Raw genomic sequence first — 288,358 nt, 5'->3', positions numbered from 1 at the left:
TTTGGCATTTTTGTTGTTCTTTGAACTCCTTATGGCTTGTCTGTCTTTGTTACAACGCGATGCCCAGATCTAGGCGTGCTGCTTCAAACAGCAGCCTGACGAGTGCTGGGAAGAGCAGAATAATTACCTTGCTGGGTTGCAGCAGCCTGATGTTATTGACTTCTGTTCAATCGATCATTCCCCCAGACCACTCTCTGTTACATAGCTGTTTGGCAAGATATCTCCATATAGCCTCTGTCCTTTTGTTTATTCCTTCCTATGTGTTAATCTTTTGCATTTGTCCTGCTGAATCTTTTTGTATTGATTGCAGGCCACTTCTTTAATTTATCAAGCTTGTGTTGTATTTTATTTCTGTCCTGCAAATTATTTTCTACCCTCCCATCCTGGTAAAATGTTCAGATTTGATTAGCATACCCCTGGTCCGGTTTCCAAGTTGTTAATAAAACTATTGAATCATATTGACCTCACAGGGCACACAGTGGGACCCCAGTTAACATTTCTGCCCACTGGACTCTGAACTGTTGAGGTACGTGCACATGTATTTTTTATCAGCACATCTTTGTTCTTGTAGTTCATCTTATTTACACTATGTAAAGATCGGTATGATGTTTTCATAATAAAAATGATGGTCTTTGTAGCTCCAGCCACCCACCTGAGGATCTTCCTAGTGACAGATATAGTATCTGACATGATGGTCTCTGAGCCCTTGTCTGTTGATGAGCTGCCAATACTAATGGGCAGGATTTGTGTAAAGTCTGAAGTTAAAATATCATATTGCATTGCCAGAAAACCCTCCAAGGCCTTGATCATATAACGAGACTTCCCCATTCCCCAGAGCTTTCCCACCCAGCACCCTGGGCAAGCTGAGGGCTTGGAGTTGTAAAATCACAGTTGTGTTCAGCAGCTCTCTGGTCCTGCTTTGGGAAGGCGCATCAGCAAGCAACTTGCTCGGAGCGCTGTGGACTCTGATTAATCATGAGCATAAAGGTGGGCAGTTTGTAGAGGCAGGGGCTGTGCAAAGCTGGTGTCAGGCGATGAGGATGGTCCCTAGAGCGAGGGGAGAACCCAAAGGGTCAAGTCCCTGGTGCTGGGTGGGTGGCAGCATCTCACACCTCCTCTGGCTGTTCCAGCCCCTGGGTAGTCTCGCCTTGCAGCCGGATGCTCTGCCCCTCAAAAGAGCTGATCTTCAGCAGGTTTTCCTTGCTCTGTTGGGGACAGAAGTTGCCTTTAAGAAAAAGGAGAGGTGACAGAGGAAAAAAAATCTCACTAATTCAGTTACATGCTTCTGGCTGCCAGAACCAGCTTGTGTTTCACACGCCTGCTTTAGGTGATTGCTGCTTGCCAGCGCTGGGTACTGCTTCATTTGCCATAGCGAGAGAAGTCTCCAAGGCAGTGCTTTCTGGGGAGCATCCCCTTGGGTTTGGTCCTGGCTGACACCACAGATCCCTGGCTAGTGAACACCAACTTGTCCCTTGACTGCTGATGGAAAATATGTTCCCAGCACATGAAAAAAATCAAGCCTTAAAAAAAAAAAAATGAATCCTGCTGATCTTGAGGCCATTTTAGAAAAGTTGGGGTTAAATTCTCTGGCAAACTTTGCCTTAAATGGGGCTTGTCTGACTTTCAACATCAAAATTTTTGTTTTTCAGTGGGTGCTTCCCCTGCATGCTTCATTAAATGCCCTTTCATTTTATTTAGCTTTAATAGTAAAGGGAAGCTGATCTGTGATTATCCTGATTTCCCCTTGCTCTCCTGAGAAACAGGATGTTTGCCCCCTTGCCCTCCCTCATCCTCCCCGAGGTCCTGGGGACAGGCCATGGGGTCACCTCTCCCAGCGCTGGTACCCCCAGTCCCGAGAGTGAGCGTGGCTGCGCCCCACTGCTCCGCTCCTCTGCGGGGTATCTGCGTGCTGGGGCTCCTGCCTCCGCCTGTGACAGCTCCTTTTTCTGCTAACTGTTATTGAATTACACAGCCTCTTAATTGTCTCCTTTTCCTTGAAGACTAAATCAAAGCAACTCTTTAGTTTATTAGTCTCCTTGCTGTCTGTCAGAATTGACTTTTTTGACTGAGCGTGTCTCAGGTGATGTTCCTCCTCCCCTCTCTCCCAGCGACTCTGAAAGAATTCATCCTCCAGTGCTATTTTTATGCCTCAAAGTTGCATTTTGGGGACCCCAGCAAGAACCGCTCCCAGCTGCATGAGTGGATCTGCCGAAGTGAGGGGAAAGGGTGGCCTGTCCTGTTCTGCATCCTTGTGGAGAACTGAGCTTCTAGAAGTGCTTGGTCTGAAGCTGAAAATCTGGCTGAGAGTGATATGCCCAAAGTCTCTGGTCTATTGGGCAGGAATATCTCTTCCTACCACCTCCACTTCCAGACAGAGCTCCTCCTGGCTAACACCATCACCCACATCTCCCCGCGTCCCTCTTACTCCCGCTGCTCGCTTGTCCGAACTGCTCTGCGTCTCCCTGGGTGTTGCACATAACCTCCCGTCCACCTCCCTCTGTGTCACCGGCGCGTGGTCCCACACTGACGGGTGCTGGTGGCCGCCTGGGTGGAGCAGCCGCCTTCCTTCTCTGTGCAAGGAGCGATGGCCGTGCCTGGCTCAGTGCTTGGGTTCAGCTTTCCTTACAGATAAGCGGTTGGTGGGACTCCCAGCCCAGAAGCAGCAACTCGGTGGAGATGGCCATGTACCCTCATAGGCTGCCTGTGCCAAGCCCAGCTCCTCTGTGCAGTCAAACTTCAGGAAACCAACAGCTTCTGCCAGCAAAACAGTGAAGGGCCTTAAGGCCAAGGGGATTGAGATTCATTTACCGAGGGCTAAATACTACTCAAGAGCCAAATGCTGTTGTTTTTATATCATTTAAGAGCTGTCTCTCCAAACAGTCTGATCTTTGTGGCTCCCTACAGAATACAGCAGTGACCTCACAGGCTGCAGAGATGCCCTGGATCCAGCTATGTCAGACCTCAGCTGCCAGGATCAGTCCCGAGCAACAGGGAGACCAGAGGCATGAAGGTAAGAAACACAGCTCCTCCCTGACACCCTGCCTTGCTTCTCAAGTAGCTCTGGCACTTCTGGTGACTGATCTCTGGAAGCCCCTAGAGGAGGGTTCCCTGCCTTGCCAGCATCAGCCCTGCCACCTCCTTTCTCCCCATCTCAGGCAGTTTGTACCATCTGTCCACTTGTCAGCTCTGGAGCTCCAGGACCCTCTTGAGAAAATGTGCTCTACAGCATAATTCTCTGTGCTGTAGCAAGAGCCCAGCCCCGGTGACAGTTGCACAGGTGTGAACTTATCTCCTCGCTCCCACCACAATAGATCATCCCATCCCTCTGTGAGGCAGAACCCAAGTCTGTAGGCTTCCCCTTTGCCTACCTGATTTGGCCAGCCCTATATAAAATGAGTCATTGCTACTTGGGTGTTCCCACAGAAATCGGTGGGACTAGTCTTGTGTGAGAGTACAGCTGCACTTGAGGAAGAGTGGCAGAATCTGGCCCATGGAGGCTGACATATGGTAAGGCAGTATATGTTTCCTAGCATGTGGATCCAAAAATTATTTCTACAAGGTGCAGAGTTGCATTGATTGTATTACTGGATTATCAAATGATTAAAGCCATTAACAATCCACTCTTGAGCAATCAACGTAACAATGTTTAGTTGCCTTGCAGTAACAATTAAAAGATGAAGCAATTTGCAATAATTAGGTAGTATCTGGAAAAAGTAGTCCTCATTAAGAGAAGTTAAAAAGACTTTTTCTTATGGTTGAGATGAACCTAGCAGGCCAATTTCACTTCTCCTTGCCCTCATTCCTTCCCCCTCCTGCATTCTATAGAAAACAATCTGTTCTTTTTTAGCCTTTTATTCTGGAAAAGATCAAAGGGGATCTAATGACTGGATGGCTCCCTCCACACTCAGGAGGCGGTGGGAATCGTGGGACCACAATGCTGGGGTTGGGAGCTCCTTTTCTTGGGGAGGCCATCCTGAGCTGGTGCCGAGTTGTCGGGCTGTTTTGCTGCCCAGTGGGATTTCAGACAACAAAGTCTCAGTAGTTTGTCTACAGGGGAGGTTCTTGGCAGTGAGCACTTGCTCAGGCACATGATTGACTCTTCCCCTCCCTCCACCCCTCACAGAGGACCATGCATTGCTCCCAGGCTTGTGTTGTCTTGGCAGCCCATCAGGTGTCAATGAGCAAAACATGAGGCAGACCAGGCTTGGGCACCTGCGGGTGGCCCCGGCTGCTGGAGAAGATGATGTTGTGTTCTCATGGCGCTGAAGCAGCTGCTTGCAGGGGTGTTGGAGCTGCTGGGACCTGCAGCCCCATCCATGGGGTGCTGCTGCACACCCAGCTCCTGCACCGGGGGATGGCATGGTTACAACAAATACTTGTAGATGGGCTTGTGTGAGACATGTCTTTTACATGAGAAAGAAATGTATCCTCAGGCTCAGGAATAGGAAAGTGAATAAGAGGCCAAAGATTATTTTCTTTGTACTTATTTAGCTGAACTCAAGCATTTTGTGGTCATGAGTCAGGATTTTGGAATACTTGATGCTGGTCATACCCCTGTTCTCCTCCTGCAGTGGTCACTGTGCTGGTGACCACTGGTATTTGCTTTAAAGGAAAGCCCATCTGTGTATGTACACTATTAATAGGCTTTCCTGTGTACCGGTGACTCAGTATACACTCCATTTCCTCATGCAGAAAAAAAGTAGACATGTTCCTCTTCTGAGTCCAGCCTCCAAATATTCCTTTGTGTTTAGTGCCATCACCTGCAGGGAGGCGGAGGAAGAGGGATGTGGGACATGCCTTGAGCACAGGGTCTGTAACAAACCTGGGTGTAAGTCTCGATTTTTGTGTACAAAAGTCAAATCTAATCCAGTGCTGGTGTGTGGAAGTGAGTAACCATTGTGGAAGTGTTCTGAGGACCTTCCAGTCACAGGTTTGTCAGATCCATAGCTCATGCAGGGATGATTATGTTACTTAAAAATAATCTCCTTGGTGACAGTCCAATCATCCTGTCTGGATGATTCTGCTCCAGAATGTCAAGCAGATTTTCCACCTGAAGGTACGAGTGAAGACGTTCAGGTCAATAAGTAATTACAGAAATTGGGATCTGGCTAGTGCCCTGGGATTCCCTCTTCTGTGCTGGCAGAACGAGCAGTGGTGGGGATATCTTCTGACCGGCAACAGGCAAGGCTTTGATTTTTCTGCACCACCCAAATGGCAGCCAGTCTGTGGTCTCCAAACCATACTGGGACATGTGTGTCCCTGGATAAATGCTGTCTATCTCCACGTGGACTTTATAACTATAGTGATGCTGTGCAGGAGCTCACAGGCAAAGTGGAAACAGCGCAAGTTCAGCAAACCAGCTTGGGCAGAATGCACACAAATAGGGTTGCCACACTTGTCAACTCCTTAAAATAGAAAAATGCGCCAGGTGAAGTGGCCTCCACCACATTTTGAGTCTATGTAGCATACAGAAATGAATGGAGAACTTGGGCTATGTGATTCCCAACACCACGTACAGCCTTTAGAGAGAGTATGGTGAGGGGGAAGGGCCTGGATTGCCACTGGTGATGCAGCACCAGTATGTCCTCCTCTGCTGTGTCCATATGGAGTACCATCTGGTGCCAGGATGCAGACTGTGCCTTCGCACTTCCCTGGAACACGCAGCTGCTGGGATGCGCATTGCCATTCGAGGCACAAAAATTAGAAATTATATCAGATACTGTAAAGTTGTCATGAACGATATGAACTGGTAGGAGCCAATGTTCTTTAGCAAACTACTGTTGTCACGAATAGAAAATGAGAATGGATTGAGCTACATTAGGTCTGTGAGAGTAAATCATCTGCAGTTTCCAGAATATTTAGAAATACGAGGATACCCTGAAGATATCCTTTGCTGATGGGAAAACTGGAGTGAAAAAGGCATTTAAGTAGTGGGTAGACAGGAAAGATGCAGTCACTGTGATTATTTATATAGTCCTCAGAACCAGAGTGGCATTTCATCACAAATACCTCAGACAATAGGACTTGGGTTCTTTAAACCCAGGCAGCACTCTTGTGCATGCTGCCCCTAGCTTTTTTTGACCTTCTCTATCATGGCTGGAACAGGGCTGACACCAAAGGGAGATTGTTCCACATTCACCATTGGGCGTGATAGATGTAGATCAGACAGGTTTGCTCTCATGTTCAATGAAAGATGAACGTGGATTACAATGCAGGTGTAGCAGCGAGGACCCGATTCCATACATCATTGTCACTCGTCGACATTGTTGGGCGCTGCTTGGATACATCATTCATTTCGTGCCCAAAGCTTATTCAAACCAGGCACCCCCAACAGCAATCAAAGCTGGGGGGTCCCTGGCATACGTGCGGCTGGAAGGAGCTGTTGGGTCAGCTGTGGTCAATGTGGCTACACCAAATCTCAGGGAAAGAGCTGGAGGCAGGCTGGGCAGCCTGGCCAGAGCTGCAGCCCTGGGTCTGAACAGCTGCTGTTGGGGTCTGCGGTGCTCTTGGGCCAGCCGGGAGCTTGCACAGGAGGGTGGCAGAGCCATGCAGGCAGCACGACTTCTTTGGTGGGACCCCTGACTTGAGCAAGGGAATGTAATGTAAAAGCAGAGGGATTGAAGGATGTTGTGGTGCTTCTCTTGACTGTTATTTGGTATTATTTAAAGAATATTTCTGGTTGCATATTTAGATGAAAAACTTACTTTCCAGTGCTGTCCTCCTTAACTCGTTCCCATGTTTTCTTCAAAAATACCAATGTTCTCCCTCGCCCCCAGGGAAGTCTCTGCTATTTAGTCCTGCCTCTTTGGGAACCCTAAGGGATCCCAGCCTTTCCTAGTGCTCCTTGTCAGAGGTGTCCATGGGGCTGTGTGTGCCCAGGCGTGCAACGAGGTTGCTGGCACTGGGTCTGCTGGGTGTTGGCGCAACTCAGCTCGTAGCAGCAACCATCTTATGGTGATGGTTGGTGGGTTGAAACCCAAATGTGAGGCTGCTTCTTAGCATGTGGCAGCAGATTAAGTCCCTCAGTGCTGGACCCAGGACCTGCGGGCAGCAATGGGAGGACTTGCACTGATGGTGCTTTGGCTGGGGCTTGGCAGAGGTAACTTGTGAGTCTGGGACAAATATTGCAAATGCTGGTGATGGAATAGCATTAGTCTTGGTCTGTATTTATGTCACAGACTTGGTATTCAGACTGTTTCCCAGAGTAATGGACTCTGCCGAAATAATTTATTCCTGATTCCAGCAGTGTGCGTGCATCTTTCTGCCTTTTATTCACAAATAAAAGTTATGTGGAATGCTGTCTTACAAGAACAGAAATATATTTAGTGATTCAGGCGGTGTTATAAAGCATGAAAATGAAGCTCATGTTGTCAGTCAGTAGTATGCTGAGATGTATTTACACCTTTGGTCATAATTTCCTTGCTTTAAAATACCTGGTTCTGGGTTTGAAGTTGTACAGGAAAAGCAATACTTAAAGAAGAAATGTAACAGAGAGGGTTTAAAGAAAAACTCTGTGTGTGGGTATATATATGTATATATAATGTACACTTTGTAATATCTATTTATCTGTCTATAATAGGTTTTAAACCAAATATACTGTCAGTGCACGACAGAGCTGTGTACTTTGCTGAATTTGTTAGGAATTTTCAAAGTCTGAGCATGTCATACAACTCCTGCATTGACAACACTTAGTAATGCTGAGGTTTTTATTCTAATGGGGCCAGACACCCTGTTGTACTGGGCCACGTACGGCTGCCTCCAGCAGCTTACGGTGCTGCTGCAAATTAATAGAAATAGGTTATTCCCATTTTGGAAATGGGGATAAATGATATAGTTGATACCATCCAGGAAAACTGCAGCAGAGGTTAAAATTGAGCCTCTGTCACAAAGTACCCTCCAAGCGCTGCGGATGTGAGCCCATCCCACCTCTTGTCTGTATCAAAGGTTTCCAAGTGTTTTTAAGTCCGGAGCTCAGTTTGGCATGGTTCTATGGTACTTTTATGCCAATCTTGAAAGCAGTAATTATATAATTGCTTGCAAAATCACCTATAGGGAAAGATTATATAGTTCCTTACTCTGATTGCTATTACAGTTAGATCTCCTGGAATGCCTTTCAGACTGCTGCCCAAGCCCCTGGCCGTACCCAGGTAGACCTGAGGTGCTCCATGCAGGTCCTTCCCTGCCATCATGAAGACCATCATACTTCTGGCTTCATCCCTGCGTGGGTTCCCTTGTACAGCAAGCAGGAGAAGAAATCTAAGCCCAGGGGTTCACAGCAACGGGTGCTGACCCACAGCAACAGGAGCTGTTGGGAGCCAGTCAGGGTAGTGTCGTCCATCATCCCCCCCCCCCCCCCCATCCTATTTGGCCACAGCTGTTGGGGACAAAGTGTTTTGGGTGCATGAAGCAGACTGAGCGCTTCAACGCTCTGATTTATGCTAGCACCATTTCTCCATTTCCTCTGGAGAAGCAAAACGCATGCCTGCCCTCGCAGCAAAGGAAAAGCCCTGGTCCCCGTGCGTGACCCGTCCTCCAGCCCAGGTGAGCTTCCCTGGCTGGTGGCTTGCCATAAATTCTCATTAGGGCTGGTGTTGCCACAGTGATGGGTGGCCGGGGGTTGGCAAAAGATAAGTCAGCTCCTGACTACTCAGTCATATTCACACTTGGACTAATTTCTGGTTGCAACGGCGGCTGCTCAGCAGCACATACAGAGCACAGTACGTGGGGAATTAATTAGCTGCGTACTTCTCCAAGGGAGTTATTCTGCTGATGCCCTGGGCACCGCAGTGATAGTGTGCCTTCTCGAAACATCAGGGTCAGCCCTGCCTTTCTGCTGCTGTAGGAGCTCTAGAGCTTCTGGGGCAGAGTTTTGCCTCCGTTTCTGCATTTTCGCCTGCTGAGTAGGCAAAGGCACCTCCCGGGCCATCCCTCCACAGGCAGGGGGTGGCAGCCCCGGCTCCTGCAAGTGTGCTGCTCATCCTGCTGCGCTGGCGAGGAAGCTTGACCTGCCTGAGAGCTCTCTGCATCCGCAGTAGGAGATTTTTTTTTCCCCCCACTTGATCTTGTATTTTCACCTTGGGCTGCCATGCAAATAAACTGGGAGATGGGCTGCGTGGTGGAGTTGGACCAGAAGCTGGCCAGAGGCCCTTTGCATATGCAGTTGTTTGATGTCTGCTCCCCCATCCTGATCTATATATAGCTGAGATCTTTCTGCAAATTTGAAATTTGTTTTATGAAAACTTACTGAAACTTTCTTTAAATGCTCCCTTGTCCCTGCAGTTCTTGTGGAAAGGTCAAGTTGTTCTCATCAATGTATCGATTATGCATTTCTCCTTCTATTGATCCTGGTTAAAGACTGTCATGATAGGTGCCCTGGATACTAATCCCTAAATGCATGTTTTGAGGCTACAGGAAAAGAGGAAGGATCTCCTAAAATTATTTTAAGGTTTGCTGGCTTTCTACACGTCAGCCAGTGATTTACTCCCATAGAACAGCCCTGAAAGCTTGGGGAAATGATAATGCCTCTGATTTCTGAATTTTTGATGTTAGGTATTTAAGGGCACAACAAAGCTTCAGTGACTATGTGCAGCTTGAAAGGAGGAAGCATTTCTTCCCATTCCAGCTTTGTAAAAGAGTGTCTCTTTTGTACCAAAATACAGAAGGAAAAATATAATCCCAGTTGAGACCCATCCACATGTAATTTCGCAGAAGCCTTTACGGTTCAGCTTCAGCAGCCCCTTACAGCCAGGAGGAGCTGTATTTCTTGTTACCAATGCAAGGCTGCCACTTATCACTAAATCTTCATTTCTTTTACTATGGGGCAAAGGACTCGCCGTGGCAGATGTGTTTGGCTGAATTATGTCCTGTGGTGTTGTCACGGCTCTGCTGACAGTCAAGTTTCACTTTCTTACTTGGTGTTCAGTCCAATTCTGTCAGCTTCATTGCGAATTCCTTTCAAACTGCAGGATGTAACGCAGTAATTAGCACCGTTCCCTGCATAAGTGCTGGAAAAGAGGCACCAGGGGATTGAACTAATATCCCCTCTGTAGGGGCTCCTTGTGAAGCAGTGGACAGGAGCGGAGGAGAAGGAGCAAGCCTCAACCAAAACCTGCAGCTGAACATGCTCTGAAGGCTTGGCATGGCAGGAGGAAGGAAACCCCCGGGGTTGGGAGGCCAGGCCAAGCGGGGTAATCCTGTCGGGGGGTGTGATGGAGTTGTTCACCCTCACTGTGTGAGGCGGATAATTTAGCAAGAGCCTGTGGCTGATTATGTTTGAGCACAAGGATAGTTCCCAGCAGTGCACCTGGCAGATTTCTGCCATGCCCTATAAAGCAGGGCTGGACCCACACTGTGCCAGCTCGGCACGCAGAGCTCCCAGGACGAGGAGGAGGAGTGGAGTGGCCAAGGCAAAGCTGCTCCTGCAACGTGCGGTGGTTCAGGTGATGTGGACAGCAAGCACGATACGGGTCGTCTGACCGCACCGCACCAAGATGAAGGGGATCTAGATGCCAACCACCCACAGACCCAACCAAGCTACCCTAAGACTGTTTGGCTCTAGTTAATCAGTTGCCAAGAAGATGGTAATTGGAGCCGTCTTTGATGTTGCCAGTAGAAGAATTGAATGTGCAAAGACCTCGTGCCACCCAAGACATCTGCGACCTTGAAGGTTGCAAGCAGAATTAACACAACAAGCTCTGGAGGACGCTGTCGATAGCAGCCTGTATCGGAGAGGTGCCAGCTCCAGCACTGGCCTGGCACAGCCCCTCGCTGCCACTGTGTGGGTTTGCTCAGCCGTGTTTCAAGACAGAGCAGTTCTGCAAAGACAACATTGATCTGCAATTTAAATCCGATGTAGTAACTTAAGCATTTTAAAATGCCTCTGAATCAATGAAAATGATTGAAGGCAAAATCCAGATGGCCACATAGCTGTATCATATAATACTGGCCAAAGGTTGTCTTTTTCTGAGCAGGGGTATCTTTTAACACAGACTTAGTCTTCAAAGAATTTTAAATGCTGCAAAACACTTATCCTAGCAAAAGTCTTTAATACGAGCCTTTTTTCTGCCCCCCTTAGTAATCGTCAGTGCTGTCACTGGGATTGTGATCTAATCCTTTATGGATGTTTTTCTGCTTCATGCTTCCTAACGTTCCGGGAGTGAGTCATGTGCATTGGTGAGCCCAGTCCCCAGGAGCAGATCTGATTGAAAAATGCATGGAGATTGACTGAGAATACTCTTATGGTCTCCCAGTATCTTTGCTGCAGAAGACCATCACAGCAGCTCTGGCTGGATAAGCCAGAAGATACTAGATGTGATTGGGAATTTAGGATTTGTTTTCAGAGCATAATCATACTAATTCTTTGCTCTCCATTTGTGGATGTCCTGCCTGGTGCAAACATCACTGGAGCAGGCTGGCCAAAGCCTGCGGGATGATTAGGTGAAAGTCATTGCCTTGGATCAGACACAGGGCCTTGGAGAGACAAGGAGTGAGGGGCCGGGGCGTCTTATGGTACCTCGGAGGTCCTTGCACTGCTGACACTGTGAATGTATGGGATTTGCTCAGGGTATTGGACTTGGTGGAGGGGCTATCATGGACGTGCTGTCTTCTGAAGGCTTGACTAAGCCCACATGTGGCTGGGGAATATTCTCTGACACGTTTCTATTTAACTTAAAAAAGAACTTCCCCCCTCTTTGGGCTTCAGTGACTGACAACACTGTCTGCCAGCAGAAGGCATTTTGGGTGCAGTTGTGCTTTAGTTTAACTATGCAGCATGGGAAAAAGTGCTTTCTTCAGTTTCTTTTGAACCTGCTGCTAATCATTTCCAGACAGTGATGTCTCCTAGTTCTTGTACTGTGGGAAATAATTGTCCCCTTTATTTATCCTACATGACATTCCTGATTTCATAGCTGCTTTGTGTATCTCTTTCCCAGGGGTAGGGAATCCCAGCCCAGGTAATGGCTTCTTGGATGGGAGCCCTTTCACAGCTATGGTCACATCTGTACTCTTTCTGTACTGTTTCCAGTTGAACACGTCCAGAAGCTGCAGACTGAAACAGCACGTTTCCCATTTCAAATACAAACACGCTGGGCAGCACTGAGCAGTGCAGATCCCCGCAGATAACCTCCTCCACTGCGAATACTGACCATTTATTCCCTTTTTTAGTTTTGTTTCTAGTGAACAGTTGTTATTTCAAGAGAAGTTCTTTTACTTTTGCACCAGGGCTCCTCAGTTTCTTCAAAGCCCTTTGATGAGAAGCATTGCCAGCAGCGCTTTGAGCACTCCCATACGTTACATCAGCTGGATCCCCTTATTCCCACACCTGTGACCCTGAGGAGTGTCTGTCCTGGGAGATGACCTGTGGAGAGCAGCCTGCTATTGAAACCAACTAGACAGGGTGCTTACAAATGGGTGGCATCAATGCCTGTGTCTTAATCTCTGCCTCACACCCCAAAATTTCCAGCTTTACGTGGGCCGTACAAGGACAAGGATTCAAGCGTGAGGCACTCAGCTATTCCGGTGGTGAAGACTATGCATGCACATATGTATACATAAAGATTATTTCCACCTTTAGATTGGAATAAAAATTCCACACGAGCCATTTGGGACTACCCAATCTATAGATATTATTGAGCTAGAATCCTGTCTTCTGAAAATTCCCTGTTGTAAGGTTTTGATTGCATCTCAGAAACTGCTAGAGGAATTGTATTTTAATGTGGTTTATTTTCCTCTCATGGCTCTCAGTAGGCACACACCCACATGAGGCTATACTAAATGATAGTGTCATTACATTTGAACCCATAGTAAAAGGGTGTTTTTCAGCAATTGAATTCATATGTTTAATTTTTGTTGTTTGTTTTTGTATACAAATTAAGGTCTCTGCCGGTACAAATACAGCTTTCTAGTAAGCCTGGAGGTGTAAAGCAAATGTTGAAATGAAAATGAGGTCTGTGCAAAGCTTTTTTTTAATGAGCTCTGGTAAGGCATGGGCTTGAGTTGCTACAACCTGAAAGCTCAGTCCAGTCTCGTAGCAAAACCCTAATTACAGCGGGGTTCCCAGGCCTTGGCAGCGTGGGATGCTCACGAGCAGTGTGTGGGATGCTCACGAGTGGTATATGCCACGGGCAAGAGGAGGAGCCAGCTCTCAGTGACAGCAGATTCACTCTCGAATGCCAACTGCCCTTTCACGTGCCATGCAGTCAGATGGGACGGTGAAGTTGGGGGTTTAGCAAAAGTAAAAGTGAATTTGTGGTAGTTGTTGTGTCCTTTTGCAGGTACTGGGGATGTCTGGGTTAGGATATGCTCTCTGGGACGCACCTAAGGGCTGACCATTGTCCTGGTGTCATGAAGCAAGTCACCAGGATGCATCTTTGTCCCTCGGCACACAAAAGCAATGTTTAAGTGTCTTTCCTCTGGTGATGGGATTTTGCCCTCCCTGCTCCATCACAGCAGGGCGGTATGATACAGACCCTGATCGCTCTGCTGGCATTAAATTGTGATGTGGAAAAGAAGCAAGTCCTGCTTTACTTCCCACATCTGGGTATGGTAATGAGATATCCATGTCTTGAATGATAATGTTTTAATACAGACACATAAAACTTCCTGCCTTAAGACGCAGAATGTTCTGTAGCTATTAGGGATTACAGTTGAATGTCGCTGTTGGGGGAGTTTGAATCCTAAGGCTGCTCATGGGATTTTAATACTCTTGTCCAGCACAGCTGGTGCCAGTGGAAGCGTGCTGGATGAGACAGGCAATGGGTCTTGTCTTATCCCCCATTCCTCCTTTCATATATTTTGATGACCGTCTGAGTGAGATGTGCCTGTGTTTCAAGAGATGAGCAGAGAGTGAGCATCATGCACTATCAGTGGAAAGACTGAAGAGGGAGGTAGGAGAGCCCAGGGAAGTGGGAAAGCAGCAGGGAGGCAAAGCAGGACCGGAGACCAGGAAATGGCATAAACAAGTGGGGCTCTTGGTGAGCCATGAGGGATGGGAGCAAGGGGTAAAAAGGCAGATGGACAAAAACTCCAGAGGGAGACAAAAAACTGGGGACAGGTGAAAATAAAGAAGGGAAGAAGGTTAAAATGGAGGATGGGCACTGGACAAGAAACAGGCAGGGGCTGAACAGGAGGAGAAGCCAGCAGAAGACATCTGGGAGAGATGCCATACCTGCACTGCCTGGGAAACTGCACCCGAAAGGGGTAGAGGCAATTTTGCTATTACTACTATATAGCATCAGCCACAGATTCTAGGTGTGGAGCAGGACCATGATGTGCATGTTGCTGTACAAAAAGATTGTCTCCAAACCTTTTAACTTAAGAGAGAAACACAAATGCAGACAATGTGATGGAAAAGAAGAGGATAAAGAGACCATGGACCAGACGTGCTAGTCACCTTTTTAGATGCTGTTTACAACACATCAGTGGTCTAATCAATGCCTATCTTTTTGTAGCACACACTGGCATCTCTGCTGGCATGTTTGGGGAGAATAACAAAGTGAATGTTTGCAAAGACTCCGTATAATCATGAGGTGTAAGGAGACAAAGTAAGAAAGTGTTTCCTGGGGAATAGGACAGCCATAGGCTGACAACATTGGGCTAAAAAAAGTGTCAACTTGGATTGGCAATGATGATTAGTCGTGCGGAGAACACGCGCAGAGATGTATGGGCTATGTTTGGTGCAACAGGGATTGGGGCTATGGGAAGGCTGTACAGAGTGGTGATGTGGTCAGGGAAGATGCTGATTTTTGGGAGCAGTGCTCACCGTGAGCTTTAATTCCTCAAGATCAGGGAAGAAATTATGTTAATGAAGGTCTGAGATAATGAGGGCACAGACAACAGCTCTGGTTGTGTAGCAGAATACAAAATGCAAGGAGACATAATGCAGAACTTTTAAAAATTCAGACATGCTCTGGATAAGAGGTTGTAAAGGCTCCAAGTGGAAGCTGGTGTCTGAGTAAGGTGCCTCAATGACCAGCAGCACAGTGACAGCATGAGGAGAAAGGAATGATCGTATGAAGGAAAGGGATGCCCTTCCCATAGGGGCAAGGCTGCTACAGAGTTGCACATGCCTTTCCACTGCATCCCTGCATACAAGCACATGAGCTCTCAATCTTCGGAGCTCGTGACTTATGCACAGTTGAAGTTCTCCTTGTGAAGGTTTTTGGGTGCCCCACAGCAGGTGGGAACCAGGTTTTGAGTGTGTGAAGAGATACATCCTTCCCAGTGTTGGCATTGACTCTAGTTCGAGTCGGTCTCACCAGTGTGCACAATGGAGTTTCCACCTGCTCCTGGGGAGGGTTTGTAACACACGGTTGGTTGATCTGGGGCCTGGTGGGAAAGGACACCCGACGTGGCTCTGGTGCGCAGCGGCAGTGTTGAAGATGCCCTAGCTCCGGCTGCTGGCCTGGCAGGCCTCGCTGCGCTCCCAGGGAAGCGGGAATTGGGAAAAATGAGAGTATCAACTCTGTTCGGGCATGGTCCTTGGGACCTCGTGGGACTGAAGCGTCTGAACAAAGCCATTGCTTTGAGGGGAGAGGCTGCATCCACTGAGCGTGGGGAAAAATGAGGACAGCATACAATGGAAAGAATAAGTTATCTGCCTGTGTGTGAGAAACATTCTTTTAGCACAGGAAAGGTTCACCCCGGGGCAAGAGAAGAAATAACTCTAATCACCACCCACCTGCTCCTCTCAGGCATCTTTACTAATGCCTTGCTTCGGCATGGTGCTTCACCAGCTGCGACAGACCGAGATGAAGAACTGCAGTGCACAGCTCCTCCATTTACCCTCCTTTCATCCTCCCAGAAACCTCACAAACAACCAAGCAGAGGAATGTTGCAGGGGTTACTGTTTATCTGTGGATGCAGAGTGCAGGTGTGCAGTGCAGACTCACAACTGCTGAGACAACCTGTGCTCATCCCCAGCTGGGCAAACATCTGCTTAGATACCTGAAGATGATGATTCTGTTGGTCATTTATGTTTAACTCATCCTACGTATCCCAGGATAGAGCCATGGTTGTAGGGGAAGGGGAGAGAATCCTAAATCCTTAACTATGAGCATCAGAACCACAGCACTGGGTTTTTATTCAGCATCTACATCCTCACTTTGGCAGTGATAAGTCCATACTTATTGCTAGGGCAAAAGCCCACTTGCCAGCGGCTGTGTTTGCACCATAGGCTCGCAATGCCTTTAAAGAGCGCTGTTCAGCAGTGCGCTTTTTGGGGCTCGGAAATGGTTAACTTCTCACGTATTTCTCTGCATACTTCCCATACTGCTCTACTTTATGCAGTGTCATTCATCACAGCACGAGAGGTGCTTAGCTCCGGCGTTTGGCGATCACCCACGCCAGCCTGGGGATCACCGTAATGCCGCGGTCCAGCTCTGTCAGTGCCTCGCCATCCTTCTCACACCCACCCTCTGGGCTGCTCTGGGAAAAGGCATCTCAGCCTGCCTCAGGAGCACCATTAAGGGAGAAAACAAGCTGGCAGGTATCAGTTTTGAGCCATTCTTATCTGATTTATTGTGAAAGTCACCTCTTTTGATTTAGGCGGCGCTGATAGTGAATGAGAAAACATGTGTTTCTAAAACAATGGCAATGAAAACATTTCTTGTCAGGGACTGTAGTTTATTGTCTTACTGCTTGAAAGGTAAAATATCCAGCAGGGAAGACACTGTGTCATCATAAAGCAAATGTGGATTATACAATACGACACTAAATTCCCGGGTAATGCTCAGAGCCACTTCTCAGCACAAGTTATATGGAGTTGTTTGTGCCTCAGCGATGGTACCGAACCCCCTTCATCACCCAGAGTTTTTCCAGACTGGGGTTCTTAGACCTGAAAATTTGGAGACTCTGGCTGTGGCTCTTATTCTTTGTTTCATATTAGCTCTTGCCCTGGGGCTTTTCTCCAGGGAAGGATGCCCACAGTTTTGTTCAACAGCTCCTTCCTTTCCTGCGGTAGGTGCCTCTCACAAACATCCTCTCCACTGTAACATGTCTCAGGGTACCCGAGCAGAAAAGCCTTTTTAGAATCAGCACTTGTGTTCATATTTACTGCTGAGATGGAGCGTAACTTTGGCCTCGCTTCTCGGGAGGAGCTACCGGTCCCGGCCAGGCGCTCAGCAGCGCATCCCACATCTCGCCGCCATCTCGTTTCGCTGCCTGGCCTCCTCTCCCTGATTCTGTTTGACAATGTTTTCTTTCTCCATTTGGCAAGTCAGCTCACCTCTAAGCCTTATCATATTTAAATGTTTAACTGCTCTCAGACCTTAATTAAGAGTAGTAGTAGCAGCAATAGCTGTAGCTGTAGGAATAGCAGTGATTTCTCCTATCTTAAATTTTAATGGCTTTTGTACAAGGCTTTGCAGAAAGGGTGATTAATGGCACCCAGAGAGGCTGAGGTAAACGTTTCTCCATGCTGATTTTTGCCCTTTCTATTCATGACCCCCTTTCTTGACTTACGAAAAACTAAAAAGTCCATTTAGAAATAATTCTGTGATTATATTTTTTTTCTGGGGTTCAGTAGGTGCTTAATACAGCACTTAATATATGTGTTGAATAGGAGCTGATCTCTTAAAGAGCCAGCTCTTGGTGGTCTCCATGCCAACTCAGCTTTGCTTTGAGCAGTAATTACTAATATTGTTGGTAGTCTCCAAGGATTCGGTGGTTTTGGAGACTAAGCTCCCCTAGGCTAACCTGTATTTTTTTCATCTTTTGTACTAGGCTGAAAGGAGTAGATGGACTTTTCATTTGATAGAAACATCAGTGCCTGAAGTTTTATTGTTTTAGGTTTGTGGAATGGGTCATTGAGTCATAAGATGTGAAACATCTGTTTGCATTTGCAGTGAGACAGCTAACAGAGTCTTAAGACCAAAAAAGAAAAGACCCAAAAAAACCCCCCAACCATCAAAAGATGTGAAAACCCTCAGGTCAAGTGGCGGCATCATGATTATTCTCTGGTATAGAAAATATTTATTGTGGCTTGTAACCGTGTCCACCAGGCGGTTAATTAGGAAAGCATAGATATTGTTACAGTGGAAGTAAGTGAATGGAATTCATAGAAAATCCTCCAAGATAAGCAGCAGACATAAAGGTGATTAAGCTGTCAATAAAGAAGAAACACAGAGAGTGGGGAAAAGCAGGTGCATTTCAGTACATGACCACAAACTAAACCTATGCCACAAAGTAGAGCAACCATTTACATTGATAATATTTGTACTCCTTCAACGCCTCTGAGTTTTAGCCATGAACTGGGATCCCACACTGCACTGATCCCAAGCAAGAAATGCCTCTGCATTAACAAGCTTATGATTTAAACATTAGTCAAGAGACAGTAGATGGGCAGGAGCAGACAGACAAGCGTGTACGTGGTACTGGTGAAGACTGTTTAGCACAGCGCAGGCTGGCCCAGCACGACCACAACCTACCTGCTGTCATTTTCTTATCTTGTAAGCAACGTGGCAAAGGCATTGGCATTTTGACAGCGTGTGTACCATGCAGAGATCTTCCCAAACGTTAATTAAGCATTGTAGAGTCACAGCAGTATTATTACAATCCTCGTTTTACAATCAGGAGATCTGAGACAGCTTTGCAATCCTGGGCTGGGTAGCCCAAGGCTACTCAGCTGCGCAGTGGCAGAGTCAGGGGATGAACCTCGCCATCGTCACTGGCACTGCCCTGCTCGCATCTCCCAGCTGACTATACAGAGAGATGATTATAAGAGGTATTTACTTGTATTTCAAAGAACGTGAACAAAGGCAGTAGCAAAAGCAAAACTTTAGCTGAGTGTGTGAAGAAAAATTATAATACATTTTTGATTTTTTACAATTACAGTATTGTCATCCTGTGTTGGAAAGAGCTCAGATTTCAGCTCCCAGGTTTTCTTGAGCTATATAGGACCATCTCTGCTGCTTCTTAGCTTGACACAGTCTAAGTCTCTGGCTTGCAGAGCCTAGCTGTACACATGCCTTCTTTCTAGATTATCAGAGTACCGGGTCCAGGTTCTAACAAGTTGTTTCAATTTATTGGGGCATTCATGCAGTGATGGACCTCTGCAGAACCAGTGCCCATCCTCATGGTATTTCCCTCCCTAATAACAGGTATATGGTGGTAAATCTAAAATACTTCAAACAGATGTTTTTAGGCTGTATCTAGGAAAGAGAGTAACCTTTGATGATTTTTATTTTGTCTTTCTGGAAACCTAATGTGTTTCCTATGGCTTATGACCACAATTCATTTTCGAAGTGATTTTCCCTTGGCCAATTTCCATTTATCATTTAAATAATCTAGCAACAAAGAGGATGAGGTATTCTGCAAGAAGGTATATGACTCCGTAATCATTCTACCTTTATATCCCCTTTGGGGGGAATTATTAGAGATGAAATGACCTTCCTGGCTATCAAGCATTACCATTGTAACATGGATGGATAATATGACACCCCTGACACAGAGCCAAAGGCAGGTCAAGCTGAGTGTGCTGTACCCGAACCTGAAAATGACAGAGACTTGATTAAAATGAATGTGAGAAAGAAGACCAAGAGTGATGGGAGCCCTCTGTGAGCTTATGGGAGAGTGGAGAATCTAGCTGTGATGTATCACCTTTACTGTACTTCTCATTTGGACCATGATGAGGGAAATTTACCGTCTTTACTGTCCTCTCTAGGGACCTTGTTCTGTTCTCTTCATGGTCTTTAGTAGGAAGTATCCATGGCCTAGTGGATAAAGTCCTGCCACTGACATCCTGTACAACAGCATTGCATGCCTGTGAAACTCACTTTCCCCATTTCTCTGATGATGAATCTTGTACATAATAATAGTAATAATACATTATAATAGCTGCTGAGAACTTTGGTTGGTGAACGTTAAGCATGCTTCATTATACAAAACTATGCGGAAAAGTCAATGTTATACATTAGCGTGACTATTTATTTTTCCTCCAGGGAGTCCTAGAGCAGTCAACAGGATACTTCAGCACTTATTTGCTCAACTTTTGGGCTGAGAAACTTACATAAGATTTTTGCTTTTTGTATTCCCAAGAGCTCTCCACATTTCTTGGGTAGGTAGCCATCTGTGGCATGTAACACTGAAGAACAATGTCTAACGGAACTGAAATTACAGAGGAAAGTCAGGAAAAGACCATGTAGACCCTCAGACTTGAATTTGGCCAAAGCAAATCCATCCTCCTAGTATTATCAAGATTTTTGCCCTTAAGCAACATGTGATGAGACATCAGAAGTGATATGGGAGCCTTAATGGCCCCCAAGACGATATATTGCCCCATTGTAAACTTCCTTACAGACTAATTTAGAGTGTTGATAAATATGGATAGCACCAAGGAGTCCTACCTGATCTCCAGTGACGAGAACTTTGGCTTGAGTCATGGCTGGCATGACTGTACAGTTATTAATATTCTTTAAAAAGTGTTCTATTCAACATGGGGGTTTGCAGAGGGAATAGCGTAAGGAGCTGTTTTCTTTAGATGTCATCTTCCTTTAAATAAGAAACACTGAACCCAGGCTTTCAGGAAGAAAAAAAAAAGACAGAAGGGATGACCAAGAATTAACTTCCTGAGATGCAGGAAAGCAAGGTCAGAGGCACAGCTCTTGACAAGAGCCATGCTAGCCCATGACTCTGAGGGGAGATGAGTGGTTCCACTCATCATGTCGTGTTCATGCCATCGGGATGCACTTGCTGCTAAGTGTCCTGCTGACAGAGCAGAGAGGTTCTGAAGTCCTCTAACTTCATTTTCTAGTTCATCCTCGGGAACAGTTGTGCAAAGAACATGATTTATCATGACTGTTATGGTGATCTACCTTGATTTAGTGGTGAAATTACAATGATGGATCATACTTAATTATGATCATTAAAAGACATCAAAAATGTAATCGGCTGTTCATCATATACCTTATAAAGGGAAAAAAATACTTCAGGTTTTTAAAGACCAGGACTCTGGGTGTTGATAAAATTAGAATATGTTTTATTCATGCTGTGACACAGCGTTCTTTCTTCACTGATCTCCTCATCCAGGCGTTTCACTTCAGAGGCATTGGGGAAGGATTTGAATGAGACTTTAATGAAGTATAAACAACCATGGGTCTTGTTTTTTCCACGGGCCCTGTGGGGCACAGGTCATGCCCCATGTTAAGGAAATCTGTGGGGCTCCATCCGCAGGGAGAGCTCATGCAACAACACAAGCTGCAGATCAGCACCCTGGCAAAAGCTGTTTGGATTCTGGAAACGCAAATTTGCCCCCATTTGACCTTGATTAAAGTCTAGCACAGTTTAATGAGGCAACATAAAATACCAGTCAAATGCTCAATAGGGAAAACCTTGTCAGACATAAGGAACAATTGGGATCAAGTCAGTCAGGGCTTCCTTGGGCTTTTAATGACCTGTTAGATTCAGCTTTATTGTAGGTTTTTATATAAAAAAAAAAGTGATAATGACTGAAGGGAGCATCATTAGTATTGGAGTGAAATGGCTAATGGCTCCCAATTGCTCACAGGTGCCAGAGAAGAAAAGTTTCTCCCTAGGCAGTGAGCTCTGTGATCACCACGAGCATTATTATTTGCACTGCAGGAGTGCCTATCAAGGTTAATGGAGACGCGGCCCCCTTTTTGCCAGGGAGCCGTCGGGATGTGCGTGGAGGAGAGGAAATGGGAAGAGCGAGCTCAGCGCTGGCATCCCCGCCTTGGTGTGCAATCCATTGAGTGGAGCTTGGCAAGATCCGGGGTGGAACCATATGGTCGAAGGCAGGGACTGGAATGTTTGATAAATATTACTATTATAACACGTTAACATAATTCAGTGCCCTAACAGGAAAGGTAAGGTGTGATTTGATCATGGGCTGGATCGGTCTAAGGAGCAAACCTTTTTGTTGGACTCTTCTGCTCAGCAAAGTGCAGGAGGCCATGCAGGGAGCCGAACACAGACATATCTATCTATGGTGGTAATTAATGTTGGTACCATTTACCACATTTCCTTTGGATCCTCAGAGTCTAGCTATGAGCAATTCAGAGCAGGATACGTTTTCTAAGAAGTTTGCTTTGATTCAAAAGAGAATTCAGGAAAGTCCAGTGGCCTCTATTATACAGCACTCCAACTCAGATTATTGCTTATCCTATTTGGCTTTAAAACCTGTAACACATTATTATGCCCCAGTTAACAGATGGCAAACTGAGGACCAAAGAAGATGTGCCCAAGGTCATACAAGGCTGGGAGACTCATAGGGTAGGGAAAACATCTGGTAGTCGCATGTTGTAGTGAAGCAATGCCACAGAGAGTCTCTGACAGTGGTCAGCCGGAGAAGCAGAGAAGGTCCTTGTCAGGTCTTCACTCTTACGGAGGTGCTTGCTCCTGCAGGAGACGCTGGGTAGCACATGCTGGCATTTACAGTGCTGCGTTCGTTGAGCAACAAATACAAATCAAACACAGTGGGACATCACCGGCTCACTTTTCATCCTTCTTCAGGGTAAGGCTGTGGCTCCCTTCATTGCGTGGGGCATGAAGGCAACTGCTCTTCTCACCTAGTTGAGACATGTCTAATTCGCGGTTTGGGGGCTCAGGTAGGGTGTTCCTGGGGCAGCTGGCGTGAAGGAAGGACCATCGCAGTGTGGTGGGTCTGACTCAGATTTCTTCTTTCTGGAGTTGAGAGCATTTGGTCCCTGATCTGGTCAGAGCCGTGTCATGCCCTGTGCAATAATCCGGGTCCCAGCCAGTTGCTACAAAGCAAGATTTCGACCTTCTTGTTTAGAATAGTTTCTCTTCTTGACAAAAGGAGAAATACAAGTGTGTTCTCTTCCCTCCTGTGGGCCCGGTATGCACGTAACACACTTTTCATCTTAAGAGCAAAGTGTTTTTGTGGAGACAATTGAAAGAAATTAAGAATGGCACATCATGATCATTTATATCATGTGTATCTCAGAAAGTTCATCAATTCATATTACATTAGGGAATATGTAAACTAAATGTGCACTCATCTGGCATAGTCCTCAGAGCAATTATTCTTCAGTTGATTTAGTACACTTGATAAAAATAAAGGTTAAGGAGGATGTTAATTTGGGATATTTTTTTTTACTGGTTTTTATAAAGTGTTAGAATGCAGATTAATGCCAGACTTTATAATACTGCATCCAATTCGCTATCATATAAAAATAACTTGCATAAATCAGAGGAGCAAGCCTGATCCTCGTGCTCCAATACTCGCAGGGAATTTTGACATTGACTTCTATAGGAGCAGGCCCAATGTCAAAACCTAGATATAACATGAATCCGTGCCAGACACGTTAGAGCTCTGCTAGGAACATCCTCATTGGAGCATAATAATTTGTGAAAGAGAGAGACACACTGTGAGCACTCCTGGGGTTGGGGGCCCTGGGCAAAATGTTGGTGGCAGAACTAATTCTAGTCTGAGGAAATGAGAAAGCCAGTGTCGTGAAATGTTGTTGCTTCCAAATCTCAGCCCATCAGACTACTGAAGACCTACATTTTTCTGTCCAATTTTGGAGGTGGGGGAGTGTTGGCAGGACATCCTCAGGAGACAGTGAAAAGAGATAAAACCAGTGCAGCTTTTTTTCCCCCGAGTTCAAGAGAGGGGAGTGAAAAACCTGCCAGTGCTGCCCTAAAATTGCTAATGAAAGAGAGTGAGAGAGGCATTTGCTTCAATATGCTCAGCCAAAATGGGATTTTCAAAGGAGTCTGGATAAAGACATCAGACACAAAGAAATCAGTACCTAATAAAAGAACTTACCTGAGTCAATCCTGCTGATTGGCTTCAATAGCAGACATGTGGGTGTTGAAGCAGAATTCACTGCAGAAGTTTAAAAAAAAAGAAGAGAGAATGAAGAGGAAAAAGAAAAATGACATGCAAGTAGTAGGGAATGTTAATAACACGACTAGGAAAGGGTCCTTCCTCTGCAGGGTTAAGGGACTGCTTCACAGCAGCTGGGAGGAGTGCTAGCTGTCTTTTTCCCTTGGGAATAAATCAGGCTTATATCCCAATGTGGATCTGGAGGCAGATGGAGTAAAGGAAATCTTTCCAGAAGAAAAACGGGATTATAAAAGTGAATAAGGAATTACATGGGAGTTATATACAGGAGATTTCATTGCGGAGAAACGGGGTTACATATATAAACCCGTAGCTTAGTTCAGAAGACTCTTATCGATGGCTTTCTGACTGAGGAATCGCGTGTCTTCTTCCTTCCTTTCTTTATCGCCTGTCCCTGTCACCAGTGCCGTGAGGACAACCCTTCTGTCCCTAGAGCGGCCTCAACCCATCGCAGCCATGGTAAAGGGCTTTCTCTCCGGCTTTGCCCCCACGCCCCATGTGCTGCCCCCTCCTCCCTGGTGCATTTGGGGTTTGCGGAGAGCCCATCCTGCCTGGCAAATCTGAGCAGCCACCACACAGCACCGGGAGCCACCAGGAACCTGCACGCAGGGAGCAAGAGTCGCTCACGGTCCTTTCCCCGTCCTCAGCATTGCCACCCCCGGGAAATCTGCTCCCGAGGGTGTTCTTAGCAACTGCATCTGCAGAGGGATGGGAATTTAGCTCTTCATTCCATCCTTTCTGCGTTGCCCTTCTGTTCTGTGCCCAGGTGGGTCCTGGGTCTTGCAGACGTGCATGCATAAGCAGGGAAAATTTTATTTTGCTCCTTTCACATAGAGTTTATTTGGATTTGTATATGTAGGAGACTGCTGGATTCATGAGACATGCCAAGTTTCAGACTTCCCTGGTCCAAATCCTATTGAACCATGTGCATCCAATTCTCCTCCCTCCCCCGCATCTATAAGAGTGGGGGAAGCGCTGGAACGCCCCGTGCGTGCATCGCTGCGGAAAACAGCCTTGCCTTGGCTCAGGAAATGGGCACTATAATTAGGCACAGATCTTCTGTCCTAAACACAATGATCTGAGGATTTATTTCTATCATTTGCACATCCTTGGGTGTTTTTTGGTAGTGCTCTCCAAGTGTAAGCCTAAGGATTTCCAATGCGGATGGTTGGTAGCTCTAGTCTGCAAAGGGGCTTTTCTTCATATTATCAGAAAGCACAGGCAGACCCATGGTGCCTTACTTCCATTAAGTTCATTTTTTTGGACCGACGAGTAAAACTACACATTTGTACATTTTTGTAATAAGAGGAGCATGCTGAGCTGGAGTTCCTGAGATGCCAAATGTGATTTCACAGCCACTACCCGGATAGGATTGCCCTTTACCATCATCCAAGAAGTTCTTATACACCAAAATAGTTCTGTCATACATAAGTAACTTGGAGTGAGTTATTTAATAAACTTTGCCTTGCTGTAATCCACGAACAATTTATGATGTTCTTGAATTTCCTCATAATTCAGTTATTTCTTGCGAGATAAGTTGGATGAATACGTTGTGGCCTGTCAACTGCATGCAAGTGATTAATTAATTGCACATTTCTTGATGCTGGATTTTAAGTGTATTGGTCAGTTTAATTGGATCAGTAGGCCACATGGCATACTTCTGTTCTCAGGTTGGATGGATGCTTCTCCTTGAAAGAATCCTCCAAGAATAAAAATTCCTGATCAAGCATTTAAAGCAGGCATCCTGGCTGAAACACCAGGATGCAGGCAACCACAAACTCAATCAATTACGTAAGTGCTATTGGCATCCCCAACAGTGAAGTGCTGCATTGTGCTAGTCTTTTTCCAAAAGAGAATTTTTTTTAGCTCGAGAAAATATTCATAGAAGTATTACCTAATATTCACTTTGCCAAGCTCACTTCTGCCAGTAAGTTCAGTTGTTAAAACACATGTAAAGTACAAGCCTAACTGAAGCAAATTTCTATGAAAATTATGTACAGAACATGCTTTCATCCACTCTTCCTACATCTTGCAGTACTGATATTAAAGGGATCAGCAACATCTCTCTTTGCACCATGTTTATTTCGGTTTTATATAACCTGAATGCCATGTGCATTCTGGCTCTGTCATTAATTTTAAGCTAGGTCAAATTCATACATATTAGATAATAAGCATTTTTAGTCCCCAAATGTGTGCGTTAATTAATTTTATTTCATTCATTGTAATTGTCCTTATAGCTCTGTGCTCATTAAAAGAAGAGGTTGAGAATCCTCCTTTGTGCTAGGCTTAATTTGTGTAGAAATCACAGAAGCTGCCTTACAACTTCTCTGTCAATGCAGATGAGTTCTGGCTTGCCAGCAACCCCCCCCCACCCTCCTCCCCACCACTATTACTGACTCAGGAGTCATTTCCAATTCCTCGGTGTAAGCACACATCACTCTAAAGAGACAGAAATTACATCCAAAGGAGTAGAAATAGCCAGGAAGACCTAGTTTCATATATTTTCCTTTTGAAAGGTGTGAGCATATTGTACTGCATGGAAATACCTACATTGAAGCAGGTTCTGGAGGTCCACCTGCTCATCTTCCTGTCATCCAATTAGTTTGTCCAGGATCTAAACACTGACAAAAGTGCCTGTCCTCACCGGTGGGTACTGCTGCTGCTGAGTGTCTCTTCCAGCATGTGTGCCCCGCGCAGTAGGTTTCTAATGCGTGGCTGACAGCACATATAGGTGGTATGCTATAGTTTATAAGCAGGTCATGAGTGATCAGGTAGACCTTGCTGTAGTTGTTATGGATTCTGCAACTATTTATGCATTTTTTTGTTATCTAGTGTTTATTAGCAGGGCTTGTGTGGCCCAGACTTGTCTTTTTCCTTCTGCAGTGTCAATCACTCAAGCCTTGAGACCGCTGCATCTGCATCACTGCTACAGTTGCTGTTTGTTAAAACACCTATTTGTCATTTATTAGCAATTTGTAAATGAATCCTGAAGAGGCCATTCGTTCTCTCAATACATCTTTCAGCACTGTTAGTACTGGGCATCTTTGCATCCTCTTGTGTTCGTGACTCATTTTTGCTATGAGAGAAGGGATCTTTAGGGTTTTGGATGTGGAGCCAGTATTTGAGATGTTTGAGATGTGGATCACTCTCAGTTCTCACAGATCACAGCAGAAGATGAAGATGCTCAGCACCTGTTCGGTTTGTGAATGTCCCCTGGTGGAAGGCTAACCACAGCTTCTGCCTCCCGTGCCCCCAGTTCTCACTTGCAGTTGACATCTTTCCTGAGTTGACTAGGCATGTAATACTGAATAACACATTTTAGCTTTGAGTTAGCTACTTTGAGGTGTGTCTAAAAAATGTATGAAGCACTGGCCCGGGTCTTGGCTTCTTTGGTGAACTTCTGAAGATGCGATCAGTGAGGAAGAGTTGGAGGAGGATGCAGTCCCAAAAGGAACGTCCGCCTCCCAGAAGGTGATCATAAGGGAGTATAACAACTCAACCTCTCATGTAAATACGCTGTTTCTCCTCATCTGAAGAGGGCAATGGGCTCTGTGGTATGCCCTGGTGATCGTCAGACCTGGTGCAATTCCCTGACCAAAGGGGAAAAGGCAGTCTGAAACCGGAGGGGCTTGCAGAGACTTTTCTTCCAGCTAATGGACTTTCTCAGAAAGTGCCTCTGATGGCACTGCGCAGGGGAGGCCGCCTTTCTCTAGCCCTCTTGAGGTTTTGGTTTTTTTTTTTTTTTTGCACCATTTTTGCAATGCTGATCTTCTGAGTTAATGTCTTGAATTCCTCTGCCTGGTAATGCAGTGTGGTCCTTTGAGACCCCTGGGCCTATTTAATTTCATGCATGTGTAAGATACCTTTTCCCTTTTGGCACCATGATACCAGCTGCAGTCACTTTAAACACTGCCAGTCAATCCTAGTTATCAGAATCTGTACAGGGGACAGGAGGAGGGAGAAGATAATGGATTTGCCTTGAGAGCTCATCTAGAAATCCAGCCCTACGCAGCAGACTGCCTATGTAATGTATTACTTTTTAATAATGTAAATATATTAACATTAGAGCAGTCTTCTCAATCTTCAGTACCTAAACATTACATCACTATCAGGAGCAACCGTAATTAGATATCATAAATATGAAAAATATCGGGACATTAACATAAAGAGCACCAATAAGTTGCTTTGCCTGTCATGTAATTGAAAAGCATTAAGGGTGCACTCTGCTGTGTGCTCGCACGGTGAGCGGGGATCAAGCCTAATGCGAAGGGACAGCTCTGGTATGCAGAGCCTCACCCGAAATAACTTCACAGGGACACTGTCAAGCTTTTTTAGGTCTGAAAGTTAACATTTCTGTAAAGTTGATTAGTGCTCGCAAATGTTCTGTGCTATTTTCTAATCAGCGACATGCGCTCTCTAGGTTATTTAATGGTATTAGCGGCAGCAAAAGTGGAACCATTTGTTTCAGGCCAAGCAACCATAATCCTGCTCACTCTGGATGCTGGTATTTAAATATGCGTGGGATGCTGTTTTCATCCTACATTCCTGTTCTGTAAGATTTTTGCTTTGCAAAGTTTTCCAGTCTCTTGGTCTTCTGCTTAGCACCCTCCAGGTAAGCCTAGAATTGAAGAAATGTCAACCATTTTAAATAAGGTACAACGCCAATATGACATATGAAGATTTTAAACTTCTAGAGCAAAAAGGAATTATTTAGCATGGCTCTACTGGGAGTACAGACTCACACTGAGAAATATGGGATGCTTTGAATGACTTTCTGGCAATGAAATCCGTGGAATAGCCCAAGAGGGAAATGTCAGGTCCTTGTTGCTGGCGTAGATTAGATCCGCACTAGAAGATATCTAATCTTGGCTGGAAGACAGGTCAGTGGTGCTTTCCCATCCGGTCGTACAAAGGGCCTCTTAGGCTGGTCACAGGCTCTGAGTGCGCACCTGAGTTCACATTATTGGGGTGCAGAGGGAAGGCTTAGCTCAGTGCTCACGCAGCAAGGACAGGACTCTGAACCGAGAGCGGACATCCTTGTGACACTGGGAGGAAACAGAGTGGTGCAGCACGACTGCGTGCAGCCAGGAAACACATCTGACCTTAGATAAGGTTGTCCCTTCTTTTCCCTGTGTGCTGTGCTGTTTCTTTGAGTGAGGTTTCTGATGCATCCACTGCTTCCCTACCTCCCACGACACACAAACACACAGTGGGGACGTGCTGGGTGTGTGGGTTAAGCCCGGCTTTGCATGGAGCACCCGCCGTGCCGGGCTGAGCAGAGTGGCCCGGGCTTTCCTGATGAGGAACACCCGTGAGCTCAAGCCTTGTCCCGAGCTGCTCATTGCAAGCAAGCCTCAGCCAACAGGGTGTCTGGTGGGCCCACACTTGCTTGGGCTTGTAGAGTTGGTGGTGGTCTGGCACGTGGTGCTCCCTTGGGTGCAGATGGCTGAGCTGGCTGCTTGGAAGCAGTCCGTCCCTGGCATTTTTACATGTTTTGTCTTCAAACCTGCTGCCTCCTGGAATTAGTCTCATTCTAGATTTTGACGCCAAATCCTCGTTCACCTTCTTCTGTTTCTCTTTCTGTATCCCCCTTGTTCTCTAATTAGTAGAATTTCTGTCTCGGCTTTGCTTCTCCCTTTGTCCTTTTCCCAGCTCTGCTCTTAGATCTCACTTGTCTTTACTTTCTGTCTGCCCTCTCATGGCTGGATATTTATTTGCTTATTTTAATTTCTCTGGTGGGAAAGCCTCTCCTGCACCACATCTCGCAGACATCAGAGGATCTTCTCGGCCCCTTTCTGTCCTCCCCATCCCCGTGCTGGCATTTCTGCCTTGCTTTCTCCTCTTCTGCAAGTTGTGCTGCTGCTCTGCTCTCACTGCCATGGTAACTTCAAAAAGATACGGCCATTTGATGTACCAGCCGAAGGAGAAGTCCGCAGGAGTGTGTGCGTGCATGTGTATGTGTCAGGAGAGAGAACGGGACATCCTTTCCCTTTCTCTTTTCATTTTTATGTTCAAAGCATTTCATTACAGCTGCTGGAAAGAGGCACTCAGCTCACAGGTACAGCGTGAGGCCATGGGACAGGACACCCTGTCCTGCTGCCTGTCTTGGGGCAGGGGATGCTCAGCTGCTCCCCAAGCCCGGCTCCTGGCTCTGCAGCAATGGGGGGGAAAAAAAAAAAAAAAAGAAAAAAGAGGTAGCAACATCTTAAAAGTCTAAAGCATAGGAAGAAATAGCTCTGCTCCTGAGGGAAAACATATGGGGCATTAGGAACACTTTCCCCAGCTTGCACATTTATACTTGAAAGTTAACAGTGAAAGCAAACAAACACAACAGCTTCAAACCAAACAAGCCGTAGGGGATCACGGGCTGCAGCAGCTGCTGGGGTGAAACCAGCAGTACATCGTGGCGAGGACCTGCCAGAGAGGCTCGGCGGCACGTGGGCCAGCCCGCATCAGCCTGGGACGAGGTGTTGTGGGGCTTTCGCTCAGCGTTTGGGCTGGACGTGGAAGCAGTGAGGCCAGCCCTGCCCAGGCAGGAGTTCCTCAGGGGTATGGCCCCATGCGAACCTGCTAATCCCACCCATCACGCCGGCCAGGAGCGCGCAGCACCCTGCAGCCAAACCCTGGGGCTGCGGAAGTGGCGGCGGCGGCTATCGCTGCCGCTGTCGTCCCCTTTTCCACGGGGATGGTAGCACCGCTAGCACATCTCTCCCTGCCCTGCAGCCAGCAGCGCTGCCCCGTGCGCTCACCTGCTGTTTGCCCAGAGCCGGCCGTGGACGAGGAGCCGGAGCCGCAGCCAGGCTCTATGTGCGTCTGGCAGCAAAGGGCCCCTCCAGCCCTGGGGTATACAATTACTGTTTTGGACTCGTCGTATATTTTCTCCACAATCTCGTTTTGAAAGGGATAAGGATCTTTTCCCCTCCCCTGCGTGCGGGGAAGCAGCTCGGGCAGTAATTTTCAGAGCGGGGCTGTGGGAACTGCTCCTGCCTGGGAGCACGAGGGTGCCGGCAGCGAGGAGGGGACACCTCTGCTTCTGCCTCCCCTAGTTTGTTACCAAAAAGGTAAGAAAAAATAATAACCGCAGAAGTGTCTCTGTGATGAGGAGATGTTTGTCTGTCTCACCGAGCTGCTGGGCAGGAATCGGTCCCATGTGCTCCAGAGAGAGCGACACGGCCACAAGCTGCCTTCCCCGAGGGGGTGTGGGACCACAGGGAGCCCATGTGCCACCGAAAGCGGGGCTGGGACATGCCCAGGGTGGGGGCAATGCAGGGATGTCCTCCTCCCAGCCCAGGCAGGAGTGGCCTCATCACTGCTGGGGATTGCACAGCTGTCTTTGCACGAGGGAGGTTTGAAAGCAGCTTTTCTGCTGCATGGAGCTGGGGAAGAACAAACCTGGTGCTCCACAGGGACCAAGCAGAGGATTGTCTGCAAAGATTTCCTCACATAAATACCCTCCTGTGGCTTTTAATATGGCTGGGGAGGAGGGAGGAACAATCTGGGCTGGCAAATCTAAAACCTGGTTTTCTCATCTGTGAGAACTGAGCAGGGAAAGAATGAGGGAGGAAAGAGCAAACAGCGGTGGCCCTGCCGTGCACCTTGAAGGAGCAGAAACAGGTCCCTGGAACGATGCTCTGCCCCGCTCCCCTGTCCCTGTCCCCCTCGCACGTCTATAGCTTGGTAGTGCACCTTTAATGATTGCATGAGGAACGAGGAGGCTACTAACGAAGCAAGATGCAGCTGAAGCCTGCTCCCTAATGCAGTGCTACCTCACCCTTGTCTGTTATCTTTGTTGTAACAGCATCGTGACAAAGCTATATTAATGCAGAATACTTTTCATTTGCATGGCATTATTAAGTTTGACCAGACGGACATGTTCCTCCTCCTTGGCTTGTTGGTGATTATTGCTTTACTGTGTCCTCACCAGGAAGATGCAGCTTGAGACATGCTGGAAAACAACGCAGTCCATCTTCTTCATCACCGAGAGAAACGGAGGTGCACCTAGGCAGGTAGGGGCAGGCCGGCCCTAATACTGGCCATGCCATGATGTTTTATGCAGTGTTTGAGTTGAGGTGACGTGGCGCAGGCAGGAACGGGGCCGTGGAAACTCCTTGGACTTGGCTCTGCGACCTTGAGCGGAGCTGCAGAGCAGCCATGTCCTCAGCTCCCTGGAGAGCTGAGAGCTGGTGGGGCAGTCACAGCAGGGATTTTCGATGAAAAGAGAAGTGAAAGAAAAAAAAGCAAATGCCATTCGGGTTAATTTTGGTTTGGTTTTCACCTGAAAGCATTTAAAAATTGGAGGAAACTTCTAAATGAAATGATGTTCTGAGCTGAAAAGACCTGAAAGTCTGCTGTTGAAGGCTTTGACTTTTGTTTTTGTTTTTTATAAGCAAATAGCAGAAATGCACAGATATGTTTTGATGCTTAAGCTCCGTTTATTTTTGTTGGAAAGGGTGTTTGGCTGTTTGGTTTTGTTTTCACCGGCTTTATATTGGAGAGAAAACATCCTGGATGCAAATGTGCGATCCAGGAGGGAATCTGTGAGTCTGCCACCAAACACATCTTTTCAGTACAAAATGTCTCCAGCACCAGAATCCTGGGTTAATTTGCCATTCTTCCAGAGCTCCATACAAACTGTTTAGCTGATTAGAGATGTGCAAACACACCCACCACAGCATACACCAGTGCTCATAAACTGATAAATAACAACAAACCAGAGGCTGGTTTTTTCTCCCCAGAGCCATTTAGTCTTTTTCACCCTTACTCAGCTCCAGTGCCGGCTGTAAAAATCAGCCTGTCTTCCCCAGAACCACCTTTGACTTTTATGACCTCTTGCACTCACTTTCTTTTCTTGTTGCCTTCACCTTCCCCCTCTCGTCTGAAGCCCCGAGCGATGCTCCCTGTGCACGAGCAGCCTTGGGGCTTCTCGCCAGCTGCGGAGCAGCGAGGAGCTGGACCAGATTGGGCACAAGGCTGAGGTGCTATCAGCCCACCTCGGAGGAGGAGACTGGAAAAGATGGATTTGGTGTGCCCGTCGATGTGATTTGGTGGCGGAGCGGGGGAGCTGGTGCATGTGCTCCATCACGAGCAGCCGCGGGAGGATCTGCTCCCTCTGGCAAAGGACAGGCTGGATGCATTTCATTATGCTTCCCTCGTGGGCATGCATATGTATGAACGGCGCACGCTGGTGCATGTGTGTATGCGTGTGCACGGCAGGAGGTGCAGAGACACTTATGCGTTAAGCTGTCTGGAGGACCGACTCACGCCCGTGGTCCCGGGGAAGCAGGAGGACCGGTCGGCCTCTCCAGACGGGACGGTTGTAAGGAGACGCGGGTCCCCGAGCGCTGCGAGGACAGGGCTGCACCCAGCCGTGCTGCAGCACCTGCTGCAAACCCGAGTGCAAGAGGACCGAGGTGCCGACCCTCTCTGCTCCCCGTTTTTTCGGCCACCCCCTTTACCTGTGGCAGTGAGATCCTGGCGGGGTTGTTCCCGCAGGGGAAATCTCGCCAGCCGCTCAAATGAGCTTCTTGTTGCTGGAGCAACGCAGAGCAGTCTGAGCAGCCCTGAGTACCTGGTTCCTAAAATACTGCTCTGTCGTTAAAGCCCTATCGTGTTTATGAGGCAGGGAGACGCAGCCATAGCTCTTCCCCGCCTGCCCCCGGTCCTGCCCATCACTCACGCACCCGCCGTATCTGAAACACGCAGAACCCAAATTCTCCTCCTCGGGAAAACAAAGCCCCACGTCTCTTCTTGTACAGCTGGGGTGAAAAAAAATAAGAAAAAGAAAAAAAAAGAAAAAGAAAAAAAGAAAAAAAAGAAGAAAAAAAAAAGAAGGATGTTTTAAATTGAGCTCATCTTTTTCAAAACTTCGTTTCTCTTTGTCCTTGAAGAAAGTCTCTGTCTGCTCCCTGCGAATGAAATTCCTAGCAGGGACACCTTGTCAGCTTTTTTTCTTGGGCTCGAATACAATGTTTCAAATGAAACGCCTTTTTTAGTCTCATCTACTTCATCTACAAGAAGATGGGTGAAAAAATCTATTTTCTTTCTTCTTTTTAAAAGATTTTTTTTTTTCCTCCAAGTGGCCTTATGGCTCCTTTTAAGAAATTATATAACAAATTGAGGAAATCTGGAATGGAGCTGGTGGTTTGATTTCTTTAAGACTCTCCCTTCTGCCACTAAGACAAAGAAAGGCAGAGTAACGTTCAGTAGGAAAAAAAAAAATAAAAAAAATCAAAGTTACCATTTGGCTTTTGAACAAGGTGCAAATTAGCGAGTATTTGTTAAAATTTGAGACAGCAATTGTCTAAGAAAAATATTTTCAAAGAGGAGAAGGGTTTTTTTCTTCTTAAATAAAAAAGCCCCCGAACCTTCCTTGCTTTTAACTTCAAAAGGGAGCCAGATTGCAGAGGAGGAGAGAAAAAGCTTAAATCTCCTCTGAAGGGAAGCAAGTAACTTACTCAAAGTGATCTTATTTGTGAGGGAATAATTTTCTGTTCACTTTTTTTTTTTTTTTTTAAGCTCGTGATCAAGTGACTCATAAATTTTTAACCGAGCTGGTGAAACCTCTGCTCTACCTATGGCGATGTCGAAAGGCCGTTTATTTGAGGATGACTGGATTGTGCTGAGACCTGCCCGTTTCAGAAAACTTCATCAGCAGGCACCAAGCAGGAGTTTTCTCTCTGCTTCGGATAGCAGTTTTCAGCAGTACAAGAGTGCATGAAAATGCTTCCAGCTCCCTACGATGGCATTTTGCACTTGCCTCTGCGTTGATGCAAGTAGCAGCAACACAAACACGCTTCAGGTTAGGCGTGGATCCAAGTCTTGGTGGAAGATAAGTGGTGCCTGTCCTGCCTGGGGTCTCTCCCAGCTACTGCATTTGCAAATAAATAGTAATGCTAAAGAGGGATTTTCAGATGTGACCCATAGGTATTTCATGTTTATGCAAGTGATAATCTCTGGAAAAAAGATGCCTGCTGAGGGATGTTCGTGCGATTTATCTATGAAAGCTAGTGTCAGCCTTGTCCAGAGTAGTATTAACCCTTCTATGAGCTTATATATGCAGCATCTGCTGAGTCTTTGGCTGGGCTTGTAGATTTGACATTGAACTCCTCATTTCAATCTAAACTTTAATAACGTAAGAGTTGCCACAGCGCAACAGAGCGCCAATTCATCCTGTAGCCGGGTCTGCCAGTGGCCCGTGCCAGATGCTTCAGAGGAGATTGCAGAACATCATCATACAGCTAATTGGTGGGAACACGTCCTCCCGCTGCCAGCTGGTGTTCATCAGCTATGTGTCCTGCAGCACCGGGGTCTGATGAAAATAGCCGTGTGTAGTGCTTCTTGCCTGCCTTCAATCAGAGCAGCACAAACACCAGCGAATGAAACCCCTCATACGTTGGGTATTGTGTTGTTGCTATCTGTTGATTGCCTGATATCAGGGGACTGCGAGCCGGCATCCTTGATGAAGGTTCAGCGGTTACAATCACCGGATAGCATCAACACAGGACCCAGCGCACGAAGGGGTTTGTTCACTGAGGTTTGCGCTCTCCTAGTTCCCCTTATGCTCCAGGAAAAAAGTCAGGCGGCTCCTGCAAGGGGCTGGGACCACGATGTGTGGCAGGGCGGCCAGGGAGATGCTCCTGCACATGTAAGTAGATTAAACAAATAGTAAAATTAAAAACAATAAAAGATCACAAACCTGGGCAAAATGTGTTGTGGGCTGGAGCCTGTGTGGGGACAGAATCACAAACTGTGTAGCCTGGAGCTGGGCTCTGGCTCGACCTGCCTGTCTCTAGAAGATGAACATTTCCCTCTCTTTTGTAGAGCAGCAGCAGCTATTCTTGTAAGCTGTCGAGTCCTTTTTTTGAAAGTTAGTAAGCTTTTTTTTTTTGCCTCAATAACCTACAGCAGAGAGTCCTACAGGCTAATTATATGTTTCATTTTAAATCCTTTAATTTTTTTGTAGTTCAAATAGATAACTATGTTTTTCTCCCACATCTTTGATTCAGACGGATGATTTGCTTCATTAATTGATATGTGGAGGAGGGGGTCTAGAAATGAGCTATATTTATGCTTCAAAAATAATCTTTTCCCAACCGTGGTTTTTTCTTATGTGAATCCTTGTATTTATTTCAAAATTACCCTGAAGTGAATGTCATCAACCTTTGTCCAGGAGTCTTTTGCTGGATTAACTAGTATATAATGAAATCTACTTCTCGTCCTCTTTGATTTCCAACTTTCAGGTTGGCCCGGTGTCAGGCTGCACCCAGAAATCTGCTTGCTGACCCAGAAATCTGCTTTCTGAGCTGTCAGTGCTGGGAGGAGGGCAGGGTGCTGGAGCTGCTTGCAAAAGTGACGGCTTGGCAGAGCTAGGATTTCCATCACTGAGGTGAAAACGCACCCGGGACATGCTTCTTTCCTGGAGGAGCTGTAGGACATGGGTGAGTCCAGGACGGAGCCATCCCAGAGCCCAGTCTGGTCCTGGTCCAGCCACTCCGTTGGGTGGCACAAGCGTCCCTGCACCAAACAGCGATGGAGTCACCTCCCAGAGGGGAAGATTTTGTGCAGCCTTGTCACTTGGTGATGATGATTTCAGCCCTTCCTGGCCAGATGGAGAAACTTGTGAAGGTCCCAGCCCTACAAACCAGGCACCAAAGCAAATCACACTATTACACTGTGGTGCCACCAGCCAGGGTCATCTCCACAGGGAGTTTTCCAGCACTGCTTGCTTGCTGCTTTCTCCTTGGTTTTTTTTTTGCTTTTGCTTTCAACACACTTTGGTGAAAAACGAGTGTGAATAATTTTTCATGAGAAGCTTCCGTTGCAAAAAGCGCTTTTTTTAGGAATGCAGCATCTTTTAAAGTGAAATGCCAGAAATCTCACAAGCTGAAGCTGAAATGTGCTGGTTGCAACATTAGGTGCTAACAGTTGGCAAAGCTTGAGTCCCAGTGGCTAAAATACCAGAGAAAATGGCAGACAGTTCCTTGGCTTTTAAATTTGGGCTGTCTCGCTTGTGCGACAGGAGGAGAGAGGGTAGGACTCGGCTCAGGCTGGTTGGCTGATTGACACATTTCACGGACAGCTTTTTATGGCACTCATCATGGTGATGGTCTGATTGCCTCCTCGGCGCTAATGAAGATCTCCTGTAATGGGCCTGCGAGGTAGGAAAATATTATTATTTCTAATTTCCAGATGAGCCTGATCCACGTGGATCCATTTGCCTGACATCGCTGGCCTGCATGACGGCAGCGATGACGCAGTCCCATGCAGGTGGTGGGGCCTGTGCTCCTGGCCCCGTGGCGCAGCCGCGGCTGCACGGGGATGGGGCTGGCCCCACGGTGGGTCTCAGAGATACTCCCAAAGCCACTGAGAAACCCCTCAAGACCAGCAATGTTGCTGGCTGACAAATATAGAAAAAATGCCATGCCCACAGTTGGCTTTGTCTTGAAATCTTCAAATCAAACCAATTGGTGGGGTCTGGGGAGAACTGTCAGCATTTTTGTTTAGATCTTTGTCCCTGAGATTTTTTTAATACAAATGCCTACAGAAAAGGGTGCATAACATGTTAGTAACAGTCTCAAGAAAACTGGGAGAGAAAAAAAGAATAGAAATGAATGGAATATTTTGTGAGAGTAGAAATGTTTGATGCTGGCACTAGCATGGGGTAAGGTAGGGTGAAACGTTTTGGAAACCATCTTTTGGAATAAAATCTTTCATCTGACAGCTCAGGTCAGCCTTCAGATCACCATAACGGCTGTGACCACTGGCCAGCCAGCCTGACCATCTGCCAAAATGTCAGACCCAGCCACCTCCTTTTCTGCAGTGTGTCGGGGACGTACCCAAGCACCGGGACCTCCAGCTACAGCCTCGCACCAGACACCGTTTGCTTGCTCCCACTTTCTCTGTTGCCTGTAAGTAGCTACAAGCTGACAACAGACACAAGCGGTTTATGGGCAGATTTGTAGAAAGATGTGTTTTGTAGGTCAGTGCCACCATGAGGATGGCTGGGGTGCCAGCTTCCGAGATGAAAGAAGCCTCTGCTCTGATTCCCTTTGACCTGTGCTAAGCAGCAAACTCAGCTTGCCCTCTGGGTGGAGAGGTGGCACAGATGGATTTTGATAACTTTCTTCTGTTTAGAGGTCATTTTCCACTTTAAATATTCATGTTCTAAGGGACATTAAATAAATAATGCTGAACTTGTTAAGCTGAGAGGCTTGCAACTTTTGCATTTTGTGTCTTGTTTGTAATCAAGAAGTGATGCGAGGCTGCTAAATACAACCTGCTCTGTAATTAAGGAAGGTTTTGTTGTTCAGAACCCATTATCTGCTAGCTGGGTTTGCAAAGCTGGACTGAAATGGTTTGCATACAGGTCTTCAAAACAGGTGTCTCTGATGGCTACAAGCTGGTTTCCTCTTTGGGGAGAAAAAAAGAAAAAAAAGAGTGCTGCAAATCAACATTTTTGTTTTGATCAGCTCCAGCCCGGATTACTCTGTGTGTGTGTGTTGGGGGCATTCCCTTCGGCTGCCTCCGATGTGGGGGCAGGCAGCACGGCCCCGCTGCGGTCCTGCCACTCCTCGATGCTCCTGACAGGGGTGCCCGGCGCTCCACGTGGGCTTCTATTATGCGGATTCCAATGCATTGCCTGTAGGATCTGCATTAAATGACAATTTGGAAGAACTCCCCATGGCATAAGATTGAAAATAAATGGCTATCGCCTCTTATTTTATTTTTTTCCTCTATTTGGTTGGTACCAGAATATCCCACTGTGTCTTGGGACTTGCAGTTCAATTCAGACAGGCGTATTTGCAAAAGATGGTTAATGAATATGAGGTTTCAAGGTAGGAGCCTTTCAGTGACATGAGATTTATGTAGAGACAGTTATTATAGGTTTTTTCCCCCCCCCATCTGCTTCAGAAGGAATATGAATCACTAGCTGAAGGCCTCCTGTATTTGTAAATCAGCTGAAACATAACGGTGATGTTGGGAAGTTCTACTGAGTTAACTGAGCTACTTCTCAATCTCAGAGCTTTACATAACCCCTTCTTAACGCACTGTTATTTCCTTTATAGATAGACTCATAAATTACTCCTGGTACACAAAATGCGTGGGAGGCTGCCTGTTTGCACAGCATGGGACCAAGACCTGCACATTCAAATATCGGCAGACAGCTGGAACGCAATCTGTGAAAAGGCACTCAGAGCCTCCAGGTCTATTAAATACAAACTTAGAACATCTACCAAGAATTTTATATCTTGCATTACACGGGTAACGCCAAAAAGAATAGGTGCAATACCCCTGGGACTTTGTCAATAAATGTCGCAGCAGAGTATCCAAAAAATCTTTCTTCTGCGGGTAGGTGGATCGGTGTGCACACAGGGGCTGTGGGGACATATGTGTGGTTATGCATGAACACATTTGTGTATAACTATATAGTTGAGAGAGGAAGATCAGCCTGCGATAGCTATATTTAATTTAGTATCCCATTCTGTGCTGAACTCTAACCACGTTGAGAGAATCGGGAAATGTGTGGCTTTGGGTTCTGCAGTTGTTTTGCCGCAGTCCTATAAAATTACAATGTAAACAGAACCCAAACTGTCCTGTTCTGAAGTTATTTGCTTCCTAACGTTGGGAAAGCTTCCATTAGGGACAAAATTACATCTTTGCTTCCAGCAGCACGTCCAATTTACACCCACAGTTTTTAGCAGACGAGCGAGGGGGTAAGAGGCAGCCCTGAGACTGATGGGCACGAGGGGAGGCAGGGTCAAGTTTAGAGACTGAACAGCCCCTGGTTCAGCTCCCAGGTTATCACTCCTGTGCGTACGGTGCTTGTCGCCTTTTTTTCTTACTGGCTGAATGCTTCAAAAATCAGCATCTCATTTTGAAATGTAATCCAATGGCCAACTCTTACCCCAAACCCTCCAGTGGCGTGTAGTAGCACTTACACTGCTTTTACCTTGTGTAGCTGCGCAGACTGTACTAATATATTTCAGTTTCCTGTTACCCACAGCCAGTAATCAAAATTTGGAAAAATACTTTACTTTGTCTTTAATCTAAAGGCCACCTCTTGATTAAGCTGTTTTTGAATACGAGCCAGACATGTTTCCAGCTGCAACTAAGGCCTAGGTATTCAGGGTAGTCACATGTCAGATTTGATTAGTAGCATAATCCGTTGGGCATGGAAGTGATTCACTAACATTTCAAAGCATGTCTCGGCGCTAACGGGCTGTAGTTGTCTGCCATGGAGGAGCTGGTTGGATATACCTGGTTTTGGAAAGACAGAATATGATTATGAAAGAAATAATGCATTCAGGTTTTACCATAGAACGATAAAATCGTAAAATAGTTTGGGTTGCAAGGGATCCCTAAAAGTCATCTAGTCCAAGCCCTCTGCCATGGGCAGGGACATCTTCAACTAGAACAGGTTGCTCAGAGCCCCATCTAACCTGACCTTGAATGTTTCCAGGGATGGGCCATCTACCACCTCTCTGGGCAACCTGTGCCAGTGCCTCACCACCCTCAGTGTAAAAAATTTCTTCCTACTATCTAGTCTCAGTCTACACTCTTTTATGTTTGTTCTTTCTTTTATTTGTTAGTTATGTTTCTTTTAATTCTTTTAGTTACGTTGTAGTGTTGTCCAGAAGCTGAAGAGGCGGTGACGTGACTGCAGTGATGTGCTCTGGGCTGCACTTACCTGGGTGCTCAGGGAAGGCAAGCGCAGGTAGGATGAGCGACGGCGGCTCCTTCTGAGCACCTTCGCTGTGGAAACGCGGTCCCCAGCTTTTCGGGAGAAGGGACAAGCGATTGAGATACATCAGACTCCCTTCCATGTCCGAGCCAGCACTTAGGTTACACAGAGAGCACCCAACCCGCAGCGTCCTCCCGAGCGCCCGAGGGGCAGCACCACGACCTGCGGTGCCGGGGGGAGGTCAGACCCCAGCCCGCGCCGCTGCTGACATCAGAGCGTGGGAGCATTGCGCTCGCCAGCAGGCACAGGCGTGAAAGCTGTGTTACTGACACCGTCCTCAGGGATTTGGAATATAAACAGCTGAGCAGCAAATCAAATTCTCTGTACTTCTTCCAAGGAGTCGGTCATTTCTGGGATATTTTTGTTTTTTTCAGGAATAAGGTGTGGTCAGAAGAGAGGAGGAGAGATGTAAAAACAAATAACGTGCTCTGCGTGGCTGTTTCAAAGCAAAAAGCCTCTTGTGGGTTAGGTGAGTGCTGGGAGGAAAGCCTGTTCTTTTGCTGGGCTTGCTGCCTGTTCAGGTATGACATTATTTAAGGTGCAGCAAATTTTGTTACCTTGCTGCATCCTTCAGTCTCGTGGGGATAAAAGCTCTTGCCTACACGGCCTACTAGATGCATGGAAAATTCTTTGGGATTTTTGAGTAAGAAATGGATAAAAGTCCAAATAACTATTGCTCATTTCACTGCTAAGGAATTTTAATAAAGTTTGGTTTAAGAGACAGGGATTAGGTACTGTACTGTGTAAAAACGTCAATTAGCAGAAGAAGTACAACGAGCAGTCATACAGTTTGAGTTTGTTAGCAACTCCTGCTAGAAATATTTGGTGAAGTTTTTCAGGGGCATAAGTTGTCATGAGACCCACAATTGTCTTCTTGATTCTACTGGTAGCTTTCTATTTTTATAGCCAGGGGGGAAAAAAAAAAAGAAAAAAGATTAATGTATCTGTTTTATAACAATCTATCCAGGGTGGGAAAAAACCCCCACCTTCTTACACTTTGCCTTTCAGTTCTGCAATAATAAATTAACTATCACCGTTTAAGATGCAATTGTTGTTCTTTTACATCTCTGGACTAATGCATCGTGACACCTCGATTACATGAAACGTTGATGGCTGCTCCTGCCCCTTCTCTTCTAGGTGAAAGCCTGTGACTGCATCAAGGGAACGCTCACCGGCTGCCTGGGCTGGATGTGGCCCATCTGAACCCCAGCAACCGTGTTTGGGGTCCCCGGCTGTCCCCTGCACGGGGTCCCCATCCCCACGCTGGTGTCAGGGCTCCCCGGCGATGTCTCTGAAGGGGCAATATTTCTATTTGTGCTCCTGTGTACCTGCTGCCCTTAACAATTTTAAAAAATAATAGGAAGAGGGAAATTGCAAAGCTACCAGACCAAACCGCGGTGGTGTGCAGTCAGAAGTCGGTGCACCCATGTGCTACTGCCACGGATGCTGCATAAGAGAATGGAAGAATACCATCAACAGCTGTTGTGGGACTAATGAAAAGAGCCTTTCAAAACAAGTGTGGAAGCACACTGGGAAAAATCCCTCTCTGTATTTATATTAATATCCCTAATAAAATTGCTTCCCACCAATGTTTTGTGACTGACACTGCCTTGCTTAGTATCTGCAATAATCAAGTCCTGGAAAGGCAATTTAGCAAGTGGTGGGTTTTTCTTTCCTAGAGAAAACAGTTGCTTGCTCTTTTATTCCACCGGCCTGGCTCTGCGTCCCAGCCGCTGCCGTCCTCTGGCGTGCTCTGCCTTGGCCGGCACGTGCTCTCCCAAGCCGGCTGCTCACCGCAGCCGGGGCCGGACCGTCGGTGAAGCCATCCTGAGCCGCACAGCTACCCCAGTCCAGGTGCCTGAGCAGAACTGCCGAGTTTGGACACTTCAAGACTAGGGCAAAATTCCTCAGCCCATCTCCACGAGAACATGATTATTGTCATTAGATCCATACTGTGATACACAATGTCTCTGCAATACTCCCCGATGAGCCCATGTGCCGAACCTAACGACTCCGACTGTAGCTAAATACTGTACTCGGCTGTTAAGACACCACCGTGTGCTTGGCTGCTGCCGCTGATGAGTGGCCTATGAAGCAGTCTGATGACTTTCTATAGGTCTGAGATCATGGGAACACCATGAGAATCACAAAAAAAAAGATGTCTTCTTTCCCTCCCTCCCACTCCCTGCAAGGCTCATTTTGCAGACTGCAGCTGCCGAAAATGGAAAGCCAGCTAGAGCAGCATCGCTACGATGGTGTCACGGAGCTGGGATGCTGCAACAGAAATCAGCAGGGCGAGGACGAACACGCTGGGCTCCCAAAACACCCTGTTTCGATGGACTTTACTCTCCTGAGTGTGAGACAAGAGACCAAGGAGCCAGTGGCACCGCTGCTACGCGGGTTCGGTGGCAATGCCGTCACCAGCCGGGAACGCGCGTGGCCACGTGCTGCCGGTGCAGGTGAGGGCTGTCACGTTGCGTCCCAGCCGCGTCCGTCCCCAGGCTCGGCTCAGGACCGGGTGAGTCCATTGGGTTGGTGTGCGAATCCCCTCCTGCCCCATCCAACCACCGCCCCCTCCTTTGTTGTTTGGCCCCTTAGGAATCTTAACGGAGCCCATAATATTTAATGGGTTCGCTAGCGATAATGTCATTTTAAGTGACATAGCTGTGATAAATCGCTCCCACACGTCTCTGAATTCTGTTTCTAAATTTTTATGTATTTTTGATAGGCCAATTTATCCCTGCTGCAGCTCCAGCCCGTGCAGTCAATGGCATTCCACTGGGGGTGAATTTTGTCTGCTATTTACAGTGTGTGCTTTTAAGCAGTGATTGGTGTGACAGTGTGATCTGTACAGCTGTCTCCCTGTATTTATTCTTTTGCCTATAAGGTTGATTTATACTAGCTCAAAAAAAAAAAAAAAATGCTCATAGCTTTTCATGTGAATGATTTTAAATAACTGATTAACGATTATTATTAGCATGACTAAAATGGAGCGGGGTTTGTGAAGTTTATGGGCTCGGCTGAGCGATTGCACGTAAAGCTGTTGTGTGCCCCTCTCCAACTCTAAACCTTTTCTGAGGTTTTTCTTTATAATTGGACAGTGCCCCCTGGGCTCAATCCGACTTGACGTGCCTGACATGAGGTTAGCGGTGGAGCTGCCTGCATGGGGGAAGTCTGGTGTTTGCGTGCGCGGGGATGGCATCGCGCGGGTACCTGCTGGGAGCGCGGGGGGCTCTGCGCCTGCCCTCTCCTTGTGGGGAGATGAAAAGTCGTTTTCCCCCCCCCATGACAGTGGCGACTTGCAGGCAGGGAATGTTCAAGTGCTCTGCTTGAACTTGAATGGTACCCGTTGGCTTTATTCGCATGAATTCTATGAGCTTAAAATGGTGGCTCTCCAAGGTGGCATCCTTTCAGGCTCGTGTGATGGGAAGAGCCCCTGAAGCTCTGTTTATGAAGCCAGCTCCCTGGGTCTGTCTCCACGGCTGCAGCGAGTTGTCTCCTGCTCCTCTGGGTGCTGATCTGTGCCTCACTTGTGGCTTTTTCGGTGCCACCCCAGGAGTCTCCTGGAGACTTTTGGAGGGATGCAGTGCTGGGTTGATCCCCTCTGCTCGGCTTTGCGTTTCTGCTCTCCTCCTGGACTGACAGTAACAGGTTCCTGGTGGCCAGAAGCACCTGCAGGCAGCGAAGCTCTGCTCCCATGGGTCTGTGGGTCCTGGGGATGGGCAGGGATGGGCTCCTCGCTGCTGTACCCTGTTGTGGAGAGCAGCACAACCAGCGTCCCCTGCCCACCTTGTGCTAACCCGCCTGGGGGTGTCAATCAATATCATTCAAACAGCAAACACCTCTCTGACAGAGCAGCTCCTGTACGGTTAACATTTTGCAGGACTGAGCCTCCCGAGATGTTTATTCAGCAGCGTTATCCTGCTTGAGCTACCACCTGTGGTACCGAATAGCAGGAAGGATGGCGACGTCAGGAATACATTCACGCCCTGAAAGAAGAAGGAATTTGCAAGCCAGGAAATGTCGTGTGTGTTTTCCTGGAGGTTTAACTCCTGAATGTACTTGTTTTGATGCGTTTGCAAAAGGTAACCAGAAGCAGCCTGCAGCGCAATGCCAGAGGGGTTCAATTTTCCCCAACGCAGCCATCCAGTGAGGAGCACCTTTGCTATTTAATTGTCAGATTTGTCCCTGTAAAAGTCCTAGCAAGGCAATAAAAGGTTGGAGTTTTTTTGTTTGGGTTTTTTTTTTTTTTTAATAAGATGATGGCACTGCTTCAAGAGTAGTACAGGGTAAGACAAAGTCTGGGAGTAGAAAGTAGTATTATTAATCACTGCTCAAGTAAACCTGCCTGAGAATCACTCTTATTATTTGGTCTGCTTTCCTCTGGTTTATGTTCCCTGAGCACAGTTTGATTAAAAACTGTTGCATCTCATTTTGCTCACAAGGGTTGATGCGCTGTCACTTGTCTGCAGCCAAAATAATATGACACATCATGGAAGTGGTTGAATATTTGCTACTGGTTTTGATCTTCTTCAAAATATCGTTTTCACTTTATATAGCTAGAGAATAGCTGGCCTCCTGCTGTTCCCATTCACATCTTATCCTTGAACAATGAGGAGAAAAATCTACCTGCAGTAAATGTTCAGTTTATGTTGGGGAATTTTTCCAATAGAGAAAGGGAAATAAAGCAGCTTTATGAAGTAATGGTGCCATTCTCAGATAAACATGGATATTTTTGCTGTTAGCTTTATGAATAAAGGGGAGTAAGGAGGTCAACTGTAGCTGAACTCATGCCAGAACTGCTTGCCTATTCAAAGGTTTTGAGCTTTTAGGCTTTTTGAGATTGTTTTTTTTTAAAAGAATTCTAACTCACACAGATTTTCCTTCCTATATCTAAAAAGGGCAGATTTATTACAGGTGTAACAGCGTCTCTCTGGTATTTCGGTGAATGTGGGTTCCTCGGCGGCTGATGGATGCAATCTCCCTGTGATTAGCAGCCCGGGAGCGGGCAGTGCCGCGCAGGGTGAGGCGAATGGCAGGGGCAGGACGGAGCCGGGCGAGGGGGAGCTCATTGCTATGGAATTGTTCGCATTTGTCACCACCTCCAGTGGCCCCCAGGGAAACTTGCTGTTGAGCCGTTTGGCTGTTTCCAGCCCTGGGACCCTTTTCTGCTCCCCCGCCTGCCCTGGCAGTGTCGATGTGCCAGCCCCGCAGCGGCTCCGTGGAAATGGGGATGCAGAACAGGTTGCTCGCCAGTACCGCGGTTGTATGAAATGCACCCGTTTGCTAGCATGACTCCGCAACTGAACATCAGCTCAACTACTTTTTATTATTAATTTCAAGCTCCAGCTGCTGCCTCGAAGCATTTTGTTTTGTCATTCTGAAAGTTGCTGCTCAAAACAAACAAAAGGGAAAGAAAAATGAAAGCAAAGCCCCTAAAACTCATTAGTAACATAAAGTCTAGCAAGGATGGCTAACGGTGTCTAATAATCCATCAAGGTGGCTCATCTGTCAGCTATAAAAATGTCATCCCTAGAAGTTTACCAAAGCTTTTTAAGGTCTAAGCAGAGCTTACTGCTCATGGCAGCAGCGCTGTGACAGCAGTCTGCAGGAGGCATCGCACGGCCAAGGAAAACAGAGCGCGGTGCCCACACCGTGCAGGAGCAGCACCGGGAGCACAAGCCAAACGTGTGTCAGCCCAAAGGATGGGGTCTCCTTCGGTCCTGGCTGCAGAGGAGACAAGGCAGTCAGTGCCCAGGTACGTTACTTTGGCCAGAGGAAATCAAACAGCCGGTCGGTGTGGGGGACTGTCAGCTGGCCTAGGAGGTGGGACCTGCCGCGGGTGCGTGCTTGCGTCTGGTGTCACACAGCATGGCTTGTTGTTATTCACTTATTCTGGCAAAGCTTTGCCTGATCGTCTCTACAGCATCAGAGTCATACTGGAGAGGATGAGGTATCTGTTGGGGATGTGGGGAGAGCAGGGACCAGCCTGCTGACTTGCACTGGTCTCACCAAAACGCACTGGAGAAAAGGTCTAACCCTGCATGTCCTCTGCCAGCACAGCCACTTTCCTCCCCAGCCAGGCTCTGCCTGGCCAAAGCAGGGCAGCAAGTTGTGGGGCAGCTCCACGGGAAACAGGGGTGAGCTGGGGGTGCACACACAGAGGGCACGTGGGTCCCGCTGAGCCCAGGAGCTGCTGAGGTTGGTCTATCTGGATTAAACTCATACTAACGGCTTCACGAGCAGTTCATGACTATTTATCACCAGCAGGTACTCTCTCTGTACCTCCTGCAATGTCTCGGTCACCTTCTCCACTCTTCCTTCCTGTGACTTTCCCTTTGCCCTCAACTAATCCATCATCTGGTCCGGCCCCTGGAAACAGCCCGTGGTGCGTCTGCTGCTTTAAACTGCTGACCTTCAGGCTTTGCTCCCGCGACAGCTCCCAGTCTGCGCTGATCCCTTTTCCCTTTGGAGGCTGCTGACATGTTCTGGTTTTGAAACAGCTACATATAAAACTGGCAGGAGAGCTCAAATCCAGATCAAGCTTAACATCTGCCCCCCATGCACCCAGTCTCTCCCCTCCCGCAAGGTTTAAGCCATTCTTTTCACTCTGCTCCGTTGTGGGGCTAACGAATTTACTGCTTCTGTTCCCTCTGATGAGGGGATGGCGATAGTCGCACAATTGCTGCAAAAGGCTTGGAAATATATGTAAGTAAGTGGTTTGGGTTTCTCTGTGAAATCTGAATTCAAATCCCCACTCTCAGTTAAAAAAAAAAAAAATAAAAGGGAGAAACACCAACACTGAAGAGTAACAACTTTAAAAAAAAATCATTCATAGGGAGTCAGAGGTTTCGCTGCCTTTTTCTCCAGACAGGAATGTTGTAGCATTGCCTACAGAGCCTTTCTTCTCTGCATTAGGCGAGCGAGGAGATTTCATTTCATACATCATTTACAATGGAGTGCGTCGAGCAGAGTCGGTGCACATTAACATAGGGATGTGGGGAAAGAGTTGGGTTCTTTGAAAGTTTCAAAGCATTTCCACTGAGGAGGGGAGCCTGGGCTGCTGATTCCCTTTCACTCCATCATAGAAACTGCTTGAACCAAAAGCCCATGAAATGGGAAGAGGAGAACAAAGGCACCGAAAGGCCTGTAATGTGCCAGCATTAGTGGGAGCTGAAGTAGTGCGGGGATGGTGTAGCAGCCAGCCCCGAATGTCTCGAGAAACTGTTCTAGCTCTTCTCTTGCTCTCCTAACTGCCGCCTGCCTCCCTTTATATTCGCACTGGAGTGAGTAGAGGGTCCTCTCTGTACTTGGAAAGAATGGTCATGGGTTGGGAGAACATGAGGAAGACATCCTCCTCCTTCGTCCCCAGCCCGTCTGGCCAGCAGCTGCCCATAATCGTTTTTTTCATTGCCGCATGTTTTACTTTAAGCCAGGTCTTCAGATCACTACAGAATCACAACCCCATCTATTGATTAAAAAGACTTTTAGATAATGATTTGGATTAAGAATCCATGTTCTTCTTTTTTTAATATATTTGGATTGTTTTTGATTTCCTCCTGGAATTTTCAGCCTTAAGATGTATTTCAGAAAAGTGGAAATTGTAACTCACTATGAACTCTAAAACTAAATTTAGGGAATCACAGGACTCCAGGGGCTGGAGCTTTCTGGAACACACCAGGCAGCACAAAACTTGCTACAACAGCTATGGGACTGGCAGTGAAATGGCCACATCTTCTCCCTTCCCTTGTTCCCACGCATTTTCCTGCTTTGCCAGAAGCTGACAGGCCACCTTGCAAGAGGGAAGAGGAAGGTTCCCAATGCCTTGTGACAGCTGTGCCAAGATCTTATCACCCTCCTGTGTCTGGAGAGAGCCATTGGCTGGGGTGCACAGGAGCTTGGGCCTTTGCACGAGAAAAATCCTCTCCAGCCTATCCCTGGCCTCTTCCACGGAAGACCACCTAAGGGGGTCTTGAATTTTGGACAGAAGTGTCTGGCAGAGAGCCTTAGGAATAATGCCAGTATCAAGGGCATCTTCCAGGACTGTTGCACTGGGAACACAATGATTATCTTATCTGCCTGATGCTGCTCTTCCACGTACACAGTTGTAGGTCAAGGGATTGGGAAGAGATTTAAATAGGAGTTCCCACAGCTCCTGAAATTAAGACAAAGTCTTACTTGGCTGATAATAACATAAAGCCTTTCTTGGCTGCTACAAAATTCACCACATCCCATTCTGGTGGGTCACCTTAGTGCTATCATCTGATCTGAGGGAGTGCAGAAACAGCAGCAAAAATGCCCACCACGTCTGGGAATGTCTGCCTGGATTCAAACACTTTGGGTTTGTTCAGTAATTGATGTTGAAGAGAGATGTTTCCCTGGATTTACAAAGTTTATTTTCAATTAAACTGTTGACTGGTACTTGCTCAGCGTCTGTTCCAGAACTGGTGATGGATTTAAGTCACTCAGGAGAGATTCAGCTTGCTCCAGGTGACTTCTACAAGGTTACAGGAGCACAAAAAGCATGTTGAGTTTCTATCAGCTGCAAGTTTTGCCCTGTTAGTGTTAGGAAACGGAAACTTTTCCCATCCCTCCCCCCATCACTGTGCTCAAAACTCCACAATCTATTTTTCTCTCGCTCTTCACCTCTTCTCCTTTATATTGGCTGCTTTGCACCAAAAGCCCCATAGTTACATGCACTTTGACACTTGCATTTCAAAATGCCTGATTGTGGAGTTCTGCCAATACCAGCAATTGATCTGGTGCCACAGACTGGCTTAATTATTCAAGGTCAGTCTCTCTCTGTCTCTTCTTGTCCAGGGAGCAGCAGCTATGGGGAATAAAACTTGAACAGTCTTTAAATTTTAATCATAAACTTTAGTAAGTCACAGATTTGTTTTGCTGTATGTGGGGTTTTTTTCTATTGTACTTCCTGCAACTTTTCCAGCATCGCCACTCAGAGCATGTCTTTATTGCTTAGTACAACAGTGTGCTTTTGTAAAGCACGGTATTTTACACTGCTATTTAAAATGCATAAGTTGTGTGATCTAAGCAGTTTCCAGTTCACTTTTGAGCTCCTGTAAAACGTATCCCTTAAGGCATTTCAGCTGAGCAACTAAGAAGGTGAGGGTATTAGAGGTTGTGAAATGGCTTGTCTGCTAATTCCTTCTATGTGCATCTCTTCAGATAAATCTCCTGTGACCTCCTACTACAAGCAGAACATTAGTTAAGTATCTCCTTGGTAATGGAGTGTCCTGGACCTGATCTTTTATTACATTAAGGACCCTTCATGCTCTCTGGGAACATGTTGGCCTTCAGGAAAGATAGGAAAGGTGTCCCTGAAAGCACACGAGGTGCAAATAACTTCACTGAACAGTGCTGGGCTGATGCAGACTCTGGTCCAGCCCTGCTGCCGCTCACGGGCACCGAGTCAGGCTGGAGGCTTATAGGGCTGCACCGCCTCAGGCATGCTCTCTGCTCATTCACACAAGGGTTAACAAGGAACAAGATTCAGTAGCCTTGGGGATGCTCTGATCTACATCTGCCCCAAGCTGCGGGAAAGCAAAGAAGCCTTTGGACCCCTCAGTCCATTCCTGAAGCTACTCTGAGAGCTGGCAGAGTCTAAGGGCTTTTACTATCATTTTAATAACAACAACAACAACAATACTAATAATAACATCCTGAAAAAGAAGACCCAAATGTTTTTCCAAATGAATAATAATAACAAATCCCAATGGGTTGGGGGGCAATACAGCAAGGCTGCAGGAGGTACAGGTGCTGTCGCCGGGCTCATGGGAAGGAGCATTGCGGGAAAGCCGGGAAACTGGGGCTGTCACACAAGGGACAGGACACACTGGCAGTGGGAAAAGAAACCTCCTGCAGTCCCTGCCACAGCTCCTGTGCTTGGGAAAGAACCCGGGGACTGCGATGGCAGGGGCAACGCCACACCTGCCTGCACAGAGCTCTGCAGAGGCGCGGGGCGGGGGGGCAGGGAGCGAAGGCGCCCGGTGCAGAGAGGCAGCAGTGAGGTGCTGGCCTGGGCTTGGTGTGCTGGGTCTCCCCAGCCTGCCCATCACTCGCCACCGGTGCTGGCAGGGCCCAAGGGGTGGCACTTCTTACACATTTATTTGGGGGGAAATAAAGCCCGGCAATCTTTGCTAATTTTCAAACTCCTGGCATGATTACAGTATCTCTGTTTTACAGCACCCAGCTATTAATGAAAAGCACTATGCAAGTCAATTAATGATAATGTCTCTTTCTTTGAGATAAAATAGTTCGTTCTTACAAACTGGACGGGATGCACAGACAGGCGAGCTGCGTGTTGCCCTTGATGGTGCAGGATGAATAGAAGCGCAGATTTGCTTTCTTCCCGTGCAGTTGCTGGCTTTGTTGCCGATTTAAAGCAGCACTGTTTGAAGCTTTGCCTCTATAGCTGTTTTATGCTGTCCTCCTTTGTAATGAAAACTTCTCCTTTTTCATCATTTTTAATTTCAAAGCCTTCAAGGGTTAGCTTCCTCAAGGCTACATCTCAGTCTATGAAGAACCGAGTGTCTAGCTATTCTCTTCCTTGCCAACCCAATGGCCAAGGCTAGTTGGCTTTCACCTTCTATAACAATAGTTTATAGCGCTTGGCTGGTGTTTACCCAGCGCCTTGTCTTACTTTAAAATGTATTTCTAGATGTGAAGCCATTTGTTCCTCAGCTGAAGCACTCGCTGCTAGTTTGGGGGAGGTTTGTTTACTGCAGTAACCAGCTTGCTCCGTATGTATTCCCATCACTCTCCCTTGCTATAACCTACAAATCTCTCCAACTTATCCAGCTCAATGCTGGAGATGGTTTTTGAAGTCTTCTTTAAAGTATAGTGAGTGCCCTTAAAAATTTTCCCTGCTTTGAAAGATTCTACCTGTTCTAATGCAATTCCCTATTTTAAAGATAGGGAATAAATATCTTGGGGATGGTTGGCTCACATACAGCTCCTATCTCTTAAAACATTAATGGTCCATGCTGTTTGATTCTTTTTTGAAAGTACTCTGTTCCTGCTTTGTTTATTTAAATTCTTTTCTCTGCACTGGGACTTGCCAAATGGAGTTGTGTCCCCCCCCTCCCACCCCCCCCGCCGCCACCCTTTCATTCACAGAAATCAGTGAGATGTAAATACGGCTCATTTAATTTTAGCATTGCCAACTTTTGTTTCAAAAATCAGACATAAGGTCCCTTGAATTTTGAAATGGGTTTCAAAAAGCCGTGTTGAAGAAATAAATTCTGAATAATTTCTGGTTTTGCTTTCTGTATTTTGTGCCTTTGAAGGTTCACACTTCCAAGCCTTCATGTAAAATCATAAGAGATTGAAACTTGTTTTACTGTTAATAACTGCTGCATCCCCTGCAATCACACAGTTCCAAGAGGGAGCCACTGTAGGAAATGAGCCAAGTCAAATACTGCAGCTTAATAAACTCCTAAGACTTGACAACAACAAATTTTGCTCCTGAAAGTTGCCCATCAGTTTGCCTATAGCAGCTACGATCTCTGGAAACACAACATGGGAATAGAGAGCACGGTGACTGCGCTCAGGGCTATGCAATAAGATAAATCATCCCATATTTGCATGCCTCTGTTATATGACCAAGTCTTTGCTAACTCAATCTGAAATCTAAAGACTGGCTTGGACACAACCCGAGATAACTCTGAACGTCCCCATCATCGAGGGACGCGTTGCCTCCCAGGCAGCGTGTTTGGGAGCCCTCCTCCAGCCACTGCTCTCTGCTTCGGGGGTTACAGAAATCAGGTTTGACGATGGTAATGAATTTGTGGCTTAAAGGGTGTATTGACCCTCAAGGGGTTTACCAGAGCTCAGCACTACTTTGTGTTAGAGCTGGTCTTTCAGCCCCCAGGGCCGAGCTTGGGCTGTTCGAGCCCCCCCCCCAGCGACACCCCTCTGGTTTGCCCACGACTGCACTGAGCTGCAAATCACGGGGTTGTTAGTTGGAGCTGTCTCTCCTATATTAGTGTCATTTTAGCTTGTCCTGTCCTGTGGCAGGTATCCACGGCTCTTTGGCTGGGTATGACTGATGTCTCCTCTAATTCACATCAAATGTCAAGAAGAGCTGGGGAAGGGGGAGCTGCCCTGGGCCAGCATGGGGGGGCAGGGGCCGGGGACCCCGCTGCCGCCCCGGGATGAGGAGAGCAGGGCTGGGACCGAACCGATACCCCCACACCTCTGAAGTGAGCAGAGGAGCAAAACTTCTGCTGGTCACATATTGCCGCTGTAGTTTTGCTGTGGGTTTTGTTTTTTGCAGCCTCTTGTGCAGAAGGTGAGCGGGGGCTGAACAAGAGATGAAGATGATTCAGTCTGTCAGAACTACGGACTGTTTTTTTCTCTGGTATCGCCGCTGTTGGGATACATTGACGACACCACACAGATGGTCAGGAGATGAAGCTCGGGATGTCTGAGGCTGGTCATCTCTGCCCCACGTCTGGGTGACGTTTACAAGAGCTTGCCCAGTGAAATCTTCCTGCGGTCCATTACTGACACCATCAAGCGAGGAAGACCAAAAGCCTATGTGCAGAGACTTGGCAGTTAGCAGCAGAAGCATGTACAGGAGAGGGCTTAATTAATCAGGCACATTATCTGGGCAGTCCGGGCTGGCAGGCGGGTCACCTAACCCCCCCCCCAGCTTCAGTCAGTGCACGTAAATCCCCTTTTCTTTTCTGCCTTTTAAGTCTTTTATCTTTCCTGGCTGTGAGATGTGAGATAGCAGCATAGGCTTGCTGCTTTTCTCCTTTTATCCTCACACACAAGATATATATAAAAATATATATAATTTATAGATAACATATACATAAAATAATATTCCGTCTAAATACACGCAGACACACACGAAGCATGTTGCAGAGCCTGTGCGAAATTCTGTAATGGAGCTTGCTAATTATAGCAACTCTAATGGCAGCTTCCCCCCACCCTTCCCAACAGCAACAGAGATCAAAACCTTTTTTGTTTAAAATATTTACTGTACAGCTTGCAAAGCTTTAATCAACGTAACATGACGTTTCCTTGCAGCAGCCGAGTAATAAATATGCAATTAATAGGGAACTGAAATACACCCATTAGCTGTTTGCAGAGTCTCCACTTCCCCACCGTAAAAACGGTTTCAGAGCATTTAATGCTCTGCCTACAGTCAGCTGCGCCGCCGAAGCACGGGGAGCGAGGCGATCCCCCTGCCTTTTGGCGGGGAGAGGGACGAAGCGGTTCAGAGAAGCTTTGCAAAGTTTGCAGCGGAAATCAGCCTTGCTCCTGCTTCGGCGGGGCGACAGCTCCACCCACGATTTCTCTCTCTCCCGCCTGGGAATTGGGCTTTTGAGATTGTTGATTTTGCTTCAGCAAGTGTGACTCTGCACAGCTTAACAGGTCCATGCATGCTGATCTCCAGCAGCTTCGTTTTCGCCCAGTGCAGGGCTAGCAGCAGGGAGCTGGGCTGCCGTGGAGCTGGGGTCACAGCGGGGCTGCTCCTGAGCCGGGGCACCCCTGGGCAGCCCAGCGCTGCCTGGCTGGGCTGTAGCCGTGCTGGGGTTGTACTGCAATGGCCCACAGGCCAAGTTAGCACGTCCTTTCTGTAGTTTTTCAGCTGTTTTTTAAAAAAGTTACTTTCCCACCACGGTTGTAGCACCGTCCTGGCTCTGCCTTGGGTAGCAGGAGAGAGCACGGAGGTGGCTTGAAGACCCTTGATAACTAAGTGGTAAAATATATTTGACATAACCATCCACTTCAGAGCGTTCCCCAAACCCTTGTCCCACAAACCGTGTGATAAACTGAAGCCACAACATAGGAAAACAGCCTGAGTCAATGCAACAGCCCCAGCAGCTTGCCCAGCAGCCCATGAGCTCCTCATGGTCGGGGCTGACCATGTCCACTGCGGCCACCCCGCTCAGCACTGCTCAGGATTGGGCTGGATGACGCCCAGGTGGGTGTCGGGGCACTGGAGCTCGTGGAGCCGCCCCGTACGCGGGCAGAGTACCAGCCAGATGCCGCTTCCCAGAAAAGCCTCCCCGTCGCACGAGGAGGAGGCGGCACAGAGCCGTGTGCCTCCCAGCTAAGCATTAGCGAAGCTTTTTAATCTCTCACTGTGGGATTTCTTTTTGCTTCAGCATCGCACCATAAAGTATTTCAGACAAGGTGACATTTTCCATCTGCATAAAGTGCTTGCAAACAGTGTGAATTTAACTTTTATTGGCCTGATTTAGGGGTATGGGACTGTGCATAAGTCTTGGTCTCTCAACCTATAGTCCTGCACTTTAAGTGATGAATTAGTCAGTAAAATAAACAGGGTATTATCTAGCTGTACACACGTCTGCATCTTCCAAAGAAAATTAAACCTTGTTTGAATGTACAAAAGCTAATGATATGAAATCAACTCAGCTATAAATTACCCAAAACTCAAAACTAATCTGGAACTTTCTGAGAGCCTGAAAACACTCTGTGTCTAGAGCAGAAAGCCTAGCACACGGGATGGTGGTATGTGACCACGCTGAACCGCTGCACAGCACTGGCTGTGCCACTTTGTCTGTCCGTCTGTCTGTCTAGGTGCTCACCGCTCCCCGTGAGCTTTGAGCAGTGGATGGGGCAAAATACTGACGTTGCCGCAGTTCCCGTTCCCTTCCCCACGTACCGAGGGAAAGAGCGATCCATCAGTTACCATCTGCAGGGATCGACAAATGTTGACGTCTTAATGGCAACCACCATACCTGCAGCTGGGGTGTGATGGAATACTGATAGAGCCATTAGTACCGAGGCTGGTGATGCGATTTTATATTTCATTTAACCCAGAACACAACATGCTGCAATGTATATATTTGTAACTGCTCCCTTGATGGTCTCTCTGGAGTATTATAAAGATTTATCATGTAGTGTTTGGTCAATACTAAATACCGTGAAATGTCAGTAGAGCAGTTCTTGGGATTGCCTGAGCAGTAAATAACAGAATCTTACAATATCCAAAAAGAAATGAGCAGGTGAACAAGTAACCTTAAAGAAACAACCCAAAACAAACCCAGTCCCTAACCTTTAGAAAAGCACAACAAAGCAGCAAGGATTTTATTATTAAGTCCCTTTGACTTTTAATGAGATGTACGAATACTTGTAATTTAAGAGCTTTGAAAAGGGTAGCCGTTTAGATCTGGAAATGCTGTGTCATGGATTTTCAGGCACCACATCGAGTTTCCTCTCTTTTACCGCCGTGAAACCCTTGCTGCGCCTGCTCCATGACCCTGCGGCAGCAGCCATCCTAGGGTTAGAGAGACAGCGCGAACATCTTCTGCATCCTCTCGGAGAAAGAGCAGCTGCTTTGTGGGAGGGTGGGATGGACACCCCTTCCCAGTGCTGACACATTCCTTCCTAATCACTCCCAGCTAATGGTGGGAGAAAACCCTCCAGTTGTTTTGTTTTTTTTTTTTTTGAACAGGTCAGAAGTTGGCTACTGCTTAAACATATGTTCCTCTTTCCCTGTCTCTGACTCGCAGAATAGCTGCTAACTAACCAAAAGACAACATGGAGAGCCGAGGCTATTAGTGAATAATAATGCCATTTGCAGGCAGCAAAGGCTGAAAGGCTTCCAGAGCAGTTAGCAGTCTGCAGGCATCTCCCAGAAATGCATGAGCAGAGCTCCTGTGCATCAGCCAAAGAGCAATTATTCTTGGAAAGCATGTCTGCCTCACGCTTTAAAATCTTTTCTAGTGTCTTGAGTTAAAAAGTGCTGAAAGAAAGCACAGAAACCGGAGTAAAGGACTTTACATGCTGTGAACGAACATGACTGCAGGTGTGCACACCTCATAGCACCCTCTGGCTCCGAGCTCGGTGCCCCACGGCAGTGAGCGCCGGCTGGGGTGGAACCAGAGCCCAGCCTTGAGCAGGAGGCCAGGGGTAAATCCCCTCTCCGGCCTTCCCCAGAGCAGACATACAGGCAGCGCGCAAAGCTCCTCAGAAATTGCATTTTTAGGATGAGCTTCAGTCAAGCAGTCTTGTTTGGTTTTTTTTCTTTTCTTTTAGCTTTCCTGGTTGTTTGGTTTTTTTGGGTTTTTTTTTTCCCCCAAACATCTCATTTGTAGCAGAAGATTATACTCCTAACGGGGTCATTTTGAGTGCAGTATTGTACACAGTTCTGCTCTTTAAAGAACTAGCACGGATCCTAACAGCTCTCCAGGCAGGAAATCTGGTGGGAACTCTGCTTTCCTGCTCACTGATCTAAGGCTGGATCCTGGGATCCCACTGAGCCCATCAGCGCAGTGTCTTGGTAGCAAATAATGACACAGGCAGCCACCAAAGGACTGTTTTATGGTCCAAACTTGTTAACTTCAGAGAATAGTTATTTTGCAACATTATTATATTTTCTGGCAAATCACTGTGTTGCTTGCTAGTTTATGCCACATCTTTGTTTAACCACTCTGGTGCTATTTTTTTCCCTTTAAATTGCATATATCAGTTCCTACATGGGACTTATTGTCAACAGTTTTTTTGTATGTGCTTTTTCTGTATGCTGTTGCATTTTTTTTTTGGTTCACTTCTTTTAATTGTACATTTCATTTTAAGTACATTGTTTTATGACATCACTTGTTAATTGTTCAATTATGACTCTGTTCCTCCGCTGCTCTGCAGTGTGCAGTAGCCTTGAAGTGCTGTAGGAGTGTGCCACAAACAGGGGGAAAAAAAAAAATAGCCTGAAGACCCAAAGATACATCACAGACAGTTCTGCACTATTTAATTACATGTTGTTTGGCAAATAATTAGTAAGAAATTAGCTTCTTTCTCAGTACTGTAGGAGCTTTTGCAATGTGCCAGCAGCCCCTGCCAGGTGAAGCCTGCTGCTCCCGGCCGGGCCGGGGGCCGAGCTCACGGCACTGCCATTAGCCCGGGAGCGGGTGAAGCTGCGATTTGCACGGGTCAGGGCTGGCGGGACCCGAGGGGTTACGGGCTGACGTGCCGCTCTTACGACTAAGGGCATCTCACGGCACCACAGACATCAGCGTGGGGACTGTGCTAGGCAGTCAGTGGTGCCTGAAAGGGGCAGGTTAAGAGGAGGTGCATTTAGCTGTCACCTCTGAACTCCCTCAGCTCACCTGCTGCTCCAAGCCCACGCTCCTACTCTTTAATTTACTCCCGTACCTACTTACTGATGCAAGTTACTGATGCGTCCCACCTCACCTTCACTTTAGGATGCCAACTGCCTTTGCGTCTTCAAAAAAGGTGAGAGCGCCAGTGGGCTGCCTCTCCTGTCATCAGCCCTGCCTGAATTTCAGTAGAAGTAATTAAAACCAGACCAAAACTCCAAGTGATGCAGCTGCACAATTAGGTATAGGTGTCATGCCGAGTGCTGTATCTGTGCACTTGGTAGCAGTCAGGTACACACATTTCGATAGATGGATGAAAGGAGTGTTGCGGTCTATAGATGCAGATCTATTGAGTGGCTCGCTCTCAGCTTGGGAAGATAAAGGTTTGTGTCCTCTCTGACAGAGCAGGGACTGAGATCGGTCTTGTGCTGCCTGAGCAGTTGGTCCATGTGCAGGTTGGTGTTACAGCAGTAGGGTTTTGAGTAACTCCCACTTGGATCTGGGAGACTAAAAAGACTGATTAAGAAGTGCCCAACTCTTCTCACATGCCCAGCCCACAGTTGTGTCTGACACTCATCCTCCAGGTAGCTGTGGACATTTCCTGTCATCTTTTTTATCATATGAAACCCTAAGACAGCCTGGAAGCTGGTTTATGACACTGAACTCTTCATTACGTAGCTCAGACAAAGCACACCAGGTACTCCATGGCATGTCCAGGTACAAAACAGTTTCATTTGCAAATCCATACTCTATATTAATTTGGAAGGGATGTGTGAGTTGATGGCTCATGTTTCTGTTTGTTAGGTATGCAACAGTTTGTGACCCATTTATAATAAAAACCTGAAAGAGAACTGAAGATGCTGAGATTCCCCATATATCACTGCAGCATCTCACTTGTTTTACAGTAATTTGATGCTGCCTGAACACAGTAGTCGACCTTTTTTTACTCCTGCTTGCAGGGTAGAACAGCAGGGATGATAAACCTTATGCTTTAGTTCAGAAATAGCACACATCAGTGAGAGCGACCAGGGTTGCACCACGGGAGAGAGTGGGTTGTGGCAGCTCAGAGCAATACTGATTACTGAGGTTTATTATATATACAAGAAAACCATATTGCCTGCCAGAGAAATTGCACATTGGCCTAAAAGCCTGTTTAGGGTTTGTTTGCTTTTTAAACCTGGGCTTATATCTAGTTTTATGTCCTTTCTCTCCTGGAAAATGTGTTCATTTTAGAGCCCTGAATGACTCAGAGTCCGGAGAACCTGAAATGGAGACTTTTGCGAGCACCACGATGGTCCTACTCCACCTGGAGCTGGCAGTGGCTGAGTCTGCATCAGCTGAACACACATTCAGGCTGCTCTTCTTTCCTAAAGGCAAAGCTGGCACCTCATAATACCCTGAGTTAAAAGAAACCTGTGAAATAGCTACTCGAGGTAGAAAGAGAAGCATGATGTGCGCATGGAGGGGAAATCTCACTCTGGCCACTTGAAAATTGTATTTGTGCCCTAAATTGGGGAACAAAAAATCGAGAGTAGGAGTAACCTTGTATCCTCCACAGCCTGGCTGCGCTTGGTCTGTGGAGGACCAGCTTTGTTCTTGGGGCAACATAGTCATGGGGAAAGGTAAACCTCAGCACAAAGAGCATGGAAAAAATTATAAAGCAAAACTAGCACAGGATGAAAGCAGCACTCGGGGTCATCTGGGTGCTGGAGAGCATCTGCTTTTGTGTATACAGAAGGAAACATAGCATGAGTAATGGCTCTGAAGCAGCTACGCTGGATGTTTATTGCATAGAGATGACTGGGGCATTTCCACTTTTCAGCAGGCAGTGCACAATGTGCGTGACTCTCACGGTGACCACGGACCTCAAGAACAGTGGGCAAGCGCCTTCCTTCTAGTAAACCGTATAATCTCTTTCCAAAACCGTGAAGCCCAACCTCAGAGATCACAGGGATTTTGCCTGATTAAAGACCAGAATAAATTTTGGGGCCAGGTTGTCTGGCTGTTGTAGCAGCAAATGTGGGAAGAAGGGCCTCGGGCTATTTTCCCTGACATCGAAAACTTACATGACACATCATTTGATGTGTTGATTCTATTTTTTAAACATTGCCTAGCACAGAAATCAGAGCTGGCTGCAGCTCAGCCAGCCGTCAGCTCTGCCCCGCACAGTCCAACATTTCTGCCTTCCAGGGCAGGAGCTGTGCCCGGCCCCCGTGTCTCTGCTGGCAACGAGTGTGCTCCCACATGGGCATAAGCATCTTTTCTCAGGTGTCTTCCCCACCTCCAGCACAAGCTAATCATAATCCCTGTGTTCCTCCATGAACTATTTGCATGATCACAGCCAGCCTTTGGCACAATTTCATGCTAACACTGTAACAGTAATGGCACTTTCATAATGACTGTGCTGCCACCAGCTAAAACTCTACTGGAAATAGTCTCACCTGGCTCAGAGTCTGCAACTTGTCAACATGGGGGTCAGCTGGGTGAACGGTCCTGCAAGATCTGTTGTCCCAGATGAACCCAAACTCTGTGGCATGTTCCAGAAGAAGCGTGGCTTGGGAATTGCATCGCATCCCTTTTCCTAGTCACAGAAGAGGGCAAATTCCACTGGAGCATCACTGGCTCTGGGACTCATCTTCATGGGCGACAACTTGGGAAGAAAGCTTTCATCCTGAGGAACTTGCCGAGCTCTTCTTACATTTCATATGTATGAAAGGAGTCATTTTGAAGAAAGAGTTGCTTGCGAGACTTGAAGTGGCATTTGGCTGGTGGGATCTCTCTTACTGGTGCTAGTGTGCGAGGATGACAAAAATGAGCCTGTCAGGTCCTGGGAAAAAGCATGCAGCTCAGAAGTAGGAAAAAAAAGATAAAACTGTAGTTTCTGCTTTGTTGCTGATTTTTTTATAGTTTTAAAAGCAAAATTGATCCTAAATCTTCAAGGTTGAATCTTTGGTTTTGTCAGATTTGCTTTTCAATACTAGCATTTCAGAGCTTGTGGACAGATCTTTAAAGATTACATGAAAGGATAGTGTTGAAGAGCAGAGACAGCTGAGACTCTTCCAGTTGGAAGAATTCTCCAGCCCGCGCTTCCTGACAGAGGCAATGGGAGATGGCAGATGGTAGGTGGCATCTTGTTTATCAAAACAAAAACTGTGGGATCTCTTGAGGTGCTGGAAAGACTATACAGCTCAAGTGAGAAGTTGTCTGTGTGCACTTACCAGCTATTTCCTCTGCACTAAAAAACTGCTGCTGTTTAGTGCAATTTGCAGAAAAAAAATGAATTTAGCCAAGGAGAATTAATAGGAAGGACATTGGTCCTGTGCTGGGTTGGAAGACAAGGTCACCAGGGCTGCCATACCTCTTATCACAGCCAGGGAGCCCCGAGTTTTGACCCCAGAAACCATCACTGAGGGTTGGAAGGGCATCCACGCCAGCAGGTAACATGAACCTCACTGAGAACCTCAGTTCCAGTCATTTCAGACCACACTTTTCAATGTGCTTTCCTTGTGTTCAGGTCTGCGGCATCCAGAAAATGATTGCTCCAATAGTCTCTCTTTAACATCTAAAATATTCACAGACTATTTGACGAGAGAGGCTGCAGGCCTGCGTTTTTTTGGGGTTTTTTCCACACATGAATATTGCCGAGTTCTATAAGAAATGCAGGCTTTCCAGCATTTCTAAATGCCTAACGCTATATCCCAGTTTTGGCCTAGAAAGGGCAATTAATCCAATTTATTCCCTGTATGCTCCAAACTCCCAAATAACCAGGGCAGCCACAGCAGAAAGATGAGGTGCTCAAGATGCAGCACAACTGTACCATCCTCATGGGAGCTACCCAAAAACCAGAGGTAAATGCCTCCCACAGAGACTAGCGAGAATTAGCAGGGGCTTCCTTTACAGACGTGCAGGTTGTGACTGCTTCCCCCGGTGGAACATGCTGAGGTGGTTAGGTAGGTAGCAGATTACTCCGTGTACCAAAGCAAATGTGTACCCAAACAGATGTGGTCATTCTGCCACTGGGGCAAAGCCAGAGCAGCTTTATGGAGGAGAATAGAGATAAATTGGAATAAAAAAAGGTACGGGAGCAGAATTGGAACCCTAATGTTGCTTTTTCTTTCAAACTGATCTGTACACATGTCACACAGTTGGATGTATGAATAGTAAATTATTCTATTCATTTCTTACTCTTGATGAACAGTAAATTAGTCTAATAACATTTACTGTTCAATTCATTGATTGTCAGAGGGAGATTAGAGGCAAATAGCTTTTAAGTCTTTCCAGCTGCAAACATTAGAGTTGTCTAAAGTTATGATTTTTGACTGTAATTAGCCGCAGCTCTCCAGCATCCCCCCCAGCTCCGTCTCCACTGCACAGGCGCACTCCCCCGACCCCTGCCCAGGCGTGCCTCCGCCAGCCGGTGCTGCTTCGGTGGCAGAAGAGATCTCAAAGCACTTCAGCAAGGTGAGCTCTTGCAGCTCCCTTGACAAAGTGGGAACAAAAATAACTAGTTTTTTTTAAAAAAACAACATTTACCCAAATAGCTTAACAGTGCTGCACAGCAAGAACTCTGGAGAGTGGAGCATAAACCTGAGAGCTGTGAGGCTGGGGGGGTGCAGGGGGGGTGCGTGTGTGTGAAGTCAGGCTCTGTCAGGGCATGAAAAGCCTTTCTGTTCTGTCTCTGGAGGGTCTGAAGTGCTCTTACACAGGAGGACTTCACTGAAGTTGCTGTACCGACACCGGTGGAATACAAGTGTGTGAGCGAGGAGAACAAGGCCCATAAAACAGCAGACGAGTCAAGTGAATTTAAGACGGATGCCTGCCTTGTACCTGGTGTGCCTCCTGTTTGTCATCCTCCTGCCTGTGGCTTCGGCTCTGTGCTGGGATTCGGTTCTATCAGTAGGAAGGCCCTGCTGGCTATTTAACAGACATAAAATTACTTGTAGCCAAAAGAAACCATAAACAGTAGAATCATTTCAAATGCTACCAGAGCTTGGGGTTGTTTATTACCTTTATCTACACCCTCATCCCCCTTTTCTTTTGCAAGACTAAAGAAGTAGCCTTCTCTTGATATGCTAGTCAGGTTTCATCTCTGTTAGAGCCGTGTTGTGCTCACTGCGAGCTGCAGGTGGGTTGGAACGCAGGTGCTTTGGGGAAATCAAGCCTCCTGCCAGCACGGGAGCCCTGCTGAAACCTCACACCAGCTCCGTGAGGCCAGCAGCAGCCACCTCCAGCGCACCACTGCGATGAAAGCAGCGCCTACCAGGGCCGGCACGCTTCTGGCAGCATTTTTCGGGTGACGCCGCTTGCTCTCTGGAGGGAAGGGAGCAGACATGAGACACCCCAGGGCTTTTGCCACGGAGCATCCGGAGCCAAGGGCAGGATCAGCCTGGGTACCCAGCATCGCTGCTGCGATCTGGAGCTGTGCGATGAACTGCTGGGGGAAAACGCAGGCGAGGCTCTTGGCAGAGCGTCTCCTGGCTCCTGGCACGGGCCGGCTGCAGCCTGGTGCCGGCCGACGAGGCCCAGCAGCGACGCAGGGATGGACGGGCGGGCTGAGGGGCACGGGCAGCCGCTGGGACAGATGGGGCTGGTTCAGCTGTTGGAGATGCAGCTTCTGCTTTCTAAGCGGGTGGGCTGTATGCAGCAATAGAATGCCACTCACCATATTTCAGGGAAATTCTTTTCCATCAGAAAATGGAAATCTGTTAAACTCTCTGTGTGCAAATAGTTCATTTTTGGTGGAATATTCCACTGGGAAACCTGAAAAACTATTTCATTGACTTGGAACATGTCTGGTTTGTCTATATTTAGTTTTGCGCTCACCTGGGTTGTTGGTATTTTCTGCGAGCAGTTCTCCATTTCCAGGGGCATGTTGGCCTTACCGAGGCTGACTCATCTCCTGGATTTGGAGCACAAGGGGAGGGAAGGGGGGTACGGGGTGCTGAAGCTGTGGGGAAGAAAAGGACCACAATTCCTGCAAAGGCCAATGATATCTCAGCTGCAGACAAAGATTAATGTCAAAGCAAGATCTTATTAAATAAAAGATGACTAATTTATATTTCTCTGAATATTTGCTCATTTCTTTTTTTTTTTTTTTGCTTTGCTTTCTCTCCTTCCCATATAACAACCCATAGTGATGTCAAAATATCAAAATCTGGGGGGAGGAACTGGAGTTATGATTGTTTGGAGGGGGTTGATTTTAAAAGCCTTACTGTTCATGCCTTATGCTAAGATTTTTCAAATAGAAATATACACACACACCTTAACAACAAAAGGCTATAATGACTGCATTGTCACCAGATAAAACTATACTAAAAATAAATACATGCTGCAGTTTAACATGATTCAGTAGGCAGGGTCCTTATTATTCTTCCACCATTCAAAGGAAGATTCAATTTCAGCATAATACACTCCATATCTCTGAAGCATCCCTCATCCGACTGGTGCTTCTTTCAAAGTTTCTATCCGCTCATGAATGCGGAGGGTTAAGAAGAACCACAGGCGCGAGTGTTGTGGTCACTGATGCATATTTTTAAGTGGTAGGACACAGTGAAGAATCTTGGTTTAAGTGTAATAAAAGTGAGGTCCCGATTTGTTAATGAGGAGCATTGTCTGCTGCAGACACTAATTTCACTACAGGGTGCAGTCTTCAAACTTTTCATTCTAATTAGAATGCATTTCCATATTCTTTATCAATTTCTTCTCTTACTGAAATCTTCTCAAATGACCTTTTTTTCTTCACTTATGACTCATCCAAAGATTTTTATTTTTCCCAAAACAATCATTCAGATGCAACCGCATTTTTCCAGTAAACACGTTCAAAAATAAATGACCTTGCCAGCTCATGCCTACACAGTGGGAGAAGGGCATTAGCAGTGCAGAGGCAGCTACTAATAATACACAGGAAAATTAAGTATGGGAGAAGACCGTCGTCTTCTAATTCCTTGAGCATTTAATTTCCAAATGCCCTGCAGTGGAATGTGTCTTGAGCAGCAGCTTAATGGCTACCAATGGAGTTCCAGCAGTGGGGAAACAAGTCCCGACAGAACAAGGGGCATTTTGTGCACAGAGGAAAATAGGTTATCTGCTAAGGAGACATTTTTTTTCCTTTCCTTCCATCCTCCGCAGCTATGTCCAGCTCCAATTTTCATAATAAAGTAAATTATTAACGCAAGTTGATGGATTGGTTGGTGTTGGTAATAGGCTTTCAACATGATTAGTGATATATACTCATTACCCAAATTAAAAAGCCATATTAAAAATAAGGAGAGGAAATGTAGCAGCATTATCAAAGTAATAATTTCTACTTAGTGCGTATCTTTCCTGAACTTTGGCAAATGTTGAATTATGCAAGACAAACACTAATCTGAAAGCATTCTAATTAATGATGGTATTTCTTTGCTATCAAATTAAAACCAACACATTCATGGCGCATCTGACTTAAATGTTATTGCAAGTTCTTCACCGTTTGAGGAAGATTGTTGACGTGTTTTAAAATATCATACCTATACCAAAGTTACCAGACTTGAGCAATAGTCTTCCTTTGCAGAATAATTATTAATGGGAAGGACTTATATAATTCAAAGTTTACCCAAATATTTGTTTTGTTATTCAGTACTTCAACCACCTCAGAAAAAAAAAAAAAAAAAAAAAAAGCAAAGCAGAGATGAGTATCTTGACATCATTAATCACAGTGCTTTGTTATCCAGGGTTTGCTATAGTTTTCACCAACTAACAGAATCAAAAACAGTTGCTTTCACTTTAAACATGCTTTATAGATGAAAACACATTTACAAAACTTCTTTCAGAATAAAACAATAATCAGGCAGCTAATTAAGCACATTGTAAGTACTGAGCTTTTGAGTTAAAGACCTGTCCAGGCTGTAACATCATTTTTACTTTGTTATTATATGCAGAAAGCTAATAAAAATATAATTTTGAAAAAAATCACATTAGTGATTTGCCAGAGTGAATGTAGATGTCAAAAATGCTAATCTAGAGAAGCTGTCAGGAGTTTAAATAGATTTTTCACTGACTTGCCGTTCTTAATTATAGCTCAGCACCCTGTACAGGTTAAAAATGCCGGGTTCCTTCGAAACAAACTATGAGCTCCTTACCATCTCATCAAATTCTCCTTCTCTTCCTTTCAAGTGGATCAATCAGATGCCAACACATAACATTTTTCATTTACATCTTTTCTTAAGCTTCCTTATCCACCGCAATTATATTTTTACCCAAACCTATCCTGAAGGGGATAGAAGAGATTTCATGGAAGAAGCATAATTGCCAATTGAGCTTGCTTTTTCATGGGCTTCTTTTATGAGAAAAGATAGCGTTTTGTGTTGTAGAAATTCAGCACTTAAATTAGGGGGTATGCTGGCTACTTAGTTAAATAATCTAGAATAATCAGGTCAGGAGGGAATAGCACATAGCTTTCACTTAATGTTTTGTATTAATTTTTCAGATAATGTAATTCTACATACTATCCAAGTATTCAAGAGCACATCAAAAAAGAGCTGCAAACCGGAGGATTGACAACTTGCTAATCCAATCCTCTGACTGTCACAGGGTGCCATGTAAAAAGGATCCTTTGTTCTTTAAGAGCTGATTGAGTTCCATTAGTATCCATATTCAGAGCCCTGGGCACAATATTAATGCTAATACCATTGTTACGGAGATGGAAAGCTGTTAAGAATGAACAATAATCAGCTCACAATATCATTGGACATATTCATGCAGTTTGTAGTGTGGTGAGATCCGATAGCTCTGAACCTTTCTAAAGAGAAAACGAAAATCCAATTAACATCTTCTGTGTAAACCTCCTCGGCTACTTTCACTGGAGATGACCTTGGGCAGCTGTGTTGCAATTTTGCCAAAACCTCAATTATGTCTTTAATTCAGCAGCGTCGTTGGGTTTTGCCCAAACAGAAGGCCTGGCTCCGCAGCCCACCCCTCATGCTGGGTAATGGTTCCTGACACAGGTTGCGTCAGCAGCCATTGGCACGCTCTGCGCCAAGCTGTAAAACAGACGGGCAGCAACCAGGCTTTGGGCTTTACAGGTCCACGGGGATGTTCAAGCCAACTGGCAAGAAAACTCCTTTTCTCTCCATCTCCCACCTCCAGTTGAAATCCCAGCTCTCAGATGTGCCCTTCCATCATGACTAGGGCAGTACTCCCCTTTCTGGGGCAGATGGCTGGTGTGACCTGGTGGGTGGCTAATTGTTTCCTGCTGCTGAAGCACATTGTGCGGGGGGGAGAAGCTCCACGTACTCCCGTGCAAGGCTTCGTGCCAGCCCAAGGGGGATGGCAGACCCAGGCCTTGCAGTCCAGTTCCCTGGACTCAGAGTCGTCCAGCCTACGTTCAAAGGAAAATCTGCTTCTTTAGAACAAAAGTTTCTTGCAATCAGTTTGAATTGGACATAGAAAACCTCTGATTATAAGCGAAATTTAGCCTGATGGAAAAATAAAAGGAGTATTTTTCTTTGGGGCAGGATATGAATTTACCTGCATTAATTGCCCCAGGTAGGGTGAGGAAGTAACTGTCATGAAAAAACTCCCAAAGAAAGAATTTATTTTTGAAATATTTTACTGTACTGTCCACCTGATGTTTTTCATTAAGCCAGAAAGTAAATGTAAGTTTTCACACCCTGCCCTCCACACCTCTTTCTTTTGACAAGCAGCCTGCAGTCAGACCAGCAGATATTGCATGATGGTAAGCACTCATCCTGGTGGCCACATGGCCCAAGATTTTCACTAGGCAGCATCACCTGTAGCGAGGTCTGGTCCTAATCACCACGAGTAGGACTCTTAAAAAGAGTGAGGATCTTGATGGGAAGAAGCGCATTCATTTCCAGCCAGCATGGGCAGCTTCTGGACATAAAGCTTTTCCCCTCTTGTGACTGTACAATTCACGGGAAAAGAGGTAAGAGACTCGTTACTGACTGTGCTGCTGCCACTGAGATGTTCAACATGAATTGTAAGTTGTGTTCAACCTGAAACTTTGTTAGAGCTGCTGTCAACACCACAAGTGAAGGATCCCAAAATATAAAGCATTTTGAACTCTTTCTTTTCATTTCCTTTTCATTATACCGGGACGATACTGCCTTATCTCAAACACACACTTGCATATTTGCACTCTATAATGGAGAAACAGCACTACATACAGGTCCCTAAAAGTAAACACCAAACTCTGCAAATCTTGCGTATAATTAGGAAGATTCTTCTGGATTTATTATTTTTTCCCCAAAGCTGTTACTGCTTGATTTGGCTGTCATCTGTGTCACTTCTATGGAAAGATTTTCTCTGTGCTAGAAAGAGAAAATCAGAACAGCAAGCTAATAACTTGTTACAACACTGAGATTTAAGGAAGAAAATAATGAAGCAGAGCTGCTGACAACACTACAGTGGTTGTACCTCCTCCTTAAATGAAACAGGTCGGGATCACCCTTTGCTTTAGAAGGTCTCTCTTGGGAAGGACCAGCACAGCCCTTGCACCTGATGGACACAAACATCCGTTGAGTACTTGTATCTTTTGCTGGCCAGGCCCATACATTTGAGCTGAATAGTGGCTGCGACTTTAGATTGAAAAGAAAACAGCTTCCCCTTAAATATCCCCAGCCCAAGACCAACAAAATAAATTCAGTCTCAACTTTATCTTTTTTATTTAATTTCCTAGTGTATTAATTTTGGCCATTCAATCTCATTGATCTATTGAGTCCATCTCAGCTGTGACCTTGATTTGATTGCTTAATTGGCTTAGCAAAGCCTGGATGCATTAGCTCTGTAACATGCTTGCTTGATTTCTGTACGTGCTTGCTTATTCTTTCTTATAAAATCTATACAAAGTAAACAGAACTTATTTTACATAAAATGGCAGTCAAGCTTAGAAATTCCAGGGCAAAGATAATCTCAGGCAGATGCATGTCACTTCTCTCCTCCTAGCACAAGCAGGATAGTTTAATCTCACCTTGTTCAGATCTGGAGTTCTTTGAACGCTGACATGTGCCCTTCAGTAAAACTTTCTAGTTTAAAGCTCACTGTCCAGTAACAGCTTGGCTGAGGCATGAGCTCTCATTTTCTTCGGATGACTGCTGTGGGGGTTGTTTCTGCTGGTAGAAGCAGAGTAAGGAACAGCCGATGGCAATATCTTCTGCAGATACAGTAAAACTTTCTCATATGTTTCACTCAGGATCCTATATCATCATTATACCTGTCTGAACCGAATCTCTGCTGCTGCTGTGATTTTAAGCGTGCCGATGCAATGCACTGGCATTTCTGTGTTTGCTTCATTTGCATTTAAACAATCAAGGTTTTTAATTAAAATGCATAAATGAATAATCCACTAAATGCCCTATCTCCCATGTTATTTATTTTTTATATTAAACCTTCAATTTGATGGATAAGCACTGTCATTGGTCATTTCTGCTAAAATGATCCCATCAGCAGTGAAATATTTGACAAATCTGATGTTAAATTTTTCATCCCTAGCTTTCAGCATTTGCGGTCATTAAGATAAATAGTATTTCTCACACTTTTGATCTATTCTTTGAAGCTCTCTGGGACCAACAATCTGTTGAAGAGGGAGAGGTACAAGTCAAAAGGATGGTTTGAGATCCAAACCGTGTTCTCCTTATGGCTTGTTTTATATTGCCCGGCACATCCACAGCAGTAAGAGTGTCCTTCACTTCTTCAGCGTCTTCCATCTGTGACAGCTATCACTCTGTTCTGTACAGTGACAGGATTTGGGGGTTTGGTACCGACCAGCGATGGAACAGAAAGTAACGTGGACTTTCTCCCAAGTGAAACATGTTTTCCTTACGCCTTTTTTTTTTCTCTCCCCCCACTCCGTGACAGTGGTATCTGCAGTCATCACAAAAGTTTCTACTATGTCCAGAAGCACTTTCCATCTGGGCACTGAAATTTAACTCCAAGGAAAGTAATTTGTCCCAAGAACTGCATCCTAATATAGAGAATAAAGTAGAAAACACACTCTGCTGCTAGCTTCTCTCAGAGGATTACTGCAAAACTAAACTAATAACAATGCAGCATTCCTTCAAAAACTGAAATCTTGCTCACATGCTAAGAAGCTGTAAGAGTAACAGCATCATCTGGTGGCTTCTGCCACAAAGAATGGATTAATTGATTTTTTTTGTTCTACTTTCATTTAAATTCCTCATCTCTCAGGTGAGGCCAGGTCCTCAAGGAATGTGTGAGAGGAAAAACAGACAGAAAATGATAAAAATGAGAGAAAGTAGTAATGAAATCCTCAGCTATACTGAAACATTAAACTGCATCTGAATATCTCAGATCTTTTTAAAAGGATTTTTTAAAGAACATTGAAAAACACCATCCTTATTGAAGTCAAGCTTCATTTAAGGCAATGCCAGATGTGGTTGGGATTTCTGAAGCATACATTAAGAACAGGAATGACGCTGCTAAAGGCCCTGAACCTTAGATAAGGACTGATTTAAACCTTAACAGAATCTTAAGACAATTCCTTTCCACCATTTCTTTTGTAAGTGCCAAATCAAATCCTTCCTGCATCTTTCTTTTGGAATTCTTATTATTGATCCTCTTAACTTTTGGAGAGGTGGTATGTACAAATGAGATGAACATATATTAGTTTGCAAAAAGAGTTTCAGCTGTGAATGAGTGCTATTATGATTATGACTGTAAAACAAGCTAATCCACCAAAGCTTACATGTAGGGTTAGTGTAGTAGCAGAGGCTGGATCAGCCTGCCTTAGGTATTAAACCTCCCTGACCTAAATGGGCTGAAGTATTCCCAGAAGCGTCCAAGGTCCCCAGTAAGAAGTTTACAGCAATCCAGATGAAGCAGAAGAGCCACACTAGCCTATAGAACCCAAAGTCTTCAGGATTAGTTGTTGCAAAAGCTTATTAACAAGGCAATAAAATGAAAATTATTCCTCCTGGCTTTATTGGTGCGCAATGTCTGTTTTACATTCATACAGTTTCTGTCCTATCCTTGGCAGTTGTCTTCTTTGTTGTATTCTTACAAAGAGAGAAATATCAAAACATTAATTTAAGCTGTCACAATGCAAAGGGCTGACAGTCATATAAAGAATTATCATTATGGCAGAGAATGGAGACAAGTTAGCGAAGGAAAATTAAAGTGACTAGCTAAACAGAACCAAACTTCCTGAAAAATCTAGGATATTGCCATGACAATTCGAATCGCTCCAACTTTTTCTTTTTGTGTTTTTCAGCACTTTCCTACACAGTCTATTATCAATCTGATGGGGAAAAGAAAGAAAAAGAAATCACTTCATATATGTGCTAGGTTTAGTGAAATATGTATTTCAAAAGAGAAGATTCATCCTGTACAAGTTTGTGCAATAAGATAATTTGCAACTAACATCAATCTTTGTAATTTTCCATAATTGTAGAAGTCAGACTGACCAAGATTACAGCCTGTCTAATCCTTCTCACTAATGCATACAATATAGAAATGTTTCTTTGTCCTCTTAGGGCTTTTTTGGAAAACAAAAATTATTCCTTTCTAGCAAACAATAAGATTTCTGCAGGTGGTGCGTCAGGGTCTCAAAATGCTTTGTATATTCCTAAGAATCATTTTTAATTATTTTACAAATAAGATAAGGAAGAGAGTGGTTAAAAGAAGAAAATAACCACTTCACTCTTGTGTTACACTTTTCAACCATAGCTTTTTGAACATTTTACTATGGCTTTGAAGAAAGTGAGAGCACAAGAGCCTCAAAGTGCACGTCCATGTCCAGCAAGCTAGACCGCTGCAGCCTCAGTAGCTTGCTTTCTCCAGTGAAGTAAACCAACAGATTCTTTGTCATAAGACATGTTTTCAACAGGGAGCATAACGCTTAGTCTTGTGCTCTGTCCTCTCATCACATGCTGTCTGGGTACGAGGAGGATGCTAAGAATTTAATGCAAAGAGTTGGTGAAACTCCGCTTCCCATCTTCTACACAAACGTCCACTGCCTTCTAGCTATAGTATCTGCAGTGCAAATTAAGTCAGTTAGCATTGCAGTGGCTAACTGATCAGACTACTAATGAAGCATCAGTTCACAATATTGCTTTATATAGTCAAAATTTATAATTAATTCTCATACACATAAGCAATCATTGAGTTAGTTCAGCCAGCACATCAAAACCAGATGAAAACACCAAAGGCTGAGCAAATCAGTCTTCCCAAGGTAGATGAATGAGAGGCTTACATGACTAATGCCAACAGGACAGAGGCACAAAACTCCCTGTGGATGTAAGGACATAAGATCCTTTCCACTTGTTCATCATCCTTATGTGCCTTTAAGCACTGTAATCCTGGAATTAGAAAAGCAGATTGTTTAGAAACACCACAGTAGGTAGCCTAGAGGTTGTGTGTATATTCAGTAGCAGTAGGCACTCAATTGAATAAAGCAAGACCAACCTGCCAGCATTGCCAGCCAGAGCTGTCTGTCCGCACAGGGTCGGACCCTCTGCACAGTGAAGCCACACCTAAAACATCTGCACATATCATAAGATAAAAAAAGAACAGGGAAGGACTGCAAATCACTATTATTCTCCAACTAAATCAGACTTGGGAAAGCAGACAGGAAAACAGTTAGAAATGTAATAAATGTGAATTGCTGCAGTCACACCAAACGTAGCTTCAATCCCCTAATTGTATCAATTATTTTTTATGATTGTGATCTCAAAGATGTTAAGTTTTGCTAAGAAGATGTATTTGCAAATCACTTTGATTACTATCTGTGAATAGCATGAATATGTTTAAGAGCTTCTGCATATTCGCTTTGGCCCTCTGACCCCTCTTTGCAGTGTCCTGAATCATCTGGAAGAACATTAGGCGCTTGAGACACTCCTACTTGAAGCATTCAGACAGTCCTGGGATTACTGGGGCTACTCAAATGGAGAGTCTTTGTATAAACTGTCCTTTTACTGATCTCAGGGTTCTTACAACTGACTTTGCTTTTCACATTTCTCTCTCTTTCTCTTTCATTTTTTAATCGGGTATGTTGTACTGCGAGGAAGAATTTGACCATTTACTATTATATTCTAAGAAATAAGCCTACTAGAACAAGCATTCAAGGTAATTTCATTTTTGCAATAGGAGGTATAATTGAAGAATCATATTTTCAATGTAAGACACTATCTAAAACTAGTCCCTGGTATGAACCCTGGTCAACTATATACAATCCTCTTTAATGTGGCCTTTGATAGTATTCATTTAGCACTCTAGTGCAAAGCCTCAAAAAGGGCATTGAATGAAATTAGTTTCCAAAAGAACTGGAATAGTAACAGAAGTCTCTTCCTCTGAATTAATGACAATCTTAAAATCTCAACTGCTTTGAAACAGCACATTAATCCACAATGAAAATGTTTGCATAGCATTTAAAAAATACAAACAGGATTAACAAAGAACTTTCCAAGGACAAGATATATTTGATTTGATTTTAACACTGAAAGGAAGGTTCAGTGCCTTAACTTTTTTTTTTTTTTTTTTTTTTTTAAAGAGGTTTAGAGAGAGAAGCTATAACTAGATGAGGGAAAAAACCAACCTTCCCCTCATCTCCCCCAAACACCAATTTGAATATTGCAAAGTTTATTTAGTAACCTTATATGACCATTGGAAATACAAATCTAACTGCTTGTTGGTGTGGCACGATTGGTTATAGGTCTGTAACGGCATTACTCATGATCACTCTTTCCAGCCACTGCTGTAAGGCAGCCTGTGTCTGCAAGAGCCTCCTGTACCCCAGAGCTCTCCAGTGTTCATACCAAGATCAGTAACAGCAACTTAGCTGGCCTAAGGAGTAGGATCTGTGCGCAAGTACTTTGGGATCTTTTTAGTTACGCAGCTCTACAGCCTGTAAAGGGAAGCACTTAGCTCACCACCTGAACGATGTTGTGCCAAGGCAAGGGGAGCTACTTTCAGGGCAGGAAGCCATCCCTTCTATCTCAGATCCCTGTTTTATGATGGGATGAATCGACTCCTCTCTCCGTTGACTGCAGGAGAAGATTAAGCAACAAGCTTGGACTAGACCATCAAGCTTCAGAAGGCTAAAATTAGATTAGGGGAATCCTACCAAAGACATTTTTGGGTCTGGTCTTCAGCTAATCTACGTACACCTAGACCATTCCCCTTGATGGAGTGCATGCTGGTTTCCCCCAGCAAAGGTTCTGGCCTTTATAATACACAGAGCATTCTGTATCCAGAAAGCAATGAGAGAAAATGTGTAGGACTGAAAAAAAAAAAAAAGGCTGCCAAAAGACAAGTAACAACTGCTTTGACTGCACTTCCATGAGGATGCTGATCCCACCTGGAGAGCATGTTTCTCCCTGAGGCTTTTCACCAGCTTCTCATTTCTCCTTCATGTTGCCTTTTGGGCTGAGCAGAGCTGTAGCACCAGATCTGAACTTACTATCACTGTTCAAAGACAGATTGCAGTGCTGCAAAGAGTGAGTGAAGGACAAAGGCAGACTGGAGTAAAGGTGAGCCTCAGGAAGATGAAACAGAGCATCGTCTACAAATTGTCATGTCTGAAAGATACGGGCTTAAGAAAGCTCATCCTCATACAGAAGAAACAATTTCTTACCCCGCACCAGTCTCTGGCTTCATTTCTGCAGCGCATCAGCACTGGCCTGGTGACCACAGTGCTGAATGTGAGATGAAGTCTTCCCGCTCCCTCTGTCCTGTTCCTCACTTTAAAACTTGCACATCTGCACACACATCTCAGCACCTGCACCGGGGGACCCTGTTTCTTAAAGTGAATTTAGAATGAGATGAACGGGGATTGGTTTGGGAGCAAAGAGCAAACCTCTGCTAAGCCTTAAAACCTATTCTTAGTAGACTTTTTGATTGCTCCAGGGGTGTTTATGCTCCTACGTATGTACTTCTGCAGTAAAAAAAAAGTGCAGCAAAAATGATTAAACACATGAGGAAAGAGGCTTCCATCTAAAAGGTGATTAAAAAGACTAGCATTGTTTAGTTTGCAAAACACAGGAGTAAAAGATGATATAACAGAAGCAGGGAGAAGGGGCTATTTATTCTGTTTTCTCTCTAGAACAAATATGCATGGAAAGGTGAAGGAAAAATTCTGAAAACATTTGTGCAGAGTATAATCAACCCTGCAACTCATTGCTGCAGGATATTAGGGAAATTTTTCAGAAATATTTCTAAATGTGTTAGACGCTACAAATAATAAGCCTGAGCTACCTAGGTGAAGGAAAAGGAAAAACAATCAATCTCCCCAAACTGTAGGGACGGTTAGTCCCTGTCCTCGTGCTTAGATTGGTTAGAGATGGAATTTTTATCTCCAGAGGGACGGCATTATTTATTTATCAAATGCATGATATGGGAGTGCTCGCTTCCTTCAAGCAGGAGGTTCTGTAGAAGGCAATTAAAAGGGTCAGTAAATGCAGCTGTATGAAGTCATTGCCAATAGATTTCTCCCAGAATACATAAACTTAGTAATGGTCAAGTGGCTCAGGTTTAGTTATTTTGTTCTCAGCTGGTTATTTTTCCCAATGAACTTCAACTACAGCTGGGTAACAGTCAAGGCTGCGAATGAAAATGGAATTAAATACATTCATGTCCTTGGAAGGTTCTTTGCTAATCCTGCTTGTTTCTATGCACTTGTAAATGCTAAGTAAACATTTTCACTGGGGATATAGCCTATTTTGAGTATAAAAGAGAAACTGTTGTACCTCCAATATTACTCCAAGTTAGCAGTGAGTAGCATCTGAATTTTAATGGTCCCTTCTGCATCAGCCAGTGCTGAAAGTAGCCTCGGAGAGAGCGGCTCAGGGTGCTGATGCGACATGGCAGTCCTGTGCTGTGCTGCTGGAGGCTGCGCTCCCCGCAGCCTGCGCGTCTTCAGTTTGTGCTGGCAGATCTGGAATGCGCTGGAAAGCAGGGAAGGTGCTGCTGCGAACAGAATTAGTACCTGCTTAAAATGTACACGTATACGGAGAACAAACTGTCTTTCTAAAAGAATTTTAAATACTACTTTTGGCTTATGAATAGTTTTCTTGCAACTGTCAGGCCATCTGCTTGGAGAGGGGTCTGTACAGTCATGAAAAGGATCTTAAAATATACTCTCCTCATAAACAGCTTTTGTTTGGAAAATCCACATGCATCACATAATGCAGTAAATGGCAGCACAGGCTGAACTGAAACATTTTTAAATGCCGAGGATGCAACCTTGGATACAGCTCCCCCCGCCCCCCACCTCCCCTCTATTAATAAGCACGCTTTAAATGCACACTTAGACACGTTCTCTCACAGACTCAGATTGGCAGCACCCACCTGCTGGGAAACATGCTAAGATAACTTCCTTGGGTACATCCAAAATACCAAACTGGGTTGTGGGCAGGAAAGAAACAGGCTTCTGCAAAGCAGCTCGCTCAGAGATTACATCATTCTCCCAGCCAATTTTCTGCCTACACTGCACCATTTTGTATGGTGCGTGGCTGAAAAAAAATAAAAAAATAGCATACGTCCGTGTGTATACAATCAAAAAGGCCAAATTAAGGGTGTGCAAGCACATCTAATTCTAGCATTTGCTAACTTTTGGGAGCTTAGCTTTTCAGAACTGCTTGGTACGTGAATATATACAATACATACATATGCACATAAGCATTTGTTTTGTTTGCATGCTTAGAATATAAAATTGTGGGTATGAGAACAGTGTTGTGCTTTCCTTGTGTTTTTTTTCTGTTTATTTTCATCATTCTTTGGTCATTTTTTGTTTACCTGCTTTTTGTTATTCTAATATAAGTTCAAATATACAAAATGCTAATTTTCTTTTACATAAAAATGTAATAAAACTTTCTGGCTTTCTTTATAAACAAATTTCAGCAGGAATGTTGATGGGATGCCGTATAACAAGTAAAGAAGAAATACTGTTTAATTATCTTCCATATAAAATCCAATAAAACGTTCTGGCTTTTCTTATTTTTCTGTACTGGGGATTAACATCAGCGTCTTTGTGATGAGAAATCTGCATTCATGGCTCCTCTATTTAGATTTAAATAGGAATTATAGTTCTTGGCAGAAAGGGATCTGTCAAATATCACAGCATTTGTGGCAGGTGGTCACTGCATTGCTCAGTACAGACACTGCCTGCTTAACCATAGCCTGAAGTAAACATCAAAAGTCAATTATTCCCTTTGTAAATATTTTATTTATATTTTGGAGGCTAACAAACATCTTTTCAGTGCTTGGCTGAAGCCTTCCTCCATGGATCAAAATCCTACTGAACCTGCATTTGGGTGGTTAAAAATGTGTTTAGCAATTCAGGGATACCAGTGTAGCTACCAGCGTGTATCAGGCTTCATAACACAATCCTCTGCTTGGAAACCTTTAATGACTTGGCTGGGTTGAAGTGGACAGAGCTAAAACTTGTCATGGTTGTTATCATTGCAGCTGCCAATTAGTCCGACAATCATGTATTATTTTGCCAAAATCCCCTTCCTCAGTTAAACTGTATTTTGAATATAAATACTGCAAAAGGAAAGAAAAAAAAAAGTGCCTATTTCCTTGGATTTCGCGTTTTGGGGGTGGGAAAGCAGGAGGTCTGGTTTGATAGCAAGATGGATGTGTGCACAGAGGCCCTACAGAGGTAACTTGAATGCACATTGAGTAGCAAATGTGGAACACGAGCTGAGCTCTGAGGGTCAAATGCCTTGAAGGAGTGTCTTGTTGCAGGGTAAACCTACCGAAATAAAGCGACAGTATCTGGCAACAGTTACGCATACACGGCAGAATCTGTCCCAAAACCACTATTGTGGGGAAAATGTCTAAAGATGCTGCAATGCATTTTAGATCCTTATTTCAACCCCATCTGAATCCTTTGTGCCATTAACTAATAAGATCATCTCATTTAAACAATGTTATAAAAATAATCAAGTACTTCTGCCTACATAAATATATGTTGAATATATTTACCTTAAAGAACCAGGATTTTCTGGGGTATTTACTCCTGACATTCAGGAAACAGGAGGAGTACAAAATGTTAAGGAGAAGCAGAATTCTCTGAGATGGGGCTGTGGGTAATTTTCCCTGCAAGTCTGTTTGGTGGTAAGTTAATTGACTCCCACATTACCGAAACTGCAATGCACTAAAGCGCTGGGTGCTCGTTTTCCTCCGCTATTTGACTGGCAAAGGCCATCTGTTCTACCCCATCCATCCACATGCACAGCGTCTATTGTTGTCAACAGGATTCAAGCACACGTGGATCAAGGCAAGCATGTGCCTCTAACTGTTTTGATCCCTAGAACATGGATTTTTCATTTTCTTTGTTTCTTTGTGCTCACCCAGTAATAATACTTGTCATCTGAGAATTCATATTGATCTTGTCATTGCCTTAAAATTGGATGACAATTACTATCTTTGTCAAAATTCGATCTGATGAAATGGCTCCAATTAGGAAGGAAAAAGAAGGAATCCATCACAGCAGGGAACACTGCATTTGCTTTTAAAGTAGGGAAGCTTCTCTTAAAGAGGTACTGTTGGAACAAGCAAATGGGAACAAGCATAACAGAGATTAGGATGCGAGTCTCAAAATCTGCAGAAATTAGGTATATACATGAAATGAATAGCCATTTAATTTTTGCAGTCCATATCTGTCTGCAGAACTGAGTTGGAGCTCCTCTGACAATAAATGCCAGTAACTGTTGTTTTCATTTTCTGATCCGGTCAGACACACAGTGGCAGTTGATGCCAGCCTTCGTGCACTTTCAAATCTAGTTCTGATCATCAGTATAATTATAATACATTATTGGGAGTAGACTTGCTGAAGTTTATGAAATGGTAACAGCATAAATTGCATCATGTTTCCAGATACTGATCTCACCTTGAAACTAAACGTAAAGAGGCAGTGAAAGAATGAAAACCAAAAGAGCAAATGCACTTCCATTGCTACTAATATCAGCACTAAAGCAAACAACTCATCCGTGCTAATTACAAATAAAATTGTGCTAATTACAGATTTTTTAGTTTCTAAATCAGCCCTAAAAATGAGTGTGTAGGGGTGGGGGTACCTTTTTTTAAAAAAAAAAAAAGTTTGTTTCATGTTGAGTGAATGTTTTGTTCAATAAAAAACTGTCAGTGTTTTGCTTCCAGGCAGGAAATGATGGGCCAGATTGACTGCTGGTCTGTCATTCTGGCGAGGCCTTACCTGGGAGATGCTGGTTGGTGCTCAGCTCTCTCTGAAGGACTGGAAACCTCCACCCACCCAGCAGAATGATCTCGGCTCAAGGCCATTCTGGTGTGGGTTTCTCTGAATCGGGCCAGGAAATGCTGCTTGCTCACAAATAAAAGTGTGGCAGGAACTGGGCTCTTGGAGCTGTACAATTATGTGAGCGCCTGAACATGAGACTGCACAGTTTACCTTGCTGGAAAATCACATTTTCTTAACTCCATGGAGGAGCTCTACAAGAGACTGAGGGAACCCAACCAAGCACACCACACTTTACCAGGTGGTTACTTTCTGAGCTAAAAATGTAGCACTAGTATGATGCAGCGATGAGTCACCACACCTCATACAGCAGCAGGCTCTTTGGTAAAAGGTGGGTGAGCTGGTGCTAACAGGTCTTCTTCTAGCAAGCTGGGTGGACATAATTTCCCTTACCCAAAATCTTTCTCCCCCCTGTTTTCATTAACTAAGCCTACTTACTGACTCTGACCTACATTTGCAATAGTTCCAGAACGCAACAGAACTGTGTTTCTGGGGAATTGGCTATTTGCTAAAAATTTTAATCCAACACATTTGAAAATGTTATATGCTAACTGAGCAAACACAGCAATCAGAAAAGTATACAAAACCCATGCAATTGTCCTGGACTTGTTTGCAACACACTGCTATTAATGAGCATCTGGGATGAGTATGGTATCTTGTACTATGGATCTCATGATCTGTACAATAATGGCTGATTTTAATTGACTTTTGCTTCATATAGCAAATCCCAATTGGAGAAGTTCCAGGATGCCGCTAGTGAAGAACTGTGGGCGGGTGCATGTTTTGAAGTGATGGTAAACATTGTGACATATACTGTGTGTACCACATATTCTCATATGCACATTTTGACTTTTGTTGCCTTGGCTTTCACACAGCATTACTAACATAGACATTCCTATTTGCCAGTTTGAGTGGAAATCTGTTAACATGTGAATACTGCTCGCCAGCATGTACCACCATCACTGGACTTTCAGTACTTCTCTTTGAAACAGCCAGCCCTGCGTGCTCAGAGGGGCCCCACAGGACCACGGCATCTGCGCGAGCAAGACTGGTGGAACTGGGCAAATGAGGCGTGATGAGAGCTGCTATGAGAAACTATAACTTTGAGAACTTGTAACTTACAGCTCAATATGATCTACCAATTTCCAATGAAAGTAACATTGCCAAGAAGGCCTCGCTTTTTTACTGCCATAAATTCTTTTCTCCTTTCAAGAGATGCTGCTAACTAATGCCAAGTTTAGTCAAGCCATTATAGCACTTAAAGTACTATGGGTATTAAAATACCTTTAAAGGTCTAAGACTAACAACCAGATTACCTATATGATGCAATTTAATTATGAAGCCAACCTTCTTGCTTTAACTAAAATTTGTTCTGAATCCACAGTGGCTCTTAGGGAACCTGGACTAGCCAAGATTTGCACAGGTTTTTTAATGTGACACATTAAAAAATCCCCTGCTACATATCCCATCCTGCCTGGCTGCAATATCGTGTGGCCAATATTAGACAAACAATTTGCTTTTAGGCTCTTTCTAGAAAAAAAAAACACATTTGCATCACATACAGCAAAGCTACAAGGTATTTATAGGCATCGAAGCTATGTGCATCCTGTCCCTAGCAATAAGGTGCCCTGAGCACACAGGGAGGGTGCTCTGCTGCTTCCCACAGTTCCCAGAGACGTAGCCAGAGAGCTTCTGATACCATTGCAGCAGATCCTCTGCTTTACTACAGAAATTTAAAAAAAAAAAAAAAGGAAAGAAAAAAAAAAAGGATACATCTTTCCTCACTGCAGCATAACCACTTCTCACAGAGACCACCTGGTTGCAGAGGACTGTTAGGCAAGATTCATGCAAGAGAGATTTATATGTGAGCGCAGAGCAAGGAAGCCAGTGCCAGTGCAAAGTAGCTGCTCAAATCTACTACGCTGAACACAATGAAATAAATGCTGGTGACTGGGTGTTTCTGTGAGGTAATGCTTCCATCACATCCAATTCTAACATTATCCAGCCAACTGCCTTGCCAGGAGCCTTCTTTGTATTGCAGGAAGCCATCTGTGGTGGTATCTAAAATGAGAACAGAACAGGATTCACTATGAAACGCTTGTCAGAAGTATTCCCCTCAAGTGCGCACTCTGCAGTTCCCACGTTGCCAGAAGCAGCATCTCTCCGAAGGTGAGGAAGGCATTATCACCACAAGTCCCAGAACTACCCCAAAGGGATGTTGTGCCTTTCACCTTCTGCCTTTCATGAGGGGTCCATACAATCTCCATGGGTTGAATCATACTTTGTCCTTGGTCGGGGATATTAATTGCTATGGAGATGGTGGGTGGGATGATGGATCATTTTGAACACATTATCTAAAGCCTCGGTTTCAGTCTTTTTAACATATCTCCTGGCAGAAAGTGCTGATTGTTTTCATTGATCTCTGCTGCTTCTGGTTTAATTTTTCTTTCTCTATCTCCACGTCTCTATCTTTGGTCCCTTTCTTTGCCAAACTATTCATTTGTTGCTGGATAATCAGGGGTTTGTGTTTCAGATAGCTTCCTATTTTGTCCATCTTTCCGTTCTACTGTCCACATACTTCTCTGCAAATTTAGCCTTACTGTGCGGTGGCAAGTGGCTATCTGCTAATGCCAATATTACTCCTTGAGAATTCTTTTTCCTTGCATCATCAAGGGTTTAAGTGGAAAGCCTTCAGCACAGTGCAAATTTCACTCCTGAGAATATCCATCTTTTGAGGTAGCTGATTTTAATTAAAGAATACTCTCTCTCCCTCTCTCTCTCTCTGGATTATACTTTAATTTCAGTCTCTATCACAACAGTAGATACTTCTAAGATAAAATGTATTTTTGTCTCTTTTCATCCATGATTATCTGTAGTTCTTAAACACTTGGGGTCAGCAGCTGGTCCCCAGTTGATGTAGTTCAGGAATAATTCTATTCAAAGCAATTAATTCAGAATAAAATTGGTGTTAAGTTCAAAACAAGGCAAAATATTCATAATATTTTGCCCTTATTATATATGTGAGAATGAAACTCTCAGAAATAGCAGTAATAACAATTGCGGTAATAAACAACAATCTCTGAAATGTATAGCGCCTTTCGCTTGAGCATTTTAGACATAAATGCATTAAGCTGCTGTCATATGAAGAAATGTCATTATCCTAATTTTACACAAGGGAAAAAAAAGGTGGCAGGAAGTTAAGAAAGCAGCTGAAAGTCATATAACAAGAACTGAACCTGCATCTCATGATCTCCTGTTTCTAATCCCCTCAGCACAGGGCGAATCTGTTCCCAAGGGATATAAAATTGAGGTCTTGAGAGTTAATAGTTATGAAAGAATCAACACTATTCAAACACAAGTACAGTTTTAGTTTCTGCCTCCATCATATTGCCAAATTATGACTGAAATAATATTGGGATCATATCTTAAATTGTTTATGCATGATTAATTTGCACAGTTAAACCATTTCCAGATTTCTCACAGAAGAGCTGAAGTATAGTGCTGGGCAGAGAAAGTCTAGCTACAGATTTAAAGCTTTACTGCTGCAAAGGAAGTTGGAGCTAAACCCTGCCACTTTTGAAGCCAAAGGAAAAACTTCTCATTCTGATAGAACAAGGATCCTGGCCAGGGTCCCTCCGGCCATGAGGACCCCTCGCAACCTATTGGTACTTCTTCATATAAAACAGTAATATAGAGATGCGTATATACACATGTGCATATATGTGTGACAGAGGTATAGATGCATATATACCCACACAGAACTTACGGGATGAGTTCAAGCTGGCAAGATGGAGTTGTTCTATTTTCTGTGTACTAAGTAACATAAAGCAAGTCATTAATCAATCATAGAATCATAGAATGGTTTGGGTTGGAAGAGACCTTAAAGCCCATCTAGTTCCAACCCCCTGCCATGGACACCCTCCACTAGATCAGGTTGCCCAAAGCCCTATCCAACCTGGCCTTGAACACTTCCAGGGATGGGGCATCCACATCATCTCTGGGCAACCTGTTCCAGTGCCTCACCATCCTCACAGTAAAGAATTTCTTCCTAATACCTAACCTAAATCTCCCCTCCTTCAGCGTAAAGCCATTCCCCCTTGTCCTGTCACTCCATGCCCTTGTAAACAGTCCCTCTCCAGCTTTCCTGTAGGCCCCTTTAGGTACTGGAAGGCTGCTATAAGGTCTCCCTGGAGCCTCTTCTTCTCCAGGCTGAACAACCCCAACTCTATCAGCCTGTCTTCATAGGACATGTGCTCCAGCCCTCTGATCATCTTCATGGCCTCCTCTGGACTCGCTCCAACAGGTCTATGTCCTTCGTATGTTGGGGACCCCAGAGCTGGATGCAGTACTCCAAGTGGGGTCTCACCAGAGTGGAGTAGAGGCAGGGAATCACCTCCCTCAACCTGCTGATCATGCTGCTTTTGATGTAGCCCAGGACACGGTTGGCTTTTGGGGCTGAAAGTGCACATTGCTGGGTCACACTGAGCTTCTTGTCCACCAACATCCCCAAGCCCTCCTCCTCAGGGCTGCTCTCAATCCATTCTCTGCCCAGCCTGTAGTAGCGCTTGGGAATGCCTTGATCCACGTGTAGGACCTTGCACTTGGCCTTCTTGAACTTCATGAGGTTTGCACGGGCCCACCTCTCAAGTCTGTCAATATCCCTCTGGATGGCATCCCTTCTCTTCAGTGTGTCAGCCCTACCACACAGCTTGGTGTCATTGGCAAACTTGCTGAGGGTGCACTCGATCCCACCGTCCATATTGCCGACAAAGATGTTAAACAACGCTGGTCCCAATACCAATCCCTGAGGAACGCGACTCATCACTGGTCTCCACTTGAACATCGAGCCATTGGCTGCAACTCTTTGAGTGTGACCATCCAGCCAATTCCTTATCCACTGAGTGGTCCATTAGTGAAATCCGTGTCTCTCCAATCTCCAATTTAGAGACAAGGATGTCGTGCAGGACAGCGTCAAATGCTTTGCACAAGTCTGGGTTGATGACATCAGTTGCTCTTCCCTTATCCACCAGTGCTGTAATTCCATCATAGAAGGCCAACAAATTTGTCAGGCACAATTTGCCCTTAGTGAAGCCATGCTGGCTGTCACCAATCACCTCATTTTCCATATGCCTGAGCATAGTTTCCAGGAGGATCTGCTCCATGATCTTGCCAGGCACAGAGGTGAGACTGACTGTCCTGTAGTTCCCTGGGTCTTCCTTTTTTCCCTTTTTAACAATGAGGGTTATGTTTCCCCTTTTCCAGTCAGCGGGAACTTCACTGCACTGCCACGACTTCTCAAATATGATGGATGTTGGCTTAGCAACTTCATCTGCCAGTTCCCTCAGGACCCACAGATACATCTCATCAGGTCCCATGGACTTGTGCACCTTCAGGTTCCTTGGACGGTCTCAGAGCTGATCTTCTCCTACAATGGGCAGTTCTTCATTCTCCCAGTCCCTGCCTTTGCCTTCTGCCACTTGGGTGGTGTGGCTAGGGCACTTGCTGGTGAAGATTGAGGCAAAAAAAGTCATTGAGTACCTCAGCCTTCTCCATGTCCTGGATAACCAGGTCTCCTGTTTCCTTCTGGAGAGGGGCCACATTTTCTTAGTTGTCCTTTTATCACTGATGTACCTATAGAAGCTTTTCTTGTTGCCCTTGACATCCTTGGCCAGATGTAATTCTATCAGGGCTTTAGCTTTCCTACCCTGATCCCTGGCTGCTCAGCCAATTTCTCTGTATTCCCCCCAGGCCACCCGTCCCTGCTTCCAGCCTCTGTAGGCTTCCTTCTTGTGTTTGAGTTTGTCCAGGAGCTCCTTGTTCATCCATGCAGGCCTCCTGGTGTTTTTGCCTGACTTCCTCTTTGTTGGGATGCATCGCTCCTGAGCTTGGAGGAAGTGATCCTTGAATATTAATGAGCTTTCCTGGGCCCCTCTTCCCCCCAGGACTTTGTCCCATGGTGCTCTACCAAGCAGACCCCTGAAGAGACCAAAGTCTGCTCTCCTGAAGTCCAGGGTAGTGAGCTTGCTGTGCGCCCTCCTCCTTGTTGCTGAGAACAACGTCCAGTATGGCACCTCTCCTTTTTGTCATTTTTAAGTCATTGCACCAGTCATTTTAGATTGTTTTTTCCCATTCTTTTGTCTGCTTTTTGTTTGTTTGTTTTAATGCCCACTCCAGCCTATACACATCTCTGCTTGGTCATGCACTTCTGATCTAAACAGAATTACAGAAAAAAATATGTATGTAGGATAAGTGTGGGAATAAAATGTGCCTTGGCAAAGTGCTTTAAACTGCCTTTCTGCCGGTAATCTATTAATTTGTGCTTTGTTTTCTCCAAGCTCAGAATAATTCCCTTCTGCCTTGACTCATTATCTAGCGCATAAAGGAAGAGGTCCCTTTTCTGAGCATGGATGAAATAGGAAACTTTTTGTATTAATGAAGAATGGGGCTTGGAATTCTGGGGTTTCTACCACTGGGACCTAAAATAACTTGAGGTCCTGCTATTTTAATTAACTTCATTATGACGAGTCTGCCTCTTCTGTTCGTGTATGTTTTTCCAGCTTTTGTGTTCCTGGCCTGCCTGTAACACATATGTATTCCCCTTCTTTCCTCTCGCTGAAGCTGAAGATGCAATCACATCTTTGAACCATCTGTTTTTTAATTTATTATTTTCCCCCATTGCATTGATGGGCTTTCTCGTTTTTCTGTCAGGCTAACAGTTTGGCTCCTGTTTATCTAAGATATGTTAACAGGCTGTTCCTCTTCTGGGCACTCAGTCAGTCTATTGTATTTTCTGAAATTAAACACTAGGGATTTTAAAATATCATTTTCTTCATCAGCTGAGGGAATATCCTCTACCTTTACAGCCTCTCTTCCTCCTTTTGTTGTTCCAGTGCATATTTTATGACTCTTGCTAAACTTAGACTAATGTCTTATTTTCCTGTCCTTTCCAGATCATTCCCAGTCAAAGCCTGTCTGGGAGTGTTCCCGTACCTGGTGAGGAACCTTCTCACGTGAGCCCAGAGACCGGCCAGGATTCCCCAAAGGAGGCAGAGGAATCCCTGCAGAGCTCCTCGTGTGTCCCCACGAGGCAGGACATGAGGTGGCAGGCACCCATGACGAGCACAGTGAGGTGCTTGGCCTATCCCTGTTGCTCATTTCTGTTCCTCACCTTTGAGCTTGGGAAAAACCTTCCAGGTGTTGGTTTGCTCACCCGCGAAATGAGGAGATACATGCAGCGAAGCCCCTTGCACTGCCACAGCCGAGTGAAGCTGTGCTATGGAGGACAGACTTGTAATCCTGAGCCTTAGCAGGGAGCTGTACATCCCCAAGATGGTTAGGAAGTTCCAGGTAATCACAGTATGGAGCATAATGTGGATTTATATTTGTTACCTTACTTTTCTATAGTACCTCCCAAGAGTCTTCCGAGACATTCCATTCTTTAATAAGCAGAAAGCGCTCTGAGATTTTTCTAATGAAAATGATATAGGAGCACACAGTGTTATTATTAAAACCTCTCCCTTTTTCTCTAGGAACTGCTAAAATACATTTACAGTTTATATCCTTTTTGGTGAGCATTAAACTTTCTAATTTAAAATAATAAAGCCTGGTTTGCTTCCTTTCTTTCCCTTCTATTTCAAAAATATAAAAAACTGTCAGTTTTTAAACTATTCTTATTTTGCTGAGTGATTTTTGGATTTCAATAAAAGTAACACTGTGGTTACAACACTTTGTGAGATAAGCAAAGAGATTTTTTTTTACAGCACAATTATGGAAATTTCAAAGAACCTTATAAATATCCTGCTATTTGCATATATGAGATAAGCATATTTTAGTAATGGTTATGACAGGCTAGCAAGGAAAATGTGTGGGACAGCTATATAGCAAATACATGCAAACATAGACACAGAGAGGGTGTGTGTGTGCACTTTTCCAGAGAAGCCCGTACTTGGAGGACACAGGATCCCCGGGAATGCATGGGGCTCCCCAAGGAGAGGGACCACCCCATCCTAAGACTCAGTTTCCCCACTTGCAGATGCAAGATTAGCATTGGTTTTGTAATGTTACAAGACATTTGGGTAGGTCCAGATGGCGTGCACTAGATAAGAATTAGTATGCCAGGCTTTTAGTTTTGTTTCCACTTACCGGAGTACAAAGACTCTGTTTTGCGAGGACCTCGGGGTGCAGCTGTGCCATATCTCTGCTGGCCAGGCTCAGGGCTGGGTGCCGCAGGGACGCCTGCGGCGTGGCTTGCGCTGCCCGTCCCACGTGCTCTGCCTGCCTGCAGCCTTCACGCCTTGTAGTGGCAAGGGTTTAGAGCCTCTTCAAAGCACGTCGCTGCTGCCAGGAGCCTGTCCAGCTGCACAGCTGATGGGCACTCTGGGCTGCATGAAAGACTGACGCAGCACTAAGAGTCCCTGAAAAACCCACCGGGCGGCTAACGCTGGCTTGGTGGGCAGCACAGGCCCAAGTCTCCGCTCAAAATGCAACGGGAATGTAGCCGTAGCTGCCTAAAGTTTTCAAGGGGCTTTCTGAACTGAACCAGTTTGTCGCGCTTTTATTCTTTTGTTTGCCTTTGTATTTTTTAAGTTGGAAATTGCTCTTCTGGTTATGCTTGAGAGCTGCTAGGAAGCTCAGAGAATTAGTGTGGCAATTTCCTCAGTCCTTTGTTGAAAAGGAAGAGTCCACACAAAAAAAATGCACTGGCATTTCAGCTGTATAAATAGCATAAATTGCTGTCAAACAAAAAGACAATTTAACTAAAAGAAACCCCAAACAAACAACCCCCTCCACACACACTTTTCTGTCCCCATTAGAACTGCAGGTTTCCATTCTGTGGATCTCCCAGCCATCTGCTTGGCCCTTGAAAGAGTCCTTGAGAAACCGAAAAATGAAAACCACTTACTTTCTGAAAACTAATCTTGGCTTCCCGGTGCCTTGCTTTCAGGGGAGTTCCACTCGAGGCTTGATTTCTGTAAGTGCAGATACTCAGTATGTCCTGAACAATTAGATGCCTTTGAGGATGTTGAAAGCTAGACATAAAAACCCAAATCAATCAGGAGTCTTGTTTGACAACTGACACTATTTCTAATGCAAAAAACCCCAACCAAAACCCAACTAAAAAACAAACCTCCAACAAAAGGAAACCAACCACCACCAAATAATATATATATTAAAAAAAAACCCCAAAGGCCCAAAACTTAAGAAAAAAAATCTACCAAATAAACCCTTTTCTTTTTAGGTTTTAAACCAGACATTTTTCCTACAAGGTTTTTCATTAGCCCATCTAGAAAAAAATTACAGAGGCACATACCCATCTTTTTCTTCCCCTGCTGAGGGAGACGCCCTTTACCAGAAGCCAAAGTCTCCCTGCTGTTGCAGCAGAGCCAGGGGCCCTCAGGGGGTGCTTGGGGGTTGCTAATGGATTTCCTCTGGACCCTGGTGCCTGCAAAAGCTCCCTTCTGACCACAAAATTGGGAGGAGATGGGGTGACAGCAGCACCCAGCGCCTGCGGGCTGTCGGGAGCCTATCCACACAGCCTCTGGGCAGATGATGAGTGCCGGCATGAGGAGTCTGCAGGCAGCGAGCAGGACTGCGAGCTGCCCAAACTGCAGGCAATTATCCTGTAATCTTTTCCCAAGCTCTCATAGAAACCTGTACTTTCTATAATGGAGACAGGAAGGATTACAAGCAATCGCTGCCTCCCAAGCAGTTGATATTCACAAGAAAAATAGAAGAGCAAGGGAAGGGGCAGTTTTGCCTCGTCAGCTAATGATCCTTGACTCTCTTACTTTGTGGTTTTGGTAGCAACCACAGAGAGGTCACACATGAAACTGTGGAAGTGTGAGGTGTCTTTATTAAATATATCAATGGAGTTTATTAAATGGAACACGCGGTACTGGGTAGTGTAAGCCACCGTTGGACGGGCTCGGGGTCATGCAGGCCTCCTGCCTTGATGTCACCGGCTGTTGGATTAATACTATGAGCTCACAGCATGGGCCTGATTAGAAGGCCGGGTCCCGGTTGGTTTTACCTCTGCCCTCTGCTAAGTCTTTGTTTGCAACGTGAGCAACAAGCTTTTCAGCTCATCACCAAGGCGCCACGTTCAGAGCCGAGGCGGATCACTTAGGTCTTTTACCACCTCTGGCAGACACGGGGTTTAAAATTCCCATCCGGCAGGAGGAGGGCGCAGAGGTGGAATCATTATCTCCTATTGTCCGATTGATTGTTTGGGCTCTGGAAAAGTCTTCCTTTTTGAAGATTTTTGCTTTTCTTTTTTTTTTTTAATCTTTCCCCCCCTTTTCTTCTCATTTCCAACTGGCACCAGGAGGGCAGAACAGAAAAGGCTGCTGAAAGACTTTTTTAAGCTTGCTTTCTCTCAAGGGATTCTAGTTCATGGCAGAAGAAACTAGTGTGTCTGACAGGAAAAAGCAGTGAGTTAGAGACCCTCCACAGTAACGAGGGAGATTCCCTGTTTGGAGCCACTGGATTGCTTGCACAGGCTGGGGAGGGCCAAAGATGGAGAAAGCAAAGGGAAGCTCAGGTTGCATGGAGGGGTGAGGGAGAATTTCATGTAACTCCGAGGAAGGCAGATGGGAGGAAGGGATTTAGTGTGATGGCAATCACTGCATGATTAGAGGTGACAAGAACAATAGTGCATGGGTATGTCTACATCACTTGTTAGCTGCATGGTGGCCTTCCAGGAAAGAAGGATGTCTCTGGTTAAATAATAAATAAATAGTTTTAAAATAAAGTGGATTGGACTCTGTGAAATGGAGGGAGAGCAAAGGAAACAAAACATGGGGACTTTCAAACTTTTGGGTGAGCCTGTGTTGTTCTAACAGCTACAGCAAAGCTTGACTAGCTCCAGAAAAGTGTGACTAATACAGCTTTAAGCCATCCCTGCACACATCCAGTTCGGGATGATCAGGGAACTTGGACATTTCAGAGATACAGGCTAGAGAGCTCAGTCTGCAGGCCGTGCTGCTGCCCAGTATCTAGTGTATCGAGGCGTGTACAATAGTTTTATCTCACTGACCACCTGTACTGACTGCAGAAAGTGCTTTGCTCAGACAGAGAGGGTGCAAACCAGCAAGGAGGTGGATGCAACTTTCTCGGGCAGCATCCCTGACAGCTCTGCTCCTTCCAGTCCTGTTCTCCCTACTGCAAAGCGCAGGCAATACCACGCTGCATGCAGACCCTGCCCTGACAGAGCAGGCAGAACAGAAAGAGCCTGACACTGTTTAACAGTATTCCCAACTTCGGTAACACTGATACCCCAATACAACAGCTGGAAGAGCTATTCTTACATACCACAGCAAATCCATGTTTCTATGCTGATCCAGGTCTGGTGACTGGGTAACACTCACTCCTTTATGTGATCCTGAAAAATGAAGACAACTTTTCATATAGGTTAGTCTTTTCCTCTGAATCTTTGGCTGTGATTGATGAAACTGCCTCACGTTGTCAGAATTTACTTGAACTAATAAACAATGGAAATGACTTCATCTGTACTAGTGCCAGATCCATCCCGCTTGCAGGCCAAGTTGTGCTTCTTTCCAGGAACCCCATGATATACTACCTGATCCTCTACTTGCCATTCTTTATGTTGGTTATTTACCATTTTCTACCTTTTATCTATTCTATGAACATTTTGTCCTAATTGCTCAGCTATTTGTTGATTATCCTGCTTCAGTTGTTTGTCAAATTCTTCTATCCATTAATCTGTGAGACCTTTCAGCTGCTATTCATCTGATATGGAAGTTTTTAACCACTGATGCTGGCGGAGTCACATCTCTCTTCATGTCGTGGTCTTAAAAGGAATATAATCATGACTGACTGTAGTCATTTGTGAAGCCATTTAAATAGGAACATCACATCCTAATTTTTGCCATTCACCTCTATTAACTTCCTTAAAGCTTCCTTTGGAAGCCAAATTCTTCATATTCTGCGGTTTGTGGGTGTTCTGCTATGTGTAGTTGCTGCTTTGTACCTAGCTGGGCAAAGAACTTGTTCAGTAAAATGACATCCTTCACCTTTGTTTGCCCATACTGCTGGGAAGCACACCTGACGATTCAGCTGGGATGTCTGCCACTTGTACTGAGTGAGGCGAGACCTGCCCCACTGCCTCCTGCTCTTCTTTACAGGGACTGGAGCAAATCTTGTGCAAGCCTTATCCCATGAGAACTTGAACCACCTGTAGAGCAGATTTCTGCGAATGGGTTTTGACAGAGGCAATCAAACCTGCACAGGCCACCGCATGTCAGGAGGTTGCACTATCTGACACTCATGTTCAGCCCCCTCCATCATTAAGGTATGGAGGTGCTTGTGTCACGTGTCCTTTTCCAGGTCTGACCCCCCAGGTCATTACCGTGAGGGTCCATTTTGCCAGCCTAGAGCCGGGTACGTACCATCTCGTGCTTTATTGAACACAATGTATTTCAAGGAAGCATGACTGGTGTGTTGTGCCATTGTCCTTCCTCCAATGATATAATCCCATTTTTCTGATTTCCAGACTAAATATACTCATCCTTTTGACAAGCAGTTGTGGTGTCAGGAAGATTTGAGATGCACAGACAACGGTATCTTTCTTTGTGCCAAATTGGCACTTCCTTCCTGGCTAACAGAGGCAAACCACACACGAAGAGGTTTCCTGGGTCCAGATAGTCCACCACTGCAGCTTGGGCTAAGGCTGGCTTCAGCTCGACCAAGCTGCCTGCTTTTCTGCACCCTGTTCCCACTGCCTAGTTTTCTCTAAAAGCTTAGCTGGAGGACGACTCACTTCAGTGAACATCAGAATAAAATCCTGCATATGATTAAATGTGCCTCACAGTGCCCTAAGCTAGGCAGAGTGGTGGGGTTGGGTAGCTTTTGAATTAATTCCACACTGTTTATCAGGAGTCTAGCCTTCAATACCTTGTACTGCTCCTAAATATTTTACCTCTTGTTGCACTAAATGAACCTTTTGTCTGTTGACTTTCAATCCTTCCTCTTGGATTGCAGCCAAAACTTCCTGTCTGCTGACATGCTTGTTCTTCAGAATTCCCCCAATTCAGGTGTGATCTACGTATGATGTTACATGCTTCCTGGACCTGCAGGCTAATTTCTCCCACATTTGAGTGATGTGTATGTGATAGATCGCAGGAGCTTATGAAATCCTTGAGGAACTTGTGTGAGACTTTTTTTTTTTCTCCTGAAATGTAAAAACAAACTTTTACCAACATTCCTCTGCTAAAGGGCTAAAGAAAAATGCATTTGCTAGATCTATGACTAAAACCCACTTAGTGCCTCGTACTATTGCAGCCGTAATTTCTGGCATTTTAACAAGAAGAGGTGATGTTTGTGGAGTTACAGCATTTAATGCTCTGAAATCCACAGTCAGATGCATCCTTCTATCTCCCTTTAATACCAACCACACAGGGGAATTACGCACACTGGGTCATTGCACTGGCACTCCTTGATCCACCAGGCTATTAATAGTGGACAACAATCCTTTCTAGGCTTCGCTTGGGTACTTACATCATTTCTGCAGTCTTGGATCAAGCCCTGTTATTAAAGCAAAGGCATTAATCTTTCCATACTCCAACTTATCTCAAGCTTATATTTGCAGAAAGGTAACTCACCCTCATCCTGAGGTGTTCTGACTATTTCAGGAGCCTTTACAGGAGTACATCATTTTGTAGGTAAGATAATTATGAGTCCTTCTATTTCTGTATTATCCTTCCACAGTTAGTCAGATCTAAAGTAACCTATTTTGTTTAAGGAATAGGTTGCTGAAAAGCCCATTTTTGATCCTGAACATGATGCTGAATACAAGCAAACTCAACTGCACACTCCAGTAAGCAGTTTGCACTGGGAGTGGGTGTTAGAAGCAGATCCGATACGCTCCCTGCACCACAGGAGACCACTGTACACTTCTGCCTGTATGAGGTACCTTACAGGCACTCACACTCTTGCAAAATAGTCATTGCAATAGTCACTGAGGCACCAGAATCTAATAAAAGTTTGGGCTCCCAGTATCTTGTTTTTCATTGCTATTCTACAGTTCTGCCAATTTATGCATTAAGACACTAATGGTTTTTATATTCCACCTAGCCATATATTCTCCCAGGCTCTTTAGTTCCTTCCAAACCCTGTTTCACATCTACTTCAAATGCCATTTCCAGACTTACCCAGTCCAGACAAATTACCTTCCCTTCCTGCGGGCAGAGTGCCACATACTGTAGGACTGTAAAGGTCTCTCCTCCAGACCTTTGGGCTTGTTTGTCCTCAAGACCCTGATTAGTGAAAGTGATTGTTACTGGTACCAATCACTTTGACTAGATTTGTTTGTAGTTCCTTTTCTTTCCAGAGAATCCTCCCGGCATGTCCTTCCACACCTGCCCCTCATTTATGTTAGCAGAGTTCCCAGGTCCCACAGTCATGCCTAACATCTAGCACTGCGATTCTGAATCCCAGTTCATTCTCAATAGGACCTCAGTGTCCCCCAGCAATAACGCAGTAGCTATCCCAAGAGTTGTTTTCTAGCAATACATGACTCCAGTCCCTCATTTGATTTTTTCTTTTTTCTTCCAGCTTCCATGCCAAACCAGTTCAAAATCTTGACACTCATCACAACAATCATAGTCTCTTCTCTTTCCCCACTGCAGGCTTGTGGATCTCAGTGTCATGCAGAGTCCAGTCAATGGGCATGCAACCAGCTTTAGCTCCAGGATTTTTATCAGAATTGGTCTGTGCTGTGCGCCTAAAGCCACAATCCATTCCACACAAATATCTCTATTTAAAGTCCCTGTTCCATACTGAAAGCTCAGCCTTGAGTGGTAACCAACTCCATTTAACAGTGAGTCTTTCAGTGGTCTCTCTCTCATGCTGGTCCCTGTCTACCTGAATTAACTGCATTCTTTACCATGATGGGATCCTCCTTGCCTGGATGCTTGTCGCTCATTATGCAAAGGAGCATAAGTTTCCAGGGTATGGCCTGGGTGAAATGGGATAATTCTAAATGTCTCCATCCTGGTCATCAGGGTCGCTACTCCTTCTCCAGTTTGTACTGCAGTCAATATATCCAGTTTAGCTGACAACTTCTGTTTATTTTTCTCACTTACTTGCTTACTGGAGTCTCAGAATTCAAGTGTTCTTGTTTGCCCTATGTGGCAATGATTTGATTTCTATTCCTGCTCCGCTCAGACTCTCACAGCTTCGCTCTCATGGACTTGACTGCTGGGTTACCACCAATCTGCCACAAGTAAAATGCAGTCTGATGATGCATTCAGACACCCCTTCCCTGCTAGTGCAGAGCAGAATAAAAATGGCTTGGCTAATACCTCTTCTACTAAATAAAATTGGAGAAACTGAGAATTACTAGTGCTGCCCTTGTACCAGACAATTTTGGGGCATTTACATGTGCATTAAATGCCAAAGCCAAGGGAAGACCAAGCCTGACAGTGATGAGTTCAGATCCCTGGATAGTAGGTGGCATCTTCTAGCTACTGGTGAGGACTGCGGTGCCTGTGCACTATTACATCCTTAGGTTTTTCCTTATATACTCTGCTTTCAAAGGAAAACACCCCTCATTTACCAGTTCAAACCACTCTTTTCTAGGGTTAGCTTTGCAAATACGGCAGTTGGTATGTGACTATATTATGTACAACTAAATGATCATTCTGTGAAACAGACCCTGGTTTCCAACAGTTTTCAAGCCTACTCGCTTCAAATCTACCAAATTACTTCAGGCTGGCAAGAGATCCACTGCGTGGTGCAGACAATGTCATTCTCTGTATCATGACCCTTCTTATGAATGACCTCCTCAGCTGGCCTTTCTAACCCTTCCTTGCTCATTCAAGCTGCACAGCTCCTTCAAAAGCGTGCTGCTGAACATGTGAAGCACACAGAAAACAGGTCTTCTCCTCCTGCCCTTCCATGGCATAGCCCAAGGACCACATTGCCCCTTCTTGTCTGTCAGACAGGGTCTGGTGGCTGAAGGACCATGTGGAAGAGCTGCCTGCAAGGGCTTGCCTGCCCCATGGTGGTCGCCTTGCAGTTTGGGGCTCCCTGATGGCACTGGTTCCTCTGTGAGTCTGCATGTGAACGTTGTGATCTGCCATGCTACCCTGTGGCAGCAATGCTGCTTGTACAGCGAAGAACCCTGGGATTTGTGGTGCTCTGAAAGCTGAAAAACTCCATCGTTGCCTTTTATATATAATTGAAAACACAATAATTGACTGCAGTGTCAACTCAAGAAGGCAGGCAGCACCCTTGGAAACACACACACACACACGTTTGCGCGCACACGTGCACACACAGCCTCCTACTGCCAGCCAGGCAGTGCTGCGTGACTTGTCTTAATAGAAGGCTTAAAATAAATCAGAATTATTTCCAGATTAGAGGAAAAAAAAAAAATCCTGTGAAGATGTTTCAGTCTAAGCACAAAGAACACAAAGAGAGCAGTTTCTTTGCCAGTCAGCACAGCATTTTCTTTCCTCTGGTCCTTTGCTCTCTGCTCTCCTGCTCCCACGACGTGGCTTAACCTTTTTGTTCTGTCTGATGTAGGTGAACACATGACATTGTAAAGCTGCTGCATCCACACTGGTGTATCTGTGAGCAAGTTACGTGTCTCCTAGACTTTCGCTTCTCATTTTCTTGACAGAGATCTCAGCCAAGCTTCCCAAACCAATGTGGTTCCTTTCTGAACTCAGTTTAAGCAGCTTAAAATATCCATCTACAGCCACAGTATCCAAGATCATAAACTCCTTTCCTCCTGGTATCACCTGTCCAGCCCCTAACCCTACAGAGTCTTTGACCCATGGCCATGTCATCTGGCAGAGTTCACAGCAGGGGATCAGGAATAACACGGGAGTGCTGTTCATACCTTCACCAGCTCAAGGGTCCCAAACATCTGATGGAGCTGGTGCTCGCACCTCTGTTTGATGCCCACTGCTGGCATTTCAGAGCAATATGAAAGGGTTTCTCCTTTCCAATGGTGGGGGGAGCCTCTGCAGGCAACTCACTAATTTCAATGTCAAAGCACGTGGGGATCTTGCATAATTTCCTTGATGCTTTCACTGGGAGACAAAGCCTGGAAGACGTGCTGCATGGTAGTATCTAGCACAGCGTATGAGTAACACGGCATTGAAGGAGATGGGAAGGATGAGGGAAGAGGGACAAAGGCTGAAAGAGAAGCAAAAAGCCCTCCAAAACCCCACCAACACTCCCCACTTCACATATTTAAATGAGGAGAATTTTTCATTTTTGACTGCACAAGTGTGCCATTTTTTTACATTGGGTGCTTTCAGAGCAAATTATAGAAACAGGCCAGTTTACTTCACTCTCATTTTTATACAGTTTCACTTTCAGCTTCTTCTGCACAAACAACATGCTACAATTTGGGGGTTGCAAAGGCTGAAGGGAAATATTGATTTTCTCACAATAACACTAAAACAGTTCGACCCAACATTTTCTGAAGACTTTTACAAAACATACATTTTGAGGGACAAGTTTGACTTGACAGACTTCTTTTAAAGAGAGCTGCCTTTCTTGTAGCCACAGTAGAGCTGATATTTACTATTTTTTTATCACAGAAAGAGAATTGTTGATGCTAGAAATTTCTTTTACTCAGGTAAATAGCTCTAAAGTTTCAGATTATTTGGCTATGTGAAAAGCTGCACTGTAACGCAAGAAAAATTCTAATTATTCAGCTAATTAAAAAAAGTCTTAATTATAATATAGAATAATTAATTTCTTTTGATACTTACAACTCAGACACTCCCTTGTATACCTCAGGGGTCCAGAAGTCTTAGCGAATGTAACAATGGGAATTGCTTCTTAGAAAAGCCAGCTTTCTCTAAGGCTTTTCTCAGCTTGGCAGTAGTTCTGTATACGAGAATAGGGACTGATGGCCAATAGTATAGCTGGAGATTCCTGAGCCATCAGCTCTCAAATGCAGAAGGTCATATGCCACCTCTACTATCAAAAGCATTCCAAAAAAAGACACCAAAGTATCACGAACTGCGATACTACTAGTGCGCTACTGCACTATGTGAACTGCAGCTCATCTCATCTTGGCATCACAGCCCCAATCACAGCCCCCTGCGGGGTACCACTGGACTAGGAACTCCAGAGCCAGTCTTTCTTTAAACCCCTCTGTTCCCCGGTCTCATCACAGACTTCCAGTCTATTCCTGCCTTGTGAAACTGCTCCATGTCATCCAGCCAACTGACACTCCAGGAGCAGTGCTGCTCCTCTACCACACGTTACCAGCTTTAATGTACCTTCTGCCAGCGCTGCACTCGCAGGGGCACTGGGGATCACAGCTAACCCCTGCAGAGATGAGTAGCTGAGATGGACACACCAGGTCAGGAGATGCCAAGATGGGAAGGAGGCTCATGCTTCCACTCAGAGCCATTGCAGTGACCTTTTTCCTCATTTTATGCCATTTGCCTCAACTACAGAGCCCTAATCAGTTTAATTCAAGGAACGTGATCTGAGCTTCTGTCCTCCCCGTCTCATTTAGCCCAGTGAGATGGGTGGTGACTGCTGTTGCCAGCTGCTCTGACATGCTGGGGCTTAGCTGCTTCTCTTAGGCAGGAAAACTGTTCAGCTATGAAGGGCATGCAATTAATTTGCACCCTCATGTCCAAAAGCATATGGAGTGTCAGTTTTGGGGAAAAAGCTAACAGACACCCTAAAGACAGCTGGGAAATATTAAGTACACTCAGATATTACAAACTTTGAGAGTAAGGGGTAGGAGAAGGCAGTGCGGGGCCTCTGGGTCTGCCAAGAAAGGAGTTATTTCTTGGGACATTTGCATCTTTCCAAAGTTAGCTAATAGAAAGGACTTGATTTGCTGAAGGCCTCCGAACAATTGCTCTGTGAGATCGATATCAGCTAACATATTAACTCCAGCATTCCATACGCTTTCACTCCCTTCGGTGTAAATCAGCCACTGCAAAGTGCAGCATGCCCAGGGAGGGCCTGATGACATGAAGCCAGCAGACACTGAAGGTTCATGCTATGCTCTTTTCTTCCAAAAGGCATTTTAAAAGGATAGATTTCTGAAAGCTTTTGAGGCGCTCAGGTTCAGCATCTTAGCCTTAGACTTTGCAATGCTTTCAGAGCACCTTTATCTTTCTATGTTTCTTACAGCACATCACATAATAGGATCCTTCCCCAACCCTTCATCCTCTTGGAGGCTTCTGGAGGTCAAGGCAGGACAACAATACAACACACAGCCATCCACTCGGTGGGACTGGTAGTTAATATTACTCATAAAGAACAGTACATTTGCCCCATTTCTGCTCCTGGTGGAACACTAATTCCCAGTGAAAGCAATTGTGGCATCTTATTTCTTGCTCCAGGCTCTAAATCTCTTCTCCACCCATTCACGTGTCATAGATAAGAGCTGCATTTACATCCCGTCAGTCACACCCTGCTGCACAAGAAGGTGAAGCCACTTTATGTAAGTTAGTTAGTAATGCAAGACCCTTTCCCAGAACAGTAAACTTCTTTCTGACATCTTTGACGGCAAAATAGGAAGAGGAAAATTCAATTACATTTCAAATCCTAATAAAATTCACTTATCTCTCCCCTTTTCCTATTTTTAAAATACACCTGCATTTGCTACATTTAGTGGATCTTCTCCCTCTTAAAATTCAGTAAACCTTGTGTGCATCCTCACTCATCTCCTTCTCTGTGAAGAATTAGAAAGAATTAATAAGCTGGGATATTTGAATAAAATCCTTTTCATTTCATGGCCTGATTTTACTTCCGTAAACTCTGCATTTATAGCAACCTCATAAATTACCAACATATATGGAAAATAAATACTCCTTGTCTCTCCTACTAAGCCTGCAGACTTAGCAAACAGATCTCTCAGAATCACAAGAAAAAGGAAACGATATTTTCTTTTCGACTCATTCAACTGGAAATACAATTTTGAGAAAAGCAAAGCAGTGTTTCCCTTTCACTGTTTCCATTTCGTTTGGGCTGATAAATGCCTCTGGGACATAGCATTTCTGGTTTTACCTCTTTTCAGCCGTCTGTCTTTCTCTCTTTCCTTCTCTTTTTCTCTTTCTCCCTCTCTCTCTCTTCCCCCTTTTTCAATTGGCCTAAAATTAAGCGGTGCCTGCCAGCCGCAGAGTGTTGGCTGTCATAGGGATTGTTGGTATCTGACCTTCTGTCTGTAGCAGAAGAGGACTGGTTTCCTTTAGACAGGCGTTGAGCAAGCTGAGAAGTGGTTTGACTATCTTCTGTGATGACATTAACCAAAGGATGTTCCAGAGATGTCAAAGTCCTGTGGTTAGGTAGGCAGCCAGATGTGAATGATAGGACTTTATTACAAACAGTCCCATCCAATAAAGGCATGTTAAGACTTTGAAAGAAAAGAAAGCCACTGTGAATTCATGTCCTTCTTTGTGCTTCTGCTGGCAGCAAGGCACTGAATTAGTGTGAAAATTGAGCAAAAATTAATCTTTGCCTCATAATCCATTATTTAAAATGGAACACTCACTCACTATAATTTTCAAGTCACTGCTACAGCAAAGTCATTCTGAAATCTGTAAGTTTGCCATAGGGGAAAAATAGCAACATAAGACTATGTCTTGAGATTTGCCAGAGTGCCAGACTCTTAATCTGCTTACTGCATTTACCATTTGCAATTTTGCGTTGTAGTTAGAGCCTCCCCAAGGTCACCCCAAACATCTCAAAGCTCTTAACCATCTGTCTCTGATTCCTAAAAATTAACATGGAGATGGAGAGAGACAGACTGACTGACTCATTAGGGTCACTCTCATTTACCAGAAAAGAAGCACCTTTGCCAGCCGCACCAGGAGCAGAGCCCTGGGAAGTCACAGCAGCAAACCAAAAGCTTTCCGTCCTCACAGCTACACCCATGGGCACACCACACCCCTGTCACCCGTGTCCAGCTGCACACTCCCTGCTGACACCCGTAAGGAAATGACAGGCAAGCTGGGATCACGCACGCCAGCTTCACCAGCACGCGCTCCTGCTAGCCCCAAGTCCTGTTGCAGGTAGAGCTGTGGGACTCAGGACCTCTTCACGCCTGCCGAAGCTTGAGCGGTCATTGTGTTGGAGAGTCTCAGGCACAGAGTTTGCTTAGTCAGGGTTTACCTTCAGCACAGCTGCCACTTTAACATCAATTTCTTAGTCTATACCATGCTTATAATGAGCAGAGTTGTATAAGAGACAAACTACACAGATGGGTTTCATTTGTCATAGGACTGCCCACTGTCCTCCAGCTTTCCATATGATTTTGGACAGCAGGAATGGCTGAGAGGATAAATCAGAGAAACAGTCTTATGGCTACAGGAACCAATCCCAGATCTTTAGGAAGGCTTGAACCAGGTCACTGAATCTCTCTGTGTTTACTTTCCCATCCTGAAACATGGCAGTAAAACACATTTATTGCTTACATATGTAGACGGTGATGTTGTTCGGACTCCTGCGAGCTGTCTTGCAACCTGGGATGCCAGTCTCTGCCGGGGTCCATAAGATTTAATGTAATATACCAATGCTACTAACAGCGAAATACATATGTTACTGAGCACATACACACAAATCTAGCTCCTGCTATCACACAAGAAAGGACTAGCAGGGAAATTTGTATTTTGTTTCTGCTTTTAGGAAAAAGAAAAGGAAACAAACAAACAATAATGGTAGACTATAAAACAGCAATAAAAAGAATGGAGATTAAACTGCAGCATGCAGGCACTTTAAAAGAAATAAATAGCAAAAAAAAGTCTAAATTTGTTTCCATTGGGTCTGAAAAACAAATCGGGGACAAAAAAAAAGCAAAGCCACAGGCTGCCTCAAAAAAGATATTATGGAAGGAAAAGAGTGATGAATACTTTGAGAATGTGTTAACTTTTAAACAGCTTGAATATTCAAATTGGAATAAAAATATTCCTTCAATTAAAAATTATTAAAATTAGCTCAAAGTATTTTTTGGTGTGCTCACTGCAAGAATTTAATAGGATCTAGTACTCAGCAAAGCTTTGAAGCAAAAATAACGTCTCAGGAGCTCATTACGCATTAAATCCTATCAAAAAGCAGGATCCCACTATGAAATTAACACAATTTGCAAATCATTATTGCAGGCTACTCCTTCCCCTACTCCTTTGGTCACTTTTAACTTGAATCTGTGATGCTGTCAAAACCACCACCACCAAAAAAACACTCGCAGAAAAATGGGCAATGCGTCTTGAAACATCCTGAGCTGTGAACAGCACGGTACAATAGTTACACAGAACAATATACACAGGAGAAGCTGTCAGGGAAGTCGAGAAGTAGAAAGTGAAGGGAACCAAGGGATGTGGATCAAAATCTTGTTTGGGAACTTTTCATACAGCAGGAAATTTTGACCCTTGTGCCTTACCAGGCTTCTGTAAATGTAGTGGTGTAGTTTTCAGTTTTCAGCCTGATTCTTAACATGGCTGAATTAATTGGTTATTTTATAGGACATGTTCACTCACAAGTATTCATGAAATATGAATCACTGGACAAAGTCTCCTTTAAATCAAATGCTGGTTCTTGTTTCCTCTTGTCTGAATCGGAGGAAGAGAAAAAAAGGACAATCAATACAGTCTGAAACAGCTATAGCTCATTAAAATTCTAGGCTGTCAATACAGTATACGTCTATCACTTCGGAGGCTACTGAAGTGTTGGTGTTAATGGCACTTTACTACTGGATTTGTTAAAGTACTTGTGGTCTCTGCTAATATTTAGCAGGTGTTGGCTGCCTTCAGTGTTTCTGGGGGCCAAAAGGAGGTGACAATTAAGGGAGGGGGTCATCAGTCTCCTTAACTGTCCTCAGCTAATGTGAAAACCAATGCAGTTGAGTTAGGGGATTCGTCTCCGCAGAGCCCAGCTGTTATTTTTAATGCAGTATGTGGAATATTAAACTGTTTATCTTGTTATTGAAGCCGTAAGAAGGCTCTTTCATGTCATCATTTCTATTTTATTTTGTTTAGAGTCCTTCATTAACTTTTCATATGAAAGATCTGTAATTTACATCTTCAAAGAACTTTCAAAATGTAAGTTTTAGGGACGACAAGTGCTGTATGTGTGCAGTTCTATTCTGATGGCAAAGTCAAATCGCAAAAATACCATCAAGAATGTTTCTTTCTTTTCTTTTTTATTTATGAATAAAACAGAGGGGATTTCTCTGGGGAAAAAAGAATTATTCTGACTTGATACTAATCAGCACAAACAGAAGGCTAAACCAGCGCTGCCTCTGAAAGGCTAAAGAAGGCTTTATGATCTATGGTCCAGGGCAAAAAGCCCTACATTAATTAGAGGTAGTTTAAGACCAGGAACGTTCTGCATATAAGTATTGGCGTTGCTTTTCAATCCTAATTCTGAGCAATCAAAAACCAAAACCAACCCCCTCAAACCTGCAGGAGGTTTAATTCTTCCCTGTTAGGTCAGGGAACATAGCCTGATTTTTGGACACCTGGGAGCAGAGAAAAACTCTGGCCAGAGCTGTTAAGCTTCATTTCTCTGTTATAGTGTTCAGTCCTGATAAGAAGTGCAGCTTGGAAGACCATTTCATCAGCAACCACAGCAGGGTTCAGAAGCTGTACACCAAATCCTTGCCCCACAGAAGTCAGCACCAACATCCTGACCATCTGAAAAGGTGTATATTACTACATCTACGGGCGATAACCCCTCTCAGGTCAAGTCCCTTATTATAAATCAGTCGATCAATCCCCAAGATTGCTAAAGCATTCAGTTCCACATTGTGATGGTAAAGCAATTAAAAGCTCAGTCCTAAACAAATTAGATTTTGTATGTTTGGTTTTACAAACGCCCAGAAAGGGGTCAGATCTCTTATCACTGTTGTCAAGGAGGAGGGAGAGAATCCATCAAGTCACACAGAACTAATTTACACCACTTAGTGAAAAAAAAATTTCAGCTATAAATGGTTATCTAAGTAGAAAGGTCTCTTTCAGTACAGAAATGCACCATAGAAGCCTGACAGATCATGAGTTGGTACTAGCTGAGGAATCAAAAGAATTAGGGGCACACTGGAGAAAAAGGATCTCTAGCAATGACTGGAAAAACTCTGGAATCTGGAGCTGTCTGGCCATGTTTGTGTATGTAATCTGTTATCTCAAGGTGGTATTTCGTCATCGTGCCCTAGAGTTATACCCCCACGACTGCAGCTCTGGGGATCTCTTTACTGCACTTCTCTGCACGGTGGGGGCAGATGTGTCCATCTGTGCTCACCCAGCATCTCCCTTGGGTGGCCGTGCTCTCCTGGCATTCAGTTCCCCTGTTCGAACCTGTCCTGCTGTCTCTCTTGCCTATCGGGTGCTGAGACAAAAGCAGTATTGCACTGAGATGGGGTGGTACTGGTGGGGAAGGCAGGGCCGGGTAACTCTCACAAGAATTGGAGACTGTATCCAACTCTGGGTGATGCTAATGTGTGTCTGGGTTAAATTTCTGCTTAAATTCTCCCAGCAAGTCCACCTGGGCTTAAGAATGTGAACTGCTCAGAGCAGGGACTATCATTCACTGTGCCTTTACTCGTCAAGGCACATGCCTAATGCCTTATCTTTAATGAAAGTCTCCGCATGTTCCTGTACTATAAATAATAATTTAAATATTGTATGTCTGAGCTCCAGTGGCTGAGGTTGAAGTGATCATTTTGGAAAGATGGAACAGCTCTCATCTAAAAATACGTATCTGAAAAACTATTCTGGAAGAAGCGAGACTTTATAAATTGATAAATGGGTTGAAGCTGGGATGGAGACTGTGATGAGAGGAAAAATTCAGCTCTCAGAAGAAAACTAAAGAAAAGCAAGAATCGTTCCAAAACTTTTATTGTTTAAAATTAAAGATTTGAGGCGTAGTAATAAAACAACTGGGAAACTGGCATTCTGAAAAATGCTGACCTAGATGAGGAGTTTTTGAATCCAAAAAAACATCATTAAGGAGGCTTTCCACTTAACAAAAATAAGCAGGAAAAATGGAAATGTTTTTTATGGAAATGCAACTTTGTAGGAGATTAGAGAAGCGTGACAGAAACCCAAAATGAGGATTCAGAGGAAGCATATCTCAGCCAACTAAGTAGCTTTGATCCTAATTGATAGGAAGCACGGATACAATTGCTCTCTTTCCAGTTCCCTCCCTATGAGCAATATGGTCAGACACTAACCTGCATGTAGGAGTCCGTCCCTCCTCTGCCTCACATGGGATTTATGCTGCCACACGCAGACTGCTGCCACTGGTGGCAGGCCACTGCAAGAACAGTTTCATGAATGAGACTTTGGGGTTGTACAAAACGATATACTTTTTGCAAATAAACAGTGTTTGTTTCCTTAAAATTACTTTTTTTCATGGACAAAGATGAAATATTTCACATGTTCTTCTGAGACTGAATAGCACTGAGTAAAAATAGCCCCCCCAACACATTTCCTTTAATAATCCAGTAAAATTCTAGCCTATTTTTTTCACATTCCATGTAAAGAGCAGAAAACATTTCTCATTTCCGTTTGAATTTTATCACTTCACTAATACAAAAGACATGTACTTCTAAGCATGACCTACCAAAGGTCTTCGCATTTTATAGCACACAGACTAAATTAATTGCTTTATTAATGATTATGATAAAACCAGAGTTTTACTTCCTACTTATGAAAACCTATTTCTCTGAGAGCCTTTAAAATGTAAATACATGAAGGCTCTGAGGTGAATGCACCCAGCAATACTGGCACTCCGGACGGTGAAAACAGAGAAAGGGAGGATGCAGAGACATTCAAAGGAAAAGATGACAAGAACACACCCTGGGCCACAGCAGAACATGGAGCAGAATGCACTTCTGTGGTCATAATGAACGTGCAACTTTTGTTTTCAGGAGCAAAACAACCTCCCCACAGGCTTACTTGAAAGCAATTACATAGATGGAGGAGATATTCATAGCGTGGTGAGTTCTTCGACAGAGATTCATTTGAAGCACACAGAAATCGGTGAGAAGCTATAGCGCTGCAGTAGGTTTTGCTTTAGCTCTAAAAACTTACAGCACTCACCAAAATGTTGATGAAACTTGGAACGTCATTGAGGCGGTGAGCAAAAACTGCAGAAGACCATTTTATTGATTCAGAAATCCCACACTAGCAAATGGAGAGAAAGAGTGAGCAGATGATGGAGAGCTCAAACAGCTTAAGCTGAACTAGGGACATAGAAAATTAATTGCTGCATCGGCAGTAAGGTATAGAGGGCTGGACACTCGTGGGAAGGGTTAAAAGTCTGCGTTTACCCTGGACTGCAGTTCAAGGCGAGAGACTTTTATGCTGACAGAATGCGGGCTGGAGAGGGAAAAGAACCTGATTGATAGGAAAAAATCAAGCTAGTGAAAGTGAATAATAGGGGAGCAGACAGTAATTGTTGAAGGAGATTTGATAAACTGTTTCAGAGTAAGACAAGGAGCAGAGTGTCAAATATTGTGCTGCCACAAAAGCCAAAAGTCAGAAAGAAAGACTAAAAGCAATGCTCTCTTTTCACTCTCAGATAACACCTAACAGGGGCCACATGAGGGAGAAGAATCAATAGGGTGATTTAAGGTGTGTTAAAGTTTACTTTTAAAAAAAATCCAACTTATTTTGCTCAATTTGATTGGTGAATCAGCAAGATCTATCATAGAATATTTGAGGGCAGGGTGGAGGATTATGAAATGAAGCACAGGGAAGAGCAGCATTCCCCTAGGAGTCCTTTTTAAGAAACAAAAGATTGGGAAGGTTTTATGAAGAAGTTTTTAGCATGCTCTAAAACCATGCCCAAATAGTCACCCCTTGAGGAGACCACAAAATGGTGAAGAAAGGGGAGATAAGAAACTAGAGCTAAATGGGCCCAGACTGGACAAGATACCTTTGTTAGCTGGATGCCACCGCAGGAGGAAGCGAGAAGGAGGGGGCTGGTTTGCTGGATGCCATGATGTTCAGGGACCATCCCTGGTTGATGGATGCCATGACAAACACGGCAGCAGGGCTGGAAGGGCAGACAGGCGTACCAGCACTGCCTTCTTGCCATGGAGCTGGTAACTGAAGAGATAAGGAGGACGTGGGCAGTCTAGGTTCTGAAGGATGAAGTCAACGACAGCGCTAGTTTTTTAATAAGCAGTTAAAAAGTTGTTTGATCTATGGCTTTTTCCCCTTCTGCATGTTCTTTTGGGAAAGAACATGAAGCAAAGAGTTTTCTCTGCAGTCTCCAAGGTCTGGGCCCACAGTGCACACATACATGTATTCCCATTGCCAGAGCTTACGTGTTCATGCTCCAAGAGAGCAGACTGGGGTCGAGCTGAAAGTTTGCTGCTATGTGTGACTGCGGGTCCAGTTTGCACTTGCATTTTACCAGTTGCTGGGTCTCAGTCTAGAACTGCAGCCGGCCCGCAGGTCCAGACATCATCCTGGCGGGCTGGCACTGAATGGGGATCACTGAGGCTCCCTTTGAAGGACCACTGTTGGCCTTCCCAACCACGCCGAACTCCCTGTGTCCACAGATTAGACAAGATATTAGAGCTGGAATGAGCTCAAATGTAAAACACTGCAGTTGGCCTCTTCCCAGAGAAAACTGAATCTCTTTAAGGCTGGCTTTAACGCTGAGCAGGGCTGTCCTGCTTTCTCCACCACGCCAAATGTCTACTGCTGGGAAGGCCCAGACATCCACAGCCCGGGATAATCCCATGCCTTGACAAAGGCAGAGCAACACTAGCAAGGAAGACGGGATTAAGCAAGAGTTGTTTTCTGTTTTAGAGTACAGATCAACTTTAAAAGGAGAAAATAACTGCAGAAAGAATTTCAGGAATGTAATGAAGCAGCACACTGGGAGTGCACACGCAGGAGCCTCGCACCTCCCAGCATGTGTGAAACACAAGCAAGCGCAAAAAGCAATCACAGATTAAAGTTTGTCTCTTCTCAGTTTGACTGGCCTAAGGGAGACAATAGCAGGATTAAAAGAGTAATAATAACAATCAGCCTATGGGAGTAATTTTTAATAAAAATACTCCGCTCAGGAGGAAGTTCTGGCCTGTACCTGCCTGTATGGAGGCTCCCAGGAGGGCAGCTGCTGCTGCACTGTCATCAAAAGGAGCTGTGGTAGGGACACAGGAGAGCACGGCATCAGGGCTGTAAGAGCCTAGGACATGCGGGTGGGGGGAAGGTATGGTCTCAGCCACGAATGCTTGCTGTGGGAGTAAAGGCACAGACTACTGATTTCAATGAGGTAACACTTCAAGTGCACGGGGGGACTGATGAAAGCACTGACAGCATACAGACGCTAATGAAGGCATGAACTGTGTGGTAGGGCTTTTTTAAAGGACTGCTTAATGAACTCTGCTTTTAGATACATCAAGTAAAATATGTAAAATACTCACTACAGGGGTGAATCTCTGAGAGATCAGGAATAGATGCCACTGGGAAAACACAGCTGCACCTGAGACTGCAAAACTGCACAAAGGGGCCATCAGACACCCCGCGGTTGCCTTGCTGGGCTGTGCCAGGCTCACACGACAGAAGAGGAACACCGAGCCGACGCCAGCAGTATATATGCCACAGTGGGGGAATAATATCACTTCTGTGTCTCATTTTGCCAATCTAATAATGGATCTAATCATATTTACCCACCTTACAATAGCGCAGTGAAACTTAATGGGGTGCTTTGAATTCTTGGACAATACATCCTATAGAATTACAAAATTATAACTGACTCCTTCTCAAAGATCCTACAGTGTTTTATCTTACTGTAACTGCCATGGTAACTCACTGCCCAGAAAACCTTTGATAAAAATCCCAGTTGTCTGTTGCACATCTGCTTCTAAATCAATGGTAACCCTGAGTGCCCATTGTTGTGATCAGACACACCATTTATGCGATGCTTTCTGATGAATGCCCCAACAGAGCTCTTACCAGATCCCTGTCTAGGGGCATTTCAGAACAGCAAATAGATTTACATCCCTAAACCACAACTGATGAAATTAGTGTGACTCCAGGGTGGATGGGCAAAGGAAACTTAAGTGATGCAAATTAACAAGTGCAAAAATGCCCCAAAACTAAGTATTGTATTTAGGGATTGTTAGTTCTTTTCCCTATGCAGGAAAAATTTGCCAAGGAGTTGTTGCAACAGCACAATATCACAAGTATGCACTCCTCTTTCCAGCTGTTAAATACATAACGGCAAACACAGTCCTGCCGTTTAAACTTTTTGATACTCATTTTTTCAGACATTCGACCACCATGGACCTAACCTCCTTAAAGGAAAATAATGAGAAAATGGCAGCAGCAGAAAAATCTGACCCTTTGTGTACAACTCCTGCAACTGCATTCTGCAAATGCTATCAATCAGTTTATTCTTTATTCCTCACACAAAGATGGCAAAAGTACAAATGAAACTTAGCTCAACTTTGCTCTAGGACAAGAAGCATAACCTCCTAGTCTGTAAATTGTTTTTTTTAGAGGGATACTCTATAGCGTCAGCCTCTTCAAAAGGGGCTGAAAATAGAGAAGATTGCACCGCTTGCCTAAAATTAACTAGAAAAAGGGAAGAAGCTTAATTAGCACAAAGCTGACCCCAGCTCTGGATAAAGAGTGACCACCAGACAGACAAACTTGTTGCCTTGAGAATGGAGTAGCCTCCCTAAGATGAGACATGAGCAGAGTGGCAGGGGTTAGGGAAGGCAGCCACCCCAGCAATCATAAACTGCTCAAACCCCTACTTTCGAGCACCCCGTGTGACGGGAGGGGCAGCGGTGGTGATGGAGGGGGACACTTTGCTCGGGGTTACATCAACAAGTGAGGAAGAGGGCTCTTCACAGGGCACAGAATAGGCTCTTCACAGAAACTGTGTTTTCTTCCCACATCAAAGCTGCTACTACTCTCCACTGAAACACACTTTGAGATAAACTAGCAAAAAGCTCTATTTAAGATAAAGCCAGGAAAGTTTGTTTCAAGTACTCACAGATCTTGAGAAATCTAAAAAACCCACCTTCCCCAATCTCCAGCGCAGCCAGGCGGGTTAATGTGAAGAGACCTTTGCAAGACGGCACGTACGGCACTGCCGCTCAGCGCACCGGCTGCAGGAGGGCTTTGTCGTGGTCCCCAGGGTCACCCAGCCTCCATCCCAGGCAACAGGACCGCTTGTGGAAATCCTGCTTAGCATGAGCAAAGGGTTGCGGCATCTGGGCCTTGGCCTTCAGCAGAGAGGCTGGCATACAGGATTAAAAATCCTGGCTGGCTGAGCTGACAACACCTGCTACTGCGTCCTGATAAGCTGGGCTACACAAGGACAATTATAAATGTCTCCAAGACATGTTAGAATACATGTTTTAATTTAATCAGAGAGAACAAAAAAGCACATTAATCACTGCTCTCTTAACAGCGAAGATGTCCAGATATTTGCCAAGATATCAGCATTTCTCCCAAACGCGTCAGGTACAAAAGGACAACAACAACAAAAAATTACAGCCTTACAGGGGTAGGTACAAGGCCAAATTCCACCTCGTGTTATGCTGAGCAGTTGCCAGCACAGACAGCTGGGGGAAGGAAGAAGCCTGGCAAGGCTGCTGGAGAGGCGAGAGATGAAGGTCTCGGACAAAGACCTTTAGCTTTGTCCATAGCAAAACGACCAAGTGCTTTGACACTCCTTTACACTAATATGCCTAACCTCAGAGGACCTTTGCAGTAAGTGTTGTCTCTCTGATTCTTCTGTATGGTAAAATGAAAATTAACAAGAAAACATTCACGGAAATGACAATTGAATGCTGATGTACCAATCACAGGGCTGATCAAGGAGCTTTCTGATGCATGATGGAATGATCAAGGAGCTCTCTGATGTCGGAGCTGAGATACGTCCTTTCCTTACCATTCACAGAAGAGAAAAAAGCTCTCATCGTAATCACTTAAAATTTTTGCATTCTGTGCTCTGCTTTAATCACCAGTTGCCCCACCATAGCACCCACCATTTGTTTTTAATGAGACCACCCTCAGGCTTGTTCTTGATTCTGCTGATGAGCTTTTACAGGGGGAACGCAGCCTGTAGCTGCCTGTTTGCCTTGAGCAGATGCATTTAGGTTGGAAGCTGAACTGTGTACTCACTGTATCAGCAGGTGCTGGTGCCCAGGGGCAGCTAGGGTGCCATGTATTAATACCTGGCGTCTTGTCAAGTCTTCAATAAAAAAAGGAAGCAACAATTAAGAGACCTGGACACCACAGAGGTAACACAGCTGAAGAGCCACTTTCCCAAAGGGAATGATGAGACCCCCGTGGTTCTAATATTCCATGCAGAAAGAAGCAACCTCAGCTACTATTTTTAAATCCTGAAAAACATCTCTGAAAATTGCATTGGTAGGCCCTACAAGAAAAGATCTTTTAGAAAGTCTGGTCTATTATCTCCAAGTGCTAATGGCTCTTCTGCCAACTATAGTGTCATGCTTCTAGAAGGACCTGGATGGCTTGACCACATAATGTAAAACCAGGCACCTGCAAAAATGTGCCGAGTTTAACAGTGTAGGAGAGCATCTAGACAGGGTTTTGCTCCATAACTCCCTGTAGGAAGTTAAACTCCTTAAATTGAGCTTCTTATGACATGAGGTCTTCTTTCTTCTTACTGTTGTTATTTTTTGTCTTTTAAATTAACGCATGCAGCTGAGTCTGGAGGAGCAGAGTAGCGAGTAAAGAGGCGCTAAGTAATAATCATCTTTCCTAACTGTCAAAGGATTGTTTTTGTTAATGCAAAATGCAGACAATTTATTGACAGAGATACACTGCAGAGGGATGATTTTGCTTTACTTTCAGAGGCAAAAATGTACACAGAGAAGTTGGATGGACTGGTTTGATCTCAAATGGACAGCAAGTCATAATGATACGTTCAACTGAGAGGCTCAGCCGGATCGACAGCTGAGAACATTTGGCAGTAAGAGATAAGTGATAATGATCTCCATCATGCATTTCTACAGCACGTTTTATTCCAAACCACTCCTAATATAACAAGAGGTTCTTTCCTTTTCCCTTCTTACTCTGGGCTACACTTCATATGGGGAGAGGGGGACCAGGGAAGAGGAGGACTTACCTGTCTAAAACAGCTATATAGGAAGAAATGCTGAGTGGCAAATGAAAGTGCAAGAGGCTGCGCTTTGATGGGCACACTTGATGCCATTCCTGAACTAAGGCCTGGGAGAAGTCCAACTGAAGTCAGTGAGACTGTTCATGTGAGAAATGATGAGAAGGATTAGGTATAGCTGGAACACACTGATAGCATTTTCCTGAGCCTTGGAGTTGGGCATCCTTTGCTTGGGTGATTTAACAGAATTACTAGAAATGTAAATTCTACCAGGCACAAGATCACCTTGCGTCTCCTTCAGGTTGACTTCAGAAAGTTAAGGTGTTTTTTATTCTTCTGACCATCCTCATGTAGCCCTGAGAAACAAAGAACAATCTCCACAAGGGTTTATTTGGAGGCACTGCTTTACATCCATCCAGCACATGTGATGCAGTTGTGCTGTGGCACATGTTAGCACTATCCGAGTTCATCTGACAGGAACTAGAAAACATCTTTTCCATTTGAAGCCACAAGCGAATTTAAAGAGGGAAAGGAGAAAGTACAGAAAAAAAAGTGCAGAAAGTACAAAATCAATTTATCTGTGGGATTTTGGCAATTCAAAATAACCTCAGCTTATTTAACACATTATTATTCATTAATTTTCTTTTTTTACTCTATAGGTTGGCAAATGAATGAGCTAAATGAATGACTATTGCTTAGTCATATTTGATTAAATAAGCTACTATTGTTTACATTCCACTTCCTACAAAAGTCTGAGGAAAAACAGTAAATACAAACAGGTGAGGAGCACACTGGAAACGATCACACAAAAAGCCTGATGTATGTTTCTGCACATTTCTTTTCCTGAACCATACCTCGCAGCAGGTTACCTAAATGGGAAGTTACTGGTACAACCTCCTTCAAAAGTGCAGCCAGATATCTAATGACAGTATGTGCTCAGAAGTTTGCTTTCCATGTTGTTTGAAAGACTGCATCTTAGTGGTAGTAGCACAGAGAAAAACGTCACCTACTGAATCACACAGAGATTATTCTTCAGCAGCCCAGCTATTTCTTAGAGGCCATTCACCCGAGTAACCCGGACTAACCCTCCTTACCTTATGTAAGCTGGCAAGATCATAGTGGAAGGTGGCTCCAGGATGTAGAAAAGCTGTGGGAGAAAACATGTCTTTATCAGGAGGGACATGAAATGGCCACACAGCTCTTTGGTCTCTTTGGCCTTTGTTTCTGCAAAAAGGGAAACTGGTAGCTCATGACAAGTATCGCTGCCTTAAGATGAATATCAAATTACTGGAGAGTACAGAACAGTACTTGATCATTTATTGAAGAGCCTTGTAAAACGAATAGAAACTAGCATCCAGAGGCTTTTGCAAGTCGTATCAGCATGTCTGGAGGCTGTGCAGTGGTGTGCCAGCTACTGGCTCACTTCAGTGGTGTGCTGGCACACCTTGACACAGCCTCCAGAGAAGGCAGCTGGGTTCCAGGTTTGTAACTAGACTTCCTAATTAAATATGGAGGTATGAATTAAAATATAATTACTGAATATTAGAAAGAGTAGGGGAATGATCTTAGAAGTATCAGGTAAAAGTCTTTATTTTTGAGGTAGATTTTATTGTTCCCTCAAACCAACCTGTTAATGGAAGGGAAGAAAATAAAGCAGCTCTTCTGCAAAAGCCAGGGAAAAACAATGGATAGGGCCATGAGTCTGTACTCTGTCTAGCTACAACTTAACTTTCTTAGGTATGTTAGTGCTTCCAAGACTACAAGTAACCCATGAGGCTACGTAACCAGTCACTGCTATCACCTAGCTCTCCTTCCTTTGAAAGAGTTGCAAGCCTCTGCACCCACTGTCATTCAAAACGCAGGTATGCTCTGGGAGCCCGTCCTGACTCCAGCTCGTATTTAAGCACAACTCTCGGGAAGTTTCTCAACACAACTACCTGTAAAGCAAAGCTCCGTGTTTCCTACAGGCTCTCCACCAGCAGCACAGGGGTGTTGACAGCAATCGAACAAGCAGCAGCTGTGCTTGCAGCAGCCACAGCGAGGAACACAGCGAGTCCAAGGATGTCAGAGAGCATCAGAGATGTCAGCAGGCTCCTGCCAGCACCTTTCCCTTCAGACCCTTGCTTAATATGTTCTACGTTTTAAGCATATGTCTATGCATGGCAAAGAAGAAAAGAGGGGGGAAGATGTGCTTTGTTTTCTGTTTATACCACACGTAAAGCTGTGGAGCCACACATCTTACAGACTTTACTGTGTCAACCAAAACATTTCTGGTATATTCACATCAGTGCTTTCAAACAGATTGTACTGGTAGTTTCCAAAACATGGGTCACCTGCTTGGGAACTCTCCTGGGTGGAGGAACACAGTACCTGCTCCAATTCATTTAGCCTGCAACAGAATATTTAAGAATGGAGGCCGCAGCTTTCTCTGGGCTTTTCTCTCGGATTATTCTGAGGTTAATACCTAGGCACTGTTAATGAGCAGGCTGAGCACTGTAGCTGCAGGAGAGAAGGGAAGGAAAAGGTCAGATGCTCACTCTCATAGCAAAAGCATTTGTCACGTGTGGAGCTGAATCTCGAGATAGATAGATGCTGCCTTCAAAATTCCTTAATCTCTTTGAGGAGTTCATTACTAAAAGGGCCTGTTTCCTGCTTCACTGGGAGCTCAGCAATACAGGGGATTTTGTTCTCCTAGCTTTCTGGTTCAGCCTCTCCTTACTGGAAGGTAAACCCCATCTGCACACCTTTCAGAGATGTTAGAAATCACCTGTTTTATTCCTTAACTAGCAGCTCATCCTCACCCTCCTCTCACATCATCTAATCCAGTCAGCTTGAAAACTGCTTGCTACCCTGCCATACATCATCTCCCAAACCTGGCTGAACTCTCTTCTGGGGGGTTAAGCACTCTGCCAGAAACCTCCAAGAGCAACAGGCATGAGCTCTCCACTCCCAGAAGCAGAAGGCCTTTGGCCCTGACAGCATCCCTGATAGAAAGGTGAGTTTCTCCATGAGAAGCTGTACCTATCCCTATTCCCTTTACCAGGTATTAAGTCCTGGAGAGTCCTCAATTTCTACCCCAAATCATGGGCCCTGGAGCGCAGAAGATCAGGGAATAGAGAGCCACCACATTGGTTAGGGGGCTGGAGTACACAGTGCACAAGGAGAGAGTGAGAAAACTGAATGTGGCCAGTCTTAGACAGAGAAGGGTGAAAGGATCTCATTGCTGTCTTCAACTGCCTAATGGCAGGCTGCAGAGAAGTCAGAGCTGGACTGTTGGAGATGAACAGATGATAGGATGAGAGACAGTGGACAAGAGCTGCAATAAGGGAAATTCTGAGGAGATGATAGGAAAAAACATGTCACTAGTTCAACACTGGATCAGGTACCCAGTGAGGCTGTGAAATCTCCATCCTAAGAGATGTTCAGTTCTTGACTAGGCAGGGCCTTGAGCAACCTGATTTAGCTGGTCTACCTCTAGCAGGGGATTTGACTGGGTGATTTAAAGGTCCCTTCCAACATACACCACTCCAAGAGTCCACTGCTTTGTCAGAAGAGTCAATACGCTCAGGTTGTGGTGGCAAGCCCTGGCATACAGACTGACTGCTCCATCCCAGTCTTAGCTAGTTCACCAACACATTAACTAGATCCATTACCTTGATGTAAAGCCTCCCGTAGAAACTGCCCTGTCAGCAGTGAGGGGCTGCGGAGTCTTTCAGAATTCTTTCTGTAGGGGTGCCATGATTATGATCATAAGTTTGCAATAATGATAATGGAGCTAACCATAATACCATTTCCAACTGAGGTAAGCTATGGATTTGTATAAAATACGTATCAAATTATTTCTAGATTTTTTAAGTTCAGAGCCGACAGGAGTTTTTTATTATAATGATTTTGTATTGACATAACAACGACTTGCAGCTAAGCGGTTAGGACTATATATTTCCCTCATGGCCTCCAAAAGCACTGTAAATTGAAATGTACATTAAAAACAGTCAATCTTTGTTTGCTGGCAACACTGAAGGAGAATTGACTGTATTTTTATTAAAAAGCTCATATCCTACAATGACTGGACTACAATGAGAAGGAGTCTTAACAAAGTGCTCATTTAAGATTTTTAAAAAATTCTCTATTTGACTAGATCCATAAAAGCATCATTTTGCTCAACAAAAGTGTAAAGATGCTCATTAATATCTTCACAGAACAGGTGACTTGATACAAAGCACTGGACTATAGAGAACAAAGACCCAAATACTCTGTCCTGCACTGACCTGACCCGTAAATGTGTTGCCGGCAGCTGCTCCATCAAGCAAACAGGACAACGTGTTTCCTGCTCCGTCCTGGTGCCTGGAGAAATCTCTGGTTTAGCTCCTTGGTTCAAAGACTTCAGTGGAAAGCCATGTTCATGGAGAATTTACATGTTCACTCCTAACATGGTGGTAAAAAGAATGGGAAAAAGTTGGGATTGGTAATGAAAAAATCCCCCTGGACCTTAAAAACTTCACTCAGGTAAAGCAAAAACATAGTATCTAATAACTATAAAGGATGAATGACAGGACTTGGCCAGGCCCTAAGGCTGCCTCTTCTGCAAACAAAGTCCTCTGTGCAGAAGCGATAGGTGCTAATTAATAAATAGTGCTGTTTTTTCTTTACCAATTACTTATTGATATGCCCGATACTCCTCTTTGATAAGCCAGTCTAAGTTGGTAATAGCTTTTATCACAGCTGTGAGCAAGCAGAATCAAGTATACAGTGCCTTTCCTTTTAAGTTGTTGTTCTGCTGCTGTTACAGAACTCTCTGCAGAGTTTGTTTGGAATTGCAATGAATTAAACACCTTATTTTTTATTATTGTTGTTTGTATTGTAGTAATGCCTAGAAATCTCACTGTGGACAAGGGCTTTGCTGTTATGTGAATACAACTCTGAACACAGAAAAGGCTGTGTCCCAAAGAGCTTACCCCTGAGCTTTGTGATTGATTGCTTATACGTATTCCTTCCAAATGTTATCTCTGAGCGACTCTTTTCTGTAATTTATGTCATATTCCATCTCCTGCCTTGTTTTCTGTCTGTATTTTGGGATGCCGTTTGCACAAAGCAGCTGAAAACATAAAGTTGTATTGCACAGGCTAGCAGACAAACTCCACAAAGCACTGAGATCTGCACTCTCTGGAGAATGAAACTAAATTCAAAGTACAAGAGTAGAAGATTTTCTAACCATGCCAAATAAGTTCATGAGGTAAAGACCACGGGATAAAAAAGGAGACAACAAGATCCTTAACCAGTACATTGGAGCTGATTTGAAAAACAATACACTGTCACATAATGTGATCATTTCACTTTGTTTTCTTCAGGAAAAAAAAAACCAAACAAACCAACAAACCAGAACCGAAACCCAACGTAATAAACAGATTGCTGGCCTTGGAGCAGTGAGCCTCCAGAGCACTGATTAAAGGCATCCACCCTCCAACACACACAACTCCTCCAAGAACTAAAGATATAAGGAATGCCCTCACAACCTATTAGCAAGCTTTGTATTCTGAACAAGAGAACCCCGGGGCCCAGCTCTGAAAGGTCATGGAATTTCTTAGGCTCAAACTAGACATAATCAAGGTTTTCCCATAAGAAAATGCAGGAAAATAATGATTTCTAAGAGGAAAATCTAAAGAAATAACATAATTCTCCCATTCTTTAGAGTCTCTGAGCATAGATGCGAATGGTATGTGGCTCTGAAGGGGAAAAAAATCCAAAATTTAGTTCTGGAGAAAGACAGAGGAGCTTGTTTCTGCAACGGGGTGCCAATGAACGAGCCAACACTCACGAAGTTGTGCTTCAGTGATGTAAAAGGCTTTGAATAAATTCTGAATCGTGTTCACTACTTTCAATGGCCATGGGGGTACTCTGTCAGTCTAGCCTGCTTTATCCTATCTTCTGTTATCCTAAACAAATTTTTTGTTAATCTCAAAGAAACAACCTTTTCTTTGTCAAAAACAGAAAAGGTTTTTTTTTCTTTTTCTTTGACTGCATATATAACTCTCACACCAAACTGTCCTCTCACACATACGCTTTCTCATGAACAGAGAACACCTCTTCAGTCACCTCCTAATTTGTCACTGGCGATATTTTCTACAGCTTTTGTTAATGAAAAAGAATTAAGATGGGCTCACTGGGCCAAACAGAACTAGTCAGAAAGTTTGATGGTTTGTGGAAGAAAATATGTCAAATGACAAACCCAAGTTTACCACACACATCTTTTGACCTTCTCTCCTCTTTTTTAATATTCAAATACATCCCACAAGGACTATCAGTTGCAAAAGAAAAATGTTTGCTAATGACACAGCTTAAAAGCAAAAAACAAAAATTACAGCTGCCTGCCTCAAAAATGCCCTCCTACATTTCATTTATGGGTTTTCAAAGTGAAGGATTTTAGAAATGTAAAGAATAACTGACAGTTTTATATCCATAATGCATTCCTCCCTAGGCACATTTACAGTCTATATAGTGTGTGGTATTTAAAAAAATTCCTGAGAAATAAAACCAGTGACTTAAATACAAAATCACTTTTTGAGGCTAATGTAGTTTTATCAGTGGCAAGGATCCTATACTGTCCCTTCAACTGTGACCTGTGCTTCACTTTAATTAATTTGTTTGTTGGCCAGCCCTGCTTATCATGAATGTGGTATTTGCAGTGAAGTTCTTCTTCAGACTCTTTCCACCGCACCGTTCGTCTTCATAGCACAGATTCTCTTTTCCGTTGACTATTCCACTGACATCTTTACTTGACTTCATGTTCTTCTATCCACCCCCCAGGCTATGGCTGCCTGCTTATTTATGCTGTCGGCTTAATTTCTTGATTGATATTCTCACATTCCCCCTGCTACTTACTTATTTACGTCGTCTGCTTGTTTCCAAGTCCTGCTTCTTTAAGATCACAATGCTGTTTTATTTATAGAAGAGAATCACTGTTTTCCACAGCATGTTCTTTATACTTCTGCCATGACCTTCTACGGTACCAGCTAATCATCCCAAATATTGCCATGCTCAAAGTGCCGTGTTTTTCAATCCTCTGCGCCTCTCTGGTGGAATTGTTTTCCTGGGGATACCTCGCCAGCTGAAGCAGTGCATTTTTTTTATTATATTCATTATTCAGCACCTAAACAGCACTACATTCTCTAGGTAAATACAAGATAAGGTACTTATGCTACATTACTCATGACCTATGGATCTAATTTGCCCTTCTCCAGAGTAAATCACCAACAACTCCTACAGTCAAAGGGTTTACCCCTGGGTAAAACAAATTGGCAAAGAAAGAAGTACCACATGAGCATATGTGGCAGCCTAATGGTAAAAGATACAAAATTCTGCATGGGGAGAGAGAGAAGTGGCTACTCTTATCTCTAACACAAATATTTTGGAAGGCCTGCAAACACATGGAGGTAAAATGCTGGCTCAGAAAAGGCAAGAGAACTACTGGTTTCAGAAGTGTCAGAGTTTCACTGGGCTGTTTGGCAGCTGAAGGATGAACTAGGGTGGAAGTATCTGGACAGGAATCTCAAAGGATTCTTTGGGATGAGAGAAAGGGTGAGAGAAGGTGAGACTTGCACTGGCCAGCCACTCAGAGAGAGCTTCACCTTGACCGACTAGCCAGAAATCATCCTACCCAAAGTGCATCACGCCTTTTAGCTATTGCCAGAACATTTTTGTTACTCTAGCCAAAGGTTTGTCATGAGGAGGGTTGTACCAAGTTCTCTTTGTACATAACAAAATGTACTGTGGGCTTCTCCTAATTAATACGGCTGATTTCTGTTAAAGTGATGATCTTGCATCTCCCAACCAACGCAGAGGGGACAGTTACTTCTCAAGAGCAACGTGCTGCTGCCAGTGCTTGCCATGCCTAACAGTGATGACGAGGAGGAGGGCAGTTGAGGAGAAGAAACTGAGAATGTGACTGTTTAGGTGAATTCCCAAGCGTACCATGCGTCCCACATAGATTCTTCTTTAGCACTGTCAAATCCAGCACACTCAGGGTCATGTCTGAGTGGTATGTGACCCTGGTTGTACTCAAGTTCACTGTCTGGTACCCCAAGCTCTAGTCAACATGCTGGAGACATACTCCCAGGTCTGATGCGATATTTACAAAGCGCTAGTGGAGTGCTTTGAGATGGACACGCTGAGCTGAGGTAGGGAAGCCTGCCTTTCCTTCGCAGGTGCAAAATGCGGAATGCTCTAACAACCCAATGTTCAGTAAGTTCACAAAACAGACTAATTTGTGGCCTTATGTAACTGCCTTGCTTAATTTGTTGGCTGTTAAGAAGTTAGACGGTTTTTTTTTTTGCTCTCGGGTGCAGAGCAGAGTCCAAGTCCATCCTGCTTTTGTACTGCACAGAAAGAGAAAGGAACCAGCAGAGGCTATTCATTTAACAAGTGGTAAAGTGGTGATGCCACGGGGGGGAAAAATAGATGTAGCTGTGCCTGCAGCATTACTTAATCTTTCTCCCTCCATTGCCTTCCATGAAGATTGAGCCCCAGCCAGCAAAGGAACAGCTGCTGGTGGTTATACAAACTACGATGCCTGAGTCCAGCCTGAGGCTGGGAGATGTGTGTTTAGTTTTCTGCACAGCGCCTTTCATAGTTAAAGGTTCACAAAACTATCGCCATTGACTCTGCCCCAGGACTCTGCCTGAGTGCTGGCATGGAGTTGGGGAATGCAAAAGAGGCATTTGTTCTGAAGCCAGACTGCTGGGTCACCAGCAGCAGGGTGATAGCACTGCCCTCACTGCACTGAACACCCTTAGTGGCTGGCAGGGAATCTCAGTCGAAGCTGTCTTCAAAAATCTGTTCCCCCTCTCCATGCCACCGCACTGTAAGCTCTGTATCCACGTCACGCTGCGTGGCCCGGAATCCTGCTAGTCCTTCGGTAGAGGAACGCAGGACTGGAAAGGACTTAATGGGTTACAACCTGCTATTAAAGACAAGTATTTAATCACAAAGACATAATAATAACAAAAAGGCATAAACACTCATTTTTTATTCTCAGTTATATAAAGGTACATCCAAATATAAATCACAATGAAAACTTCAAAGAGAACTAAATTGCCTGATCCAGTGAAATAAAACAGATCCAAAGCAGCCTACTATCTAGCTGCAGAAATACAGCCCACAAGACATTAATTAATATAGAAGCAGAAGGAAAGATTGATGCCAGATTTAAATAGGTGTATCTCAAATCACAATCTGGTCCAAAGCATCTTGAGTTATATCCTTGAATGACACGATTAGTAGCGGGTGGTAGGGGGCGTCCTGCCCAGTTGGAAGATTCTCCCCTGTCATTTTGGCTACCATCAAACTTCAGAGCACTGAGATTTCAGTGGTCTCGTTTTACTCATTTACCCATGAGCTCATCTGCTCAGACAGAACAGAAAGCTTCTTTCTTCCATTCTTAGATGTAAAATAAAAATGATAAAAATTGACAGCAAAATCCAACTATCAAGAGTCTGCCAGAATATACAAAAAGGAGAGAAACAGAGATTAATGGATCCCAGCACCATTTATCCACTTTATATCCTGTCTGGAGGTGGACTGTAGAGACACTGTGGCTCCACCCTGGCTATTTTACCGTTGCATTTGCAAGAACACGAGGTGACGGAAAAGGCCTGGCCATCCCTCCATCCTATCCCACCCTTGTGCATCTTACACGAGGGCTCCTACTGTTACCTTTCTGCTACAAGTAACCGGCTTCTCCCTCTCTGCTGCAGTGCTTAACTGCTTCCAGGCGGCTGTGCTGAGATGGAGAGAACTCCTTCCATTTCTTACTGCACCGGCTTGCTGTAGATGTACCACAGCGTGATAAGCAGTCAGGACTCCAGTTAGCACCAGTTGGAATTTCACAAGTATGTGAAAAGAGAACAGATCTCCACTGCTTTACTGACTCGATCTTCTCACTGCTCTACCTTTGGATCCAAGGTGAATGAATGCTAGAGGCTCAGCGGTTTCCAAGTACCACTGACTACTGACTCCTTAGCAGTAGGTCAAGAACGTTCTTTACTTAAGAAAGGGCTTTTTTAGTTCCTCAGAGTGTTAATGCTTTGTTCACACCTCATCTTTAATCCTTGCAGCAGTATTTTCTTTCACTGAGAGGGCTCCCAGAGGACCCTCCCTCAGTATGACTAACATGCTTCACTGTACCTCAGCACATTATCCTGTGCTTGCATATTTGCAAAGCAGCCAGGATGTAACAACCGACAGACCCTGTGCACAGTGCCTGGCCCAAGTCTAAGGATGACATGTCCTATTCATCCAACAAGACATCTATTAAACTTACTATTGTCTACCCTAAGGGGAGAGTAAGTTGCACGGTAGTTAGACCTTCAAGAAATCCTCGAGGCCAGCTGAGATGCTGGCTCTGTGCACACAGCCTCCGAGCACCTGGGAAATTCCAAATGAATCACAGACGTAAGTCCTGACTTAACTGAAGTGATGATGAACATGTGGGCGTAAGAGCAATACATTCATGAGACTTAAACGATTTATAAAAGAAAATCTGAAAATCTGGCTTGAAAAGAAAACAACCAGTTAGATTAGTCAGATGCTTATTAAAACCTTGTGCATTACCTCTTGACCATGGTATTTTTAAGGTCTCATCCTACAAAGCACTGGCACCTTCTCAGAAGTAATGAATGTTCCTACCTGACAGTGAAGCTGAACAAAGGCGGTGCTTGGTGACTCTCACAATGAGACTCAGAGAGATGATGGAGGGATAAGAAAAGCAAAGCCTCAGGCTTGGATGATCAGAAAATCCTGAAGGAGTTCAGATACTTTTCTGAACCTGTTCTGCCTAGAAATCACAAAGGATCCGCTTACTCTCATGTGATTCACAATACTGTTCTGGTTTCAGCTGGAAACTACACTGTATTTCCACAGATTTTTCTGCTTCCAGCCTAAAACCAAAAATTGCAAGAACACAATAAACACTCCGTTAAGTCTGACCAAACTTCTAGCCTCAGAAAAAATATCTATCCTTGCTTTATTAGACCCAATTTGGATCACCCATCTGTTGTCTGAGGGAGTTTGAAAGCTCATGGGTGGAATAAAAAAAAATCTTTCCATCTTCTTAACTATTCCACTGGCATTTGCTTACTAGTTTCCTGCCAACAAAGAAGTGTCTGAAGGGGACAGCACCTGAAGCTTTTTGGAACTGTTTTAGTTCAAGCTCTACGTAACAAGCAAGTGACAAGTGTATTGTGTATTGTCACGGGCATCTTTCCTCATAAAGAAAAAAAGGGATGTATAGATCTGGAGTTATTTTCCCCACTCCTCTTTATTACTTTTCCTTTGTTCTCTTGCTTATCTATTCCTTTTTAATGCAGAAGATAATACAATTCCTATTCTCCTGGCTTGTGATGTTCAATGCATTTTGACATGTGATGCTGGTTGATGAAATTGGAGGAGAAAAGCTGCATGATGATTTAAAGTGTTATTTTCATGATTGTGCCACTCTTGAGTATGGCACAAAGGCAAACATGACACATGAGCCTCCCAAAGAAAATAATCAGGATGACAGAACGTTAAATTAAAAATTAGACTGTCCTGGTTAAACCAGGATGTCTGGACATCTAACCTTATAGGATTATATCTAACATCCTTTTACCAGCGACAGTTAATGCCTGAAGGGATTTTATTCTCATGTAATCCCTGCATTGCTTTCAAATCTGCTTGTTTGGGGAGATATAATTAACACTTATTATTCCTCCTTTCTCTGCCAACCAACTGTCAGAGAGCAGGAACAGAGAAAACAAGATTTCTTTACCAGCAAAAAACCTTGTTATTTTATAAGTAAAACCTTATATATCTACTTAATTTCAAATCAAAGGATCAGTACAGCCCTTTTCACTGGAAAAATGCAGTGGACATGACAGCTGTTGATATCAAACTTCCTTTAAGAAAAAAAAAAATGTTGACAGATCATTGGAGAAATAGGAGTTTCTGAAATGATCTTTCTCCTCCTTTCTCTTTGTTCTGCATCTTAGAATGTATCAGCTGGCTTTTGCATATGATGCGGTAAAATGACTAGACAATTACTTACATTCATACCACTCTACCTGTTTTGTGTATTTAGCGCAAAAGAGTAGAAGAGCATTATACATAGTATAGGCATGTCACTGGATAAAAGTCGAAACCCCACATGAAATTTAGGAGGAACACTGTATTGTACATAAAGTACGTATGAGTGAAACTGTGCTGTTTAGATCCCTGAAGGAGTTTCAGAGATTTGACAACCTTAAACCCAGGGATTCACGACTTTTTCATTGCTGATACATTCTCTCATGTCAGTTCAGGTTGATCTTAATAGCTCAAATCCAGGATATGAAGGATGGCATCTCTACCAGCTTCAGCGAGAACAGAGAAACCTGCAAGGAAAGCTTTAGATACCATGTGGCCAGAAGAAATTAAAGCTTTGCTTTTATGCTTTACTGGCATTTAAATAAACTGATAAAGGCAAAACTCAGGTACTGGAGGGTAAAGGGTAGCTGCAAAATTTCTAGTGTCTATCAGCGGTATTAGTGCAAACAGACTTTATACCTCCTCTTTTCAGATATTTGTCTTCTCTTCAGTACTGAAGCAAACAAATTTCTGCCTCTCTCCCACTCCCCTTCCAACCACCCATCCTTGCTCAGCACAAGACAGGCTCGCCTTTCACCCGCTATCCAGAACCAGACTAAGCACAGCTGAAGCTCTTCTCCCGCCCCGGGACAGCAATGTTCAAACGGACCTCCCCATGCCAGCCCCCAGCCGTTCACCTCACGTGCTGCTTTTGGCTTCCCTGGCAAAGTGCCACAGGAGACGTGGCTTTATATTGCTGTGACACATTTCGCCCCACTTCTCGAGGCTGACACATTCTACGTTTCTACATAAAACTGTCTTGTCGTGGTTAGCTGAATCACCTCATGCCTCACGGAGTGCTCACAGCTTTGCCATTAGCGTGATATTAATATTGCCCCCGTCCCTGGTGGACAGGCAACGCGTGAGTAATCCTGCCCACACTCCTCACCTCTTCCTGAGTCACCGGGACCTTTGAGTTACAGGTCTGAGCCGCACTCACAACCGTCTGCAAAAAGCCTAACACAACATTTCTGGAAGCAACTAAGAGCGGTCCCCGTGTGCTGAGCCACTTCTGCACGGGCACAGCCGCGCCACTGTGTCCAGCAGGATCCCGGCCACGGGCAGCAGTCTGTGCTGCCTGCTCTGCCTGTCGGCAGCTCTGACCCCACCATTTTGGCACAGCGGGTGCCCTGGGGAGGTCTTGCTTCCCTTGGAGGGAAATCTGCAGCCAGCTTGTAATTATTTTTTAGCAGATTTCAAAGAACAAGCCAGTCAATTCTTCTAGGAAGAAATCCACAGTAGTAAATGATCCTATTAAGTTTGGTGTGCAACTAAGTCCCAAAGCTGAAAAAAAAGAATGATTTAATAGATAAAAGAGGGTAGTTTGAAGACACACTCATAGCCACTAAAGGTCAGCGATTGCAACAGTTACCATATGGCACTATGCGAAGGTGGGAGGCAGGAGGGAAGATGCAGGCTCCCAGTTATCACTGTGTGGTATCTGGCAGATGATGGGCTTTCAGTGGTGATACCTTATACATCACCGAACAGATTCTGCAGTTATGCCATAGCAACCTTCATTCAATCAATGAGGTCATAGCAGTGTCAACGCCAAGAAACTACAGCTTCTCGTTTTCTTCAGATAAGAATTTCTGAACAACAAAAGAATAAAAATACCCAAGCCAATCTTCCCTGCAAAAGTGTGGGTGTGATTATCACATGGTGTGTATCACTCAGCTCAGCCCCATGATAATTGATGGGCCTGTACTCATTTAATACCAGCTTGGATCTGATACATAAACATCTAGCATTCCCTTTAGCAGTCAAAATTAAACAGGGTTTTGTTTTTTTTGAAAACTAGGATTGAATTCACTGAATACTTCATTTTTTTGAAGAACACCATTGCTTATAGAAGTAAAGAAATTCCTAAAGAAGTAAACTTCCTGACAGCTCTTCCTTCAAAGAAAGAAAACAAGTAGCTTTTTTATTTACCTGGGAGAACCCCTAACTAGCAATTCTCAGTCACCCACAGGTGGCTGATTGAAATATCGATTAAGGTCTATTTCCTGCATCATGCTCGTGTGGCAGCTTTGCTGCAACTCATTTTTACAGGCTAAAAGAATGCATTATTAGGGAAAAATGCAGTAACTGGATCAGGATTTCAAGTCATTTCAAGGCTAAACTAAATTCATCCTGCCTTTTCTAACTCTCTAGCAGACATCAGCAATACAAACCTTTTTTTCCCAGGTCTTAATCTTGTGGTAGAGAGTTTATTTTTACAAAGGATGAGAAGACACCTCACTTTCAATGTGCTAAATAGCTGCCCCAGAGACTAATACTACAGTACAGTCTAAGCTATTTATACTGGTTTTGTAGAACTTGGCTACAATCATGGATATGACACATTTCACTTTTATTCATTCCTTCCTCTTCTTTGTTCTTCCCTCTTAGATCCTGAAACTCAATCCTGTGTATAAATACATCCCCAGTCAGAACAGATCATAAATCAAAAAATTCTTTTCGACCACTCAGTTTTAGTCTGAATCGGGAGCTCAGAAGTAAAAACAACTTTTTGATATTAATTTTGGTCATCTTTAAGGAAAATTCCAACTTCTGTTTCTGGGCACAACCCAAAATCTGAGTGGTGAGAGACAGAAGCAACTTTGGCAAAAATGCTGTACAGATTCCTGATGCAGACGGTCTCTCCCTTAAAGCAGCTCGAAGTAGCAATAGCTTTCAAAAAAGTCCAGGCAAGCCTTCAAGTCTGTACAGTAATCCAGTACGTTCATATTCACTTTTCATGAGCCATGAAGCAGGTATTAGACTGTAAAAACTAACAACTGAAAAACCAGTTCCCTTCATCACAGTAAAAGCTCTTTGCTAAGGGACCTTCCTGAAAAATAATCAGGAAGTTTTTAATCAGTTTGTGACTATAAAATAAGTAAAGTTTGAATAGATAATTCATTTTCAATTTTTCACAATTTTTCACTTGTGTGCAGTAATGATTTTAAGTCATCACTGAGACAGGGCCAAATTCTACTAACCAAAGTCAATGGGGTTAAATAAGTGATTTACGTCAGGCAGAATTTGCCTTGTAATCTGGATTTGAACCAGGTGATCTGTTCAGGAAAAGCTACATCACCTATTGCTTGAACCCACGCTAACCTATCCGTATTATGATATTGATTTCTCCACTCTCGCTTCTTCCTTTCAGACATTAAGTTATTGAGTAGTCACCTTTTTATCATATCACCCCTATTTTTGCTATGATATTTTATCTACTTTTAAACAGTAGATACAGGCCATATTAAGCCACTGCTGAAATCCTTCTTATATAAGGACATGTAATCCCTTTTATTAAGAACTTACTTTGTTAGCAGCCCATTCATTTCAGATAGTTTGATACAGCAGTTCCTGATTGGATTTAGTAGTTAGCAAAAAGCTATGTTATCCTTTCAGAAATGCAAATATACTATTTCATTCCTATATGTTGATCCAGATTTTAACCTAACATATGATTAGGTTAACATGAGCATCTTTTAGCAGCAATGTGTTTTTCGAAAATGCATGCTTCGTTGTTGAATTAAAACAGACCTGGGGAATCTGCAACTTCTGCTGAAGTAAGCAAGGAGATGTCACATGGCAGCTGCAGAGATGAGAGACGGTGAAGATGACGATAACTGAAAGTACCAGAGGAACTCGGATAAGAAGTTAAATGCAAGGGCTGGAATTTGGCCAGCAGATCTAGGTTAATGGTCTTACCCTTGAAAAACTTCATAGCAAGTGTTCAGCACCTAGGTTTTACAACTCATCTTGGATAGCTAGGTGATCAACTGCACTGTAAAGATGGCTTTGTTTCAGGGTCAAGGTCTGAAGGAGCAGAAAAGGGCAAGAGCAATGTATAGCACTGCCGGCTTTGCTCCGTAAACCTGGACCGTTCCTCCGAGGTCTCCCACTCAAGTGTAGTTCAGAATCAAAATATGTAGCCCAAAATATAGCTTCAGATCTTCAAAACGCTCAAGTAGGGATTTTTAAATACAAAGCAAAATACCAGACCATGCTAGATTTCAGTTTGTCACTGCTATAGGGTTCAAATAATTACCTAAATACAACACTCATTACATATTCAATTAAAACTTTGTCAGCCACAAAAGCTTAAAAACACAAACCTGTCCCAGTCTACATTCAACAAAATGAAAACCAGTTAACTAAATACCATAAGACTCAGTGGGAACACTGACATATGTATGCAAGTTATTTTAATTAGACTATACAAGAGAGACACACACAATCTGCTCCCTTATGAAAACCCAGATGCAGGCTTAGTAGATGCTACACCTAGAGTGAGGAACACTACCAAATGCTAAGACTTCTCAGGAAAACATTCCAATCAGCAACCTCTGGAAAAATCAACATTTCTTTCTAAATTTCTAGGCTAGTCCAGCCTCTCCAGCATTCACCCTGAAATAACTCTTGCAGGCAACCAGTCAATTACTACAGCCAGCTCTCCTACCTGCTTTTATTTAAACTATCAGCAAACAGTCAGATATTTTGACATCAGCAGGTGGAAGAGCCTCATTACTTTGCAGACCTAAACCCACAGCTTAATTAGTAACATAAACATCTATAAAGGAACAAAAGGTGAGGGACAGCTTGTTTAGCTGAGCTCCCATTAAATGATTGCCTAAATTTATGTGTACTGATCTACCTGCTATAATAGCTTGGCCTCTTTCTCCCATATCCTTCTCTGGTACGGTGCCAGGTTCACAGTGTGGGGATCGTACTGAGTTAAATGAGTAGTGTGGGGTGCCTTATCTGCAAAAACACACTTTCCCACTGCTCATGGTATTATGAGATTCATACCAGTCATTGCAAATTTTGCTGACGTGAGTTTTGTGAAAAAGTAATTAGAGGTAAGTAGTATTGCCAACCAGTAGTTTGAGAAACTTCAAATGAGAACGCAGATTAGCCGCTCACTCGAGTAAGGAAGATTTTCAGTACTGGTGGAGCTTCTGCCTTCTGGCAAAGAATAACCAGAGGAAGCACACTGCCCCAGAGCCAGGGTGGCTGGTACAGAGAGAACGCCTTGCAGCACATCACAAAACTGCACAGCACGAGACAAGCATTTTGTAACTTTACCAACTAAAAGTCACATTTCTTTCTAAAATGGGTGGAAGTCAATAAATTCCTATGGATAGCAGTAGTTAATTGATTTCACTGCCACCTGTGAGCCAAAGTAAGCCATGAGTACAATATTACTTACTGGCTTCTTCACACTGTTGTGAATATTTCACACAAGAGAACTCTAGACAAATTATTCTAGTCCTGTGTCTTTTTATTGCTGCTAATAGCTTGTTTCAACAAAGAGTTAGACATTCCAAAATTAATGGGAAGAATATTGACATTGGCTTAATAAATCCTTCCAACCAGAAAGACTTGAACAAAGGGAAATAAGTTACAGTTTTCCTTGTGGACCTGTTCCATAATGGAGGAGCTCGGGGCAGATTTTAAAGACCAAGAATTCCAAAACATGTGTCAGTTTGAAATTCCTCTGATCATTTCTTCTCTCAGTGTGCCCCTCTACCATCTAAATGCCTTTTAAAGCCTGCCCCTTGAACATATCTTTCCTTGGCAATTTATCTCTGTGCATATCCTTTTTGATATGCGGGAAGCTTAGATATACTACATACTGATGGCTAAAAGTGATGGGCTGCAGAAATAAAGCTTTCACTAAGATGAAATCAGAAAATCTGGAAAACTACAGTGACAAGGTTGCCTGAGCAGCTTGTTCCAAGATTAGTGGTGTGCGAAGTTAAGGTTTTAAGACAGCCAGCCTTAAGTTTTTCAGATATTCAGAACAGAAATTGTGTGGCCTTGAATTCAGCCCATCACAGACAGCTTAGCACCGCTTGACTGCCAGAGCCAGACTGATTTTTATAATGATTGTTAATATCAGTTGCATAATAAGCTCGTATGTGAACATCACACACCATCTCAATTAATACTTATGTGACAATGTAGTAGTGAAACAGGAGAGGTGTCCAAGGGCAGAGGTGTCCAAGGGAGGACTCAGCCACTTTGTGATCTGTGTCACACGGTGCAGTATCACTGCGTCTTGCTCAGCTGCGTAAAGAAAAGGAAAACCACACTTTCTTAAGAGAGATCCAGTTTTTCTCAGACAGGAGCGTCTGGAGGACAGCAGAATAGCAACAGGGTCTGTCATGCTGGTGAAAGATGGATAAATGCTTTTTAAGCTCTTTGTGGGCACCTGACAATGAACCTCAGAGGTACGGTGTAAAAAAACCTAACCTTGCAGTTTCCACAATCTTGTAGATAGAGCTGTAGTTGATAAGACCTATGAGATGATCTTGAAAAACATACCTTTACAAGTAAATTTCTTTCTGTCCAGGGAATTAACATAAGGAGGTAATTTTCTAACCACTTCTTCCTCTGCCAGCCGTTTTGCTTTCTGAAGGACGAGCCCATGTTCAAGCAGACTGGGATTTACAAAAATCTTAACAAGCACAAAGGATTTTTTCTAAACCCTTCTCTGCTCTGTTGCATGTTGAGTTTTGCCTGCCTCATTCTCCTTTTATTCTCTCTCCTACATGATACCTCTTATCTCTCCCTTGCTCAGTGTCTGTGACTGGTCCCTCTCAAAACTCTGCGTATCTGCTTGGCCCATTGCCTCAGCTGCAGGGACAAAGCTCTGCTCACTGGTATCTCTCAATCATGAAGCATCAAGCTTAGGGCACTTTTGGGAAAGATGCGAGGCTATCTCATCTGCCGCCTTGTGTACCTGGAATGCCACGGTCAGAAGGGATAATGGGGACATTTGGGACAGGAACAGGAGCCCTCCCACACAGCAGGAAATTGTGCTTATGAATGTTGTCTCACATGGAAGGAGTAAGTAAATTTTTACTCCATAACTGGCTGGACCTGGCATTGCTCCAGCAAATAAATAGTGAGGATGGGTAGGAAGACTGGCTTTCAGCCTGATCTGAAAATTGTTTCTGAGCTACAGGAACGACAGTGCTTTGAGGCTGGCTGCTAGAGGAAAATGTGGCTCTTGCATGTGAGAAGGGAGTCTAAGGAGAAAGCCATGGTGCTTGGGCCGTGCACAAAAGATCTGAAGCTTTGCTTCACTAATTTTCACCTCGGTGAAATTTCCTCTCCCCAGGTTATAGAAAACACTGGTCTATTCCGAACGGCTGTTTGTTCAAGAACAGTTTTCTTTGAAGTTCTGGGAAACGGTCCCTGTGAAAACTGCTGAGAATTCCAGTACAACTGCTTTAGAAATGGGCTTTTCATAAGCAAATATCAAATTACCTTGCTATCTTCATATGAGGCATTGTTCAGTAAATAAAGAGTACTGATAATTGACACAAAAGCCAGACATCTAAATTCCAGAAGGTGAAAAAAATTCCTCCGCGTTGGCCCTTTGATTCCACCTACAGAGAACTTCTATTTAAAAACTAGCAACAAAATTACCTTTTCTTTCCTTTGTACATTTTTCTGCTTTGTGTTAGGGAGTTGTACCAACTTTGTGGAGTCATTGCAGTTACTTGTAAATGATGTATGAAAAGAAAAAAATCCTGTTCTTTCCATGCACCAAGAGAATACTGGCAGCTCTCAGCAAACCCAAGTATGCTGCTTGTTTATATTAAATTCAAACTCATCAAGTAAAGATCCTGAACTGAAAGATAATTCTCACCCTTCCAATTTCCTGTATTGCTACTTCGAAGGAGACACATTTCAGGAGAGTCTTTTTTTTTGCCCCTTTATCTCCCCCCAGTTCACCTTCAAGTTTTAAAGATTTTGTTTTTAAAGGGCAGGTTTCAAAGTTTAGAGGGTAAAGCTTGGGGAGGGAGATTTCTAAAGGCTTGGGTGTGGTTCTCTCTGACCCCACAGGCAAGAATTCCCCCAAAGACTGATCTTACAACCAAACAAGCCATCGATGCCTTTGCAAAAACCAGAAGACGACCCCATGACAGAGACTCTGAGCCAAACTCAGCTGTTTTCCCTCTTAAATTCACCCTTTCTTGGTCCAGTGGGAAATCCAAGCTATTCAAGGTACTTGATTTTCACAGTAATTAAAGCTTTCATTGTCTAACCACAGAGGTCTCTGTATGAATATGATCCCCTGTTCTCTAGGAACACCCCCAAGCTGCAGCACCTACATTTGGCTGTGTTAGACTGCTGCAATAGCAATTTTTTTTAAAAGGGAGATATGCCGAATGCAGCATACTGTTTGTCTTGCTCTCAGCTACAGGTGAAACTGCAGCCTCTGTTGTCGCAGCCCTGTTGCTTTCAAAGCCACAGAATTACAGCTGTGCTTTTCTCCCTGCCATGCTGTTTGATTAGGGGAGAAGTCACCACAGCTCTGCTCTCCTGCATTTAAGCATCTTTAACACATTGCCAGCCAGCTGACAAAATGACTCTTAAGCATAAAATACTCCACCTTCTCAAAGCTGCATGTAAAGAGGAATGAGGTTTTTCTGTGTTTTTTTTTTTAACTTCCTTTTAATGCTTGAATAAGCAGTCTGTTCTTTCAGAGACATGAACTGTCCTCCTTCGGTTAGCTTCCTTCTCTAACATGCTGTTCCACTATGCAGGCATGTAAATAAATTACCTTATTTTTCCCACGTGAATAACACACAGACATTTATTTCTAACTAATGCTTTAGGGGGTAAAAGATGGGAAGAGCTGGGTCAGAAAAAAGTATTCTCCTGCTGTTTGGACTGAGAAGCAAGGAAGAGACAGATGGCAGCTTTCCCTTCTTTCTGAAGCAATAGTGTCTTAAAGCTCTTGGATGCAGTATTCTTAAATCTATAAAGAGGTTTGAAAGTGCCTGTGAGTGAGAGGCTGGCAAGGGTGTGCTTGTTTATGGGAAGTACTCCTGCTCTGGATGGGGTAAGAAAAGACAAGGCGAGAAATGGCTGGGATGTTCGGACTGTGAGTTTGCAATGCTCTGCACTGACCAGGTACATTTAGATTTTAGTTCAGCAGCTGAGTATTAGAGAAAAAAGAAAGAAATATCTCTAACCAAACAATTCATCTTAAAAAAATCACCCCTGCGAATGCTTCTCCGTTATTGCTTTTGATCCCACATCACCTTCCCCCTTGCCCCCCTAGGGGTTTTAGAAAGAAAGCTAAAGGAGCTTCAGCAGACGCTGATCCTGCACCGCCTTCCTGGCTGCTTTCCTCCTGCAAGCCGTTCTCCAAAGGGAGGTATGGGCAGACTTGGAAGTCAGACACAAAGAAGTCCAGGTAGAAAATCCATCCAAGGCCAGCATAAAATACTGCACACACTCATCTCCTCGATTCCTCCACAGCAGACCAGCTCCAGACAGCAGTGTTCATCTTCTGTTGCAGTCTGCCACAATCTGGACAGGACAAAACAATTTCACAGAAATCCTGTTTTTAAGATTCTATTTCAAGGTGAGTCACGTTCTGTCTTCTGTGCTGTGTGGAGCTATGATGTCTGTCCACAGAAATACCCAGTCAGGCTCATGACCTACGGTGTCAGAGACTGTATGAAAACAGTTTTAGTGAGAAAAGGGAGTATGGAATGATTAAAGGTGTTTGGCAGGAAACTCTTTGCACCTTTTTTAACACTTCCTGCATCATTCAGTTCGTCTGTAGTTCGTGAGTTTGGATCTCATCAAAGCCTTCAGTGACAGAACCGTTGCCTGTTCTTGCTTGCTTGCTCCAAGTAGCTACTGTGGTCTAGGCACAAGTGCAAGGAAAATTACCACCTTAATTAGCTCCAATGCTGCTGCTCCGTGGTGTTTCCTTTGCCTCCTGTGGCCTGTGAGGTTGTTCTGAGTCACCCAGAGGCTACACAGGTCCCCTGCACTGCCCTGAAATGCAGGCAGAGTGAAGGCAGCTTGCAGGCAGCTCTCCCACTCTTACCTCCTCCCATCCTATACATGGGGAGGGAAACTTAGAAATCAGGCCTTACGTGTTGTACCTTCTTAAGGAAAGAAGAATATTTCAGAGTCACGTTCATGAATACGCTGACCAACACACATCAAGTTTTTATAATGAGAAAGGCAAATTACAACTTTAATTCAATTATACTGGCTACGGGATGGATAATGGACTTTGAGCTACATTGCTGTCTCTCCAACATCTCTCAGGAACATTACATTAATTCAAATAATGGAAATAAGAGGTTCAAGGTTTGCTCTAGAGCAAATCTTCTGGCCTACTAACTGAGTAACAATTGCAGTAGTTTGTTTTTTTGACTGAGGCAGCCAGATCTCAAAAGCCTTCCCTTGCAGCTGTCTTTATACCAGTAAGTAAAAACGAAGTACTTCACAATACACTTGATTGCATCCATACAGAATTGTTTAGTGCACTTTAAAGACCCGAGTCTGCAGGGCTCCTAGTGTGGGAAGACACTAAGAAAACAAGGTTTTCTATGTGAAGATGAAGAAGTGACTTTCTGTTTGCAAGAGTTATGCTGCTTTGCTGGGCAAACAGCTTGTTGTTTGAGTTCGTATGCTTGTGTTTACTTAAGCTTGACATGGTTGATCTCTGTGCCAATCACACACGAATATGTACATCAAACTGTGTTTGCATAAAGCAACCTCGTAGTTAATTAAGAAATATAGAAAGATTTAATTTGGATCTACGCTGCCAAATTAACTAAAATGTAGAGTTATGTTTTTCTATTCTACACCAGTTCTTGAATAAGGAATCCCATATTCCAAACTTCACCTATTCACATGTACAATCACTATGGACTTGTGATTCCAGTAGAGGCATGATGCCAGACTGCCTAGGTGACATTTATATTTTCGCCAAGTCATTAACCTTACATCAAATTCATTTTCCATCTACTGTACCTCCTGAAGGCTTAGGATATTTGTTTGGTCAATCAGTTCTTGTAAATCACAGACTCATCTGAGACCTGATTGTAGTTTGCCACTGGAAGATATCACAGTCCTAAACGAGCTCAAAACCAGCACTGCCTCGTATAAGCTAAAGAACAGGAGTTTCAGGAGAGAGACGCTCCAGCTTTACATTGCCTATACCTTTAAGAAAGCGTATACAACAGAACTACATATGGCGCTGATTGTAAGACAGTTTGCTATAGGTAACTGATACAAGGTATAAACTTATTTCAGATGTTTTTAAAGTATCATATATAAAACACTAAAGGAAGTACAGCTATCTGGCATTCTTGTGAAGGCTGGAACATTGGACGTTATGTATAAAATATTTAAGAAATGTAGTTTTGATGTGTTATTTTCCATGTCTTTTTGCCTGCAAGTGGAGAGGTGGATGAGATTCCCAGAGAGTCTCTTTTATAGATTCTGCTGGCAGCTCTACAGATCCACTTCCTTTCAAGCCCTGTTGGTTCTCTTTCTAAGGAAAACACAAAACAAAACAAAACTGGTACATCTTCTCCAAACTTTACAAAGAAAAATAAAAGAAACTTTGTCTACAGAGAAGTTTGTTTTTAACCATTTCCTTTTTACTTGGTTTCATTAACTCTGGGTGCCCTGGAGCACTAGGCACACATAGAAAACAAAAACCAGGGACTTTGGCCCTCATACAAAACCTGTCCCTAACCACCAACGTTGAGCATGGCAGTCTCACAGAGTTGGGTTCCTAGTAGGTTTCGATGTCTTTGAGACAATACATGGTAGATAAAACAATATATGAAGCCTTTTAAAAATCTATACTCCATTCCTTTCATTGCATCCCCAAATGTCTAGTGGCTGGGAAAAGTGAAACTTCATGGTCAAACCCAAAATATCTAACTGTTCTGTGTGACTTTTCTCTGATGTACTCCTCACTCTACCACTGTGTGTGTCGATTCACTTTGCTTTTGTTAGGAGTTATCAGGGTACTGAGTTTTAGCTAATCGCTACTAGGCACCTGACTGGTCTGCAAATGAGACCAAGGAGCAGTACGTACTGTCTGGAGAAGGAGCAGAGGGCCGGGGGAAAGACTTCTGCCTTCTACTTTGAGCTCTACCACTGATTTTCCACATACCATTTGGCAAGCTGTGTAACTTCCCTTTTCCTCAGGCTATACTTAACTAGCAAACCAGTTGTGAAAGTCAATGTTTAGAAAGCATTTTGAGATCCATGGATTAAAAGTTTCCAAAGTTTTCAAAGTTTCACCTCCTGTAACTGCCAAGCATTGTTATCGGCTATAATCTCCCTGTCAAATGTTAGGGGAAGAGGTAGAGAGGGATGAGAAACAATCAATAACAATATAAATCTTCCACCTCCACGCTTTTCTAAATTTATGACCCCTTTCATGGGTTAAGGGTGGTCTGATGTTCATCGGTGTGTGTTATACATTAAAGGTGCTGCTGGAGATTGGCGCAATACAGGTAGAGGTTGGGAAATCCAGGTATCAGCCTACAGAATGGGCTGTGTATGGGCTGTGTATTGAGTCTGGCTGGGATGGAGTTAATTTTCGCCCGAGCAGTGCTGTGCTGTGTATTGGTACCTAGCAAGGTGTTGATAACACACCGCGTTTTGGCTGCTGCTGAGCAGTGCTGGCACAGCACCAAGGCTGTCTGTCCAACATCCCCCCCTCTCATCAGTGAGCTGGGGGTGGGCAAGACCTCGGGAGGGGACCCAGCCAGGACAGCTGACCCAAACTGGCCAAAGGGATATTCCATACCATATGGAGTCTGCTCAGCAATAAAAGCTGAGAGAAAGGAGGAGGAAGGGGGGGCATTCATTGTTTACAAACGTTTGTCTTCCACAGAAACCGCTACGCTTACTGAAGCCCTGCTTCCCGGGAAGCGGCTGGACATCGCCGGCTGATAGGAAGTAGAGAGTAAACCTTTTATTTTTCCTTTGCTTCTGCATGTGGCCTTTTGCTTTTGCTTTATTAAACTGCCTTTATTTTGACCCACGAGTTTTTTCCCATATTATTTTTCTCCCTTCCCTGTGCAGCTGAGGATGGGAGTGATAGAGCAGCTTGGTGGACACCTGGCCTCCAGCCAAGGTCAACCCACCACAGCCAAAAATTGTAATGCCAATACTACCCAGAAGGAAGGAGGAAATATTCCCTCCTCTCAGTTTTAATTGCCATTCTGCTATCTCACCAGCTACCCACTGCAACATTAGTCTCAATTAGCACCCCTGATGGTAGATGCCCTGTTGCATGAGTGATTTATGTCTCACACGCCAATAACTTTGTAAGGGCCTGAGTTAAGCAGTGATTCTGAAATCTTTCTACACTTAATTCATACGAAGGTGGAACCACAAGATATTTTGGCTTTACGTAGCTGCTCCTGCCCACCCAGTTCTGAATGAAAACACAGAAAAGTTGGTAAAGTTGCCTTTCGTCAGTGATTTGGACTCGCTGCAAACTGGCAGTACGGCACTGGGTCTTTGCCAGAATCAGTTTTTAAAACGCTTTACACTGAATCACTGATGCTTGCTGTATCAATCCCTGTAAATAATGGTTTATAGTATTACTCAGGTTTTACGTGTTAGGACAACTGCTGTATAATATTGTTGTCACTGCTGACGCTTTTGCAGGAAGTGGAGTCAAGAATCTGGTGTGCAGCTCAGCTGAAATAGCAAGTCAGCCACGTAAGAAACAATTGGTTTTGCATTTTGAGAGTCACCTGAACAAAAATAATAGTAAAAAACCCTCTAGGTAGGTTTTTCAGTTTAGCTGTTTATCGGTTACCTTTTTAACTCCTGTTTGCAAACATCTGCTCACACTGGTTTATTTTACAAGATCCCAAATGGTTACAAAAGCAAGGTATCAGAAGGCAGCATGTTTCACAGGTAGATTTCACCTGTGTAGAAGCTCATACATTACAAAAACTAGCGTAGCCTGCCTCAGAGCCCGGCAAACAAGCAAGAAGCCCCTGTGTTCCAGGATCCAATCCGTCACAGGCGGAAACCAGCCTGCCTCCATCCATCAGCGCAGCCACGCCGATTTTCAGCAGCTGGCAATCTGGGCCCATATGTCTTAGCTGACCAGTCACATAGCACAAATAATGAACAGTCACAGCAAAAGATTAATGAACTCCAGACCACAAATCACCCATGCAAATGATCCTGGGATTACTAGTGTTTGTGAACAGTGAACACAACTGCAGCTTCTCGCACCGCTTACAATTGAGCCACAAAGCCCATGTGAAACAACGCGTATGTGAAAACCTCCGCGGGACAGAGCCATTAGCGCAGGATTTCGAACCATAGAGACAAGAGCAATGAATACAGATTTGATCAGGAAATCAAATGTAATCTTTGGCTAAAAAAATTAGTGAATAATAAGTTTGCCAAGAAATGCTATTTTAGGACGATTGTAACCACCCATAAATTCCGATTGAATTTGATAAAACTCTTTTGGCTCTAAACAATGAAGAAATGTTTCCAGTACATGCAAAATATTTAATTCTATTATTTTCCAAGTACAATGTTATGGCTTTTTATTTTTCAGTAAGATTTCTACTTATGATTTGAATACCTTGTTTTAAAATGGTAATAGAAAGTGTTTATCATCTTGAAAATGAAATATTTAATTTTGGACCAAATTGTTCAAGTTTGGATCAAATTTGGATCTTCACTCTTAATAATGAGAACATACACACTAGATATATGTATATGTACACAAAGATGTATGCATGCTTTCCTTTCAACTGGTTAGGCGAATGAAGTGGAAAAACCCTCCTGACAGCTCTACACAAATATTTCTATCAAAATGGCAAAGCCTTTCCTCCACACCCAGAACATGCAAAAATGCCTTTTTCTTTTCCGAGCCTTTGCGGATCCCCAACCTTGCACTACGACCCCATCCTCCTGGCTCTGCAGGATGAGCTGAACAGATCTGATGGGTGTGCACATCCCCAGAGGCACCCAGGCAGGTTAGAAAGCACACGCTTCTCCAAGCCTGAGTGGCCCCACAAGTCTCTTGGCATTTGGGATGCATCAGCTACAATGCCTGGCATCCTCCACGGTAAACTAAGAAAGCAGTCCTAGGAAAGGTCTCTGTCTGACCAGAGCAGGGTGCCAGGGGAGGACTGAGGCTATTATTACACCAGGCTGAAGCAGGGAGGATCAGACGGTATCTGAGAGGTTGCAAGTGTATGGAGCAAAAATTCAAGATGAGTTTTGTAGTTGCTAAATTTAGCTTGCTCCCCGGAGGCACCAGCCTTCAGGGGTTTCTGCTGTGGGAAATAAAGTGGAAGGTGTGTGTGGAGGGGAACTTGCTTCTGCTCTCCTGAAAGCCTCCCTGCATGTGCTGTGGGGAAAGACAAGAGGACAGAGCAGGACTGACATTGGAACAATTCTTTCCAAAGTCTGGAGTTTAATTTGCCCTAAAATGAAGCAATTTGTCATTGGGTGCAAAGCACTGCTCCTGACCTTTAACATCTACAATGTATGTATCAAATAACATATCTTCTGTCATATTCCCCTTTCCCCTTTTCACTTTAGAAATATCACAGAATACGTTTGGAAATAATCACGTAAAAAACAAGCAGTCACTGAAGGTTTTCCACTAAACAGGATACAAACCTCTTGGTTAACAGCAATGTCACAAAGAAGCTGTAAAACCCCCAAAGTCATTTCCTCCTTCTAATTCACAATGACATTAACAAGATCTGAACCCTGACCTGCAGGTGACTAAATTATGTTGCTAAGCAACTACACTTTCAAAAAAGAGAGAGGAAAGGAGCGAGCGGTACGGGCACGCCGGGCTGCCGGTATGGGGGTAAATACACATCGTGTGCGACTCCCCACGCTGGAGCTCCAGCGCGGGAGCTGGCTCCCCCCTCCGCTGCGGGAGGGGAGCGGGGTTCCTCACAGGGGTACACGCCGGTTTGGGTTTTTCTTTTCTTGAGTGTCCACGCAGATAGGTATACAAGAACATTGCTACAGCTAAAAATGACAAAATGAAATATAGCAGCCATTTTTCTTTGGAGAAGAGGTGCTTATAAATTCACTTCGTCCAAAGTATCTCTCGCTTCGGCAATACATCAAACTATGCAGCCCCATCAGTCTGAATCAATTAGAAATTACTCACCAAGTAAATTACATTGAATAGGTTTGATTTGTTACTTCAGTTTGTTACTGTTCTCTTCAATCTTAAAAGACTGAAAGCAAAAAGGTAATAATGTGACAGTGATAGTGAAATGTAACTTTTATTGAGATTGATGAGAACCTATTTGCCACAATATTTACTTTTAATAATTTAATTTTTCAAACACTGCAAAGAGAGCCATAAATATTTGATTATGAAGTTCTTCCAATTTATGGAACATTGGTTTGCACTGGTTGCCTATCTTTTCAACAGTTTTATATTTCATTTCTAAAAATAATGCTACCAACCATATGTTTATAACTACCTTTTACTTTGCCTTCTAACCGTGTTCTTTTAACTTTCATCTGTTGCAGGTTAGTAACCTTTCTACAAAAGGCACTTCAAGCACTGAAAGAAAACACAAAAGGATGACTGCCTTAAGAAAATATTATGGTTTTTACAGCTTTGGTTTATTTTTGAATTCTATAAAAGCGCCAGCTCTTTCTGACATGAAGGTCACTGACAAAACTTACAGTGATTTTGGTGGGAGCAAGGCTCGCTTCCCTCACTAGCACCGCTTACGGTTACTGTGACTGCTGCACGACTGGAATGCTGGGGTTTTGTAATTGGTAAATCAAAAAGCATTTCTCAGACTAAAACTTAAAATAATACGAATACTAACAGAATTTATGTTAATCATATACAAAGTTGCTAGCTAGACATAGTTCTTCTTGTATGGAACAGGTTTGCAACTGCTGTTTAGACCAGAAAACTTTGCCATTTTTGAGCACACAGCAGCAGATTAAATTGCACGAGTTGACTTTTCTGATATGACAGTTCCTTCACATGTGCGTAGAAAACAGGCGCAAGGGCTAACCTTGTCACTCCTCACCTGGCCTTCTTAAACGTAAGGAAGGGCATGAGCTGGAACAGCTTTTACCTCCTGTTATACCCAGGTTGTTAACAAAGCAAGGAAAACCACAACAGGCGTTGCTGCTAAGTGTTCAGCTTGCTGGATTTCACGTACCGAGAAAGATGCTTTTGCTCCTCACTGATGACTGGATGCTATCAGCTTCTACTTGGCTGCTTCAACTGGATAATAAACTTGATCATTTTACAGATGCCAACTACAGATTTTCTGGTAAAATGCATTAGTGTCCAAAGAGCCTTTCTAACAGGTTGGCTGCCTTCTAGGTGAATTATTCCACCTTGTACCTGGCAGGAAATTCTGGCGCTGGAGATACCATACCAGGCTGGAGATACCGCACCAACCTCCTCCCTCTCCCTCCTCCCAAACCCCCGCCATTCCTGATCTGACATTCTTATGGGAGGATTAAACTAAACAATGTAGTTAAGTGTAGTAGTATATAACAGTAACACCAAAAATTAAGACAAATGCAATCTAAAAGCACTTCTAACATCAGGTACAGTGTCCTACGTAAATGTCAAATTCTAAGGTGTGTCAACTGTAGAGAAAATGTCTCAGAAACTGAAAGACAAGGCAAAAGGAAGAGTCAGGTTAAGTTCTTTTAAAGGCTAGTAAGTAGATGACAAATGTAGTTCAAATAGTGCAGGTGAAGAATGAGTCATTATTAATGACCAAGGGCTTCAGTTATTGGTGCTGAATGGAAAAAAATCATTACGTTTGAAGCTTTACACTGGCATAGAGTGGAAATTATATGCAATCCCTGCTAAGTGCCCGATTTTACTGCTAGAAAATCCCTCTGACTGAAATGTACTTCAAAGTAAACTACTTTAGAATTTCTTTGCACTGTTGGATGCCCAACCAAAGGTCATTTTCTCTCTCTCATTGTGCATCATTTTAGCAATTTTTAAAGTTTTTTTTCCTCCCCTTCTTCTGCACTTTACCTCTATTTTTCTACACTTCAGAGGGCCTAAACTGAAAATTGGATAACTGTGTTTGGAAATGAAATGCAAAATCAGGAACCTACAGTGATTTAAAATGAAGATGTTTATTCATTACGGACCTTTCCCCGCAAGGCACTGATCACCCTCTTGTGCCATTGGACTCAAGAGGTGCGCAGGAGTTACAGAGCCGCAGCCCTGGGTGGGAGCCCGCGGAATCCAGCTCTTCCCCTCCTCCCACTCACAGCCCAATTACTCACAAGATTTACTTTTCCCTACAGCAAAGTCCCACCATGCTCAGTAAAAATCCTTCATCAAGGAAGCTTTTTTCTCAACATTTTGGGATTCTCTGGCTCTAACAGCTTTCCCACTCGCTCAGTGTATTTTTTCCTCTCCTGATAATCAGAGCACTGATACAGCACCCTGGTTAGAGGCTGAAAGGAGAGGATCTCCCTTTGGTTTTAAACACATCTGCTACTAGTAATAGTGAGGAGCACTTGAAAGGTGGCAGTGTTCGGAGCAAAGCAGAGGGCTGTGCAGAGGGAGTATCGGGCACATCAACCTCTTTTGTTACTTCAAGAGAAACCCCATCCCAAACCTTCCAGGAGCAGCAAAGCTCCTCAGGACATAAATCGGGGTACACTTAGCGTAGGTACAGACAGCTTACATCTCACTGCGTCGGCTCTGCTGCTGCTCCGGTTAGGACATTGTACAGCAGCCTGAATGTTACTCCAGTTGAAGGTATCTGGGCACTTTTCCCTCCCCCACCTATGATATGTGTGAGGAGGTGATGGAAACACATAATTAAAAACCTGTAAGAGAACACAGTGCCTGAAGATCCCCTCAGAGCAGGACAACACTGCTCCTGGGTCTACGAACAGACTATATAAGAGCAAAGCAGCATTAGCTGCTCTGATTTGATGATTGCTTCAAGACTATCACTTGGACTGCTATCAAAAGAGCTAATTCAGCTGAAAGTTAATGTTGCCAATCCTTCTTCCCTCCCCTAGAAAAATAGGTTTGCATTAGCCCACTGCTTCTTGATCCAGCTTACCAGGTAGCTTACACAAGCACCAGCAACTCCGGTCCCTGAGCACGTGAATGCTCCCTTTGGCAGCCTTCCACACTACAGGCAATCATAAACCTGCAGTGAAAAATCCCATTCCTTTATTTATTTTCTTTCTCTGATGCACAAAACAGCAAGTAGCTTTTGACCAGCATGTGATCTGAAGGAGAGAAGAAACACCAGGAACAAAAGAACAGTTCATAGTCATTCAAAAAGGAGAGATGCACGTTCGAACAACATGGACTGCTGCAATACATGGCATTATGTTTTTTCTTACTAGTTTCAGTAACGGCAATATGACTTTTGTCTTGCAAAATGGCATCGTATGTTGCAAATACAGTGTGTCCTGAGGCCTTTCAATTTTTTTGGTAGAATACGAAGTTGTGCTTACATGGATCTCTGTACTACACTGACAGGAGGGAAAGAAAGGGGAAAGAAACAGGACAGAAGGAAAAACTCTTCAGGGCAAGCTAGTAATAAAAGAAATGTGAAGTTTTTAAACTGGCTAGGGCACTGGCATAGCACTCAGGAAACCTACGTTCAGTTTCCAATTTCTGGTGCAGTCTGATCCTGACTCTTCATCTCTCACTGCTTCCACTTTTTTTAAACCAAAAAATGACACTACTAACCACCTTTCCTTATATTTGTGTTGTGAAGACTAATTCATTATTAATAACTGAGAGAGGTTCAGAAACACAATGATGCGTGCCATATGAGCCTGCAGGAACTCTTCTATCCCCCCTGCACCATGCTTCATACAAAGAGAGATAAAGGGGCTGATTTCTAGCAGGAGAGCTGTGACTGCTGCAGATAAAGGTTCCCTACAGACTAAAGAAGGCACTATTTGAAGGTATTTAGTGCTACAGCTTTCCTTACACAGCCATCTTTATTCTACATAAAGCAAATTTACAGAATCTATGCTTCAACGTGCTATGCAGTGGCAGGGAAAGGGATTTGTTTTTCTCTTTTGCCCACCGGTTTTCCCCCTAAGGCTGAGCTGGCTCTATCCCCGGCCCCAAGCCATTCCTGGGGGCAGCTCTCTTCTTACCTGTACCCTCAAAAAGCCACGCAAACCCCCCACCTTTCAGAGCATAGGCTTACATTTCTTCCTGCCTCTGAAGCCACTGTAGTTTACCTAAGAACACTCGGAGTGGATCAGGACTTGAGACCTGGATTTGTCCTTAAGAAAATCACGTATCAAAGAACAAACCCAAAATCTTTCTGAGAGAATGTACAATTCTCTTTTGAGCGCCGGTGCAAAGGAGGGCAGAGGATGGAAAAAAAAAAAAAAAAATCACACACCATGTTTCTAACTGAATTAGTGGGAGTCACTGATACACAGTGATAATGGTAGATAACCACCTATGCAGCAATGACGTCCTCAGCCAGCACGTACTTACACGAATCCCTCTGTGGGGAATCAGGCTGCAATCGTTTTGGGAGCAGCACTGAGTGGCCATCAGGAGGGGCCTGGAAGTGGGGAAGGTGCTTGTCACAGAGAAATCCAGGCTGGAAGGGGATCCTGTCAGCCCAGATAGTGGCTCAGAGGTAGGGTGAAGGGAGCATTTGGAACTTTAATTGGAGTTAATTTTGATTTTTTGCAATTTCTTCCCATTTCTGAATAATGTAGTTGACAAAGCCCTTTTTTTTCCTTTTTCTTTTCTTTTCTTTTCTCTCTTCAATTAAAAACCCAAACAATAGTTTTAGTGGTGTGAAGCTAAGTTGGAACATGTAGCCCCAGCTGTGGTAGGGAATTTAAGTATCTGATGGTAGGAATAGTGGCTGGAAGTTTTGCCATTTGCAAATTCATAAAAGTAAAAAACCAAAACCTCAAGAGTTACCTGAAGACCTTACCGAAGTTGCACTGTGGGTGACAAGGACAGGCAAGGAGCTAAGCAGTGTCCAGGCAAGTACAAGACATCTTGTGGCACTCTATGAAACAAGTTGAGTGTTTGCAAGGGCAGTCAACCGACTCTTCAAGGTGTTCAAGGCCAGGTCGGATGGGGCTTTGAGCAACCTGGTCTAATGAGGGATGTCCCTGCCCGTGGCAGGGGGTTGGACTAGATGACCTTTAAAGGCCCCTTCCAACCAAACTATTCTACGATTCTATGATTCTCCTGACCTTAGACTAGGCTGCACAGGAACAAGGATGACCCCGGAGATCAAAGGCAAGCAAATACATTCCACTACTTTGTAAACACAAACACTCCTCCTCACAGGATTTATATCAGTTGACATTAGGATTAACTTATTTCTTAATTAGGATTACCCATACTTTGCTAATACAAAATGAAATCTTCTGCCTGATAATAGACAGCCCTATATGCTATCTCATAAAGGTCTTAATGTAAATCTCCATTCAAACAGTAAAAGCTCGGTGGTGAAATACGAGCCAATCTCCAGGCACCTGGAGGACTTTCTGCCCTTCAGGTAAGGTGAGTGTTTTGGAAAGGAAATGCTATCAACTGCATGGTAGGTTCAGGGGCAGGAACAAGCTCTGCTGCAACCTGTACCTTCAGAATTCCTGGGATAAACTCATTTATCATCATCAGACCTCTGATGCCTAGAGCTAATTTGTCTAGTACTGTGGTGTAAAATGGTAGGTTGGGCAGAATCCAACCTAGTATACTCATAGCATTATTTCTGTAAATAATACCTCTAAACTCGCAGGAGTGCTTGGAAAATGCCCTCTGGTTTATGTACTGGATTAAATCCTCTAAAAAATCCACGCCACATTTTACAAAGCTTCTTGGTAGTAAAGAAGTTTGTGATTTTTAATTAGTACTATGCAGACTTGAGGCCAGGCATGCAATGTTCAATAAACCAGTTAGTTTTTACATCAGTAATGAGTCTTAGAATATTAATGTAGGGCCTTCAGAAGTCAGAAACAGAAGAGTGAATGTGCAATGATCCTAACACTACCCCTAGGTGCATGTGAGTAGTGCAGATATTAACAGCCTCAACAGTGTAAAGTTTAAAGAAAAAAAAAATCCATAGAGGTGGAAATGTATATTTCTCACGGGTTAATATAATCAGCTGCAGGTAGATTTCAGAGGATTATTTCCAATCTTTTGAGAAGAGATTTCTTTTGTGGGCATGATAAAAATTGTTAATATGTTGCTGCTGTTTTATTCAAGGTGAAAATTTTACTTTAATCACTTTCAAATAAATGCGAAACTCAACCATTACTCCCTTCTAATAATACTGAAGAAAATAGTTCACACTAAATCTAACATAATGAACACAGCATGTTCATAGAGAACTGAGTGTTCTGAGCTTAAGTCCCCTTTAATCCATAATTCCTTTGGAACTACATATTACATCCACATGAATACCAAAGAGGTTTATGATTAATGTTATTTTAATGAATAATAAAAGAATTGATGATGATTTACACAGAGTTATTTTCAGGGGTTTTTTTTGCATAAAGATTTGTTTGTTAGAGACTCTAATATATTTAAAACAGAGCGCTACAATCTGATTGGGATGGTAATAGTTTTGCAAAACCTTCTAAGCAATGTGAATGCGTAGCTGAATTGAGCTGAGAACAGCTGCAATTCAGGTACCCCCTGAATTCTTCCCTTACCCAACCTGCGCTGAGGAAGTGCCATAAGAGATGCACATTCTCAGAAGTGCCTTTGCAAGGATGAGTAGCTGAGCCTGATTCTCACCTTGCACTGGTTCGACTCCAGGATTCCTACCCAGTTACTCCTCAGGTATGGCGATACAAGTGAGATGAGACCTGGCCACACTATGCATCGCTCAGTGCAGAGGAACTCTGGGTCCCAGCTCCTGCCCTTCAGCAGGATCCTCAGCTGTTGTAAATGCCACCAAGGTCACCGGCAATTAGTTACACCAGCACAGCAAATGACAGCAAGTCACAAATGGTGTGATTTCCAAAAATAACAGGCAGTTAGAGAGTTTTCATGTGAAGACTGAAGCTGGAGTTTCCCAGTCCCTCAGTATAGTTACATTACAAACTTCAGGAGGGTTTTTACTGCATCGGCCAACTCGGATGTGCAGACATTGAAAGCTGTCCTGCAAATGCTCTGCACGCGGAGTGGGATTACAGCGGCTGGTGATCTCGAGGGCTGCGGTTCTCACCCTGCTCTCTAGTAGAGAGCTGCAATACCGGCTGCCTCTCACCACTTGCTTTCTTGCCTTCTAATCTGAGGCGCTGGCTCTGGTTGAATCTATTTGGCTCATCTTTCCAAGGAAGTCAAGAAAGTGAAAGAAGGGCTGTGAAGCAGTGATAGCACAGCATAAGCCTGCATATACTGTATCCAAATAACCTATTAATGAAAACTCTTTGGCAGCTGTTTAAATGCTGTGACTAGAGAAACGTCTGCAGTCAGAACTCTGTGGGATCCCTTCCTGAAAATGCCATCACCATGTTGTTATAATTAGAATAACATCCCCTCCAATGCCAGCTATCTTTATTAGGTACCAAACACTGAACCTCTTCCCAAATCACTGGGGTGCAAATTACTTTTCAAGAACGTTTTAGAACTGATTTAACCATAAGCTTTCACACTGGAATGAACTTTCCCAGGGACAACAGTTGTGTTCCTTCCCCCAGGCTCTGTGCTAGAGACTTCTGCATAGTTATTGACATCTGGCTGGATTCTGGAGCTGGTTTTCTCGATTTAAGTGTTGGTAGACTCTAGATCATATTCCATAGTGATCCTTTTCTGATGTTTTGTCACTTTGACCAAGCAAACAAACAGCCACCACAATACCTCCCAGGGTAACTCCAAATCAAGGTTTAGTCTTTTTGACTAGAGATCTGCTGCACAAAACAGAATCAAAGAGTTTCAAAGCAGAATTCCCTCTGCCTTCCCTTCTGGGTTGTTCTCATCACAAGCTTCCCTTGCTGCAACAAGCTACGTACAGGTGACAGAAAGCTACTGGGAAGGGCCGTGTGTATCTACGCACTGGCATGCTGTGCCTTTTGAGAAGCTGCGGGGTATCTGAGGGACCAGGTCTTCAGAGGATGCAGGTCTCCCAGAGGTCCTGCACCTCATCAGCTGGTTCCCTGCAGAAAGCTCAATGCCTTCAGGTATGTAAAGCCGCACTCTGTATCAGTGGTTAGGTAAGCGATTCCCCCACTTGGTATCATGTCTGAGTCCCGGCTTCTCTCTGCTCTTCTCATCAGTTGCCACCAAAATCTCTCATCATCTCTTTGTGCCCTCTCTGTACTCTTGGAGCATCCCTCAGGTCTGCCTGTGTTCACAGAGCTCGTCTGACCAAAGCGCAGCAGATGGTACCACAGACAGAAACAAGTCTCCCTCCCTGCTGCCTACCTACACGCTTTTAGAGGACACAGCAAGCTGCAAACAAACAAGTAAAACACACGCCAGGACTCTCAAAGGAAATGTACACTTTGAAGGCTTCTAATCAAATTTCACAGGCTGAACACTCAGTATTTGTGGGAGATGCTGATCATGCCCTACCTCCTTTCCAAGTAATTGCATTCTAGTGGTCAAACTTTCTCCATCCCCCTTCCCATGCATACTGCAAGCCCTTTGACAAGTAAATGTCTACTGAAATAATTGCATAGGATTTTAGTAATATGATTTTTATATTCTACAATCCAATCTACATTTGGTCAACAAGCTAAGAAGCAGAATAAGATCTGGTCTGCAGGAAACAGGAACTGCTTTTCCTGATGCCAAAGAGAGCTCCTCAATTTACTTGTTTTTTTTTTCTGAGAGCACAGACCATCAACATGGAGAACATTTAATATCTGAAAATACATCACCTTGTAATTTTTATACCACCACTTAAGTTATTTGGCCCCCTCCCAGTTTTTTTCAAATTACCTCAGTTTTCTAGAACAACTTGGGTACTTCACAAACAAAATGCCATTCCCGTACCTCACAAGATACACAGTGTATATCTGCTAATAAGGTCAAAGTCATCTTTCAGAAACTTAGGCAAGTGCACCCCAGGATGACTTTTCCTGTTAAAAAAATACTGGACCACATTTTGTTGCAACTAAATGTTTAAAACTCTTGTTCTAAATGTTTGGAACCATAAAAAATACATAAATGCTAAGGGAGACAAGCAAGCAGACAGCCTGCCTGTGTGTTGGATGACCTCATTATTCCACTGTGACCAGCTGGAAACCTGCTGGTCTGCAGCCAGCCTCTCTCATGTCTGTAAGACCAACATATAGCTGATGCACGCTTCTGCTGGATGGACTGTGAGACGTGGAAAGAAAGTTTCACAATGATTTGCTTCTTCCTAAAGGGTTTGTGTCCTTCCCTTTAGAGCAAAGAGCAAGAAACTTTGCTCACTATCTCCTGCTAACAAACAGTTGACAACCTCTCTGGCTTCCCACACATCTGGCAACTCTCCAGTCTGGTCTTTCCAAACATTATCTGGGCTGCTACAGTTATTGCCAGCTCCAGAAAAATAATTTCTAACAGAGGAACATCAGAGGTTTCTATTTTATCATTAACATTTTCTGCACTGGTGTTTCACCTTCAGTGTTTTGCTATCATCTTTGCCACAATCACGTTTTAGCATCTGCTGTGTCAGCATCATGTTTCAGCATCAGCATTTAACCATCAGCTGTTCCACCATATGGCATTAGAAGCATCAGCAATATAGCACTTAACACACATACGAACAAACAAAAAGCACTTGTAATTCTCCTCCATCCCCCATTACCCTTTATTCCTGCTACAGCCACCTTTCCCTGGGACAACACCGTCCCTCAATTATCTTTCTTTTTTCCAGGAAGACATACATTTTGGAGGGAAGAAAAAACAAAACAAAACAAAACAATTCAGTTCCTCTAGGCAAATTTGAAAGAGTCTTTCCTTTGATCTGAATTTCCTCTGAGGTTCACTGAAGCATTTTTAAGGTCCTATGCTATGAGAGCAAGCTAAGGGTCACTGACTGTCATGCTTTTAATCACGGCTGCCATTTGGCATGGGAGCTTCCCAGCAGCAGTGACAGGAAGGCTCCTGGAGAGCTGGACTGAATTTCCAACTACCGCAATGTTTTACTACCTTGGAGGACAAATTTAGGACACTCTTTAGACTAAAGTTCTTCAGAAGGACCCAATTTATTTTGCCAACGTTTAGTGTGTGGGACAGGTTGGTTGAAGTAAGGACCATTAGCATAACTGTTCGTGTGACTGGGCAACACGTTAGACCGACATTAAAATGTGGATATGTACAGAAGTCTGGGAAGAGTCAGGCTGTCTTTGTGTCTGAAGATGATAGAGGAATCTTGGTATTCCATTAGTCACATCATATACCATCAATTTTTTCAGATGGTATTAAACCCCCCAAATGGTAGCAAACATGGTCCTTTTTTGGGGGCTGCAATCTGCAAAACCAAAGTATGATTTAACTCATGACCAAATGAATTTGGTATCTGCTTAGCTTACAAGCAATTATGTCTCAAGTTTGTTCCGAGTAAAGAGTGCCATTTTTCCACCTCATTGTAAAATTTGACAAATGCAAATTTTGTAGGCTTCACTTTGAGTGTGAAATTTTCCAACACGGTGCCTGTTTATCTATAGAAAGCTGTAGCTAGTAAGATATCTTTAAGAAAAATGCAGCAGAAAGGGAATTAAATGAGACATAGGACTTTTCACCATTGTGGTCAGAGTCTAATCACTCCTTCCCATGCTTTGAAGAACAGACAATATGAATCAGTAGTTTTCCATTTTATAATATACCAAGGGAAAATGTTGATCTTTGGAAACCACTTAGGAGCAAAGAAGCTGAACTGAGATTACCAGAGTACGAGAGAGCTGACAAAACCCACAAATGAAAGGACAGCATTAGCTGGCCTCTGATGGTGTAAATCATGGTTAGCAGTGCCATGGGCACCAGCGCCAACAACTGAAAGGAGGAAGATTAATATAAAAACTGTCAGAATTTACTCTTTGTATTGTCAGGTCTTCAACAATCAATCAATATTAATTATTTTGATTCAAAGTTTTAATATGCAACTGTAAAAGATAGTTAGCATTAGTTTAGTTGACAGTATGCTAATCCCATTTTCACAAGAAGGGCGCATCTGATCAAAGGCCTGCCATAACTGGAAGCCTAGTTCAGATGTGAAGATGTCCAGAACAGCAACAAGAAGTCTCATCTGTAAAGTTATAGTTCAATGGAAATTGAGAGGTACCTGTCTTACACAGTTATAACGGATCATTACATTCCCTCTAAGTGGACTGGCTGAAGCGAGGGATGGCCACAGCTACTCTCCAAAATAAAACCCAACCAGATTCTGCAGTGACTGCCAGACTCTTTAAACCATACCTCATGATGAAGAAATTTTCTCATGTAACTATACTCCTGGAAGACCTAATTTATTGTTATTGTGTGGATTATAGACATTTGCCACCTAAGTGCTTTCAGAACCAGTTTATTTCATAGCTTTCTGAAATGTATGCTGCTATGTGACATCCCAGTTCCTGGCGGGAGGGGCGGGGAGGGAATCCTAGCAGCATGTTATCAACGGTTATTTTACTTCTGTGAATAGATCCCTAACGAGCCTGAGATTCTCCACACAGCAACACTCTTTCCTGTAACATACCATATTTTTCTTCCAGAAAATGAATCCACTATGCTTTCCAGCCAACATAAGCTTTTGTAACCAGCAGAGCCTGCATCTGCACTACTAATCACTCCAACCTTGTAAATCGTAAACAGGTCTCTCACAAAGCCAGAAGTAACACTTCCAGCTGTAATGCTATTAACCTAATCCCTGGTAGTTATTACAGAAACTCGTGACACACAGCTTAGCAGATACCAGAAAATACAGTTTTTCCTCAGTAAAGTTGGAGCTGATCTTTGTAAGTTATAAGCATTAAAACCAGCTGAATTAAAATGTTGAAAGTTGAGGCTTCTACAGCTTTGGTACCAAGATGTAAAGATAGGTTGTATCAACTTTCCTGGTGCATAAAGGTAATGATACAGGGGAGCATGTTGCCAGCATGGTGCATTCAGGTTGTAACGTTTTGCATTTAAACCTATACTGCAACAATTTTCTTACATGCAACTCAAATTCACCATATTGTCTTCTCTGTATGTGTCTTACTGTCTCTTCCACCCTGAGAAACACAGGGCAAAATCATGGCCAAACTAAGTCAGAAGATAACAACACTTTAAATCTTCTTAAGTGTATTGGTAGATTCTCATTTATTTTGAGAAATTTTTAGATTGCTGTTACAATGCAAAGGCACCAGAAAGTGGGTGGAAACAGGACTTAACTTATCCTACCGCAACTAAATAATTCTATGATTGCCGTGAATTTATATTGTTCTAAAAACAAGTCCCTTGAAACTATTAAGTCTCACACATTTCTAGGGAGTGCAAAGATATCAGCCATTTAGTTCTAAAATTACTGTAGAGAGCTTCAAGAGAGAGGTGTTTCCTCTGGCCTTCCACAGAAACTTTGTTTTTGTTGGTTTCTAATGCTTTTCTTCCACTAAATTAAATTACTTTAGACTGAAAGTTCTCTGTTTGCCTTTTTTCTAGGGAACTGTAACTCCCACAGATATAATTCTTGGCAGTCTAACTGCAGAAGAAGACTGGAAGCCTCACAGATGTGATATGAAAACCAAGGATTATCTCAGAGATAAATAATGAGACACTCTGTGCCTACGTCACTCAGTAATGCAGACTCCACTCTTACCGGGGCCGGCTAGTTGGAAAAGATTTTTGAAGCTCCACTACCAAAAGCCTGTGCAGTAGTTTGAGAAACATGGGAAGCTACTGTTTTAGATGTGAAATGTAAGATGTTTAATACATTTACTGTGGGTTGGACTGTCAAAGTTGCACTTAGAACCGATTCCACTTTCTGTGACTGCTGCGGTGGGTAAGACTGCCAGGTATTCGGATGAAGCTCTCATGTGAGGAGCACAGTGCAGGCCTCGCTGGCTAAGGTAAGTTATCTTAGAAGAAATCTATGAGGCAATCTACACCTTCGAACAGCCACCGGATCTTATTCCACCCCCAGCATGAGGGATAAGTTGAAGGAAGGCAAGGAGAGGGAGCAAGGGGAGCAGTGCCTCGGAAGCAGGGTGAACGCCAGTGTGACTCATGGCATGATACAGCTTCAGGAGCAAACCCTGCGTGAGGCTGGACCCAAGACCTGCAGGTGTAAATTCACGGCACCACAGTCTTCTAATATTTCATCAGCACCTGAGCTGACAGTACAAATAGAGCGAACACAAGGAAGAGGGAAAAAGCAGAGAGCTCAGAGCTCTTTGTTGCGTCCCGCGTTTTGACTGTTGTGCTCTCTGTAAATCTGAACAAGACGACGCTTTTCTCTTCTGAGAATCAGGCATTTAGTTCTGGAAAGTGGCCCACAGAAGAGGTTTCCCTCCAGAAAAGGAAGGAACATTCTTGTAATTTTAAATTAAAGTGTGCAATTACTGTTCTTTATTGTTGCCAGTTAAAGAGATTTGCTACAGTTGCTTACATACACGTATAGGAGCTGAAAGAAACCAGCAGATTCTATAAGAAGGTTTCCTCCTGAGAGGTGTGAATTTCACAACAGCAATAAAAATGTTTGCTACAGAGCTTGAGCTATGATTTAAATACAGACAAATTCTTATTTCCCTTCTGATAGCATTTTCCGTAGTTCTTTCTGACACAGATGAATACACTGCTTGGGAAAAAGACCTGGAATATTATTTTAAGATAAGATAGTACAAGTTCATAGTAATTAAGTCAAACTCTTTTTCTATGAAAAGGAGTGAGCAGGTTTCCATGGTAATTCTTTTCTTACCTTTTAAGACAAAGGACAGCTTAGAGCTACAAAATTAAGTCTTTTTCATCCCTTTCTTCTCATGCTTATACAGAAGCTTTCTCTGCTTTAAACCATCAGAGGCTCATCTTTTCTGATAAATCCAGCTTCAATATCAATTTCTAATGCAAATTTGCGTTAAATATTTAATGACTTAAAAAAAGAAGATATACAAAGAGTTAATGAAAATACCAAGTCCCAATTTTTCACAGCCAAATTATTTTCAGGTTAGCATTGGAGCGAGGGTGGGGGTGGCACAAGTCTAACTGAAAGAATTTTACCTAATTATTGAGTTATTCCAAGGTGCAACTTCAGTGAGTTAATTGGCACTGCAGCAAGGATGAATTTGGCCCAATGTAAATTCATCTCTTCTCCATTGTTAAGACTGCTCAAAAGAATGCTTTTGTAACCTATTTCTGAATCCAACCATTGTGTTTCATTATGATTTTCTTTTGATTCTGTTACCATGTGAACAGTGAAATACACATAACCGCAGCTCATAATCTCAGAATGTCAACCAACGGGTATTTTGTGCTTCAGAACTGATTGGAGTGACTCAGAGCGTTCTTTGAAAGTTCTTTGAAAAAGTCACATGTGTGTTTAGATCTAAAAATTAATTGGGGATTAAGGAACCAAGAAGCAGGCAAAGGAAAATTTTGATCACCTCAAACTCTACACAAGAACTTTGCTTTGAGAAAACCTTTACTGTAAACCCAGACTTAATTGTGGATTAGATCCTGGGCTGAAGTAAACTGGATTAGTTCCATTGACCAAAAGGACTGAAATCTAGTGGAGTTACAACATGCAGTAGTGTGAAGCCAATTTATATGAGCTGAAAAAATGGCTCTATATTTAAGACACTAGTTTGCCAGTTCTCAGTATGTGAATTAGTGACTGCATTTACATTCTATTTAAACACATAGCACCCATACTGTCCATTTACTCCTCATATAAATACTGATTACTTATTTATTAATTTTGCTGTTAAGTTTCTTAAAGAGACAGGCCAAGATTTCTACCTACAGCTGAGAAGCTCATCACACAGACTGCGAATGCCTGGGACTCCATGTTTACAGAGGGTAACATGACAAACTCAGTGAAACAATGCAAGAGCAAATGGGATCCTGGACTCCCCTGAGAAGTAGCAGTTAAATTACTGGCTTCTAAAAGAAAGAACAAGTATAGATACAAGCAATGGCACTCACTTGATATTGAGCAACTAGTATAACTGCTGACCACATAAAGCTTTGGTGGGCTCCTTCACTAGACCCACTCAACAGCTCCCACACAATAAAGTGAAGACCCAGGCTAGGAAATCTGCAGGGGACAGTCCAGCACCGTGCAGGTTTACTAATGTGGGTCCAGAAGCCCATTCTTGCATTGCCACACTTAAGTAGCAGCGACTGAAGATGGCTGCTTTGCAGTGCATCCTTTAGCACTCCTAGTCTTGGGATGAGGCTACCTGGGTCTGGACTTGGTCCCTGCGCTGGGGAAGCTCTGCCCGGCCACCTTCCGTCCCATACAGGGGAACACGGCAGTCGGCAGTCTGGGTCAGTCTCAGCGTTGTTCTGAATGCCTACAGTACACACAAATTGCAACAGCCCACAATGACTCGTGTGGCAGTTAGCAACAGAAGGAAGACAACTGCATGTTTTTAGCCTCTGCTGTCTTTCACCAGTTTACTTACTGCTTCATTATTCTCAGGGAAACTTGGTGCTCACACCAAACTGGGGAAACCTTTCTTTTGCAGCCAAAAGGTCATACCATGGTTGCAGTCAAATACCTTTTCAGAAACCAGTTGGAAGCTTTTCAGGGGCTGCTCAGCTTTCCCTGCTCTGTTCCCGATTTAACTCCTCCAAACTGCATCATTCTTTCTAACAGAAGTGTTAAGTGGGATTGTTTGCCTTGGGTTTTTTCACGTCATTACCTGAGAGTTACCAGACACGTACGTTAACAAAGAAAGTGTTTTTCCCTGTGACATACATGGCTATGGTAATACAGGAAGAATCTGAGCAGTAGTTTCCATACTGCTTTTAGCACTGCTAAAAGCTCAGTAGAGACCAAGAGCAAAAAAGGTGAGATGAAAATATTCATGCCTCTTGTGCCCTTTGGACTATGACTTCTTTTGTTTAACAACAGCTGTTCTTAACCTGCATTTTGTAGCTCTAGCCATTTCATGCAGTTAGATGACAGAATCACCTCTAGAAGAACTGGTGGGAGAGAATCAAGGAGAAACATTACTCCCTTCAGTAATTCATTTCTCCTTAGGCATGCTGAAGGCCTTCTTTCATCTTCACTGGAGAAAAGCAAGCAGTTCAAAACACTGTCAGAGCTGAAAAACTACTGGGGTTGCGTAATTCCTGCAAAGAGCAGAGAAAGAAAAATTGCTTGTGTTTGAGAGAAGCTGTGAGAGATTTCTGGAAGTGTTTCTGGATCAGGAAAGAGAGACAGATCTGGGATGCATTCAAGACAGATTTCTGAGTGCCAGCAAAGGCATCGGGCTGGGTTCAACGACCTGACTATAAAATGAGATGGGTAATACTGCCAGCTCTTTGAAGGAAAGATTATCTGGGTTTATTCCCAGCTGTGCTACAGAATCCCCATGTAACTCTGGACGAGTCACTTAAATTCAATTTGCTTCTGTTTACCTGTCTAAAAAAAATCAGAGAGCCAAGTAGATAACTTCCCCCATTCACTTCCTATTCAGATTATAAATGCTCCAGTGCAAGATTACTCTTCCTTTACATGGAGTGCCAAACACTAAGTCAGCAAGGCTCTTGCCTCAGCTGGAGCCTCTTGTTTCTAACATAATGCAAATAACTGTTAACTGCTCCATCCTCCTTCCTGTGCCAAAAATCTCCCTTCCCCCTTGCTTTTTCCTTCTTCCCAAAATTAATCCTTAGGCTCTCACACTTTCGCACTGTCCTCTGCCAGGAGCAGGCCACGTCTTCTCTACTCTGCTAGTTCCAACTAAAAAGAAAAAGGTGGGCAGCCAGCTTCGCTATTCCAGCTCCACTTCCACATTTAAATGCCATTTCTGTCCAAGGAGGAGACAAAGAACAACAATTATAGATGGCTGTTATTTTTATTTAAGAGCAAAAGCAATGACTTATATATATAACTTTTCTTGTATTGCCATAATATTAGCAGTTTTAACAAACATCTTATACCAGAAGAGCTGCCAAATTCTCAAGTGGCCACATTTGATTTATAAGCTGCAATTATGTTTGTCCACTGATAACCAGAGACCAGATCCGTTTTCACCAACTCAGTGGACTGGAAGTGAATACTTTATTACCTTCTACCCAGTATTTCTTTTCAGATACAAAATGCTTTCAGTAGGCAGTGACTTTTCTAGCTGGAGCAGCAGGGGATGATTCTTGGTCAGCAGGGCAGAAACTGAATGCCTTTGTCACGTGGCAATGCTAAGAAATCACAAAAGCAATACTTCTAATCTTTCTAATACTTAAAAAGGAACCTTAAGAGCTGTTCTCAACACCATGCTTCCACACACTTCTCTCACTCTATTCCATACTGTAAACCTTCTTTTTCAGGACTTTCCTGCTTGATCAGTGTCATTCACTGCCTGATTTTCTGCTATGGACACAGAGGTTTTGCAAACAATCTCTCTGCTTCTTCTTGATGTCTCTGCCTACCTATCTTGTGGTCTGGATGCATCATAAGTACCACTACAAAAGAATCCTAGGTACGCTCCAGAAAGAAATTAACTTTCCATTTTCAGATAATAACTTTCTGGAAAAAATAAAGCAAGCTATTCTTCCTGTAGTTCACAATAAGATTAACATTCACTGAAAACTACCGCTCATTTCGAACACATTACTGCAAAGACTTGATCCATGTTGCATGCTGGGGTAAGATACCACTGCGAAGTCCAGCTTCCACAAAAACATAGTGAAATTAAAATTGAAATTAAAAAGAGAAAGAGATCTACCTAAAACAGAAGTTCCATAATAACAAAGAATAAAGATTCAACGGAGAAATATTCATAAGTGTGATGTCAGCTCTGCAATCTGGAGCAAGTGCTGCTTTTTTGACTTAATAACAGTGAATGTCAAATTCTTCAGGAAAGGAATTTGCAAAGTCTTGGTAACAAGTCTGCTGTGGAACTAAATCGCAGTGCATTCACCACAGTAGATTATCTGTCACTCATAAAATCAGTACTTTCCAAGTCGTCTCTTAGCACGGCTCAATATATAGACACAGATAAAAATATTTACAAAACCCAAGCATATCCACCAATATGATGCCACTTTCTTAACCGATTTATAACTTCAATCTTCAAAGGGAAGGTCTGCAACAAGCAACCTTACACTTGCATAACAGTAATAAAATTATCCATTTAGAGGAAAAAAAAAATTTCATTGGCCAGATAATACCAAAGAATGGAGAAAACAACAGCTGGATCATACTTTAAAGAGAAGCAAAAAAACCCCCAAACCTATCTAGAGGGATCAAATTCCTAAGCTAGAGAAAGTGAGATAGCCTGGTTTGCATCCCATACAGGCATAAATCAGGACTAAACACGCCAAAAGCCAGACTGGGATGTTAATCACACTGACGGAATTGCAGATGTCAGTAGTGGGATGGAGGCAACGAAAGTAGTGTTAATGAGATTAGAGCCCATCCAAATGGTACTACCTCCACGCGAAAGGATAATCAGGCTCTGATTAGACAACTCCTGTATTATCACTTCAAAGCAGATGCAGCAAAACATGTTGATGGAGGAAACACAATGGATAGGGAGCGTACTCTGTGTGATGAATGAAGAAAGAGTAAAACAGAAATATATCACCAGTGGCCAAAAAGAAAAGAAAAACTTGATATATGATGGAGAGTCCGGACTGAAGACGTCAGCTTTAAAGCAAGTGATGATGGTATCACATTGCTTAGCAGAGGTCACAGCAAAATGCCTAATGGACGTAAAAAATTTCAGGTTTGGCAACCATTCAAACAAGGGTGGATTAGTTCAACTACAATTTTGAGACAAAGGTATATGGAGAAGAGGAGGTTTTTATTACTATTATTTTCTGATTTAATTCGTCTATGCTCCTTGATGAAGCCTAAGTAAGCTGCAAGCAGGGTGTCTGCAGCCTTAGTGGTAATGGGACGTTAACTGCTGCGCTAGCATCGCTCATGTCCACAAAGCATGGGTTTGCCTTGGGGCAATCGCTTGTCATGATCATGGAGAATGAGAGCTCAAATGTCACTTCTGGAGGGTATTACGGTAAAGAATGGTGAAATCCTCTCCTGGTACAGGAAGGGAAGACAATATAGGGGGACAGATACAGAAGCAGTGGCTGGGAAAGAGAGCTAAGACTGGCAGCTGCTGATCTGACCAGGCACACTCTATTCCACAAGCAGAGAAGATGTGGTGTCTGTATGGTAAATACAGAGGAGGCACTTATCTCAGGGACTGTGGAATTTGTCCCCACCTCCACCAGAACTTGGTAACTCCCGGTAAAATCTGAGCCTTACTTCGCACCTGCACTAAGCAGAGCAGTGGACGTGCTAGCACCAAGACTGGCACAGGAGGTACAAACAGCAGGAGGGAGTACCCACCCAAAGGAAGAGTGCTCGCTGGTACCCCACACTATAGAGCCACTGCCCCTGAATAATCATGTATTTTTATGCTGCCTATGACCTTCGGTTCCTGTATAAGTGGAGAGACTACAGGTATAAACTAAAACCTCTTCGATTCCCTGCTACAGTATCCCTGAACACAAATTGAAAATATCTCCTTTTTTTTGTTTGTTTGTTTGTTTTGTTGGTGTTGTTTTTTTGTTTGTTTGGCTGAGATAAAGCAGCACACCCCTAAAGCTGTCATTCCTCCCTGGTAGAGCTGGGACTTCACAGTTCCCCTCACTCTGCTCTAACCATTCGTGATGGCAACATGACCAACCACACATCAAAATACCAGGAGGAAGGTCTGGGAGGTCAAGGGAGATGTATCTCATATCTCTGTGCCAGCACAAGCAATCCTTGCGTTGCATTTCAAGAAAAAGGCTTAGTCAAATAACTTGGAGAAGTGCTTAGGTCAAATTGGGGACCGGTTTAAATTCAGCATGGTCCCACTGATTTCAGGGAGATCGCAGCGAATTTGTCTTTCTGAGTATGTTTTGCCAAATTAAGCTGTGGAGAACTATTTCCATAGTTTGAATGAAGATATACAACTTACTACCTAGTGGGGACTTAATTCTCTGTCTGATAGACAGGAAAATCCTTTCAGTGAATTATATCAATGTCTAGCTTTTCTTGTATGCTGCCAGTGCAGGTTTCTTGTAACACAATGGAACTGTGAAATTTCATGATATTTGCCAGGCAAATCGGAACTACAAATGATGCTGTAGCTGCAGTCCTTGCTTGGCTAGTAGACCTGAAAAGCCACACGGATCCTTCTTGAGTGCAGTAAGATGTAACCTTTACTATTTTCACTACATCTTCTTTCTTTAGATCATTTTTGTCATTCAGAGTGTTGGCAATCTTTCTGGCTAGGTGAGCACAGAAATGTTGAGGTTATAATATATGGAGCATCTGAAAGGTATGACAAGGAAAGGAAGCATTATAAGTATCTCCGAGAGATTACAGGGAAGGGAGATGCGGTATTATAAGAAGTATTTGAGAGGCAGGATGAGGAACAGATATGCAGTCTAAGGGGATCACTGACATAATACTATAAAGAGCACTCAGTATCGAGGGATGGAAGGCATTTGAGAGATACAGTAAAGAAGAGAATTACTGAGAGAATCTGAATGATGGGACAAGGAAAGGAGATACGTGATATTCCTGAACTATTTATCATAACTGTAGTATTAATCGCCGGTTGCAAACTATTCAGGAATGAGAATGTTTCATTGGGTGGTGTGGGACTGATGAAAACACTGAAAAGGCTGTTGGCAACTTTGGAGTTACTTCGCCATGATGTACGACTGAAAATGTGGTGGAAGAAGCCTGACGTGGCAAGGTGCGGAGCACCTTCACAGAGGACAGCAGGGGACAGCCTTTACAAAGGTGCTGAGCAACCACAATTCCACTGAAATCAATCAGACTGGCAGGGAGTCACCACCTCTGAAAAATCAAGTTGTGGGAGTTGAAGGCACCCAGCAGGTTCAGGTCTGAAGTGTCACGTTAGGGATGTGACAGCAATATCTAATAAATCTCTCTCCACACATATACATGAACACGCACACACATATATTTTGCCACAGTCCTCCATCTTCCATTGTTAAAATGATAGAAGTGTAACATTTAGCGAAGGCAATCAGAGAAGTGGTAATTATCACAGTGGGTCTGCAAACCTTTGGCGGCCCAGTAGTGGGAGGGAAATACAGTATGTCTTGAAAGACAGTACAGACATGAAGAAAACTTTTTCCTTAACTACAGCAACCTGCTTTTGATTATTTCATTCCTCCTTTAATAACCCACAATTGTGAATGGCAGCTCAGTTGTGCACATGCCTTCAGATGAGAAAAACTCTCTGCTTCCATCCACCAAATAGTCTCAAACCCTGATATACATGTTAAGTCAAGATCTTATAGCGATCCTTTCTTCTCGTAGTTAAACATTTCCTACCTCTCCCAGAGCACTGTCCTGTCCCACCCTTCAAGGCAAAGCAGCATGTACAACAATGGCGCCGTACAAATACAGTGTGACAATACAAATATAAGTGTGTGTCAAAGCACTGTCACCAACACTCATTCTCTTAGGGCAGACAAAAGGAGATAAATGTGGTGACTCAAATCCTGCAACAGTGTAAGCGATGGTGAGCTTAGCTTCTTGGAAAATGCATACGCAATGAGCAGCAAAATGAAACATCTTGCCTATTCATACTAATTTTTACACTTGCTGTTTACTAAATGATGGCAAGTGGCCTTTTCTATAAATTGTATCTCCTTTTCGCTCATGTCTTCACACAGACTACATGACACCTCATTTCTGGCAGCATAACTTTTGATAGACAGTCTCCTGTGGCACCTTCTTATAGCAGGGTAATCTGTGCCAGTTCCTGGAGGCTTAGCACGCTTGTCAAAGGTAGTTGTCTTAGCTCTCCTTTGTTGCACTATTTTGAATTTGCTATCATGCTCACCCTGCATAAGCACCCAAAGCATCGTGTGTTCTCCAGAAACTCCAGCCCATGTGGAGCAAGTCCCTTTGCTTGGCACATTCTCACTGAGGGGCTCATTCTGCATCTTTGAGTACACACTCAAGAAAGCCCTGTTTCAGATCTCAGTCACAAGCTGATCTTTTCTTTGAGACTCAATCCCTAAAGATCACAAGAAGGGCTCTTCAAACTTGGATTAGTGCAATTTGCCTTTTCCACCTTTCTTTTGTAATTTTTAAAAACTTCTCTTGTACAATTCCTTTTGCAAGAAGTGCAGCACTTCTCAAAGCTGAATATAAAATTAACTGGAAATGCTAACACTGTAAAATGACTGTTCTCACTGATCACCCCTCAGATGTGTTCCGATATATCTTACCTGCTGTACAATATAAAACGTGGTTCCACTTGGCTCATAGCAATGCCTCTTCATGATAACACTTTCCATAATATTTGACAAAACCAGACCAGTCAGTCAAAGTCTGTTCTCAACCTGATGTCTCTCCAGACTCCTTGGCTTCGACAAGAAGATTTCTGAAGAGGTGTCAAGGTTACTATGAATTCTTGGAGCTATCAAGAAGTCATAGTGAAGTAATGATTTAACATCTGCCCATTAAAAGGTAGCTGATAAAGCACCATCTACCGTCGCTAGGGCGATCTCCTGCTACAGACAACTCCAGGTAAGTCAGACGGATTTCAGAAGGATGAACAGAGCAAAACCAGAAAGTCTACAGCTACCAAGCCAGCTGCTGTTGCCTAAGGGAAATTGCCAGTCAGTTAATGCGTGGCTATTCGTGTGAGTAAATTAGATGTCAAGTCACTTCTGTTTTCATGCTGTTGTACTTTGTAGAACTGAACAATCAGCAGACTGCTCTCACCCCAGAAGCAATGCTTTTTGGTGGGATTTGATCTTGAAGAAGACATTGCTGTAGAAGAGAGCTGCTCAAAGATAAGACAGAGTAATCATGATACCAGCTCAGCTAACTGAAATAAATCTGTTTTTTCTACCTTTTAACATCTCTGGCATTGCTCTAGATAAGGCACAGATTCCCTCTTTGAGCACATTTGGACTGAGAGAACAGCATGTTAGGAACTATTTTGCCTTTTGCAGATCTTTTTCTCATTCTGCTGCATGTTTGTTTATCATTAGCACGAATTATGATGGGTGTCTGTACAATTTGAACAACCTTTTCTCTAACAGCATCATCTCAGTCTTTTTTCTCTCTAAGCTGCAGTTCACTACAAGGGCTGTGACAGCTTTTATGTTTAACAGAATCTTTAGTCTGGCAATCATGATTAACTCGTCTCTCAGAGAAGTGCTATTTTAATAAGACCGAGTGAAGAGTTCTAAGAAAATCTTTTCCTTTTTTTTTTTTTTTTAGAAGACTTTTATACATCTAAGAATTAAGACTCTGTAACTAAAGTTTAGATACAGCATAGCCAATTCTTCTGTTGGCCCCTTGAAATATTTTGGAAGGTTTCCAGCAGACCCAATTATTTCAAATATGCTTCAGAAGTTACATTAAGGCCAGCATAACAGAATCTGTGAATGTATTCAGTCCTTGCCCTCTTCTGACCTCTGATTTCTTTCCAAATAAAATGTTTAACATTACTTTTTCTTTTTATTTTTTATAGGAGCTTCTGGGGCTCAGGCACAGACATTATTTGAGATGTAAATTATCCAAAACCTAATAGCTTCTTCAGGGTCATGGTTATGTTTTGGAACAATCATAGAATCAGGAAACCTTGTTCCACGATGCTTAGACAAAATAACACATTGTCCTTTCTTAGGAGGCTCTTAAAAGCTCCATAAACACCAGCATGCCTTGCACTTGCCTCATTCTCCAGGCAGTAAAGTCATTATCCTAAAAAGCCAAACATCCTCCTCAAATTTTGAGAAAGAGCAAGACCAGGAACAGATAAGGAACTGAGGTGATCAGAATACTAGAAACCACCTCATCTCCCCAAATATTATTCAAAACAGGGTGAATCACTTCTCATTACACAGGAAGATTTGGAAATTAAAAAAATAATGATGTAGAAGGAAGACAAATATGAGTCTTCATCTCTTTCGTCCCTCTTCCCTCCCGCGTTCATAGCCCAGTGCTGTAGGATGTTTAGCCTGAATTGTAGGATTTAGCCAATCTCTGTACAATACCTACCTGGGGGCCTAAAAGTTTCTGAACAGCTAGGCCAGACAGAGGATGAGGTCAGGTTAGGAAAAGCTTGAGAAAGAAAATAAAAGCACAGCAGGGATTCTACTTTTCAGGTCTTTATCACTCACCATGATGCTACACAGAAAGATTTTTATAAAAATAGCATAAATGAAGGAGAAATCCAGAGTACCTAATAACTCCATAACTCAGTAGCCTGATAAAGTTTTTGTTTGGTTTGTTTTATTGGAAACCCTACAGAAATTGATCTGAAAGCAAAGCAAGGGCCGGGAGGATTTCTTTTCTTTTGTCACATCTTTAGTTTGTTCCAATGCACGCAGCGTTGAGCTCCAGCCAGACTTCTTGAGACATCACAAAAAGATCGATAATCAACAGAGGTCTCTGATGTTTCCAAAAAGTGGGAAGAGTAAAGAAAAGGTAGGTGAAGCTATAACCAATACGAATCTACTGGTAGGACTGGTCAGCCAGCTTCCTAAAGAAGCCCAACTTTTCTGTGGAGCAGGGAGATTTCTGGTCCTTGCCTTTCTTGTAAAATTGCATTCCTGCATGAACAGTGTGAGATAATCACATTGGAACTGGATCAGTGGAGAAGTGTGAAAAATGTGGCAGCATTCAAGTTTCTATTTGAGAAGAGGCATTTACCAGTCTTGGGAGAGAGAGAATAAGAAAGTGTCTAATTCAACATTTCCTTTTGATCTGTAAACTACTTTTTTCTTCTGAGTTAATTTGCTTAAAAAATGCACAAAGAGGGAGGGCAAAGCAAAAAGTAAATGTGCTAAAATGTTTGACAGAAATTCAAATGTTTGTGAGGAAATGTGTTTGTTATTTCATGCACAGAGAGCATCAGCATTTGCTTTGCTTAGTTGGGTGCATAAATCTAATGGCAGAAGAGGTCTTAACAGAGTATTAGATTTGAGACAAATTCACAAAACTGATGCCCTTTGTCCGTTAAAGAAATGTGATCCACTCTAACAACATCACTGTGAATGCACAGTGCAAACCACTAACACGGATGCTGTGCACTGGGGCAGACCTAGGTTTTCAAAGTTATTGCTTAATCCAGTAAATTACTGAAGGGTGCATCGATGGAACCACAGTAATTGAAGCACTGTAGTGTAAACTCCCATACAGAAGACATGGCCTGGGGAAATGACAAAGAGATGGGTAAGACCCTAAACAAAACTGTTAAAGAAACTGTCTTGGACCAGATTATGCTTTTAAGAAGATAACACCACCTATATTGGGCTGCCCAACTTCTTCTTAATAACACTTCGGATGAATATCACACATGGAAACACCACATGCAATATGAGCTCCCCAACATTAAATGCAGAAGGATTAACAATATTGCTACCCTGAGTCACATTCTTTTTGTGAGCACAAAGGCCAGCAGCCTCAAGGCAGGTTTTTGGGGAACCAAGAAGACTGGATGTGGAGGTCCACCACTGAGTGGAGTGTTTCTTAGCTAGCAATTGTGTGGGACAGAGGTGTAGGAGAGGGACATTTGAAATGCATTATTAGTGTCATGGTAAGTCTTGCTTGTGAAAGATGCCCTTTTTCCCTAACCCATATGGACAGGAGATGGCAAAAGATCAATTTTAACAAGTGAAGAATCACTCTGCCTATCCAGCACCCATTTGATAGTTTGTTGAGAAGTGAACAGCCCATATCACTCTGTAAGGCAGGATCAGGAGCTTCTCATTCCTTTGCAGCCAGGCTAGTGAAGCCAAAAGCATACTGAATTCCATTTGCGCTAGACATGCTATATAAATACATGATCACAATCACTCCTGAGTTCATCACATTACTGCTTACATTACTCTTGTAGAGCTAAAAATCAGATCTCCAGTACATCTGCAAACAAATGTATTAACTGCCAACCTAGCTCTAACATCACCATAATATACTGTACCCAATGAGGGAAAAGTACAAACGAAATATCAGGTGAGAGTGTTTGAGAGCAGTCACTCTAAATAGCAAACCTTTTCTTTACGCTCACTGCTCCTACCTAAACTGACCTTTACCAATTCATCCCACCTGAAGCCAGTCAGCCAACCGAGCACCTAAGTTAAGAACTAAGAAGTGTCGGGCTTCCAGTTCACACTGTGCACCAGAGCTGCTTATTCTCTTCACTGACGGAAGGAACCCATGGATTACAGCCTGACATAAATGCTGTATGACAAATGCTGTGGGACAAAACCAGGCTATGATATATGAAAGCTTAGTCCCTAAGGCACAGAAGAACTGGGTTCAAGTAGATTATATTTGCTGGTTCTGTACAAGCCACTGAAAATACATCTCCAGCTTCTAGGATCTCTGAACTGTTTGAATTTTTTTTTTTTTTTTAAAGAAAAAAACTGAGGTTCTTGCTATGCTATAATAAATTAAAGTGAAACCCCACATTAAGTCAGTTTGGACTCTGGAGTATTTAAAATCTGCGTCCCAATTTTGTGATTTAGACCTATTTATATGTAAATTAAAAAAAGGAAAAGATTACTTCCTTATTATTTCCCCTATGATAAATTAGCCTGAATTAGTGTTGAATATAAAGAATTAACTCTTATATTCCTTATGTTTTGCCTCATTTACAAATGTCATAAGAGCCCATTAGACACTTAAAGTATGTCAAGTAAAAATAAAATTCTCTACAGAAAACTAAGTAAAATGTTTAATGATATAATGAAGACTCATTAATGTAATGTTTATTTTTAATATTAAAAATTCACAAGTATTGTCACAGCTCTTGTCTTAATCAGATGAGCTTTTGTAATATTTATTTGTGTTGTAATTTCATAAATATTTATACATCCATTTTCAAACTTTATTGGTCTTTGCTTTATTAAATACATTTTAAACTTGTTAAAATTTGAGGAATATTTTCTCCATGTGTGCAAGCCAGCCATTTTACAATGCCATGTGATCACAGCTGTGGGTAGAGAAACTTAGAGGTACAAGCCTCAGAGAAACCTTCCTGTACCAACCTACTACCCTATTTCTTTCAGGATATACGCAGACTTGGAAATGGTGTTAAATGTAGAGGGTGGAGAATCAGTCCCCTCATTCCTAGCCCTCCTCTCCTCCTGTGCTCTGTGGGCAGCACCCTCTTTCTCCTCTGTGGTTCCCAAATGGAGTGAGTAGCTGGTCCAGTGGTCAGGGGCTTAATGTCCCATCCTGCACTCCTCGGTACACAGACAGGGCCATAATCTTGCCTTAAATAGTACTTCCATAAAACTTCCAATATACAAGAAAGAAACAAGCTATTACTGAGAGATATGTGAGATTCTTCTGTTTCCGGGCTCTTGGCTCAGTGGGCTATGCTCTGCTCAGAGGAATTAAGGCATACTGCAGCAGTCCATTTTATTTTGTGCCTGATCTCATCAGAGCTTGCAAACCTAGCAAGACTGAACTGCATCAGGATGTGAACAGGAGACTTTCTTGAAAGACAAAAGTATTTGAGATAGCATTCAGCATTCTGAATTTAATGTGCATATAAATAAATATGGTATGGAGTCTTTCAAGTAAAAAAATCAAACATTATCCCTGACTACTGGAAGCCCTTAAAAAGTCCTTTCATCACAGAAAATCTCCCAAACAAGTAACTATTACAGATGAATGAAATTAACAGCATACATTTTGGGTGAAAACTGGCATGAATTCATACACTGCTTTAGAGAACGGGCACAAGGCACAAACCTCCTTTAGTCTTCCCTCAGCTTTGCCACTTCCTGCATCTGTACCTGTAGCTTGAAATAAGATTTCCCACTGTATTAATTAAGGATAAATTCAGCAAACACATAAAAAGTGTGTGGCGCGAATGCAAAACTGTGAGTGATACTCAAAGTGCCTTTGCCCTGACGAGCTTGAATACTCTAGGTGCTACCCACGCTAGGCTGGTACTGCCCAGGCTACTACATGCTGGTTCTCAGCAGAATTAATTACCCCAGGTGAGCATATATATGCATAAACGTGTAGCTATGCCTAGACGTACCTGTGCCACTCTGCGCTGCCTCAGGTATTGCTATGGGGTATATGCAATGAGCACTGCACTGTGCCATGTAAACATATCCTTTAAGATGAACAGCCACAGCGCTTGCTGAAGTCACAGCCATCTCTCCCTCAGCTCCTATATTGGCGATCCGAGTACCACTGTGCTCTCCACAGCAAGCACGAAGAAACTTTAAGTTACTCAGCAGATAAGGGTCCAACAAGTAATTTCCTTTTAGGTTTCCTGCTGATGCCAAATGAACTAGAGAGGGCTTCATACCATCTACTGGAGGTGCTTATGCGAAGAGCACCGATGGCCCAGGGCTCCTCTGGTTATGGCAGGGGAGAGGCTGCCAGCTCCAGCGGCCAAACCAGCCTCCGCTGGACACACAGCTAAGCTAAAGGTGCCTGTTTATCTTCGTGATTATATGTGGGGCCGGTGGTGACTGCCTTATCACACAAGCTCCTCAGTTAAATGCTTGAAATTAGATGGGAAAATTTCTTCTAAAGGGCCCAATTGCTAATAGCATACAAATAAACAACTAGAAAATACAAAAACTGCCTATACTTCACTTCTAAGCCCTTCTGATACAACACTGTGAGCTAAATACGTAGATATCTTTCAGGAGAGTTTTTCACTTCATCTCTCTTGATTTGGCATCCTCTTTATAATTTGCGTAGTAATATTCATAAACAGTAATTATTTATACACAGTTATGGACCTCTTGAATTTGATTCTCTTCTCACTTAAGCTATAAATATGGAATGAAATTACTATGAGTCAGAAAAATTAGGACCCTAAAGACTGGAATATATGTAAAATCACTTACAATCCTCTAACTTTTTAAAGTGATTTTTTACTTTAATATTCTCTTGGGTTGCAAACACTACAGGGGAAAGTTTACATCCAATCAAGAACACATTTATAGAAGTGCTTAAAAATGCACAAAAGCAGTTCTGCTAATATTAAGTTTTCTAACTCTCTCTCTCCTGGATTAAAAACAAAGCAAGCCCTTTTATCCCTGACATTTCAGCATTTGGAACACATCAAAATGTTTCTTCTACTGCACTGGAAAGAAATTCTAATTTTCTTGTCCTCCTGTGTTTGAGGCAAAGAAGCGAACGCAGAATTTACAAATTGAACTCCTTTGCATTTTCAGGGAGAAAAGAAGGAAGATACAGAATCCAAACACAGAGAGATCTATTCCTCTGGGTTGGTATCTAAGACACAAACTGGCCCGCGTGCCTTCTGAACCTAGTTTTGCTATCTTTTTGAAATACAAGTTTAAATCATACATGTTTTATTGGACTCACAGCGTATCTAAATAAATAGCTGTGCTATTCAGGAGGTCAGGCTAGATGATCTAACCCCTTTTGGCCTTAAAACTTACAAATCTAAAGACCAATCCATCTGAGGTTCAGATTCAAAATGGAAGAAACATCTGGCAGGCTCAGGAGACATCATGAGGATTTCACCACTTCAGAGCTTATGAAATTTTTTTCACCATGGAAAAAACAAACTTGAATCATACTTCTTTCCAGGCTTTTAAAAAACACTGAAAACACAGTACTAATCTAGATCAGAACAGGCTCTCCTGTCCATCACCACTTTGAATTTAACACTCAACTTTGAAGTTTACAAATTATATATTTCTTTTTTTTGAACTGAACTGAACTGAGACATACAGAAAACAGAAGGGATGGAGGAAGAAGGAAACAGGTAGAAAAAAATTCTGAGAATGAGACCTTGATGTTTGCATCATAAAACCACAAATAGAGTATATGCCCATCTGCAGTATCCCGTTTAGCAGCAATCTTACTTTTCAGTTTCTCACTTCAAGGATGACACCATTATATCCCGCTCCAGTCCTAGGCTGCAACATTTCACGTGGTTCTAATTCATTGTGACTTCTGTAATTTATTCATCCAAAGCAGCACTTGCACATAGGCAGTTGCTGTTAATTTTAATCTACTTCGTTATTATCTTTGCAATTTTATAAATATAAGCTCAACTGAAAAGGACATTCAAAGAGTTGTTTGTTTTGTTGTTTTGGGTTTTTTTTCCCCCTGGAAATGAGTGCTGAGTGATGCTCACCATAAATTAATTTTTCAAGCTTTGTAGAGGTTATGTAAATTTGCAGAATGTTCTTCTGATGTTTAAGCCGCAATTTGACAACAGCTTCAAAAACTGGTCGAAGAACTCTTCTTACTAGCATCTGCTTGTTGAAATATATGTAATGACATGGTTGTATAACACTTCCCATTGATCTTCGGATGCCAAGTGATCACTCAAGCTAAAAAAATGCATGTGCACACAACAGAAAAGGGGAATTTAGATCTTAAAAGCAATAGAATGGGGGGGGGGGGGGGGGGGGGGGAGTGGTAAATTTCCTTCACCTTCTTTAAATTACTATTTTAAAAGACCCAGTGACCGATACAGCCGCAATGGTAACTGAAATCCTTTTGACCATTGTTATTCATTCCTAGTGCTTTCCTGGTAACTATTTTGTCACAGCCTAGAAAAATACTTTAAATTGGGATCCTCAAAACAACTCCCAGTTTAGGTTTGTTTGTTTTTGGTTTTTTTTTTTTTTAAAGTAAAGTTTAAAGCAGCTCAACTGTTTGTGGAAAAATGGGAATCACTGCGATTTCGTTTGAGGTTCAGCTGTTTGAGAAAGCACTCAATTAAAGCAGAAGGGAAACTGTTTTACAGCATCTGACATTCAACGTCTGTAATGCTTTTGTCACAAATGATGTCTCTTTTCAGCAACATGGTCTCCTTGCCACCAACACAAGGCTTAGTTTAATTTAAAATACAATTTAAAGTTTTATACATGGTGGGAACTCTCTCTGTCAAAACACTCTGCTGAACACAATGGGTGCAGCCTCCTTTCAAGCGTGCTGCGTTACTTTGGAGAAACACAGACACACAGGCAGTGCTGCACAAATATCTGGAATTATACTTAGAGGATAGCTGATGCTGCTGGGCATTTCCAGGAGATAAAGATTTCAGCATATGGACACATGTGACAATAAATGACATAATTCCAATGTTATCAAAATAATCTCTCATTTGATAAACTGGCAATTTTTTACTGCCAAAGAGATAAATTATAATTATTCTTATATATAAAAATGTAAATAAACTTGCAGCTTCATTCACCAAGAAATTAAAGGACTTGAGACTCTCAAGTGAAAATGTGTCAGAAAATACAATGCAGAAAATATTTTTCTCCTGTAAACAACTTAACTTTGTTTTCAAATAGCTTTCTTTTATCATGGAAGTAAAAAACTCAGCATGACTTGTCTAAAAAGCAGCAAAGAGGATTTGGGATTAGTTATCAGGGAGAGAGAATTGTGTAAAGTACTGCAGGTGACAAAAGTGTGTAGCAAGACATGCTTGGCTTTATTACTTCTTCAAAGCAAACAGGCTGTATATGATACATACATTAGCAAACCCATTTCAGAAAAATACATTGCTTTCCTATGAAAAGAAAAAAATGCCACTATTGCAATGAAACCCTCATCCTCTTCCCTAGTCAAGAGTCAATTATTTAAGGAATTTCTAAATAATGAATAATGGCAATATTTTTAGAGACATGTGCTTTTGATTCTTAAAATGTGCTTGTGTTCTCTGTGACAACAGGTTACAGTAACTGGTGACCTAAGTAATGCCATCATCTTGCACAAATGAATGCTCATTGTCCAGTCGAGTTACACCATCGCAAGCTGAAACAGAGGCTTTCAGGGAGCTCTATTCATATGCTCGGTGACAGAATCTGGAGTACTGTCAAAACTACTATTTAGTCAGTAAAGTGACCTGAATCCCTTGCTTCCAAAATATGGAAAAACACTTAAGAACTTCCACTCCACAGCACAGCAAAAATGACCAGCAAAACTACTGTGGATTTCCACCTAAACAAGTGAGCAACAGATCTATCAAATCCTTCTTTCAGGACACAGACAAACTCTTGCCTTTTGACAATATGTGGAACCTGAATCTGGCAATATTAAAAAATAAAATACTGGAAAACGGGCACTGTTGATATTGGACATTCCTGATTGCATTAACCTTAAGTGGCATGGTATTTCTACGAGTAAGTCATGATGTCATTTGTCACATTTTCACTAGTAGTTCAGATGAACATCCATGGCAGATACTCAGTGAGACCAGGATGACTTCCTTGAAGATGGGGCAGATAGCTCCCTCCATACTTGTGCTAATTTTAGTGTCTTCATCTTGACTTGACCTCAAAGATGGTAATGGTTCATTTGCTGGGGTTTGTGGGTTTTTTTTTTTTTAAATGTTTTCTTTCTTCAATATTTATTCTGTCAGTGTTCTCACAGCTTTTTGGTGTGTTGTGTCCTTGCGTATTTTCAATGAATTTTTAGGTTAATTATTTATATTATTTTGAAAAGTGATGAGATTTTGAAAGCTATTGTTATACTCAAAGTCATTGGAAAAGTCAGTATCAGCACCAGATGTTAGTTCTTTTATAAAAGGACATGAATACAGATTTAAACAGTAATTGGCAAAGCTCCAAAGTTTGGAAGGGAGCATGTGGATAAGCACCAAAAAAAGGGTGTCCTTCCCAGACACTCATCTCAACTATTTTCTGGTTCCTTTGCTTTTCAAAATTTGACGGAAAACCTTTTTTAGTCCAAGTTTAGCACAAGGTTCCCAATATTACCCACATCTGGTCAGGTTAGTCAAACTGTCAAGAAAGACTTTCTCCTGGTACTTCAACACTTTATCTGAGCTGAAGCTGGCAGCAGAGGAACGTGAAAACACAGCATGACAGGAGAGAAAGTGACAGATCCCTTCCAGAATCCGCAGATTCACTCTGAATTTCTGGTAAAATTTTGGGCTGGTTATGTCTCTTCACAAACTGGTGATGAATTTCCATGGAGCCAGACACTGAGTTTGATTTAGAAACACTGACCTTCCGCTCACGAAAATGTTAATTTAGCTTTTGTTATGGTAACAGGAACCTAGTATGTCTGACTAAATGAATTCTAGTTTAGTTTATACAAAATACTGCACGAAAAACTACAATGAGCTATAACCCTCACTCTTCCCCAGATAAAACACTGAAATAAATAAATTAAAAATTAAAGTATTTAAAAGTCAAAACTTAAGGACAACATACTAGGCGTGATATCCTCCAGTTTGAACTACTTCAGTAGCTTTTTTATTTGTATACTGTGTATCCTTCTCCATCTGTGCCATTTTTCTGTATCTGAAACTGAACCTCTAAAATGTTCACCTGCATGTTCTGCAGGTGAACATTTTGTAAGCATAAATCATGTGTTTCCCATCTCCTTTTTCTTTAAGAGTAACTAATTTCTACTGTTTATTTAAACTGGCAGAGTGCCTGCTTTATTATCAGTTAAGAACTTGTGCACAAAAATGACACCAGTTTGCATAATTATCATGAAATAAGACAGGCTTTCTTAGGGGTAACAATCTGGTAACTTCATAATAAATCTGTCTGGAGCAATCGTAATTACACAGTAACTCATCTTAATACATTTGTATTCGCAGCAGATAAGTGTAGTGATAAGAAGTCCCACTATCATCTGTGATTCACTGAAATGAGAAACTGCATACAGAACCATTATATAATACAATTTCTAGAGCTTTCTACCCTGTCTTACAGGCTTACTGCAAGAGCCCAAGGGTTTGTTTATCTAATCTGGAAAACAGTTTGAATTTTGTTTTTATTTTTTCCCCATAACCAATGACATAAAATAGCATCAGAAGTAAAATTTCCAGTGTGTGTTAAATTTGTATACATTCAAAAATCTGAACATATGCTCCTTAGTTCAGTCAGCACCACCAGTTGTGCATGTAAATTGGTTAATTGCCTGTTTACCTCTTAATGTAATAAGCAACTATTCAATAAATTTAGGGACATGTACATATACGTATCTTTTGCATCATCCAAATGAAAGACTCTTTGCAAATGTAGCAATATGTTAGCTCTGCTTTTACAGGGGATGATGATAAGAAATAGGTCTGAGGAAAAAGTCTTTGCTTGGCAGAGGCACATAACAGGGAAAGGAAGAGTAAAAGTTGTGATGTATTCCATACAACTGGGTAATGAAAGGATGCTCTAAAACTTGTTCCTGTGAATGGAAAGTTGCAAGCAGCTATATAAGCTCACATCAGTGCTGATAAGAACACAGATGATGAGACAGATTTTACCATATAAAAGACAAGCAGGAAACTGCACAAGGTTGCACAAAGTTGGTCGTTAGCAACCATAAGCAAAAACTTGAGGAAAAACAGCTTAGAAAAGCACCAAAACCTCTCAGTGATATTCCTACAAAGTTCTAAAACTGGGACTCTAAACTGACCCTGTATTCTTCTACAATAGTTGCTGGACGTGGCTTTTATCAGTCATCATGCCATCACAACCACTCAGCAAATTGTTCTACTCACTGTGCCTTCCAAATTCTGTTTGTTCTTCATCCCTCATCTTCCCTCTCATTTACTTCCCACCTTACTAAATCATATAAAGCAGATCCAGAGAAATCACACCGTCCATATCACTGCCTGAAGCAGGAATAACCACACCCAAGACATTCCTGAGAGATGTTTATCTGAGCTGCTTTTAAAAATTTGCAGAGAGTGAAAATCCATAACCTTCAGAACTGCTGTCACCAGAAGAAATGTTTTCTTAATGTCTTTTAAATTCTCTTTGCTAAAATTTACGTCTCATACTTCTCATGTTATCCACTTCTATTTTCTCTAAGTCTCCTCAGTTCTTTCTCACTTCCTATTTCATGTCTAGTATCAACCCCATTTATTCCTCATAAAGTAAACTCAAGGTTTTATTTTCAACGACAGGCAAAGCTCAGAAAGACATACACCCACCTTCATTCTGCTTTGGATGATACTTTTCTTTCCTGCTTGCTTCTATCACTTTTTTTTTCCTTTTTTTTTTTTTTTTTAACCCTTCAGGCTGTGTGAGAGAGCACACAGTACAGAACCCAGGAAGTTAGCAGTGGCTCAGAAAAAAAAAATCTAGATTTCCCAAAATGCTGAGATCCAACAGACTGATGGTATTCTACAGAGTTATGAGAAGAAAAGATGCCAGGTATTTAAATCAAGAAAAAATGTAATCTAACATTCATATATCCCACACCAGTTTATCATCTCTGGCACTACAAATGTCAAGCACAAAACTGCCAAGAGAGAAGATACATAGTCTACAAATCTGGTCCCCTGAACATGGACTTAGTACAGCAATTCTTAATTGCCACTAAGGTAAGTCTGAGAAGATTCAGAAGAGAAGTTCATGTGCAATGAAATGTTATTGAAAGTTGTGGGTAGGGGAATGTAAAGGATATATAGGATTAATATAACGTTGATGAGAAAATTTAAGATGAGACTCAGGGAATTAACTCCAGATGCAATCTGATCTTTTATGACGTATAACTAATTACACAGGCAATAAAAAGAAATTAAATTGATTATTTTCTTTGACTCTTTGGTTCTAGGATTAGTGTGTAAAGCACAATATTTGGTTCTTTTTTCACAGAGTGAGAATGACTTTTTCAAGGGAAAACACCTAAACTTAATTTGGAAGCATAGAGGGGCGGTGGCAGAACAATATAAAAGCTCGCGCACTCTCTAAAATGGAGAATCCTGCATCTATGAACTAGAGGATCAGACCTGCAGACAGAAGTTTCTTTAAAAAATTGGAAGAAAATAGAAAATTAGTACACTCTAAGTAAAGATTGAGGAAAAGTAAACAAAGACATTTCCTTGTCAGTTCTGGTCAAGAATGACTGCAAAAAAGAAAAATCTCCTTTTGTTCTTTCTGAATTGGATGAAGAGCCAATATATAAATAATACAGAATGGTGTCTCCCAAAGAAGTAGCAGGTGTCCGCTACTGCAAGGGAAGAGACAAAGATCCTGATGGTTTGGTGCCAATTCTTCAGGAATTTATTTTATGGCAGTGACTAGAAATACTGAGCAGACATGAGGGCCCTATTGTACAAATTACTGTACACATAATTTCCGCCTCAAAAATCTACACTGAAGGTGGCTAAAATAAGTTACAGGTACATAAAACATAAGTGGAGGGAAGGAGAGGGAAAAGGTATGCCAAAGTGGATGCTCTCAGCTGGTCCTCACTCACTGCTGTGCATCAGTAGCTTGTCATGTATGTCAAAGACCACGAGGAAAAAAGCTTTTTCTCAGCTCAGAAAGCAACACACATTCTTGGAAAGACAATGATTACAGTTTTCAAACAGAGAAGGAGGAGAAAGAGGACTAGTAACTATCTTTTCTGGGCTCCAGCAGTTCACCCTTATTTTACATTCATTCCACACATGGCCATGGTCAATGGTGCAATACTGCACTGTTGAGACAGAACTAATTTCAAGCTATATTTAGTTTTTACCAAAACCGTACAGATGTATCATTATAAGATGTCTTGAAAACATTACCCTGGTAGTCTAGAGCACATTTCACAACTATAATTTTAATATCAGCTATCTCTTATCTACATGCCTAGCCTAACTTCATCTCTATCATGCCAGTGCCAGCTACCTTCACTCCACATTAATAACCAACTCTGCCAGCACACTCTGAGTTTCAGAATAGACTGAGTCTGAAATGCGGCTTGGCTTAAGAAACTTCCCCTTATTTTTGAAATTTAAAACAAAGTCAGGTTATAGTACAGAATGTCCTGTTGGATAAAGGCACGCTGGGCCAAAGACACCTAGTGCAACTCTGCCAAGCTTGAAATGAGGCAAGGGATGCATTTAACGTTTTTCTCCTCTTGTTCAAGCTGGCATGAAGTCATTATGAGAGCCAGAATTGAGACTGGATACAGTTTTACTGCTACAAATAAACCAACATGACTAAAAGAAGGAAATAGGAACAATGAAGATTTTCGTTTCATTATTTCCTCTCCAAACTCTGAAGCTGATGCTTTTTCTTTGACAGTACCACTACATTTCTGGTGACCCACAAGGTGTCACAAGCACACGGACAAGACCTCTCAATGATACAACAGAAAGCAAATACAGACTGTGGAAACTCCTTGCCAAAGATTAAATAGACTTTCATATAAATTGAACACAACATTTTCAGTAAGTTACAAACAGACTCTGTTTAAATGATTACCATGTAAGTATTTTCCTCACACTCACAGCTCTGTTGTATTTAGCAGATTTCTATAGATCTGATTTCAGAAGATTCATTACACAGAGAATGCCCTAATACTAGTTTGGAATATTTCCTGACCTTGTGGTGTTCTCTGACTACTGCCATAATATAACTATATGATCTCCTAATTCACTTTATTGATTTGTTCTTCACTGTTTTAATGGAGACAGGCGCGAGGGTGCCTTCAGCTGCCATATAGCTTCATTAGCCAAACATTACTGCATTTACAAGAAGGCTTAGTGCAGAGCCTTCTCATAGGCTTCCGTTGGAAGAAACACGCCTGGTCACTACATTTTCTTGGCCACTGCCACACTGTAACATCACACACAGGCTTCATCAGAGCCTTTTGCCTATTTACGTGGAATATATCTGAGACGACATTTGGGAAAATCTCCTTACGTCCTGTCTGTGCAACAGAATCAAACCTGCCTGTTAGGCCTCCTGGCCCTGTGACAGGGAAGACAAAGGAGCACTGACTTTTCTCTGTTTAGTTTAAGTATGGGCATTCAAGACCTGGGGAGGGGCTCTTTGATGTCTGCCACCATAAACATTGCTTTTGAAGTAGAGAGTTATACTTTCGAGACCTGATTTAGGTCCTACAGAAGGTTGAAAAGCATCAATAATCTTGCCAATGCAAAAGGACTCTCAAGAACCACCTCTGGCAACCATGTCTGGGAAACATGAAGGTTGTGACAAATTAGCCAGGGGTAATGTCTTTGTTTCTTAACCACCTCTCACCTCTGGGGCACCTACATTTTCACTGTTTGTTGATATTCTGGAGCTGCAGAAAGCGATTTTGACTTTCTCCTTTCACTTTGAAATATCCAAATAGCAGTTGGTAATTTTATTTTTCAAAATTTCTACATAAGCATTTATCTCAAGGACTGAATAAAATGATTCAAGTAACCTTAGAATATAGATAGCTCGGCAGTAACTAATTTGCTATCTTTGATACACCAGAGGTGAACAGATTAAGCAAGCTAGTTTGCTATCTACTAGATAAGAGAGGAATGTATTATCATTTTCTCTGATTAGTATCTTATGCAGGTAATTATACTTCTCCTTTGCACATAATTAAAGTGAAGGTTGATTTCCATTCATTCTTCACAGTGGTAAAATTATCAAGTTACTTCTCAACTAATTATTTTCTGTAGTATAGTAGTGCTTCAGATCCCTGTCACATTCCATTTAGCAAACACAAAATAGCTCTGAATAAGACTTATCACAGCCTGGGACTTTTATGCTATTAATTTGTAGGCAAAAAAATCTTTAGATGGATGCTATCCAAGCTGAAAATGAATTTCATTCCAGAACATCCAATCAGTTGTGTATTTTTTTTAATCTAGCACTAAATCTTTTGCCTTTTTACAATCTCTATCTTTTGTTTGTTTAATTTCTCCTTAATTTGTTCAAGTTCAGAACATTTTATCTGGCAAAGATTGAGTGAATTAACTTCTTAGGATAAACTTTTTTTCTGACTACATTAATTTCATTGAGCTACACCTTGGTTTAAGAGTCTCAGGGTGCTAAATATAGCAGTGATGTGTGTTTGTTAGGATTACTTTTTTGAGGTAGAAACACCACCAGCATTGTCATTTGTAGAGAAGTAGCCATGCAAAATAAATTGGCAAGAAATCCCTACATTATCAACACAGGGAATTGTTGGTTGAAACCACTTTTTAAAAGACAATTTCTTTTGTATTTTTTCTGCCAGAAGCACTTAAAGGACTCTGACTGAAACTGCTGTCATTTGCAGGAGGAAAATTTAGCTCCTGCTATTATTTTCCATCTTTCCATTTAGCATCCTTTTGAAATAGCTCTAAATTACATGGTCTGCCCCACTCCTGACTCTTAGATTTTATGTCACCCTACTTCAATGGTTTTTCCCCTTTCTAACACTAAGAACAAAACATAATTACTATTACCATTCTGCAGGTGTCAAATTTAAAGCCATCCTTCAGCTGCTACCACTTGTGGTGATTTTTCTTCTCCTGTTCATTGTCCTGCTTGGCCATTGTAGTTCTTTGTTGTGCTTCAAAAGCACAAGTTCCACACATTATTTTTTCTGCTCAAATGTAGTTCTTCTCTGCCAATTGGATCAATCTGATTCCATTACAGACCTCTCAGAGCTGGATTCTCCCCTCTTATTCCAGAGTAACTCCATTGAAAATTATCTTTTTCTTGTCTTGCCTCAGCAAAAATTAGAGTAGAAACTCCCTGTCCTTTTTAGCCCTTTTCTTTTTTTCTTTCCTTTCCTTTCACAGCACTGAGATACAGTATTTGTCTGCAACAGTCCTTTATCTGTGGTAGACAGTAACAAATTCCAATTCCCCCCACCTCCACTGCTATATCCCTACAGCCAAAACTTGAGAGCTTGAGATTTTAACATGACCCTCCACATTAGCTTTTGCTTGACTCCTGGCTACTGCACATATCTGGCGTCTGATGTGCTATGAATTATTTTTCCTTCTCCTTTATTTCACACTGTATTACTATAATTGGACATATTGTCTCAGAGATCTGATCCTCTTCTCTCTCCTTTCTCCTGTAGCTTTTTGGGTCTGTTTTCATTGCAGTCCAGGCAAGGTGCCATCAAAAGCCTTGAACAATCCTTAAAAGTGCAACCTGCCTCTGTCAGCTCCCATTTCCATCTTGAAAATTCTGATGTCTGCAAATTATGGAGTAAATCACCCTATCTTGCCTATGACCCCCATGATTTATGACTCACTTATAAAATATTTTAAGAATAAGAACTTTTAATCAGGTAATAGATAATAATTTTTTCCCCCCTCCAGTTAATTTAGTGCCAAGAGTATTGCTAGATAGGCAGCATGGAAGAATTAAGCCAATTTATGCACAGACAAGGTACAGCACAAGCAACACATACTTCCCCAATACCTTCTGATCATTATGCTTCAGTGACAGTCCATGGAGAAACCATATTTGAAACACAAGAGGTAGAGCTCTGTCACCATTCCTGCAGGCACTGATCCAGCAGAGCACTTGAGTACATCCACATTGTGATTGATTTCAGTGGAACTATTATATGCTCAAAGTTTCTCATGTATTTAAGTGTTTTGCTGGATTAAAGCCACAATCCCTTGATTCTGATAAAACTGTCCAGTGCCTGTTAAGTTCCTCAGACAGGGTTTTGTGAAGATATGCTTGTTCACTGGGACATGGATTGTGATCACATTCAGCTGTCCTAAAATAACTGTTCTGGCGATAATACCTAGAAGTAAAAAAAAAATTCTCCTGTTCTGTTGCCCCTACCTAAGATAGCCAAAGGAAGTCTTGACCTACTCAAACTTAATCAGTTTATTTTACAGAAATTAAGGAAAATGTCTAGGTTTTTTCTCTAGAAAATGATCAATTAAGAACTGCACTCTAAAACATTTCAAATCGCTTTTATTAATGCTTGAGCTGGTGCTTGCTTTGTTTTTTTATAAAGGGTACTGCATGTATGTCTAATTTTGTTCTACAAGAAATAATTATGAATATAGGAAAGTAAAGTGAGAAGATATATTCTACCCTTTTCACACCTGAAAGCAAACTAATGCTATCAATTTGGGTTTTATTAACTAAAAATAGATTTAAGAGGTACCTCTCTCAAAAGAATCGTGTCCGTGGGCACTGAAACTCCAAGTTGTTCAAGTTCACAAAGGAAGGTCCTCTAAGGCAAAAGAGAGCAAAGCTCAAAGACTGAGCACCTGTCCAGGAAAGGAATTTAAATTCAAAGAAGAAATAAGGCACTACAGGGTCTGCATTACCTGGCCACTGGTGCATGCCTTTGGTGCTTTGTTAGGATCAGTGCCAGGTTTCAAACAGCCAACAGCTGAGGCAATATCCACTTAACAGGCACTCCAGCAAGATTAACTGTAGCTTAGTCTGAGAAAAAAACCTACGCTTTCTAATTATTGCAGTTCTTTGAATACTATAAAGAGATAGAACACAAATTAAAATTGTAAGAACTGTGCTTCTACATTGAAAAATATTGACAAATTGCATCATCTTACGTACATATTTTGTCGATTTGCTAATTGCTGTTAGCAGTGATGATTTAACACACACAAAAGACTATTTCTTTGTTGCCTCATTCTTCACCAATGTAATTTTTAAATGGATACCAACTGCAGAGCAGTTGCACAAGTGTCCTCTAGAAATTTTGTTATGCCGAGTGAAACAACAGGAGCAAAAAATACTAGTTTGCTTTAAAAAAAGCCAAAAAATCCTTTTTTGCTTGAGACAATAATCAGTATGTGTCAAAATTAAATATACTGTATTTCACTATTTATTTATCTTCTAATACACAGACACAGGGCAGAAAGAAAATACTGAAATCTCTGAAGTGATTTTTGAGAAGTTTCAACAATTGGACATGAATTGAAATCAGTCCTATTCATCCTCCAAATTTGCATATTTTCAGGTAGAAGAGCAATTTTTTTCCAACAAATAAAGGAAAACAAGGATCAAAAAACCCAAGAAATTATAATAGCCAGTTCTTTTTCAGAGCTTTTCATCTGCAGATATCAAAACAAGATGGTTTACTTGGCAAATATAGATTGCAGAGCATTGTGACTAATTGTTGAAGAAATATAAAATCCAACCAAGAGGGCAGATTTCTGCTACAAAATTGAGCTTGACGTTTGCCACTGTTATCAAGCCTGTTCTCCAACTCTTCTGGACCTGGAAAAATCCAGCAATAGATATGGATCCCTTATTTATTCTTCCTTAAAACCTAAGCAACTATAGAACCCTAACCTTCTTACTCTCAAGAATATTCAATCCAGTATTCAGGCCAAAGTTAGACTTACACCATCATCACTACTGACACTAGGGTCCATCCCAGGTTTCTGGGCATGTAGCATTCAGCAGGATACTGAGATTTTAAATCCTTTCTTTCACAAATCCTAACCCTAACTAAAGCTTTCTCCTAGCTTTAAAGGCACAAAAATGACTTGCATCAAAATAAAGTATGGACCATCAGTCCTGCCCACATCAGTCCTCACACTAACTGTCCAATGCCTAGAAGATCCAGCCATAAACTGAGATCTTTCCAATCCCACTTCAACATCAGGTTCATATTACCTTTAACTGTTTTCAAGTGACTGCGTACAAACTCCTCCTCCTTTGCGTATTTTCAGACTACACGGAATACAGCAGTTTCAGGATTCAGCAGTAAACTTAACTCAGCCATATTTCCTTCCCAAAATCCTGCCCTAATGCTAACCTTGCTCTTTGTTGTAACCGGAATTCTGCATCACACCAAAGCATCAAATACTACCTTGACAATGCTATTAAACTTTAACATCTAGATCCAGAAGGATGTCACAACAAACCTCAGAAAAAATTATTTTTCCTCCTAAATGTTAATCCTAATAGTTTAATTAGCTGAACCTCACTCAAGAGGACAACTAGAAAAAACAGTTCTTTATCATTCATCTTCACTGACATTATCATACAAAACTATTCAAATTCACCCAAAGCAAACTCATAAATGCTTCTTTTCCCAAAATTACCTTGAAATTCAACCTTAACCACAGACATAACTATACCAGGGAATCTAAACACAAGCAACTCCTCCCAACTGACCTCAGCCCTCACCCCAGATTTCATGGACTGGGAGAATACTGCAATAAAACTAACTCAGAAATTCTTATTTTCCAAATCTAAGTTAACGTAACCAATTCCCTTATCTGAATCCAGATGATTTGTCCCTGATGAAAACCAAACATTATCTATTCTTCCATACTTATACTCAATTTATCCTAGAAAACCAGCAGTACTGCAGCAATAAACCTGATTCATAAATACATTTTTTCTCTGTCCCTAATCCTATCACTAGCCTTGACAATACCCAGGAGAGCAGAATCCAGAAGAAGAACAAACAGTTGTCATTCATCACTGCTGACAACCTCACTTATCCTACAGTTCCACTCCGCGTAGAAAACAGTGTTCAGCCTAACTCGGAAATGTCTCTGTTCACAAATTCTTAACTCTAATCATAATCCCTCAACCACCGCCCTCGTGCTAACCTTCAGCCAGTACCTGGAGGGAAGCTGATATCAGCCCCTCAAACATCATGCATTTCAGATGAGTGCAAACTCATCCTGCATTTCCCTGCTCTAGAGAATATAGAAATAAATTTGACTTAGAAATGTTTGATTCCCCAGACTTCCCTTATACCTAGCTTTCACTGCAACTGAGGGACCGTTACTTAGCCAAATACCGAACATCAGGCATTCATTCCTGATAAGACTTGCAGTTATCCCACACTTCTGAGCCTTCAAAAATGTAGCAATAAACTCAATTGATACAGGTGTGTTTTTTCACAGCTCGTTCTTTGTCACTTCTAGGTGACCAGTAGCAATTATTTTAATCATTTTTTATTTCCTGTTCAAACAGAAACCCTAACTCATACGTGGTTTTTTTAACCCTAAACCTGAACCCTAATCCCATGTAGCTATATATGTGTGACTAAAGCAGAGAAGAAAACATATTAGTCATTCATTTTGTTTGACAAAAGACCTAGAAACCTCCTGGAAATTATATGTGATTCTATGCCTAGAGGAAAAACAAGCATCAATCGTTCCTCACTGCTAATACTTTCTCCTATATTTCCAGTCCATACAGAATGTGGAATTAAAATCAATTCATACACAACTACTTTCCAAACACTAATCTTAATTAATCATAACCTTCTACTCCAAACTGAACTGTATTTTAGCCTTTATGGTACCTATGGTATTGGTACTTGAACAAAAAGGCATCTCTACCAGCAAAACATGCACCTCCAGTTTCTTCAGCTTGTAGAATGCATCTTTAAACCAGGTCCTCCTCTGTCTGCAGCCTCAACTCCAACAAGAGCCCCAAACATAGCTGTAACCTACACTGGGCCATCAGGACATAGCTGAAAACGGTATGTCAGTGTCTTGTCCCTGCTGGTAGCTCTACTCACTACTGACTTTTGGGTGTCGCTGAATGAAACACAAATGCTATGTATGAATGTGTATTTTCCCACCTCTAGCTCTACCCCTTCCCTGGTTATTCCCTTCTAGCCCTTGCAGTCACTAGTGCCCACCTTAGGTTTTGAGGCCGCACAGAATACAAGACCAGATTTGATAATTTAATGCTTACATCTTTTTCAAAGCCCTAACTCTAGATACTTCACTAGATACTTAATCACAGCAAGAACTTACATTAAAACCAACACCTGTTATAAATCCTTGCCAATACTTTCACTCATCCTACTTTTCTGGGCTCCGCAGACTGCAGTGACAAGCTAAATATATAACCTTGATTTTCCCACACTCAGGCTGGCACTCAGTTCTAACTTTAAAGTCAGTTACGTGGGGTAAGCAGTACCTACAGCAAAATTACTCATTAGCCACACTTCCCTGTTGACACACAGGCTCACCTCAGATTTGCAGACTTTATAGAGATACTAGATTCTCTGCCGAGCATGGCATTGCACATGTGTTTGTGTGTTTACGTATGCATACACATGCATATGTAGTGCATTTCTGTGGTCTTTTTCCCACCTTCATTCCTTTCTCAACACATGACCATACTCATGTTTATATTGTTCAAGTAGATTGAGGTGTGAGGTAAAACACTGGTATCCAACTACTTCTGTGGAGACCACAGTCTCCAGAATGGTTAAATGCCTGCTGGGAATTTGTTTTACTGCAGCTGTACTGCTCTGCCGGAAAAGAGCAGCCATTCCTTGTGGTGCTCCATTGGCTGCTCCTCTGCTGGCAATGCCCAAAGTTGTGCTATCAGGGTCCTGTAGCAAACTTTTTCTTGGTGGAAACAGGGAGTGTTCAAGTTTTATAATGAAAGACTAGCTTCCTGGCTTTTCCCAGTGGAAGGAAACGCAGGAAAAACAGTGCTTTTCAGCATTGCTTTGTCACTTTTCATCCTGAGCAGGAAAATGCAGAGCTGTTGGGACAATCCTCCTTATCACCTTGAGACTTCACATTTTCTGTTCCCCTGTGATACAGGCAATTGGACAAAAGTTATGAAGACAAAACTGTGAGTGTCCACCCATTTCTTTGCATAGATAACTCAGCTAAATTACAAAGGTAGCACTCTTATGTGATCATGAATACATTAACTATTCCTCATATTGAACTCTGAGAGCTGCTGCTCATTACCCTGATGGAGGATCTATTACATATTATAGATGAGGCATTTCTTAAATAATCTCGCATCTCGTATATAACACAAGGAATGTAAACCCAATGATAAACACAGAATATCAAATAATCAATGGAACACTCACACTGAACTGCTCTGCAAACAGTTTATCCACCAGATCAAATAAAAACTATTAATTGAGCAAGTTTGAACAAACACATCCATAACAGTCTTGATCTCCTCAGACAATCTGCAAACAGTTTAAATGAGCTCAGTCACACTAGTTCCTCTTCACAAAACCTTCCTCTTTGAACCTGCTTGCTGACAGATCTCTCTTACCTCTAGCTGAAGACACCTGTAGGGTATAAAAATGACAAACAACAAGATGGAGCTGTTGTGGCAGTCACACAGCACAGTAATGTGAAAGGAGCCCCCCAAGCTCCCTCTGAATCACGGTGTGACCTGCCACCTTCCAAACTCAGGTGCTCATTCTATGCAGACATGCATACTCATGTGAGCCCAGGCTATCATGACCTATCTACAACAAGAAAAAAAAATGTGAGCAAATACAAGCAAAGCAATAAACAATAAATCACCACCAAGCCCACTGACTTAATGGTCCACAAAGAACAGTCAGACCAACTTTAATGTTCCTTCTCTTAACATTAGCTTCGAATTTTGAGCTAATGATTTTTCTTTTGAGTAAATTGATTGCCAGGTAAACCATCTAACCATCGGGCACTGCACACACTCACAGCCAAGGTCTTCCAGAAGACAAAGAAAAGCACTTACATGCACCCATTCAATTGCATTTAATTAGGTAGTAAGAAAGCAATTAGCCAAAATGTCACACTAACAGCGTAACTTCGCAGCACTTATGACGTCTGATAGTTCAATGCTGTTGTTAAAGTGTATTGACAACAGTTAAAGCCAAAGACAGGGAGCTGGACTTCAGGTGCAATAGTATATCTTCTCTGAACAGGTATCTCACACTCGGGTATGCAAAATGAACAGAATAATGCTGAAAACACAGCTTATACAGAATATCACTTACATGGCATGAGTGTCAATCAGCTCAGGTTATGCGTGACTTTTAGATTACCAGATGAAAGCAGATTTTTTTTTTATTATCAGACACATTAAAAATTAATTATTATTGCCATTTTTTTGCAAGCTATCATACTTTTCATATCAAAATAGGTTGTGTTTCTTACTTCAAGAGGCAGGGGCTTTTCCAATGACTTCATTTCTTTGAGGACACAGGAAAGGAAGTTAGTGAAATACCTCTGGGTTCCATGTCATTTCAGAAATTAATTAACTACTTGATCTTTTAAAGCTTCTGAAAGTTGCTAGAGAACTACCTAACTTGTCAGGATTCACATGCTAAACACATAAAAGTAAATATTTTCAAGTTGAACAGCATGCATAAATTGGGAGTCAGTACTGATAGCTATTAAGAACAGGTGAGAGTTAATGGTAGACATCTCGGGAATTTTTTCTATGTAGATTTTTCAAAAACTTTTTTAAAGATAACAGGAGCCGCTGCGAGATTTTCAAATTAAATTTCTGTTGTGTACAGCACTGAAGGATGCAAAGCACATCTTATTCAAGAGATCTATCACCCGCAGAATCAGTATGCAACTCACTCATCATTAGAGTGAAACATTTCGGTTTGCCGTCTCTAGGTCTAACTTATTTTCAAAATACTCAGCCCTTCTGCTTTTTCTTATCTTTTCTGGCTATGTAGAGGGTTGGCTAATAAATAAGCAGCTCAGGCAGAATGATATGAAGCAGAAGAGCAAACCATGAAATTAATTTGGTAAGCAAAGCAAACCTTAAAATCAAGGTAAGAGAAAAAAAAAAAAAAAAAAAAGAAAAGATTATGAAGTTAAAAAACTTGAAAAGAGGACTGGCATGTTCCGGAGTGCTGTATTGATTGCATGTTTTTCAACAACAACAACAACAAAAACTTTTGTAAAAGAAGATTTTCTTTCACAGAGAAGTAACAACTTTGGCAAAGTAAATTTTAAAAGTGAAAATATGATTTACAGAAAATGTAGCTTTCTATGCTTTCTGTGAACGCATCTTTCAGTACATGGAAAACAGTAAATAAGCCAGGCTATGTTTTTCCTCACATTTTGAATTTCTTGCAGCTTTTCTGTCAAAAAAAAAAAAAAAAAAAAAAAAAGAACAAGAAAACAGAATAAAACATAGTTTTGTAATTGCACATGGTCTTCCGGCAGATGGAAAAAAGTAACAAAAATGAGAAAGGTTTTTCCCCTTCCCCCAACGTCCCCCTGTCCTTTTTAATTCAGGAAGAAAGTTACTTCTCAAGAAAATTTTCAGTGAGGTTTTCTCTGAAAATCCCCATGGGACAATTCTCATTTCTACCCAGCTCCATTGAGAGTTATTCGCGTCCCTTGAGATAAGCATGCCTTGTGCCTGTACTGTGCTGCTTTACAGATTCTTTAGTATGACAGATGCTTAAGTCAGTGATTTTATAGCCTCATTTACTTCAGTGGCATTTTCAGGTACTGAACTCCAGGGCCAAACATCAATTTCCACTTATTTATCAATAAATTAGATTGCCCATAGGAGCCTTTTCCCTTAACCTCCCTCATGAACGGCAGGGGGTGAGATAGCTGTGCAGGAGTTCAGCCGATACGCCTTTCTCTGCCCCCTCCGATGTTCGCAGCTTTATTCCAAGAAGCCTGACATATCCAGGTTTTATCTGAAGAAGAGAAGAAAAATGAGGGGCAAAAAACCCAGTAAGGTTCTCTGATGTACTGCTCCTTTCCAGGTAGCTACGTTGTACTATGATGTACTGCTTTCAAAAGCTGGCTACTGCTGCTTTAAGAATAAAGATAAAGGACTCGCAGAGGTCTCAGATGGGAGAAGTGCAATGGTTTAAACAGCAACAGGTCGTTCTTTGCTCCTGCAAGACGCTGGAATTTCACAGCTGACTTTACAAGCACTGTGGAAGCCCAGCACAGATGCCTGCATGTATTCAGAGATGTCCAAGTCATTTAAAAGTCAGCTTTTCCACACCATTCCCTACCCACAGGATGTTTTCCCTGGCTAGACTGTAAAGGTATTAATCTGCCTGCCTTCAAGTTCCTTTCCAAGGTATCAGGAGGCCAATTCATATCAGCCAAGATAGGTGACCTGTATGAATCAGTGACATTGATTTTTATTTCCTTTTTAGTTTAAGTATATTTAACAAGAGACAACTTAAAAATGGACAACAGCAAGTGATCATACTCATAACCAGTGTATGTTTATATGGCACGCTGCTGAGCCCAGGTCAATATTATTTAACTCCCAGCAGGACTCAACAGCTTAGGATCGGTGACCAGGTTGTAGAGCTGTTGACTGGCTCACCAGGAGCGCAGCTCACAGCTGCCTTCACATCACTTCACTGTGCGAATGCATGAATTCCCTGTTACTCATGTCCCCATCACTCTGATCTCTGCCCTTTCTACTAATTTCCCAGTCTTTATTACTTGTTTCTTTGCATACAAGTACTTTAGAGGAAGAAGAGTCTATTAAACTGCATCTAAATAATATCATATAGTCAGAAGTGTTTGAGCTGGACATCCCCCCAAAAAATGGAAATAATCTAAAAGCAGTCAACAGAAACAAAGCAGGCGCCATAGCAGTTTAAGCACAGAAAGTAGGAAATTAAAGAGGGAATTTCAAGGCGTTCCACATCAGAAAACTTGTCACCCTTTCAGACTTCTCCAGGTGAGGAGAACATGGGGAAGCCAGCAGACTCAGGATCTGGCACAGATCTGGCATCCTTGTGTGCCACTTTCAGCTTTCTCACATTTGAATGAGGCACAAAACCTGTTTTATGAACGTATAATGATGATGATAATACTTTGCACTTCAAAAGCTGCTTCTCTCATACAGTCTGAAAGATTAACGAATGAGACTTCACAAACCTATACTAGTTAGCATTTAACTGATCACAGTGTTTACACTGACACACACATCTTTATTTCTGAGAAATAATTTCACTGAAAGCTTCAGTAAATTGCCGAGAAGAGAGAATTATAATCATCAAGGGCCAAATCCTGCCTGCTATCTTCATACGAATCCAGTGAGTGTCAGGATTTGATCCAAACCATTTCCCATAAGCAGCAGCACATTTCCCAGTTTATTTTCCTTTCTTTTATATCCTCATACACTACGATTTTCTTTTGACTCATTCTCTCTCTATTGATTTGATATCATTATTTCTCTTTCTTCATCTTGTGATAGTAACTGTGCCTGAAAAGACTAAAGCAAGATCAGTACTCGAATTGCTTTCCTTGGCTGCTATGAGCTTTCTTTTAAGCTGCAAGTATTCCAAAATCTACAGCATATCTGTCAAGCAGAAACCACAGCATGCAAATCAATAGACATGCCTAGGCTGCTAAGAGCAAAACTCTTGACAATCCCGAAATAGAGCTTAAAAACATGTATTGGTGCATGGTGATTTCTTGCTTCCCCCCCAACGACCACATATACTTGTTATCCTTGCTCTGACTCCAGCTCCAGCAGCAGTCAGCTAGTCCTGGTTACAAACTACAGGCTGCTCTTTATTCTCAGATCTAAGCTATTTTAGTCATTACTGATCTGCAGGAGAATGTGTTTTTTTTTGCTCCTGAGTGTTCAGTTCCTCTGAGACATTCAAACTCATTTGAAATACTTACGGAAAATGTAAAGGACAGAGGGGAGGATGGTGCTGTCTGCAGAGACCTGCCAGACTAACCTTGCAAAAACATGTCCATCACAAACACTAATCTTTCTCTGAAAACTAAAGCAGGTGTTTCCTTCAATTTTTCTCCTGTTTACAAATGGTGGCCCAGTTCTGTCCTGCCCACTCAGGCACAACTCCCAGTGAAATCCCTCCCTCTCTCAAGAGTTCAGAAATGTTGTCTCAGTAGATAGGACAACATGTCTGTATTGGCTGGGGGTGACGGGCCTCATTTTCCCTTGCTATCATCATAATGTCACTGATTAAAGTGAAATAACTCAAAAGATATATCTAAGTGGCAAAACACAGCGCTGTGGGTGAATACAGAACTATTACTGAGCTAGTTGGGATCCAAGAGCAATAAAGCTAACGAATGCCATGCCTACCTGGGCAGTAACATGCTAGACCTGCACCGGTCCAAGCTGGTAGATGTCAGCAGCTCTGACCTGGCAACTGGGTAGCGGCGTTAGTCTTGGAGCTAAAGAACACAGGAGAAAAGCAGGGCTTCCTCACGCGGCACATGCTGAAGTGTCTACGCAACTGCCACTCTACAGCTGGTTGGTGTTCAGCTGGCCCTGCCCTCGCTTCCAGCTGACGTGTGAAGTGCAGATGCTGTAGCCCTCATCAGCCTGCTCAGCGTGTCACTGCTGCTGCTCTGGGCAATTTTACACTTTTGTTTCTAGTGAGTGAAATACAGGTAGAGTTTCCAGAGATTATTCTCCCCTCCATGCCTTTCTGACCTCCAATATTCTGCTAGTTTCATGAACAATCTCTCATCAGATTTTTAGTCTTCAAGCAAAGAGAGCAAAACAAGAAATTCCTGGTTCTTCAAGAAGGCGGATGGCAGAAGGGTGGGTCCAAGCAACACAGTAAAATATGACGGGGAAGAAATTCTTCCTAAGACTGCAAGTAATATCTTACAGGACGCTTTATAACAAATTACAGAAGGATCACTTCTTTGTAAACCATGTGTATACTATGGTACAAAATAACTTTCTTTGAAAAAAGAAATACAATGCTAAAAGGTAAAAATATGGTCAACATACCTTGTTCAGATACCCACAGAGAAGAAAGCAGTATTCAAAATCAAAGTGTCTTCATATTATTTTACTAGGAAGTGTAATGACAATACTGAACAAAACCTACTCATAGCTACTCCACCAACAATGAGTGGGGAGAAGTTGGGGAGTACACACAGGACCCAGGAGAGGCCGCCACCTTTCCCTGGCTACGGCAAGAACCACTAAGTGCAGCACTTAGGATAGATGCAATTAACGTCCTTTAAAAAAGCTGTAATCGCCATACAGCCTCTCTGAGAGATGAATATGATGGTAAAACCACTAATGAGAGAGCTAATTGATTCAGCAGGTTAGAGTAGTAATGAAGAATCATCTACTGGCTGCCTAAATCAGATCATCTGACACCTGCAGAGTACGAGTGTGGCTCGTCCAAAGTAGTGGGCCTGCTGTTAGCCCATTAATAATTTCATTGTTCATTTCTTGCTTCTTAATCTATTTGTTTCACCCAACTTTGTGTGTTTGATTAAAAAGAAAAACAAACAAACAAACAGCCACATGCTCTCTCACTGAAACGATGACATTTCACAACAGCTACCTCTCTTGATTAATGCAATTTTCAACTACTTGCAATGAATCGAGTAATCTGGTATTTACTAGATCTTAACCATTTTTCTTTTCCAAGCTAAAAATGGGGCACCCTCAGGGGACTGTTGTAGCTTTTGTATGTTGTCATTTTATATACTATTTTATATATTGGTTTTTGAAGTGCTGTGAATTTCCATTTTGCCAGAAATTAATTTTTCTTGGTGTTGCCACCAGTTTTCCTGGGTGACCAAAGACGACTGAATTCTACCTATCTGGCCAACTGCAACTTCTAATCTTTGGCAGAAAGCCTGCAGTGAATAAAGCCTACCTGGTGAGTGAGAAATTGAATGTTTGCTTCTTTCTGCTGTTACGAGGGTGGGTTTATAAAAGTAGAAAAACAACCCAAATTTTCATCATGGGGTCACAAGCTAAATCGGGTAGTGGCATCTGTCAGAAAGTCACCTGCTATAAGACATTGTGGCCATTGTGCACATTTCATTAAGAAATAATCCTGCAGCATTTTATAACCCTGATTCAGAATACCAAAGTATCAGCGTCTTAAGAGTCATTGCAGAGAAAGAAGCACAACTGGGAATTCCCCACTATGTGATGAATGCACTCACCCTTGGGAAGCAAGCAAACATTCTTGCCTCAAATAAAGCGTGTCAATAAGCACATCATGACGTACCGACCCTGGAAGGTACCCACTATTTTGGGCTTCACTGAGTTGTTTCCATTGGGAGACAGAGTTGCTTGTATGAACTAGGTATAACTCGGAACAAGTCAGTTCTACAGGAAGAGTACAGACAAAATTCTCTTTCTGTAAATCCAACTGGAAAAAAAAGAGTCCTAAAAGTGATCAAGAGTTTCTCGTTCAGAAACCCAAGCCATTTTACCATTCAGGTCCTGCATCAAAAGAAACTATTCTCAAGCTTACGTGGGGGGCAATACTTGTACTCAATGCTCTTGAAATCCACACGCTTCTCTTCCACCCACCATCCCACTCCTGAATCTACAACAAGGCTCAGGGAAATCTTTAAGCTTTTTGTAAGTCAGACCTCTCTGTGCTGTGCAGTGTTTTGGATGACAAGTCTGACTTCTTCAGCTACCCTAAAATTAAACAATGTGTAACTATTCCCCTATTTAATATGCAAGAACAGTAGTTGGTAAACCAACCTGCTTCACTGAGGTTTACAATGAAATACGTATTTTTAACTCTTCAACATCCAACAGCATGTCAACAGAGAGAAATTCCATGATGGAAAAAAAATGGGTCCCTCAGAGCAACTGAGGCTCAATTACTGATGGAAACATTTAAATCACTGTGAAGTCCAAAATGAGACTTTCAAGCCATTTATCTCTGTTTCTACTCAAGGTACCAATACTAGAACATTATTTTATTCCAAGCTTTAGATATACTGGTACATCTGTACCTAGTTACCACCTATTTACAAGTTAAATGAACCAAATTCTGTTTTTCTTTCCAGTCAAAAGGCCAACGGTGTACATAAACATTACCTTGTCACGACACTGCAAGCTTAAACTGACCCACACCCTGTGATGCCCAGCCTTCCCCTGTTCCCAGTCCACACTGAATCAGTACAATTGGTTTTGGCACTGTATTCTGAACTGCATCAAGGGATGGATCCAGATTAAAAATAAACACTTTTCTGGATCACTTGTGCCCTATATCATTTCACTGATCTGGTTCACCACCTGCACCCCTGAGCAGTTTAGTGTCATAACAGACAGGGTGGCATAGAGATGGATACAAACTGCTCATGCCAGTACTGCCACCAAAAGAAACGTTTGCCAAACTACAGCTTTAAGATGCAAACCAAATCCATTTAACAGCTTTTTACTGCCACTCTGGAAGATGTTTTCTCTAAGAACAGACTGTCAATATCCTATTTACTCTTCAGTTCAGAAAGGTGGGGTTTTGTTTGTTTGCTTTAGCATGACAAATTATGCTCCTGCTGCCACACTATGAGCAAGAGAGAGCGACTCCCCGGGGTGTCAGGCAGAGGGATGTGAGATCAGTCCGCCGCAGCTTTAGAGACTCCTCCACTCATTTGCCGGGGATGTCAATTCCTGACCGTGGCAACTTGCTATATATTGCTGTGCTATCCCTTCTGTTTTCCCCCTTCCCAGTCAGGTAGATACTGCTTTTTCTCATTGCCCTCTCATATGTCTCCTTTATTACCCTGGTTGCACTGTCATTTATCTGAGTTTGGCCTTTCTCACATATCTTCCAATTGTCATTTGCAGTTTACACTCGCTGTTTCTGTGTTTGGAGGAAGTCAGTCTCAAACGTTGAACATTTTGCTATAGCAAGGAAGTCCCTGCAGGGATACTTACAGCTTCTGCTCTTAGTGCCTTCCAGAAATGTTTCTTTAATAACACACATAAATATTAAAGGAAGAGAAGGAAAATTGGGAGGAAGAGAAGGAGGGTTTTGTTATTTTTTCTGACCCAATTTCCATCCATCACTTCAATTAGGTTCTGAGAGACAGATGAACTTCTGCATCATTTTTCCCTCCGATACCTTCTGTACAACTCCATATGGATCTTCAGAAAATCCTGTCTTGTTCAACCTTCCCTCCCTGTTCTCTGTTTGCATGAGTGCCCTATTTCTATTCCTTATTTCTTGGTAATTGTATTCAAACACTCTCTTTGTTCTTTGTTTGCTAACCTGCATTTTTTTTCCTCTAGTCAGCTTATCTCTTTTTTAGTCCTTTTGATTAAAGTTCTCAATTCATTTAGTATCTTTCTGTTTCTCCCCAGTCCTTCTAAAGTGAAACTATAAAGCACTGCAGGGAATGCTTGTATTTACCTCCCAATTCTCTTAGCCAGGCTTTCAGCCTGACTTGTGAGCTGTATACTACTACATCTTAAAAGTTTCCACTCCTACACTGAGCCATTTTACCCTTCCCTTCCCGTTCTCCTCTGGCAATAGCAATAGCTTTCCTTTCTACACCCATCATGGTCTTTTAGAATTGTGATTTGCTGCTGCTAAAGTCCTTTCCTGATGATCAGATAAACTGAATAACCTGCACAATTTGGAGTGAACATCTCTGTGCTCTGGCAGCATAACTGCAGCAGGAGCGGAGAGGTGACAGGTTGCTACACCGTGCATTTTTCAGCGCACACATTATGTCACAGTTTTTCATCCACCGTCTGTCTAAGGTAGCAAGAAAATTGGAGGAGTGTTAGACTGTAATTCTCCTTGGATTTGTCTTACATTTTTAAAGAAAAACTAGGGGAAACAGCAAAGAAGTGTGCATCGTAGACAGCTGGGTTTGATTTGGGCTTTTGTTGTTATTCCAAATGGTCATTTTTCTCTCTTGCACAGGCAGCATCCTGGTCTGCAGCCTAGATGTGTTTCTACCCACCACATCAATACCAGTATGTTCATCTTTCCATTTTCACTGAAGTTGCTTAGTAACAGAAGACGAGGGGAAAGCGTGTCCAGACTGCATTGCAATGTCTTATCTTCAGGTTCATTGAAAAAGATGGACTAATGGACCACCAATGTGAAAACGTTGTTCACATCTGAATCAGTGGATCCATTTGATATTCCTCAAGGAGCTTTTAGAAGAATATTTTTGTCATATTTCTTTTCAGCACATATATTTTTATGTGAATGCCCTTCGACTATGCCACATCTAAGAAAAAATAAAGTATTCTAAGTATACGCTCTCTCTTCCCCCCCCCCCCCCCCATGGCAGTCTGACCACTTTGGTAAATATACAGGATTAGAATGTCCATATTTTGGGCAGACACATTTTGAATCATTTTTTAGTATCATTTTGAAAGTGAACTTACAGTCCATTAAAAAGACAGGCAATTTCAAGAATTTTTAATAGTGTGGACCTGAGCTTAATAAAGATACAGTCTCATGGATGAGTTCCCTCACTACTGTGATCCTGAGAACGATCTCCACTCCCACAGTGACTGTATAACATCGTTCAAAGCAGTACTGCATTAAGGAAGTGTGCAGATGGGATTTTCAGGTCTTCAGCTATGGTCCAACTCTGCAGTTCCTGAAGGCAAACAGTAAAACCATAGTGCTTCCAAAATCTATTACGAGATTTTTAATTACCTTTCAAGAAAATTCCCTATTAAAAAAAAAACCCAAACCAAAAAAACCCCAAAAACCCAAACCCGAACCCAAACAAACAAAAAGAAAGGTCATACAGAAAGGCCAACAGACATCATTCTTGATCACCAATCTCCCCATTAGATTTAGGATAGAGTCAGCTCAGGACTCTTCAGCAATGCAATCAAAGCTGAATTTTACGTCCATGTCCTTCCCTTTGACCTGGCACTAAGGAAAGCATTTATAGTCTAATTTCTATCTTAACATAAACTCATTCCCTACAGAAACATCTCTTTTCTAGACTAGCTCATTGCATCCAAAGACGACAGCAGCAGCCATCAGAGCCACAAACCTAGACAGGAGTTGATTCCTTTTTATCCTGGTAGGCCCAGGGAAAAGGGAGAATAAAGCCCAGGGCTGTTGTGCTGGTTTTGGCTGGGAGAGAATTCATTTTCATCACAGTAGCTGGTATGGGGCTATGTTTTGGATTTGTGCTGAAAACAGTGTTTTGATAACACCGAGATGTTCTCGTTCCTGCTGAGCAGTGCTCACACAGAGCCAAGGCCTTTGCTGCTCCTCACACCACCCCAGCAGTGAGTAGGCTGGAGGTGCACAAGGAGTTGGGAGGGGACACAGCCAGGACAGCTGACCCCAATGACCAAAGGGATATTCCATACCATGTGACATCATGCTCAGCATATAAAGCTGGGGGAAGAAGAAGGAAGTAGGGGACGTTTGGAGTGATGGCGTTTGTCTTCCCACGTCACTGTTACGCGTGATGGAGCCCTGCTTTCCTGGAGATGGCTGAACACCTGCCTGCCCATGGGAAGTGGGGAATGAATTCCTTGTTTTGTTTTGCTTGTGTGCAGGGCTTTTGCTTTACCTATTAAACTGTCTTTATCTCAACCCACGAGTTTTCTCACTTCTACCCTTCCAATTCTCTCCCCCATCCCACCGGGGCAGGGGTGTGGGGGGGAGGCGGTGCGCAGAGTGAGCGAGCGGCTGCGTGGTGCTTTGCTGCTGGCCGGGGTTAAACCATGACAGGTTTGTTTTTCCACTCCCTGCAGTGACAGCACTCGGCTGTGCACTCACCACCAGCCCCAGCAAAAAGAGAAGCCGAGGGGTGAGGGCAGACAGAGTGGAGCTGGCTGCACAAATACTCCAGCTCGGCAGCATGCTAGTGCAGATGCTGTGCCCCCAGCCTGGGGAAAACTGAGACAACTCCCTGCACTACATATAAAGCCAGCTGCAATTTGGAGCTCTTTATGTACGTGTAGTGTGATGGCAGTTAATGGCTCGACCCATAGTGTGAGTTATATACTTCGATTGCCTTGTGATATTACTGTATGAACAACCTTTGCTAGTTCTTGTTGATCCATACCCTTGTCATGAAAAGCTTCTCCTACTTACGTAGATGAAAGTGGGTGGTGGGAATAAATACTGAATATATGCTTGAATGTATGAGATATGTAACTATTACAAACACAGCTTTTCATTTATCCCTTAACAATGAATAATAAACAGCACTTTTAAAAGATGAGTGCTGCGTTCAGTTTTGGATATATTTTTGTTTTGAAAAGGGGAAATATGTCTGTATATCATTACAGAATACTTAAGGTCTGTGTGAGACTACCTCTTGATCATTAGTTTGTTTTTTATTTTTACATTTGAATCTTAGGAGAAAATGTGTTGCTACTGCACAGCACTACTTATTCAACATCCTCAAATCCCCAAGGCAAAGAGTTTGGTTAGACACAAGCTGGTAGAGTACAGATCATAATTATACTGAAAGGGAATGTTTTTAAAATTCAAGATTAAAAAAAAAAACTCATGATACGAAATACACAATTTTACTAAGAACTTAGAAATGGATAGTCAGGATCCTACAGGAATATCTTTAAATACTTAAGGGTTTATTGTGCGTTTATCATTACTCCTAATCTCAGTATCGTAGCAGAAAATACGTGTGATAACAATTTCTCCTGTAAATCCTAGCAAACAGTTGATACCTCTGTTGCATGTTTCCCTCTGGAGTTTTCTAAAATTCTTTAGAAACTATAGCCTATATGTTGCAGAATGATAATTGTTTTATCTGTACTGAGATTACAGGAGTAGTTTTATTTGATAAATACATCCAAATTTGGCCCAGTGAAGAAATTGCCTGGTCCATCACTGAAACTTAGTCATACCTATAAACCACACAAAATCAAACACCTTTCAGTGCACGGTGTCACTACATACAATTTAGGACAAGATTGAAGATACTGAAAATAGGTGAGAGTAAAAGGAATGAGGATATTAATGTGATCCAAAAATAGCTTGTGCCTGTACTTTCTTCTTTCGCCAAAAAGTCTCAAAGATTCTTAAATGTCTACGCACACATACTAAGAACAGAAACGTCTGCAAAAGTTAAGCCAGCATTATGCTCAAAGCTATAACATGGGTGAAAGAACCAGCTCGTGCACTGGAAGCAGTACTGCCTTTTCATCCTCTGCCATCCAGCACCTAAGCTGTGATCCACTGTATTGCAGGTTGCTCGACACATTCACAAGTGTAATAAAAAGAACTAGACCATGTCCCAAAGGGATGGAATAAAAGAGAGAAAAAAAATGTGAACAATAAAATTCCATTGCAGATACTTCCAGCTTTTCTGTATTTTTTTCCCAATCTCCTCGTCTTTAACAAGGGAGGTTCCCTTCTTGTTTTGTGTGCTTTGTAAATAGTACCAGCCATTATTTATTCAACATATTTGCCTTTTGTAATGTTGGCTTTAATTTTTAATATTCACACTGATATTCTTCTTCAATAGTGTTGTGTACAGGGGCATATCTGTTTGTATTTATTCATTAGTGTGCTGCTAATTAAATATGTGTTTCATTAAACTTGTTTAAAAAAAGGAGAAGTTGAGAAGAATGAACATACTGAAGTACAACACCCCAAGGCTCTGAAAAAGCTTCCACAGCTGAGTTGTTAAAAGTAACGTGGGCAGCAGGAGTGTCAAAAGCATCTAATGTTTTCTGCATAGTACCAAGTTTAAACAAAATGCGTGTGCTAAAGGTAGCAGGTAAAGTTAACATGTATCTGTCCACTTAGAATATTCATGCCTGGGAATCAAAGTGCTTCAGTTACTTTTCCTCTGGCTGCTCCCCTGGCTGGCTTTTTGCCACATGCATTATTTTCTTAGAAGATTCCTTTACAAAGATGTACAGAGATACATCACGCATAAATGAGTATAAAGTGATCGCTTGCTTTGACTATCTTTGCATGGTGAATACTAAGCAACGCAGCCCTGAAGCACAGCAAATTGTCCTGGTTTCAGCTGGGATAGAGTTAATTTTCTTCCTAATAGCTGGTACAGTGCTGTGGTTTGGATTTACGGGAAGAATGATGTTGATAACACACTGATGTTTTGGTTGTTGCTGAGCAGCGCTTACACTAAGTTAAAGACTTTTCAGCTTCTCATACTGCCCTGCCAGCAAGGAGGTTGGAGGTGCACAAGAAGCTGGGAGCGGACACGGCCAGGACAGGTGACACAAACTGGCCAAAGGGATATTCCATACCATATGACATCATGCTGAACCAAAAAACTGGGGGGAGTTGGCGGGGCGGTAGGGGTTGCTGCTCAGGAACTGGCTGGACATCGGTCAGCGGGTGATGGGCAATTGCATTGTGCATCACTTGTTTTGTTTATTTTATTGTTATTATTACTATTATTTTCCCTTCTTCTTCTGTCCTGTTTTTATCTCAACCCACAAATTTTACCTCCCCCCCCCCCCCCCCCCCCCCCCAATTCTCTTCCCCATCCCTCTGGGGGGTTGAGTGAACAGCTGTGTGGTGTTTAGCTGCCTGCCGGGTTAAACCACAACGCAAATGCAGCAATGGAATGGCTCAATGATAACCTTAACTTTAGGATGGGCATAGGTTGAAACTCAAGGCACAAACCTGCGAGGAGTATTTTACTATTTTTTGATCCTGTGCTGGCTGAACTTTCACAAGCAATTCTGCTGAGCTTTGCCATGCAAGGCTATGCCCACTGATCCTGCCTTCACCAGCTTACCAATCTAGCACAACAGCGACAAGTTTTAGTGAAAAATGAAACAAGAGCGACGAGGGGTAATGGGCCTAAGTTACTACTGGGGAGATTCCAACTGGACACAAGAGGAATTTTTTTCACAATGAGAACACTTAGCCATTAGGATAATCTCCCCAGGGAAGTGGTAGATTCCCCAAGATTGGACACTTTGAAGATTTGGCTGGACAGGGTTCTTGGCCATCTTGTCTAGACGGAGCTTTTGCTAGGTGTTACTTTTGCCAAGAGAGGTTGGACCAGATGATCCTCGAGGTCCCTTCCAACCTGGTATTCTATGATTCTATGAAATTTGCTCTTCAAGTGTGTGAACACTCCCGTATTTAAACTATCACCAAGCGAAAACCCTCGTGCCAAAAGCACCACAACAACCTGTTGAATAGCTCAGATCAGATACATGGGATACTCATAAAGACAAGCTGCTAGGTGAGTATCTGATCACATGAACTGGATGAAAGGAACACATCCCGAGACTGTAACTGCCAGCTACACAAAGGCTGTGTTTACCACTTGGGAGAAAGTGGGAAAACAAGTGTGCAACTAGCACAGGAACAAATGCATCAAGCCGAAGCACCAAGAATTATGACATGAACTCAGTGTATCAGAGATTTTCAGGAACGTTATATCAATCTGTAGATCTTGCAGTAATGGCACATAAAACGAAAGGATATGCATGGGAAATTACCATTTTATGCAAAACAAAAGGGTAGGCAGATGAGAAATTTTTCAGAAGGAACATTTAGCATGCATTTACCATGACTACTAACACACAGATATGATGATGGTGGTGGACACAGCGAGAATGACCTGGATGCTAGATGAAGTCAAATGGTACTAGCCACAAAAATGTGTTTGTTGGAAGGAATAACGATGGCTTCAAGAAAAGAAATAAAAGATAAGTTTTATTAAAAGGTCTAGGGCATGAAGCGAGTCTGCTGCAAAAGACTGCAAAAAAGACAGTTGTAACAATCTCAGCGTATGTGAAGAATGAACTTAGGAGGATACTGTACATGATAATACATACTAGAGTGCAAGGAATGATAAACAGAAGAAAGATCAAGACTGTGCAGAACAGACAGAGTGAAGAATGGCACAGAACAAAAAGGTTTAGAGATAAACAGAGTTATGGAGCAGATGCAGAACACAAAGTGCAAGAATGTCATTCAGCTCCACTGTCACAGCTGCACTGGCAGATGGAAAAATACAAATAAGATATAAAACAATGCTCTAAGATCCATAAGGTGTCTGTTCCATGGTTACAATGGTCCTAAATGCACCGGTTTAGTTCTCAAAAAGAATCAGTATTTAATCTCTAAGTATTTAAATACAATGTGTTCAGTAAACATACAGAGAAACAAATGCTTCTCACACATGAATTTACTCTGTTTAGTCATTTACTTCTGATTTGCCCTCAAGGATTTGGACAGCAGTAGGGTCCAAAAGAAAAATCATGTGATAAAAGTTACAGGTGATTACACAAAAAAGGGATGTCTTGGTCTTTATTTGCAGCCAATTGATCCCTATAAACAGCAGTTGGCTGAGACAGAAAACTAACAAAATTGAATTCAAATTTAGGCGTATTTAACAACATATGGAGTGTTTTCATTGAACTGGAAGATTAAATTTTTATTATTATTTCATCAAACTTTAACTATCATCTGAAAGAAGTAACTTGTTTTCATTATTTCCTTAGGATATTTAATTCTTTTACAGTAAAATATTAATGTTCAGTCATGTATATTTTCCTTCTGTTCCTCATTCTCTCCAGTTTGTGTCCATTTAAATGTTAAAATAACATAATTAAATAACTTCTTCCTTAGTGTTGAAAGACTATTTCCATGATGAAGTAAAATTTATTTGCCATTGCATGCTTATTGTACATTAGACTGAAACAGAAACTCTTCCTCGAAGACCTTATAATCTACTGTATATAGAAAAAAGGGTAATTTGATAATGGACAATAGTTTAAGTGACGCTATCTGGGCTGCTGATAAGGGAAAGGTAAAAGACTGCTTAAGACATGCTGTAAAGTCGCTTGAGAGTCTTTACTGATTTCAGTGGACCTGATTTTCTAGGCAGAATTTATGGAAGAATTTAACAAAAAACAGAGAAGTTACTCAGTAGACAAGAAAGAAAGATCATTCCAGACATGAACTAATTATCTCAGAGACAGATCAAGACAAAGAAATAAAGGTCATATCAGGAAAAGGGATGAATAGATCAAGTGAAATCGCACAACAAAAGGTTGTAAGAATAAGACGACAATTTTCACTGATAAACAGTACTGATGAATCTATGTAAGGAGTGAGAACAAAAGGAGGAAAGAACCACCGAAATGGAAACACCACCATTTCTGCACATTCATAGAGGTAGCAAAGGAGACTCAGATGGGAGGAGTATAATTAAGTTAATACATAGATTCCAGGGTAAGGTATGTAAAGAAGGAAAAGAAAAAACAAACCATTACAAAATGTCAAAGTCAATGTAATATTTACAAGATAGGCAGTAAGGAATGACTAGATCAACACTGTAGAGAGAAAGGTAGACAAAGTCGGTGATAAAATCAGCTAGAAAGATGATAACATTCAGATAGTGACAAAATAGCAAACAAGTGATTTCAAAGTGATAGGTCAAGGAACTGGATGACAGGTCAGGAAAAGAGATAGTTATTTAGGATTCATCTGAATATGAGTATTGGCTATGTCATTCATGCATGTCACAGAAGTCAAGAGAGCGCTAGAGGCAGAGTAATTTAACTGTAAACACCAGAAATTATTCTTCTATCATTATCACACTAGCAGAAGTCCTCTTACAAGCTGACTCTGATGGCCTATCAATTAAGACCTGAACTGTCTGCTTAAGAAACTGAAGTAATGGTTTCTTAGATTATTTTTGGATTCTACTTGACTGTGCTACAGATAACCTTAACACAGAGAGGTGTATTAAATCATACATAAAGTAACTACTGATAGTGACATAACCTGCACAATAAATAGTCAATCTAAATTAATATTATGCAGCTTTTGTATAACTACAGGATTTAAGTATTGCAGATACAGAACAGGGCACTGTAGTATTAATCTAAATACAGATTCAGAACTGAAGTCTAAAAACTTTTTCAAAAAATTAAACACAATAGTAACACATCTTAATCTCATTACAACACTGATTAATCTACCACTGCTTAGCCAATCTTCAAAAGCACTTATTTCCCCACAATTCACTCTTTGATTCTTTATCATGTCTGATATAAAATGGAAACAAAACCCTATTTTGATATGAGTATTTTGAAAAGTATGTATAATTATTCTATATAGTTATTTCTAAAAATCAGGGAAGTATTAAAATAATGGTAGAATTTATCATTCTCTAAGTATAAGAAGTAAAACCATGAAGTCCAGAAGTACTCTAGATTTGCCACAGCCTCCTGCCAAATTACTATATGGATATCCATAATTTAATCCTATATAGATGCAAGGACATCATCCCATTTCTATTCTGTTGCTGACATCAAACACAGGGCAAATACTAACGCTGTGGTTTCCCTCACCATCGATCCCCTTCGCTCACTTCCCATACGTGAATGAGCAGCCACACTGTAGAACCAGCTCCTGCTCATCGCTAGTTTCATTCTAGCGCAGAGCTCTGCACCTGCAGCAGATTCTGCTGAAATCTGTGAGCATTGCACTGCTTGAACAAACCAAAGAATGGAAATTGTTACCATTTAGTTAATCCTTAAAACGTCATTTTCTAAAACGTAAACTGAAAATCTTGCAAGGTTCCAATAACCGGGTGGATGAGCTTAAGCCTCTCACCACAACCACTTCCATTTTAACGTCTACCCCACCTCTACAAATTCACCAGTTACCTTGTTTCATACACAGCTAGTAAATCCCTGGGGCACTCGGCAGATGTTTTACTCCAGTGCTTGTAGCACTCTACACAGTGAGATCATGGACTGTTTTGGCGGACTCTTTAAACTCCTAATACAAATGGCTAAAACAAAGGAAAAACTCTTCCAACATTATCTAGAATGTGCCAATGACCATTTGGATATAAAATCAATACCACAAGCTTTGGGTCATCTAAACTATGGAGATGTTGATACATAATCATCCCTGGAACCACTCACATGAGAACATACACCAATTCATTCATCTAATTACATTAAGATATTCCTAATGTGACATGTTAAAACAATAAAATTATTTGAATGCTACCTCTGCTGCATATCACATAATTTATATCCTCATTTCAGTTTTGAGTAAAAATCTCTGTCTCCTTAGTGCTACATATATTAAACCAAAATCATTATTTGCTTTCAATCCCTGCAAGTAAAGATTATGTTATTCCACTTTTTATAATGAAGTTAAGTGCTTCAAAAAGTCCTTCATGTGGCAGCATCGTCTGTGTGCTAAGATGAAGTGTCCATATCTACCACTTCAAAAAGCATTCTCCTTGCTACGGATACCCATTGACATATGCCTTGCGCAAAAGACCCCTTCTCATTTCCTGGAAACTGAGCGTGGTGCTTAGTGAAAAACTGTTCACCGCCCATCTCAACTCACAAAAACGTATCTAATGTTGGAGTACAAAGAAAAATGACAACTGCACTAACATGATTTCAGTGCATCTAGTGTTCATAAAGAAATGACAATTTCAAGCTGTCACGCTGCTGAAGAATTCTAAAATTGCTGTTGATGCACCATGTAACCAGTGAACAGGTGCTAGAAATGATTGGAGCACGGTTCATATTAAATAGAGACCTTTGGAAAAAGAAAGGTACATTCTGCCAGGCAAATTTGGAGAGGTTCAGCTGATAATGCACATTTATGAATACTGGCAAGCAATGGCAAAAGAACAGGAGGTAGAAACGAAAATAAAAAAATCTTGGATGAACAAAGTGATATCACAGCAGAAAAGCAGACTGTTTCTCTACTGAGAGATTATAGCCGTACACTGTGCAGGATGGTCAAACCTTTAATAATAACAATGACACAGCATGAAAAAAAACTTCCCTCTTGAAAAGAACAATCAGCCATTGTATTTAACAAAAATCCTGTTTTCCTAACATTATTGGTATCTGAAGGACAATCTAGGTGCTTCGAGACACCCCACAGCCATTATCTCACAGAAGGTTAAACGGAGTTACCAACTCTTGAGCAACTTCTCTCTTTTTACTAAACTCAACAGCTTAACAGATTCAACTACAGATCCAAAACAAAGATAGCCAAAGGTGTGTAGAAAGCTGTTTCAGCCAGCATGTAAAACAGCGGGAAACATTTGGCAGGTTTTAATCTAGAACTAAGACAGTCCCTTCCAAAGAAACCAGACAGTTCAATGCCCCTTTTGTACCTCTCCGTCTCTACGCCTTCTACTGATGGTTTGACCAGCCTGCCTTTGCCAGAGTTACTGCAGTGTTGGGGATGGGGGTGCGGAGGGATTTGTGAGGGATGAAGAGAGAAAAGGTATTAACAGAAATAAAAATCAAGTAAGCTCATTCCGCTGTTGGAAGTGGAACTTAAGTGGCTGATATCAAATACCCTCCATCCTGTTATCTCCTTCTCCAAAACACCTATGAGATGCTCAGTAATCCGGCATGTTTGTGCTGTACCTGCTAACCTCCATGAAAATCAGGCAGAGCTCTAAAACGCACCACATATGATTTGAGTGCCACAGTTGTGCCACTTTGATGTATGGGTTTACATTAGGCAAACAGGACAGAAAAATAGCTACAAGGAAAACAGAAATAATTTGCTATGTTCTTTCCTCGCATTCTGATTCAGTGTGTTAAACTGCTTCAGACTATCAGGCTGCAGAAGCCAGCACATGGCTGGGTACAACAGGTAGTACAAACTCACTAATTTTATGTGCATATGGATCTGAAAACAGCAAAATCAAATTCCCCATCCGTCTATCATACACAGCCACAGCCAGATAATGCTCCACAGCAGATGAGCAGGTATAAATTCCACCTTGATCCTTGGTCAGCTGCAATATTTTACTCCTGTAGTTATCCTAGACAGGACAATAGCTGCAAAACCCCCTCTCCTTTCTGAAATCCCCTGACAATGTTTGCCTTTGTGACCCTTTGTTTTAATTAATTGCAGATTATGAATATTGCATAAACAAGATATATTCTAATATAGAATTGCTAACCTTTATTTCCGTGGCTGAATCCTTGACCCTATGCTGTGAGATGGCAGAAGGTAGGGAACGATCTGATACTGTGGCAATGAAAACGCTGATCAGATCTTATCAATTTTGTATTTCAGTCAACTACCTCTAAATAAATCTAAATTTGCATAACTTCTATTCTTCTAGCCTTTTATAAATGCAAACAAAACATCAGCATTTGGGAAACAGAAGCAGGTCAACAAATACATCCTTGGGAAAGTCAAGTACTGACAGCTCCTTCTGCATGCCCGAATATTTCCCCTTTCAGCCAGCCACAGTGGATAGCATTTTTCCAAGCCTAAGACACATGGGTTTGATTTCAGGAACAACTGTGGAGAATCTTGAGAAGTTTCCAGTGAGATCTAGTTCACCAAATGTGTATTTTGCGCTTCTGGATTTGAATCTATTCTTAATGAGAATGAATCCTTCAAGTATCCCTTACTATCTTTGATATTTTGTTCCAGGTGAGCAGAAAGAAGATGATACGGGTAAGACTTTGGCAGGGTAAAGAATACAAAACACAATGTCAAACATGAAGTGTCTGACAACTTTACTAGAGGTTTGTAACTGATATGACAGACATAGGTGATAAAAGTCTTGCATCCAACAGCCACCTATCGGGTTTTGGGTTCTACAGAAATAGTGTTTGTTAGTAACTTAACTCTCAGGCCACATGCAGGTGCAACAAGAAGTATCGTTCTTGTTTCATCCAATGATCCACACAGGATGTCACAAACCATTCCAATGACTCATGCAGCAGAGGCAGGAAAACAAGGATCTGTTAAGATTACAAAACACACTGGTGAGATACAGACAAAACAGATATTGAAGTGGCAAACAGAACACAAGGGAACACAGTGACCTTAACAGAATCACACACACACTGACAGAGGGTCTCCTACTAATTACGCAGGTATTTTGCTAATGTGCCGAGAGACATGAGCGTAGAGAACCCAGTCACTCTGCTGTGTCTGCTTCTCAGATCTTTCAAAGGTCAAAATGAAACTGGAAATACTCTAAAACACCCTGCTCCCTCTGTCCCCAGTGACATTTTGGAACCATGTGCCGAACTAAGCAGCTTGCCACAGAATGTACTTGGCCGTGTCTCCACAGAAGGGAGTATATGAAAAAGCACTTAACATTGACCTATTTGTGCTCCCATTTTAATCAACTGGAAAACACAGGCTCGTCAAAAATGGATGCATCTGAAAGTCCTACCTGTATGCATTAATGTTACAAAAAGTTAGATGTGACTAAGTAATACCGATAATTCTGCAATGGTCTCCTAAGGCTCCACTCTCCCAGAAGAGACGAAATGACCATCTTTGGTTCTCAGATCCCTACGTAAGAGAGAGATTAGGCTTGGACAAGAGAGGAAGGACAGATACACAGGGGAAGGAGACACCTAAGGAAATACAATGTGTGTGAAACTGGGTGCAGTAAAGCACATAGGTGTGTGCTGCAGAGTGGGTAGCAAGTTCTATGCTCGAAGTGACTGCCCTTAAACTGAGAGATACACTGTGGTATCTCAAGATGCAAGGGGTACCCTTTGATACAATTGGTTTTTTTTATTTTTAAGATAAATCCTGACTTGAGGAGCAATCAATTGTTTACTTAAGTATGACTTTATTTTCAAATAAGGCTTTAAACTTTCTTTGCCACAAGCTTCCCCTCCCTCTCTTTATACTTTATATGTTGTACAGCATGCAATTTTGGTTTCCTGCTGAACACATACTTTTTGTTTGCTTATATATTTCAGGATCTCAATCAATCATGTTGTCAAAACAGTCTTTTTGTATCATCTACCTACCACCACTTGTCATTAGAGATGTTTAAAGCTCCACTGCTGCAGAGAGTCTGATTTACACTCTGACATCTCCCACACTGAGCTTATTATAATTGTCTATAAACTGCCCTTTCACAAGCTTTAATTAGGAAATAACAAATGGTTCAGGAGCATGCTGTTAGGCAGTTTATTCCTTCTAAATTCAGTATTTCCACTGTACTTTACTGATCACAATGTCATGCTATGCAACAATCACGTTCATTTCTAAATTTTTACTTTAACATTTAAATCTCTTCATGACCTTTTCCCTTCTACTCCTCCTTCTCCTCTGCTTGAATACATTTTACAGCTTTCTGAATTGTTCTAGGTGCAATATTTCTGAGCTGAAACAGGAATAAGCTAAAAATAAGTACCGCACCATCAGAAAACGTTTATTTTATTAAAGGCCCACTGGAGAGGTGGCTTTCTTGGTTACACACAGTACTCTCTGCATTCTAATGTACCACTATAGCCTTACAATTTCACTGAGGACTTTAATAAAAAGGCTGAGATGAATTATATTGTTCAGTGGCTTGGAGTCACAAATTCCAGAAAGGGTTATATAGTTCAATTAACTAGTCACCACATTGCCAGAGCTTGTTTTATACAGTAAAATTAACACTGGGAAAATGCATCTATAGCAGCTGCTGCAGACCGCAGTATTATATCAAACAAGGTCTGAAGAGATAATCGCTCAGATCCCAAAATAAATGGAGGAGGAAGTTTTAAAGGTCGAACATGAATGCAAGCTTTCGGATGCATATCTATGCATCTCTTGTTTGCAAAACTTTGTTTTCCTTGTCTATAAATGGAATAGTTTATTTAGAGAAAAAGAGGATTTGAACCTCACTGATACAAACAGTCCCGCACTACTTATTTCCTTGAACTTCACAAAAGAATGTGTTTAGTATTTATGAGGAATAGTCAAAGCCTAGTCCACCTGCAATCAGTCACTGCTGTTTTGCAGCAGAACAACGACTTTGAGCAGATTCATCACTAGAATTGCCTATCTAACGATAATTCTATTCTAAAAGCTTGTTTTCACTGCACAGCACTGATTGCAGCAACAAAAGGTTTGAAGGGGCTCAGGATATTTCTCTAACTGCTCAGTTGCTATTTCTCATCTGAGAACTGGATATTGTTCAGGTATGTAGTCCCCCTTCTCTTCAGTATCGGGTCACTTGAAACCACTGTTACAATTGTCTTGGTACCAAAAGAGCAGAGGAATGCATATTTGGTTCAAATGCCTTTTCCTCAGTATTTCACAACTACCAGTTACCGTTCCGTGCTTCAGAAGAGCTTGATGCCCAAGTACACGTGGTGGTTGGGCTCTCCCCCTGGCACGGGCTCTCCAATGGCATTCTGCTGCCACAGGCACTTTTGAAAGGGAAACTAGAGAAAGCATTAGGAGTTTGAATATTTTGAGTAGTCTTCCAGTTGAGCTTACACTCAGCAAAGACATAAGAATCAGCATGCATATATTCACGGAGAACTGAGCAGCAAGAAGCACAAATGGCAATGAACAGCATTTAAGCTTCCATGTTGTCTTTTACAGTGATAGTCACACTAGGGACAAAAGTGTACGCATTGCACGCTGATAACTTCTTGAGATAAACATGGTGAAATGGCAACTTGCTTTGTCATTGCCTGACAATGCAGAATATTCCCCCACTTGATAACTGATACCATTTTCCTCCATGAAGACGTGTCCTGGTCCGTTCATAAAGCCTAAAATTTGTCTCTATAATGGGCGTTTTGCTGAGTTTCTTCTCTGTGATTTTCATACAGTACAAATATATATACATGGAAATACTAATACAATACTTCATTAAACCCACCATACAGCACTTTCCTTTACAATACACGAATCTGCATTTGTTTTACATATGAAGATAGATGCATTGTTCTAGAAGCGGTGTACTGGAGTGCACTGTTGATCAAACTAAGCCTAACCTGTTGAAAATCGTCTTTCTGCTTTGTTAGCTCCAATCATTCATCAACTTGCACAGAAATTCAGCGAACATCTTTCTCAAAGGGTTCTTCAGGGAACAGAATACATAGCATGTTTTAAAAACTGATATATTTTGTTTTAATAAAATGTTTGGCTTTGCGTACATAGACTGATACACTCTGTCAAAATGTGTTAGATCCCTAGATAACTGCATAACACCAGAGTATTATTTGACACATTTTTGAAGTCTATTTTTACTTATTTTTATCTATTATTTTATTTATGTTCGGTGCTAGGCTTTATTTTTATTTATTCACATTTGTTACTTTCAAAGTTTAGTCCTGGCATTTCATCTGCACATACTGTGTACTTCTGGCATGCTCAAAGGGGAACTGTTGGGATTGGTATGTGTAAAATTTGTACTAGCCCATGCATCCCGTAGGACGTGGATCTAAAATGGTGTAATAGAGTTAGGTTGAGAGAGGGCCAGATTCCACTGCGTGCTGAATGACTTCCAAAGGATGGTAATTTTCTACTTTCCAGGGATGTCTTTATGCTGCAGATATAAAGAACTAATTTCCATTTCTTCTAGATCTGACTCAAACTCTCATTTACTTATAAAGCCTGTTTTAAATCCTGGTTTTGTCTAGGATATTTTGTGATACAATGTCTTATTATTCTTCTACGTAAAATAAATGAGAATGAATATCTCAAGAGTGAATTACTCTTTATCAAAACAAGTAGTGAAACAATACGGAAATTGTTTCCATAGTTCCAAGGAACAAAAATAATGATGGAATTCTAAAATTCTAATAACTGATTAGTTACCACTCTTTATAATCTCTCTAGTCTGCAGAATGTTCTGCCAGATTGAGTTTCCCAAGGCAAAAATACAGTTCTAGTTTATAAATAATTTCCTGAATCCACAGGAACACCTATACAGAAGTCACAGGCAATAAACCATCACACAGAAGTCCGGAACATCCTTCCTTTTTACCACTAGGATTTTTTTTTTTTCCCCTCTGGTCTGTTTTGGCAGACAGACTCTGACTGCAACCACCATTTCCTGAATATCTTGCTTACTCTTTATTACAGTACATATGCTTTTTTTTAGCAGAGAGATTTATTATACTAGAAACAATACTTCACAAAGTCCAAGAGGCAAAATTTGGTATCATTTGGAAGGATCTATCTGAATTGGTTTAAAGGGCCACAAATGTCCAAAGCCCGTAAATGCCCTGTATCTTTAGACTACTATATGAAATCCGAGGCAAGTGTAACAAACTCAAAGGGGACTCTCTCAGCGTTCAGATACACATGCTAGTTTGGATACACAATTCAACCCAAACAGTATCACCTGTAAATTTTTGTATTATTCTCTAAGATTATTCCAGTAATTTTCACTGAGATATCCCTTTTTTTAATACGTAAACAAATGGAAGAATCTGAAGAACAGTTTCACTTTTATTTCATTCTAACATTCAGCTGCTGCTTCATATTCAGAATTCATCCTCAATTCCTCAAAATCCCTTTGTTATAGGTGAACAATGATAGCTTGACAATGCAGTTATTTCTGCCATATATCACAATAATAGCACATTCTTCCTGTGAATGCCTGTATATCTGAAAAGTCCTAAATGAAGTTTCCCCGTGTTATGAAGGTACATAGACTGAACTGTACATCAGCTGTACGCGTGCTCCTCCCAAATGCATGACAAAAGCTCTGGATACATAATGTACAACAGCTGTCACAGAGGTAATGCCTGCAAAGAATCCGTCAGCAGATATTTGCACTAGTATTCACTATATGAGATATACTGTTTATTGTGAAATTTAAGTAAAAAAAGTAGCTTTTGCAAGTGAAGAACTTCCTGCCTTTCAGTATATGTAAGACAGAGAACAGATGCACAAACCCATTCCCTCTGTGGGTGCTTTTAATGCTATCAAAAATTCCTTCCAGGAATTCAATTTTCTGAAAGGCAGTAAAAGCACAAAGACACCTAGAATTGAAGATAGCACAAGAGCACCAAAATATGATGAAGTCTCTGAAAACGCTGAAAATTTAATGGATTCAAATAAAGAGAGAAAAAGAAGCAGGGATTTTTTTTTTTCCTGTGATCTTTGTTTTCTTCCCTCATTTTTCCATTCTGCTGTGCAGTCTCAAACACAAGTACGCACAGTCCTAATTAGAGTTGGAAACCTTCATGGGGAGGAAGAGCTGTGCCAAACGACACCACAGAGTTTCAAATCTGTAAGGCTAAATACCCCCATAAAGTCGTAGTTAGATATGTCTGCACAGTCTTTTGCAGAGTGATGTGAGCTCACTGGTTGTGAGCTGAGGAAAAGCCACATAACAGTGACATTAAGATGAAGTTAATAAGACCTGCTGGGAGGTATTTGCTACAAAGGAAGAGGTAGACAGGCGGTTCCAATACGTTCCATGTTGACTTTATGAGTTGGTTTGTTTTTTTTTTTTTTTTTTTAAAAAAAGCACAGTAATCTTGGCCATGTAAGGAAATCATAATGTAGCTAAATAGTAGCAGAAGGGCTGATTGCTGTAAGGATCAGGACCAAAGTCCTAAATGAGTGACAAATAAGCACCGAGAATCTGTGGAAGGTACTAAAATGTCAGGATGCTGAAAACTAGATGGATTACAGAGCCCATCGGTTTTGATAAATAGCTCTCTTGAAATAAAGCTGTAATACCTTATTGGATAAAGCACTGGTTGCTCTTCAGCTGAACAAACAGGTCAAGTACATGTCCAGGCAAATATCTGTTCTTCAACATTAAAGAGAGAGTTGCAACTCCGTTTCTCCTCTCTGTCAGTTTGCTTTTGGATCCATTTTGACTTCTGCTGTACTTGTGGTGATTTAAATAGGACATTTCAGAGCTGAAAGGGCCATTTAACTACGTCTCAGTAATGTGCGCACACCTCATTCAAAACTAGATCATTGATAGCAGCCATTCCTGATGTATATTTAGACCTTGCACAAGGAACACAGTCCTGATATCATTGATTAGGCAAATATACTAGTTCATTAAATAATACAAACCCAGAGAAGTGCTCGCCACTTCTGTGAGTTAGCACTCACCATCTATTTATCCTGCCAAAATGATACATTTCAAAAGCTTTAACACCTGGCTAACTGAACTCTGCTATTTTTCTAGGGGTTCCTATGATATCCCAGCTATAGTAGGTAAGATTTATAAAAGCATACAATATTTCATATTTGTGTCATACCTTTCATCCTGAGATATTTCAAAATCTTAAATTAAATTATAATTTGGACAAAGATAATTTATTGCACCTCTGTAGTACAGCCCTGTTCCATGGTGGGATGAACTAACCATTATTTCAAAGACCACAGCACACCAGGTTTGCAAAAAAAAAATCCTGAAGTGACTGTTAACCTAAACGCAGATTAATATCAACTGCAAATCATTTGGGTATATAGCTTGCTTTCAGGATTGACTAAGGAAGTCCAAAATAATTTCTCACAGGCTGCTAAATGTCAGTTGCGGGGTGTGTGTGTTGGCTTATTTGTTTGCCTTTTATATGAAGAAAGACTTTTCCCTACCTAGGCTAGACCCAGAACTGTCAAGTGCTTCACAGTTCCCGCAAAAGCCACTGAGATGTCCAGATCCTGAGAAGTGTTTTAAATTAATATTTGAAACCATCTGGTCAAGCAAAATATACTGAAGCTTGACAAAAGACAAGTGGCAGGAGACAGAGGTATAATTAATTCAATTTCGGTAAACACACAGAGGCAATACTGAGGCATGACTAGGAAAACCAAGAATTTAATTTCTCTGTTCCGAACTTTCTGCCACTCTGAAGAATAACTATGACTACTGCTGTCTGAAAATGCTTTCAGCAAAAGCCTTAACGTTCCAAATGATCCTGCAAATCTCATTTCTGTATGCTTTTTAAGTTGTTTAGTTCTGAATCAGCAGTCTAAAAGTGTGTTTAAACACTGCAGGTAACCATTTCCCATGGAACAAATAGGGAGGAAATCAGGTTATAGTGAGGGCACCCAGCAGGACTCTTCTACTGTCTACTCAGTGTCAATGTAAACTGATTCCTTTAAGAAAGACACTCAGGGAGAAGTGAACAGATTGTGGGAAACATGTTCTGCATGCAAGAAAGAGCAAAGAGATGGAATACTGGATACTATGAGATAATTATGCGCAGGGAAAAAAAGAAGAATCAGATAGGATAGCAACAGAATAACAATATTTCAGGAGATGGGAGCTGTACAAACCAGGCTGACTTGCAGCAGCACAAAGCAGATAATAGATGAGCGTCATCTCTTTTGCTTCTGTGCTCACTTGCTAATTCTTTCATGCAAAATAACTACCACATGGCAAGTTTCTCATGGTTTCTTTATCATTGTTCAGGTTACTGAAATTACTGGTTTTGCCATACATTCAGTTATGAACTAATAAGAAACATACTGGAGAGAACTATAAATATTTATGCATTAAAATAAAAAAAACCCACTTTTGGACTGACCAAAAAATTGATTATGACAGCTGAAAAATTGAGAAAAGTTTGCTGTAATAAGCACAGAAAAAACACATAGAAAGATGCTAAGTAGGCACAAATCTTAAATGTAGGTAGCCCAATACCTCTCTGCACGTGACCTTTGCTAAGCTATATGGTGGCTATAAGGAACAATATCTCCCCCGGTACAATCTCATAACACATCATGTCACACACTACAAAAAAAGTGAGAGCAATAAAAGGAGAATGCAGTTGGAGATGTGCTTCTCTGATACAATACCAGGCTCTTTAAATAGGATTCAAATAGTTCTAACAATGATCTAGCAAAACAGAACACATTTAGACTATCAAAAGAGCAGGATTACTTTAGTGATTAATATGAGATACCATTACTTTTGACACAAAGTTGGATTATTTTTCAGTTCTGTACTATAGACTCATTAAAGGGGCCACAAAAGTGATGCAGAGCCAACAGAAATGACCCATCAGAAACCCTCCTGGAGCAAACCAGCCTCTTGGGATACTGCAACAGCACCTGGAGAAGAGGCCCTGCACGCAGAAGGACCAGGACTGGAATGCCACCATGATCTCATCCATACGAGTGAACTGAGCACAGCCTAAAGGTAAAGGAAAATAAATTCAACTGTTCTCTAATTTCAAATCCACTTGATTATTGTGGGTTTGAAATTTCAAGTCTTGATGCATTTCTTTTTTAGTAGAGATAATATAATTAAAGGGGAGAGGCTGAAATATCTATTGGGGAAAATGTGGTAAAAATGGAACAGGAAAATACAAGTTACTGACAAACAGAAAAGGCATTTTTTTTTATATATCTATCTATCTATCTATCTATCTCAAGCATAGAGCACTGTGCGTATGCGAGATGACTGACCTGGGCCAACTGAGGACCCTTGGTATCCTTTTTCCTTTCCTGCACGTACACAATAAAAAGATACTTTTAAACTGACTCATCCTTGAAACAAACATAAGGCTTCCATGATATGCAAAAATCTAGTCGAAGGAGTTCTTGACCCTTAAAACAGATGACCTCTCCTTGTCCATTTTAAATAATCAGCAAGCCTATGGCAAGATCTGAGCTTTTGTTTATCTTCTTTCTGAATCTGCTGCTTCCCTTCTAAAACCTCTATAAACAGAGCAACAGCACAAAGCTAAACAGTGGTTTGAGCACTATGCTGCAATACGTGGCACATCAAGAAAATAAAACCTAATTTTAGACTGCGACAGAGTGAAAGCTATGATTTTGCTAGTTTGAAGCTTTTGCTTTAGGAAAAAGAAAAAGGACCATGGCACAAGTCATCCCTAGATAGAATTCTGAGATTCTCACACCTAATTCACAAATTCAATCTCAAGAGTATGAGGATAAGGTAAAATAAAATAAAAAGGGAACACAGTAGTGGCGTGGTTTAACCCAGTCAGCAGCTAAAGCAATCACACAGCCATTTGCTTACTCCCCCCACAGTGGGATGGGGAAGAGAATCGAAAAGAAAAAGGTAAAACTTGTGAGTTGAGATAAAGACAGTTTAATAGGACAGAAAAGGAAGAGAATAATAATAGTAAGAATGATGATAAAAGAATACACAAAACAAGTGATGCACAGCACAATCGGTTACCACTCTGAGCCAATGCTCAGCTAGGTCCTGAGCCGTGCCACCTCCTGGCCAACTCCCTCAGTTATATACTGAGCATGATGTCATATGGTATGGAATATCCCTTTGGCCAGTTGGGGTCTGCTGTCCTGGCTGTGTCCCCTCCCAGCTTCTTGGGCACCCCCAGCCTACTCACTGTCAGAGCTGTGAGTAGCTGAAAAGTCCTTGACTGCTTGGTAACAACTAAAATATCAGCGTGTTATCAACATTATTCTCACCCTAAATCCAAACCACAGCACTATACCAGCTGCTAGGAAGAAAATCAACTCTATTCCAGCTGAAACCAGGACAAGTAGATAGTCACCAAGGAATGGCAGCTGTGTAAATACCACCATAACTACAGGTTCACATTAAGTCACATAACTAACAGAGGGTATGTATGCTGCTGGGACTACAGAATGTGGAAGGTAAGGGGTAAGTACAGCAAGCAGTAGTAGCCTTGATATAATACAAATCATAGATTTCAAAATTGGAAAGGTTTCAGAACTAATGAGGTGAGAGTAAACAGGAACTCTCTGCATTGCTGAAAAACTAGTCAACAAAATTAGGGAACAAATGAAACACTCTGGAATAGCTAGTAATTACAGAAGCTTACAAATGACAAGTGTGATACTCAATCACAAAAAGCCAGCAACAGAAGCAGCCCCGGTATTGTAATTGCAGGAAAAGATAATCGCGTGTATAACAAAGTAACAAAGAAAATTGTGGTAACCAGGAGATCAGAAAGGATTCTGTAAAGGGTAATACAAAATAGGGAGTAATACAGAATAATTTCAGGCACCAGAATGAGGAAGCTGCGGAGAAAGAATGATAAGGGAGTAGGAGGGATTTTATAACGTGCTTGATAGAGCTTTCTCTGTTTTAAAGACCAAGCTAATTAGACACTGAATAGTCATCTAGAACAAAGGTTAAGCATCAGCTGTTAAGACAGAACAGAGCACTCAAGGTGAACCTATCATGGGTTTGCAAGTTGCAATAAAAGATAAAAGGAAGATGATGGAAGACGGGCTTAAAATTTTAGGGACAGAAATAGGATATGAAGTGAAAATTTCTCCTGTGGTTTTGTTATTGTTGGGAACAAATGGTATCCATATAATCCATGGAGTAGATCATCTTGATGCACTTGTAAAAAGAACATAACTTGGTGCAATAGCTTACTGTTAACGGAAAGATTTTCAAGTATAATTAATAATTAGAATAACATCAACATAAGTCAGAAGAAGTTTATCTTGTAAAATGCAGTTAGTGTGCTTTCCTGCTTATGACATGATTCCTGGAAATGTGATTTCAATCAAACATTCACATTTATGCAGATCAGGACCTATATGCCTCAGGTCCAAAGCAGAAGGGGAAATGGATCGTACGTGGAAGAGAATTATTTCTGGGTAGCACTCCATTCCATACATAATAATTCTTTATTTTGTTATCATTTGCACCAATAAATTACTACTCTTCTAAACCAGAATAATTTTACATCCTTTTTACAGGGATATCGTAAGTATACATGTATTTGAAAAGTCTCAGTGGAAACTCAGTACTGTGTAAATACCAGAAACAAACACCGGTTCAAACAGTTCTCTGCTCTGTGTGATCACTCAAACAATTCACCCCAGTCACTGATCATGCTTCTGGGCAGTGTCATTTTGTAAAGGGCGTCTTCATCAACTTCTACAAGTATGTTGCACTAACTGCTTTAGGCTATACTTGGGCTCTTTCCTGATGCCCAGAGGAGGGCCGCCTTATTGCTGCTTTTTATATCTTTCACTCAAATACAGTGGTATTTGATGGATTTATACGATATGTATTCATTAGAAATGTCTGCACTTCTAAAACCCTATAAAGATTTTCAAAGTATCATATTAAAATAAATAAAAGTATCAGCAAGTTCAGTGAGATTGCCTGTATGTTTTAAAAAATGTTTCAATATTTTTTTCTAAAGAATCATTTTACTAAATGTAACGGAAATATATGTGTACATAATTCATTTTATCTGAACACATATTGGTCATTGAAATGCAACTTATCTTTATTTTAAGAGCCTAAACGGACTTAAGTTGTTCTTTCCCTGACATGTTGCAAGGTGATACATCTCTGCTGCAAGAATTACAGACACTAAATTTCTCACTAAATATATATCCTTTCATTTCTTTTTTCCTATGAATATTTAAAGGTTTTGGTTTTGTTGTGGTTTTTTTGTTGTTGTTGTTATTGTGGGGGTTGGTTTGTTTTTTAAAGTGACAGTTACATTTTATAGTATCATAGGAAAATCCAGGCTGGAAGGGATCTCAGGAGATGGCCAGTCCACACCCCTATTCAAAGGAGGGACAGCTGTGAGATCAGTCCAGATTACTCTGCACTCAACCTACTAATGTCTTGAACGTGTCTCAGGATGGAGACTACATGACCTCTTTGAGTAGCCTGTTTCTAATGTTTGACTGTCCCAATATTGAAAAAAAAAAAAATTTTGCTTCTCTCCAGTCAGAGCCACTCTGCCCATTGCCACTCATCTTCCCACCACGCACCACTGTGAAGACACTCATAAGCACCGGAAGGCTGCTAAAGGCTGCTGTTAGGTCCCCTCTAGATCTTCACTTCTCTGGCTTAAACAAGCCTGCTGCTCTCAGTCTTTCTGCACAGGGCATGTGCTCCTGCCCCTTGACCAGCTCGGCAGCCCTTTGCTGACTTCGCTCAGGGTAATCAATGTCTTGTACTGGGTGTCTGTAGGGGCGGGGGACAAAACTGGGCACAGTAATCTAGACGTGGTCTACCAACATCTGAATAAAAGGTGGAAAATCACTTTCCTCAACGTACTGCCTGTGCTCCTGTTCCTACAGCCCAGGTTGCCGCTGGCCTCCTTTGCTGCCAGGCTATGCTGTGGGCTGGGATTCAGCCTGCTGCCAGTCGCTTTTCAGCAGAGATGCTCCCCTGCCGATTGGCTTGTACCATTGCAAGGGGTTCTTCCCTCCCAGGTGCAGGCCTTTGCATCTGTCCTTGGTGGATTTCATAAGATTCCTGTCTGCCCATCCTTCCAGCCTGTCTAGGTCCCTCTGAATGGCCGCGCGTATTGACCAGTCCCCAGAAATTCCTGTCATCGAAAACTTGATGAGAGGTAGGTCTCACTGACGACAACAGGTTAAATTGCCTATTTGATAGAACAAATAAAATTGCCCCTACCATAAATAGGTGATTCCACATATGGAATTTAATTTGAATGACTGATAACTAATTTCATCTGCACACATATAAAGAAGGTGAGAAGAAAGACTCTCAAGTACAAATCTGTGCTAAAATGCTGCCCCTAAAATGAGGGGCAGATCCTGAGTCCAACAGCTCATTCCTCTGCTGATAGTGCTCCAATTTAACGCAGAGTATTGCACACACTGGGAAATGAAGTAACACAGTGGGGGAATCAGTCTCATAATACCTGTAAGTATGCAAAAACTTTCTAAATAGGGTAAAAGCAAGTAAAAATAGAAAACAAAAGAGACAAGAGTTGAATATTTTCCTATGTAAGTATTAGAAAGCACAATATGACCATAAACCACAACACATACACATTTGAGGTGTGATACTCCCAAGTGCAGCATTTCTGGAACAACAAATTTGGTGAAACCTGGAAAATGACTAGATATATAAAAGATCAAGCTGCAAAATCAGTTAAGTGACAGGTAAATTAAAGCACAACAGAACAAGGACACTGATTTTGTTCAAAATTCTATGTCCGCAGCAAGAATTATATAAATAAATTGGCTGGCAGGCACAGAAAAGTCATATAGAAGATGACAACAAAACCAGCAAAGAGTTATGAAATTGTGAGCTGTTATTACAATTCTCTGAGACATTTTTTGATCTTCTTCAAACTATTTATCTTCGGGAAAACTCAGATACAAACGCCAGAACACTGACCATGCATAACGTAACTATTTGGTTGTGCAATCTTTGGAGGCTTTAGTCTCTAATGACTACAGTCAGCCGACCTGCTGGCTTCAAGCCATATTAGCCAGTTTATAGTTCCATGGGTTAGGTCTGACCTGCCAGGACAGCTCTCTGACCCATTGCTGTTCACTTTCCTAAAGACTTCACAAACCAAGGCAGACAGCAGGATGGTGGCGCATCCAATTTGCTTTGGTGGCTCACAAGTTGTTCCTAATAGCTCTCTTTCCTACAGACGCGGTCAGAAGAGGCAGTCATGACAGGGACTTTTGTACGTTGGTTAGGAGATGAGCCAGTCTCTAGGTAGTAACCGTTACACTGTCATTATACTTGGGGAAAGAGCCATCACAGAAGAGCCTTGAGTGGCTCTGTACTAGGCTTTTACAAGAAAGACTGGAAGACCTAGCAGGACTCTTGGATAACCAGCTAATGTCATGGTTGTTAGCTGAGAGAAAATAATGAAGAAGGAAAAAAAAAAAAAGAGAGGAAAAAAAAAAGAAAAAAGTATGTTGCTCCAGCATCTGCAAGACCAAAATTGCCATAAATGTAACAGTGCTGCTAAAAACGTCTGGAGAAACTTTCTACAGGAATGGACAGACACATAGAAATCACCAAGTCAGGAAGTTTAAGAATGTCCTGGCTGAGAATAATCCCATCCCCAATGGAGACAAAATAATACTGCGTTTATTCCCAGACCAAATTGTGTAAACTGAAAACATCTTCAATAAAAGTGGCTTAATCTACAAGGTATGATCTTATACTGAAATGAGCTAGGAATTTACTCACAGTCAATTATCCCACATCAGCTGCGGGAGGAGGCGGGATGGGGGATGAAATTCCCAACTGAGTGTCAGTAATCTCTTAAATAGCTGAAACTCATTTGCTTGTTATAGTCCAAACATCATTTAATTATCATAACAGTACAGAACATGTGGCAGTTACTGACCAAAATGTCCAATTTAATTCTCTGCAGTCCAAATACGCCAGGTATAAACCAAGAGTGAATTTGACTTCTGAAAGGTACTATATATGCAACTCTCCGCCCAGGATCCTAACGATTTTTGAGAGCTTCTGTGAGGAATGACTTGAATAAAAGTATAAGGAAATCGGTACCTTGAAGAAACAAGCCTACTTTAAAAGGTAAATTCTGTGCGCCTTGCATACGCAGAACTCCCCTAGACCAGTTTCAAACGAGCCCTGCTGTTACTGCATTCACAGTGCTCTATTCACAGTAAGGAAAAAAGAAAGGTAAACATGAAAGATCTTCAGAAAATGTACTTCCTTAGAGGATTTTTTTCCCCTCTTTATATTTCAGCTTCTTGTTCAGTTTCCACTAAGCTTGGTTTTTGTTTTCTTTGCTGAAAGACATTTAAGTTTGATTGCTTCAAAGAATGCCAATAATCACATATCACTATCCACAATATCTTATAGGAAGCCCTAGTGTATGTACTGCATTACCTTTCCCAACATTTTAAATCAGAATAGCATGAAACTGCTGTTTCTTATGTCACAGAGGTTAGTTCTCTTGTGAGTTTGTATGAAACAGCTAGTAAAATGTAACTATTATCTGAATCCAAATACACAGAATAATCCTAAGTGGCTAGCTTTTCACTGATAGTCTGTGACATGATTGTGTAATTTACTGAATCCAGCCAGTAAATGACAACATGAGCTGGAACTGTGTGAACAATTCTTTTCAGAGCCATATGTCTGCAAATTGTCTGAAAATTGCGAGCACAGTAGAGGGGGGGAAAAACAACAAAACAACAACAAAACCAACGAAACAGTCCCAAACCAAACAAGTTTTGAAAATCCAGTTCAGAATAATACTGCTCCACCCAACTGAAGTGACTTCCACTCTTCCCTTCAAATGCTTATGTGTGAATCTGCCAGGGTATATTTCAGAGAAATTACACGTATAGTCCTGGATAGAACAGTTAAAAGTCACAGAAAGTGACATTTGTGTGCTGTACGTCAGTGTTAATATGTGAGATCAAGATGACAGGACAAATACAGTAAATAAAGATAGAGCAGCATACATGGAGAGATCCAATCCTATAATCCTCCCAAAGACTTCAGAATACAGATACTATTTACACTTATTTGTAATAGAAAATAACTTGCTTTTTGCTGGTAGTGGTGATTACTTTTTTCCAGCAAGCAAAGTGTAAGCATTTATTCAAAGCTGAATAAAACTTACTTAACAATTAGAGTTATTAGTACCTTGTGAGAGCCAAATCAAACAAAACAAGCAGGTGTAACTTACATGAAAGATCATGCTGAAGTTTCACATCAAGACATTATACCTCAACGTCATGAAGAAGGTGAGCTATCAAGAATTTTGTACCCAGGGCTTGATTCACTGTTCACCCCTAGTTAAGTGACACGTTGCCACAAACCAGTAGATTTATGCTGGTTCTACTTGGTCCTATGCAAATACAGTGACACAAACACAAGCAGATCTGACCTTTCACTAACAACAAATTCCAAACAGGATGAGAGGCTGCACAGATCATCACTGTCCGTTCCTGGAATGGCTGTTTGCGGTCAGGGCCCTGCAGGATAACCAAGGATCCAGACACAGACTCTAGTTGTGGAAGCTTGGCTGCTTTTTCCAGCTACTTCACCCTCTCTAATAGAAGATAGTACCTCTGCTTTGAGATTCTGCTTTCCTTATATCCTTAGACACCAGCCAAGCCAATATTATTCTTTGTTGGGCAACAACCAAAGCACACACAGTATATCTCAATTTAACTTTCTTCCCCTTCACTGTACGTCTGAGACACAGCTGGCTAGCTGGGCCTGTGAAGGACATCTTGCACCTGCAGAATCCTCTCAGCAAATCACACAGCCACAACTGTCACCGCAGAGGCAGCTGTTAGGAACTGCAAATCGAGTTGCAAGAGGTTGCAAGATCCTCCTATCTAATCTTAGCTACACATCATTTACAACTCTACTACAAAATACTAAATCAAAGCAAGATGCATGCATTTTACAAGCCCTTTACAGCAGGCAGGTAGGCATCAATTATACCAAGCCACCATTTACATCCAATTCTTTCTGTCAGCTAGGTTTGCATTACTGTCGATTCTGGTTCTGAAGCAGCTATTTTAAAAGAGTATTCAAAGGTAGGTAGCAAGCACTGTTACCTATGTATTTGCCTTGCAACTTGTTACTTCAAATTGCTAGATCACACTATGGGCAAACAGACAGAGAGCTGAATGATGCTGAGTAACGAGGTCTGCATACTCCAGGGATCTCTCTCTCAGCGTTTCTTTGAGGTGACAAGCCTACGGGGCTTTGCTGCACCCATCCCATCAGAAGGCTCTTGATTGAATGATCTCCTTCGAGGTCCTACATAGCACATTACACAACAGCGCTACCACCAGGCAACACCATGTCCATTACTGATTTTAGACCCCGAATGTTCTTTAGTTCACAACAAAGTCAGAATAACAGCAACAAAAATGGTGTAGCAGCTGATTTAAAGATCTAAATCTCGACTTTTCCAATTGAAAAACACTCAAAACTGGATTTGCCTGTGTATGCTCTATGTACCTGCCAGTTCCACTTTCAAGTAAAATCCTTGGTATTGACTGTTCTTTGGGACAAAGCCTATCAGTCTTTCATCCTGATCTCAAAGCACTCCCACAGTGTGGAACAGGGTCTTGGTTTAGCTCACTCCAGTGTGAAGAGCTGATCACAAAAATCACAGCAGTCTTGATTACCTGCCTTTTATTAGAGAAAGCTTTTAAATAAAGCAATTTGTGACATTTCTTGGTGGAAGGTGAACAATGGAAAATATTGAGCGCAATTATTAGTTTGCATTACACATACAATTATTCCTTCGTATTAACACAGTCATGACTATTTGAGAAAACAAACTGTTAAGCTTGTACATGTGAAGATGCACAGGAAATATTTAAAATTCAATTTCCATGAGCTCATTTGAATTGAGTTGTTAAAATATTCTTCGAGTTAGACTCATCTTACTGGCAACAGAAACAATGCCATGTGACTTATTATTTTAGATTTCTGCATCTAATCAGTGCAGCTGGAAAAGTGAATATTGAAATAACAATTGATCATTAATTCATGACAAATGGTGCTGAATAAATCCACAGAGAAAACAACTGTGAACACTCACTCTTCTGGCAAGTGAACACTCACTCTTCTATCCATCAGCTGATAGGGCCAAAATCTGTCTCAAATTTCAGACTATACATTCAGCTCTAAGTTGCAGATTCATACTGACGAAGTGGCATTTCATTTTGACACTTCATTTTCATTGGGATGGGCTGAAAAAACTGTTTTGTAGGTTCCAGCACACAGATCACAAGAGATCCTTTAAACATGGAGTACCTGATCCCACACAAGGGAACACAATTTCTTTTCAGTTCACTTAATTCCATCAGCTTTGATTACCATGTCACGATATTGCTCCTTCCTTTCTGAAGAGGCACAGTTTAGCAGTACTGCACGTGTGCTAAGCCATCCTGCTGAAACTCTTTCTACCTGCTGCTGCGGTCTCTGAAATGGCAGCCACCCCCAAACGCTCACCCTCACCCCTCTAACAGTCATTATTTTACCTTCAATTTGCAAATTTAAATTAAATTACAATTTTAAATGCTTATGCTAATCAAACTTATTTTAATAAAATTTGTTAGGAAAAAACCAGCAGATAAGAGAAATCAGAGGGGGGCAGCTGCCTCCACCCACACAGTAGTGACAGGGAGGCTGAGGGCTGACACAGGATGCTAACTTTTTTAGCTAGAAAAGCTGAAGTTGAGAGAGAACATTAAGGTGGACCTTTAATTCTATAGCTATAACACTTATTTTAGTATAAGATGGCTCTTTTCTAGTTAGGTCACATTTATTCCTGATTAAAAGCATCCACATGGGAAATTATACACAGGACTGTAGCAGTAAAGCTGCACCGACACAGCTATATTGGTAAATCACTTCATTTAGACAAGCTGTACATGCTTTTTTTCCATATACATTTCCACTAAAATCAATGTATTATCAAATTTACTTCAGGGGAGAGGTAACTAGACTAATTTGCAATTGAAGAGAATATCTAAGCTAAAACACTACAAGCATGGCACACTTTGTCAAAAAGGAGGTGTCTAGGGAACTTTTCTTCCAAAGTAGTACTGAAACAGCACATCCTATTGCTACAATGCAGAGAGCCTGGAGAAGAAAAAAAAAAAAAAAAGAAGTGAACACACAGTCGTACACACAGACACAAAAAAGATATCTGGAATCCATCATTCTCCTCCTAATTGACAGCTAGTTAAAGCCAAATGCTCTCTGATCCAGTTACATTTGTAGTTTTTGGATGTCTTTATTGGCATAAGACCTACAAACACCAGCCGGTCATAATTAGAAGCATGTGAACTGGATGAAATTCAGTTTGCCATTAACTTTCAGACACTTGCATTCAGCTAGCATAATGGCTTAGTGACTTAATCATGTATCCCCACAGCATGGAGCTGTGGAATTACATCCTTTCTTAAACCAGTGAGGCATTCTACACTAAATAGAGATGCAAGTGTCTGGGCTTTAGTCTGGCCTCAAGCAAAAAAGCAAAGCAAAGATATTGGAACTTTCTCAAAGCTAAACTAGTAAACCATAAAATCCCCAAGTGGAGGAATGTTTCTGTTTGGTGAAATCTGTAGCTCAGATACCCAATAAACATTAGCTCGGAGGATATGCATGAATTAGGTCAAACTGGCAGCAGTGATGTCAAGCCACAAGATCATGAGAGAGTTCGGAGGAACTGCAACTGACACAACCTGTTTGCTCAATCTTTGGCTAAAAGGTAGCATGAGCCTCCCTTATGCTGCTCATCATCACAGAAACCATCATTGCTTTTCCTGTCACCCAAGGCTGCAACAAAGTGCAATATCGCCCTTGAGCATGTTATTTTCCTGGTGTGTCACCCATGGGGACAATAGCTGTTTACCCATCCTCTCCCTGTTCTATGAAAAAGAGTCTGAAACTTCTGCATCTTGAGGAAAACTGGCTCCTCTACTAGAGGACAAAAGGATTAAATCTCCTGTGTACAAATGCACTGTACCTTTACAAATAACAGCAGCTAATTTTGCTGGGCTTTTAAAAAAAAAAAAAAAAAAAAAGTTGAGCAAAGAATTCCAAACAATCCATTTACATTAAAAAAAATAAAATAAAATAAAACAAATATTTCAGAGTGAGCTACACTTCAAGGCTCCTAGGCATAGGCAGCATCCCCCTGTTGTGGCAGCTTCACCGCTCCCCTACCAACAGCACGTCTCCACTGTTGACCAAAGCTTTTAAACAATGATGCAAAGCTGACCATTGCAGATTCTATCCTCGAGTTTACACATGAGCTGTTGGGAGCATTTTAATTCAAATAGTCTTACTTCCTTTCAGAAATAAAAAAGTGAAACATAATACAACTGCAGCTAAGCTGGCTGCACTCATCAAAGCCACCTACCATTTATTCTAAATAGAACAGTCTTCAAACCAAACCTTGCTCTCATGTACACATTCTGAAAAAGCTTTACTGAAATGGTAAATGGGGGCATCGGTGCAAAACTCCAGAGAAAGTTAGACTCCAATGCTCACTTAGGTAAGAACTGTGCAGGCACACCTGGAAGGAAGAATCCGACCCTTAAAAAGAGGTTACAATCCCTATAAAAGATACTGCAGAACACTGCTTGTATTGGCAATCGGTGTTGCGCTAACTGTTGAAAATCAGGAAATCACACTGCCTCTGTACACTGCCACAAGTGCAAACTCACAAGCATAGACAGGCCTAACATGTTACTCGCTGAGAAAAAAACTCATTATTTCTTATTAATTGTTGAACAATAACTTTTATGTTAATTGTTACTACTGACTAACAAATAATTATTCACATTACTACCTTTTGGTAAAGCTGAAAACAAGCTACAGACTTGAAACCTAGAATTTCACAATTCTAATGCAGTTTAAGGATTCTGAGAAAAAAAAAAGAGGAAAAAATAGGAAAAAAGATACATACATATTCCAGAATACGACTGTATTTCTCCCAAGTAGGATTACCATTGTACTCAGTCTTTGGTAAGAGTGTCACTATTTTCAGCAGAAGGACAATTGCACAAACTTTGACTGCTTCTCAAAAGTCAACGTTATTTATTTACAGAGTTTTCTGCACCGGGTACCTAGGAGATTTGCACATGAAAGGAAGCAGCATCTGCCTACTTTTCTATACTATACTGAACGAAAACACACGAGTTCACTCCTGCAGAAGGGGAAATAAGGAAGGTGAAGCCAAATAAGACATAAACCAAAACCAGTGGCTTCGAAAACCAGAAAACTGCCAACGGTTAAGCATAGCGATGTTCTCACTGTACAAGGTATCACTGTGTGCAGCTATAGCCATGTTAGCAACCAGCACTGCACAACAGTGATGGTCTGTAGGGTGGTACAGCTAGTGATGTGTACCTGACAGTTGCACCACATGCTTTTCGACTCTAATCAAATGGACCGAGCACTGACTTGCAGCTGGAACACCTCCAGCACATTTCTGGAGCCCTCTCACTCACGCTGGACTCAGCCATCTCCAGAGCAAATAGTATTTTCTCTCCCGGACTTGTGCTAGTGGCTTATCTGCCCCCAAGTTCCAGAAAGCTACTCAGAGAAAGTGGGATGTAGTTACCAATAGTAGTTTGTGTTTAGATTTGTAGAAATACATAAATAACACGTATCTGCTTACAGAACAACTCAAGAGACACAAAGGAAGAGTATTATACAAGGACACTAGTATTTCAGGTAGAAGCTTATACTGTATTAAGTTTAGTGAACAATAACAGACTACAAAGAGGCCCAGATGAATGAATGAATGCTGTAAAGAACTACACAAATACCAGCAGCAACGTAATATAAGTTACTGTTGCCTGACCTCAAGAACTAACCATATTTGCTTGTAGCAATGTTAGGTTATAATCCTCCACAAACTGCGGGAGAGGGACACATTTTATATTCTGCCTGTCTGATCCACAATGACAGTTTACATATTCTGCTTTCTGTGAGAAATGAGAATATACTATGATGAAATTTAGCTGATCCCACCACTGTAAAGAAGTAGAGAAGCAACCATGACAAATCACATGGAGGCATCATAATCTAATGAGCAGGGCACTGGCATGTTCCTGGTGATCTGAATTATTTTCTCAATTAAACAGTAGGAACGGACTGTTTTGCAAATATTTAATTTTCAAGCTTCTAATTACAGTGGCTGAGTTTTTTCTCCTGAGAAAACAGGTGTTGACACAAGATCTGACAGATCCTAGCAACTGGCATTTGCTGGTCCCTCTCTCAGATTTACAAACACACATGGAAAAAAGGAAAATGCATGATCTAACCCAAGAGACAAATATCTGGGCCGTGCATCAAGAATTTTTTTGATCTGTGTTTGCATGGCGAGCTGTTCATAATCTGCCTCAGTTCTTCCAGAGATGGAAGTTTCAGCATGCTCCATTTTGAGATGGCATTATCCTGGCTGAGAAAACCTTCACACATGGGTCAGTTAATAGGAAGTAATTAAATAAATCCACAATTAAATCCTTCCAGTGAGGGGGATTTAATCTTGTCATCTTCCCTAGGCATATCAAAAAGGGAAATAAAATGCCTAGAAGAAAATATAAAGAGGATATTTGTTGTACTTCAAAAAACCCTGAAAACCTATGGTGCTTCCAGTTCAGATTTAAACTACAAATGCGAGCAAAGTCACATTTACAGTTTAAAGTATATCCCAGTTCATCTGCATACTCTAATACTGCTAAAATTTTAATGCATTTGATGGAAGCAGGATAACCAGGAAAAATGCTACCTATTGTACATTGTTTTGCAGCACTGCCTACATGTAGCTAATTACAGCCTCCCTGCCTTCAGTCTAAAATCTCTTGCTTTTGTGGGTTTTATTCATTGTCCTTAATGTTGTTATAATGTAGGGGTTTGTCTGAATTACCATTTTATTGTAGTATTAAACTTGTGTTGAGACACATTAATAGCACTGTGTTATCACATGTCAGTCAGTTCAGTCATTAATATACGTAACAACTATATTTAGTTTATTTCTGTGTCATGTCCCCGTCCTCCCCCCAAAAGTACTATTTGCTTATCCACTGGAAGTGTTGTAGTCTATCAGCTAAATACATGCATTCTTTGGTTTGAGTACTAATTTGGAAATGCACGGTACTTACCCACTGTAGTAGCCTATTGTTTATATTCCTACTGAGGTGTTTCTGAAAGTGCATTTTTGGCACAAAGCACTAAAAGCTCTATGGGCTGGCTACTGTATGCACACACTAAATCCATTGTTTGTTCATGCTTCTGCTGCAATAACATAAAAATCAGCTAAGTATGTTTTACACTACTAAAACACTCAATGATGATGAACCTACCTTGCCTCAGTTTTTTTTCTGATGTTGAAATATTATTATCCATTCCCCCTCCATTCTCCTCATTAGATCAAGAAGACTCTATTAATGTAATCTAGATGCTTTGATATCCTCAAATGAAAGATAATAGTTCTTGACATCAAAGTGTCTCATGCCTGCATCACACAACTCAATCTTAAACAGAGGTAGCCCATCCAGCAAGTGCACTCTGCAGCTGAAAGTTGACCAGCTCAAATGGAGGCCATGCTGTCACAGCTATATCTCTTGAGGGATCTGAGCTCACATCCTTGTAGATATTTCTTTAAACTAGCTATTTCAGAGATATCTGAAGGAGTTTGAAATGGCACTAATGGCATATGGTGTATGTATTAAAGAAGGGGTTTTTTTCATCTTGTTCAAACCTATTCTCTTTTATATTGAATTCCTTGCTATGTAAATAAGAATTCAGTGCCAGGTCTGTTAGATTATATGTTACTTCCACATCATTCAAAGGCATGCCAGCCTCGGAGATTAATTCAGCCAGAATGGACTTTTGAAAATGTCTGGTCTGACCTTTCATGTAACACAGAATCCAAAATACAAGGGCACAGAAGTTAATGTCTTTACAACAGGGATGGATCCAGATGATTCGGCCTGAACTGCACAAAATGTATCCATTTTTAGCGCTGTCAAGTGATGTAAGTCACACACAATTGTTTGGTTCCCTATGGTGCATTACCAGGGGAGATCTGTCTGGGTTTTACAGAACTTAAGCCTTCACAGAACCACATGCTATACCATGTGTTTTGTTTACTCTTCTATGCAATTCAGGTTGTTAAAGTTTGTCCAGCCCACCATCTTCAGTAATGCAGAGTATTTCAGTTCTAAATTTTTTAAAATGTGCACAATAATTAAAGGAGAGACCAAGGCTCGAGCCTAAGAAGTAGACATGGTCCCAACAGATGGAATATACCCGTACCACAGAAAAAGACAAAAATCCCCACAAGGTCCATTAATCAGAAAATGGTGGAAGAAAATGTATTCCAATCCAAATCTGCTAGTCAGTCTGCACTGTCAAGATAAATATGATATAAAAAGAGAACCTGCTCAGGAACATGCTTGCAATGTCCAAGCACTGGTCCATCTTCTTCGTATCCCATCTCCACCTCCTTTCCTTATCTACTTGCATACAACAGCCATGAGATTTCTCAGCCTCTTCTTAAATTAACTGAATGATAATCTCAATGTAAACTTCCCCTCCAATCCCAGGAACATTTCTAACCCATTTAAAAACTCTGCTCGGTATTTCTGTATCCCTTGAATCTCAGACACCAGAACAATGCACAAAAGTTCTAGTGACAATCTTGGTAAGGCTGTGTCCAGAAGCAAGATCACTGTCCCAGTTACATTTTAAACACTTTCTTCATTTATCTAAAAGATCTTGTTTCCTTTCAGCCACAGCACTGTACTGAGAGCTCACGTTTAGGGGCTGTCTTAACAGCAGCCCCCGAACCTCACTGGAGTACGTTCAAAAACTTCAGGTCCGTGGAGCCTGTGCTCATTGTTCCCTGACAAGTTACCTTGCCCTGGCTTTATTAAAGACAGCCCTTTGCAATTGTGATCTACTGACTAACAAACTTGGGTAACTCAATAAAAGCAACTTGTCTTCTCTTTTCTTACTACTCCACCTGTAAGCTTTGCAAAAAAATTACATTAACAATTAACTGATAATAATATTAAATGTTAGACCACGACTCAGTCCCTTACTGACCCTACAAAAAGAGTACTGTTCACTGATCTTTCTCTCTTCACAACTATCTTTTAAGATCTACCAATGAATCAATTTTTAAAAGACACCCAGCTAAACCCAAGCTTTTAAATCAAAATGTCATGGAGTATTAAGTTCTGAAGTTCAAGCACACAATGTCAGTTAATTTGCCTTTATCAACCAGCCCATAATCCACTAAAAAAAAAAAAAAAAAGAGATACTAAGTGTCTGTCTGACAAGGTCTATATTTCCAAATAACTATGCTAGTATTAATTAAATTTTAGCTGCCAAACCTTGTTGATGAACTCTTTTTTGTCTTACTGTTTTACATAGAATCAATATCAGGCCAGTTTGCCCATAGCTTCCAGGCTATTGTTCTTTACCTCTTTTAAGCCAGAAACAAGATACACCTTTTCTCAAATTCTGTGACATTTCTTTGGTTTCCAACATTGTTTAATTAGTGATTTGTAAAGCTTCTCATCTTTTTAAAATGGTGCTTAGATATGAAATGTATCACATTTTTTCTACATTTTCCTTCATTACATATTGCAAACCTTCTATTTCAGCTATAGCCACAATACTCAGAATGGATACCTCTATTGGCTTCATCCCAAATACAGAGCAGATATATCTGGTGAACATCTCACTTTTTTGGCTCTTCATTGTTTATAATATTCTGGCAATCACCCTTATTTGAAACCATATTATTTAATGAGGGCTGGTTAGCTATTTCATTACTTCCTAGCACTGAATACTATCTCACAACAGATGAGATGGAATCAAAGCTGTTACCACCAAGTCTATGGTGGAAAAAAATACAACAAAGATTAATTCAATTTTGGAGGTGAAACGCAGCAACCACAGTAGATTTCTGCTTTCAGTGGAATCCCCCCTCTCAAGGAGGAAAGCATACTGAGTATCTGAGACCTGCCAAGATCATCTCAGCTCACCTGTGAAAAAGTCAAGTTTGTGATGGGCAGGAGCGAACAGATAATCAATAACAAAGTACACTGTTCAGGGAGAGAGGCTATTTGCCCTGATAACAGACTGAAGGAGAAAGACAGACAACTGGTGTCTAGAGACAGAGAAAAGCAAAAGAATTATACCTTTACTAACGTGGCAATAATGACTTTACATAAACTAAGGAAACGCAAACTTTTCAGATGCACGAAGCAACTAAATCTAGGGATATTTTAAAACGTAACAAGCACAGACAGTACAACAAGATAAAGAATCCCCTTTGTGACCAAGCTCTGCACCACTTACAAATACACAAACAACTTCAGACTATAAGGAGGAAACAAAAATGCTTTAGGTCTCTCCAGAGAGGTTGTTCGTGTTCTGGCACACATCTAAAAGGAAAGCACTAGTCTCAGAGTCACCTTGACACAGAATTTCTGCCTCTCAAGTTCATACTACTGTCCCTTTTCCTGAGCAATCTCTCTGAGAGTGGGAAAAATATCTGAGCTTTGCAGGCTGGTTTCTCTGGGAGAACAAAGTTGGTGACACAGAGGCTGCAAATACTCTCGTACACAAAAATCCCCAAACAATCCCATATTCTGGGATTTTCAGCTCCCAGTCAGCAATCAGTTCTCAAGGAGCCACTCTAGACCCAAGACAGAGCTTTATTTGAGTTGGAGCAAAGACCCTTTTGCCTAACTCCTTTTATCCAGAATCTTGCATAGCCAAAATTTAAAGGATTTTTTTCTAGCAGAACTAAAAATTTATAAGTACACAAATAAGAAGAAACTAAAAAGGTCCACGCAGTAGCATTGCTTGGCAACACCTGTATCACAAGTATGAGACTGTCAGTATTCACTACACAGCATTCAGGCAAGCTTTTTTTGTCATAGGGCTGAGGTCTTTCATCATACTCCCGTCTAGAGGAGACGCTTTATCAGAGGGGTCTAAGTAAATGCTGATGTGTAATGATTTCTAAATAAAGCAAAAATAGAAAGTTTTGACTATTGTGTTGGTATATTTCCAATTGCCACTGCTGTTTCATAAAACTAATAAAATCTAAAACCAATTAAAAATTCTAGAATGAAATTTGAAAAATTAAAAAAAGTAAAAATTAAGCTAATTTTTTATCCCAGAAGTTAAAATTTCTGAGGAATCCCAACAATATATTCCACTTGAAAATGGAAATGTTTCCAAACTATCAAAAACCCCACCATACACAAATCCTGAATTTCAGCCAGCTTCAGTAAACAGTTTATCAACACTCATTACTCTCACTCAGTGTACCACTGCACACAGCCTTAACATATGCTGCCTGACACCCAGCCTCCCAGGAAAAAGAGCGACTGCTCTAAAGATCTGGTTACTTAAGCCTGAGAGCTAAGAGACATAAAGGAGATGAATCTGTAATTATAGCCCAGTTACTATGCAAATACTTCAGCACACTATCTTGGTAAGGAATCTAGGTCTTCCCTTTCAGAACAGTTTCATTATTAGAAACGATTATTGCCTTTATTCCACCACTGTGATATTTCATGCATCTTATATAGCACAGAGAAGGAGCAAACAAGAACAAACAGCTTTTACCTCTGCAATCCTCACTGGCAGCATCAAAATCACAGCCCTGAAAGGACCAGAGATGAGAAATACCCAGGGATTTTAAATCTGTGTTTAGCAGAAAGCCTGAATAATAAGTTGCATCTCATATCTTAAGACTGCAGATATTTTTAATGAGTTCATAAGGTTGTACGCAGCTGAACCAGCACAGGTCAGACACACTGTGTTTCCTTGTGTCATGCAGGCAGTGAGTCTATAACGGATCATTAACATGTTGTCCTGGCCATGAACAGGTTTTTTTGAAGTCTGTTTTCTTCTGCTGGTATTCTTGACTGTGCTTGTGTGACAGAATTAAGACAGGAATTTCATTGAGGAGTACATATTAAAACGGGTGGTACTGTATGAAAACTGCTTGCAGTTCTAGCCCCAGCAAGTGCGGCAGCCAGGGTCTTCAGGACTGCACTGACACAGACTTTGCTGTTCCACACGATTATTGCTCACAGGCACCAAGGCTGACACTGGATGTGCTAGGACGAATGCTACGCGGACACAACTGGGGTAAGCATACTGTACTGGATAAGCACATCAGACCTAGCTATGCATAGCATGGTTTTATCTGTAGTGTAGGCAAGCTGCTTTAAAGCAGCTTGGCTGAAAAATAATTCAGAAAGGAGAAAAATCCACAGGCAAAGGCTTGCCATTGAAAATGTCCTGCACCTTAGCCATAACTTCATTATCTCACATTCACTGGACTACTTCAAACATCCAACATGTTATTCACAGCCACACAGTTTTCACAGAATCAGCAGAGGAAGGAAAAAAAGATGCTTAAAAAGAACTTTCTGCTCAAGGAAGTGAAAAAGCAAGCTGTCTTGAGTACTTCATCTAGTCTCTCACATTTATTAAGGGTAAAATAATTTCTCTCTCGTCACGTAAATGGAGCAGATACAGTATCTCTCCCCAGAGCACCAGAAGCCACAAGGGCAGGCTAGATTAGGCTTATAGGACTGATGCAACCTTGTGTGAGGCATTACTTCATGAAGAAGTGGTGAGTTAGCAACACGTTTTTCACAAAATATTTCGTTTGCATCTTCTGTCACACAAACAAAAGCAGTAACTGTGGGGAGACCTGTTTTGATTTTTCTGTGCTGCTGCCTCCTCCTTAGATGTAAGCACCATATCAGGCAATTCACAAATGACACCTCATCCTGCAAACGAACACTACGGTCGATCATTCAAGATTGCTATGATATTTGCAAAGAGGATAATAGAGATCTGGACAAAACACGCATAGTAGTGTCTAATACATGGAAACAGATGTTTTTATGGAGTGCTGCATAAATATTTTGCATTTCCCTGCTTGCTATCTTTTTCCTTTGAAGGATAGATCTGTATTAGTTTCCAAACAGAGAGCATATTGTTCCACATGTTCTACAGCTCCTGAATCACACTAATTTGTATTACTACATTTTTAATTTAATGATTGATATGTTGGCTTTGCAAACTGACTGTCAGAATAATTCATATAGTATTAAAAAACCCAAGCGTACAGGAGTTTTATTAATGCACCCTTAAAGAATAATGAAACCTTCAGCCTCACTCTAATGAATTCTGGTGAAACACTTATGAATGATACTATTCATATATGCCTGTCCCTCAGGTGAGGAGGAGGGTGAGGGAAGAGAAGGAACAAGGAACAAAAAAAGCGCAAAAATATCTAGTGATAAAATGGAAACATTTTCTGAAATAACCTTCAGATATTAAGTCCTGGTAGGAGAAATGGCAGCTTCAAACATCCACTTATTTATTCCCCTGCACCACAGGATTATGAAGGATTGTTTCTTGTTTTGTTTCATTTAAAACCCCAAGCACAGTTGTCCCAGGCTCTCTAACAGTACCAAGGCAAGATCTATATACCTAAGGTCAGGTCCTGAAGCCCTAAATCAGCTTTTCAATGGATGTTTTGCTTCAGGGCCAAATACTGTTCTCAGCCCCTATCCATGGCTCCAGAGACTCATCAGCACACTATGAACATGATGCATGTGAGTACAGGAAGGTCTGAAGCCCTGTGTACAAGAAAAGTACACACAATGCACGTGGAGGATTTGTTTTCAGATGGCCTAGCTATGTCTGACCAAGAGAGGGAAGGAATGAGATTAACTACCAGCCATTGCGAGGCTCCTTTTCATACTTCTGCCTAAGGATACTGTAGTACAACTTCTGATACTGCACTGCAAAATACCAGTACGCTGCAAGTGATACGCTTTTCCCCAAATATCTGAAGTTTAATGACTAAGTCCAAGACAGAGTTACAAAGCACATTCCTAGATTCCTACCCGCCATTAGCGTGTCAGGAAGAATTATGCAGAAAGTAGAATGCAGTTATAGTGTCCAGGCTAGTTGAAGGACAGAGTCGATCAATATAGTTACAAGAATAGATGGATGAGAATATCCCCTCTGAGAATACTTTGCTTCCGGCAACCTGCATAGGGCTTCGGAATAAAACTAAAACTCCACAAGAGACACTTAAAGTGAGAAGTGTTGTGTTTCAAAAACACCCAACCCAAACTAAACAAAAACACCCAAAAACCTCAACCTCCAAGAAGTTACACTGAACTAGTAGAGAACAGATTTGTAAATCCTGTTTGATGACCACAGGAAAGAAAGGATTCAGCCAGTAGCTTTGAGAAGGGCTGACTTCTGGCAAGGTGTCTAATACCCATCCTGTTCATGACAGTGTGGAACACAACCTTCAGTACCAAAGCATGGTCTCTTCTCTTTCTTTTGTAACATTTTATCTTCCTCTCAGGGGTCAGATGAGACAGAGTTTCATTCCCTTTGGAAGACAGCAAAGAAGAACATAAGAATGAGGAACTGGACTTTGGTTATTGGCACAGCTTAGTCTCCAACTCACTCCTTCAGGGACCTTTGGATTTCTGAGATGGACAGCACACTAAAACCCAGAAGTGAAAATTGCCTGAAGATTGTTGGGACTCCTGCACAGAAAACTCTCTAAGCTTTTAGAAGCTGACAGCGCTGGAAGGGAGCCATAACAAAGCTGATGAGGCTCTGAGGAAGCGTCCAAGCCAGGATTCACAAATGAGTTGACTGGCCATGCAGGGAGGAAAATATTTCCTTCACCTAGATTATGCTTTCCAAACATGGTGGATGTTTTGTGGTTTAAATTTTATTATGCTTGAGGTCCCCCTTTTTCAATATTCTTCCACTTGGTTGTTGACAGGAAGGCACTTCTGCAAGCCCAAAGGTCTCAGTCCATGAAGGACAAGACAATGAAAATAATAATCTCTCTCAGGAACATCCTCAGATGAGATGAAACTTCCAAACCTGGTTCCAACTCTGATGTTTTTCTTCTCCAAATAGAATCTGGATGGTGCAGTACACGTGGGTTACGCTGGGTTACACCACAGCAACCTGCGCAAAGGGTAGCTGATTGACTTCCCAGAAGACAACTGGTGCAACTTTTCCTGGTGCCTGCAGTGGCTATGTAAGGGATGTGCTACTGCCCTTATCAACACAGGCTATGCCATCAGAGAGAATCTGACCATTCAACTTTGCCAGAGTTTATACAGTTATGTTAAAACCAACATAAAACTACCCAGATGTTCCAAATTGCTGAAATATGAGGAAAAGCGCATTCTAAAAAGAAAAGAGATAAATGGAAGAAAGCGTAAATCATGGAGGTTGCATGCTGCAGAATACATCTCTTTGGTGGTCAACAGTCTAGTTCAGGCATGTTGTTGAGAGGGACGGAAAATTCCATATTCATTTGCGTGGCACTTAGATGGAGGATGGTAGCACCCACTGCTTGGGTGAAAGCATCTTTGGCTTCATTCAGCTGTATTGTACATCTAAAGTACGAAAAATCACTAGAAGCAGAATTTCCTGCTATGCTGAAATCTATTTACTAGCTGGCTCTAGTCAGTAAATCCTAGCTTCTGACTAATATGCTGTATGATGCCATGCAGGTCACTTTACTTTCCTTTTTTATAATAGGCACAGAACACAAGGGGTATCTTACAACTTAATTACATAAGATGTATAAGGAACAGAATTAAGGAAATAACTGAATGTCCCACGAGAAATTCTAACATTTCAGTAGTTGACTACTTTTCACCATCAGTGTTCTGAAACTTACTATTTAAACAGGGCAAAACATTAAAATTTCAGTATTTAGGTAAAACAGCAGTGCATTCTTGAAGCAAAACACTTTGTACTGACTCAGTTCAACATGAAGCCACTTTATCTTCTGCAGTACGTTGCCTTGCAGAAATTGTTTGCTGGGCTTCTTTATGTCCATATTGTTCACTGCTTAGATCATCCCTGCTGAAGTAGTCCTTGCAGCCAACGTCTGGACCCCACCACACCGCTTTATGGAGCGCCACTGTGCCGTACCACAGGGAGGGGGGCAGGAAGCACGCGTCCTGGCAGAGTACAGTCACTAGCTGCAGCTCCTCTGAATCAGCATGCCACAATGAAGAAAAATAAATATTTTCTGGCAGTTCATTTAACTGAAATATTGCATGCAATTCAGACACAACAGGTCCGACAGCCAGATCTATTTCTATTGTTAACCTTTCAAATCACTTACCTGTGAAAACTCCATATCTCTCTCTCTAAATTAACAACCATCATGGACACCAAAAGCTGTCTGAATCCCTTAGTGACAAGTAAAGGATGTTGTTTTCATTCTGCAGCTCCTGATTACCACAGTAAAACCAAATTTGCATTTGCAAATAGTGGTGAATTGCTACTGATTCCAGCACTTGGACCTCAAACAGGAGAAGTGTTTTCAAAGAAGTCAGGAGAGAACAGAATAGATAGATACTGGGACTACATTTTAACAGCAACAAATTTCAGTGCAATTGACTGAAGTCCAGCAAAGTTTTTCCAAACACTAAGTAATTTCTACAATACTTCAGCTACAGATAAGAAAAACATCTCAGAAAAAGAGGTATTTAAAGGCAACTTAAAGATTTACTCATTTTTTTATGTCAGCCGTGTGCCAGGATGGGTCCTCACCTGGTTTTCTCTTGTTTCTTCCAGTTGGTAACACTACTCAGTTTCTCCCCTAAAGGAGGATCCACTACAATGCAAAGGCTCACTCTGCCTTTTTTTTTGTTTTTGTTTTTTTAACTGCACCATAGCATAACTTTTTCCCTGGAAAAACATATTTCTCTGCTCCTAAGAGTACATGAGTACACAACACAGAAACAGATCATGAATGCTGTTATAAGGGTGTGCCAGCTAAGGCTAAAGACCTGAAATGGGAACCATATCCAGCAAAGTGCTGAGCTCTGTCCTCATAATATTAATGGTACATTAGGACACAGACCTTTTTTTGCAGAAACATGCAGAAAAATCCGAGCAATTAAAAAAATAATAAAAAAATCACTTGCTGCGCCTTCTGGGGTGGGGGGCGCAGGGGGATTGGAGGGACAATGAGGAGTGGCTCAGGTTTTCTTGTAATTGTCCTGACATACTCCATCAATATAAAAACACTTGGGTCGTCTGTGACACAGTACTGCCAGAGAAGAGACGTGTTTACTGGGTTTTACAAAATTTTTGTGACATTACTAGTAAGAATTATTCAAGACTGTAATCCTGATCTATAAGACAAAGCCCAGTGCAGTCAAAACAAAACAGCAACAAAACCCCGTTGCAATGAAGCTGACAAGCCAGCCACAGGCAGTGGCTCAGCAGTCCCGGCACACAGTCCCTCATATACGCGATGACGGGAGGCCACAGAAAGTACAAGGAGGTACCAGCTACTGCACTTGTCTGGAAAGCATCTTATTAAGTGCACCAAATCAATGGCTAGAAGTCCTGTCCAGCTCTCATGTGTTTCTCTTCTGACTGCTATTGAAACAGGTTCTATTTTAGTATAATAAAGCAACAAGCTGTACTGAGTCAATACCGTACAGAAACTTTAGAATGGAGCCATGGAACGCTACAGATACATTTTTCTCAGATCTTTCCAACATATCTGATGCGTTCTGCATCCTCTACTGAAAATCAGATGTCTCTTACTTTTCTCAATATTTCAAAGAGTATCTGCATCATGCCACAAAATTCCCAGTGGAAAAGAATTCCAAGCCAGTAAAAAAAAATCCAGTTTATTTCTTACAAGTTCGGCTTTTAATTCTTGTCTGTATTTACTAGTTCAGGAACTGGGAAAAAAATCCTGAAAGTGATGTTTAGGTGCAATAATTAACAAGTACTAATTGTATAGCAGAACCCAGAATTGTTTTAGAAACTACCTCAGTTGCTCATCAGGATATTTTTAGCAGCAAAGCTTCTTACTATATAAAAAAATATATATGCTAGTAGCCCTATCATTTCCTGATTTAGACCACCTGAACAAAATGGGTTGCTTACCCATGTCTCAGGTATAAAGTGGTTACTGGTCAAAGGTTTCCCACTGACATGCCTAGTCCTGTTCCTAGGGATATTCTTTGAAGACGAGCAATGAGTTTATTCTTCATGATCTATGCAATTGCTTCTTTATCACTGTCAAATAGCATTAGTCAATTTGTGGCTTTGTGGCAGAAGCGCTTTTCTATTAAAAAGAATTAGATGAACCACTTCCTGCACCTCAGGCTGAATAATTGTAAAATAATCACAGTTTCTGTGAACGTGAGGATGATTTAAAATGGTATTTTAGAGGTTCCAAATTTTACTAACAGTCTCTAATGAATGCCATATGATGTTTCAGTCCTCAACCCAAGCATGAACATGTTGACTTCATCTAGACAGATATTAGCAGCCCCATACATTCGCTTGAACCCTGCTGAAAAGCAGTATATATTCTCATTTTCTGTTTGTTGACACCAGTTTTACACTGTAAATTTATAACAAAAGAGCTATTTTGGTAGAAACACAGTACTTCTGAGTTATAAAGACCTGCTCCTGCCCCCCAGCCTTTCAGAAGGTACACAGTCTGAACCCATTAAATAATCTAGCCCAGTTTCTATCCTATCAGAGCTCTGTTCATTAAAGTGATTTTCAGTAAATGCCTTTTGGTGCTCCAGCAGTGGCAAACAAAAAAAAAAAAAAAACCTAATTAACATTTTTTAAAACTAACCAATGTGAAAGAGAACAAAAAAAATGTTTCTAGAAATTTTCACTCTAACTCCACTTATCTACTCACTGAAAAAGTGACAAGTGTCACCACATCACAGTATCTATAATGTGTGTACTGTATCTTTACACAACAACTCTTCTCTTTAACCAGAAAAAGAACAAAGGAAGAAAAAGATAAATGTAATATTAGTGCTGGATTTATGTGCTACAGTAGAAATAAGATGAATACACAACTATCGGGCTTGTCAAAGACATATTTGGGTAGTGGCAAACACTCACATTGCAGAAGACGGGCTACAGTCTCTTGTCTGTCAGATGAAGTGAAGACACAAGTTCAACATTAAAACAAAAAAAAGAAAAATCTAAGATGAAAGTAAAAATGTGAAAAAAATATCCAAAAACGCCAAACACTTTCAGGGAAATTCATCGCTTTCTAAAGAGAACAATCATCTCCAAGCGTCGGTGTCTATTTTGCAGCACATTCAGACAGATCTAGTCTAGCAATAACATGCTCCAAATAATTCCAGAGCTTCAATAGCCCCATGCTTCTCAGTCTGTATTTTTTTCTTTCTGAACATGTAAGTTTAAGTTTGATTCAGTTCTCTGCAAAACCCTTTATTTTCAAAGGTTGTATAGTTGGATTTACAGTGGCTGGTGTTTGCAAGGAGAACGAGAGGGAGGAGGGTGTAATCCTACAAGCCTAGGAAAATTGCAAGAATAAATCACGATGGAGACTTTTTCTTTTATTACATTTACTTTTAGAAAAACAGTATAAATAAAAGACTGCAAACAAGAATGAACCAGAAAACAGGAAACAGGAATAATCCTTTCTTCTATTCCTTCCTTATCCCTTCTAAAGCTTTTTCTGTCTTTACTCTAGAAACACAACACTCTAAAAATCTATTAATATTCCTCGTTTTCCCTAGCTAACTGTCATTATTACGGAAAGTGAGAAATGGCTGTCAAGCTCAAAAGCAAAACCAAGCGCATTCTAAATCCCCTACAGCCACACTTGTTCCATATAAGGACATTGCTGCTATTATGGCAGTGAGCAGAGTAAATAATTTAAAAAAATAATTAAAAATGTTAATAATTAACAATCCCAAAGCACCCTGGTTTTTTCACACAGTTTGTTCTCCAAACGGAAGCAAGGATCTTTTATTCTGCACACTGCTTATCAATGCCCAGGTCACAAGAGGCTAGGAAATTTAGAACACATTGCATGTATTGTATTGGTGGGAGAACACATTTAAACAAGACAAAAAAATCTATATCCAAATGGAAGGATCAGCATGGATTCATCAAAATGGAAGGTTGCACTCTGGGAGACGTCTATGTGCTTCCATCCTAAGCACTCAGAGGACAAAGCACAATCTGACAGTGTTCAAGAACTTTGCCCTTCTTGGCTCTGAAGAGCAACTAGGGGAGAAGAAATATGAACGTCTTCTCACGAGAAGCAGACTTAAATACAGTCTGGAATTAGTTCATTAGTTCATATTCAAACTGTAAGGTCAGACTTCAGTGATGAGGCCAATACAAGCCAGTAACTTCCAGTCATAATCACAAATTCAGTGCCACGCAGACATGGCTAGAAATAAAACAGGCTATTTCACTACTCCCAGCTTTCTGGGAAATCTACTTTTAATCTGTCCAGCTGAAAGTAATTTCAAATCATTTAGGGCTGATAATTCTTAGGGTAGCTTAGATTTAGGTCTCGTCAGGTATTAAAGTGCTCTGAACACACAACTGAGGCTGGACCTCCAGTAATACTGTTGTTTCACCTGCTTCACAGTTTTTTCAAAGTGGACTGGCACTCAAAATGCAGAACACTTGTGAAAATCTGGTCCTCCTTCTCCACCCAGCATGCTGAAGTTAAACCTTCCACCTAAAGACCTTGGAAGAAGCCCCTTTACACTGCATCTTCCCCTATGTTCTTACTCGAGGCAGGACCTCCATTGCTTTTGCTGGGAACTGGCTTTTCTAAACATCATGATTCTGACCAGACTGATGAGTCATCCTGCTGTAATTGTTTTAATGACAATTAAAAAGCCTTATTTCTGATCATTTAAAAGTACATTAAAATTCAGCCTGAGGCAATGAACAGCTGGCAAAAAAGTAGCAGTCCCAATGAAATTTAGGATTTCCTTGTCTGTCTCTCCTTTTTTTTTTTTTTTTTCTTTTTTGCCAAGTTACCTCAGAGAAGCAGGGTTTGTGAGGAGAGGTAATGGCCTTCATTAAACCAAATGATGCAGCTAGAAGAAGCAGACAAGCTTTCAGACACACAGTTCCTTCAGGTCAAACATATAAAATAAAGTAAAATAAAATAAAGTGAAATAAAGTAATTTTTAAAATATTGCAGAAGGGTACTTATCTGCAGTGATAGCAAATTTGCTTTTGAGCTTTAGCACTGCTTATTAGAGCTTTAACATTTTGGCTTGGGAATGAATGCAAACTCTGCACAGCACTGCAGCAGAAGACTTTTCCATTTGAATTTTAGAAAGAGCATAGGCTCTAAAAAAAAAAAAAAAAAAAATAAAATTCCCTGGTCTGTGCAGTAAATGCCCAGTATGTACAGTGCAATGCAAATATTTTCCCCTCCAGTATTCCAAAATATTTTCTTGGAAGTCATTGAATTCCTCCCAGGATGTTTTAATTTCATGTTTTCTTAATGCATAAAGAAAGCATATGTGGAAATTTCTTCTCCAGACTCACACCTCAGCCTTTCATTAGAGTCTTTCTTTAGAGTCACTTTAGCAAGATCCTTATCAAAATCCTAGATTGGACCTTACCTCTGCACTTGTTACTATTCTTTGTAATTCTGGACCTACTTTTGGTCTTTTAAGTCACTAGACTGTGAACGGAGCCACTTGCCATCTTGGTCAGTAAAGAGCAAGGGGAGGAAGGCGCTGCTGACGTCCCCCATGAGACCCCTCACGTGGGATTTGCTCCTCAGCAGGGCAGTGGCTGCTTTGCCCAGCACCTGCAGGCTCAGTCCCAGCAAGGGCTCGGACCCAGCAAGCTGCAGCAGCCCGAGTACTGGGACATGGAAGAGGCTCAATGTCGAGTCAAGCCTCAGACATGGAGGAAAGCCTCCCTTCTCCCAGGAAGCCGTGAGGGGCTTGTGGAGAGCCTGTGCCACTCAGCAGGACAGGGACAGTTGCTGGACTACAAAGAAACGTTGGACAACATCCTGTCTTGACAGATTTGGGGTGCATTTGCTTTGTAGCCTTTCATTTACCTTCTCTCTCACACAAAATCTATGTTTTCGCCTTCTAACGAGTTGCTTCATTATTCTGTGTTATAATGAAGAACAGCTGAAGAAATTTTTTGGCATATTCACTTTGAAAAGGGAGAAGTTCAAGTGATCATCTGAAGAGCATGAGGTCTAATCACACTCCTCTTCTTCCCCCCCCCCCCCCAGATTTCACTACACTTTGAGGGTATTTTGGAAGGCAGAAAGTGTCTCTTAGTGTGCTTTGTGATTTTGGGTGCAGCATTTCAACAGCTATTGCCACTTTGCTTAAAGAGAGTGCAAAGATTCTACTAAATTCTGATTTTCTCAACTCCCTGAGGCTCTGTTATGAAGTATTTAGTAAGTGACAGCGATCTCATTTGTGACATTCTTATTTCTAAGTTCGTACTGATAATCCCATATGGTGTTAAAGGGGGCCCTGACATACCAAAGGCTCTGTCTTTTAGGCAAAATATAAAAACTAGACCCTTCTGCTCTCAGGAATTACAAGCTCCTACACAACCCAGTTGTTAAGGCTGATGTCCTGGCCAAATTCCAGCCATCCTTTCTCCTCACTGCCATCATTTCTCCTCACTCCTCCCTGAGTTTTCCATCTTCTACCCAAGGAAAGTAACCCAAAGGCAGTAAAAACCCAGCTCACAAGTGTCCCCTGTCCCAAAGGGGTGCGTCACAACATCGGGCTCAGAAAGCCCTGTGGTATTTACACCATGCTGAATACAGGGGAAAAAAAGTTATCTGCACAAATCATTAAATCTTATTTAGAAGATTTATAGGACTAAAAATACCATATATATGGTACAATGAAGTATAAATACACAACTCCACTGAATATAAACTGTATATAAATATTGTAGTTCATTACTAAAAAAGACCCTATGACTGATTTCAAGTGCATCTGCATATGCAACTGTGGTTTTGCAGGCTGGCTAGACTGGAAAGTAAATACTTTTGTGTATTTGTTAATATTTGCACAGCAGAGAAATGAATGGCTTATAAGTAATTGAAAAGACATAGTACTCTTCAAAAAGTTACATTTAATATTTTAACATTAAAAAACCAAAGAGCTCAAAAAAACCCCTAGTACACAGAATTAAAGAAATATTAAAAATTGTTGTCAAAACCTTAAAAAATAAACTGACTGAGCATTTGAAATCATGCAGTTCTAAGAGATGAATTTTAGGTCCTAGTACTTTTTGGCTTTAATATTAACTACTGAATCAACATAAATTTAAAAATAGCACTAGTGACCTGGTACTGCACTGTAGCAGAGAACAGTGAGAAGAATCCTATTGCTCTTTTTTAAAAAACAACACTCAGCAAAACTGCCCAAAGGAAAACACCAACATACCAAAAATCACTTCCTGGGAATAATCATGAGCACCTGAAATCTCCAGTGATTTACGTGCTCAGGTATGTTTTAATCTGGACCATACTCCAAAGCATTGAAATCCTCTTCACACAGACAGAAACAAAAACCAACAAACCCCCAGACAAAACTGTATTCCCCAAACCTGTGTATATTGGGGAGTGAGGGGAAAGGGACTAAAGCACAATTCCTACATATAGTGGATGTAGTCCATTAAAACCCCAGGTGAGAAACATGTATCTTCTTGCAGCAAATTCCCAGAAACCTCGCAGCATAGCCAGGTGAGTCACGAGTATGTTTAAGCCCATTTTGTTGCCTTGCTGAGCCCTCTGAAGCCAAGAGGCTGAAACTATTTGTGTGCAGTCAGTAACCTGGAAAAGGAGTCCCCATGTAACGGTGGTTTCAGATGTGGAAGGTGGCAGCAGTGTGACAACGTGCACTGCTATTCTCATGTAGTTAACATTAGGCTTAGTGCAAGCCTCTGATAAACGTTTAACAACTCACGAAAGGTCTTTGCGTACACCCTGGTAACACAGTCGCTTTAATCCAGTATAAATGTATTGTTGCCAAAAGCAGTGCCAAATTGCTCAGCGCCACTGGCTGTCCTGTGCCAGCAAGAGCACTCTCGCTTAATGGGGTAACCTGGACTGACAATTGAACCAGCTGAAAACAAGTCTCCTCTTTCTTTTGTTGGGTGTGCTTTTAGCCAGATCAGTTAACTGAAGCCAGCTCGCCCCACAGATGTAGAGATGTTAGTGCCAGGAGTGAGGGGGTAGGGACCCCACCAGCCCTTTGGGAAGCAGCTCAGGTGTCTGCCATTGACTGCAGATTCAGAGAGACCTGAAACACAGAGGAGGAGTTTGCTGAATTTACACAGCAGTCAATTTGAATGTGACTTTTGCTTTTCTGCAAGCTCCTCAGGATTTGATTTAGTCTTCTCTCAGCATTGGCTCAGTAACTAGTCTAAAGAAACCACTGTCTGATTACCACTGGCACATCTGTAATAGTGGTGCATCTGCCTGATACAGGTTTGCTAAGGACACCCCAGTCTTAATGTGGGGAACCAAGGAGCATCTTCTCTACCACAGAGTTCTTTTATTCCTCCTTGAGCATAGGAGTTAGTATTTTTGTACAACTGAATCGTACCCTAACTTTATTACCCTATATCTCAAAGTCATTAAATTCTTTTCATATATCACTTTAATCTTCCCCTTTACTGACTATGCCACCTCAACTTGTGTAAATAGCAAATTTCATTAGCACACTCTTGATTTTACATAAAGTTCCCTAGTGAAAATGTTAAATCAGATCAGGCCCAAGCCCAAGCAAGTTGAATTTCAGATGCAACTTCCCTGATTGTTTTGGATCTGAAACCTGAGACTAAACCAAAGCTAACGTACTAAACCAAAGGAAATCTATGCCAATAATCTATGCAATGCACTGTACACCTAGGGCACCAAAATTTAAGGCAAGAAATAAGCAAACACATGGGTTTGCTCCAGGTACTAATTTGCAGTTGCTGCTCTGGGGTTCCCCCCCCCCCCCCCGATAAGTAAGTATAGACTCCAACAAGTTGATAGGCCTTTTCTCATATTTAGAGCATTCATCTAGAGACCGACTGTAGAGATTTGTCTATCAATTGTTCACACTTGGTGCTGCCCTGAACTGATCACCCCTTTAATTAACCATGTTAAACTAGCTCCCTGAAGCTTATGATGCTTCTGTCACTCGCCTGTGGGTTTCCTCTTCACTACAAGCCTGAGTGCTTCCATTAAGTTTACAGTGAGAAGAACCAATAGAGGAAATGATGAAGGATATCCCTGGGCTCCATTTGAAAGAACTGTTAAAGAAAGGCTTCACAGCAAAAGAGAATTTAATAAAGTAGCACTTTTTTTTTTTTCTTTGATGCCTAGGGAAAAGAAAACAGAAAGAATATATTTATTTTTACTGTATTTAAACTGTCTTTTGTAACAGCAAAACAAAAATTACCAAGCAATGGCACACCGCCACAGAGGACATAGTGCATTCACCAGTTGTAATATTGTAGTCCCCTGACCATGGTTTCATCTTTGAAAATTTGAATATTAACATCATGCGTACGGGAAGAAGTTGGAAACAAAGAAAGGTTTTCTTGGATTGTAGATAGATTCAGAATCTTCTGAAAAGTCTCATTTATATATTAAGAATGCAGTGGCCACCTTAGAGATCTACAAAATTTTGTCAGGTCAATATTTGTGGCATCACCATTATCTCCTTTAATGAGTATTGTAAATGATGAAGTGTCAAACAATTAACACATTTCTCCTAGTCTTGCACTTAGGATAACACATATTTCCCAAGAGCGGGAAAGAATTTATTTGGCTTACTTTCAATTTGTGCAACAAGGGTACAAATCTAGCCCCAAGAGCAGCAAATCTGGTATATCATTACCACTTTCTGCAGGCGCACATTTAAAAGTTAGGAAGGCTTCTGCCTGAGCTCGCAAAATTAATAATGATGAAGCAAATATGACTGTTGGCAAATGTGCGTTTTGCAAAATGAGTTAAGTATTTTAGCACCTTGAAAAAGTAATGGCAATGATTTGGACATACGCTTCTTCCTTGCCTTCCTCTGAACAAAGACAAAAATCATAAACCTTAATAGCCATAGGTGAAATTATATATTTTTCAGTGGTTAGTGCTATATGCAGCCATCATCTTTTTTGGCAAAATATATATATATATTTTTAAAATCAGCTATGATATAGAATAAGCAATATGTGGGTGATTTAGAGCTGCAACAGATAGATATAAGCAAGGATCTCTGCAAATTCAGTGGAATCAGTTTACTGGAGCCATGTTCCCATTCTGTGTGTACAACTGCTCTGGGTAAATCAGAAAGTAATTCAGCTCCCTCTAATAAAGTCTCCTTTTGTGCAACAAACACAACTTGAAGCAAATTGCAAGATCTCTGTTTCTCTCATTGAAAAAAAGAGAGTTTGGCTTGCCAGCACATGCAAACTCAAATGCAATGTGCCAGATCTGAACAGCTGTATGTATCCCACTTCTCCTGAGGCTCCATCACATGCCACACGCCAGTCACCATAATTAGTGAGAGTTAGAAGGAAAACTCACAGTACAGTTAGGAAATGTACAGCATTATACATAAATAAAAGATTACTGCTCCCCAGTGCTCTTGTCTCTTCTAATTCCTGTTTTTTCTCCCCACAGACCAATAGCAGTGTTGAATTCTGATGAAGCAAAGTGCGGTTCAACCTCAGGCATTTTGTGAGGCAGAGAGCAATTAACTGGCGTTAAAGCAATACATAACAACATGTACTTTTCTGGCAGGGAAATGGCCAACTAAAGAGTTAAGTTTGGCATTACCAACAAACTTTCACCACAGATTTCAAAGCTTACTCTATTTATGTTTCCCCAATGTGAAGTAACCGCTGCCCAATTCATCTAAGGATTTAAATATAGTTTTAACTCTAACCTGTCGACACAGTCTATGGAAGTTGAAGGACAAATAATGTACCTAGTATTAAAAATGTGCTTAGATGTTTGCTGAATAGAGCTTGGATGAATTACGGATTGGGTGATAAATCTTGATAGGAGAAAATACAGTAAAATTTTCTTCCGTGGCTCTCCAGACTACAGAAAGGAACAGAGGCTGTTGCATTGTGCCCCCTGTGAGAACTAATGAACCGTTAACACAGTGGCTAATTTGTCTTTTGTTTCCTGGAAACACAGACAGACCCAGAAAAGGGAAGTAATAAAGGGGAGATACAGATCCAAAATTCTATCCTTCCTCCCATCCTAGAGCTACCACTCACAGAAAGATTCTTCTGTTTTACCTTTGGGGGAAAAAAAAAAAAAATCACTATTAAATTTGTGCTTCCTTATGCAGAGGGCAGGGATGGGCACACCTAGCAAAGAATGAAGGAAGTTCAACATTTTTCTGGGTTTATTTTCAAAAGATGCATGGTTGACAGAACATATGAGACACAGCAAGATGGACAGTGTGCCTAGATCTTTCAAGTTTACAGCTGTCAAAATTGTTACACTATGCTATTTTTAGCGAAATTACAATTTGGAACTGGCATGTTGATTCCACACAGTTGGAGCCTGCTTCAATGCCAGTGAACATACTTTGATTTATTGCTCTTTTATTCAGGTCAGGAACCATAACCTCAGGAGCAGTCGATTCATTGGTCTTAGTGTTCTAGACAAGAGGTGATTGTGGCCTTCAAAATTAGAAATGTTTATGCTATGAAGGAGAGGACAATCTTCAAGGTGCTGAAACAAGTTTTCTCTAATTAGCTATAACCAAATTTGACTTGCAACCTACTGAAACAGACAACAGGGTAGGAAAACAGAATTGTTCAACATGTTTAAGGGAAATTAAATCTGGAAATTGGGACTAAGCTTGAGCATAAAAAAAACCAAACCCCAAACCCCACCAACCTCAAAGAGAAATATTAAAGAAAAATTTAAAAGCTGAGAGATGATTAATTTGAGGCATAAATCATTCCTTAGATAAATGGGTACTGGCAGAATTTTACGACTGTTCCAGTGGAAACATCCTAAATATCTTGAAATTAAAATAGAAAACAGTAAGCTTCTGACAACACTTAATTTCTCTCATCCATAGAATCTCAGTTCAAATGTTACTTGTGCATCCTCTACGCTTTGATCAATAACATACCAGCACCTGAAGTACAAGCAGCAGCATCTGTACTCAAAGAAAAAAACAAACAAACCAACCAAAACCCCACCCTGCAGAGTTGAGAGAGATACTAAGTAGTCCACTGGAGAACAGAAATGGTTCTCTAAATGCCCTTTCTCAAAATTACAGTAAGGAAGTTGGCAGTTACACAGGGAAAATTAGGAACATAAGCATCTATCGCTCCAACAAAACCAACACAGTTCATTCAAGTCTTCTTGATGACCTGTATAATAACAGGAGGCATTTACTGCAGTGTGCTGAATAAAAGAATTGTCTTGATTAGTGCTGCTACGAGAGAATGAAAAGAAACTTGGTCTTTGTGGCAACCTGAAAATTCACTAACAATTCCTTTCAGACTGATGGTGGCTAAGTTTGAAAAGCTTAATGTTATGACAGGTGTCAAGGAGAAGCATATAAAAAAAGCAATCTTAAAACAAAATCCGTAATAAACCTTTAAACCTGGCACCATTCCTTTAAAGTGAAAACAATTAAGCACCATTTTAAGCAAAGTAGCCAAGGGGAATGACAGAAATCAAACATTTTTATTTCCAGATTAAGTAACATTAAGAGAAGAAAAAACAGAAAACACAAAGAATAAAAAGGATTGGTTCTGCATTGCTAAACCATAAGGGACAAAAAACAGTGTTGGCATAACATTTTTCATTAACTACAGCAAAAGCAAAATGTACATATCAGTGTTACACATCCTTTTCTTGCCTAAGGCTCTGATTAAGTTCCCCAAACTTCCTTTGCTCTACAGCTTTTAATGCACCACCACATATTTTTCTGCTATCATTGAACATGTCAGAGAAATATCTCTGCAGCACACTAAATCTAGGTTAAAAATCATGGAGACAAAGAATTCTTTTTTCTTACTTGGGATATTAAAATGGCCATGGTAAGGGATTTTTTTTTTTCTAGTCAACTACATCCATATCTGTGAAATAACAATCTCAGTTTTGTTACAGCATCAGCCACAAGAACTCAGGTGATGCAAAGTAATTATTATTTGACTGATAATGGCCACTGGAGAATTTCTCTTGCATAAGAAACTATCCTGATATAAATCTGATACAAGTGGCATGGTCTCCTCCCATATAAATTCCTTTCAATTTCTGGTGTATACCATATGTGCCTAAGGGAATACAGCAGAGGAAAATGTGGTCTATGGGATTTTACAGAAGCACATAAGAAAGAATAGTTCCTTAATTTTTCATCTCACTGCATCTCCAAACTGTAAAATGTTTCCTTGACAGAATTCCCTTTCCTTTACAAAAGGCCACAACACTTACAATCCATAATAACTGCTGTATTGTAACATCAGTCTTTGCGAAGGCAGGAAAATACTACTCCTGACGCAGACATCCAGACTGTTAAGGGCTGAATAGTTACTGGTACACATATCCGGATAACAACGTACGTACCTTCAGGTGCTTATAATTTCTCATTGAGTAGTTCTAAAAAGCACTTTTCCCTCCACTTTGTTCAAGGTCCGGGCAGAAGGGGAATATGTGCAATAGCATGCGTTATAGTGTACACAGAGATAATATAGTGCCTATAGATAAGTGAAAAAAAAAAAATGTTAACAAACTTTCCTTTGCAAGTATGATTTCCATTGTGCAACACACAATTAGAATTGCGTCTACTTCCACTCTCTCCAACCTCCTGAATTTTTGGGAAGTGGGATAATACTTCAATATCAATAAAACAAGACCAGCTGTTAAACTGATATAGGAAACATCTTTGGCAACTAGCTAGTGAAATTTTTCCTGCAGCATGAAGGAATTTTTATCAGTTTCAGAATGATGTTATGTGCATTTGACTCGCACACGTACTCCCTTCACAAAGACACGTGCTCCCTAACAGAGGAACAAACCGCATCTAAAGCTTTCTGATCCTCCTCCACAGGATATTACAGAACAGCTGCAAAATTTGGATTTCTCATGTCCACATACAGATGGCCACGTTAGAGGAAAGACAGCACGTGCATTTCTTCTATCCTCCGCTGTGTATTCCGGGAGGTTGCCTGCGGTACTCTGACAGACACCAGCATCTAGGTGGGCATTTGGTAAACGATTCCTGCCTAAAGGTGAAACTGATGCAAAGATGGGGGTGATTTGCATTTTGACCAAAGCAAAGGGGAAGGGAGAGAAGAAAAAAAAAATAAAATATGAACATCAGCTACTGAATGCTCAGATCTGCTAACTGCACTTCTGATTGTACCTTTTAACTGACATTTCTGCAAACATCTCAGTAAGGCAATCATACATAAGGCAGGTGAGAAAATTTAGTACTATTTTAGGCTTTTGTAGCCAAATTTGTTTTGAAGGCATTGGATTTACATTGGTATGGAGATCAATATAAGAATACCGAGCCATACACTTCACTTTATATTTGAAACCCTGGCTGATTTTTCCAGGCACCATTAAAATCTCATTTATGCACTGAGCTAGCATGAAGCGAATGTACAATTTGTGTACACTGTCAGGCTTAGTGCCACTAAGATAACATCTTAGGATAGAGGCCCACAGACATGTGGTCTTGTCACACCTACCAGGAAAAAAAAAAAAAAAAAGAAAAAAAGAGAGTTTTTTGTTCCAGTGAGGCTCCTACGCTGTGCCCCTCCTCGCAGAATCAAAGGATAAAGTACGATGGTGTTTATGATAACCGCAAAGGAATACAGATATTTCACCATTATTCAGGAGTGCCACAGTGAATTTGATACTATTAAATACATCATCCTCAGAAGAATAGCCTGACGTTTACGCAACCTAATTAGTATTTGAGCGTGTGCCTAAGCAATTCATGTATAGTTCAAGTTAACGCGTGGTCCAAGTAACACAAAGTCCAATATAACTGTTTTGACATCCAGGCCAGAACTCCAGAACTAAATATTTGCATTGCATTACTGATGTCAGGTCCCCACCAGGGCTCCTGGAGGCTGCAAAGTATTATGTTATTTTCTTTTTCTCTCTTATTTTATTTTTCAGCACGTCTGCATTGCCAAAATCTGCCTGGAAACAGAATACAGGGAACTAATGTAACAGGGAAAGTCAACATTTCAGAACAATTTGGAAGTAAAAAATATTAATAATAGGGTTTTTCAGGAGGTCAACATCAGGAAACTTTTGACAAACTTCTGAATACTAAGGAGATTCAGGCTGGCTTAGAAGAGTAAGTCAAAACAAAATAGGAAAACTTTTGTTGTGCCATATATCACGATTACTGTTAACATACTGCATTTGATTTAATTCCAGTTTCACATTTCCACTGACAAGTCTCCATAAAATCAGTGAAAATTTAGTTACTGGATTTCTCATGCCAACCTCCCAAGTGTGGAGAAACTTTTAGACTATGTCTAGAAAAAGATCGTTTAATATTGCCAGTAAAATATTTCATGTAAAAGCTAGTAAATAAAACAGTTTCTCCTGTCTAATTCTAATGCACTATATAATGTGTGAAATCTTTCCTTGGCAGGGAAGCTGGAGGAAACAGGGGGATGTTTTCAGTCTTCCTTGCTCTGTCTCCTTCCTTCCGCAATTTCTCAATTCTGCATGGGCCCAGAAACACCAAAAATTACTCAACACTCTTACCTGACAAAAAAGTCAGGTCTTTATCTCCTAGAGCAAGAAATTAAAAACCAGTTATTTTTTCTTTAAATATCACTTAAATGATTATCTAGCTTGAACTATTACACTTCACAAAAATATTTTCAGTTATCTTCTGTCAGTAGAAATAGATCATTATTAGTACTGCTAAGAATTTTGTGACAACATGTTAGCAGTTGGAAACTGCTGACAAGGGCAAGGAACCCAGCAGGGCAGTCTATCACAAAACGTTACGTGACATCAGCATGGTGTGAGGGTGGAAACAGCAAATATAATCTCCAGCAAATGTCCTCATTTGTAATATCTGGAAACTGGATGTAATAGTGTTCCAGAAAGATGAATTTGCCGTGGAACAGGCACAGAGCAAGCCTACTGGGGCAGTGAGAAGAATGGGGAGTCTATCTGAGCCTGATTTGTTTAGTTTTCCAAAATGAAAGCTGCAAAACTGTTACAATTGCTATCCATATACTCAGAGAAGATATATTCAAGCTGAAAAATAACATTGATAGAGGAATAAGTGTACATAAAGTGGCCATGACTAAGTTGCAGCTGGAAAGTCACATGAAGGCTTGCTGCCTGTGGTGGAATGGGATTCTAAAACTCTCTGCTCCCATTAACAATTAGACAAAATGTTTGATTTGTTTGAGGAGGGAACTTGATCAAATTATGTTATGACTTGTACAGTCTAGAAGTCTGGATTCAATAACTTTAGAGTAATGATTGATGTGACTTTGTGATGGCATCTTCTATCTGGTCCAAGACACATCTTTTTGTGCAGGTCTACCATGATGCCAAACCAACCATTTCATGTTCTCAGTCTCAGAACAATTTCTTTTTACAAAGCATGTATACTTTTCAACTGAGTTAACTTAAGGCACTACAGGGACACACAGGTTTAATACTACAGGGAACAATGTACTGTGAATTCCACCTCAGGCTGGAAATCCAAAACTGCTGGAAGAAAAATATCCTTTTCAGACTCAAGCCTTGCAAAATTTCCAAAGGTTTTCTCCCTTCATTTCCAGAAGTCTCCTTTCCATCTTGATTCACTTTTAACTAGCTCTAACTTCACAGTCACAGACAGTCCGTGTGTCTACGCCACACTGGCAGACATTATATTCTCAATATTTTATTACAGCTATTAAAAGCCATCACAGGATTGGTTTGTTGCTAAGTTTCCATCATTTCCTATTTTAATTATGAATTGTTTAGCTGAACAAAGCCATATTAAATGAAAAGCATAGTGCAGAAGTAGCGGAAGAACTTTACAATCATAGTTGACAGCTTAGCTATTTATGCTGTAAATGCATTATAAATAATTTCTGAGGTCTTCATACATTTCTGTACTTGGTCTGTAGCAGGCTCATAAATAGATTGATAGACCTTTATTAACCGGTGATATCCAAACCTTAAAGTAAAGCAGTGCCATATCTTTCTCTCAAAAATGCAATGCTAGTTATAATTTCCACAGACCTGCTCTTCACAGACACACTGAATAAAGGAAACAGTTTCACAATGTGAGATATCAGATTGATTTTTCTCACTAAGGATCTCAAACACATGACAAGAATCAAATTTCCAGAGACCCTCAACACAGCCAAAAGCACACACAATTTCAGCTTTCCTAGCACCCTCTCCTGTTGATATTCCATCTAGCTGCCCTTTACCCATCTTTTCCACTCAGCTACTGACCTTATGTCCATTCCCTCCTTGCTGTCTTCTGTATTACTTTTCCTTTCTTTGTTATCAACTTTTGCTAATGGGTCTTCTCTTGCTTTCGTTGAGCTGACCCCTAGACCTTAGAAATCCTTTAGCTTTTCTCCAGGTCTTCACCTCTTATTCTAGCACCTTGCTTTCCCTCTCCTCCAACCAATGCCTGCATCTATTCCTCTTTCTATTTGTTGACAGGCTCCTTTTCCATCAGGCCCGGGTCCTGTGCCTCCTAATCAAAACCCTTTTGGCCTGCTAATTACTCTCCCACCTACATTATAGTTACGCAACTTCTTCCTCCTGAAGCACTCGGGATATACAGGGGTTTGTTTTCTTTCTGATGACCAGCAATATCTAACAACCTGAAGGACTAAGTACATGAAACTTCTTCTCAACTGCTTCACGTCTGCAATGGAACACACTTAATTCCTTTTCAGCAATGGTATGCACTGAGATATACTTCCCCATATGATAAAAGGAGAACGCTTTCTTTTTCATTAAAAACTTACTGTAAAAGATAACATTTTCTGCTTAGAAAAGTTTTTCTAGAGATTTTTTTCGGTTTTTCCAGCAGAAAAGGAAGATAAGAAGCAAACAAAGGAACAATAAAAAATTGCTAAGAACGTTGGAATTTACAGACTTAGGTATTTCTACAAAAATAATTTACTAACATAAAACAATGTACAAGGCTTAAAAGTGACAGACATTTATGGAAGAAAAATCCATCAAGAGTTATTAAATACATACTACCTGCCAACTCCAAAAAATTAAACAAACAACAAAAAAATCACAGATACACAAACTGCGAAGTACTTGCTCACTCAGTTCTTCTGTAGGTATCTGTTATTTGACAGCTGCTGGATACTGAACAATACCTTTGGTCTGACTCCATATGGCTGTTCTTATGCAGCTCTGTTACTTCATCCACCTTGTCGTCCACCCTGCACCTTCCCCTCCCACATATTTCTGTCCTACAAACCAGCCTGCAGTCTCTGAAATATTCCCATACTCTCCTAGAACAGGGACCTGCAAACCAGGTACATCAGATGACTTAGATTCCTTAATGACTGTCTCAATTTTTTTTAATTACTCTTGACAGACAGCCTAGCCTAAAGAGGTACCTGGACAGCTCCACCACAACACAGTAGTAACAAAGATTGAACAGAAAAACCAAAACCCAGTTGTTATTTAAAGTCTTAAACTAGTGAATGCTTTCCAGGCCAAGTTTTTATTCAATTGCTCAGAAATGATAATTTAAGTCTGCTGCTGAATCCTCACTGCCCCCCTCTGTACATAATATGCCTAACTGTACTGCTTAGCAACACACACTCGTGTATTGTTAAATTGGGCTGGGAGCTTGAGCACAGGCTCTCTAGGCAGAGAAGTGATGATAGCTTCATGCAGCGTGAGATTTCTCAGCTGTGTCCCCTCTGGACAAAGACTGAGAAAACTCAAGTATGTTCACCTCATATCCTAGAGCTAAAGCAGAGGAGACTATCAACAGATTCAGCAATACAGTTCTTAGGAAAACCATTGCTGAGGATGCGGATTTCGTAAGGCAACTTCATGAACCTTTCAACCACACCTCTTCAGTACTACATGATACAATCTTTGACAGGCAAAGCATGCAAAAGAGGCGAACCTTGGCATATACAGTACTTAATTTTGTTCTGGCCCCTGAGAAGTTAAGTAATTATAAAATATTTAGCTTCTGCTTCTCTCTGGCAAAAGTCATGCAAGATGAAACAACCAGCATTTACACACACTAAAGGTTTTCAAAGCGCTTTACAAATACTAACCAACTGCCACATTGCAAATGAAATTGTACAGGAACCCAAAATAAGGAGATCAGTAAACAGGAAAAACGGGTCCTGCTTTGAACATTTTCTTTAAAAGTTACAAGGGGCGGAAGGAGTTGTCAAGTAAAGGAACAGTGGAGGAGACACAAAGAAATTCAGAGATAATAAAGGTGATCTGGTCCAATGTAGTGGAGGACCTAACTGGTGTTAACCGGGGGGGGGGGGGGGGGAGTATGTTAAAACAAGGGTCCTGGGCGGTCAAATGAGGACAGCCTCAGAAAGAATGTGAATCAGAGATAATCACAACACGACAGAATAGCAATTGTTAAGTGTGTCACAAGTATTAGAAGATACAAAATGGTAGTAGAGAGGCCTTATATAATAATACTGTGAAGAAATAGGAAAAGAACAGGAAAGTCAGTGCCGAACCTTTTCGTGATCAAAATCACTTTAGAGAAACACAGTAAAAAAATAGTAAGGTTCATTAAAGACCTCCACAGTCAGACTTGGATACAGCTAAAGGTCCAAATGTTGTTGTAAAGGTAAATTCTATCAAAAATGTTTCCATAAACTTTACAGAAAGAGAAAGGACAATGGTTGTACGGAAATGTCACCTGGAGGTGATTACTGTGTTTTAAGGACTCAGCACAAATAAGAACTAGGAATCCCCCACTTCAGCCATCCTCCCTGTACAATCTCATCACAGAATATCTTTATGGATATTCTCTTTGACAGTCGGATTATTAAAATAATGCTGTAGGAGACTTACAATAACATCTCATTATTTGAAAACACAGAAGAAAAAATCTGGATCTAATGTCTAATCACAAAATGCTCAGAAGCCTGTAATGTAATACAGCAGTGAAAGGTGAAATCAGGAGTGGTATTTAAACAGTACCAGTGAGGCCTCATCTGGAATAACGTATATGATTCCACCCAAGGCAAATAAATTCAATCTGCTTTAGTAGTATGTCTGAGGGAATTAAAACTTATTTTAAAGAAGAGACTTTTGGTTTGTATAACCTCACAAAATGAAAGTTGAAAAGGATTTTATCTATTTTCCACTCTTTCTCATCATAGAACTAACCAGCAAGGAAAAAGAACCGTTTCACCTAAAGATTGATGCTGGCACAAGAACAAATAATATAAATTGGCCATAAACGCACTTAGGTTAGAAATTACAATATAACTATCTAGTAAGCGAGGGGGGAAAAGGGAATAAAACCAGCAGATGCAAAAAGCCACAACTAGTTAGGCTAATGAATATATAAACATGGTTACATAAATCTGGCTGCACGAGACTGGATGTGATGATCGATAAGGTTTGTGCTTGTCTATATGCCTGTTTCTCCAGTTTTATCAGTCAGGCTTTCTCTAACTCAGGTTTACGCTTCCATGGGTTAGACTGAGCAAGAAGTGCCCACGGTGTTAGAGGAAGCGGAGGAACCGCATGCGTACTCTGCAACACAGTCTTACTTATTGGCACTGTCAGAAGGATCCATTGTGAATTACTGAGTCATGTGAATTAGGGAGTGAAAAACCAAGCTTGCCAGATGTGCTTTTTTCACATATTTTGACAATTATAGTTCAGCTTAATCATTTATGATAATACTTCATAATGTTCTAGCAAATGCTCTGGAGTATACTTTGTAAAAAATAATGAAGTCTTAAGTAATCTGCTTTTAAATCTTTGCTGAGAAGCAGGAGGCAACAGCCAGTGTTTTGCACAGATTATGGAGAATTACTGTAGTAAAATTAGGAGCACTTCCATTATTGCATCCCCCTCAGTTTCTTAAGCATTCACTACTGTAAGATTGCCATGGTTATACAGCAACAAGACATCCACAAATAAGATCAAATGAAGCTTCACAGCTTCAAAGGAAGCAATGTTATTAAACAGTAACATGGGGTTATAGAAAAAAACCATAGGAAAGGAAAGGACTAATAATTTCTGTGTCTACATTCAACTCAATACTCTAATTCTCATTGAAAGTCAGCTGTCAAGTCCTACATAACTTAACCTTCTACTCTCTTGCTTATCATGGCTTTGCTCAGCAATTCAGCTGGCTGCAAGCTATCACAAAAATGCTTCTTTCACTTAAAAAAAAAAAAATAAAATCATCATTCCGATAGAAATTTTCCATCTGACTCCTTTATCACAACTTCTGGACAGGGTTGGATGAGCACCAGAAAGCTAGTCATGTGATCTGGCAGAGCTCATTTACAGAACACACAAAGTTGATATAAGCAATTGAACATCTTGTGTCAGTAACACTGACGCTATCCCAAGCTTTGAAAAATGTCAACAATTGAACAGTGCCTGTACTTAATTTCAAGGAAATTAAGGAAGCCTGTGGCATTCACAGAAATTTTCTATTTCTGAACTTCCTTGTTTTGCTGATTGGCAGCAGTTGCCATTATAACATAAGGTGGAAAACAGGAACAACTTGCACAGATCTATCATATGTTTCACATTCTGTAAGTGTTTAGGTGGGAAGGAGTTATTGTTCCAAAGCTCAAAAAGAGGTACCAGAGTATTCACTGCAGATGCAAGTCTGAGGCACTCTCCATTTCATAAAATCAGAATCCTTCCAAATGTTGTGCCAATGGAGACAGTAAACTGACAAGAAATGTAGATCAATGTTCTTTAAACATTTCAGCTTTTCTGATAAGCAAACATTTCAGTCTGTGTAATATTGTCAAACTACAGCTGCAGAGAATTTTTGAAGAGGCTCCTATGTACGCTTTAAATATTCCTATTCCTTTCTACCAGAAAATGTTCTCAAGAGAGCATAACGCCAACACAATCCTGTTCGCATTGCAGTCAGTTCCCTGTATTGACTGTGGCAGAGAGAATGGGCAAAACCTCAACGAAAGCTTGGAATTTGATGTCATTGCCTGACTAAGGTACTTCATAAGTTTCACCAGTGCAAACAGGAAGATAATTGTCCCCTAGATTTGTGCATGAAAAACATAACTGATATTGCAGAGAGAGAGGATTTGGCAAAGCAGGCAGAAGGCTACAGGCATTACGCTGCCATTAAATTAGCATTTAATCTTTCCTTCACAAGATGCAGCATTTTCCTGAGAAATGTGATCTTTGCAAGATACCAGACTCTGGGATCTGTCAAATAATCAAAAAGCTGATTTCCTGGCCCAGAAAAATCTTCCCATGAAATAAGACTTGCTGAATAACACAGAAAAATTACAGGAAGGTAGTGAGAACTTCTTGGTTGATGGGAAGAAAATTATAAAGAGCTCACACTAAAAGGCAAAAAGACTCTTTAATATTAAGAAGATTTTATACAGATGTGAAGGGATCTATGTAAAATTTAGATTCCATCATTAAAATTGAGTCCAAAAAGTCTAAGGAGAAAAACAGAGTAACGCACCTAAGTCCAGATGGCCTCGGGAAACTTTTGTTGCATGGAATAATAGAGGAATAACAATTTGTACACTTAGGTCCATATTCTATGTGTGCAAAGATGAACACACACAAACTTGAAAGGCAGGAAACAACTTTGCAAATGAGTTGTATTTTGTAGCGTTCTTTCTACATGAACCAGTAAAGCTCTTGAATTGCTCTCCTTCCATTGCTCAGAGTTAGGAAAACAAGAAAACATTCTGTAAAAATAAATGATGATTCACTATCCACTTCAATGATTTTCTTTGTACCTTTTCCCATTCTTTTTACTTTTGTTATCGAATCCCAGAATAAAGAACAAAAAAAAAATCTGTCTTAGGCCAGTATGAAAACATTTAAGCTGACACTTGTGGATGCAACAGCAACGACTATTCGCTTTCCAGCACACACTACTTAATGGATCTGTTTTGACGATAAAAATTAATCTATATGCTTGTGAGACACCAAGTAGGGGTGTTTTCCAGATGGCAGAAACTTCCTATATTAGGAGATAAAACACATAACATGAACATTATTAAACTTGTCACAAGCCAGAAAACAGTAATATGGCTTGTTAATCACTTTGCAATGCCTATCAATATTTTAGCTATGGCTTTCCCAAATAAAAAATTAACCCAGATAGTTCATAGCTACTCTTTACAATAGCCAGGATTCATCATATAAAGTAAACGCAGGAATAACAGTAGCAACTAGAAAACTGAATTTGTGTGTCATATTTCAAAGAGATTGAACTCTGCAGGTTTCACGAAGACTTCAAGGGAATTTGAGTTACAGTATTTGAGCTCATTACAAGAGCTCAAAATCGAAGAAGATCAGAAATGCCAAGAAAAAACAAAAGATATGTCTAACATTTTCCAGAAAATCAACTTGTGTCTATGATTTTACATCAACATATAAAATGATAGTAACAACAGAGTCAAACACCTTTGCATCAAGTTGGTTCTAAAAAGTGACATCAAAATATTGTGTGTTTGTGTGCTTTTATGAAAGGTAGTAGAGCCTCCATATTGATACAAAAGCTCAGCTATGCAGCCTTCCAACCTTACAGAACAACAAATTTAGCAACGCTGATTTAAAGGAACCCAATGAATATACATTTCAATGACTTTTTAACGTCATTCTTTTAATGACCGTTCACCTGACCATCTTGTCTGCTTTGATACACTGCATGGCTGTTTTGCACTAACCCTCTCTTTCGATTTTCTGTCTGACTGTTGGATTTAAAGGCAATCCCAGTTTCTGTCGCAGCCTTCAGCTGCTCTAGGCTATGGGAGCACCAAGGATGGGTGGCTGCTCTTGCAAATTTCCAGTCTCAATTTTACAATTGAGAAAAGAGATACCTGTAGGAAAGCTGTGAAGAAGAAACTAGCTCAATACATTAACATGCTAACACTTCATGTACATGCTTGTTTAACGTTATTCACCGCTGAAAAGTAATATTTCAGAGACATGTGCAATGAACAAAGATGTATGACTAAATCAATACCAAAGGCTCATTAATGAAAAGGACCATTCTGTAAGTTGACCGCTATGCTCTATTCACCCCCTCTTGTGTAACAGAGTTCCTGGTACAACTTTATACTCTAGGACAGCCACAGGTTGCCATGGAAAGCAGTGGAGGAAGGCAGCATGTATACCAAGGTGTAAAATGATACAGGCTTATCCAATAGTTCAACATGAGAAAAAAGGCCTCTGAGGTCTTATCTTGTATTGATTCAGCTCTTCATACAGCAGTTAAAGCAAAAATCTCTCTTCCTTTCTGGACAAAAATAAAATAAATAAAAATCAAGCAATCTTACAGTATAGAGATTTTTTGTTCAAGACAGTATTTACTTTTCTACAGGATTAAGCAGGCACCTATTCTCAGGGTGCAGAAAGGATAACCCGGATTAAGTTTGTTGCCTCTCCTAGTGAGAAATGACTTGTTTGCCAGATACTTTTGAAGTAACTGAGCCATCCAGAAAGTCTACTTGAATTTAGAAAATAGAGAAAAGTGGTAGTAAAAAAAGAAAAGGCATAGAAAACAAGCATACAATCAAGAAAAATAATGTACTGTATGGCTATATGGCAAATACTTATTGGTATATATCTATCTGACTTCCTCTGCAAAAACACACCAGGGGCCAGTATATGGGTAGAAGGAAAAACAACATATGGCAGAACAATAAGAGATACTGAAGGAAGCATATATAATGAAAAGAGTTATAAACACTTCGCAGCATAGTGACAACTGCTTTCTCGAAACTTAGCTCCTAGGTTGGTGATGTGAAAGATTTCAAGCAATGTGAAATCCATGCATTTTATTGCTCTGATTCAGACATTATTGGGAACTGGCTATCCATGATATTACAATCCCTTACATTCATCAAAGGATGTTCTTTAGTAGATGTTTGAGTGTCTAAACACCTGCAAAAGCCATAGTAACTCCTAGCTAGGAACAGAAGGCTTTTACCCAAGCTGGTGAAGGAGGAAACAAAGACATACCTACACTCTGACATTTGTGTGACAGCACAGAGACTGGTAAAAGAGACAGATTCACAAGTCTGTCTCCAGAAAAAGATTCCATGAGATTGTTCTAATGTGGCACAAGTAGAGATCTTTGAGATATAGAGAAGATGACATGGCCACAGAAGATCATCTTCTCAAGGAAGGCAGCTCATGTTCACAATCAGATGCCTGCAAATTTCTAGCAACATGACTACTTCATTAAATCACAAAAGGAAGAAATATATAAATACTGGAAAACAGTATCTTACATTTCTTCTTTGATGCAAAGATGAAAACAACAACTATTAAACCTACACATTTATTCTTCTCTTGTCTATAACAGTCAGAGAGGTGAAAACTGTCTTAGAATTGTGGCAGCATTTAGGTAATGGGAAGTACCCAAAGGTAACAGTACCTGACCCCCTCCCTCCCTGACAGATGGACAAATCCTTGTTACCAGAGATGCTTTGTTCTTCCTATGGAAAGGCAAACTAGACACAGCAGCAGACAATGTGGTAATAGTATGAGCAGCATTCTAACTTCCCCACTGCTGAGCATCCTTGAGAAACTATTAATTAGTTAGAAAGTTTAAATAGGTACCTTCCACTGGTTTCTTTATGAAACCATGTTATTCATCTCAATTAAGTGGAACCCCACAGAATGGCTGTGGGGAGTTCAGAATAACACCTACTTTTTCAGAAGACTCTTTCTTATTTCACTGCTTTCTCTTCTTTGGTTAATTGCCTAATTCCACCTTTTCCCGACTGCACACCCCTTGGGAGGTAAAGACCACTTAGCTATTTATTCATACAAGCAAAGGGTCTTTGAAGAAAAAAAAAAAAAAGTGTTCTCATTTTCAGACATCTGACAAATGAGACCAATTCATTAGTAATTAAAAAGTATAGCTTTTTAATAGCTCATCTTATTGGCATACTGGAAGGCAGAGGGAAGAAAACAGAATAGCTTTGGAGAATTAGGTTGTCAAATGTGCATATGTTTGCTCGCATGAGAAAGGTGAAATTCTCACATGGTTCATCCTTCCCATTTCTCCATCCTGCCAGCTTCGTCTGTAATGACTGATTAAACCTTCCAAAGCACTCTCATGGGACTATCAGTTCACGTCTGATGATAGTCAGAAGGATAATTCAGTCTGCATCTGCTACCATTTCTGAACAGTCAGAGTACCTGGGAGTTTATCATCTAAACATTACCCTTGTGGCTATAAAGAGAGATATAGGTGGAGGTTACATTGTTGACATCCATTTTTGGATAGGAAACTAGCATTCACCTGTTTTAATACAGTACTTGTATGCTAACTTCTAATGTAAAGAACTACCTCAAAACTACACCTATACAAGAGAAAAACCCATCTGTTGCAGGATACTCTACCCTATTGACTTTCAGTATGATCTCTGTCACTGACCATATTTGATATAGTATTCATATTATTATTCATCTTCACATAATATTTCATATTATTATGAAATAATAGCAATAGTCTTAAAGCCTCAGCTTCTGGAGTAGGGTTGTGTTAGCTTTTTGGTGGTGGTTGGTTTTGGTTTGTTGGGGTTTTTTTTAATTACTTCTTCAACTGTTGAAGCAGATTACTGTAAAAAATAACACACTGATATTATTATTTGCAGTTGGTAATTCTGCATTTCATTTGATTTGGATTCAAAACAATTGACGTCACCTTCAGTCCTTCCTCTCATATTCAGTATTTTCCTATCTCAGAATATACTGCAATGTTGTTTAATTTGGATTTCTAGTGCTGGATTTGTATTCCCACTAATATTATGCTTTCAACTTTGTTTTTTAATGTAGCATTTTTGTATTGACTGACTGAAGCAAGAATTCAAGTATGCCAGTTCTTCCAAGGAAGAAAGGGACCATCAGAAAAGTTTCAGCCTTAACTGGAAATACAGGTGCTGTATTAGGCCACAGTAAAAAAGAATTCCTTTCGGGTAGCTCTATTTGAAACTTATTAAAAAAAAAGGTATTTTGATATAAAACTATTTCCAACATTCTGAGTATATCACTCAGAAGTCCTTGTTCATTAACAACATTCTTAGTTACCTAAAGATTTCCAATAACCAATTCCCAGTTTATTAATGTCTTGCAAAGATTCAGATTTCTGCTTTAGTAGTTACATTTCTTTTTCCCTCTTTCTGCTGTTTTAATGTAATAAATACTATCTCCAAGTATTTAAATAAATAAATAAACAAATAATGTCTAGATAATGTTAAGCTGCATATTTTCACCTACCCTTTCAGATAACATGCTCAGAACTGGACATGTGCCTACATGACTGAGACACCCTTGGCCAACCCAGTGGTGTCCCTGGCCTTTTACCTCTTACTCACATGATTTGCTCTGCTCCCTTCGAGCTATCCTGAGGCTTTGCTGACCATAATGGCTTTGGGTTCTCTCACCCAATCATTCAGCCAATAACACAGCTGATTAAGACCAATGGCCTTTTTAAAATCTTCATCTCCACAACTTCATACCCCTGCATAACAGACCAGAACATGAGGAGGTATTTCATCAACTTCAAAAGCATGAGTCACTTTACGGTTCATTAAAAACATATACTCTGCTGTGCTTTAAGTGTAAAATCTCTGACTCCAAAATGTATCAACAAAATGAAAGCCAGCAAAAACTATACTTCTGAGTTGGTTGAGTTTTCCAGGTTTAGCACTGACTTTACTGGTATGTAAATGCCTAACACAATGCAGTTTGTATTATTTGCTGATAGTCCTCATTAAAAGAGAGACATCTAAAAATCTTTAGGAAATGCTGAAGCTGACACAGTAAATAATAGTATGAGATACACAGAATCAGTTTGAATGCATGTCCCATGTTTCAGTTGGAAGATTCATGTATCAAAGCCTTTCCTCTATCTTACAAAAAGTTTCTAAGTACTGCTTGGGCCTCTCATAACTATGACATTTCACAGCTTATAAAAACTTAGTCTGCTTAAGTAGGGCTAATTAACCTTATTTTGTTAAAGCTGTGCACAGACTTGGCTGTACTCAGATTTGGGAAACGCCTTGATGACCATTCAACTATGGGTCACCTTGTTGAAAACACCTAATTGGCTCAAAAATGTACATATGCCACTTAATGGGACAAAATATATTTAAGGTTGAATACTTACTGTGATATAAGTTCTTAAAAATGGTTAAATATATCCACATCATTACAGTACCTTGGTTCAACTGCAAGCAAGGTAAGTTCCAGCAATAGCTTCGAAAGAACTTATTGAACATGAATGAGTAATTTAAAAAGCACAAAGAAGCATTTAATCACAAGCACCAACTGGAAACACATTTAGATCATAATATTGATTCTGGATGGGATTATTATTGATAATTTTACCAGTAGTACACAAGTAGAATACCCTTCGATTACAGTGTTATGTTCGTTATTAACCATGCAAATCTAAACGCAACAAAAAATGGTTTTTAAATTATTAATTAGTAAATGACAACATAAGTGGCTTTGTATTGAGTATATACCTCTGGAATCAATGAAGCTGTTTTACATGAAAGAAAGTGTTGTATTATCTTAAACACCTTAACAGTGTCAGGAGACTTGCATCAACATTAATCCCAGGCAGCTAACATTTTCAAAAATACAGCTCTCGTTGGGTACATGACTCATTAACATTTTGCAAGAAATATTATTTGTTGAGACAAGCATCCAAGATCACCAGTTTTGGGTCTTTGATGAATTCTTCTCAGCTATAATTAACTAACTAGTGAACTTGGGCACTTCTACAGCAGAGGTCTGTGAACTATGTGCTTCTAACTTGAGTGGAAGTGCTGGGCAAAGAAGATATTTTCACAAGTTTGAAAACTTCAATTATTGGGGCTTGATCCTGAAATTGGCTTAATTTCTTAAGGAGATGGACAGAATGGGGTCAGTTGAAGCTGTTTATTTGTGTGTAACATGTTTAGATATCAAGCGCTGAAGACATTATGACAATCCAACACTGATCAATTCTGCAATAAACTGCTGTTTTACTGGGCTGGAAGACTTGAAAAATGAAGAGGAATGAAACATTGAACAGCACAATTCACCCAAAACAATTGGCTTCAAACACTGTCTAAGCACAGAATCATTAAAAAGGGCTGTGCTGCGTCAGAAAGAGCAGTGGTTTTGCTTCTCTGAGTCAGATGATGATCTGTGTGTTAACACAAGTTGAGAGGAATTTGTATTGTAAAATCACTTCCTCCAGTATGGTCTGGAACATCTTAAAAGCAAATCATGTTCTGACTCAGCATCTCAGCCATTTCCTAAAAAACACATCAAACTGGATGAAGTATCACTCTGTTGCCATATGTTCCCTCCTTTTCTTCTGCCCAGAAAAGCAAAAACACATTAGTAACATGGGAGGTGTCCTACACAGGTGCAAAATAGAGCCATGGTTATGAAATAACCATCAGGCCCACATCAGCTGTGGCGACCCTTATGAAAAGAAAATGCATATGAAAGATGCTGCAAAACAAGTGATGGAGTCTTGTGGTAGACTCGGGCTAAAATCAGAATCCAAATGCAATTTCAGAGAATCACAATCTACCCCCAAATTACTTAAAATGCCTTAAACTATAAACAAAACCTAGTTCTCAATAACAGAGAGGTTTTACTCTTCCTATTATGAATTCCATCAAAGGAAATCAAAAGCTTCCAAATGCTTTTTCCAGATTCCAAAGGAATATTTAATTGTTGATAAGAGGAAGCAGTTTTGCATTGCAATAATAGCTGGCATAATTCAAGTCAGAAATGGCAACAGGATCTTCCTGGGGAAAAGTCTGTACCTTTGGAGTATACTTCCCTTCAGCACAACAAAAGCCCAGCTGTGGGACCTTCAAATACAGTGTATTATCTCAGGGCAAATGGCAAATTTATTCATAGATTCTCTGCTTTTTTAACTGAATACAAAATTTCTCCACTTTGACCTCGAATTTCTTGTGTTTACTGCATATTTTTCGAGATGTTGTTTTGAATATTTTTATTACTCTGAGTAATTGCATGCTGACATTTTTCATAATCACTAATTGTACTAGATGACTCTTGTGATCAGAAACAAAGCATTCGGGAGGGATTAAATGAATGGAACCATCCTCAGAATCAATAACTATGCTGAAGTCTTCCTACATACAGACAAATCTTTTTTTTGTGCACAAAATAACTTATCTAATATTTTCATCTTCATTGTTGATGTAGGAGCTTTGATAAATATTAAAATGTTGCAACTTTTTTGGTCTTTCTGGAATTTGGCATTATGTCAGTCTAATATACAACACTTTGAACTTAAAATACACATAAAATAATTCATTAGTGTTCATTCCAACCCTATGGCTGGATGATGGAAACTTATAAAATGACTTAAAGGAAATAAAATGAAAACAGTATACAGAAAAAAAATAAAAAGGACAACAAAACAAATTTTGTTGGTGGTGGTTTTGAAATGATTCATAGTTCAATTAGTACAGATCACAAGTTTGTTGATTGCTAAGGAGAGCTTTCAAGGCCATGAAAATATTTATACAATGATTTGAATAGAAAATAAAATCCACACAAAAAAAAAATCATTTAAATTATAACTGAAAATTTATTAGCCTTTAAAGTATAAATTGGAAATGTCAGGAGAAGAATCCCTTAAAGAAACATTTACAGTCAAAAGAAAAACTACAACGCAAACCAACCTGAAATTTCCATTATTAAAATGCCCCAATTGCAATTTATCATTCTCAAGTGTTTTTGCTGTGCATACTAGAGTTAAATGTCCTGCTTTTATAATTCTGATTCCTGATGCCCCTAGTTCATGGACATTCATGGCCACAGGCAACTGTTGAAATTGTTTTCTTCAGTTTTCCCCAATTTCTAATATAGGGGTCCAAGATTAACCACAAATGTTGCTGCCTTTCAATGGAGCAGCCACTCCAGAGCAATACACCACTAGGCAGCGAAATGCAGAGTACTTTCTTCGGATAAAGTGAGCAGGCATGGAAATGGGACTGGCTTGCTCATTCCTACAACTTTATGACATAAATGAAGAAACAATTTGAAATACTAAGTATTTTATCACTTATTCAATGTTTCTGATGTGACTACAAACTGATGGACATCCCAGACATTTCTTAAAGTGACCTAGAGTAACTAATGGCAACAAAGAATTAAAGTCTTTGTTTTGTGTCTTCACCTTAACATGGGCTATTGTAGCACCACTGCACTATTCAGGGCAAGTACCAATTCAAAAGAAAATGGGTCAACTACTGAGTAACTAAGACCTTTTCCAGCTAGAATAGGATTAAAGTTGGAGGTTTTCACAAGCATGTGGCCTCTAGAAAGGTTGTATTAAAGTGGGAGAGGGAACTGCTGCCGTAGTCCATTAGTCCTATGCTGGAGGAAGTACAAATATGGCAAGTGCTGAGAATAAGATCTTGAAATAGGGCCACAAAGAACAGTGCTATCTGTCATTAGACCTGCAGTTTGTTATTGGTTGGTTAATGTAAGCATGCTTTGTTTCATAGAACACGAAGGAGTAATTTCATAAAGAGCTCTCCTAGTGGACTCAGAAGATATCTCAAAGTTGTTTCTGCTGCTCCCATCGAAAAACATAGCAAAACCCTTATAAAAAAAATAGTGTCTGATCCCCATGCATTTGCATAAATCAGGTTAAACCAGAAACTACAGAGATGTAATCTATCACATCCAGCCTAACACTGGACTAAGGCTTTGACCATGCTGATGCCTACATAAACTGGAACAGGAGGATTAGGACTTAGGTTAGGTAATATGCATCTTAGACTTTGTTGTATTTATTTTTTCATAGACAATGCCCTGTACTGAGAAATAAAGAATACTTTGCACAAGTTTCTCCAGTTTATATTGATCACAAATTGTGAAGAGAATTCTGCTGTAGAGGTAAAAAATTAACTGGACTTGAAGAGTACCTGTTGCAGTGGAGCAGAGAACAGGGAGTCAACCCAACTTTGTGATAAATCATGAGATCTCACCTTCAGGGAAGAAGAAACACAAACTCATCACAAACCGTGCATGCAAAGAGACTAAGCAACGGGTCCAAGGAACTTAAATGAGCATATCTGAGTGGAACAGAAAGCAGCACTGAGACCAAATTCCACATACACTACATAGCATAACTACTTTCAAAGCCAATGTCCTGGGGAGAAGTAATCTGCATTAACTCTGACAACACAACTGCTGTAGCACCAAAAGCTGAATGTAGTCACTGGCTTTTCATCAGCACAAGCTCATGAGAGCTAAAGTTAATTTTGACACATACTGTTAAAAGTTTTATTAAATTACAAACAGATTTAATTCTTTCTAAAGAAAGAGATGTGACCTCTATTGTTCTTTCAGAATAGTCCTAGTCCCTGCATGCATGCGGCAAATTATGTCCTTTTACACTCTTGTATCAAATGTAAAAGTTAAGGGTCTTGCTAAGAAATTGTAAGGAATCACATTCTTATTTATCAAAATCTTAACAATTCTAAGCTGCCAGTATAATTAACTTATTCAAATTCAACAGTAACTGGGAAGTAAAATTTACAGTGCTGCAAAACAGGAAAAGGTCTACAGAATGACATGGTTGGTATTGAGGGCCCAAGGTCCACAATATGTGTATTGCTGAGAGCGGAGTTATTTAACACTAGGAGTGGTTCGGTTCTAGGGACAATACTCCCATTAACAGGTAAATGCCCTCCTGGAATGCATCTACTCATCTAAAAATAATCCAGTTGGCAGGCTCCAAGACTGCTTCATGATGCATATGAAAGCATGATTACCTGGAGGCAATCAGGACATTAACTTCAAATATACACTCCTGATCCAAATCAAAATGCTAATGTAAACTCACTCATAGTACCATACAGAACTATAAACATCCACAAAATTCACTAGCTATAACATCAATGATCTGCAATTAAAAAATGAGAACTGCAAAATCAATTTCTCCAATGTATTTATTTGCAAGTTTCACTGTACCACACAACCTATTGTTATCACAAAACAAAGATCTAGATATTTCATCATAGTATATTTAGTGACACATGAATAAAATACAAACATGAAATTTAACATTCTATAAAATAAATGATAATCACATGCTCCTTCTCAGTAGTCTGATATGAATTTGGAAGAAGCCTAAGCTCCTATTGACTACAAAAATAAGTGATCATTTTCAAGATGTGTTCAGCAGCTAGCAGCTTCCATTTCGGAAGCAAAATACCTACTGCAAATAAATAAGTGTAAAATTTCCAAAGAGTTCCCAATATACTGAGCTCTTCTAGAAATCTGACTCTGATTTGTTCTTTTGACATGTTTAGCCTTAGCCATCCAACCTAACTATGACTTCTGTAGAGGTCTAGGAATTACACCAGTTATCTAGTGGGATAATAAAAATAAAAATTTAGTAAAAAAACTTTCAGAGTTAGGTTGAGACAGACTGGAATGTATAAGCAAATTATTAGAAATGATTAAACAATGGAGCTTAGCTTTAAATGGTGTGAAATTACTTCAGTACCAGTGGAACTTCATTACTTTTTCTGTTTGCGTATAATGGATTTTTTGGAGTATAATTTCTCTCTTGAAAAGCTCTGTGATATTAAAATATGTTTGATTAACTAGTCAAGAAGCAAAGTAAACAACAGCCATTTTTATATACTAGTATCCAAATAACTCAGGAGAATAACTGTGAGCACAATGAAAACTAAACAGAGCCAGAAATGCCTTGTAAATATTACAGTAGATGCTTCTGCCAAAATATTGTCAACTAGTGCAGATTACACAGTGCCGTAATTACAGTAGATGACATAAAATTATTATAAATTAACAGTTTGTAGTACAAAGTTATACATTATATATTTTTACTAGGTAGCTACACAAGCATATGAAATGAAGAACTGTGAAATAGTGTAAAAGTGATTAAACTGATCTAAACCTTCTATACAACACATACAAATTACAGACTCATTTTTCACAAGGTTTAAACACAATGCATCTGTTACTAAGCAAGATTCTTGGAATCAAGGAGAAAGGTGTTGAGGCCTAATATTCCATTTCTGTATCAGGATAGCCACTTCTTTTTAAAATAAAGCTATGCATATAAATTTGAATCCTAGGCAAAAGGGTTTCAAATCAAATATATGATTATATGATAACCCCCACTGTTCCCCAATTATGGGGACCTGACATCTAATTTGGACTATGGATCTTCTTTATTTTGTAAGTGTATATGTTGTAAATGCTATACTAGATTTTCTGTCAATGTGATAAATTGTATCTTATCTGTATCTGTGTGAGTGTGAATACTTATTTTTAGGCTGTCTGAAACATTGTTTAATACATTTAACAAATATTTTTCATTGACTTGATAGACAGATTTGATCACTGCTGTTAAATTCCTTGTAAACAGCAGTTTCCATTCTGTGGGTTTTTTTTAGAGACACATGCCAATATCCTACTGCACAGACTCACATGGTGACCATAAGCAACAGCCCTATTTTCCATTTAGATACTGGAGAAGTAAGACTTATTTACTGTACATTACCATATATATGTAACATATGTATGTATATACATGACAACTATATTTGCATACATCCGCAACTCACAGAGATTAAATTGACCCCAGCTTTAGCAACCATTTTTAAACTCAGTTTTCCAGTTTTCCTTTGTTGTCACTTCTGCAAACCAGGCAGGACCAGAACAATGCTTTAGAGATGCTTTAAGAACTCTGTGTTTCAAGCATCAAATCTTTGTCCAGCAGAGGTACATTTAGGAATGAACCGGGCTGTATTTCTCCTTTGTCTAATCTGACAGTGTCTTGTAAGAAAGGCTTTACATCAAGAAAGACACTGCTTTCCTTTAGAGCATCTCTGCATTTTGGCAATGCTTGATAACATATTTTGGATCAAGCTGAGAAACAAAAAACCTACTTGTTTATTTTACAGTTTAAGAATATCTTAGCTTATTCTCTACCTGTAAATATTCACCATTTCTGAAGTCAACCTCATTTCTAAAGATAACTTTGCTTTGACTGAATTAAGTTATAGTGAATATAATTAAGTCTCTGATTAGTCTATTAGATATATTATTAATATAATTTTGATTTATTATATACAAATACATCTGCTATGCAGCAGCCAGTGACTTCATCTAACAGAAGTTATCTTGCAAAGAAATGTGCCTTCCCAAAGAAGCACTCTTGCACATTCACAGTAGTTGTTAAATTTAGGAAACAAATATGTCTGTGACTTTCAAACTGGTTTATTAAGGATTAAAAATGGTCTTGTATGTCATAGCATATATGTATGGCAAGAACTTGTCCTGCACAGAGCTCACAACATACCATATCTGTAAAAGTACATACCTGTAAAAACAACAGCAGGAGATATCCCATGCACACTGTGAACCATAGGAATCTGACTGAAGACTACAAAAAAAACCCCAAACCATCAGCATGAACAGTTAAATGCAAATTATTCAGGAAGTTTTGAAGTGCTGCAATCACTTGTTGCAGTTTTTGTCGGTATCACCCATGCCCAAGAATATCAAGCCAAACAATCAGCAAAAACAGATTTAACAGGCCAGCTATATCCTGGCTCCTGTCATATGGCATAATTCCAGTTTACAGAACATTTTACCATAATCTTATTCCACTGATCAACAACAGTAGGCAATTAATCTAAAGAAACATGACAGACAGAATACTGATTTCACACCTGCAAGAACAGAAAACTGCTAGCTCCTTTTCATGGAACATTCCATTTCATTCTTTCTCTCACTCTTTTTCATTTTTTATCAGTGAAGAATTAGTGGCACAAAATAGTTTCGAAAACTGAAGATCAGCTCCTACTACACAAAAATATTCATGTAATCAAGTCTCTGAAGATCTGTGTCCACCTACAATCATAATTTACAGAACACAAGTACAGAAAAAACCATCAGAAAACCTTTTTCCATTTCAATTCAAACTCCATTTTTTAAGCTGCTCGCATTTCTCTAGATCATTTTTTCCAGTCAAATAGTAACTTAAAAATCATATTCTTTTAAAAAAAATAATATTTAAAACTCTTAAGTTTTACACCTCTATTTTACCAAATAGTTCTACAAAAGATCTTAGGCAGAGTACAAACACAAGTACTCACCCGTCTGTTTTTATCCTTCCAAAAGGTACTCATGCTGAAATGCCAAGATAAGAGTTCCTTCTAATTGAGCATATATGTAACCTAGCCTCTATTCTGACCATTTAAAAACCACTTGAAGTTCAGGGTTGTTATTGCTACATTCCAGCTCTTCCCATCTCTAATACTGGGGAGACCAGATAGGGGATTTTCCTTGGGATGAAAGTTTCTACGGGCAGGCTTTAGTGAGCAAATCCAATCTCCAGGTCCTGTGATCTCCTCTGCTTACAGAGCTTAGTACCCTTGGAACTGGCATCACAACCACTTCTCAGTTAATTTCCCTGAACCAATAGGATAATTTACACCTGTGAAATGTCAAGAAGAAAGAGAAGACGAAACACACCCAACAGTAAAACAAAGGATGGTTTTTGTGTGATAGTTCTAATACTGGCAGGTGAAGTACAGCTAGCAATCTTCTGTGCTGATTATCAAAAACAAAAACATGAGAAGCTGAAATTGAAGGGATACTAGGAAGTTCTCTGGTCTGCAAAAAAACACTTAGCTACCATATTCTTTTTATGACATTGTCTTAGTATTTGATTTATTTTCTAATGACAGTGTAATGCACATTGACACCTTTTCATTTCCACATCATCAAAAGTTCTCTAAAGGCTTACACTGAAATCTCACTGCTATAATCACAGTGGTATCAAATTAGCATTGTAATGTATTCTCCATGGACTTGTGCCCTTATGTATTTTCCTCATTCTAATCTTATATTGTAATAGCGCCATAACTGGGTCCCTACAGATTCCTACCAAAATCATTATGAAACAGTTAACATCATAGATACACAACATTAAACTGAACAGAAAGTAAGAAGCATTGTAAAAGAGCAGATTCTGAAGAGTAATTACTAGATACAGTTATGATATCTGATTTTTTTTTCCCCCCAAAGAAATCAGTCTCTGGGAGAAAAAGCTACCTGGCGACCCAAAATAAATCTTAATATGGAAAATATTCAACCAGAAAATCTTCAATCCATGTAGCACAAAAACATATGAGCTCTCAACTAAACCAGCGTTTAACCATATGAACAACTGGAACTTAGAGCCCAACCTTGTGAACATATACACATTAGTATATATTTACACACGAACAATCAACGTGTAATGAGTTTCAGGATGAAACTCTTTGACATAGAGGACCAGAATCAGTACTATGAGCAGCACAGAGTTGTAAGCACATGCTTATAATAAGCATGTTTATTGTATCATGGCAGTTTAGACATGGATGACAAAAGGAAACAATAAAACATTAATTTCTCCTTTTATATTGCTCGTCTAATAAGAGGTGCCAAAATATTTGGCATGTATGTCACAGACACTGAGCGCCAGTACCTAATCACTTCCTTGAAAAGCAGCTGCAAACAGCAGAAGTCTAAAAAGTCTCACCCTTCATTACGGTGCCTAACTCAACAGTGGTGTTATTTCGAACCTAAACAAACTTACCTGTTTTTCCAAATATACACAATAATTGGGGTGGGCGTGTGTGAGAGAGAGAGAAATCTGTGTTTCAACTAGTATTTATTAAATAGGAAAAAGACATTTTTAGAACTGTTTATCTCTTTTGCAGTTCATGATGACTAAGTTACTAATGTCAGTAATGTGCTAGGACATAAGCTGTTGTACTGAACAAAATGCATGTAAAACTTTGCAATGGGAAGAGACTGACAAGTCTCTCAAACTCCATTTTAAGGTAAAACTTTTTTTTCTAGTGCTGGTAACTACACACATACCAGGGTGAACTGTATTCTAAATTCTTTTTCTTTTAATGTGAAAGGATACTCAAGAAGGCAGCTGAGCAAGTTACGCCCAAAATAACACGCCAACTGAATGTCAGGTGCAGAAATGGAATTGCAGAGCTCCTGACTTCCAACAAGGAGTGCACAACAGATTTTACTGCCAAATGCAAATTATTGGAGATAAGATTCATTCTGTCTCTTGGGAAAAAAAATACATTTTTTGCAGTCCTCAGTTGTGATTCCCATTTGAAATAACAGTCTGCATTTTTACCTCCCAGCAGGGGTATGCCACATAGAGCACTGAAGAGAAGTTGTATATCTTTCCTGTAATATAGTAAAAATATGGAGACAAATCCCAGGGGAACAGCTGAAGACATTTTCATGGGGAAGCAGGAAGACCCATAAGATGCAGTCCCATAAATTCCTATGAAAATCTTACATCTCCGTCTCACTTCTATTTGAATTGGCAGTGGATTAATTGCTTAAGTCTATCATCTTTTAACAATCTGAAGGGAAAAAAAATGGCAAAACTTTGATGGTACTTATATTAGGAACAGAACAGAGTATAATAATTACAAATAAATGGCAAACATGGTCATGACAGAGCATTACTCAAGGAAAGGTTGAGTCACTAAAAAAATTAGCTTATTAAATTTCTCAAGTACCACCTGAGTTACAGTAGTAATGGATAGCATTAATGGCAGCTTGCCATAAGATAGAACACTGACAGTCTTTCTGCTATAAAGACTTTCATACAAAAGGGTTTTGCAAATACTTTTCAAACATATATCTGTGTTGAGGGCTTAGCTAGCAAGTTAAGAATAGATAGAGATAAAAGCGGTATACAGCTTATATCTGGAGAACACAGTCCTACAACAGCTAATACTGGAAGGATGAAAGGATGAAGTAAATTCAGCCAGTTGATAGTGCTCTGCCTCCTTTTTGTAGGTACAATGTGAATTACTCAGGCCAGACTGGAGAATTACTCTTCACATAATCAGGAAGCAGACTGCTCTTGAAGGTCTAAAGAACAATGATGGTCAGAGTAATGATGCAAAATCAAGGCTGTTGTTTGAACTGACTTGAAACATCTTCAGGCATCCTGATCAAAAAGGGATATTGAGCTTCCTCAAACTTTCTTCTGGTCTTACCGCTTTCACACAGTTGACCTAAATTAATTTCATTAACTGTGCTTATTTTTATTATAGCCTACAATGCCTTGAAAAATGGTCAGTTAAATTAAAGATATTTAGACATTGAGCATTTCTGCTATTTTTTTTTGTTAAAAATACACTTTTAAAATAATCTCCTTTTAGCTTCCAAACTATAAAATACAACATAGCTAAACTTCCTAAGCTTTTGTGTTACTCATATTCAAAAATGTTATAGATCTTTCAAAGATCTCTGGCTGAACACAGAATTGATCTATAGCTATTTCTGTCCACTTTGTCATGAGAAGCCACTTAGGATTCTCTAATGTGAAAATACTCCATAAATAACAGTGGCATGGTCATACAAGAAACATTAAAGTAAAATGATCTCCAAGTGCACTAAAATCTTTGGAGATATGTTCACTTTGTCTTCCAAAAGAGCTTCATCTAATCAACATGAAAAATTGTTTTGCTACAGATGTTATCAAGTTATAAACTTCAAGCAATCTTGATAAACCAGTTAATAGCTTAAATTAAGTTTTGTAAAAACGGAAATTTACAAAATGTGATGGAATGATCATTTGAAAATATTTTTCCGATTTTTTTTCTTACCATGTTGGGGACTCAATTCACACAGTCTTACAATAGTGATTTTAATCTTAGCCTTATTTTGACAAGAACAACAAAACATAAAAGGAAACATCCCTGATAATGACAAAGGAGGAGGATACATATGGGCCATTGAAGCCTAGTTAGAAACCCAATTGGCAACTCATTTGTCAAGTGCACTGGCAATATATTGACCAAATTAGGTTTGCTCTTCATCTTATACAAAGAAAACAAACCTAACTGACGGAAAAATGTTTTAAAAAATGCTACGAACACTGAAAACATGAACTGTTAGTAGTCAGGCAAAGGCATGAAAAAATAATAATAAAAAAAAATTTTAAAAAATCTGCCAATGTCTTGCCAGTGTTCCCTTGAAAACAGAAATTACCATTATGTTCTTATATTAGTCAGTGAAAGCATTCCCTTTGAAAGCATGTGATAACTATTTGTAGCTACAGAACACTGTCTGCTTCAATTCTAATTTAGTGTGTGGCTTACCTAGCCTCCACATCATTAGTACTTACATAGTAACATTCCATATAAAAAGCAAACTGGTTCCTCAGAAACACTGCAAGGAAATTTCTGTGCAAGTGCCAGTTGAAGACAAAGGCAATATTGTGCTACTCACAGAGATTTTCACCAGTGCACAGGAGGTGAAGGCACTTTTTCTGGGGTTCTTATCTTACCTACATGCTTCACATGCTTAAATGACATATGCTAAGGAGTCTGCAACGTATGTATTTTCCTGGCAACTCTAAACAGGAACAGACTGCATAGCCTTGACATTACTTCATACTATGTTGCCTGAGATACAAAATCAAGTAACTTTTCACCAAGTTCAATAGAGATTCTTAGGGATTGCTAAGGTCACTAGGATCAAGATGCTCCTCCATCGTCTTTGGAAGCACACCACCACTATCATCACAGCACAATCTACAAACAACTAAACGTGCTGTAGAGACATTTTAAAATAACATATGCCACAACTCTGAGAAGAGTCTACTTCAACCATATCAGGAAGTTGTAAAACATTTTGCAAATATTTCTTATAATTTAAACATTTGTATATAGCTCCTGCTATTGCCTTTAAGTATTCCTCTTAAATTCTATCATGTAAAAATTATGAAGCTGGGAATACATTTTAAGAAAATATAGTAGCATGCACCTAAGCAGGGAAAGAAAAAAACACACCATCAAACCATTTGTGAATAAAAAGAGTCATTGAATGGAGTTTTATGTCCTGAAACATGAAGGCCTGTTAGCATTTTACACTTCCAGAATACGGTAATATTTTATGCGCTGTTAAGATGTGCATGTGAATAAGAAATAGCACCTCTTCTACTTTGATGAGCATTCCTCCACACAAAAGCTCACAAACACTTCCCTCATATCTACCCAGGAATCATTATTTTTAAAAATAATAATAAAAAATTGGCACTCTCCCTTCAACACATTTTTTTTTAAAGGAAAAAAAAATGTATAAAGCAGTCTCTTTTGCAGACCACAGCAGTTTTACTGAATGGCAAATGCTCATTATTATGCACTGATATGCAGAAGATACTACTGACAATTCCCAGAGTGTTCCCTCTTTCATAAACAGACCGTTGATGGCTGATGCATAATCCATCCGAGCAGCGCAATAAAAGGAAAAAAAAACACAAAATGTACACAGGGCAGTCCAAAAACTAGGTACCAAAACTGCTACAGATAGTAGACAATACATTTTCTTGACTGCACACAATTCTCCTAGTGGCATTATTCGTGAAGAAAGGCAAAGTCTTATACCTTGCCAGTAGATTTCTGTGTTTGCAGAAACTTCTCAAGCATTACTGTAAAGAGCATTACAGTGTTAAAACTAAAAAAGCACTATACTGATATGATACTGATGAAATTCTTACGTTTTAGTTCCTTGTGGCGAATGGGATAACCCCTGAAAAAACACTTCCTTATATGATAAATCTACCAAACTCTCCTGCCTAGACAGTCTAAGTCAAAACACACCAAATCCGATGGAACATCAATGCAACAGCAAATCAACAAATGGGATGATGCTTTTTGGCCCCAAGTATTATTTGTAGAGTTCTTCATATAAATATTTTATTTTACTGTCTATACACACAGTTTCTAGCATACTAGTTGTCTTAATGTCAACTTAGGCCTCTAGGTGCTTTTGTAATACAAACCACAGATGTAATGAGAGCTGGAGAAGTATTTATTATGAATAATTCGTGGCAAGTTTTAGGATTTGTTTTGAAACCAACTGTTCACAAAGACTTGCAATTCTGAACAGTTTGACAAATAGCTAAATAATATCAGTGAATAAATCACTAGACATTATTCCAATGTAAGCCTGCAGCCAAAGCTCTCCCCCAGTGCTCCTGCAGTCAACGAGGCTGGCTACGCTCGCTGGAAAGCTGGAGCCATGGACAGAAGCCCAGGCAAACCCCAGAAACTCTATGAGGCCTTTTCCCTGCCTCATTCTCTTTCACAAAAGGCAAACCTCCATTCGGATACTCGGAGCAGCCCCAGATCTGACAAGGGCTGCAGGTGGGTATCATGTGGCATTAAATTTTTTTTCCATAAAGACCGAAAACATTCCTAGGGCTGCTGAGAGCGAGGGTCTGGCAAAGCAAAGAGAGAGCAGAGCTGCAGCCAGTGTGCTGGCGGAGAGCACCGAGCAGCTGGCACAGCCATGCGGGCATCCCGTAGAGAGTACAGGGAGCAAGAACCACTGACGCTGAACTCAGTTAGGAAGAGGTTGGCAGGAACAGCCTAAAGTGAACGGATCCAGCAGGAGCAGTTGGTAACAAACACAAGCATGCACACCTGCTCCTGGCCACTAAAGCAATGAAGATCAGCAACACAGATGACCAACTCTGACAAGACTTTATCATCTAACAGAGGAACCATGGCTAAAGGGGTTTTGCTTAGAGCCCAGGAAACTCAGTGCCCAGTTTAGCAGCAATAATCCAGGCATTTGGGCAGCTCTTGCCTGACTCGGCAAGACCCTCTTCCCCAGCAGCTCTTGTGATTTCCCAGATGTTTTGAGGGAGAGGATAGGGAGAGCGAGGAAAAGGAAGGGTCAAGAAAGCCAGCCAGAAAACTGTCTCTGAAAGATGAGTTTTCTGCAATTTTATGTTCTCAGAGGTGATGGCTGCTGTAGGATCGGGACATCTGCCACAAGATACTCACTCTCCACACTTCCTAATTCCTTCTTCAGCAACAGTAATAGGGGCAGCAGTTATCTGTGTTGCCAGGAAGGCTTTAGACTAGCCTGGCTCCTTGTTCTGATGCACCAGGAAATCTGACAGCCCATCTCCTTGCACCCTGCTGCGTGACAGGACATACGCCTACCTGCTTAAACTTTGAGCTGACACTAGTTGGTTTCCTATAACCATGAACAACAAATTCTGGGTGGGATACAAGAACTGAACATAGGAGTTAGCCCATGTCAGTAATTCCATTCTCAATTGTAGGAAAATGATTTTGTTGGGACGATAGCCAATTTGGAGAGTGGCTGGGGTAGAGGACAAGAGGTGAGGAAAGTAATTCTGGCTGCTTTTGGTGCAACAGATGTTTCAAAGTTATCTTTTACCATGCTTATTTTCTCCTTCCCTTCCTTCCCTTTGTTTCCTTAAAAAAGAAAAAAAAAAAAAAAATCCTTTCTTCTCTCTTCTACCATCCATATCTGTATGATATAAAAGCAACCCTCTAATGTGAAAGTCCTTCAAATCTTTCAAGTCAAAGCCAGTGCAAGAGTTAAAAGGAGTTAAGGGTTCATTCACCTTTAACTTTATGAGTTAAGAAGCTTAATTATTACAGGTGATACAACCCTTGGTCTAAACATTTCTGCTTTATATTCCTGTTAACATTCAAATATCTTGCTGCCTTTTGCTCCTCAAATAAAAAAATCTAACCCTTGTTTGTGACACACCAACTACTATCGTGCAGCTGTAATTATACGAGTGGGAGGTGATTAGGATGTCACTAACACAATTTTATCAGTTCAGATGACGGGTAAACAAAGAAAATGATAGAACACTGATAGGAAGCTTTGCTATAATTTTCGTAATTTACAAACTTTATGTATTTGTTATTTCTTTTTGGTTACAATTTTAAAAGAAGTGTGAGAACATTACTATCCACAGGCTTACTGGGATATGAAACTTTCCTCTGTGAAATATGTTGCTATATCACAGTAACTGAACTATGCTGAAATGTCAGCAACATATTGTCATTATTAATAAAATGTCTGAGTTGAATCAGATTTATAACTGGAAAAGAGAGAACGCCTATTTCCAGCCTCAGAATGCACGCTATGCTATCGCTGTTGCTAATGCTGCCTATGTCCCCGTTATAAAACAAAATTTGTTTCTTTAATGGTCTTATGGGAATTTAATTATAACAAAGTAGATACACAAAAAAAATTTGCACAAAGCATTAAATATATAGTAAGAAGCATATTCAGTTTCAGCTTTTACAGTTCTGCATACAATGACATCAGATAAATTTCTATCCCATTTCTAAACTCAGACCTATGCATCACAATTTCTTCTAATCAAGATATGTAAAGGTTACAACCATCTACTTCCCAGACTGCCTTCCTAAGTTAGAAGCCAAACCAAAGTTTTGAATTTTCATTGCGTTTAAGAGGTTGATTTATTGATATTTGGGAAAAAGAAAAAAAACCAAACCAACAAGGTCAAATCAATCACTAAGAACAGTTGTAAGAGTGTTTTGTGGTGAGTAGACATGGTAAGTGAAAACATGACTGATAAGGTAATAAAGTTCAGTACTTGAATATGCTTGTTTCACCTATATTCTTGAAAAGGCTATAATCTTTGTCATACTATGTAAGTGCATAGCAGCGCTCTTAAACTGAGATCCAACACAGGAAACCAGAGGAAAGTAAAGAAAGAAGCTTTCAGCAAAAATAGAAATATTAAAACAGAAATCCTTCTCTGAAGCAACAATTGAAAGGAGCACAAATTGATGTAGATCATTAACTGGGGGTCACGCAGCATCAGCTTTCTTAATAAAAAGTTGCAATTAAGAAGATAGAAAATGTCACAAGAAAGGCTACCTGCATTTTTCCCTTTGAAATGTGTTTCCATGATATATTTTTTTTTAAGACTAATTACATAATTGGACCATATGCTGTATTGAATGCAATTGGATCCTGAACTTGCTTTGGATTCCTGATTGCTGGCATAGTTAATACTGGCAGCCTCAATGATTAAAATATTCTTCAGACAGACATACACACAAACGCGTACTTTAAGTAACACATTTTCTTTCTAATTATTTGCCTTATGCCAGTTGATAATTTAGGATATACATAGGACACATTTCCCAATTAATCTCTCAGAACCCTGAAGCAAGAATTTCTTTTGTATATAACAGCTGGCATTTTCAAATACAGAAGTCCAACCCTGGAGTTCAAAACCCTCCAAAATACCTAGAAAACAGGTTTTGTAATACTGCAAACCAGAAAATACTGTTATTAAAAGCAAATAATTTCCAGCCTAAATAACGCAATTTTAGATTAATGAAAGCAATGGAATAACAGAAAATGAACACTCACTTCTCAAGAAGAGCGCTGTATGTGCCTTTATGGTATCAGAACACAGATGCTGGAGTGCTTTACAAACTAGGAAGGTTTCCAGCTAAAACATAGGCACAATACACAACGGCCAGTGATAACTTTTTAAAAGCCCTAAGTAGTCACACCTCTAAAAAGTTGTTACTTTTGGTATTTGCTGTTAAAACTGATGAACAGGGTTGTCAACAATTACGGCACATGAACAGGTTTTATACAGCCTTCTCTAAGAAAACTCAGCCAATTTCCTTGTCTGTAACTAGTAATTTTTGATAGATCTAGTTAGGTTTTACCTGGCAAGTATCAATCAGATGAAGCCAAACTGAAAACGTTTTTTATCAGCTTCATAATAGAATTTCTAGTCACCACCAGAAAGATGCACACACATTTTCAGTTACTCCAGATCAGTCTAAAATACTGAATTTCAAATTTTGTCTCTCTTTACTCCAGGCCCCCATGATTCTCAATTTTCTGTGTCCCTCTCCAGTAGCATAAGGCTATCAGTTGTTTTGAAGATGGCGTCTCAATCTTTCCTGCTGGAACTTGACTACTTCCCACAAGTAAACCACAAAGTAGAAAGAGACACACCCGTGCTAAAGGTACAAAGCAGGTGGCTAGTGCTTGTCATGGGATAAGGAAAACAGCAGACCCGGGGTACGATGAGAGCATTCTAATTCCCTAGGTCAGTATGCTGAGCTATTTTGAGTCTTGGTTTTGCCACTACAATGCTGATTTTTTTCCCCTTTCGGCAGGTAGAAAAATAGTTGTGAAAAGACATCTACATGGCCATGATTCCACAAGACAACATTTCCCTGCCTTAATTTACACCTTAGAATCTAAATTTGACACTTGAATACACTACATGTACTGCAGCAATTTCAAATGCAGATCCATCCTATGAGGAGAGTTACAATTAAACTCCTAAATTTCAGGAGAAAGAAGAGTGTTTTATCACAGATTAGTTGCTAGTTTCCCATCTCCCATTTTAAAGTCTGGTGATCTGACTGGTTTTTTAATTAATTTATTCCGTTGCTATGGTGACAGTTCATCTCTGTCAATCAGCAGCAAAAGACCAAGGCACACCTTTCTGTAAACAATTTCAGAAAGGTAGTACTCTGTAGACACAACAATTAAGAAATTGGATTAGTTTTGAGGAAATTAATATATACTCTCACAGTAAGAAGTCCAAATGATGTTTATCTCCCTACAACATTTATTTTTGTCATGAGAGTGCACATGCGTAAGAAAATGCAATCACCTGAAGCAAGCATTTGGATGAACGTGCTATCTAAAGCCTGGGGAGAGGAGACTGCTGTGGTGAAGACAGGACAAAACAGATTAAATTTTAAATTACTTTTTCTCCACTCATATCCCATTTTAGTAGGTATGTAATAGTGGAATGCCCGTAACTTTAATAAAATAGTTGGATGGGTATTAAATTGAGAAAACTGTGCATTCTAGTTAGAAACCTTTTCATATCATATATTAAATGCCTCCATTCCTAAAGCAGCTTCAGAGTAAGTCTGAATTGAAAACTCCATGCTTCTGCCCAGAGAACACGGCAGTGTCACTAAGGGCAGAGCTTTGGTTTGAAGTTTAGATTATCAATGGTGCAGACTCAAACCTCTCTCTCCGGTCTGACACTTCATTATACTGCTGTCCATTCTTTTTACTTCATTATTTTAGATCAGGAGAAGGCACATACTAAACCATTTAACTTGGCCAATAGGTTTCAATGCTTCAGCAGATTCACTTCACTGGATCATGTATTTTTAGTATTTACCATTAAATGTAATCTAGCAAAGTACTTAGTTAGTTGAATACTTTTTTTTTTTTTTTTTTAAATTTCAGCACTTCTTTCTTGGAGTTTTGCATTTGTCTCATGATCTTAAGTTTCATGTATATTTCTTTACAATTATACTTTTTATTACGATGATTCTTGCAAACATTTTGAAGAAATCATCTGACTACTGTTTGCACTATCCTTTATGCTCACCAGTTAATCATTTTAATTTGCTTTATTAATTCCATTTAATTAAACTGAGTTACAATATCATTGCTGCTAACAATTTCTTAAATATTTCAAATTTCTCTATTAAATGGTTCACTATATGTTACATGGATACTTAAATTCCTTAGGGCATTTTAATATTCCCTCAACTTCAGCCACTTCACAATCAAATTTTTGTTTCTTTACTTATTCTTAAAGCGTATGTTCAGATAACACTGTGATCATTAGTTCCCACATGCTCCTTTTTTTATTAATTTGGCTTGTCTTCTTCACAGAATTAGCTCCCGAATAGCCTTTGACTACATGGATTGTTCCACAAATTGTCTCACTAAGCAATGCAGTATTATCGTAAAAAAATATATTTTGAATAATATAGTTATCACAATCAACATCTCAAGAATTAAAATCTTCCATGATCAAAGTTCTGGCTCTCTTGCAGACTTTTTTTTCTTCTAAATCAGCAATACATTTTGTTATCTGCTCTTCTTAACTGCCCTCGAGGGCTATAATAACTGGATTACTTTATTGTTCTTATCTATTAAAGCTTTCTGATGTATCAGCCAAAATACACACTTCTCTGTGACAGCCCAACACCATCTCATGTCAATAGAATCAAAATACTCCTTTGCCTTTTCTTGTTCATCTTACAGTAAACTTTGTGGTTTTCAATGTTAAGTTGTTACTGATTTTCCTTCTTGTATTTCTGTTTAGTAGACTGTATAGGGTATGGTCCTCACATTTAGTCTAGAGAAAGACAGTGTGAAGTTTTTTTGTCTTCACGTTTTCCTTAATCCTTATAGGTTAAGCATTATTGGGGCCTACATTTGGAGTTTCTCCAAGTTTTTCCCCTTTTTTCTTCATATCTAGTGTTGAAGTATGTGCTGCATAATTTAAGTCAACCTGTTTTCTCCTCACAGGACTCCTATGTGGCTTTGAACAGTAGTTCTACCAATGTCACTGTTGTACACGCATGCAAGAATCACTCAAAAACCTGTATTACCAGCAGGATCCTCTTTATCCTGTGTTACCAGAGAAAGAACTAAAGATAAAGACAGATATGAAGATGATATTGCTGAGGAGGTGAAAAAGCACTGCCAGGCAACTCGATTAACAACTGCATATATCTGAGTCAGATAGAGGGAAATAAAAGGGCCACAACTGTTACGAGATATACACCCAAGGAATAGCATCCCTTTTATTTCACTGTATAGCGAATAAAGGAATTACTATGCTGTGAATTGATGGAGACACAATACAAATGGTGATATTTCCAACTGATATTTTAGTTCCCAAGACACATGAACCAATGTATCTTAGCACAGTGAATATGCTACAGCTCCAGATGCTAGAGGACTACATTGCTTGTTTTTACCATAAAACGTGACCGTTAAAAGTCTTTTGTGAGGTAAGGAAAATCCCTTGGTGCTTCTGATAACATCCCTCTAGTCAGCAAACAGTTACTTTTGAACAATTACAACACAGTATATATAAGGTGGCAGCCAGTCAGCTGTGTATTGTCCTCACTAAATCTTGTTTATGATTCATTTTCATCGACAACATTAACACACTAGCAAAGACAAATTCCATTTAAATATCATTCTAAGTCTTAAGGTCACTCTAAAACAGCACACTGCTGCAATACGCTTCAACTGTAGCGAGACAAGAGCTTCTGTATCCACTGATTTTTTAAAAGATGTCTGAGGCATGACAGGATTGGGGTTTGTTTTGTTTTCAAAAACAGCTGTGCTGGAAAATCCAAGACCAAAAGCTTGAAGATGAATATTCAGAGAGCATAAGTTCACCTATACGACAGTGGAAGAAGCCAAGTGAGGACAGATGACAGAGGTTTTCTACCAACTCACAGTATGAAAAATCAACTTTTTCATCTTATCTGCTATGAAATTAATCAGATTTTCATTATAGCAGTGCAAAGAGCTACCACCTGTGTAATTTCCTGAACTCACTGGATTTTCTTTTGTCTGGCACCTTCTGTGCTGCCCAGTGTCATTCCCGTTTTGTTCATGGGCTTTGACAGCGTGAGTACATTTTCTCTCCAGAGCAGACAGCCCTCAGCTGTAGCTTTCCACACTGTGAAGCTGACACCACACAAATCAAGACGTGCCTTAAACTTGTCCTTGAAGTGCTTTGCTTGTGTACTGACCTCTCAGCTATTCACTACAATTTTATAACAAACAAAAAGGGGGGGCACTTCAAGCACCTTTCCAGTGTATACATCCCATTGCTGAAACAAAACAAATTAATCTACAGCAGTACCACTACAATACTGTTTAATTACACCCTCAAAATTCAGCTTTTGAAATCTCTTTCCACAAATATTCAGGTATATAAGGGTAGTATATATGGAAATCGCTGAGATCTTGAGGCATTAACTACATATTTGTCAAAATTTTGCAACCACATAGAGCAGCAGTAACAACAGATGGCTTTGTAGAAATTTACCTCTGTTTGAAGTTCACCGATTCTCATTCTAGACACTTTTATTTTGCCAGACAGTAGGTTTTGAGCGGTTTTACTATTGATCATCATGTTCTGACGCAGCAGGCTGCTGAGAGAAAAAGTTAAACTAACTAGAACTAATGAGCAGTAAAACTTGCTAGCACAGATACAGTAGTGGTCAAATGGCAGTGAGCACAGGCCATGAAGAAGAAGGATGAGTCCAGTGTCTCTGATTTTTTTTAAAAAATGTTTAGAAAGATCCATTCAGATTCATTATCCAGACAATAGCACATTAAACGGATAAACAGATAGATTTTAACACCATGTTAAAATGCATATATACTATATGAATTAATTCAGGAGAAAATAAAAAATAAAAATTATGCAAAGGAGCCCCATTTTAACTTGATATACTTTTATCAACAGTAAATGTAATACCCTCGTTCTTCAGACAAAATTAGCAATGTTCTGTATTAACTTAGCCTTTTAAAACCAATCGAATACACTGATGACTGTTTCCATATACTTTCAACCTTCTGTGTGAAATTGTTCCCAAACTGAAGCTCATTTTTCTACTTTGTTCACTAGTTCTTCAACACTTCATGTGTTTGTCAAATGCTTTTTGGATCTTACCATTTCCTTCCTTTCCAATGAAAATGTGATTTATTCCTGAAGGACTCAATTAAGATTTTGATCAAAAATCATGCTGCAGGAGTGGGACAAGAAGGGCTGGTGCAATGCCCAATTAGTGATGATTAGCAAAGTTACTGTTACATCTCTGAAACCACAAACCATCCCAATGCCTGCAGAGAAGAATGAGTGCATTTTAAAAGTTTAGCATTCATTCATTACAATGCATACAATACAATACTTTTGCTAAGTAGATCTAAACAAAGCCTTATGATGCCTCTGTGCTGTTTTAAGAACGTACTACTGCCAAATCGTTGCCTTCTGACCTCAGTGAATAAGATTGCCTTGGCATAACCAAATTTCTCCTGGAACACATTAGCACAGCTATAACTTGCCTTGACTTTTTCACTTACTGACAACCTTAAACATCCTGGGTGTCATAACATGCAAGCATTACAAAGCAAAAACATCCTCTTATATACGTGACTGGGTACCAGCTTTAGATATTACTACTTTAGGTGAACACCAGCAACTGTATTTTCTATAGCATCATCAGTAGTTTGCCCCTCTGCTTAAGCTACCAACTACCTTTTTTGCTTTTTCACAGATTAGGTCATTTTAAAAGATATTTATCTAGAAAGACTGGAAGGTTCCTTACATCAGGCCACAGAGTGCCACATTTAGTAATTTCTTCCCATTGCACAGTAATGAAACTTGCAGAAATCTATTATAATACATAGCTAAATAAATATGAATTTAAATACCAAAACATTAATATTACATTGATGTACATTTTGAGACTTTATAACATCAAAATATTGGAAGAGATAATATCCATCT

At 41.4% G+C, this 288,358-nt stretch overlaps 1 long non-coding RNA gene across 1 annotated transcript; it reads right to left on the bottom strand.

Annotated features, from left to right (window-relative positions):
• Positions 1-70,571: 70,571 nt before the first annotated feature.
• On the bottom strand, positions 70,572-215,124 carry LOC142603281 (uncharacterized). Its single transcript, XR_012837170.1, has 7 exons — positions 214,989-215,124; positions 205,059-205,854; positions 90,198-90,267; positions 87,790-87,916; positions 75,956-76,119; positions 75,355-75,574; positions 70,572-71,970 (listed from the first exon to the last, which is right to left on the bottom strand). It is a non-coding gene; the product is annotated as an uncharacterized LOC142603281 (long non-coding RNA).
• Between the last annotated feature and the right edge of the window lie 73,234 nt (positions 215,125-288,358).

The sequence above is a fragment of the Balearica regulorum genome, chromosome 11, assembly GCF_011004875.1.
Source record: "Balearica regulorum gibbericeps isolate bBalReg1 chromosome 11, bBalReg1.pri, whole genome shotgun sequence".
Lineage (NCBI taxonomy): Eukaryota > Metazoa > Chordata > Aves > Gruiformes > Gruidae > Balearica > Balearica regulorum.
This window is presented reverse-complemented; position numbering and strand designations above follow the sequence as displayed.